We start from the raw sequence: 235,181 nt of genomic DNA on the forward strand, positions 1-235,181 counted from the left end.
CATTTGAGAAGAGTTATCAATGACTTACCTGGTTCTAGAAAGAGACTACTCATTTTGACAACAGTATAAACTGCAAATGCTCACACAAGCTGATCGTAACCAACAAAGTTGTGACACCAATGAAATTCCCATTCACCTAGTTGTTAAACTGGACCTGAGGTTAAGCATTAGCCATATCCTTATCACTGAATTTTTAGTAAGGATACCACTGCCACAGCAAGCACAAAGGCCAACACTGATAACCTACTTTCAGATGATTTCCCTGGATGGAGTATCAAGTCGCTTACATCTCTAGATAAAATCTGTGCTAAGCCTATACACAGAAGGAACATCTGCAGCAGGGCAAAGATAGGCGTACGTTGCAGTAGAAGAAAGTAATTGAAGAGACTGTATCCACCCTCACAAATGCTGTGCTGTTCGGAGGCTTGCTACAGCCTGCAGGTCATTTCTATGTAGCTGGTAAATCATTTATCTTCTGAGCCTCTTTTAATAAAAGAAATGGGATCTAAGGACGTTACTATTGTTTGCATTTCACTACTTACTTGAAGTCAACTGAATTGAAATTGCTGACAATGGTTCTGATTAGATTTTTAGTGGATAGATGACATTTAAGCAAAGCTTGACATCTGTTGCTCGGGCTATTTCTCTGATGGTGAGGCAGGACACATCAGGCCTTTTCATTTGTCTGCTGCCACAGTACACCAAACTAAAATGATCACTGCTGCCACACCGCACAGAGCAGGTGGTACCTGCCTGGTGTGTTAGGTTTGGCTGCATCTGTACGAATTTTGCAAGACCTTGCATCACACCAACCACGAAGATTAAAAGCCTACATGTTTTGACATTTCACAGTGTGGAAATACAAGAAGTTTCCTTTGGGTAAGGCACAAACCCCAACAATAAGGGCCTTGGATCCAGAGGACCCATTGCTCAAATGACACCATAAAACCAGAAAAGGTAATTTGTTTCAGAAGTCCTAGAAATGGTAACCAGCCACAACTTCAAGGAACAGTGTGCAAGTCTGTTAAGAGTTAGACAGAATTCAGGTAGCCACTCCTAGTCTCTCCCTCCATCACGAAAATAGCTTATACAAGTGTGTCCCATCTATTGCATGTTATAAAGATTTAGAGCAACGTCCCTGACTTTGCTTCTTTTTGGATGAATTTTGTTCTTCTCTTCCCTGCCCCTGCCCCCGGGCCTCAATATTTGTATTCTTATTTTGCCAAGTCAATTCCATACATTCTAAAAATGTATATTAAGCAAAAGGCATTGGACTTCAATTTGCAGATTAAGACATGCTTCCTAAATCAGTCACGGTGGTGTTTTGTGGAGAAAACTATAGGTTTGAGGTATTGAATTGCACTAGCTTGCTCTCAGTATTTTTTAAATACTAAAATCCTGGGCTTTCTCCTCTGTCTAAGCAAGCACAAGACACCATTACCCATGTTTATCTGCACAATAAAATAAGCCAGCTTTCACTACTTCTGTTTAAGGATGTGTTGCACCTAGAAAAGATAAATTCTCACCTCCCTTTACAAAAGTTTAATTGTTGTGACAAACCCCCTTTGTACTACTCCCTGCAAAGCAACAGCTTCTGAACAGTTCAGGGTCACTAAAATGATGATGAGGAGAGCTCCAACAGTTGTACTAAGCAGCAGCCACAGCAGTCTGAGGAACACCAACGACCTGTCAGAAAGAAGCAGAGCACGTTCGTTAGCCAGAGACTTCAACAACAGTTGACAGTAGGTATGGGATTACCTCCTGGGGATGTGCCCTTCACATATTAGCTTATTCATTTAAGGGCAGCCACTGGCAGTGTGATAATGTGTTTTGCAACTTAATTAGAACACAATATTCTACACTGTATATAAGAGACTTGGGAATTTATTTCCTCTATTAGTTTCTGGGAGGGCAGGCATAGGGTATTCTCCTAGGGAATTTTGCATGAATGTACCTTTGTCCTGTTAATTTTACATACTACATCAAGAGTACACATTCACAACATAATATTTCACACAATTTTATTTATAAAATTGTAATTATCTAACAAATTGCATATAAAATGATTTACTTCAAGTAAATACAGAATACTGCACAACTATTAAAACTATTGTATTGTCCATAAGTGTATTAAAACATTCCTAAAAAATGCCTCTATTAAAAAAACAAAACCCAAGAACACAAGTAGCATGATCAAGACCACTTTCAATAGCTTAAAAAGAACTACCAGGAAGTTGCATTAACTTCCTAAGTAGACTCCAGTTACATCCATTGAGATCAGCATGTGATACAATACCACAGTCTAATGCTAAAGATGACAAGTAATACATTATGCACCTGATCTATGCTTTTCTCCTAGACTGAAGGTAACCAGTCCAAAACCAGAAAGCTAAAGCTCAAGTCAAACTCTATTGGGCATGCAGTTCTGTTATAGCAATACTTTCCATCAGTAAGTGTAGTTGGCTTTTACAATCAATTTTACATCTGATAAAAAAAAAAAGGAACACCAGAGAATACATTCGTATAAAAAAGGAATGATACACAAAGGGTAAATATTGACATCTTGCTGTACACCTCAGGATGAACCAGAGAGATTCAGTTGGAACTGATCTGGAATATACATGTCCGAGACAGGTCTGAGTCAAAAAACCCAAATCCCAATCTCCCTAGAGCTCAAGGTAGTATCAGGTCCATCTCTACTATGTACACAGCATGAACATGAACACACATATGGATGGAGCTTTTTATTAGCACATATATTGCCAAAACACAAAAGACAGCTAGCAGCGCTGCCTGGTGCACACTAGTAGTCACCACACTTATTTCTATGCTGCATGTTAAGTGAGACAGATCTTTTTTTTGTGGGGTGTGTCATGTCCCCCCCACCATGTGGTACATTTTGGTAGCAAATAGATCCAACAGGGCAGGTTTAGTCTGTTTGCTTTAGACAGTTTCATGACCAGTTGCAGATATCTGAAAAAAATCCAAAGAGAAAACAAAAATGGGAGGGAGGAACTGGAACCTTCAGCGGTGCCTGACACCTATTGAGAACTGATCTCCCTGCCAGGGATTTGCAGAACTGCCATTCCAATGCATCCAAAAGTCACACACAGCAAGGCAAACAGAATGAAAAATTCACGAGAGTTTCTCTTGTAACCAACGTTGTTAATCAGAATCAATTTTACCAAGGGCATCTCTAAAGTAGTAAAAACAGATTAACGTCCAGGACTGTTCTCATAGCACCATATTTAGTCCCGCCACAAGTGACGGCAACCTCTCGTAACTGCCAGGGGTGCTGACACCGACCCTCCGTCTGACTGGCTGGCACTGTTCTAAAGCCCAGTGGCAAGGGGGGAAGGCAAGGGATGCCCTACTCCTGGCCAGGGCCCGAATGGCCACTCAGGCCTCCCCCCGGGCCGCGGCTGGCCAGCACCACTCCCACTGGGGTGCCTTGCAGGGCGGTAACAGACACTTCCAAGGTGAACAGCAGTCATGTGCAAGAATCATTTAATCTGCATGCTGCTATTTACATTGCAAACACTATTTACACACTAGAGCTACAATTAGCGTCTCAAAGGGGAGAGAAGGCGGCTTTCAGGACAGACACGGTACACACTTGAGCAAGCATCTCCACAGCTCCAGACTCTAAGGGGCACAATCAAAATTACGGATTTTGAAGCAAAGAGATCCTACTGCTGCTGAAGTAATCACACAGAGACAAAGCAAACGTTTGTCTATTAGGCTATTAAAAAAAAAAAAAAAAGGAAGGATATCAGACAGCAGAAAGGCCTATGAATATAGAGAGTGTTTAGAAAGCAGAGGAGCAAGGACTGCGCTGGCCTTTGGCAAGGGCTCAGTGGGGAATCTGGAAACTGCTCTAAACCCCAGGCGACTGCTGAAGTTACCAAAGTTATCGTTAGCAATGCCACCATCCCATAAGGGCCATAAGCCTGACAACAAATTTCTGAACACCTACTGCACATTAAAGATAATTATGAGCGACCTCTGAACTCACACCTAGGCTAGCTAGAAACTGCCAAGAAGTCAGACCACCTACCACATCTTATTGCTTTAGAAAATGAGCCCATGTAGCCGGCGGTTGTGCTTTAGTTGCGGCTCACCTGAAGTTTTCACAAAGTTTTCTGGAAGAAAGCTTGCTTGCCTTTGGCAGGCTCGGACAATAATAGATTGATTTCCAAGGCCTCCCACAAGCTTTCCAAACTGGATACCTAAGCTGCTGAGTAGCTGCTGATGGGGTATTTCTAGGACACCTTACCCAATCTGTAGACAAAATATATGGGATTTAAATGTGCAATATAGACAACTATCCTAAACATTCAGTATGCATCCATCAAACAACTGCAAAAATGAGCAAAATAAGAGCATCTCTTGGGAGCAGGGAAGCAGGGAGCATCCGCATCTGCAATAATAAAGACAAGCTCTAGAAAAATAAGTTATTTAGTGGTTTTTGTAAGAACAGTCAGTCATTCTGGGACTCAGCAGAAGTGTTGCACATTTGTGTGTACATGTGCTAGTGAGAACAAGAATTGCTCACCTCAGAGCATTTACCTTCCTATCACTCTGACACTGTCAACACCACATCCAGCAGACTGGAACTCAGACCACAGCATGACAAGACAGAAGGCAAATACAGTACAACTGCAGAAATTGAAGTAGAAGAATGAAGTTGTCTTCAGAAGCCCACAGCAGCAACAGCAGTATTCAAGATCAGTGGCAACATGGAATGCTTCTGTAATGTAGCCTTTTCTTTCTTTTTCTCCAAACCAAAGCACTGGGTCACAATCAAGGCCCTGGGGTGAAGTGTTTACTTGCTCAACCATGGTTTCCTGATTTCTCCCCACACCATTTTGTCTCAGTGCAGCAACACTGGTCCTGATGATCTGTCTGTCCTGTTGCTATCAGGCAAAACAGTGTGTCCTTTTGGGGGGAAACAAACACCAGTAGCTCCTCAAGTTAAGGAGTGGCTAAGAAAAACATAACACTGTGGTGAGGTGGAACCAACTTTATTAAGGACAGTGAATTATAATTGCTTTCAAAGGCTTTAAAAAAAATAAATTACTCTGAGTTGTGGCTGGCCTTTAACAGCAGATACCAAAGGATATGGAGGCTGCCTGATTCAGAGCCAGTCAGTGGGAGTTAACCAGAAGAGCATGAGGCAATGCTCAAAGACAGGAGGACAACAGGACTGAGGCAACTGCAGAGCACCAGTGTGTGCCTACCGCCAGCCTTCAGATGAGGGGAAAAAAAAACCCATAGCCAACTAAAGCACAGAAAGGCAAAATGTGCAAGGGTACATATACTCCACATGTTTAAGAGTCATAGGACTAGAAGGACCTTAGTAAGTCATCAGACCAGCCTTCTACCAATCCCCTGGAGCAGGGAAGCTTTGAAAGCAATGCATTCATCTCTCCTACTCCACATACTTCATTTTAGGAAATTCATCTCAGAAAGATGCTATGCTGCTACAAAGAGGTGCTACGCACCCTTTGCCACTGTCTGACCAAAGCAGGAGCCAAGACCTCACAGCTTTCAGGACTGGTACTGCAGATACTGAGAAGGGTCATAGAACAAGCTAAATTTACACAAAGTGCAATAAAATTACCCAAGCCACGGTCAGGTTTGTAAGTTCACTATTATTAGTGAAGAAGAATGAATCAAAAACTCTAAGTTGGATGGAGTCTGATCTAATTCTTCTTCCACTATTTGTGCTTTATTCCAAATTCTACTCTTTTGTACAATTCAAAAGAGTCTGTCTTGGCTGATTCTAATAAGCGCTTCTATTTTAAAACTTGTATTCCATTGCTTCAAGAAAGCTTTTTGTTGCATTTAGAGCAACAAAGAGAGACATATCTCCATAGCAAGGATTTGTTCACTGGAGGTAAGCATTTAATCCGGCAAAAGCTGTTCTCTCCAACTTCCAAGGGAATGGGATATGATCTTTCCATAATCACATGCATTTACCAATAAATAAGTTTGGATTAGACTGTATTAAAACATATGCACAGATTTGAAGCACTGGAGTGTCACAGATTCTTAACTCCACAGTTCATGCAAGTAAAAAGAAGAAAAAAAAAAAAAAAGACCGACCAAAGCCTCAGCTAGGAACAGACCAAGGAATTATCTTAAAAGAAGTTTTGCACAAGAATATCAAAGCACTAATATTAGTGAGATCCCTAAATACATTAGGTTACACCAAATTCCAGAGAAAAACGATTTAGCCGTATCACATATATATGTTTTGATTTTTAAGTTAATATATATTTCATTCTTTGAATAATATTATTCACTTGGACCCAACATCCACACTGCTTTCATACATTTATACAGTTATATCCCATCCTTGCCTTAAGAGACTGATGTTCTAAGGTATGGCAGCAACCAAACGCTCAATAACCCTTGTTTGTCAAATACAAAACTCCTTTCCCTTCATACAAGGGTGGAGAATGAAGAAAGATGTTGATAAAATTAGGCAGTTTTCCCTGTTGAGCTTGCTGATTCCAACCTCAAAGTACCACAGGGAGACAGTTGGAAGCTTGCGTAAAAAATATTTTCCCTTGTTTTAAAAACAATTTCTTTTACTGTACAATAGATGCATAGAAAGTTGCTTCCTGCTTGATGGGTTTAGGTCTGTAGCTATGTTTAGCTGTGAAAACAAGAAGATTGTTCCTTTAGGGAGTGGTGAGGAGAGAGACCATCTCAGGAATATTTGGCAGCTATCACAGAGCTCATGACACGAAGAATAAACAGCATATCCACAGACTACAATGATGCAACTCTGTCCCACTGAATACACCAATTTAAAAAAAGTGTCCACTTGTAACTCAGGATCAAGAATACAGTAGAGATTCACAGCTCAACAGCTTTCAAACTTGTGGTTTTAAAGAAAAAAAATGTCAGTGAGCAGCAGATTTTAAATAGCCCACTCTTCTCTCCCCCACCCCAAAGAAACACCAGTTCACTGCAATGTCAGGAACTTAGACTTGAGACTACTTGGGAGAGAAGGCTTCCCTGTCACCCATGTCCATACAGCTTGGTGTCGGAGTGACACACTGGAGGTTTCAGAGGGTTTCGGTTGTCCAGTGTCTTGCTGTGGTTACTTCAGCAGTTTTACCAGCTGGCTCTGACAGCCTCAATGTCACTAACCAAATTCTGGGCTAAGCATATCCCAAATATCTGGAAGAGACAACAGTTTATTCATTTGGAGCATCAGACAACTCTTTCCACACAGGCAAACTCCTTAGGTTATATAGAACTTTGATATGAAAACAAGCATCAGAAAGTTAGAAATCAAATTAACAGTAAGTGTTGGAAGAAGGAAGAATATCGAAAATCTTATGTAACCCCAGTATTTTTATAGTGCACTGGATTCTGGGAAATCGAGCAGTTCTAGACTTTCTTCACAAAAGCAACTGTAAAAGCTTTTTGCTGTCCATTTAAGTGCCATCAGAAACAGTAGGTCTGTACAGGCTTAAAAATCTCTACCTAATCTGTTTAACAGAGTGTTAATTCTGACCTGCAGATAGTTGAAAAGAAAAAATGCATCCCTCCAAATAGAAATTAAATACTCAACACAGAGAAAGCCTCATGCATTTAGCTCCCATCACTAAAACCTATGGGTGTTATACTTCTAAGTGCAGCTGACAGTGTATTTCAATTTCTCATATACAGTTCCCGCCCTTGTATTTATGGATTCTTCTGTATAACTCATTGCAGTGAACGTGATGTTTACCTGCAGTAATGCTATCCCAATGAATATACCGGCAACTATGGTAAGATTGTCCTGCAACCATTTCTCAAACTGAGGGACGCAGCCTTTAGTGTAGATAACAATCTGCTGATCAACTTCCTGCCAAGGAGAAGAGGGAAGAAAACAGACAATTATATTCAACTACCCCATCAGCAGAAGAACCTGCTCTTGCAAGAAGGATTCAGATCCTTAATATACCACATTAAAAAAAACAAAAAACACACGCTTACTGGTTTTTGCCTTGCATCGTAGCCACACTGAGTATTAATAACATCTTCCTAGGAGAGAGACAGAAGAGAGGCAATCAGTGCAATGTCTCCCAAACACCCTCTCTCAGCTCCACAGAGTTAGTCTGGAAAGTAGTAAGACAATCACCCTAACTTTGATTACCATATTGCTTTTTAAAAACCCCTTCCTCTTCCATTCAGTGCTATGAGTTACCTGCATCAAACTAAAGCACATCAAAAAATATTTCCTGCTCTCAGGTCAGTAAGCTGAGGAAACTGGCCCTCCACCTGGGTGAAGTCCATGTTTCAGATGAATCATAGAATCATTTAGGTTGGAAAAGACCTTTCAGATCAAGTCCGATCATTAACCAAGGACTGCCAAGTCCATTACTAAAGCATGTCCCTCAGCACATCTAAGTGTTTTTAAAGACTTCCAAGGACAGTGATTTCACCATCTCCCTGGGCAGCCTGTTCCAATGCTTGACCACCCAATGCGTGAAGTTTTTCCTAATATCCAATCTAAACCTCCTCTGGCACAACCTGAGGCTGTTTCCTCTTGTTCTGTTGCTTCTTATTTGGGAGAAGAGACCTACCCCCACCTTGCTACACCCTCCTTTCAGGCAGCTGTAAAGAGCAATAAGGTCCCCCCTGAGCCTCCTCCCTACAGACTAAACCACCCCAGTTCCCTCAGCTGCTCCTCGTAAGACTTGTGCTCCAGACCCTTCACCAGCTTCGTTGCCCTTCTCAAGCATTCAGAAATCAAAGTAAGGGGATTAAGGAACACCTATTTTAACTAAAAGAACCTTCTGCTAAAAAAGTTTTGCCCATACAGAAAAATATGCCAACACTACTCTTTTCAGGGTCAGTCTGTGCAGCATGAAGAAGTGAGAAGGGGCAGTTCTGTTGCCGAAGCAGCAAGTTCTTACTGAGGATGTCTGTAGAAATACAAACAGTACCTAGTCCCTTCCCAAGAACTAGGGAGGAAAAAAAGTAATGGGGTAACAAGTAGTTACTGCCTATTCTTTCTTACAGGAGCTTGATACCAATGGGAAAGGACATGGTTTTTCTTCCTCCTACTGCCTCTGTTTTAGTACTCCCAAAGCACAGCTAATAAAACGGTCTATGGCAGACTCTTCCCAGCGAACAAGTGCTCCCACTGGAAGCTGAAGCTACATTTACTCTGTATACAGAGTTATTGCAGGACAATAAAATGAAGCAACTACTTTTGGTGTCAGCCACACTGGCAGCAAAATACTAAGTTACTGGCTCATATAACATTGAGCAGAAGGAGGAACTACTCAAGGAAGTGAGAAAACCAGCCAATTTTAGCTAGGTGTACTGAATACCACAATTTAATCAAGTTATGGGAAGTGAGAAAGGCAGCCAGCAGAGAAATAAATTTTTAAAAGCAGCCATATGGAAAAAGGTATCTCCTATCAGCAGTTAAAGCTCCTCTAAGTGTTTCCTCACTTTGCAGGAAGTACATCAACAGGCTGCATCCTATCAGTTGCCCAAGTTGGATTCCCTCAATGGACCTTTAAGTTCTGAGCAATTTGTATTATTTAATGAGATTAATATTTCTGTTACAGGATCTAAAATATAAGTGCTACACACTTCCAAGGTTGTAAAAGCAGGTAAGATTCCAACAGAGGTATTTTTAGCTTTCTTCTTTGTACTGAATGCCTAATCAGTGTCTTCTGCCTTTAGCCTTGGAATTTGTTAACCTAAAGAAACTGTGAAGAATGAAATGGAAATAAATCAACTTTTGTAGGCCTTGCCTGTACAGGAACTTGGAACACTTCAACCTGCTAAACTACAGCAAGGTGAACCACAGAAGTCCAAATCCATTTTAAAGGAGACCTATTTTGGCCTATCTTAAACTTACCACTTCCTGATTCAAGCTAAACAAGAAGCCCTGTTCAATAAAGCAGACACATAACTTTTTGCATCCTAATTGCAAAAAATGCAGTCTAACACTGCATCCTAATTCCAAAAGGAATAAATTTGCTTTCCCACAGAATAAACTTGTTTATCACTGCAACTGAATCAGTCACAGCTTGGTTACAATTATATCCATGACTTCTAATATTTTTAGAAATACTATTTTTAATCTTTATTTTAAAGGCAATTAAGCATGTTGCTTACCTAAAATTAGTAAGAATGAGACTTATCTTTACATTTCTGGTTGCTGCATCACCCCCTAAGAAACTACATAACCATATACACACAAAGAGAGAGAGATAACTTTAGCATGGATTATGTATTTATAGGATTACCTTGTACTGCTGTCACTAGTTTGGTTTTATAACAACTACATTTTTAAAACTGGGTTGTGATGACCTCTCTGTGTGGGTGGGTGGACAGATAAGCAAACAGTAGGGGGAATCCTAAGCATAATGTAATGCTTGAGCCTAACCTATATTTTGTTTTAATATTTCATTAAAATTTTTTCAGTGATGTTTGTGAGAAATTCAAACTACTGTGAATACACATTCATTGCAGAGGAACCAGAATGCAGCTTGTGCAAGTGGCAGTGCAGTGACTGAACACTGGGAGTAGCAACTGCATTGCATTAGCAAGGCAGGAAGCACCTGAGGTGCCTGTTGGCAACTTAGTTAACTTTAGTCAGTGCTACAGGCTCATACATTCAAGGAACTGTAAGTCACTCCAGATGCAGAAAAAAGCCACAGCTGAACTAATAGAAGCATTCACAGGCTACTTTTGACTTTCATGTAACTTAAATGTGTACAGTGTTAGCCACGTAACAGTTTCCATGCACACACCCATCCCTATTCCAAGTCTTTCACTGTGAGTGAACTGCTTCCCTACACTTCACCCTTCATTCTTTACCATGTCTGTGCTAGTAATGCATGGCTCCAGCATCTTCTGCTTGATGATCCAGGAACTACAACTATTTCAGAAGACATAAAAAATTTACCAAAATGCTGTTCCCTCAAACAATTTCTGACCTTGCAAGTCTGATCTTGGGCGACTGTAGAACAAGCAGAAATTTTAAAGGGGAGGAAAAGAAAGCATGTAAAGATGTCCATACCTGGCTCAAGATTCTAATGCAAACATATGTCAGTTCTTCAGGGCACAGACTGTCATTCATTACCATACCTAGCACAGACTGGGTCAAACTGGCTGCAGCCTCAGGACACTGAATTAAGTAATGAGTAATACCTGCTCTAGAGTGTCTAATCTTAGAGTTGCTGTTCTTTAAAGCAGTGAATGAAATACCCTGATGATAATCAATTGAAAGCTTACATCCTTCAACTCATTAAGGGCTTCTGCTTTCTATACTTGCTAACATTAATATGTACGTTCAGCTAAGTCCATGGTTCTCTAATTCTAATGAAAAGCAACAAACGGCATACAAGATTTAAGTTAGCTCAGATTTTTTGCTGACTGCAGAGAACTTAGTAGTTAAAGTGAGCTGCAAGTACAAAAAAATACAGGTTGGTGGGAACGTAATGATCATTCATGACTTGCAGAAAAGAAAAAAATCTCAGAGTGATTTAAAATTGGAACAGCAGACCCATCCCACCCTCTCGGTTGTCACTTACAGCAGGGTCTTTAGTGCAGCAAGAGAATGGCACTCCACAGCGCTCCCGACTTGCATTGGAATCTGTGCAATTGAAGTAAATATTAAGGTTCCAGTCATCAGCTCCAAAAGCCCCACAGCACTGCCACTAGAACAAAGAAAGGAGAGCTTCTTGACTTTCAGAACAAAAATCTCAGCATTAGTTACATGCATCATCATTGCCAGTTTCCCCTCTGGCTTTCAAAACAAAATCCGAGATTCCCTCCAGTTTCATTGAAGCTGCCTTACCTTTTTTATTTTTTAAAAAAAGCTCATTCCAAACCTGTAAGTTTTAAATTATCATGTGATTAAAGTTATGTTCACACCCTGCAACTCTGCTCAGTGGACAGAAATCCATGGAGTGAGCTGATATGCCTACACAACACCACACTGCTGCACAGGCCTACAAGCTCAGGCCCCAGGGACAGTAGAGCCGAGAGTATGATGTTCTGTCCAGTCTAATGTTCCCTGGCTTCTCAATAAAACTAATCATCTCTGAGTGCTACACCAGTACAGCTACTCCTTTTGCCAGTTTTGGGGGAATCTTTGCCTGGCTGTCCATCAGACAGTATGAATGCTGTTTCCTGAGCATCACTCTACAAATAACTTCTTTACTGAATCACAGAATCACATAATGGTCAGGGCTGGAAGGGACCTGTGCAGGCCATGTCGTGCAACCCCCTGCTAAAGCCGGTTTGCCTCGAGCGGGTTGCACAGGGTCGCGTCCAGGTGGGGTTTGAGTATCTCCAGGGAAGGAGGCTGCACAGCCTCTCTGGGCAGCCTGTGCCAGGGCTCCGACAGCCTCCAAGTGAAGGTGTTTTCCCTCACACTCGGATGGAATTTCCTGTGTTTCAGTTGGCGCCCGTCGCCCCTTGTCCTGACGCTGGGCACCACTGAAAAGAGCCTGGCCCCATCCTCTTGGCACTTGCCCTAAAGATATTTATACGCACTGAGGAGATCCCCCCTCAGTCTTCTCTTCTCCAGGCTACACAGGCCCAGCCCTCTCAGCCTGTCCTCATAAGGGAGATGCTCCAGTCCCCTGATCATCTTCATAGCCCTCTGCTGAGCCCTCTCCAGTAGCCATCCCCATCTCTCTTGAACTGGGGAGCCCAGAACTGGACCCAGCACTCCAGGTGCAGCCTCACCAGGGCATAGTAGAAGGGGAGGACAACCTCCCTCGGCCTGCTGGCCACACTCTTCCCAATGCACACCAGGATGGTACCATTAACCTTCTTGGCCACCAGGGCACACTGCTGGCTCATGGGTAACTTGCTGTTCACCAGAACTCCCAGGTCCTTCTCTGCAGAGCTGCCCTCCAGCAGGTCAACCCCCAGCCTGTACTGGTGCAGGAGGTTGTTCCTCCCCAGGTGCAGGACCCTACATTTCCCCTTATTGAACTTCATGAGGTTCCCCTCCACCCAGCTATCTGGCCTGTCCAGGTCACACTGAGTGGCAGTGCAGCCCTCTGGTGTGTCAGCCACTGCTCCCAGTTTTGTATCGTCAGCAAACCTGCTGAGGGTGCACTCAGTCCCCTCATCCAGGTCATTGATGACCAAGTTGAACAAGACTGGACCCAGCACTGACCCCAGGGGCACACCGGTAGCTACAGGTCTCCAGCCAGACTCTGCACCGCTGATCACAACCTCTGAGCTCTGCCAGTCAGCCCGTTCTCAATCCACCTCACTGTCCGCTCCTCTAACCCACACTTCCTGAGCTTACCTATGAGGATGTTATGGCAGACAGTGCCAAAAGCCTTGCTGAGGTCAAGTTAGACAACATCCACTGCTCTCCCCTCATCTACCCAGCCAGTTGTTCCATCATAGAAGGCTATTAGATTGGTATGGGATGATTTCCCCTTGGGAATCCATGTTGACTGCTCCTGATGACCTTTTCCTCCACATGCTTCGAGATGACCTTCAGGATGAGTTGTTCCATCACCTTCCTAGGGACGGAGGTGAGGCTGACTGGCCTGTAGTTTCCTGGGGCCTCCTTCCCGCCCTTTTTGAACACTGGAGTGACACCGGCTTTCCTCCAGTCCTCAGGCTCCTCTCCTGTTCTCCACAACCTTTCAAAGATGAAGAGTGGCTTGGCAATAACATCTTCCAGCTCCCTCAGCACACGGGGGTGGATTCCATTGGGGCCCACAAATTTGTGGGTGGCAAATTTGCTTCAGGGATCTCTAACATGATCCTCCTCAACCAAGGGAAAGTCTTCCTTTCCCCAGACTTCCTCTCTTGCCTCCAGGGTCTGGGAAACCCGAGGGCTGGCCTTGGCAGTAAAAATTGAAGCAAAGGTGGCATTCACCACCCCCACCTTATCTGTATCCTTCATCATCTGGGCACCCACCTCGTTCAGCAGCAGGCCCACATGTTCCCTAGTCATCCTTTTCCTGCAGATGTACTTGAAGAAGCCCTTCTTGTTATCCTTGACCTCCCTCACGAGATTTAATTCCAAATAGACCTTTGCCTTCCTTGTCACCTTCCTGCACACTCTGACCACATCGCTATATTCCTCCCAACCAAAGGGCTGTCCCTTTTTCCACATCCTGTAAATGTCCTCCTTCTGTCTGAGGTTTACCAGAAGCTCCTTGCTCATCCGCGCAGGCCTCCTGCCACTTTTACTCCATTTCCTGCTCATGGGGATGCACCGACCTTGAGCACGGAGGAAGAGGTGCTGTAATATTAGCCAGCTCTCTTGGACTCCCCCTAGCTTCTAGAGCCCTAACCCATGGGATTCCTCCAAGTAAGTCCTTGAAGAGGCCAAAGTGAGATCTCTTGAAGTCCAGGGTTGCAATCCTACCTGTCACCCTGCTTCCTCCATGCAGGATCCTGAACTCCCACTATCTCACAGCCACTGCAGCCAAGTCTGCCCCCAGTCTTCACATCCCCAAACAGTCCTCCTTTGTTTATGAAGGTCCAGGAGCACACCTTGCCTTGTTGGCTCCTCCAGCACCTGCATCCATAAGTTATCATCAACGCTCTGCAGGAACCTCCTAGGCTGTGTGTGCCTCGCTGTGTTGTCTTTCCAGCAGATGTCAGGGTGGCTGAAGTCCCCCGTGAGAACCAGGGCCTGTGATCATGAGGCTCCCTCCAGCTGTCTGTACAAGGCCTCATCGACTTCCTCTTCCTGATCAGGTGGCCTGTAGCAAACACCCACAAAAGTGTCAGCCATGTTGGCCTGCCCCTTAATCTCTACATTCCAGTTGCTCCTTCACACAAAGAGCAACTCCACCACCTCTCCTTGCTGGCCTGTCCTTCCTAAAAAGCACACAGCCATCCATGACAGCATTCCTGTTGTGCGAGATATCCCACTGTGTACCTGTAACTGCAATGAGGTCATGGCCCTGTGACTGCACACAGATCTCTAATTGTTCCTGTGTATTCCCCATGCTGCGTGCGTTGGTGGACAGGCATTTCAGAGTGGGAAACCTGCGTGCTCGATTACCAGGAGGCGTGCAAGAGGATCCACCATAGGCAGGCAGGCAAAAGGCAAGCAGAATCCTTCAAAAAGTAAATATGCCAAATGGCAGGCTTAGATTCTGGCAAAACATGCTGAACAAACAAATTGGTAAAACTTGTTGAACATACAAAGAATGGACTAGAAATCAGTGGAGCACTTACAGTTTACAGCATTTAAGGAGCTAGCCCAATGAACCCATCTATGTCAATTGAAAAAAATTAATTTGAAAAACCCTAAACAAACCACATTTTTAAGTGTTGGAATTGCAGTTCTCTTTCTAGATGCAGCAAAGCTCCCTCTGCAATACCTGAACACGCTGTGTTCAAGCATTATCTCTACTAGCTGAAGAAGTAGCTTGCTCTCCAGACTCATGCTGTCCCTGACTTACCTGCTAAGATTGCTAATCCAGTTAGGAGAGCAAGTTATATGTAGTGCCTGCAAAAGTGGACTATAGCCTTTTTGTTGCATACAAGTCGATCACTGTTTTCAGACTGTGGTGCCCTCTGACCTTCTCCCAAGTGGACAAGGTTCAAACCAGTCTGCAAGGATCTACATCCTGTTACTTACTCATTTTTTCCCCCAACACATATAAAAGCAAAACAAACACTGAATTAAGTTATTTTAATTGCAGAATGTACAAAAATTAGTAAACATGATTTCAACCAACACTCAACCATATTAGCTACACAAAGCCAAATTTAAAGAGGAGTGTTGTGACCCAAAATGAGTCATTCAGGATGACCTACCTTTCCCTTGGGACCAATGACCAAGTTTATGATACCCTTGGACTGAATTGAGGTGAAACACCAACAACCAACCAGTTTTATGATTTATTAATACAAAATACAATATGTGGTTAGATAGAATAGCTCAACGGCAGTTACTTTAACTGGATAAGCAAGTCCTGTGCCAAACGTTATTACTTAGATCTGGCCACTATTCAATAAAATGAATGGCGAGGAGGAGAGAAAGAAGAAAAAAAAGAGGTACCACTACTCATGGATACAGCGGCATCCTGTTGGTCCTCTTCACCCTGGGTGTCTTGGTGGTGGGGGTGCCACCCAAGATTTTGTCAATTCGGGTTTTATGCTCTCAAGAGGACACCTCCTCATTCACATACAAAGTCAAGGGGTGCGTGGTCAGTGTCTGAGCAAGATCAGCATCTGAGTGGTGGTTGCAGGGTGTCCTCATCAGTGGTTGTGAGGGGTTTAGGCAACCCCTGCTGTGCACATGAGCAGTTGCCTTATGTTACCACAGAAGTTTCTGCCAGGAAGTGCTAGCTAGACTTCGCCTTCACAAGATTCTAAAGCCATTCCATCCTGTACCACCTTGTGGCTACCAAGTCAGGCAACGCTGGCTCACTTTGCAGCTACAGCTCGTTTCAGTTCCTCTCCAATCTGAGTAGAAAAGCTTTGCACCAGCTTTGCTTGAATTTGTGCATTAAGCAATGTTTAAGGCAATTATCAATATATTGGTTCCTTACAAGGAGTTCGTCAACACAGGCCAGAATTGAGTACTGGGCAAGAAGATACTGGTAAAATACCTTGTATACAAAAGTAAGTGCAAGACTCCTTTACACACACTGATAAATTACAAGCTTAACCCGTAGTGTCTGGCTTCACCCTTCCCTCCCAAGGGAACGATGCTGTAGCGTCATTTGGGGATTTCATATGAGAACTGTGAGGTGCCCACTTCATTAGGCTAACCGCATTAAGTCTCCTTAAAGAAATAACATTGTAGTTTCACTGCTAAAACATCTCTGCCACTCTGCAGTGTGGTGTAGCACCTCTAATGTTGCTAAAACTACAGCAACATTCATCTCAGAACCAAATTAAGCTTAGAAAAGAATATTATCCTACGATAAAATATCTTGAACATCCCCCTCCTCCCAGGAATGCTAAAATATCTTCATACGCATATGGAATGTGCTCCAAAAAACTGAACACAAGACAGTGATGATTAACTTGTAGACTTGACACACTATCTCTTCTTCAAGAAGAGTTCAAGAGCAAGTCACCCCAACTCTCCACCTTGTTTTACTCACTTGTACTTCTCACAGGTGTTGTGTACTTGTAGAAATTCCATAAAAAATATTAAAAATATATATGTATCTATTAAAAAATATTATATGCTAGAATACTTGTTGTTCCTTGAAGAAACCAAACAGATGGAAAGTAAGAAATAGAGCAGATATTTCTTTAAAGTAAGCTTTACCAAAAAAACAAACATAGTCCAACTTACATATTCTTGTGTGAAGTCTATGAGGTTTTGCAAATCAATGTCATCTCGGTATGCTCTGATGTTGTTGTTTATAAAGAAATACAGCTGGTCCTTTATCCAATCTTTGAAAACAAATGCTAGAACACCAGCAGTGAGCTCCAAGAAGAAAATAATTCCAAGAAACACAGAAAACTATGAAGGAAAAGAAAAAGGTTAAAATTAGCTTGCTTTATGGCCAGAAACTTATTTTTCAAGGCTCACAATGACGTCGTGTCAAGGCTTTATCTGTTTCAGTGCAAGTTCAAGCTATTCTAGCACACAGGAAATTTTAAATTAAAAATGCATCAGTTTTAATTAGGGCTATAGTACAAGAGTCTTAGTTTTATTCTAACAAATAATAAAAATGGCAACAAATTCAACCCTTGGACATTTCACTGGGATTTTCAAAGAGGTCCCAGAGAATACACTGTAAATTTCAACAGACATGGCTACTCAACACCTGTAGGGCCCTCTGAAAATTCATCTTGAATTTCTATGGAGGACTTACATTTGCAAATGCATAAACAACCAATAGTGCCAGTGAAATGTTTTTAAGTGACTTCTTCTTTAGACATCATCACTGGCAAAGCTTTGCTTAAGCAGACAAAGGAAAAATTGGTAACAGCAGAAATTAATTAATGACTAAGTCAGAGCAGAATGTCTATGGAATGACTCACATATACATTAAAACCAAATGAGGCTGCTATGATTAATGCAAATTCAATGGATGCCAAAGGCATTACTAATGATCTGCCACTTTCTCTAAGCATCTCCACTGAGTCTACACCATTTTAAAACACACAGGGGTCTTCGTATACTGGAAGTACATCCCTTTTGCAACTGTGCCTTTGAGTTTCATTTTAATATGCTCTCTGTGTTTTCTCTGATGCATTGTTAATTTCTCCTCCGGCTGCCGTATAGGAAGCTATTTCTGGTACAGCAGATGGGCTCATTTTAGGCATGCTAAGAGAAGCAAGGGAGAAAAAAGCATTACATTAGCTTCCCCCTCCCCATTTTTTTTTTTTTTTTTTTTTTTTTTGGCAAGACAAAAGCAAGCTAGAACTATCCCAAGCTGCTTTATAAATGCCTCAAACTGTAACCCTCAACTGCCTCCTCCCCTTATACAACCCGTCTGTGGGATCCAAATATGTCATCTGAAGGCAGTTATTTCACTGGAAGCCTTTTCATGTCTGTATTAACAGTTAATGGTTATGAAGACACAACTGCTACCCAGGCTATGCCCACCTCTGGAAGTCAAAGTGGTGGAGGAAAGAATCTTGGATTTTTATTATAAATCTGAGATTTATCTACAATGGAACATGATACTGCTTTCCTCATCTTCAAAGCTCACAGGAGGAAAGCTTTCAAAAAACAGAACCAGGCTACATAGTTAAAGGAGTTTTGAACACTGAGGTATGTTTGTGTATCAGCAGCTCCTTCCCCAACTAACAGTCCAGCCTAGAGACAGACAGTTTCCATTTTCTTTACCTATCCTGGGCACATTCTCCTCCCTTTTTCCCTCTCAGGCTCCAGCACTGCCAGTAAGCAATAAAGCCTTTTCAGATTAGCTGAACAGAACAGAACCGAGAACAGCAGCAAGCAATCCCTTATAACAGTCCTATCTACTCTGTACCATGAGGGGCACTTGCACAGCAGAAATCACACAGGTCACATTCAGTGGTCTGTCTACATTCCTCATATTTCACAGGGTGCTAGTTATGGAGTCTTAAGTTCAAGATGCAGATTCTTAGCAGAAATTTCTCTCTTTTTGTGACAGGAAAGCAAAACGTTAGGCTATATCCATATGAGAAGCACTAGTTCCATGTTATGATTCTTACCATCAATAACTTCAAATCTTAAAAAACCAACAGTAAGCACCAGAGACTGAAGAGCTGTAAAGTGTTAACAGTTCGGCAAAAGCTATTCATGGAACAGCAGTCTCCCATTAGGTAACACCTTCCACTCCCAAAAAGACATTTTAAAATCTTCACACAGTTAAGCAGGAACAGAGAACATGACTTATGCTATGCAACTGATGAATGCCACAGTTGCAAAGGCTACTTACAAATTTGAGAAGAAAGGTATTTTCTCGCAAAGCTCCAATGCATCCTGCAAATCCCAAAATGAACATAACTCCTCCTACCACTAAGAAGAGCCAAACTGGATCAAAGCCTCCCAGGTCAGTGATGGAGGAGATATTGGACAGCACTCCCTGAGAAAGAAACAATGCCAAGGGATAACAGGTATGTTCAGCTTTCAGTTGTAAAATTCTGCTTGCATTTTTCTTTTTAAAAAGGTAGAAGACTACAGCAAATAAACAATCTGTAGTACATCAAGAAAACACAATTAAGAAAATCTTTGCATTACAAAAAAAAAAAAAGAGATAAAAAGGGTGATTATGTACAGTATTTCTGAATCAACATGCGGAATGAACAACAAAATGTGCTTCTAGAGTCCTCTGCGAGAAACCCACACAGCATTTTGCTGCTTCTGTAGCTATAAGAATTACTCTTGCCAGAAAGTCAGAACAGATATTTGAACAAAACTTAACTCAATCTTACTACCCATACTGAGATGAATTTTAGATATCACATACATTATTTATGCAAGCACACTGTTACACATTATGACAGAAAAAAACACAGTCAATAGCAAGAACACCACCTTGAATTTAGCATTTATACTCTGTATTTACAACAACTGACAGAAATGAGAAGCAAGCTCATAGGTTGCAGCATCTTGTGACAATGAATTTTACACCAAATTTTGACAAACTAGATACCTGGCCAATTCAACTTCAGGCATCTACGGTGCCAAAATCTCATTACATAAAGTACAGCTACTGACTAATCAGCAGGAAAAGACTGAAAATAATGTTAAATCTTTTAGTAGGACATAAGGCAGTTTAAGTACTTGCCTTGGGAGATGCTTTGCACTAACTTAGGTTAGACCTATCATACAGTAAACCACATACACTGTGTTTTAGATATGACAGTCAGCACAGTCTCCTTGCAATGCCACTGCCCCCTTAGAACCAGAGCTTGGAATGTGATGCCAGTAATCCTGAAGAACTTTTTTTTTTTTTTTTTTTTTAAACACATTTTAACCTGAGTTTGGCTGATGTTTAACAGATGGGTCATACCAAGAAGTGAGTACAAAGTCTTCGTTATTATGGCGAGCTTTTGCACAGGAACAGTTACAGTTTCCTAAAGCCTTCTGGCAGCAAAAAAGCTAAAGTATCACTGCTTCTTTATTCACCTCCCCAGTGCTTAGGTCAACACAAAGCATGCTGCCGTAGCAGACATTTGTCCATGTGCTTCCTCAAAGAAGCCTGAACACAGGCTGAATGCTTTGGGCTACTGCTTTCCCTACTAACTCCTGAATAAAGCTGTGGCTTGAAAAGCAGCAATGTAGGCTTCAGCCTCTACGGTTCCTTATTTGCAGAATTAACAAGTTCTTCATCATTTTCCTTTTTCCCTGTTCATATCCCCTTTGCTTCTTTGAAATAGTCCCAAACTAGAAATAATTTTGCAGTTATAACCTCATTTCCAAGAGTTGTTAGTAACATTATTTACAGTCACAACTGTGACTTCAGACCTGTGGTGGTTTTGTGTTTGTTTTATTTAATGTACTCAGTCTGGACCACTCAGAACATATAAATATTCATGTAATCACTATCTTTAATTCAGTATTCCACATGGTTTGCAACCACTCCCATAGTTCCTAAGTAAAACTGATGCTGAGCAAGTAGTAAAGAGACACACAAAACTTTTTAATTCTGTAGACAATAATAGACTAGATAAAACATACACATTAATTTCTCCAATGCACGCAGCAAGGAGCCTTGGAAAAGGGCAGCATGCTAAAAGCAAAAGAAAAACTTGATTACAATCCAATCCTAAAGTAGGAGCAATAAACCAACAGCATGAATGACATTCTCAAACCAGATTCCTCTCCCTCGTACTACAGGAGGCTACTGCCTGACAGAAATGAATGAAAAAAAAAAAAACAAAATAAAAATAAAAATCACATTCACCACTTTCCTCCTACATTATATATAGTACTAGTCATCTTATCATTCATTAAAAAGACAAAAATAGATGTAAGGCATGATGTAACACAGTGCTGCTCAGAGCCAGTTTTGCTATCAAAGCAGACCAGTTGGCACATCCCTTTTTCTAACTAACTAGTGATGAGAAGATATATGCCAGGCTGAAATGAACACTTAGCCATTATTAACACTTAAATCAACTCGTGTAGAAGTTTTCCACTACTTTTGTTTCATCACATTTATCATAGAAAAGAAATCAAAGACATAATTTTCTTGCTAAGAATAACAAGCAAAAAATAAACAGTATAATCCAATAACACACAAACCTGAACAAGTCATGGCCATGGCTATATACAAGTCAGGAAACACGCCCAAGGGAAGGACTGCTAAGATGACTTCTTCACAAAGTTTTGAAGCCTTTCCTATGTTTCCCCTCTGTGCTTATGTAGTTACCTCAAGATAAAACCAATGCTACCTTAAAACAAACACTGTTACCCATTTCTTTTAACATTAGCTGATTTTGGAATTAATGGATGATAGCGTAGTAGAGTGAGAAAATAGTCACTGGAGAAAGGATGTTGCCTTTGTACTATAATTCTTTTACTAAAAAAAAAATAATAATCCAAGAAGGATGAACAGTCATTTAAGTCTCCCTTCATAAAAGACTTAATCTTTCTTTAAAAACAAACCAAAAAACCACCAACCCAAAAAAAGAAACAAGAAAGCCCAGAAAAAATTACTATGTTTAATGAAGTTCCTACCATATGGAAGTAGTAAAATTCAGATGAATGAAGAAATCCAAGTAAAATTCAGCTGACATTTGTGGACAGTGCTCTTAGAGAAGCAAGTCATAATATAAAGGTTAGTGAGAAAAAATATATCACTTCGCATTTTGTCACATCCCCATCGAAGCTGATGACAATAAAATTTAGTGAACCAGTTGTACGTTGCAGTTCCGATTGTGTCCTTTCACACCTTACTTGCTTTCCTAGCACTGCCAGGCTCTTAGCACACTGGTATGCCACTCAGTGGTCAGTCACGCAGCAAAAGTCACTCATCTAATCTCTGGTCTCCTCCAGGCTCAAACTCCTCAGAGTAGCTATGACTGACACGTACTGAAACAGAACACCACAAGCTTTATCTGCCATTGTTTGCTGTCCTTGAAAAGCACCTTTATGTGCTGCTTCTGCTAGTCCACATATGGAAATCATAAGCCTAGCCTGGATAAGCCCCAAATAATGCATTATGACAGCGCAAAGCACATGCTGCCTAATTCTCATTTGCACTCTATATAGTCTCTGCATATGAATCCCAAGTTACCAGTATTCTGGAGAGACATCTCAGGATATACAATCAGGGAGACTTTGGCAATAAAAGAACAGCTAGCAGCAGGAATGACAGACAATGCTCTGTGGTTACAGCTAGAGATGCACAGAGGTAGTCTGATAGAAAATTGCTGCATACTGCTGAAATACGGTTTTGCAGCCTTTGTTTTTTTCTGGACACTTACAAATAAGCTCTCTGATGAGACAGTAGTGAAATACTTTAAAGAAAAGCATATTTTGCTTCAAGCAGCAGGGCAGTGACCGGGAGTATTACCTCACTTTATACTGTTAAGAAGAACTAAACATACAGGCCTACAGGCACATACTTCTATCCACCACAAGTTTTTATAAAGGCTACTACCAGTACTTGGTATTTTTTGGCTGTAATGGCTGCTTCTGGGAAAAGTTTGGCAGACAGGTATAAATGCCTGGTAGTGACAAATTCTATCTCCATCCTGTCTTTAACCAAAAGCAGAAGGGAGTCGTTCCAGAGGTGCTCGAGCAGAGGATCAGAAATGTCATATTCTACCACCATACCCTTCAGTGACATGCTCTGAATCCTCAGGCTGACCAGTCAGTCACAGAATGTATAGCGACTGTTTGTCAACTGATCTCTTCTGTCAATGCAAGACCTAAATAAACCAGTTGTAAATCCTTTAATGTTAGGCTTTCTACAAATACAAAGTATTTTTCTCAGCAACACTACTACAGTAGTCCAACCTTTACTGCTGAAGAGTTGCAAGTACTACTGATGCTTTAGTATCTGTAAGGAGGAAATAATATTTTTTTTCCTAAACCCTAAATTTCCACAAAATTTTGTTTTGGAAGTATGGTTATTTTTCTGTGGTACAAGCACATCAGTTTCTTGGTAGTTTAAGCATGTCATCTTTATTTGGCAGTAAAGATTTTGTTTGTACAAAGCTACATACTCTTAATACTTTCAACCCAGGGCTCTGCTGTAGTCCCACAAGGACAGCCAGCAGGACATGTTCCCTGGATGATCTCAAGTTCATTTGTTTGCTCTGTTCCCCCACCCTCAATTGCCTGCTATACATTATAGCACCTGGGATGTTATTTAACCTTTTAAACAACCACAAGTCAAAATTTGTTTGAAGTAGTGAAGCGACAAAAGCATCACCCATAACTGAAAAATCAATAATGGCGAAGTTATGAAAACCGTTCCTTTATTTGTGAAATTTAAATCACTATGATACAATGATGTAGGCATGAAACAGTAAAGACTGACCTTATATTACCACCCCACCCCAAATTCAGGGGAGGAAGTCAAGCAAAACAGTAGGACCTGCTCTTTCATGCAAAAGGGTAGGGAGAAGAGGCATTGGTGGCACCTTAAGTCACACCAAAAAACATGAGATAACCAAGCCAGGCCTGCCAGAAGCTCCTGCAGAACTGGAGTCCTCTCCTTAAAGCATGTGAGCACAGGCAGAAAAGCAGTCTGTAAGAGATGCCCAAATCCAGTGACAGATCCTCTGTTGTCATGCCCTATTTCCCCCCCCCAAGGCTACAGCCCCCCACCCTGCAACCTGGATCTCATGCATAGCTCTCAAGGGAGAACAAGGCAAAAGAAAATGTTGGTCTTGAAGACAGTAGCTCAAGAAGGCCCCTCTGGATATTATAGCTGCCCAATTGTTTGCCTTTATCCCCATCAATAAAGATTAAGGAAGCAACAGTCTTAGAAAAGCAATAAGGGTGCACCCTTCACCCCTTCTCCACCTTATACTCCAAGATCATCAGGACAATTTGAACTACTTTTCAGAGACAGATCTCTGACTCCACCTTTGGTGCACATCTGTATTTGCATTTCAGGTCAGATCCTGAAATTTAAAGGGATTGCACACAAGCTATGCTTCAGTTCGCACTAGGGAAAAGTCTCAGAGCACACCAACTAGATTACTTAGAAATGAAGATGTGCTCCTGGAACATAACTCACAACCACTAGCAGGCATTCAGTCCATAAAGTCACACTAGAACTAGGTTGAAAAAAACTCAAACCTTTTAAAACCTGTAGACTGTGCAAGTTGGGTCTTCAACACCATTTCCTCTCCTATTGGTCCACACTATTTGCATTTAACAGACGTAGCATTTGCATGCTGAACCCAGGAAGTTAATTTAGTTTCCCCAGAATATATGGATGCCAACATAGACATCTTGGTTGGTGCAGTGCCTCAGAGTTGGCACAACTATACAATCTGATTGTGTTTCTGATGAGGCCAAATAGAAGGGAGTCACAAGTGCATTAAACTAGCAAGTTTTCCAGACCATCTGTGGTTGTGGTTAGCGTAGAGAATCCACTGCCACGTTGAGGTCTCAGAAATGTCCCCAAGAGTTTGCTAGACTGTTGCTTCTCTCTGGAACAGTTGATTTCACAGGCAGGGTAGCATACTGCAGGGCAAAAGAGAACAGCTCTGAGTGAAAACATTTGAGGCAGCAGCACTTTTGAAAACCTGACCTAGTAATGAAAATTCAAGGCATCTTGAGTCAGAGACAACTTAGGAGAATCATCATCCTAGGGAACAAAGAGTTGATACGCTGTGAAACTACAAAGAATTTGGCCCACAGGAGTGCATGTTAAAGAACAGGACTCAACACAACAGTTATAACAAACATCATCCCACTAAAAGGCCACTAAAAGGAAAAAGAAGAAAGCAACACCAGTAGGATAGGAGAAATCTGCCTGCTTTTTTTTTTCTCCCCTCTCCAAGATGGGGAAAAAACCTTCTCTGCTGCAGAATCCCATTACTGGGGGGACAAAAAACATAGATGGTCAGAAAAAGATTCAGCAATACAAGATCTTCTGAAATATTTCTTCTTTGCAAACAGATTAGCCTTTCCACAGGCCCATCTGCAGGACTTTGAATCACTGGCAAACAGAAACACATGGGGGTGATGAGAAATACAAGTATTTCCAATGTATGATTTTAAAATGGAAAACTGTCTCCCTACTTTGTTAGTCATAAAATCCATGCAGTTTCTCCATGCTGTGCATCTGAATAAGCATGGGAAACAGAACAATAGTCATTGAAACATGCCAAATTAATTCCACTCCAGAATATTGTCTCTGCAAGCAAGAAACTAGGTGGGGGATGTTTACAGATCTTATTTACGTGGGTTTTGTTAGTTTTTCATTTCTCACAGCAAACAACAATAGCAGCAAAACTTTATTTTTCAGTTTCTAGTGAAGGAGAAGAATGAGTCTAGCTTTCTTGTCATGACAAAGCAGAGTTCAATAGGTAAATAACTGGTATGAATACACGCAAAATACATATTTTTGCATTTTTCAGGATTAATGGTTGCAAGGTCTTGGAGCGTTAATATAACGATTTAAGAACCTGTTTAGATAGTGCAACTTTATGTACTGAAATTTAAATTAAATGTAATAGCAAATATTAGTATCCCTCTCTTTCCTCCCGAGTCCTATAAAATACACACACAGTCCTGGCTTCCAAAGCACGATACATATGCTTTGGGTATCCTTCAGCCCATAAGAACCAGCAGGATATGTGTACGGGTTCCTTGTTGGGAATTGTTTTTACAAGAACTGTGGGATAGACATGTATGCACAACAATTATGAGTGACTAGTGTATCACTCACTCTTGATGTCTGCCACTCACTAGGACAGTAAAGGAAGTGAGAACTTTTTCCTGAAAACAACTGTAATTTTCATCTGTGGGCAAGCAGAGACAGACTTGTCTGACAAATTGTGACTGTTTCTATGTAGGGAGCTTAGCCTGTCCCACAACACCAAAGCAAGTCTAAATCACCTTGTACCAACGTGTAAAAGTCTAGCTTAAAATTTGAGATCCAGATTTAGAACTACTGCTTGCCAAGAATACTATGCTGGTACACAGAGGTATTATACTGCTACTCCAAACTGTGTACAACTTGACTTCTGAGCAGGAGCAGCTTCTACTTACGCTGATTTAACAAGAAGAGCCTAGAAACCAAACTTACGCACATGATCAACCTCTTCCACTTCTCCCTCTTCATTTCAGCCAACCTTATACAGGAGCTAAGTCTAACTGAGAAATCTGCAAGGATCTGCAGATTTCCTCCCCCCCACCTCCTTTCAGTAACTCTCTGCCTTTGCTACCTGCTACTTAAAGCATACCCTAAATCCACAGTGCTTTCCTTTTAAAAGCTCCCTTTCCATGGACAGTCTTAATAAGGTCTCAGAAGACATAACAGAAATTCATCAGAGTCTCACTACTCTTGAATATAAATCTCTTGCAGGCAATGAAAACCAGGAAGCTTATTTTCCCCCAAGTACTTACTGACATCACACCATGAACACTCCCAACCAGCCTTAAGACCACATTATCTAATACATACAACCAAGGAGGGAAACACACATTTTATACAAAACTAGTTTATTTTTAAAAAGCCAACAGAATGAATGACTTGAAGTGGTTAAAAAAGCCAGTGAAATATAAACATTTCTCCTCTGCTGCTGAGAAAAGGCAGTGAAAGTTGCTTGGGTTTAGTACAGACTCTGCACATTAACATTGTTCATGTCATTGCTGGGAGGGGTGAGGGGGTAGAATTCTGCTGCCATGGATGGACTTTTATGGTGCAAGCCCAAGCCCAGCATGCCTGAAAACAGTGCGAGATTGTAAGCTATATAGTGCATCCATGTATAGACAGCTTTATTCACCTCTGAGTTTATTGCCCCCACCCCACCCCCCAGCTCGCTTTCAGGTTCATGACTCAGAATGCTAATTGCCCAGTTTTTGTTTAGGGCTGGCTGACTGGCTGTCAAGCCAATTCTATTGCCTATTTGACAAATGAGCTCTTTCACCTCCCTGCAAAGGCTGTAAGGAAGGTCACGAGACTGTATAGTGTGCATTTTTTTCTTCTTTACAACAAAGTTTAAAGGGGAGAATTCAAGCCAACTCAGCAAAACAGAGAAACTAACCAAACCCAGAAATCTCCCCCAAACTCTTTTTAGCCCACAACAAACAGGACTCCTGTAAAATGTGGATTATTTCTTTACATCCTGCATTTTTAATGTGTCCTGGCACACTGTCTTTTTATCTGAAAACAATTCTGTGAAGCAGCAAAAGTATATACAAGTTGATGGCCAGGTTACAAAACAACACAGCTGGATATAAAGCCACACCATTCAAAAACAGAAGTAAATCAAAATCCTCCCCACCTCCAAGTCAGTTTACAGTAGAGGATTCCTTCTGAAGACCCCATCCTGTCAGGAAAAAAAAACACCCAAACAAAGAAACCCAAGCCCCTTACAAATCTATGTTTACATATCATACAACAGCAGCATCAATTTCAACTTTGATAAAAACTTAGTTCATTAGGACAGCAGCAGTCTTCGCAGAATGGTTGAAGTTGGAAGGAACGTCTGGAAGTCATCGGATCACCTAGACCTGGCTGCCTAGCACCACATCCAGACTGCTTTTGAGTGTCTCCAAAGAGAAAGACTCCACATCATCTCTGGGCAAACTGTGCCAATGCTCAGTCACCCTCACAGTAAAGGGAGAGAAAAAAAAAAGGTGTTTCCGGATGTTCAGTCAGAAGGTCCTGTGTTTCATTTTGTGCCCATTGCCTCTGTCACTGGGCACCACTGAAAACAGCCTAGCTCCATCCTCTTTGCACTCTCGCTTCAGGTATTTATACACATTAAGGTTCCCTTAATGTGAACAGTCCTAGCTCTCTCAGCCACTCCTTGTAGGAGAGATGCTCTGGTCCCTTAGTCATCTAGGCAGCCCATTGCTGGACTCTCCAGTACGTCAGCATCTCTCTTGTACTGGGGAGCCCAGAACTGGTCCAGATGTGGTCTCACTAGTGTTGAGTAGAGGGGAAGAATCCCCTCCCTCAACCTACTAACAACACTGGTAATACAGCCCAGGAGACAATTAGTCATCTTTGTCACAAGGGCACAGTGCTGGCTCACGTTCTATTTGGTGTACACCAGGACCCGCAGGTCCTTCTCTGCAAAGCTGCTTTTCTGTCTTACAGTATACCATTACAACAACCCATAATGCTCAAGGGATACCCAGGCTAGCCTTAGGTCTTAGAAGTCTAGCTAGAGAAAGGGTTTTCAGTTAAGTTACAAATCTCTCAAGTCTTAGACTTCACCTACTTGGCTTTTGCCTCCAACTCCACAGTTGCAGCAAGAACAGCTCTGTCTGGGATGTAACTGATCTGCCCTCCACTAAGTTGCACAGGCCCTATGAGTAGCTGGAACTTGAGCTTGCTGACCGCAGCTTCTGGCCATTCCGTGTCCTTTGGAGAGCCAAATGAAAGAAAGGTCTCAAACCAGCTTGACACAAGTCTATTTTTCCATAATTCTTGCTACAAAAATCAAGTCTGTCTGTGCTCCAGAGCTCTGCAGTTCAGCTACACCTATACTACACATTTTGGTTGACACAACCATGAAATGAAACAGTCCACACTAAGCACCACAGTACACAACAGTTAAGAGAAGCTGGGGAGAGATGTTCATTTTCAAGGAAAGGCCTGTGCTTTAAAAAGACAAGCATTATTTTATTTATTAATTTTTACAGAAAAACCCAGTACATATGGAGCCTGAGCTAGTGCATATTAAACTGTTCTAGGTGGTTTTATTTACTTGTCTGAAAAACAACGTAGCATTTTCTTCCAGTTTCAGGAACTGATTAAAAATGGTTTTAAGATGACTTGATAACAGATGTCCAAATCTCAAGTAAAATCATGAGCTTTGGCTTCTTGCTATTAACAATTATTAATTAAATGCATTTTTCCTAGGAAGGGGTGGTGGTGCTTTCCATATAGAAAATATGTAAAACCTAACAAATCATTATTCTGCCAGAACACCCTCTAGCTGTACAATTGTCATATTTTAGACTTCAAACACTAGACTACAGCTGTTTTCCCTACTCATTCATTCTAAAGAGGAATCATTTGTGTTATCTACTGAATTTATACAAAAAAATATGTACAATCTCTTCTAGAAAGCCACTTCAAAACAAAATTCTTCTCTGGGACTTAGACATAGATATAAGCTCTGTGAGTATGCTCAGAATGTTAAATAAAACATGTTATTGCATCTTTGCTGAATGAAAAAAAAAATCACCTCTTTCCAACATGAGTATCATGTGGTATGTAAGTACAAGTATATATAGGAGTATACAGTACGAGTTAATTACTACCCATTACTATTTGTAAATATTTACATCCAAGGCACATACACAGAGTAATCAGAATCTAAGTTAACAACTCACTTCTGAACGAGCAAAATTTGTCCTAAATTTTTAAGTGGCAAAACTCCAGTGCTTCCAGCATGTTATTTGTTCTGCTGCAAATGCCAGCTATTATGCCTTAAGCGAACACCAATTTGTAACTTTGTCAGTGTTTTCCATTAAAAAAAAGAAAAAAAAACATTATGTAATTGAGTATCACAGCACCATTGTTACCAGCTAGGTTTTGTTATTTTCAGTCTTTTAAAGTAAAGGAAACTCTGGCTTTCATTCTAGCTGTTGCCTTTTAGCAAGCCAAACTCTTCATCCAGTAATCCAACACATACTGACTTGTTTTGTGTATTATGTCTTGATATTTCATCTTCTTTCCATCCTCTGCAGCAAGCAAATTAAGAATCAGGCTCTAGTTCACAAATGTTTTCTCCTTCCCCCGCCCCCTTTCTTCCCATTTCCAATCTTATTTTACAGTCTTGCAACACAGAGCATTCCAATGGACAGTTTTATTTGCACATCTGTCTCGCATTTGGCTTGGTTTTGGGGGTTAATTTTGTTTTGGGTTTTGTTAGGGATTTTTGTGTGTGAGTTGTGGTTTATTTGGTTGGTTGGTTTGTTTTGTTTTTTTAGTTTTGGGGGTTTTGCTAATCTGGGGTTTTTTTTTTGGTTTTGGGGGGGTTTGTTTGGTTTTTTTGTTGTTGTCATTTTGGTTTGTTTGTTTGTTTTTTTTTAAAGAGGAACAGAAATTAGCATACCATGTTAAGGCAAAGCCAAAGAGGCTTATTTTTCAGACAGTGCCCTGTGATCCATGTAGGCTTCCCTCTCCATTCCTGGGGACACATGCAGCAGAGACACAATGCCAATATCACCTGTAGCAGAGTGTTCTAGTACCTGAAATGCAGTTTGAGCATGCATGGATTCAAATGGTTATTTTATGTGCAAGTGTCTGCCATGATTCCTTGCTAAGGCATTCTTGAGAAAGATGAGCCAAGCGAAGGTTTTATCTGACAAAGAAGCTTGATTGCGTTTTGGTAGAAACTGTGTGTGGACACACAAAATGTGTGGCATGTTACTATTCAATATTTCATCAGAGTAAGAAAAAGAAAGAGGAAAAACACAAAGTTTGGTGCTAGATTCAACTTACCTTTTCATTCCATGCCCACAATCCAATCCCAAGAAATGCTATGCCAAGGAACTAAGGGGAAAAAAAAAAATAATGTCAGAGCAGGCACTATAAATTTATGGATTTTTTTAATATATATACATATTGACTCATCCTTTCTGTTGGATAATCAATTTTTTCAGGATGGGGGGTGGGGGGGGGTGGGGCTTACCAAGAGTTTTAAAATATGCACGTAGCTGTTTACTTTAAAACTTAACCATTGTAACTGGAAGAATTTAAAATTTGCACAACTCATTCAGGGACGTTCCACATAGGAACAGTAGGTGCAATAAGCGTCACTTTCTCAGCATCAATCAAGTAAGGTTCTTTTTGAGTTTGTCAGACTCAAAGCAAACTCCACAGTCAAGCAACACATTATTTTATTGTTATATTACCACCACCTGCACAAAACAACTGTTCTCACAGCTCTCTCCCAGTGAAAATGATTAGAAGTCCTAAATATTATCAGTTTTAGCAATGTTTTCCACAGACACACAGCTGTTTAAATACAATATAACCCATGATTTGGGCGGGGGTGGTGGGGTGGGTGGTGGGGTGGGGGTGGGGGGGTGGGGGGTGGTGAGAGGAATATATATTACACACTGGTCTAAAAGAGTAAAAAAATTTTAAATCCCTGAAGCCAACATTTTATAACCTTTTTGATATTGAATGCTCCTGTATTTCAAAAAGGAAGTTACAGTCTTTTTCTCCTCCAACAGACTCAAAAGCACCAAGCTTGAAAGACAGCGTCTTTCCCCCATGATGGAAAAGGGAACAGCATCTATAATTTTCTTAAATCCCTCTATTCTGCACTCCACTGAATGCTTTGGAGTACATCGTTTCCCTCCACATACTACAGGGTTTCCATGAAAAGCCCACGCTAAGGATCAGTGAAACAAGCAGAACAGGCACAAGTAGCACCGTGTCTCCCAATACCACCACTGCCTGTTTGGCATGACACAGTACCAATCATGCAGAATTGTTTAAAAAACATTGTAGGTGTCCAAGCACATTTCTAAATGTCCATCTGTCCAACTTTCATCTCCAGTTTTTAAAACCCAAGCACTGTCTAAAACAGAAAACTAGATTCGCTTTAGCTTCAGGGCATGTAATGGAACGCTGCTCCAGCATCAAACTGGTTTTCTTTGTGGTTTCTCCACACTGCAGTGTACAGATATATTTTGGCACACAGTACACTTTATCTTGCGTAAACAGTTAAATATCCTAATGATTTTTCTTTTGCAAAACAGGACAAAAGTGTTTTTCTGCCAAGTAGTGGGAAGACACAGGGATACCAGCTTAAAAAGCTTTCCCAGAAGTGATTTCAACAGCTTCAAAGCAAGATTCCTTCTTCCTTATACGCACTTCTAAGTGGCAATTTTAGTTTTATACTACAAGACCACCTGTAAAGCATACCATATCAAGTGGAATATGCTCACTGCAAATATACTGAGGTTCCCTAGCACCCCTCGCATCTCTGTGACTTTCTCCTCCAAGTGTGCTCTGCCAGCTGACCGAAGGACCATGCACACTACACCCAACCAGCTCACCCAGAAGCCCATCTATACTAGCTGGGAATGAAACTCTCCTTTTTGGACTTGAGGAGTCATGACTGTAAATTTAAACAATACTACAAGCCAGTATTCTTCAAAAGGAGCTGTCACAGGCTTGGCTGTACTTTAATACAAGATAAATGGAAAATTTTCCTAGATGGAAAAACAGAACTGCTGGTCAAGAGAGTCTGTTATTTCAGCAGTCTTAATTGTCTAGTAAGTACAGGACATGGATTTGAGAATGTCAGTACAGCCTCCTGTAATACACCACATGAGCCAAAAAAGGTTAATCTTACCTGTACCAAGACTGCTCTTTTTCTGTAGTTGTAAAGCTTGCCACAACAGTGTGTGTTATCCTCCTGACTGCAGTGATTATTCAAAACTTGAAGTAAAGCTGTACAAGTTTCCAAATCACTTTCAGGCAGATGTAGGGGGGTTTAGGGGTTGGTTTTGGGTTTTTCTCCCAGTAACAAGCTTCTTTCCTTCTTTCTTACATAACCAAAAGGCATCAAGATTGAAGGAACAGGAGCGAGGGGGGCAAAAAAGCTACATTATTGTAAAAATCCATAAGATGCATTTGGACATGGCAAATTGTTATTTGTAGATATGTATAAAACATTATGTTTTGTTAAGAGCTTAATACAGTTTTGTACAGAATAAGCATGGAAAAATAGAATGAAAGAATTTGATCAGTGCATACAAATGTGTCTTAACAGTCATACACACTAGCTGCAAGTCTCAGTCAGATCCATTAGCTTTGTTAAATTTAATCCAGTTAAGTGTCCTGATCCTACACCAGAAGCTGAGACTTAAGGGTTAGATTATTTCATGGGTTGCAAAAGGTGACTTACAGCAGACTACACAGGTGTCAGGCCAGGCCAAGCTCATCTCAATTTAGGGACTGGGTAATGAGACTGTACTATACTAATCTGAAGCACCTAAACACCTGAGATTGTCAAGCTTCTGGCAAGCCTGTCAAGAAAAATCAAGCAACTGAGTTCTCAGCATTTTCAGGAGGCTCAAAAAATGACATGCTGCTGAGTCCCCTCCATATCCCAAACCAGAAATTTTTGCCCAGTTGGCTTTTGAACAGCTGATGGAACAGGAACAATGGCAGAGAGCCATTAGGAGAAAAAGGTTAAGGATGGAATCACGAACTCTTTATCACAGGATGCTGTGCAAATCAAAAGCTTAATGGCATTCAGAAAAAAAAAGATTAGATACATTAACGGAGGATCCATAGATATTGAAAGGTTAATACAGCTTCTGGCTCACGATGTTTTTACACTGTTGCTCATTGGGAGATTATAATCAGGAAAAAAAAAATAATCACTGTATGCATGCTTTGTTGCTTAAACGCCTCTTGCCTTGGACAAACTCTACTTGCATTACTCGAGACAAGATACTGAGCTAGGCAAACCACTGACCTAAGCCCCTACAATCACGCCCTAGAAAAGCGCACCCTTGCACAAACACAGCCTGCTATCAGAATGAAGCACACCGGAATGCTCTCAGTAATCCCAACTGGCAGAAAACAGATGTTCACGAGGAGACTTACACCTCTCACCATGATTAACTTTGGATTTTCTTGACAACTATGAAAAACTTCTGCATGGTGTAAAAAAAAAAAAAAAAGTTGGAAGTGCTTAGCAAAATCCTTCTGGTTTTGCTGTTAGAATCAGAAGTAAAACAGGACACATATGCTGCTTATCTTGCAGGCCCTTCTGCAGATGTCTCCAAGATAGTCTCGTCCTGCTTGCTTGTAACCAGAAAAAAAATCATCTCTTCACATCTGAAGCACGTGGGAATGTGGCGAGATGGCACACACATCTCAGTTAATTCTGGAAAATTTCATTTACGTCCATTAAATTATTCCAATGAGTAATAAAAAAATGGAAGTTTGCCTCATTATCTACAAAACACTCTACTGAGAGAAATAATCTCAATTCTCCACATATATCTAGTAATACCATTTAGCCTGACTATAAATGGTCACCAGATCTGGGGCAAAGCTTGTAAAATCTTGATACTTTTCCATTTTTAAACAATAATTTGCAGAATATTACAACATTCCTCTGGAGCATTACAGACTCACAAAAAAACTTGCATAGTAGTACTTTCTCAGGCATAGGTTTTCTATTCACAAACATTAAATGCATTCAAATTTCTCTTCTATAAGGATTATATGTATTTAAGAGTGAAATGTGTAGCAGTACTCGTACTGTTGCCCTACCTCTAAAGTTCACAGGCAGTTTTCAGAAGTCAATTGATCAATAAGCATTTCAAGCTGCACATATCTATTCCCAATCTATACTGCATGGAGGAAAATGATTTTTAGTTGCTAGGGATACAGCATCATATAGCACAGCACTTCATTTAAAGGGTGCTGGGGTAAATACTAACACAAATACTAGAAAATCTGAGAGAAAGCGACTTAATTGTAGAGTGATCAGATTTACTTCACGTACTGAATTTTTCATCTCACCTGAAATTCTTAAATAACTTGGCACCAGTTTTCAACTAAAAGGACAACAGCCACGGCCAAGCAGTAAAAGGTTGGTTAATGTGCCATGTGCATAAACCAGTATCCATGTGTGGTTTTAAAGACTTGGGTGAGATGGAACTATAGTGCAGCCACTTAAATTTCACCTCCACCAGAAAAATACACACACACACCTGAGAAGCGTGTCAAAATCAGAGTTCAGAACCAGAGCTTCCTCGCAAGAGTTTTGTGGGGGTTCTTTTGGTTTGGGTTTTGGAGTTTTCTTCAGCCCTCAATTTAGGCAGTTTGAAGACCTCCCACCTGCCCTTCTGCCCTTGCTTTGAGTTGCCACAAGAACTCTGTGCACTGTGCCAGCAAGGAGACTGTCAGGATTCCTATGGGCACTTTGGTGTTTCTTCCATGGCTATATACTGTCAGTTATTCAGAAAGTGAGATTTCCTTCTGCATGATACAAGTCAGCATAGCACAGGAGTGCAAGGGACTTATTTAGTGAGAAGCACAGCAGTGACTAGGACAACATGAAGTGTAACATTTCACATCCTGAAATACAATCAGGAAGACACAGGACTTCTGAGCTTTGTACATACACAAAACCAGCACTGAGAAGTTCCCAACTGATTCTGAAACTCCAGATGAACAATTTTTTCCAAAGCACTTCCTCTGCAGGACTCTGTGCTCAAACTCACTCAGAGATATTCCAGTCAGAACACTCACTGCTTTCTTCAAATATTTTATGCCAAATCAGTCTTTTTGCTTTTTAAGCTAGGGCAAAAAGGAGTTTGATGCCTGTGTGAGAGCATAAAAGGGTTTTGTTGCATGTTTAAGTAGCCCTGACAGAGAAAGGGCACCAAAACAGAAACTGAAGTGAAGTTTCAGTTTTCTTCTTCCCTTCACACCACTGATGTGAACTCTGCTTTAAATATGCCAGTTAGCATTCTTTCAAACAAAACAAAGAGGACATCCTCTCAAGTCTCCAGCTTTCTCCTGGGCCAGTATCACAGGGAAGGAAGGTGCCAGAAGTCTGCCCTGTTCCTTCTTCTATTCACCCCAGTTCCAGTGACTTTCCCTTTCTCAACACAAACTGTTAAGAGCATTTCACTTTCATGTGGCTAGACATACATGGTGAAGAAAGGCAAACTGCTCAAAGTGTCCATACACATTTACGTATTTATGCCAATGTTTACAAAGAATGCATTCCCCTAAAGACCATTTCTTGTTTGCTTTAAGACATTACCACCAGGAAAACTCCATGTACTTATAGTCAGTGAATGAAGATGCAGCATAGGTGACTAATTACCATTTTAGTTCACAGCAACATTCAGATATAGACTAAAAGACATCAAATCTATTTCCATTTTACATGCAGCTTTTAAAAACCATTAAGCTATATTTCACACACAATCATCTCTGTAATACCTTTTCCCTCCCAATACAAAATGCACACATGTGGAAGAAAAAAGAACCATTTCCATACATTTTGCTCATCTGAATCAGAGACACAAATGATTTTATAGAATCCTTCAAAGTAGAAAAACAGGCCCAAGAACACAATGAGAAAAGCTGTCTGCTCCGTCTTGCAGGACTCTTAGTGTGATGCCTTCTAATGAAAAATTAAGCACATATGACCCAATTCCAAAGCAAAGTACTGTGGCTGGTAATGTATCTTTCATTTTCACCAGTATGGGGGTTTCCATTTTGTCTGACAAGTAAGCAAGGCATATATACTTCCCACCACCACCAATGCAGTCTGTTGCCATTATTTTCTTACTGCTTTCTCCAGTTCTTTGATTGCAAAAGCAAGACATCTGCTTTCTGTTACTGTTGCTCTATATATTTGTTTTATTGCTTTCTGGTGGTGCAATTTTAAGCACTGCCAATCAGCTTGGAGCAAGAGTCTCTAAAGGCTGAAGTCCCTCTCCTCTTGTCCACAGAAATTGATATACTAGAAAACAGAGGGAAAAGGATGAATTAGACCCTACTTCCCCTGGTCCAACTTTTGAACAACTACTCCCCTCAAGCCTAAATAAAATAAATTTAACTCTTTCCAAGTTCACAATGAGACTCTCTAAATTCGGGTCCTGCTGAGCAGATTTGGAGCAGATTTTTTTTTAAAGCACACAAAACTTACATATAGCGATCACTTGGTAAAATTCCTCCATAAAAAAGTTTTTGGGAATTTAAAGTTTTTCTTTCAGAGAGATCTAGCTGATTTCCTAAAACCAGTAGCTTTTTCTCCATACAAAAATAAGAGACCTTTAAGGTAAATACCCTACCACTATGCCACAGAAACATTTAAAAAGCCTACAGAGTTTAAGTAACAAGACATCTCCATTCACTGTCACTTTGATACATTCACCTCACATAGATCCTATCCCTTCTCTTCTACTCTTCTTTACACTCTATTGGTGTTTGTTTCACTGTCCTCTCTTTCTCTGCTCTCCCTGAGCGAGCCCAGAAGACAATGAGGGAAGACTGAGAAATTCTGCTGCGTGCATCTCTCTATGGGCCTCTTCCCTGCCTTCAGTTCTGAACTACATGAAGTGCTCCATGTCTGTGTTTCCTATCCAGGCTTGTTCTCTTCATCAGTACCGTTCCACCTCTGGCTCACTCCCCACCGCTGCAGCTTCTCTGCCTGAAGTCTGTTTCTATTTTTAAAACTATCAAAAAATTATGTAAAGTGGTGCTGTAGCAGTGTATGAAAACAGCATGGGCTTAAAATACAGCTACAAGCAGCAACAAAGTGCAAAAAGAAAATAAGAGAACTGAGAAAACCCCTGAACCTGAATTCCACACCCTGTATCAGTACACCAATAATTTCTCTTAGCCAATTTGACAATGCAAAGATGTAAGTCTTCTCATTCTGGCTTGTAAGAAAGAAAAAGTATGAAGGCAAAAGAAAGCATGTACTGCTTCAAAAGCTGGGGTGAAGCAAAATGTCTGGAAGCAATATTGCAAATGGGTCAATTTTCCAGGTCTGTCTTGCTGCCTAGTGCTAGCAACTTCCTATCCCAGGGGACATGACTGTTCTCTTCCTGCTGCTGTGCACATCTCATTCATCCCAAACCACCCCACCTGAGCTTCAGGCTATTAGGTGCAGCCCTACCATATCTCTTCTTCATATTCCTTTTCTGAAGCTACTGTCCATTAAAAGCAGAAGTTAAAAAAAAAAAAAACCACAATAAAACAACAACAAACACACACAACACACAGAAACGCCACCATAAAACAAGGCATACATGAAATTCTCATTATGAAACTGCTACTCAAATGCTTACTTTTTACAGTCACAAGCAGTGAAGTTGTAACATCTAATTCAGGCATTTGATACACCAAACAGAAAGGACCTGAGCTAGTCTTTCACCTTAGTAACAAATGGGAAATTACATTGCCTACACAATTGATTTAAGTAGCTGAGAATGAAAAGTGCAGAGCCAGGAAACACAAACAGGTAGGCTTGTCAACATCGCACTGTACTATGAATGCTCAGCATTTCCTTTGGGGAAAGCAGTCTCAGCCTCTAGCTGTGCTCGTAGCTTACAGACAGGGAGTCCCAAAATATCCTATGCTAGCTAGCTACATAAGCTGCCACATCCCAGGCTGTTTCAACAGACTATACTCAAAGACCCATTCTCTTTGCTTCACAGAGAAGCAAACCCACATGCAGGATGAGGGAGGTACAAAAAGAGTGAACCAGTCTGGATATAGGCACACTATGTGAACACCCACCAGCTTTACAGAGAAACTTGGGCCAAACAGTTCAATCTGGCTCTCCTAGTTAAAAAAAAAAACAAAACAAAAACACAACACACACAAACAAAATAAAAAAAAAATCCACAATGAACAAAACAACAAAACCAGCAACCAGCACAAGAAGAAGAAAAAAAAAAAGAAAAAGTGAACAACAAGGAAGTGGTGAACACAAACCCAACCTGCAAGTGTACATAGAACTTTTCCCAGCAAATTCTACAATAGCTTTAATGCCTCTTACCTTGTTCATTCCTGGTTCTTTTTTGAGAGGTCCCCCGCAGTAAGATTAATATAAATAATATAATTAATAATAAAGAAATTTTAGCTTAAGAAGGTAGGAAATTATTCACTGCAATTTAATAACGTGTCAGAAACCAGCCTTGGGTATCCAAAATCCTGACACTGATGTGATTGTATAGCCTATCACACCTCTCCCCAGACCAAATCTTGCTCAGAACTATAAACTCTGTAACAGCAAATACATATATGTGTATGGCCTATGTTAATATATAAAACATATCAACTTCTAATAGTCACAGCACCGAGTGTGTGTGGGGTGGAGGTCAGAAGGGGACACAAGGGGGGTAATTCTTCACTTTACAAAGATGCAGAGATCAATACTACCTCATCAACAGCAACAAACATGTAATCTCAAAAGTCATACCAGCTGTGTGTATGTATGCCTGTGCGTACCTCAGTTTTTCAGAGGGACATGGGAAAAGAAATAAAGGCAAACCACTAATTGAACAGGTATCAAAATCAGTTTCCAATGTCCACGCAAATTTACTATCAGCAATCCAGATGCACAAAGCCAAATTACAAAACACACATTCTGTAAATACTGAACAAAATTCTTTATTATTTTGCACCTTGCAAACATTGCAATAGAGGGAAACATCTCTAAAGAATAGTGTTTTTAGCCACTGTCAATGCTCAACACTTCCTGTGTACTACTCTAACTGCCCAGAACTAAAATTTCTTATTATGTATTCAAAATGGTTTCTGTGTACCTCACAGTACAGCTTCCAGAGGCAGCAGCAGGCCTGTCAACCAGAGCTTTGAAAAATTCTGTTCCAGACAATACTGTCATTCAGCCCTGCATTTTGTCTTGCAGTGCATTGTTACTTACTAACTCTAGAAGTTACCATATATGTGCCTGATGTAGACTACACAAGATTATTCACAAAATTAAGCCATTTTTTTTTACTTATATCAACACTAACCAATGCTTTATTAGCTATTTTTATACTACAAGATATCTTTCTAATTTCTGAAAGTAGTAAAATTTGCAGGATTTGACATCAGCAAAGTGTAGGTATTAAAGGAAAACGTGTGCAGCATTGAACTGCTAAACTGGGTTCAACACTTCCCTGCCTGCACTGCAATTTGAATCCAAGCTACCAGAGAAAATAGGTATTTTGCAGCTCGAAAGTGCAAGCATAACACTACATAGAAAAAACAACTGATCTGAGAAAACATTCCTGAAGGTTTTCCCTTAACTGAAAAACATTGCTTAAGTTTTACCTCAAGGCAAGTGTCAGTTTCACTTTCCAGCCACTAACCATAACAAACACACAGGCAACAGGAGAGAAGACAACTTCAGAGGCAGTGGCATACTTTCCCAGAGAAGGATTTGGAAAGGAAACCATTCAACATAGCTTCTCCAGCTTTCAGCCCCATTTTTTATTTAAAAGCAGGTACATTTGGAAGCCACTTCCAAATTTTCTAGAAGTAAATGCAAACAAAACCACAAAAAAAAAACAAACCAAAACTGAGCAAGGAAAAGCAATATCAAACATCTTTTTCCTGTTTCTCAATAATTTCATCTACTGACCTCTTTTTGAAACAACTGAAGATATTTGCATCTTGACTAACACGCCCAAGAAAATCCAGAATGCTCTGCTTGCCTTCTTTTCCATTTCAAAACAATTCAGTCTGGGAAATTTCCCCATTAATGTGTGCTGTAGTTCATCCACTACCAGAACATAAGAAATCTTTCAGAGCGTGAATTATTTGTCTTCAATTGTAGTTGCATCATTTTAGGTATTTCTTCATTTGAGCTGCAGCATCAGGACACAGGAAGAGACCTTTAAATCTGATCCTCTCCTGATGCACAAACATTGCAATTAATGCTGCACTGGGCTACCCAGAGGAAGAGTGAGAGAAAAGGTCCTCAGCAGCAGACAGCTGTACAAACTGTCACCATGACTGTGGAGCTATCGGCAAAGATTCTTTGCTAATACCTTGTGTTCCTTCCTTCACATAGTGAAGAAAGGTGACCACAAACAAGCGGGAACAGCAGGAGGGCTGAACATACGGGACATACAGATGGAATGGAATTTAACAATCCAAACACAGCATCATATATTTAAGGACCAAGAAAGTATCTGCTATAAGCTGAAAATTTATTCACTGGAAACACAACAGAAGACAGCCTTGGAATTGCATGCATCAGTCTGCAAGCTAGTGAGTTGATGGAATATGTAGAAAGGCAAAATAAGATTTTGTGACATTTAGTAAAACGTCATCAGAAAGAAAATAATTGCTTTCTATGAGTTTCCCTCAACTCCATTATCTTTACAAAGGTCTAAACCAGCCAGCATGGCTAGTATGGCTGTAGCCACCTAAATGATTGCAGGCTGTTCTTTCAAATGTCACATCAACACTGGCAGTGTCATTACAACTCCTCTATGAGACCGTGCTGTGCCCCATCAATACCCAGCAATGAAACTGGGTTCTCGGGATTTTCGTACATGGACCCAAAAGCATAAAACTGCAGGCTCATTAACTAGACTGCAAGGTCATTAACTATACTTCAGTCCAAATAGTGCTAGGGAGATAAAGCATCCCGTGAATATACACTTAAATGTCAACACAAACAAAACCACGTAAAATGACACCCCTAACTCTTCAGGGTGTCCTGTTTTTTTATTAGGGAACATGTCTTCAGCAGCTCCTTAGGTTTCCCTGTTAGATCACTCAACTTGCGTCATACAAAAAGCAGGTACAGGGTTTTTCTAGGATCAGGCCCGTAACTGCTTTGCCCCAAAGTCACTCTCACCAATACTCTTTCATCCAAAACTTTGTTCAACCATCTGTAGGTCAGCCCTTCCCACCTGCCCTGAAAGGCTTTCCAGCTTCAGGTGGAGTTCCTCACTGTGTGCCATTTAGATACATCTCCATAAAAATCACAAATTAATTCCATGAGATTTGGTACGGCGCTGACCCCTATTCACACAGAAGGCATGAAAGGAGCCCAGTGTAATGTGACCACATTCCCAGCACTGTCGTGCTCCTCTGGCTGCACTCACATGACCTCTGCTTGGTTCCTGTCACTGCCAAACGGGCAGGGAACAAACAAGTGCAGGGCGGCACATCAGATCCTCTCTCTGATGCACCAAATCAAGTAATTATACTCTACAGCAGCCACCCTCAGGGCATTAGAGAGGGAGAGAGGGGGAGAGAGAGAGAGAGAGAAAGGGGAACAGTATGCATGAAGACTGAGAGACATCACCGATCACTTTTCGTCTCTCCTTCAGTTCATACAGTAATTAGCACTACCAGCTCTCGCCTCAGGCAGAGCAGAAGGAAAAAACATATGTTGAAGTGATACACCCCAAATTAAGGAAAGGGGTTGCTTCCCTGCCCTGCCATAACAGTCAATATATATGATGTTTATGTAACAATGCAGGACAACAAATCTATCCCATAACTTTCTACATTGTCAGTATAGTCTATCACCGACTTGTTCAGTGCTCCTACTCTTGCTTCTCCTACACAACTCCTGACAAGACGCAGATGTCTGAGGATGTGCTACAGGAACTTACAAGCCCAATTTTGTAAAATGAGCCCCTGCACTCTCAATCAACGTAATCACATATATGCACAAACAAAGAGCTTCTGATCAGCTGTGAGGCCGTGTGGAGGCTGGAGTTGTGAAAGAAGCAGCAGAAGGAGAAAGCCCACACTCCACAATGTTTCCAGTGACTAAGAGAGATTGGTTTTGGCTGCTGGCTGAGCCGACTGACTGTCCCCATAAAACGCTGCATCTATTATCAATATAAAGGTATAAAATAGAACTGAAATAATGTTCAAAAAATATTTTTTTTAATGTTGGAAAAAATTAGGAATCATTAGTTCTCCAGGCAAAGGATGCACAGCAATCTAAATAGACATACTAAACTGTGGCGCAATTCTTTCAGATTTCCCTTATGACTTTAACAGTAGCTGAAACTACTCGAAGCTTTTGGAGGTTCTCCCCAAAATTATTGCTAACGTCCATAGTACCCGACTTAAAAGAACTAATTAATTACCATATATGTAGTTAAACTGAGAAGTGGAAAAAAAAACCCACAAACATAATGGTAAATGGTTAAGTGTTCCTTAATTCAGATGCCATCCATTAGGATCACAGAATCAGTAGGCTAAAAATAGTACAAATGTATTTGAAGCCACCTGCTGCATCTCCTCTTCAAAAATAGTTATTATTTCAGAAAGGCAAATTTTAATGAGAATATCTACCAGCCCTACCTACCCTTCTCTGCTTTGTCACCTTAAAACATAAGCAATCTGTTTTGCAGCTGAAATTGTTTCACCTCTCCATCTGAGAATACCTACCTGTATTTTTGTATTTTCTCATGGAGTTAATCAGTCCAGTTTACTACTTTAAAATGGTTATCCCCCTTGCAAAATTAAGGCATCAGATCACAATTTTCCTGGAGAAAAAAGGATGTATCATGTACACAGATTCCCTTTTTTTCATAGTTCAAGGATTCCCTCAGTTCTTGGCTCCCAGTAAATATGCAATAATTTGATCCAATTTGATTCAAAAGAAAATACTTACATATGCTTATTAAATACATCGATTTCTTTCTCAACAGCTTCACTGATCAATGTAACACGTACTTAGACACCCTGCTGCTCTTCCTACTTCTGCCATACGAATCAGCAATAACTGTAGGGGCAAAACCAAAGACCCTAAGCTCCCCGACAGCATATCCTATACACTGGAGCAAACAAAGAGAAAGGGTCTTTTTTGCTACTTCACTGTATTGCTATGCAGCCTTTCCATAAGACAGGGTTGAAAACACTGGCAGTTTGCACCAAAGTAAGAGGACAACTACTCTGTGGGTCCATCTCAACTGACAGAAGCAATACAATTAAGAGCTCAGCTTAAGCCCTGACATATACTTTCTACTTCATTCACTCTTCCAAATCCTGTCACCAAGGGCTTTCCGAGTAATCCAGACATCCCATTACTCCAGATATATACAAGAAAGGCAATAATACAGAGGATAAAATCATTACACCTATATATATGTATACTGACCACATGCATGCACTTAGAATTTGTACAAAATTTCTCTTCCCTGATACACAGCCTTCTAAGTTAATGAAAGATATTAGTAAATGTAAAATCAGAACTTTGGTATGTTTTTTTTTTAGGAATAAGAATTTTCATATTGATCAGATTATTTCTCTGGCTCTAAAATTTAAAATATAATCAGACACTAATAAAAAAAATACTTCCTGGACCTCAGACTCTTCTACCTCTCCTTTTTTCCTTGCTTTTTTTTAGAGTGCTTCCTAAATATTTACATTGTAGTTGAATTCAAATTGGGGCTTTCTTCGTGTGCTCAGTGACCTTGAAAATTGCCCATCAGAAGTTGTCCCCTTGGAATTACACTAAACTACTGCTATTTTTAGCACATACAACACGTGGCACGGTAAGCTGCCATGGTAAGCACCCAGGTAAGTTCTCGTTAGCAAGACTCCTCATTTCGTAATGAAAGTTAATGTACCAGCCTATCATAACTTGTAAAATCACCAATGTTTTTTATGCAAGTTAACCCCAATCTACTTTTCAGTGACTACTCTTTGAATAAGGTATGTGTCACGCAGCAGATAAACTCATTTCCATTGACACATCTAAGCAAGTGCTCAATTCCATTCCACAAAAGGAAGACTGCAACTTGGACAATAATTAATAAGAATCAAAAAGTATTTTTTCAATTAGCAAGGGGAATTCTTCACTGAATTATTACTGAGTAGAGCACATCCTTACATCAAATTACAAAAAACAGGACACACTTCAGTGAAATTGTGTAGTCTGATTTTTTTCATCCTATAGATTCTCCACAAAGAGGGATTAGGAGCAACAGATTGGTGCCAGGGGAGCAGGGCAGGGCACACAGTGATCAGATCTTTTACTGTATTTTACAAGTCACAGAAAAACACCTAACAAGCATATTTCTCCTGAACAGTTACAGTGTAATGCCTAACACTTAATATATTATGTCATTACATATCATTGCTTTATTCTATCACTGAAATTAATAACTGACAAGTCCTCTTATAAGTTACAGCTAAGGTTCTTGTAAAACTGATGTGAAAAACAAAACCACTATAAGACAACGAATAAAGTATCTAATCAATTTATGTTTGGCTGAATGAAGAACAGAACTAAAAATAAGCCTATTTTGTATTCCCATATTCCATTTAACATTTAGAATGCTTTATGCAATATTCTACAGCATTATCTATTGGTATTCATTTGCAGTCCTCTCCATTATTAAAAATTTATCTACCAAATACAGCTGAGGACTGGGCCAATAAATTGTAAACATATTTCACTTCAAAATAAGAGTAGTACAGGTAACTCAGCATTTGCAACAAGTTTAAACAACATGAGAAAAAAAGAGACTTCCAGCTATTACTGATTTCTTCTTCTGTAAATCCTAAGTAAGGTATTTATTTGACAAAAAAAAGCATTATCAGTTCTGTTGGGTTTGTTTTATCTTCATGGTCAGCTACAGACATCTAGGACCAAGGCTGTAGCTTCTTCTTTTTGGGAGTTGTTGTTTCCAAACATTCATTTTAATTTTCACTGTAGTATGAAACACAGAAAACTGCAACCATGTAAGGACAAGAGATGCTGCTGAAATTCCAGGGAAGCTATAGTATAGCAACGATACTACACTTCACAAACAATCCAGGAGCTCCTTCCAGTTCTGGGTTCTGAATCATGACATACCTTGGTCACAAAGCACTGAGCTTGCAGAGGAATGGCTGTTTTTAGAGAAGGGCTCTGAAGTTTCTCCAATTTAGATGCTGTCACACCTTTAATTGGGAGAGGGGCCAATGAGCAAAATGCGTTTTGTTTTGGTGTATAGATAAGGATTCTCTATTTTTTTAGGACTACTCAGTTTTACATGTGCAAAGATGCATGCAGGTGAACTGCAATTTCTGTACCACGCTTATGCTATACATGAAGTGTAAGAGTTCACTACCATTAAACAAATAAATGCTTAAAACTACACTCATACTGTTTAAATCCTCATTATGTCAGAGGAACTTGAAACAACTTTGGAAGATGAAAGCAACAAAAAGAGGATTACAACATATGGAAACTGTTGCATACTTAGCAAAATTGAATTAGTGGCAGCAGTGCAATGCTACAGTTGCTGACAAAAAGCCTTGGGCCTGAATTACAAGGTTCTGTTTTCTTCACCTTTCACTGACCTTACAATAAAAACAACTGCAAAAACATATATAAACTTTTTTCTTTTTTAGCAGTAGTAACCTGAATCAGGAACTTTTATTAGCATTTTCTAAGGCCATGACCTTTTATTTACATAGTAGAATTTTTGCCCCAGTGTCAATAATCTGCTGATTAAATGTCTCTCAAGTCCCACAGACACAACAGACCATGACAGCTTAATGACCTGCTTATTATAATCCTGTGTAAAATACTTCTACACATTAATGTTTCCTCATTCCAGATTAGCCTTGAAATTTATGAAGTTCAGAAACAAGACCAAAAGACCTGAAACTATATATTAGATGATGAACTGAAAGTATAGAGATGACAGCGTCGCCACCACGAAGTTGACAAGCAGCACTGACCTTCAGTACACACGTCACAAGTCGATTATGAAAGAGTGCCTGGGAAGTAGCAGCCCAAGTGCTGTCTGATCCGGCAATGAGACAACAGCTATGACACCGGAGTTCTCACCATGGCTTTGTCACTGACCTGCAACAAGACCCCACCCAGGTCACATCCCTTCTGCGCCTCAGGTTTTCCTACCATCTTTTGTCTTGCCTAAATACACCGAATTCTGCAGGACAAGGCCTGATGGTCGAAGACAATACAATCTGTATTGTATAGGCAAAGAAAAGAATAGTTTCTCAGGCTCAGCAAGGCTAAAAGTGTTGATGAAACACTGGTTTCTTATTGTTTAATTAAACAAGACTGCATTTGGGGTTTTATGACAGACTATTGCTGGTCCACTTCCACTTTAACATACTCCACATATAAGAAAACAGCTTATGAAAAAGCATTTAGCAAAGGTTTCATTTGACCAATACCGCTAACACTCATTCGGTTTTAGCCATACACTATTACAATGGGTTATTAAAATCTACCATTTGGTAGATTTTAATAAGTTTAAGAGATAATACTGAAGGAGGGAGAAGGGATATAAATGCAGTTGTAATGGAGTGACACTGTGGCCATGTGATAGAAAATACCTATAGGAGATGCAAGAGAAATGCAGAGGCCCACCGTTTCTAGTAGCCTGTCTTACATGTCACTAGAAAATAAACCTAACAGCAGCTTTATCAACCATTCACAGATGACAAACTTTCATCAGCATCAGGACATTAAAGGCTGTTTTGATACATTTAGTCACAGCAAGACAGCTGTACTTCAAAAGATGCAATTACCTTGTCTGACAAAGCCAGACATGGGTTTTTTTTCTTAATAAAAGCCTGAGAGTCAAAGGATGGAGAAAAGAAAAATAAGGCAAAGAACATAAAAAGCAGAACAGAGGGGATTCATGTGACTCATACCATCTAGTTCCTTTTCTCCTTGTCTGTCCTAATTAAAGTGCATTTGGGATCAACACAATTAAGTCTAATAATGCCACAGAGGATCCTAAGAAAGCAAGGACACTAAGCTTGTTTGCTTAAAACTGCATGTCCCTGCCCTTGCTCGAGTAATCTGAAGTGCTGACTAGACCAGCCACTACCCCTTGTGATATTTCTGCCACCCTCAGACCTCACAAATAAAAATTGGGGAACTCCAGGCTGGTACGAGCTGAGATTACAGATGGAATCCAGACAAGTCAATGAAAAGATACTAGCAGCAACGTGAAAACAAGAACCACCCCAAAATTGTGCAGAAGCTCCTGTTAACATTTCTCTCTGTGGCAGTATTAGCTACCCATTACCCTCCCTGTTCCAGACTTCCTCACCTGTTTTGCATGTCCACCCAGTTCTCAGAAGAGGAGAAATTCCAATATGAACTGAGGCTTGGAACAAAATCCCTGTCCTGGGACAGCAGTTTTATTCCATTTATTCTCCACTGCAGATTTTTTTTTTTTAATGATCTGATGCCATGAATACAAATAAACAGAAACTGCAACAAACAAGAACAGAAACTTGTTCCAATGTGTCTTTACACAGCAACTAGCTTTAATTGGCTCCTCCAGAGAAACAAACCAAGAATGGTTTAATGACCATTCCATGCTCTGCAACATGATATCCTACCAATTTACTGTTCAGTGACAAATGTTCATTCTTTAATGTTCTCTGACAATGTTATTAGCAATGAAGACTGCAAAACAGATCTAGAGTTTTCCATATGAATTATCAACATTAAGCAGCTACTACCAATTTCATATAATTTTAACTGAATATTTGCTGTGCAGTCCCAATGGTTACTGTTTTTAACTAGTTACCGTTTTTAAAGGATAATTTCACAAATTAGTATGTTCTAGGTCTCTTTATGTGGAGTGCTGTGGGTTTTTTTGTTTGGGTAGGGTTTTTGTCTTATTTATTAAGAAAAAATATAAGTTACACTTACAAACAGAAGGATTTTTTTAAGTTTCACTTTTTCTTCTAAAACACTGACTCTGCTCATTCCAACACTTCTAATGCTTCCCATGGGTTGTCAGCAATCACAAGACATCACAGTAAATTTTACATCAAAACTGTCAGGGTAGTTGAAGCATATCAGATACATGAAATGACAATTGATTTTGAAAAACTTAAACTTCAAAAGGTAGTGTCTCTGTAAATATTCTTAGTTTTTTTCTTTACAGTCCTTTAAAGCATTTTTGGTAATCAGTAGGAAAAAAAGAAAGGGATTTGAAGTTGCTGCTGCTGTTTTTCTGCTTACAGAGTAGATCAGAATTAAAACATAGGCTCCTGATGCCCAAGCTCTATCATGTTTGCCATGTACCAAGGCAAACCTCTGTCAAGTCTTGCTTTACTTAATGGTTACTCTGTTGCTTTTTCAACTGAGATTATTTATTATATTTCTAAAATCAATAATGGCTCTGAAGCAAATAATGAGTAGCTTCTTTCCCTCCTTTCAGAGATCAAAAAATGTAACTAGAAAAAAAAAAGTAAATCTGACAGCTGTCTTTGTATTCTTTATGAAATAAACCCTGGAAGATGTTAGGAAGATTCTTCTTATTTTTTCATACCCCAAGACTGCACTTCATTGTGCACTTTAGGTGTTCCTAGAAGACACCCACTGCATTTTTATCAAAAAAAGTTTCCCTGAGGACACAGACACTGCAGCTTGGAATGTGCAGTTGAAACTACTTTGATTAATGTCAACATACAAGGTAAAAATCCTATTCTTACAGCAATATCCTCCCATAAATTCTCTTGTACCTGTTTTGGACCCCATTACCTCCAACAAGACTAACTAACATTTCGCAGGAATTGGAATTGAGACACTTATAATCACGTTTGGAGAAAGCAGTTTTAGTCAATCTACTAGGACAACAGTGGGAATGAAGAGAAAAAGCTAATATAGCAAGTAATTACCAGTACCTCACTGCCAAAAAGAACAGACATGACAAGTTTCCAGGTGCTTTTCCTATGTCTATTATTGTTCAATATTTTTATTTACAACCAGGATAAATGAAAACAGCACATTTATCAAATTTTCCCATAGTAATTAGAATGAGACTTTCAGTTTATTTTTACAGAGATCTGGACAGAATGAAATCATCCATTCATCAAAGACAACGTACAAGGAGCTGCTTGGAGCTGACAGTCAAATGCGTAAGTGCAGTGCAGAGAACAACTGAGCATGTAGCAACTCCTCACAGAAAAGGATCTAATAGAGGATTACTCAAATGGCCAACACTTGTTAAGACTCTTAATACAAGTAAACTCTGCCCAGACTTCAAGGTCCCAGATATACACACATAGAACACTTAAACATTTCTCAGGAGGATCCCCTACTTCCCCATAGTTTTCCTCACTCCAGGACAGCAACAGCGAAGCACTGCTGCAATTCCAGCCACGGTAACACAAATCCAGAGTCACACACTACTTCCTTACTGAGCAGGCATAATTAAAAAAATTAAAGATTAAAAATAGTAAGTATTTTAAAGACCTGTGGTAAATTCTAAGTTGAATGAGTCAACAATAAAAAGCTACTACACAAAAACCACAAGCATCATACAGGAGCTTTAAAATTAAACAATATAGCCTGCAAAATACAGAGAGTAATCCTTTCACTGTATTTAATCCCTGTAAGGCTCAGCTGGTTGTTAAATCTAGTTTTAGGCATTTAACTTCTACAAAGACATGTATCGTTTAGAGTATCTAAGAAAGCAAAGAAATGATTGCTGGCCTAAAAAGAATGAACAGTCTTTGGATCTCTATTTACAAACACAAAGGGCAGCAAACTGGTAATAGCCTTTAACCATTGCATAAAGAAAAAGGAATAACCTCTAGTCTGTGTTCACAATGCAAACAGCAATAGGTTCATATTTCATCAAGGAGGACTCAGACATGTTATCAAGTAAAGCTTTCTAATAAGAGCACAGTAAAGCACTTCAGCTTCTCTGATGAGTCCTATTGCTTTCCTGAGGCCGAAACCATAGACAGTACTTGAGCCTTCCCTGTATAATTCATTACTAACTTGCCTCCCTATTCAACAACACACCCATGTTTCCCCTGAACTTTTTTTACTACTGGCATACTTGTAAAGGCCCTTCTTGTTAACCTTTATGTCCCTAGCTAGTCTTACACTAGACTCTGACCTTCTTGATATCACCCAAGTGCCCAAAGGATGCTTCTATGCATCTTCTGTCTTGCCTGTCCTTGCTTCTATTTCTTCTATGTTCCTTTTTTACATTTGAGTTCATTAAAACTCCTTGCTTAGCTAAACTCCCTTCGCCTGAAAATCAGTCCTCCTGCACAGTGTGATTTGTTCCTGACCTCTCAATACCTTTCTTTAAAGACCTCAGTCAAATCAAACTACTAGCAGTTTTATCAAGTATCAACAAAAGAGCAAGAGAAGTTGATATAGCTTCAAAATCATTTTTGCATCTTTCTGAGATCCAAATGACAAGTTACATGAGAGAGTTAAAAATTCTAGAAAGGTAAACACTGCAAAAAACCCTTGTAAAAATAATTTTTAACTGAAGCTACTATAGATGAACTTCAAGCTGTCGTGATTATTTTGCCATTTCTCACCCCATCTCCCACACCTTCAATGAATATGCATTCTTTGCTTTTGAGCTGAAAGGTTTTTTTATTGTGGCAAGAAAAACTTGAATTTATGAAAAAGGTTTTGTGAGCAAGAAAAAACAGTGCAAACTGAAGAGACTCAAGTAAGAGCCCAAATTTAGCAGTATACACTAAGGATAATAATCCTTTACACATCAACACTCTCAGTATTATTGTTGAAGGTTGCATATTTTTTCCTCACTATAAAAGACTTAATTTTTACCATGCTGCAAATGATCTCTGCAAGAAATGTGACAATCCTACTTTTGTCCCCAGATCGGAAAGGGAGCTAATTCACTCCTCCAAACTAGCAAACAAGTCAAGAAGTGTTTATTTATGTAGTCTCACAAATATAAACTAGGTGCCTTATATACAAACAGTACTTAAGCAAGAATGGGCAACTGATCAAATAGAGAACAAAATACATCTTATTCCTAAATAGGTTTCATGTAAAATGCACACCAAAAAAAAGGACTATGAGATTTTAATGCAAGATTTGTGTACTCATTTGTCCAAGTATCAGCCAGATATCCATATAAAAGAAGGACAGGACTGAGAACACTGGAGTCATTTTAACAGGCTGAAATGAAGTAGGACATGGAAAAACAATCAGGAGCAGCCCTCCATTATAAAGGGAATGTAGCTATGTATACCATTGGTCTAGAAATATTGATTTTTATCATTTTGGAATATCACTGAACAGATGTTCAATAAAAACCCATCAGTCCTAACAACAAATTGGAGAAGAAGAAAAAAAAAACCAACCAGAAAACCTGGAAGAAATGGCATACAAAAATAATTTAGGCCCAAGACTGAGATCTCACAGCCTTTCCACAGAATAGTTTTTAATTCTTGAATATGTATATTAAACCCGCTACCAGTCACATTGTTTTTAGCAGACACAAATAAAGACAAACAAGACAACAAACCACATTGAGTACTGGGGGCGAGGAAAGTCAGGGAGTTGATCAACAGAGAAGCTGAGACCCTCACCAGAAACTGCAATTTTATGGCCAGGAGCTCTGAAACGTAAAAGGAACTCCAAGCCAACTAGCATTTGGATGGCTTCAAGGGTAATCCACTGGTCAACTGCATTGAAAGCAGCTATACCGTCTTATACAGGTGAGCAAAGACAGCACCCTGCTACTGTCTTATGAGTAGCTGACATTGCTGATTCAAAATGATTCTACACTTAACACTCAGGTTATATACATTGTCAGAGAAAGGCTGTTTGAAAATAAGTCAAAAATTCAAATGGATAACATGAAAGAGCATTTTAAAGTTTTAAAACAAAAAACACACTAGACATGGAAAATAAGACATTTTACTATCCTGCAAGGACCCTAGCAACTTACCAAAAGATTTCCCATCCAGATCAAGAGATCACCAGATTTCTTTGGTGAATAATCATGAACGTTATCATCACAAAATAATCAAGAGTCTATTTGCTTGGAAACTTGCTTAAAATGCTAGAGATCCCATTCTGTTTAAGTTCTCAATTTGTCTGAGCCAGGGGCTGAATCCGATTTGAATCTCTTCAGCAGACAGAACAAGGAAGTTAACCACATTATCAGCCAACCAAACACTTCCATATTGGAACAACAAGGAATACAGGGAAATGTTTTCCCCTAAAAAATAAATAAAAAAGTAAGAATCGGGCACTTGCCTGGTAAGCATTAACAAACTGGCATTTCTTAATAGATTCTCAGTAAGCTGGTTGACCTTAGAAAGGGAAATTTTCCTTTATCTATTATCATTGAAATGGTTTAATTTGGTAACCTACAAAGGTTACAAAAGAGCCTCTTCCCCCTACTCCCTCCAAATCCCGGAATAATTTCCCCATCTATGCTTTCACAGATGGATGCACAGTTTCTAGGATCTTTGCCTGGACAGATACAACGCCAGCAAGCAGAAGCCTTTGATCAACTGCCAGCTGACTGCTGGAGAGGATTTGTTTAGGGCTCAGGCTGTTGTAAAACAACATGAAAGAAAGTACTCTGCACATGGGTCACATGAGAGACATGCATTTTCCAAAAGTAATGACGTGGGCTAACAAAAGCTCCCCGTACTACTTTACAGTCCAGAGCTGCTCTTGCTATGAGGAACTTCCTTGCTATTTACTCAAGTAAAATTGTCAAGGGCTAGACTGACTCATCTACCACTGAGAATAAAGTGTGGTGTCCCAAAGGAACTCAATATTAGTACTTCTCCAGCTAAGAAACTGTAGTGGCATTTACTGAAGTACTTTTGCTGCTCTATTTCCTATAATTACTTCTTCAAACTCTAATCTGTTTTGATTGGTATAGGTCCATGACTAGCAAGGAAGCTATCAATGGTTCCTTTGGGGAAAGCAGGGATACAGCTTTACACAGAGAAACCTTTAAATAAGCAACACACTTTGCAGGCCAGTTGGCCAGTGCTCAATATATGCTTCTATTTTTGGTTAGCATCACTTAAAATATTGTGTTCGCAGAATTCTGTCCCTCCTCACTTAAACATCTCCTTTATCTTGGCCAGCCTACTTAACCTCACCTCCATCTGAATCCCTGCCCTGCATATTACCTTCACTAGAAAAAGCAGAAATCAGCATGAACACTATACAAGTAACAAGCTGGAAAAAAAAGCATCTTTCTGTTCCTTCCCCCTGAAATGATGCCAGTCAAGGAGTAACCTGTGGCTTGTATGTGGCAAACTGCCTTTTGGACACAGAAAGCAGATGGGTTATGAGCTACTGGATAGTTAAAGTCTTAGAGAGAGAGAAGAAAGGACATTGTTTGTTAAATCCATCCCTGAAAATCCTCAACAAAAGGCAACTGTCCTTGCTAGCAGGCAGTTCATCTTGATGCCAGCTCAATCGAGGCCACTGGCAGTTCAAAGGCTGCTACACTGATGCCTTGTAAGTAGTTGTCCAGCACATTCCCAGTCCTAAAAACTCTCTTCCAGCAATCCTCAGAACTTCCCAGTCCACTCAAGAGTCATGCAAAAAACAGCCAAGATGACAGTTGTAGAAATGTGGATAAAATATTGGATGAAAGCCAGCAGTTCCCAGAAAACATATCTTAATTCTGTACTGCATTCCCCCAAGGCAGACTACAGGGCGATGTGCAGTAACTAATTTCTTAGGGGAATGTTAATCCCTTTGGACAGAGATTGGGAGGAGTAAAACACAGGGAGTCCATGGAAGCTAGGAAAATAACCCTGAAAGAGGCAGATGTAAGATAGAGGTGACATTTTCAGCTTTATTTCACTTGATTGGACAGAAGTGCCCATCAGTTGGGCCTTTTGACAAGAACTATGGAAGACTAGAGATGACAAGGCAAGTGAAAAAGAATAACCTAGACTAAAGAACAAATTCACTCAAGAGTTTATGTAAGGTTAAACTAGATCCCTGTCTATTTATGAAACAGAAAGAGACTTAAATGACTGTCTACTTATGAGTAATTATCACAGCTATTATAAAAAGATTTGTTAAGAGAATTTTGGTGTTATATAATTATCCGATGGGTCACCATCTGTCTTTAAGTCTTCATAAAATTAAACATATGTTGTTTTCACCAACTGCTGTAGTAGACTCACATTCTCATCCTGCTTACGTGCTGCAACATAAGAAGTCTATTCATATCATTGGGAATATGTCAGAGCCAAATATCAAGTAGTGCTCTGCTTGCGGTTTCTTTTGAAAGCCAGGCCACTTCCTCCCATGTTCAAGTAATACCTCAAGGACATAGACTCATTACACATAGCTCTGCCTGCTGCTTTGCTGCAGCTTTCATTTGGCAACAGAGTTATGGTCTGAAGTATTAAGGATGTTTCAGTTATTCTTAGCTTTTTTTTCTCTTTTCCCCCCTCTTTCTCTCAAGTTCTGGAAGAGGACGACTCAATACTTTAACTGCTCAAAGAGTTCCTGTCTATAAACCAAGATCCTCTGTGGAAGGTTCCTACTCCATCCCTTTGGGCAAAGTGTTACTAGTGAGAACTCCCAACAGTGCTCCTAGTCAAAGATACATATTCTTTTTCCTCCCAATAAAAATTGCAGATGTGGGCCAAAGGGTTTCCAGGATTATTAGAGGAAGGAGGAGGGGATAACACATTTAGCACCTTACTTACTCTATATTCTTGCCAGCAAGTCAGCAAAAGTTTGAAGACTGCTGTTTGAGTGGTGGTACAAGAACTATCACACAGAAATGCCATCATTCAGCCCACTGGTGGGGGAAGGCACAGGACCAAGATTTAGTACAATATATGCCTCCTCTTTCCAAAGAAAACCTAGGTTTTAGTAGTCACAAATTGTGCTGGATGTTTATACATGCCTTGCTATTTTGGGATACCAGTGTTAAAAAACAACAACCACCCAACAAAAAAAAAAAAAAAAAGCCAAAACAAAATCAGGAGTTGAACTGAGGAACTGCATGGAAGAGCTGGCTGAACTTTCTAAAAGTAAGATCACATACAATATAAAATATTAAATAGAATCCTTTACCCATACCTGCATGTGGATTTAAACTCAAGAGCCCCCAGAGACAGACTATGCATCAAAACACTGAGCTAAGAGTGCTGCTGACAAGTAGAAGTTCAAACCATTTTTATCAAATAAAGCCAGATGTTTGCATCAAGTCTACATTTATATTTCATTTCCCCCCCCCATAAGTGCAGGAGAGTTAATACAATTTGTCACAGTCACTAGGACAGTTACAATCAGCTGAAGTGGGTTGTCCCTCTTCCCAAGTGTTTACAGAAGGAACAATAACCTCAGAAGTTGTACAACCAAAGTAATCAGATTTAATTTTTAAAAAATTGCAGAATGACCATTTTTTAACGTGATGACTAGTAATTAAAAAAACCTGCCAGGTATAAAGTAACTTTAAATAAAAATTGAATAAACTGTTGATTAGGCACTATAGATTGACTACAAGCCTTTAAACAAAAATGTGCAATGCAATGCACTACAATTATGTAAGTGAGAAGAAACAACAGTAACTTGATTCCAACACCAGACCTTTCAGGCAAAGGGTTACAAAATGCATGTTATACAGACATGCTAACCAGCACTGTGGAAAATTATCTTCATGAGCCACCAGCTTCAGGTCCGAGAATTACACAGTGCTTACTTTGTGTAGCCACAAACATCATTAAGTATTAACAGTAGCATTCCACTCAATCAAGAGGAAAGGAGACAGTGTGCGTGGCAAGAGCACTCAGCCTGGTTTTGTTCTGCAGGAACAAAAGGAAGTTACAAGTGCATAACCCAAAGATGGTGCAGGAGCTGTCTGGGCACTGATCCTGGAGCAGGTGGGTGAGCAAGGCACGCTCAGGCTACCTGCATTGCTTTCCATCCAACACTGACCAACTCAAACCACTATAGCTTCTGTTACTGGCCCAGGTGGCATAAGATCACCCAGTGCTCACCTCACTTTTCCTACTGCAGTTCAGCAAGTTTTGCTGTGCCAAATGCAGAGGTGGTGGCAAAGATAAAAGTGGCTCATTTATCCTCTTCCCAACCACCTCCAAGTTGTGGAGGTGTGTTTCTTTCATGGCAAGCCCAAGGCATCAGCCTAGCTAAATCAGTCTGGGATCAGCATTGGGACACTTGGACCCAAGAAACCCTTTATTTTATGGCACTGGGCAGCATGGAAGGGACCAACTAACAGATCAATCTGCTATTAGGAAGTCTATCTATTAAGAGATAACCTCTGGCAAATCTCCATCAATTGTTCCTTTCTTCCCAGATCCAAACAAGCTTGTAATTCTTTTGCGTTTCACCACTCCAACAGTGAGTAAAGAGGAAGGCAGGAGGTGTGGAAGAAGTTTTACAAACTCTCCAACCTCCAGCATCCCCTGGTTAGCGCTCTCCAATATCTAACAGCAGAGTAACCAGGTAGAGTTTCATCATCCAAACTGACTGTATGTAAAATGTTTATGGTACTATCAATAGCGTTGTGGCTTGGGGGCGGGCAGTGGGAATAGCTGTACATCCAGTGCACCCAAACTGTTTCAGTGTTACATCTTAAGAACTCAGATACAAAATAGACACTTACAGTGCTTTACAGTACTGCAACCTAAAGGGCTAAAATAATTCCACTTGCCAGTGAGTTGCCTACTTACAAGGTAAAAAGAAAAAAGTTCACACTCAAAACCCTAGAGACAAAATCATCTGCAAACTGACACTTTTTTCAAAAACCTTTGCTATTAATGCTAAGTTTCTACACATTAATGCCTTTCTGAAAATGCATCATTTCTAAGATATTTTAAGTTAACCTCCCTGTTGTGAAATTGCTTGGACGGGGGTTACTTGCTGAGTTAAGAAACACAGTAGTAGAGACACCACCCAGAGCAACAGCCATCTCTACTTAGGATATAACGTGCAGCATAAAACCATTTGAAAAAGTTTTTCAATTACTGATCATCATAAACTTGCCAAACTTGTTTCTAAAACCACATTGCTTGTAGTTTGCATTCTGAGTTACAATCACAATAAATTCCCATAAAGCAAAGCCTCTGGAACAGAAACTGTTGTGTGAGGAGGCAAATTCAGGAGAGCCTATTCATTCCCCTGCCTGCTGCTGCTGCCTCTCCCCAGCCAGAGACACGAAGGTATAGCAAAGCAGCAGCAGATCAGTCCAGGGACTGCCAGCTCCCCTCACAGCGATAAGGAAACGGATGCTACATGGCCTTTGTATTAAATATATTTTTAATATATGTTCTTATATATAATTATTATATTAATATTTAATTGTATATATAATTTAAAAATAAGTATAAAAATAAATGTTGAATCTTCAGTGCTGATACATACACTCCAACTTGCAATACTGACAGCACTGGAGCACAGCAATATTTCCTGTGTATGTATAAAGTAATCTCATGTAAATGAATACCAGGGTACAGTACTTGGATTCAGCAACAAATCCATTGTTAGAAAAAGATTATTTCTTTATCACTAGCTGCTATAAATGTATTTTGATTGGCAACTGTTTGTCAATCCTCAAATTTCTTTGCTTCCCTACAGAATATTCAAAGGTGGAAAACAATTTGAAACACAACGCAAGAAAAATTACAGCACTAGCACTGAATCTCAGCTCTTGTAAAAGGTTTTAAAAGCATTCACCTGAATTTATTGTTATGCTGTCATGTAAAATAGGCTTTCAATAGCCTCAATGCCAGTACGTCTTCCACAATAAAGCAACTTCTAGCACACTCAAAAGTACAGCTTCTTGGAGAAAATATTAAGATAAGGTCTCAACTCCAGCTGATTAGTACAACCCATTCATGATAAAAGCAAGAGTACTAGGTTTTTCACATGCAGGTAGCTCTGATGCTCTTGTATATGAAAAACAAGTTCCAGCACATCACTATTTCCAGCAGAGCTGCTTCTTTCCCTGAGGTCTGCCGAAAGCATAAGCAGCTAATAGTGGTTAGTGAGGATGGGAAAGTTTTGCAGGTAAAGAGAATGACACCTAACCATATGTGAAGTAGAACTCAAGATCACGGACGACCTAGCAACAAAAGAGAGAACCTTTGCAACAAGAACTTTTCCAACTGCTGCTTAAAGAGCATGGATTTGTATTTCATTCAAAGTCCTTGCAGGAAGAGCATGTCCCAAAGAACAGGGCAGGAATACAGTGTTTGAAGTTAATCAAGAAAGTGCTGGAAGGGAATGACTCATGAGTGAGCACAAACATCAACTACCCTATGCTCAAAGTACAGGCAGAACACAGATCCTCATCAGTAGCCTTGGGTGCCCCTGTCCTATTCAAAAACCTAACAGAAGTGAAGGGACTGTGCACCAGCTGTATGAAGTTTCTCTTGGCAATGTTCATGCACTTAATTCATGCACTACATACTTTATTGGAACAGGTAATGAGGTAAACATTGGTACTGCCTAAGAACCAGCATTAACATTCCAAGTTACTAGCAGACTACCACATTGGCACACTTCGCTGTCAAAAACTATGCCAGCTAAACACCATATGGGTGCATCTAGATCTTCCAAGCCCATCTCCTATTTGCTTCTGTCAGGACGTGTGATCCCACATTTTGCATGAGAATGCAGGACAAGTTATTCTTGACTACTACATCAATCTCTTTCTTACTATTACAGAGCTATCATTCATCATTAAGGGTAGTGAGACACTGGAAAAGGTTGCCCAGAGAAGCTGTGGATGCCCCATCATCAGAAGATGTCCCTGCTCATGGCAGGGGGTTGGACTAGATGATCTTTAAAAGTTTCTTCCAACCCAAACCATTCTATCATTCTATGATCATGACTACATCAACAACATCAGCTACACTGCAGTAAATCCAAAACACCAGTTCTCTCTTCCCTGCAATGTTGCCAAGGATAATCCAGTATAGAGGTAGGAGGACCTTCCTGCCCTATCCCATTCAGTAAACATGCAATAGTCACTTTTCAAACAAAAGAAAAATCAAGCAGTAATGCAATCCTCAAAAAAATTCCCCAGAAATTTCAGGTCTGGTTTGGGTAATTTTGACATCTGACTCTGCACGTCTATCACAACTATTTCTTACGTATAAAGTAAAAATGCAGATCACATTTGAAAAAAGCTCACAGCAGGTTGCAAAACAATGCTGAAATACAGATGTTTACATGGTATGGAGAACTGCTGACCTACTGAAATGAAGCAATAAAATGAAAGCTCGTTGTATAATTATACTAATATACAGCAATTTAATTGAGAAAACAAAGGATTATGTAGTCCTGCAGCAAGTAATTTGAATTAAAAAGAGAGGAAAAAAAAAACATCTGAGGACAAGCAGGAATTACAGGTAGCTAAAAAGCAAGTAAAGCTTAACAGATTTGGTACTCCCATTTAAAAACATAATCTTCAATAAACTTGTCAAACACACCAGTTATCACATCTGCATGGAAAATAAGCCTTTTTAAGCTTCTACCATTTCAAATTCAATGCACCATTGCATTGAGCTAGCAAGCACAAAACTATGACAACACCACAGAGCAGCTCCACTACATTCTCTTGCAGTTGATCCTGATTTTGCTTTTAAAGAGCGTATGTGTGCACATACTGACATCGATGTCCTCTCTGGGCAGGAGTCTGAGGTTACACAAATAATTTGTCATCATCAAAAGATGTTAGGCTTCATATCTTCCCTCCATTGCTCATTTCTGTTCCACCCTGGGACAGAGGCTGCTTCTTCCTCAAAGCACCAGTACTAGCCTTTCTTTAGCTGTTCTCTAAACTGGAACTATGAACGATGTAGTTTTTAGAGGAAACAAGACATTAAAACAAAAAAGCTTTCCATATCCTTGCAACCTATATTATTTCACCATTTCAGTTTAGAGAGCTGTCAAACCAACATTTATGCCAGTACAATTAACAGTGTCACCTACCAGCAGATGGAGAATCTGCTGCCAAGACAGTCAGTCACTTCATATTACACCTAGCTGAAACTCACCGAAATATGAAAGGACACTCTTCAAAACAAAGCATCATTAAAGGGGACAGGATTTTGTGTTTTGCTCTGCAAGGAGTTACTGAATGTAACTGGAAGCACCGGGAAGGGGGCGAAGTATTACTATAGGAAGATTTGCAACTTAAGAATTCTAATGACCAAGTACTTCAAATTAAAGCAGCAGACATGTCATTCACACCTCAATGCCGTCTCACGGATCTATTCTGCAGGGACTAGAACATACTTGACAATGATCGAGATGTAACACTTCAGCATTTATTTTGCACACACAGCACGTAGCACAACTGAAGTTTTGATCAACAGACCAGCATCATCAGTGCTGAAGAAAACAAACTGAACCAGCACACTTGAGAAGGAGTCCTTACTTTCTGCTTCTTATACACCACCATGTCTCAAAGCCCTTCAAAACCCTGGTGGGAACCCCAGTGAGGAAAGTAATCTTCTCCAGTACACACTGCCACATGCAACTGACTCCATGCCATGGAACCCCGCTAACACTACAGTTACTGTAAGAATACATTCCCTCATCATCAGTGCCAGTTTACATCAACCTAGGACATCAGCAGCCACTGTTTGACTGCTCTTTTAGCTGGCCACCAGTTTCATTCCCTCAGAGCAGCTGGTTTCCAAAACCTTAGAGAAAAGCTAATTTTAGCAGTGGTGAGAAATCTTAACAGGTTTCAGAAATTCCCTGTGATTATGCTACAATACCATTTTCTGCAATTTTTAAGTGTCCAGTTGGCTTCTCCATAGTCCCTATGGACATAGGCTAGGAATACAACTCATGGAAATAGCCTGCAGAAGTCAGTTTTGGTTCCCTTTATCAAGCTACAGTAGACAACAAACAGAAGGGAAAGCAAAGAGAAATCATCTTGCAATATAGCCAAGGTAGAATGACATTTGGTGTGACTGTTTCTTTATGCACACATCCAGCACTTCCCAATCAGAGATGGAACCCAGATCTTCAAAGCTGAACTTCTTTACAAAATAAAAAAAAAAAAAAAAAAAAAAGGATAAAATTTCCTATGCTTATGTCATTAAATATTTAGAATAGAATCACAGGATCATTTTGGTTAGAAAAGACCTTTGAGATCATCGAGTCCAACCATTACTCCAGGACTGCCAAGTCCAGCACTAAAGCAAATCCCCAAGCACCACATCTACATGTTTTTTAAACACTTCCACTGATGGTGAATCTACCACCTCCCTGGGCAGCCTCTTCCAATACTCGACCACCCTTCCAGTGAAGATTTTTTTCCTAACATCTAATCTAAACCTCCCTGGTGTAATTTGAGGCTGGTTCCTCTTGTCCTGTCACTTATTACTTGGGAGAAGAGACCTACCCCCACCTGCCTACATCCTCCTTTCAGGTACTTGTAGAGACCTATTGTAGAGAGTTGTAAAGATATCCCCTGGGCCATCTCCTCTCCAGACTAAACAACCTCAGTTCCCCCCACTGCTCCTCATATGACTTGTGCTCTGGACTCTTCACCAGCTTTATTGCCCTTCTCTGGACACGCTCCAGCATCTCTATGTCCCTCTTGCAGTAAGGGGACAAAAACTGAACACAGGATTCAAGGTGCAGCCTCACCAGTGCTGAGTACAGGGAGATAATCACTTCCCTTGTCCTGCTGGCCACACTGTTTCTGATCCAAGTCAGGATGCTATCAGACTCCTTGGCCACCTGGGCACACTGCTGGCTCACATTCAGCTGGCCAGCACCCCCAGGTCCTTTTCAGCCAGGCAGCTTTCCAGCCACTCTCCCCAAGCTTGTAGCATTGTGTGGGGTTGTTGTGACCCAAGTGCAGGACCTGGCACCATTTCTTGAACCTCATACAATTGGCCTCGCTGCATCGGTCCAGCCTGTCCAGATGCCTGTGCGGAGCCTTCTTACCCTCAAGCAGATCAACACACACACCCAACTTGGTGTCATCTGCAAGCTTACTGAGGGTGCACTCAGTCTCCTTGTCCAGATTGTCAATAAAGACATCAAACAGGACTGGCCCCAATACTGAGCCCTGGGCCCAGTATTGTGACCAGCCCCCAACCAGATGTAACTCCATTTACTACTACTCTTTGGGCTCAGCTATCCAGACAGCTTTTAATCCAGTGTACAGTACACCCATCCAGGCCATGAGCAGCCAGTTTCTCCAGGAGAATGCTATGGGAGACTGTGTCAAAGGCTTTCCTAAGGTCCAGGTAGACAACATCCACAGCCTTTCCCTCATCCACTAGGCAGGTCATCCTGTCACAGAAGGAGATCAGGTTCATCAAGCAGAACCTGCCTTTCACAAACCCATGCTGGCTGGGCCTGATCCCCAAGTTGTCCCGCACGTGCCACATGATGGCACTCAGGATGATCTGCTCCACAACCTTCGCCAGCACCGAGATCAGGCTGACAGGCCTGTAGTTTCCTGGATCCTCCTTCCTGCTCTTCTTGTAGATGGGCATCACACTGGCTAACCTCCAGTCTTTTGGGACCTCTCCAGTTTGCCAGGACTGTTAATAAACAATGGAGAGTGGATTAGCAAGCTCTTCTGCCAGCTCCCTCAGTACCCTCAGGTGGATTCCATCCAGCCCCATAGACTTGTGCATTTAAGTGGAGCAGCAGGTCACTGACCATTTCCTCCTGGACTGTGGGGATTTCATTCTGCTCCTCCACATCCTGGCCTTCCAGCTCAGGGGCTGAGTGAATAATAACCAGATGCTCTAGTTATGTAATGAACTCTTAAAATGTTTCCACGTCTATTTTCTACAACAGCTGAGATCTTGCCCTAAGTGACATATTTGGTTGTTCCACAGCAGAGAGCGCCTTTACTTTGCATTCATGTGCACATTCAAATATTGCTTTACACAAGCACCTCAAACACACTACAAAATTTTTATACTTGCATATAAATGCTCCAAGAGCACTAATGGATGTGCGTGGCACATACTATTAAGAAAAGCCATACTAAAGTGAAAACAAAAGAAAAAAAATATCAAAGATCCAACAGATTGATATGCTTAATGCAGAGACAGAAGTTACAGCCCCAATTGCAACTGTCACTTTGCTCATCACAACCTCCTTCTACCTTCTCTCAAAAAATAACCAGGAGAAAGGCAACAGAGGCAAGCACTGGGTTTTGGAAGGGGAGGGTGTTGAGCATTTTAAAAGAAAGCAGCTTGTGACAGTGTTAACTAATGTACCTATGGAACAGGGACCCATTGTTGGCATGGCATGCTGCAAAATTTGCCACAGTCACTGCTCACAGGCTTTAACTTAATCTCAGCTGGAATAGCAAGAATGATCCTCCCTGCCAGATGCTTGGCCCCTCTGGTTTTGCAGTTTTACTTGATGCATCCATGGGTCTTAAAAACTGAACACTCAAAGCACAGATTCTCCCCAGTACTCTTCCATGGTCAGTGGGGGAACAGCAAGCTATGACAGAGATCTACTTTTTCTCTCCCTCTCTCCAGTCCTTAGAGCTGAAAAACTACTTTTGATGTCCTAACTGTGTGAGAACTGGAGGGTTTTTTTATGTATTGTGTTGAAACCTTAGGTTTTTGCCTGCTATTGAGTCTAGCCGTTAAGAAGGCCTTCATTTGATGTGCACAAAGTCAGCCAACAAGATCAACAGTTCTACTGGCACACAGCTCTTGCAAGAGCTCAAGATCACTTCACATACAGCTGCTTTTACAAGAACTTGAATCAGTTGCTTGGAGGGATTCTAAAAATAATGCTGGCATCTTCCAATTTGGTTTCAATTTGACCACACTGATTGGTAACCAGTGAAAAGGTACAGTGGTATAATGTACTCTCAATTTGGAAAAGTTGGCGTGGGAAGAGCTCAAAGACTTGTAAAATCTTTCATTATTAGGATTCAGCCATCTTTTTGACCAAGTACAAGTAGGTACAAGTACTCATGAACAGCAGTTGATGGTGGTATTGAAAATCCAGAACAATGTCAGTTACCTATTTTCTTTCCACTAGATAAAACCACTTCATAAGTCACATGACCACCTGGGGAGACCACCATCCGATTCATTTGCAGAACTCACCACACAGAATCTGATACACATACACCTTAGCCCCAAAACCAGAGTTTTCTTAAGAAAAATCAAAATTTTCTTTCCTTCACAAAATATGCTCTGTCTTTGGAATCCACCAGAAAGAATACTATAGATGTGGCACCTAGGAACATGGTTTAGTGGTGGACTTGGCAGCTTATGGTTATACTGTATGATCTTAAAGGTCTTTTCCAACCTAACTGATTCTATGATAACCCTGGATACCTTGGCTTTGTAAGGCAGGATGAAGATTATTATACTGCCACTTCCCCAACACTAATAAGGCAACATTTGGGAATAAAACTCAGGAATGTGTAGAGGTATCCCAAATGACATATAGTAGCTGTCTGAACTTCACCAGGTCACACATGAACATTGATACATGTCACATGTCTTTGCCAACAGTGAACTTCCACAGAGCTATGACTGTACTTGCTCAGAGCTAGACCAAAAGCTCTGTGGTTCACCATCTTCATGCTCTGCACAACTGTAATAACAAGTAATAGCTGAGACAGCAGCCACAAAAGAGCAACTCCCTCTCTTGGCAGAGCTCAAAAGAGCTCTCTCCAGCCTCCAGCAGCAGCCCAGCATCACAGATTCATGGCTGTATGATCTAGACGCCCTTTCCACTGCCAGATGGATGCCTTCTGGACTGTTGGATATGTGCTTGGTTTGGTCTTCGCTCTGCTTCACTCTCCCTTTACCCCCAGCTCTTACACTGAAAGCACAGTCTTACTTTCAAAACTTCACATTTAAAAAAAAGAAAAAAAAAGAGCAAACAACACCCCACACCTGAGCAAGAGCCTTCACTGCGGTTTATTATCAAAAGGCATTTAGCCCTTTGAAAGTTATAACCCTTAGGGAAGAGAGTAAGCATGCATTATATCCATATTACTGGCAAATATGGACAAAGATTAGCTCTGCTGGATTCCAAACTCAAAAGCAGTAACAAACCAACCAAGCTCCATTCCCTAGCATATACTCTTATTTTGCCCACCTTTCTAGGAAACTCATGATCATACACTGGCTACTGTTAGCTACCTGTCCTTCCCTCAGGAAGGGGCTGAATATAGTCATGCAAAATAAAGCTCTGGCAGGGAATCATGCAGCTACATGGATTTATCTCATCCTGCCCACTATTCTCTTCTCAATGCACTGTGGACTAAAAGAAAACAAAATGATCGGAACAGCTATCACGACTTGAAACAGCAAGAAAGAAACGAACTATCAAACTGAAGATGCAGACAAGCCATTCCTTTCCTTTAAGCACCTGCATGCAGAAGGGGGCAGAATCACCCACCCACAGCAAGCCACAGGCCCACACAGCCTGCAGCACATAGCTCAGGCATCAGTGATATATATACTCAAGAGAGCAACACCACATGCTATATGCTCAGTTCAAGCAGTTAGAAACAACAGAATAAGTCACAAATTACAAGAGAAAAAACAACCCCAAAACATAAAAAACTAGCAGCATGACAATGTTTAAATTTTAAAAAGGTTTTCCAGCCTCTTGACTTACTTCATTAACAAATACCATTTCCTGAAGTTCGCTCTGTTCCTAAAAATCTGCATTATTGTTTCCATCCCAGATAATTCAAAATGAAACAATTTTAGAAAATGCATCTGCACGGTGCTCAGCAAGGATGACAGAAACAACCATTTATTAGTTAGTTACTCAGTTTCTTTTAGTGTGCCTTGAATAGGAACATATACAGTAGTTTTACTAGATAAGCCATTACAACATAGATATTCCTATTGAGGAAAATATAAATACATTGAGAAGTTACACAGCAGTGTGAAACATACCCTTGTGCTATTTTGGTTAATAAAATTGTTTTCAAAAGCAGCCCTTTCCCCTTAAAAATCTTCCACCTACAAAAGAATAATGCTTCAGACAGGCAGCAGTGTCCATGCAATAGGTGTTTTCTACTATACCAGGGCATTTGTTTCCTAAAGAACTAGAAAAAAAAAAAAGACAAGAAGTATCCAGTACATTAAATACATAAATAAACTAGGTCACACCAGTCATATTTCACTGAATGGAGCTAAAAATCCACAGCTCGTTATATTTTGGAGTACAGGATTAGTTTTTCAGTTACTGCTTAAAACTAAATGATATCTATTTTTCCACAGGCACCTCTGAAGTACACTACTTTTTGGGAACAAATGCAAGGTCAGCAAGGAAGGACTGTACTTACAGCATGAAAATACATGCTGTTTTCATGTCAAAAAGAATTCTTAATGCAAGTGTATTCTAACTAGCCAGCTATCTGCTTAGCCTACATTCTGAGCAAAGCATTGCCTACAGCAAGTGACACTAAAGCCTATTATTCCAGTCCAAAACTTTACCAAATTCTAGGCAAGTTTCCACTGTGCTTGTCTATAGCTAATAAGAGACCTCCAGTCTTAAAGAGTAGTTGGCTTCTTAACACACAGACCAGGCCAAGCCTCAATGCAGCAGGAAGCAGAGGAAACAGAATAGAGCAAACTACCCTATTGAACAATACCTTTTCAATGTCCTGAAGGTAATATAACAGCAGTTGTTTCTCAAGCTCCCATGAAAAAATGGAGAGTGTCCAGGGAAGGGTGAGCAGGTCAGTTTCCAAAAAGAACCCAAACCAATCACAACCGAAAAAACCACCCAAACAAAACAAAAACCACACCACACCATCCAATACCCTAAAAAAACCCCACCAAACAAACAAAAAACCCAGCAGTTGCACAACCCCTTCTTTCTTAAAAAGTCCCCCAGTTCCCACTGGCTTCCAGGGAATTCTTAATTTGGAGAAGAAAACCAAGCTGCACAAGCACAACAGAACATTGTTAGTAACTTGCTCTTTGTTATTACGCTTGGAATAATACTTCAAGAATATGCTTGGTCAGAAGGAGAAGCACAATTATTTATATTATTACAGCACCTCCTCTAGTATCCACAGGAAGCATACGCTAGTGCAGTCAACTCAAACTAAGCATCACAAAGCTCAAAATCTCATCATTAGCATGTTTGAAAGCATGGCAATTACCTAGCAGAATTTTAATTGAACAAAGCAACTTATGTTGTGAAAGGGCCACACCAGTAAGCTGAAAAACTGTCAGCTTCTACACTATAGTTATGCAATGCCTCTCTGACACTGAGCCACCGTTCAAAGAACCTCTTCAGCTCATACTAGACAAGGAGCTGTAACAAAAGCACGCTGGTCATAACTGAGGGTGAAAAAAGTATTGCCCGAAATAAAACAAAACAAAACACCATTGCTATTTATAGTGCTTCTACAGTCTTTACAAATCACAGGGTGACAGTAGGCAATTACAGTCTAACTACTTCACTCAGGTACTGTTCCTGTTTGCTTATCTTTCAGCCTGCAGAAGAGACCAGCATAAATAAACATCAAAGGTGCTCTCATGAACTCTTGACATGTTTTCTTAGTTATGGTATTAAATAGGAAAAGGATGCAGATCTACTGGTCAGTCCCTCTCACCTTTAAAGGACAACACAAACAAAGGCATGCCAAAAGTTCAGGGAAATGTTATTTATTTAATCAGTCAGGGAAGGGCAGCGTGGAGCTTTACACAAAAGCCCATCTTGTGAACCCACAAGAAAGTCAACAAACAGCAGTTCACAAAAACACTTTCAAGCGTGATACAGTTTCAGAACCAAGAGGAGTGAGCACCACCAGCTGAAATGAATGGCACAGCTGCAATTAACTTCACAAGACCTCAGCAACCTTTTTGTGGATCTCACCACACCTTGGACTCTTTCTATCAAAATATTCTTGGACTGATCAGAATTAAGCAGGAATTTATATTCCTTCAACATCACCACAAACAGCAAATCAATGCACAGAATACTTCTTGCACTAATTGGCAAGTTCACATCACAGACCTGCTATGGTTTGTATCAGTCGGGATGGGATTACCAGGAAAGAGCTACCAATGGCTACAGAAGTACCCTGCCACCACTCCTCAGCAAGGATGCTGCACGGAAACTTGTATGCGACACAGAAATACAGGATGTCAGCTTACAGGACTATTCATCTGTCACCTGTTAATAGCAGTAAATTTACTGAAGAAAACCATACACATTTTTCACCATGTGTGCATTTGTTTGCTTTCATGTAATAGTTTACTTGCACAACATTACCATCTTGCCCCACCACCAAGGTAGCTTTCAGTTGCCTAATCAACATGATAAAAGGAGCAGCAGGAGCAAGTCCTGCTACTTCCCTATCTCCAAATCTATAAAGTCAATCATATAAATCAAGACATTTTAATGTAACACAACTGTGGATAAAAAGGTTCTAAGCTTAGGTATATTTTGGTTTTAGGTTTTCACAAGGCAGGACATTAAGTATGCCAAAATAGGATAGTCTATGTATTCATTCAGGAGAGTTATGTGAATTACCACTGGCATTTGTTCATTACTTCCAGATTTGGGGAATTAGACAAAGAAACACAGTTAACAGCTTGATCCTGAACACCATCCCTTTCACAGAATCATCCTGCTCTCCCTGTGAGCAAGGAGTAGCCAGTCCCATTATAGTCCTCCTCACCTAACCTAACAGGAGGATAATTCTATTCTGATCAACGGTTATTGATTACCAGTTTTGATTACCAGTTTCAATTACCATAATGATTGAAATTAACTTAACAAATGAATTACAGTGTAAGGCTAAAGAAAGTACTGCAAAAGAACACTTCCCCCCACCCACCACCCACCCCCAGGGTGGGCTTTTTTTAAATTAGTAAAAGAGTTCACCCAAGGTGTTAGGGGGGGAAAGGAACATTTTCCCCATTGGTCTTGGAAGAACATTCACCCGAGTGTCAAGTTTAAAAGGAGGACATTTTGATCCTGCCTGTCTGTCATTATAAGCACCACACATGAAAACTGATTGATTAAGGATACAGGGACATTCATCCTGCTCCTCTTGCATCTCAATACTGCGTGCATCTGCTTTAGGCATTACTGAAGATGTTCCAGATATCCAATATATAGGCAGGAGAAAAAGAAGCCCCAAGAAGCAGCTACCCCATTATCAGGCAGTCTGGCAAGGCCACTGTTTCATTAAGCAGCAGGGAGGCAGCTAAAGCTCTCAGTAGTTGATTCCAGAGGTATTTCATTCAAAGACATTAAAATAGATCTAATTATGAAAGTAGTAATAGCATTTCGTTCTTGTTAAGTCCAACTGGTAGACAAAACAGCAATTCCATGGTTGGTCCCATGATTATTTCTAAACATTACTATATGCTTATACAATTTCCATAATTACTCTGAATACTCTTCAGGAAAAATTTAAAGACAGGGTAAGTTTTCAAAGAGCCCTTACATGATTTAGAAACTTCTGATTAACATTCAACATGGACCTCAGGGCGCTGTATTAGCAATGGGAAATTCTTACCAGCCTCCATCAGTCTGAAGCCACTTTTGATAACAGCCAGTTTACACTACTTTATAAAGTTTTACTGAATTCTTTTTCCTTAAACTAAGCCTTTGCAAATTAGGACCCTTTTTCACATACATAAAGGCAGTGCCGCTGATTTCAGGTAAGACTAAGTGCTTGAAGCCTACCCTTGTCCAGCTAAGGCCTAAATAACTCTTTACAAAAAAACAATTTGATGGCCACACTTAGCTTCATTAAAGAGCTCTAGAAAAATATTGTCAAGACACTTCGTCCAGAACCCACTCAGAAGATTCAAGTTAATCAGACCAATACTTTAAATACCCTAACACTGTAGTCAGAACTTCAAGCTCACAATTACGTGCCGGAAGAGGGCTGAGGGGAAAATAGTCCACTGAACTTGAAAATACTTCAGTTTTGAACAAAGAAAACGAAATGGCTGGAAAAGCCTTCATGGCTTAACCTGGTCTCCTGAAAATTAAAAGAGGATGTGAAATTCACATACAGATGTATCAATATATTCACACTCCAATTAAGATTTTTAAACTATTTTCCAAGAGGCAGTCTGATTAACTCAGAAAGATGGGTGCATTTCTGCAGAGGCTTGCATTTAAAGCCAAAACATATCTACATTAGAGCACAGATTTAGATTAGATATTAGGAAGAAATTCTTTACTATGAGGGTGGTGAGATAGTTGAACAGATGGCCCAGAGCAGCTGTGGCTGCCCCATCCCTGGCAGTGTTCAGGGCCAGGTTGGATGGGGCTTTGAGCAACCTGGTCTAGTGGAAGGTGTCCCTGTCTATGGCAAGGGGGTTGAAACTCAATGATCTTTAAGGTCCTGTCCAACCCCAACCATCCTTTAATTAAAGTGAAACCATTGAGTCATTACATCAATCATGGAGAACCACCATATCCATCATCTAGAAAACAGTGGATCAGATTAGTAGAGGATGCGACTAACCCTGCATTGAGGACTAGCTGACAAGTACTAAAATGGAATACAAAGGAACAGTTTCTCATGTCTTACATGGTTTTCAGGGACTAAAGATGAACTGTTCACTGAAATGCTTTTCCTTAGGCTTGCCTTCCAATTTTGACAATGCCCTGAAGAGAAATTTATCAGGACAGAGCTACAACAAAAGGGGATACAAGTTTAACAAAGATTTTTCCATTCCATGGAGGGAAAAAAGAAGAAAAGAACCCAAACAAGACATTTAAAGGACTGTTTAAAAAAAAAAACAACAAACCCACCAAAAACCCAAAACCACTCAAATAAAATACTAGTCAGGGTTTTTTTTTTCCCCCCCATAAAGTTGTTGAAATTCAGGCTCTGGCTGAAATAGATAAGACTGGTAACAGGACTAGCAAAAATGAGAGCAGTCGCCCTTACAGAAGATCATCCAACACCACTGGCATGAGCCAAATGCTGGTGCCCAATATAAGCCACATCAGCCTGTGGGGCCTAGAGCAGGAAAAAGCAGAGGAGAGTGGCATAATTATTTTATTTAAAAATTAATAATAATCATCACCACCACACATCACCTACAAGGAAGCGGCCTCACATATAAGCACACTGAGCCAAAGAACATTTGCTATGTCAGACACACACAGGGTAAAACCAAAACAAATCCCCACAGAAAACACATACACAGTTGGGCCAGGAAAACTACACAGCCAATTTTGTGGCGTTCCATCTCACCAGCAAGTAGCTGCCCCTCCACCCTCTGGGAGTTAAAACCCCCCCATATGAACATTGTAAGATACCAGGCTTCAAGAAAAGAAAAACTCATCAGAGAAAACACTCCACTGCTGTGCCCTCAGTCTCACACGCACACACAATGGGAACACAATGGTTCTGCTGTAACACTCTACCAGCCTGCACAAGGAGACGAGAACAGGAATTAGCCCTGCGTCCTCAGCAGCCGTAAAAAGCACAAAATAGTCCCTCTTCTCCAGGCAGCATAAAAAGGAAAAAGACTTGAGCTTCTGATGAAACCAACACTGCTAATTCTTTTCTCAGCAAACTGCTCCAGTCACTCAAGTACATAAAACATTTGGAGTGACTGATTGCTGCTCCTATTCAGCCCAGCAGTAAAAGACTGTGACTGACACAAATGCAGGGGAAATTCTTGAGAAAAAGAAGAAAGTCAAGTGAAGATGATGTAGGAAGGTCTGATCTGCCATTGCACTGTCAGCCAAGAGTGGCCACAGGAGACCTTTGTATTTTAATTTATGCTCTCTCAGTCAGGCTGAGGAGCAGCAGCTGCTGCAGTAAGAGCTGAGAACGCATGGCTGTCAGCAAAGCAGACAGAAGGGCAGTCCTTGTGCCTGCTACCCTGTAGAGAGAAGAAAGATAGCAGGAAAAGATTTCCCCAGCAGGGACCCCTCACTGCAAAAACAGATTCTGGCTGGGAAGAGCAAAAGCTGTCCTCTTCAACGAGCCTCAGCAGTATTGGTATGGAGCAGAAATGGAAAAACAGAGCCGGGAAGGGGGTGGGAAGGGAAACACATACACACACACAAACATACCTGTATATATATATAGAAATAAACATCGTAATGTACACTTTTCACACTGGATTTTATTAATGCTAGTAGGATCCACATATTCAAGCAATTATGCCTTTAAGATTATAGCTAGCCTAAAGCATTAAATCCAGTTTGCAGGATGGGGTTTTTTCTCATTAAGACAACTTATCATATTGAAGACCAGGGCATGATGCAGAACACAGTTACACAGCAAACACCAAGGGGAGAGGCAGAGGGAACAACTCTGCTGCTGCCAAGAAAACATGAATCCAATTATTTCAATTATAAAAATAAAACAACAAAAAAACCACAACAAAACCCACAAAACCAAACATCCCAAACCTTAAGAAAACTAAAGCTATCAACCAAACAAAATAACTCGCCTTTAAATGCTAAGCCTTGAAGTATTTTGTTCCATTGTCCAAGTTTTCATTGAAGTACTTCTAAAATAGACCTCCATGCAGCAAATAAAATAGATTTCAGGATGAACACCTACCAAACTGTTTTCTCGTGCCTTTTTTTTTTTTTTGTTAAGATTTCCTATCGCAACAGGAATTTGGACTAAGAAGTTGTTTACCTGGGAATCCAGTTCCCAATGGGATCAGACCATGAACCTGGGCACTGCAACAAGGACTTCAAGGCATTCAGAAGCACTCGTTTATTATTTTTGAGTAAAACAAGAAGTCTTAGATCTCTCAGCTTCCCCACCCCCCAAGCCCTGTAAACCAGCTTAAAGATGAAGTCAGCCTCTGCACAGTCAGCTAGCTTTAAAGGGTCTTGTACTTTTTGGCCAGAATCATAACATCAGATTATGTTGCTATCTTGCCTATCTCTTGTCTTCTCTTTGTCAGCCGGTAAGTACTAGTAGTCACCCATGCCACTTATGTTCTTCTTCCCTTCACATGACTATTATGCAAGTAATCAAGAAAAATCTCACATTTTATCAGATGTCAAACACTGTGGTATAATGCAAGATGATTTCTATAAATTTGCCTTGATTAAAGAATTTGCTTGGGCTACAATACAACCTTAGGGACTTGGGAACATCATGATGATACCAATGACTCCACTGTACTGTCTGGCCACCACTTTACCTCATGCAACCTCTCAAGATCATACTCTTAACACAACACTTAGCACTGTCTGCTTCAGAGACAGCCTAGGCAAGAGGAAGCACTCCCCAAAAGCCACAGCTTTGTGTATGGTGCTTCTCAGGGTCCAGACCAGCAAGGAACTTTTCACCTTTCCTTCCAAAATAATGGTTAAGCGCCACATTTCAGCTTTTATGTTAAAGCCAACTCCTACTCTTCCAAAACAGAAATCAAAGGAAGGAGTAGTCTGGTGTCTGCCTGAAAACACCCTTCAGATTCATCTGCCCATCACAGAATTCTCATCCCTCATACACTGTTTAATTACTGGATAACCATCCATGGTAACTAATAGCAGAATTAAATAAGAATTTTGGGAGTGCAGGCTTGCTTTTTTCTTCCTTAGGGGAAGCAAGGGGGAGAGGATGAAAAAGGACAGAACTGAAGGCAAGTGCAATCCTATGTAAAAACTGCCAACTACATACCTTGCTGTTAAACATGGCCTGGGTTGAAAATGCTTAATTCATTATATTTGGAGGAGAAGTATAAAGATCCAACTAGGTCACCATCTGGAAACTTACAGCTCTGCTTCCCAACAGCAAGCTTTTTCACCTGTGACATCCAGCTGTAGATAACTTGGACTGGTACACATACTTGACTTGACACACCTGCAACATTTTAATTCAACCATCTGAACTACTGAAAAGGAAGGTATCCAGAATTTGTTTCTTAATGGTATTATGTGGAAAAGGCAGGGGCAGAGTACATCAGGGAGCAGATAAAAGGTATTTCAAACTGCATTCTTCAGATGCAGGATTTTCATTGTGGTTTCACAGTAACTAAGTAGATGAACATGAAAGTTAATTGACTCCAAGCTGCAGAAAGCTTTATTACATGCCTGTTGGAACTCCACCTCTCCCAAAAGTAAGCCAAAACTAAAAGGGAAAAGGTACAGCTAACAATGGATGTCATGTACTTCAGAAAGTTAGATTCAAGGCCCAAGCAGACAAATTCACAAAGAAAAATCCATCTAGGGATACCAAGTACAAAGATCCTAATTCTGCCTCTGTTAAGTCTGAGAATTGAGAGGATTTTCCCTAAGAATTATCACTGTCTACCTGCCTTGTTCTTACACTTCTCACCATCTGCATCCCATTGCCCACCATTCTAAGGATGCTTACCTTAAACGGACCTTTTGTCTGGTCCAGTATGATCACTGGTATGTTCTCTTTGTTGGATTTCTAGAAAGGTTCCTTGAGGACTGCCTTGACAGTGACACCTTATTTTAGTTCCCTTCTGTACTGGGAAATGCTTTAATCCAAATGTAATGTTAGATGTCAGGGAGAGAAGAAGGGGAGCTTGACTAGAACACCTAAGAGCACATCACCCATAAAAGACTTCAATCAACTTTCTGTCCAGCCCTGTGCAAGTTTTCATTCTTGTGTTGTATCCAAACCCACGAATGTTCCCTTTCATTTTAAATGCAAAATGCCCCTTAAAGGAAAACAAATGTTTTAATTCTTCTATACACTTAATAAATAACAATTTTTTGTAAATTTCAGTGCCACTTCCAATAAAGCTCACAAAATTACTTCCAATACTCACTTTGAAACTTAGAGTATTACCCCTTTTGCTCATTTTTTTTACTGATGATTATAGTTTGTTATGAACATTTCACAGTGATTTCATAACCTCACCCTATTCTCATTCTGAACGCTAAGAACTCATTTTGAAATTTCAGAACAGTTTCCAGAGACCATGAAGTCCAAACTGCTGGCATTATCTCAGGTTAGGTCAGAAAGAAGAATTTTCATTAGACACACATTCACCCCAAAGCTCAAGGGAGAAAGAAAAGAGCATACCTTTACCACCCTTCAGTAAAGTACAGTAGAAATATAATTCCAGGCTAACTCATACTGGTCATACCACACATCTTTATCTGTATTAATGGTTTAGTTTCTATAACTTCTGTACTAATTGTAGCTCTGCAGATTTCAACATACCTTTTACTGTTTAGGCATTCCTAACTCAGCCTGGGGATCACCAAAGGTATTAGACCTTGAAAACAACAGGGAAATGACAACACATCTTCAGACTTAAGAGCTAATTAACATGAAATATTTCCAAGGGACATTGTTCAGTCTGCAGGGTTTTTTTGCAGATTTGGTCTGTCCATAGAAATGGCTAATTATGCCAAATACTAACTGCAGGGTTGATGTTAGACATGGACAGCACTCACAGAAAAGCCACACAGCTTTAAATCAAGGCAGTTAAACGAGTTAGGTGTTTCAGTAGCAAGAAGGTCCACCGAGTTCCCCAGTCACATCCTCAGCTGAGTGGAGTCGTTTTCCTCCCATGTCCCTCTTCACCAGCCCCTCAGTTGGTTTATGAAGCCGTATCTTACACCACACACTGGCACACAAACTGTTTTAAGCTAGTTTTGCTTGAAATCGTCTTGAAATGTCCTCTTAGACAAGATCATTAAACCTCAAAACTACCTTTAAATCACACAGGACCCCAGCCAGAAATTAAGAAATATTCAAAACCATGCCTTTTTATCACATCTCTCATACCATACAAAACACAGCCCATTAATATATTAAGAAAGTGTTGTAGGCATTTAAAAGTTGTCAACATGCACAAAGGTAACAGAAATCGAGACTACATAATCTTCAAAGAAATATTTTTTTCAGTGCCTTACATTAAAACTTATTTTCAACTTGTTTAATAGAGTGGTAGGTACATTGATACAGTGTTTCTTCACAGACCAGAGAAAAAAAGAGAGCAGGATTCTTTGCCTTAGGGAACTGCCTTGAACTGAATCTAGTCCAAAGGCAAGGCTCAGCCCCTCTCCTCCAAAACCTTGGAACAATTTGTAGCTCTGTAGGTTAATGTTTCATTTGAAGGGACATGACAATCTAGCAGATTAAGGATTCAGTGCAATAGCTCAAAGTTCTTCATCTCCCTCGGTGGTATGATGAGTCTAAAAGCAGGGAATGTTAATCTTGCTTTTTTTTATTTTTTTAAAAGCCATCAATAAGAATCAGTTTTACATTTCTTTAAAGCTTTCCTTAAAGGCAAAGGGAAAGGTGGGTTTCACTGTTTACTTTTCATAGTATTGAAACCATTGGTATTAGGCATATACCTACCTAGACTGTAACTACCCATATTGCATTACAACAAACTGCTGAAACAACCTAACAGTAGAAAATAAATCCAATATTCATCAAGTTTGCATTTAGACAGACTGTTTTTACCTTTTCTCTATCAATCATGAAAGCATAAACAAAACTAGTCCAAGATGTTAAGTTTCCATTCAACTATAAACTGATTTTCAGGCTTGATGTATATACATAGCTTCTTTTATGCTTTGTTTACAGAAATTCATTTATCTGCCACACTAGCTTATTTGGTAAAACATCATTAGCAGTAATGGAACATATTTCACACAAAAGCCATTATCTTTAGCCTAAGCTGCTGTTAAAGTTCAGAAGCCATTAATAAAATGTGGTGATTTCTTATGTGACTAATGGTAGACCACATAAGTAGCGGTACTTAAAAGATAAGTATTAGTAGCTCCATTGGACATAGATTTATCATTAAGCTGCTGCTATTATGTACATGCCTGGCAAAAGCAGGACTCGGTATTCAACACAGTATTAGTTATAAAAAACATTAGTGGTGACCAGCTTGCTGCCCAGACCACTGGCAAGGTACAGAGCCTGCAAAAACCACCGTTAAGTGATATTACAGCACATGTAGAGTCATCTCATACAAGCACACCACTACTCTACAGCTAGAGACAGCACAGTCACAACTGTCTGCTGTGGATGAACGGCTGAGCTCTCTCAATGCTACAAGTATTAGTCATATACAGCTCCTATTATTGAGGGGAAGATCTCATTTAAATGGTCAGACAGAGACACAAAGTATCAGGAACACTGCCTGATAGGCTCCAGTGTTCTCTGCCAGAATTTTTTTGGTTAGACTAGTGTCATCACCCTTTTCATCAGTTCTGAGCTACTTAGGCAACCGAAGTAATTCCTCTAGCTCTTTTGAAAGTCTTGTCAGTGTTTTGTTTAGGGGACCTCTTTGGGCTTTCCTTCCCCCCTCCCCCCCACCTCCACCCCATCCCCTTTTTTCTTGGGAAAAAAAAAAAAGACATTGCTTGAAAACCAATTATGCAGCTGCCACCAAATGATACCCATTGAAGTCAGCAGGAGCTGCTCTTATGCAGAGGCCTTTAACAAGGGCCCAAGCATTTACAGTGCTGAAAGCCTTTGTGCTCTATACCCTAAGTGGATGAAGGCAAGCTATGCAGGGTGCTCATTCAAAATTAATACTACATCAGGAAGTGGATGAGGGAGAGGGAAAGCACTTAATAATTGATCCATGGTTTGTTTTCTGTGAATTCTGAAACATCTTTATGTGTATGTTTGTTTTGGTTTGCCTTTTTGTGTTTGATTTTTCAAGCTAGAGAGTTTTTAAAGAAAAGTTCTGTTAATAGAACAGAGTGAAACAATTACAAGAGAGCTCCCAAAGCAGCACTTTGATAACAGTAACTGCAGAAAAATACTTACCCAGAAGCAACACAGAGATGGAAGAGAAAACAAGGCAGGTTTTATCCAGACAAAATATGACTACCTTCTCACTTTTAGAAGATGACATTCTCAAAGGTATATACCTTCTGCTTTTTGAAAAAGTGGTGTATTCCACGCCTGTGAAAAGTTACAGGTTTCTCTTCTCACCACCATTTATACAGAAGTCCAATCCCACCCCACAATGCAGTCAAAGCCCATCCTTCCAACTTCAAACTCCTCAAGCTAGGACTGTAATCCTGCTTCCATGCACAATTCTGACAGCACAGCTACACCAAAATTGTTCTACCTTGTTCTGTAAATATCACCTGCAGTCATTTTAAAGACATATTACAATGGCAGATTGCAACAAGGTAACATTTTAGAATAAACAAAAATCCAACCCTAGTATGCTAAGGAGATTTAAACAAATAGCAGTACTCACTTAAGTTCTGATAGGTCTCAAAGATACAAAAAAAAAAAAAAAAAGTCCCACAAACTCTCAGCTTAAAATACTTAGGACTTTACAGTATGCTTCTAACTAGTACAGCAGCAGCAACCACCAGCCTCTTTAAATTTAATTTCAGTCCTATTCTCCAGCCTCAAGCAACATCACTGAGACCTTATGCTTCAAGAGCAACAAACCTTCCACGCCTTCCACATGGTTCAAACAGGAGACAGAACATGCCTCAAATCTTTGCCAACCATGCCAGTCTCCACTATAACCCCATCCATTCCACCTCACCTAATTCTACATAGCTCAGTCCTGTAGCAATTGTTTATGAAGCTAAAATGTGAAATTCTGTGTACCAGAGCTAGAGTTGCGTATTCAGTTTTGATATTCACCCGCCTTACAGCTTGACATATCAACTAAAAAGGGATTATGTCTGCAGGTGTTACTTGGTAGCTCTTGCACCAACACCAAGGCTTGCTGTTTCAACAGGAGATGCTTGTGCACTACACTGAAAAAAGGCACACATCTATGGAAAAAAAAATTGTTTGGCAAGTAGGAAAAAGTGCCTTTTATAATGGAACAAATAATAATTTTATAATGGAACAAAAAAGCCAGTGCTGATTTTCATACTTCCTTCCCACTCTCCTATGGACTGGTGGCTGGACTCCAGTAACAAAGCCAGCCAACTGCCCCTGTATAAAGCCCTCTCAGAGCATGGTAGTGATCATGCAGGGGCTCCTTTGGGCTAGCAGCACAGAACCCAGCTGAGCTTTCAATTCCAGGTGACAGGAGTAAGAATAGGCATAGACATATAGCGAGACAAAAAAAGGGCTACCTTGGGGAATGGAGCAGAGAGAACCACCTCTACAAGCTGGAGCACAGCACAAACTGAAAGGAGGGCAAATTCAACAAGAATCAGGTATTTACAAGAGGCATGGTCATTTCAGGCAGTACTCCGCTGCTATTGACAAGAAAACCACAACTAACAGTGGAGTCAAGTATATCAACACTGTCATTTATTAGGCATTACATTTAAAATACATGAAATACTGGATGATAATGGGTTCACTGGAAATCCCACCCACGCACAAAGTTCTGGGATGAGGAAAGCTGAACGCAAAAGCTACTGTTACCCACAGCTGTCCTTTTGCCTCCTCTGCGAGAGGTTAGCACCTCTGCAGAACAGCTAACAGAGCCATGAATCTATGGGGCATAGCAGTACCTCCAACAGAAAACAAGAACAGCCAGATGGAAGTCACAACTCATTCACCTGCTACATCAGAATCCTTCAGTATCAGCCTCATCAGGATTGGTATTTATGGGTTTCTTTAATATGCAAAGCTATTAGCTGCATCTGTTCAGGAGCTACTTCCTTTCCCACATGTATGAGAGTGCTTTAGGAAAAAATAAAGGAGAGCAGAGGCCAGCAAGGATGTAAACCATGTAAAAACATAACTGGCTTGTGTTCCTGACAAACACACCAGTTACTCGCACAGAAAAGATCCTGTAGAATAAAACATTGATTCAGATGTCACCACAAACCTTTTGACTACCCAGGTAGTGGGTTTACCTACCTTCAAAATAACAGGACACTTTGTAAGAGGAAGGAGATTGATTACATACAGAAGAAAGCAATATTTTTAAACCACACACAGCCCCATATGGCTGAAGTGGTAACACTACTGGTGACCATGCCAGTGCTCCCAGCAGCAGAAGAATAGTAAAATACAGCCAGAGGAAGATCAGTGCAAAAAGTCCTTCTGTGCATGCAACAGCAGTAAGATGGGTTTCCAGTCCCTTCAACTCCTGCTTTTAGGCACATAAGTCAAGGAACTTCTGCTCTAGCAAGTCAGGAATTAACTATTTTTAAATACAGTGATATTCATATGCATATAAATACACATGAATATATATGAAATAGTGTTAAGCATGCATGTGTTATTTATATAAATGTATTCCCAATATTAAATGCATACTAACCTTTTGTTTGCAACAAAGCCATCAAAAAAGGTACTACTTAGGAATGGATGATCATGATAGACTCTCTTCAGAGAGGTCATTTGCTAACCCTTCCAGCAGGCAGCTCCAATGAAGTACCTTATTACAGGGAGTGGCATGGTGTTAAGAGTTATGGGAAGGAAAAGAAATCTGAGAGATAGACGGAGCTGTCAACCTAAGCTCAAATTAAGTGCACCTTACAATAAACTTTGTAGACTGTCACCATTCTTTCTTTCTCCAACATCACTGAGCAATTAAGAGAAAACAGATAATAACCACAAGTCTTACTAAAATAGAGAAGATCCAAGTGCACTGGAAGCACATCCCAAGTAGCACATATGCCTACATAATCAGACTGAGCTAATTACCAACACACATCATGTCTGGTACCTCTGTGTACTCTGCAGTCTGAAACCACCTTACCTGGAGTTGAAACAGGCTCTGCTTGCCCAAACACTTCAAGTTGATCTATACAGGCGAAGGAGGAGACTGTCCTACCATCTTCCCACAAGTCATTCTTGCAGCAAACAGTTAAGTCAGTAGACACTGACCCAGATGAGAGTTCTCAGTCAGCTCTGGTAACTGACTGCTGGCAGTCCACTGAAGCTGTACTAACACATTTAGTTCTGCAGCCTTGTGCCAGCCTCAGCCGTTTGCAGCCCCCCCGCTGTCATTCTGACAGCAGAACTGGCGAGGCAGCACACCAAAACCAGCCATGAAATCACTGCCATAACCAGGGCAGAAGTGGCCCTGCTACAGAAACAGGTCCTCCCAGCTGTGCAAAGAAAAAAAATAGAATTACACTATTATGAAATCAGTGAGACTTCACATGCCCCTGGATGCCCACAGAAAGGGAAGGAAACAAGAGGAAACAAGCAATATTGATTAAAAACTAGGCCTTAGTTATTTTTTAACTGCGGTCATACATATTTTATATTCACATATACATGTTTTTACAGCCTTCACATAAATCAGATGGCTTAACTTTCATCTAGAAATGGATTATGTAACTCCTTGGAAAACAGGGCTTCTAATTTTAAAAGTTTTCCTCTTTTTTATATTATATATTTAATTATTTAATTGTTGTTGGGGACTGACTGAATTCACACTTATTCCTTTAGACACACACCCACGTAAACTGACAGTCAGGAAGACAACTTTTCCAAAATGCTATCTTTTACCCACAAGGAAAAAGGAACCCTTCTGTTTTCGTATTTCAGTGGCAAAAATTAAAATTAAAAATCTGAAACCCTTGCTTTGCATACGGTAGAATACCCCAGCATACGCCCAGTTTTCTAGCCTGAAACACTCATACCACACTGAATTGCAAAGACAGACTTGACAGTTCTTCCACAAGGTGACACGGCTAATTGCAGCATGGCATGAAACAATAAAACCTTTGCCATACATTATCTGTGAATTTTTTTCCTCAGTGTTTCTGCCTTCATATATAAACCCCTTACAGCACATAGAGGGAACCCCCTTCTAGTTCTTTTTAATCACACCTGGTGGGAAAACAGAATGCAGCAGGAGAGATGCAATTCAGGGAGAGAGAAGCACTGAGAACCTAGCCTCACAAAGGCAAATATATACTCAGTGCATGGGTACATAAAGCAAAGGTGTCTAACAAGGAGAACCTGTGATACAAGCTCTGACAAAATGACAGATACCAGGCGGGTCTGCCAGGGGTGACACCCCACAGACAGTGCTGCTGCGTCTTTGCTTGGGGCACCAGAGGTCAGTTGAGAGAGTCTTCTCTCTTGACACACAGAAAGTCCTGACATAAAATAATGTTCTGCATCATGGAAGATCTGCCCCTAGATCAAAGTAAGTTAAGCTGGACTCTCATTAAATATAAGCTACGGACACTAGGAAACACCCAGTAGGCTGATTTATTGCAAGCATCCTTGCAGTCTCATTTATATCATATCCATCACCCAATAACAGTAGCTTACTGGAGCTAGGACAGCAGGCATACTCAGGTTTTGACTCATTAACACTATACTCGGGAAAACAAAACAGAAGCCTCTATGAACCTGAAATATATCTAAAAGCCTCTAGTCTCCTATTAACTCTTTCTTTGAATAAAATACTACAAAGAAGTATCAAACACTTTTAGAAATAATTTTACTTGCCTATTAAGGAGAAAGAGTACGTATTTAAGCACAGGTTCTGACAGTTCTTTGATTTTTCCATAAAAGGTTTTGCTGTTGAGAAAACCAGATGGCAATAGGTATGGAATAGGTATTCAAACTGTTTCCATAGCATGCATTTGTCTCGTTGCAAAAAGAAAAGAAAAAAAAAATCTCCCATCACCACAGATCAGGAACTCTGCTTGAAATGATTTTCAGTATTATTTGATGTAATGGAGCCTTCACTAGGAGCAGAGGGATTTTCAAGGCCTGGAAGACGCATATTGATTTTTCCAAGTTCTGTGGGAAATTGACAGTCCATTCATAAGATCCTTTGTGTGTGCTGAAATACTTATTCTAAATGCTGTCCAGAGGAAAGTGACTGGAAAACTGAAATATTAGCCAAAGAATGTGATGTAGAGATTGATATGTATTAAAATACATACAGCCACTGCCATTTGCCTCATTTATTTTATACAGCTAAAGGAGTAGGACCTGACTGGTTTTAGCATCTCTGCAAGTCAGGCCATCTGGAGGTTATAGGAGATCACACTGAGTCACAGTTTGATACCAAATCAAGAGCCCCTGACTGCAAGTCTCAGTGTGTTGGTGACATTTTTAAATGCCAGCATAAGGGGAAGCCTGGACTGCTCTAGATCTCTGTGCATGTAACAGAAGCAGCTACAAAGAACAGTGCCAGTAGTGACATCCATCCATACCAACCCTTATATCTGTAGAAAGTCCTGCTGAAATCAGTGGAAATCTATATCCACAGTGATCCACAACAGGGGACATTTTTTGGCAGAATCAGCAGCACACTCACAAAAAATGGGATGTTTTCCAAACTCGCACAATAGTACCATAGAAAAGAAACAAATCAGGCCTCAAATCAGTAAATAATAATCTATGTTTTCCTGGATTTTGCACTGTACAACTGTAGTGCAAGGCAATTCAGTACATTGGTAAAAATGAATAAATTTTTTTGGTTTAATTCATTCTTTATTGCATTGTGACAATATTTGCTGATTGTTAATGAGAAAAGAAGATGGAAACTGGTACAAGAGTAAAAAGTCACTATTAAATGCTAGATAATGAAAAAGTCAGATATGTAGAAGAGTTTAAAAAAATTACTGTACTGGAAAGCACTTTAATGGTTAATGCTGACAGTGACTTCTGGGTCATCTCTAACAGAGCTGGGTTACTTTATGAGCTGTTCAGATCCTTGCTCCTGCCTACATCAATAAAACAATTACAGTCCTGTTGACAGGCTACCAGCCATACATTTGAGAAATATGCTACATGTTTTGGGCAAAGCAAACTATGAAGGCTGATTCCATCCTACTGCACTACAGTTTAAACCGAGAATTCCCTAACCAGCAGAATTAAGTCAGGAGATATCTTTGGGTCAACAATATTCTCTCACCTCCAGTTTTAATTGGAAGACATTATATTCTAAATGCTTATAGCAAATCTTCACAGGTTACTGCCCTTGGTTAATGGAGTATAAACTGTTCAAGTACATAGACTGAGCATTTAACAACACATCAGCTTCTTGCTCCAAGTTTTTAACTTCTAGTAGCTGTGGTGCCAAAAATAATTTATAATGCTTTTTCAACAACAGTCTATTTGCAGGAATAGGGCTCAAAAGAAAAGGAAGTGTTGTTTCACTAACAGTAAGCCCAAGTTTCTTATGCTCTACTAATCATTAACTATCGCATCTTACAGTGTAAGGAATAAATTAAAGTTTGCTAAGAAGTACTTCAGGATTATCATAATCTATGGAACTAGGTCTTAGACAGCGTTCTTTAAGAACAGATTATATACATTCAAAATCCTGTCCACTTCAAAGGACAAAGTTCCTTATATTTTTCTTCTTTCTACTCCCCACACACAGAAAAAAAGAGCCACCCAAACCCCACAGCAAACCACCTTCTCCACCACATTTTCTATTTGAAAATTACCCTACATCTATTGTACTGTCTGAGAAAAATTGGGTGGGTTGGTTGGTTTTTTTCCCCAAAAATTTATTTTCTGGGTTCCCATTTGGAAAAAAAAGCCTTACTTCCCCAGTACAGCTCATGCTTGCTTTCCCTGTGTACCTATTATATCATACACTATATAGTTGAAGATGTACATACAATAAATTTATTACCAAATAGATAAACTTACCTAAAAGTTTGTCATGAAAACACTATCTTAACTGAATAAAGGTAGCATGTGCACCTTTAAATTGAACGTTACAGAACATGGATCTGTTGCTTTTATTAAGAAAGCATTATCAATATGCAATAAGGGGGACGGAACTAAGACCAACGATAACTTGTTTTGCACATACAAATATTCATTAAATGCTTCACTTGCAGAAGTATTATGTTGGGGCTGCCTGTACTCTGGGTGCCATTCACATGCATCAGCTTTTCTCTGACTGGGACACTAAAGATCCAAAATTAACTCTTCATACTTTGAGATAGACGTGCCACCATGTAAAACTTGCTATGTCAATTCAATCAAGGTGGGAGACCGGTTAATGTATTTACCAAATTCATCTTAACACAGAAGAAAAGCACGTAAGCTGCATTTGATAGTTCCAGTAATATTCGCTTGAAGTATGCTGACCTCAAACATGAGAAGTTGCACAATTAATTACAATTTGTTTTTTCTAGCTCTTGTGCCCTTATACTTCTTCAATCTTTTATCAACTAGAAACATCAAACAGCTTAAAACAATAACATATCTACAAACATCTATTTTTGGCAAAACACACACTTTGGAAAAAGGAAACTGCTTCACCCATGCTCCTCATCTATTGCTTTTTGTATAATCAGTGTTACAGCCTGCTACAAAATTACAAAGGAAAGCAGGGCAAGGAAAATTTTTATTCCAAGAATGACCTCTACAAATCTGAAGCAAGTCCTCTGGAGCCAGCAGAATTACTGTATTTTTATATGTATTTAAAAGACTGGGGCTACATCTGCCAACAGAGACACTGAGGAATTCAGGAAACCCAAGCTCACAACAACGATCTATTACAAAATAGTCATGTATTTTCCCCAAGACAAGCATTGTTCTGTTTCTGGCAAGATCACTTGTGAAATGCTCTCAAAGTCATCCATGCTAGTAAGAAATAAAAAAAAAACCAAACACTAAACAAATAAATAAAATCACTTGATCATAACAGGGGAGGGAGAGTGAACAGAGTGCTTCCACTTCCACTGCAAGGGCATCTTCCCAATGCAATTGTTTATAGATCAAATGCTACAGAATGCATCTGAAAATGGCATGGACAAGCTTCACATTGATTCCCCCCCCCCCCCCCTTTTTTTTTTAAACCGCTGTGGCAAAGGAAAAATTACATAACCAAAACTTCCTTGTGAATATCTGAAAACCAGCTAACATCAGAAAATGATCTTCTGCCCCTTTGAAAACAAGCAATCAACAATGCACAAATGTAATAAACAATCTGTTTGTTGTTCCTTAAAGGTCAGTGCACTTTTCCAACACTTTTCCCATAACACACATATAACCTTATTTGGTTTTCTCTCCACTATCTTCCTGTAATTCAGAAGACTATTTAGACTCTCATATGGTTGCCATCAAAACCAGCAGATGCCAAGCAAATTAAAACACAAATTATGACTTGTAATATGCTGATATATCATAATTGCAGCATATCTCACAACTTACAGTGAATCAGATAAAGCAAAGGTTTCTGAGGTGTCAAGTACTTTTTATACATCTTTCTGATTAGTCTAGGGTCAGTGGAATCAAGTACAGATTGAAATTCAGAGTTAAACAACAGTATATATCCACAGGTTTGCATCCCATATCATACAGCACAGAGAGCAATTGAAAACAGTTCTTGGAACTAAAAGTAGCTTAAAACTGTCTTGTAGAAGTAGAAGGGGAAAGAAGGGAAAATGATTCTTGCCTTTTGGGAAGCAGGGCGGCCTAATTCTACTTCTTGCATTGTACCTTTGACATCATTCTAAATGGAAGTCTAAGGGGCAAGGGGGGAGGAAGCATTGTTTGCTTTCTTTAACTACAGAAAAATGTTTTCTGTTACCATATACTACAGCTGGTTTACCTAGACAAAGACATAAAGGCTCATAAAAAAGCACTATTTCAGCAGCCTAGAGAGGTAGCAAATATAATAAGGTGCTTTCACACAGGCATTATGCTACTCAAGTTAAAGCACAGGTGTGTGCCCTAATGAACAACCAGCAGAAGAATGGCAGCTGTGCAATGGAAAGGGAGGAACAATACTGAGTTCTAACTTTTTATTTAGATGTATTTGTGCCTACTTGGTCTCAGTTCCTAAATCATACTTTGGCAACTGCAAAAAAAGCTTTCCTTTTCCACAAGAGCATAGTAATCTCATAAAATAAGGTTTTCCAAACAAACACTTCCATAATACTTTAATACTGAATTTCCAAAAAATTAACCTTGCAAATATACCCAGAACATTAATTACGCATCACCTCCACAGATAATACTGTCTTCTATAATAGTATGAAACACAATTAGACAAGAATACATTACCTGGGGTGGTGCAAGACTGAGAACTATCTCACAAAGAGCATACTGTCACCTCCAGTTACAACTACGTATAGAGCATTAGACTGCAACTTTCCCATATTCATTATTCTAATAATTCAGCTGTGTTTTTTAAGTAAAGAAACAGCAGATTTGCACAAAACCAAAAAACTGGCAAAAAGGTTTGATAAATTATTTTGCCCGTATTCTGTGGCATACAAAGCCTCCAAGTTTTTGTAATATCTTCAGTTAAAGCAGCATGTACAATCATTCCACACATAATTTGAGCAGATCCATAATATTCCTCTGTTCAAGGCACTGACAATTTTCTTGTCAAAACCATTACTCTTCCAACTCAGTTCTCTGTATTTTTAGTCCATTGTTTTACGATGTAGAATAGAGGTAGCTTCCTGTTTGCTTACAAAAAAAATTTACAAGGTTGTGTTAAAACCACTATATAATAACGCTCAGGTAGGAGTTTTAACAAAGGTGTTCAGGAATCTTGCAAACATGGAAATATGCAGGAGAGTTTCATGGGGTTAATACAACGACCTCTTCACCATTTCAATCTGTTTACAATGACTACGTTAGTGGCTATTTTTGATTTGAACCGAATTTACAGTTTTCATCTACAGCTTTTCTGGCCCATTTTCATGACAGGCTATTGAATGGTTTGCTATTAATTCAGTGAAAACAACATTAAGATGTATTCTGCAAGAGTAACTGGCTACGTTTTCACTCCAAATCATGCGAGACATGGTAATAAACGCAGGCTTCCTCATAAAGAGATTACAATATTCTGAAGAAATTACTAAACTCAAATTGCTTTGTCTCTGTGGATTTCAAGAAGTTTAGCCAAATACACAAATGACATAATTAGCATTCTGCAAAAGCGAAATCTGTAAGCAAGGGCCACACATCAACCAAATGGCAGAGTGGGTGATATACTCAGGTCTTCAGATAGCATTCCAGCAGTATAAAGCCAGGTGGCCTGGTGAGATATCCTTTAACCCTTTCAGTTACAAAAGGAACATCTGCCCTCATGCAAAAGCTATGCCGCATCAGCCTCAACAGCACAGGAATAAGAAAATGACTAGCCACAAAACACCTAAAACATACTGCTTCCTCACTTGCATCATCCACACGTTAACCTTCAGAAAATAACATGAAGGAAATTACAGTGTATATAGCTTCTTATAGACTGACGGCGCCTGAAGGATCAAGACAACATGTTTATGTATATTCCACCATAATCTCCCTTTTTTAGTCCAAGGACACAGCATGCAAATGTTCCTCACGCTATTCTGTTCCCTGCTGAAAAACATCTGTGTTCACAGCCCATGGGAATCAAAATGAAAAAAAAAAACGACAAGTGAAAAGAACCATGGCAAACTCAGCCACTAAAAATGGAGTAAACAGTACAATAAAAACAGCTATTACAGGGTCAGAATACTACAAAGCTTGCTCATCTCCACAGGTTGGTCTTGGGCCAAGTAAACATTGACACAAAACCTCAATCAACTTCACTTACTTAAGTAAGCAGCTTACTCTCTTCATCAAGAAAAGGTATTTCAGTACCAAAGTGCAATTAATCAAAACTCCCATCTTCCAAAACATCCTTTTCAGGCATCTTTACTTTCCAGAAATAGTGACATGAAGTTAGCCATGAGTACCTGCTAGCCATATAACCACTCTCCTCTGTTCTCCCCAAGGTGACAATCACAAGCTCAGTACTGGTTAGATGGTTTCTCTCCGCTAGGCTTCCCTACCTTCATCTGTAAAACTTCAAAGGTGGGGGGTTTTTTTGTTTGTTTTTTCCAGTTCATCTTTCTGGTCCAAAGAAGCCACTGTATCAGATATGTACTCAACTTGCCCTCAAAGACCTTCAAAAACACATTCACCATACTTGAGTTTCTGTATGTTTCTCATAGCTAAATGGAGTATCTCATGAAAAGGAGGATTGTACGTCTAAGAGCTTTCACCCAACTTTCACATTCTGTGCAGTGATAAAACCTCAACATTTATGTTTGTGTGCGATAATGCTCACCCCCTCCCTCTGCGATTACCAAATTTGGCATACACATCCAACACCAGCTGCCTCTCTTTCAAATCCAACATTGAGAAGATGCTAGAAATACTATTACAAGCAGGTTACATTTCACTGTACAGTTCTGCCTACTCTACAGCCAGTGCTAGAATGGTGCAACAAGATACTGTGCCGTCAGGGTATCGAGCACCACAGCCAGGAACCCCAGCAAATGCCCTGCCAAGACTCCCACGGGCTTGCACTTTAGGGACGGGTGGGAATACTGTTTCCTCCATCCTATTATTGCTGCTACTCCTACTATGTGTTAATAGCTAATGGTAATAAGCCCGTGCCGTACACAACCTCGTCATTGTGCAATCATTGCCTTACACAGCGCTGTTCGGAGAACTCGAGCTGCAATCTTTTTTTAAATTTTTCATATTTAACAGGGATATCAGCACGAAAACATGCAGATCAATTCGTTCTCTAGGCCTGGGTGTCTAGCTGCTCCCGCCCCCACCACAAGGCAGACGAGGGGGAAGGAAGGAGGGAGGATGAAAAAAGGAAAAGGGGGGGGAAAAGAAGGCAAGAAATCCTCTTCGCACCTACAACAAAAGCAGTTGGGGGGGCCGGAAGGGAAGCGGGATCAGAGCCTCCGCAGGTGCAGGAATGCAGCTCTCCAACTTGCCCGGCTGAGGCGGCGGCGCTCCCGGGCTCGCGCCCCCGGCCGCCCCGCTCAGACCCACCGGCGGGGCGCGCGCCCAGCTGTCACGCACGACTCCGTCCCTCCCTGCGCGCTTCTGGCCGTACCCGGCCCGGAGCGGCGGCGGGGGAGGAGGAGGAGGCGGCAGAGGAAGACACGAAGCGCCGTGCAACCGGCCCACTTACCCAGAAAATGACATTGAAGCCGAAGATGAAATATTTGATGCAACAACTGACTTCAGGCCCCTTGTAGTGCTTCCCGGACATCCTCTGCGCTCATGAAGACACTTTGCTCGCAGCCAGGGTGAGAATCGGAGAGTGGAGGGTGGGGAAAAAAAAAAAGGTGGGGGGACGGGGACGACACAGACTAGAAGGAGGGGGGCTGGTGGCGGCGCGGCGGGCAGGGTTCAGCGCCGGCAGCGCGCCGTGGGGAGATGCGGCAAGAGCGGAGCGGCGACGGGGCGACTCCGACTTGCCGGGCGCCGGGGATGGCCGGCGAGCAGCTCCCACCTCCTCTTCTCCCGCATGGAGGAGGCCTCGGCTGCTCGCAGCGGGCGGAGGGGAAGAGAGAAGGAGAAGGGCGGCCGCCGGGGAAGGAGCCGCCGGGAGGCGCCCGGGCAGAGGCGCGGGGCTGGCGGCCGCCACAGCCCAGCACTGCCCTGCCCTGCCGGAGCCGCGAGGCGCCCCGCACAACGCTCCCGCCCGCCCCCGCAGCACGGCAGCCACCGCGCACGCCCCGCGGAGGGGGCGGGGAAAGGCGCGCCACCGAGCGCCCGGCGGCGTGATTGGCGTCCGCCACGCCAATCCAACTGCGCCGCCGCCGGCCCGCGCCGCTGTGGGGGCGGGGAGGGGGCGGCTCTGCAGCACCCCCACCTCTCCCTCCCCCGCCGGCCTCATCCTCAGTGGCGTGCCGGGAGCGCGGTGCGGGTCGGGGGCTGCCGGAGGGGGCGCCCGTGAGGTGGCTCCCGGGGGGCTGGTGGCAGGGGGAGCGGTGGCCGCCGGCCTTTGTCTGCGGCGGTGAGGCGGGGGGCGGCCCGGCTGCTGCCGCCGCCTCGGTTATGTAACGGGGCCGGCGGGCACCGAGGCGGCCGTTGGCGCGGCCCCGGGGGACGGCCCGCGGAGCGCGTGCGGGGGGCCGCGCCTGTAAGCGCTGAGGTAAACCAGCGCGTTGGGTGTTAGGAGACCGTGAGGAATAACGGGCTCGAGGAGGCCGTTCTTCGTTACGGGTTTGTGAGTCAGAGTCGAGGTTTCTTCCACCCTGTGACACCTTCCTCGGCCGGGCCCCCGGCGGGCTGCCTGAGCCGGGGCGTTGCAGAAACGCGGAGGCGCCGGGCCGAGGGGCTCCGTCCTCCCGACAGCTGGGGCACGGCGCGGGCCGGCCGGTGCCGCGCAGCCGGGCTGCCGTGAGAGATCGGGGCCGCGCAGCGCGGGCAGCAAGCCAGGAGAGCGGCACGGCTCCGGGCGGGCTGCGGGCACGGGGAACAGCAAGACCGTAATTGTACTGGGGAGGTTGCTCTGAATGGGTGCCTTCAGATCACCTCCCACGTGAACTCGTGTGCATACACGTGTGGGAAGACAGGAAGAACTGTTTTACAATGTTTTAAAGAGTTTGTATTTTTACATACTCTGAATTTATATTGAAGCTGCTGGCTGTAAAGTTAGGTGGCTTAGTTGTATTCCTATGTTCTTGGGGATTCAGAGCCCGCCTGGTCCAGCATTAACAATATAATTAATAACATTTCTTTGCTGAAGAATATTATCATTTCAGTGTTTCAAGTCTAGCTGGACCAGGAAATTCTGAAGTGCAATACTCTGAATTCAAAAGATTGAATTCTTCGTAATAAATTACATTTCCCATCTCTACAAGGTAGCAAGATAGCACACTTTAAAAGTATGATAGTGTTAGAACTACAAAAGAAAGTCTTTGGTTCAAATAACTTCATATTGGTTATATGCCTTTTTGAGAGAGAAGGGAAATACTTATCTGTCAGGTGTGGTAGATATTGAGAAGACGATCCATGAAAATAAGCAATGTTACTGGTAAATGAGAAATTAATGCAACATGCCTATACAATTTAACTGTGACTATATAGCTTATTACATGAATGTTATCCCTGTGTCTATTGTTACCACTTTCTTTGCAAGACCATCCATGAAAAGGGTGAATGATTAGTAATACGTAGGTTCTGTACCAGTGAGTAAAAGCACATCACCATTTACAGTAGGGTATGGTAATAATATATTATATTAAGGTGCTGTTTTTACAAGTGGCTTCAAATATTGGTGACAACCTGTACAAACATTTATAATATTCCTGTCATAACACCCTACCAACACCACGTGTTGGCACCCTTTAGCATTTTAATGCTTCACAGGCAAGAGGAAAATACTGTAGAGTAATATTTATTACAATAAATTCGGTAACAATCTCAGATGGTTTGCCCGTTAATCCACTCATTCCCCATCAAAAACTTTAAAAAGATATGCAACCTACATCAATTACAGCATCATATCACATGACTTCACTTGCTTTCTCAATCAGAATAGTAGTATTATTGCCAAGCATCATTTTAAGGCATTTCATGTTGTTCCATTGTCTGATCAGCTTAAGGACAACTTAGGACGTCTGGTGTAAGCAGTTAGACTGCTCACTTGAAGATGGTGTAGAACACAGAACCCTGTTATTTTAAATTCACTTTGGGTGTACGGTTTCTGTGCAGCCTCAGAAATGAGCAACCAGACAGCAAAGGCAGCAGAACAGCTTTGATGTAGGTAATTGATCTCCAGAATGCCAGCTGGAACAGAGTCTTCTGCACCTGCAGCAGCCTCTCTGGTTTACAAACACATTTTGTCTCCTGTCCTAAACAAACAGGGATTAAAAAAAAATAATAATTGGCTTTGTGTCATCTCTTGTGGATTGCTTCTTACATTCTTTGGCCACCTAGGTCTGGAAGCTGAGCGAGATGACTGTGACAGCACTTAAAATTCACTGTTAGTTACCAGTCAATGCTGAGTTCCAGTGTGATGTTTTGGTACAAAAGCCTGAGGCAATACTAAGCAGGAATGATAACTATCTTTCCTTGCAGTATGGCACGACAGTTATTCAAATTCTGTTAGTTTATAGTTCATCTGACTAGTCACAGAGTACTAATGAACAGTATTTCAATGACAAAGCAAGGTGTCTAGTAACAGAGTGCTTTATAACACTAGGCAATGCTTTGATTTACTACTGACATTGGAGAAAAAGTCCCATCCAAATGATTAAATCTACTTCCTACCTCTAAGATGTAGATATCAACAGACTTCTGACCAAAAACTGGCCAAGTCTAATGCTAGTAAGTGCAGGAAGTTTGAGAAGTTCATCTCTTAAAAAGGGTATAGTGCAGACTCTGAAAATCTTCCCACCAAGTAAAGAGCTCTCATCCCAATTCCTCAATTCAATAATTTCTTAGATCCAGCACCTTTGTCTTTGTGTCAGCTCCTGCTGTTTGATCTATGAATAATTTGACATTTTCCAAGGAAAAAGAAATGCAAATCTGAGTGACTTGAGAAAAAGCTAAGCAGCACATTGAAGACAGGATGTGCCACATTTAGTGAGATAAAGAATTGTGGTCTAAAAAAGTTTGGTATCTGTGTCCCTAAGTCTCTGGTTATTTCCTAGAGAGTTCATTTTAGTTGAAATTCATAGGATAGCAATATTTTTCCATGAGGAAGCCATATAGCTTTCTGACATACAACAAGATTTGTAGTCAGAGGTAATATCTACCTCAGAATATTTTTCAATGTATCTATCATAATGGCTTGTAATGCCATTTGTGTTCATTTGATAGTTTTTCAACCACGAAAACACTTGTTTTCTGCTTAGCAAATGAATGACCGCTGATGAGGGGGCATTTTTTAGGTTTAAAAAGAATTCTGAGATAAGAATTTCATAGGACCAAATGCAAGTGGTGATACCGTTTGGATTAGCCTTGGTAGAATTACATGCCATGTCCCATCTGGCAACATGACTTTACCTTCCCACAAGAACAGCACAAAAATCTCTTCAATTAATTCATAAGTGCAAGTACTGAGTAATTGCTGTTGTGGCTAACACTGGTTAGTGGCTTTCTGGTGAGTATTAAGCTGCTTTTTCATATGAAACTTAGCTCTCAATACTGGATAATAATATCCTCTTGCAGGACCAACCCAACATCATTGTAATCTGATAACAGCAACGTTAGGATGACTCACAAAGCATTAAGCGTGTCTATACATCTACAGTTAGAGGCTGAAATCTGAAGCTAAGGCATACCAAATAATAACCAATAACTAACTGCATTGTGTGATTTTACTTTCTCACAGGAATGTGTATCTGAGCCTTAATTTTCTTTTCCTAAATGCTGTACTTCTGGTGTAAGTATCCGTAATTCATGTGTTCTTAAAGTACGGATAACTATATAAAGACACTGCAAGTGGCATTCACTTTAGTTCCTACCAGCCTTGGGCAGGTTTTGGAACACGGGTGATGCGAGCTACTAATTGGGATGCAAATTTCTTGGAGAGAACTACCAGGTATTAGCAATAATGGTCACAAAGTCTACTCAGCCAAACTCTACTGCTTGCAGTCTGCAAGCTGGTTTGTTCAAGATGAGCCCAGACAAGTCTTGCAGCAGTCTAAGCAGATAGACATGAAGACACAGCCTCAGAAGTCCCTTTGGAGCAAACATATGCAAAATGAGATATGCAGACCGTTAGTGCCAGAAACGCTACTTTGAAACGGTAGGGAAGAAATGCACCCTGCTGTTTCTTTCCTGTGAGAGAAATAAGAGGTTATTTATTGTGCCCGGCGCCTCGAGCCAGGAGCTGCTGCCTCTGCTTCTTGTGAGAGGAAGGGGTGGGAGTGGTGGCATGCTTCCTCCCTCATGCTGTGCGGTCAAAGGCAAACGAGCAGCTGGGGCTGCAGCTGCACCATGGTGCTGCTTGGGGCAAACATCCAGAAACACAGCTCTGTTTCTGAAGTGCAGTGCCTCAGGAAGCCCCTGTTCTGGAGCTTTTTACAGAGCTTTCTTATTAATTCCCCAACAAGTCTATACAACAATGAAGCAAGAAGAGTATGAAGTACCTGGTCCGTAGCTCACTGTCACACAGTGACTGCAGGTGTGGTTCCAAATGCTCTTGCATCCAAAATGGCTCCAAAGTGCATTAACTATAAGCTACTTACAACCATTTTATACACAGGACAGTGATGGGGCTTAATGAGATAAAGCATATGCATTATTCTACAGAAGACACACAGATTTACAGTCCTGAATTAAGGGTGGCTACAATCAGAATATGGGCAGTCGCTTCCCCTTTCATTACTGGTGCTACAGGACCGTGGTCATTAACACGGTATGGCACTGGACAAACTGCAAATTTTGGAACTATTCGCTCCCCAGACACAGTTTGTTGCTTGTGTATACCTGAACGTTCTTGTGTAATTCTTGACAATTCTCTGTCCAAAAGGGCAACCGATGTTTATCCTGTGGCGGAGCACTATATGATTTTCATAAGTTAAGGTCCATTAGGTTTCTCAAGGCACTCTGAGTTGCTCTCAACTATTCTTCATCAAATAACACAGGACACCCTTGCTTCGCAGCTGGGAGGTTTAACATATGGTGTTTACTGTGTAATAGCACTCAGGAGAGTGAGGATTTCCTACGAGTGTGTTTTTAATGGTGACAAGATTTTCTGCAAATCCACCGTTTTAAGTAACCTTTGAGTATATTTCCCTTCAAGGGTTTTCTTTACTGAGCCTGAAGTCACCTGAGCTTCCCCTATCCCTCCTCCTGTGCAGATTTTTTTTTCCTGGGAGCTTGGATCAGAGTTGTCCACATAAACAATCCCTCAGGAATCAGCCTGGCATCTCTTTCCAGGCAGGACTGTAAATCTGTCAGAAGGTCAAGGAGCAGAAGCAAGAGGCAGGATGAGAGCGCACAAGACTGCGAATCTGGTTGTTGTAGACTTTAAACACAAGTTGCAGTCACAGTGGTGGGAGGGGCAGCTAGTGCACCAATTAATCTCAGAGCTCAGCTTTTAGAAAAGCTTTCAGCCATGTCCTGGCCAAGAGTTGAGCTAAAAGCTGTTGCAGTAGGTGTTTGGGCAGCCTGGTCAAGAGTTCAGCCCCTAGACCTCTGTGCAGGCAGGGCCTTAAATCCTTTTGCTGAGAACAGAGTGGCAAAAGCTGACTGTGCAGCAAGCTCCACTTTTAAATCTAAGCAATGTTTTTTCCATTGGTTTTTAATTCAAATGGCTGTAGGGATGCTGTGATTTGAAGGAACTCTGTATCATTGCATTCACAGCAGAGAGCTGATCCAAAACCCTCTGAGGAGAGGGATGAGGTGCTCAAGGGAGCCAGCACCTGCTGGAGGAGGCCCCAGATCTGCAGTGCAGTTGGGCTGCAGGCAGCCACCTCCTAACCTCTGGCGGGTACATGCATGCTCATCTGAGCTATGGTAATAGCAGTGGCAAAAGGGCTGCCATCTTTGCTGTGACAATTAATGTCTCCTCTCTGTCAGACCAGATGACAGAGTGTATCCAGGGCCTCTAACAGTTTTTAGGACTATAACAGGAGCTCTGCAAGTGAGCCTTCCCAAAGGAAGGGGTCTGATAATGTTTAACCTGACTTCCTCACAATTTTGTGTCTGGTTCTTCATACACACCTTCTCTACTCACATCTGACAACAGTTACCACATAGCAGGATCAAAAATACCAGTTTCTTTTACCTTTGGTATTGACACTTGATTTCTCGGACAGCTGCCACAGCAAACATAACACTTTTAATAGCACCAGTGAACAGGTATTTTACAGCAATATTCTGTGTAGTTTATATTGATGGACCTGCTTAGGACAAGGTAAACAAAAGGTAAACACATTTTTTTAGACATTCCCAAAAGCCATAAAATAGCAGTACTAGAGTCATTACAAAACCATGCTGTGTTGTTAGAACATTTTACTTCCCGTAGTGTCATGGGAGGAATACACGATGCCTGTTGTAAGGCTACATCTTTAGCAGATAGTCCTCTGTGCTCAGTGATAGCATGCCATTTGTGACAGGATCAAGTAGCAGAAGATAAGACTCAAGCTAGCCACACGATTTCTCTACTTACTTGGGAATTCCTGTATTTTGAAGAGTTCAAAGAGGAGGTAAACTGGGTCCAGACTTTGTTTCTGGACTACTTCCAAGTGCAAGGTTACACTTCATAAATAACCTGTACATATTACCTTTCAATCACCTTTAAAATAAAGGCACTTCAGAAAAACATAGCATTTACTTGTTTGCAAGTCCAGGACTTAAAAGTTTCCAAGCCCTTCTTCTCTTTGTTATGTTAACAAAACCAGACATCCTCCTGCAGATGAGAATGGGGCAGCCACTGGTATTCTTGTTGGGTTGAACAATTACTTTCGAAATCTTCTTTTTCAGAGGCTTGTCATTGCTCTATGCTTCACTACTGATGTTTCTCTGTGAGTTTGGATGGGTGGAGTTCATTTTGATTTCTTGCTTTTCCTCTACCACCCTAATTATACCATCAGCTTTTTTTGCTGTCATAGTGCTTTAAGAAAAGTGTGAGTGACTGATACCTGAGACAATATTTGGAAAAGAAATCCCACCCCAGGCTGATTTCTATATTCATCTCCATCTTACCGTTTCATGTACCACCATCTTTAGGAACATCTTCAGCATATCTTCAGCCTCTCACAAAGCTGTTTAAGTGCCCTGATATTTCCAGGTTTGATATTTTAGATTATACTACCTTGGAGGCAGGGACTATGTCTTCCCCTTGTTCCTGCAAGTGGCAAGCACAAAAAGCTAGTGTTGCAACAGCAAAACAACTACAGTAATTTTAATTTAAAAATGTATCTCTGTTGTTTTGAACTCAAGGATACAAATGCATCTATTAACATGCAGTGTGGACCCAGTAAATATAAATAATGTATCTGAAAATGTGAAGAAGAGACTGATAAGGGAAAAAAGTGATATCTTCAAGAAACAGATGCATACTTTGTCTACTCCTCTTGTCTGCTTTTGAAGTAAGCCACCTTGCTCTGTATAATGTGTCGGTCTGCAGTCATCAGGAAAGTTGACATTTTTCACTCTGTGAGCAAAATAATTTTACTTAAAGGAAAGCTAATTTTGCTCAGGACAGACATTTCTGCCCCCAATCACAGTGACATAAATGTCAGTGTGTAAGAGTTTTACAAATTTTATGTCACCAAATTCACCAGACCAAAATATGTGGCTGCTGTGTCATGACATCTCAGGACTTCATTATACTATATCCCAGTCTGAGTGATGAACTGTTAAATGTGTCACACTTATGCACATACCTATGAAATAGAAGACTCAACGAAAGTTGTATTACGTGTGTAACGTAATGGAGAAAAGAACAGGATGGGGAATTGTTTTCTTTTTGTCTTGCAAAACATCTCATTTTCTTAGATATTTGCACAGCTCTTTCAGTGTGTTTGAAAAGTTTGAACTATTCATCATAAAGGTAAATCTGCGAAAAGCATCAGTTATTTAAAAATATTAAGCTATAAAGGGGGTGGGCAGAGAGCTTACAACGAGTCCATTGTTCTGTTCTAAACACCGTCACTCCGGACTGGGAACAAAACTGAAAGCTGGACAAAAAGGAGGCCCAGCCATCTAGTGGTAAATAACGCTGACGTGCAGCCGCTGATGTCTGCCTTCCATGGGGATGCTCACAGGGCCCCCATGTGCTCCACAGAGAGAGAGAGCAAGGGACATGGCTCCGGTTTTGATAGGTGCAGGACTCAGCAGCAGTCGGACACCTAGGGAGCAAGCTAAAGTGCATAGGACCCTGCAGCCAAATTGGGAGAAAGGCTGGCAGGAGAAGTAACCATATCAAACACAAGGTTAGCTTTTGCTAGGATGACAAGGAAGAGCTGCAGTCAGTGTTCTACACTATAGAAGTACACCTATTTACAGTTGCTTGCTTACAATGTTTATTCAGACAGTCTTTTTTACAAAATGTATCTGTGTCCTTGCAAGCTTTTACTTGCCACCCTGCCTGCATCTGTACAGCAGTATTCAGGGGAAATTTTGGGCAGTTTTCCATAATTCCATAGCAGCATGTCCAGAAGATACACACAACAGAATGGCACAATGTGCTCAGGTCCCACAACACACAAGGAAAAGTTGTAAGCCAGACTGTCACAATTGAAACAAGAATGGTGCAATCAAACAGCTACACAAAGCCATATGTTTAGTCCGAGCTAGGGTAAAACACTTACCTACCAAATTTATTGAGACTGAACTGTTTTGTATTGTTACAAACTAATAGTTTAACCTTGGCAAGGCCTGAAGAGACACCAAAATAGTAAACCATTAAATACTTCAAAGAAAGAATAAAAAACATACAATGCATATGCCTGAATACCTCTTGGTATTCAGCCCAGTATGCTAGAGCTCCCATTCCAAAAGTGATGTCAGTGCTTAGAATCTCATATCTCCTTGAAAACCAGTCCGATGCAAGTCCTGCATGGCCTAGTGTGCAATTTATTTAGGCATAGAGAAGAGGTATCCAGTGGAATAGCCTAAGCAGCCTGGACATTAAATGACCATTAGTTTAAATGTGAGTTGAACCTCAGTAAAAACATAAAGCCAGTTATCTGTTTACCCAGCTATAGATGTAAGTGCTTCACTTAACCAAGTTTAAAGATACCACCTCTCTTACATTGTGATAAGCAATTGATTTCAGTCTGCATTTGTTAACCTATGGAGTAGCAGCATGATATTGAATTCCCTGTTGCTACATTTTGCTCCAAGCTATTTTGACTGCTATTGAACTCTTTTGAAATATCAAATTTTGTCCAAAGCACATCTCATTCTTGCCTTACACACTCATGAAACCGCATTGCAGGTTGTACTCAGCTTCAAAACACTAGGCTCAGTACAGTCATGGTTTTACCAGGTAAATATGGAATAATTCTGCAAAACTCCAAATAGTTACTTCATGCTGTTAGTGAGAATTTTTGTAACTGAAAACAAAGTTTTGTTCCAAGTAGTTGCTGCAGCATGAACTGATTTTAGCAGACATGGTTGTTCTTATCAGAAAACACAGTACTGGAGGGAGTACAGAGAATAATATTTCCCTTGAGGCAGGGGATATCCGAAGTCAGCTCAGTCACTCTTACTTGCTGACAGCCACTAGCATAGAAAAGAAACATACAGCTGTTTCCTACTAGAATGGTATCAGCTACTATATCTCAAACTCTCACTTCTATTTATATAATGTTTCGATTACCTACAGTGGCTAGCTAAAAATACAGCGTCAGGAAGTGGGGGGGTGGACATCTGGTTGCTGCTGTGAGGTGGTATTTGCCACTGATTCTCCTAGCAAAAACTGGAAAGTAGCTAGGGATACAAATTCATCATGAATGTTTTGTCTGGCTTCTGTTCTAAGGAGCATTGGGCCATGGAGTTGTTGAATCTCCCAACGAGCATTTATGCTCATTTTCCATCTGGTCTTTACCAAACATGGTCTCTCACCTGGCTAACAGGAGGAACTAACTGCCCAGTGCCTGCAACACTGTGTTCCCTGGCAGGATGTCTGCCTCACACCATCTGGCTTAGCCCCTCTGCTTTCACTGATAGATCACACCTGATATTTACTGTGAATCCTACATTCCCAAACTTTGAGAGCTGTCTGAAACCACAGACATTAGAAGGAAAATGAGCAGAAAAGCTGTGCTTTTTACTTCTCTGTTTTACCCACTGGGAAGCTGAGGCAACGCATAAGCTGTATTGGACTTTCTTACAGCCATCTCTGTAAATCAGTGCCCAGGTTTGCTGCCTGTTCCTGTACTCAGAAGTCAGTAAGAGGCTAGGACAGAGAGCTAGACATGAGCAGTCTGCTTCAAAATCTCTCAGTCTGCTTTTCCTTTTTTCCAGGTGAAAAGGAACAGTGTCCAAATCTGCATTCCTCTGCCATACGTTTTGGATATTCATTAGAACAGGGTTACTTTTTAACTACTTGAAACTGGAATTTAAAAGCTGCTGACTTAAGAAAAAGGAGTCAGGAAGGAGCACAACAGAGAAGGGATCAATGTTCTTGGGCAGAAAAAAATGGAAACAGCACCTCCTTCAATTTGTAAAACACTCACTGGGGTCAGGGTGGGGTGGTTTGGCAATGAGTACAAATGTACACAATCCTGTAGCCATTTGCAGCTGTCTGTATTCAGAGCACCACTGCTGTCTTACTTTCTACGACTCTGCAGGTTGCCTGCTGCGCTCTGCAAACACACTCCTCTCCTGTGGTTATTTTTGAAGCAGCTCCTTAGAACAGATGAACAGATGTCCTCATATATGTCTCTTCCCTACTACATAAATAACAGTTTACCTCATGCTCCCACCATCCTTTTGAACTAAATAAATAAAAAAAAAAAAAAAAGAGGAAGAGGAAAGACAGTATCCCTTCCCACTGGTGATTTCTGTTGTAGCTTTCATGGCAGTGTCACTCCACAACATGTGTTGCCCTCATGCCCTTCTTAGGGTGAACTACTGTCCTGATTTCAGATGGGATGGAGTTAATTTTCTTCTTAGTAGCTAGTGTGCAGTGCTGTGTTTTGGCTCTGATGTGAGAACAAGGTGGATCACACACTGATGTTTTTAGTTGCTGCTGGGTAATGTTCATACTAAGTCAAAGGATTTTCAGTTTCTGAGGCCTTTCCAGCCAGAGAAGCCTGGAGGGGCGCAGGAAATTGGGAGGGGACACAGCCAGGACAGCTGACCTGAACTGGCCAAAGAGGTATTCCATACCACATGACATCATGCTTGGTATATAAACTGGGGGAAGAAGAAGGAAGAGGGGGACATGCAGCATTATGGTGTTTGGTTTTGAGTTACACGTGACGGAGCCCTGCCTTCCTGGGGATGGCTGGACACCTCACCTGCCTGCCCATAGAAAGTAGTGAATGAATTCCTTGTTTTGCTTCACTTGAGTGTACAGCTTTTGCTTTGCCTGTTAAATTGTTCTTATCTCAACCCTCAAGTTTTGCATTCCTTTCTAATTCTCCTCGCCATCCCTCTGGGGAGGAGCTGGAGGGAGCAGGTGGGCGGCTGCATGGTGCTTGGTTGCCAGCTGGGGTTAAACCACTCCGCTGGGGACTGGCTGGGCATCAGTCAGTGGGTGGTGAGCAATTACATTGTCTATCATGTGTTCTCTTTCTTCCTTTCCCTTTGGATTTTATTCTTTCCCTCAATCTTTCCATTATAACTGTTATTGTCATTATTGTTCTTTCATTTTCATTCAGTTTCAGTTATTAAGTTGTGCTTATCTCAACCCTTAAGTTTTACATTCCTTTCCAATTCTCCTTCCCACGCCTCTGGGTAAGGGGGGAGTAAGTGAGTGGCTGTGTGGTACTTAATTACCAGCGAGGGTTAAACCATGACAACTACAAAGGTTTCTTTCTGGCCTTCTTCCTTGCCCTTCCCAGGACTCTTCCCTCTTTAGTACCTTTCCAACTCTTTCCCTCTTCTCCTTCTCTAACCTCCTGGAAGCACTGCAAACACCACAAGTCTCACAGAAACTTCTTCTTGAGTAATTCTACCAAGGAAAGATCCACATAGACCAGATACAATTTGTCCTCCTTGCATAGTCTTCCTGCAGTCAGCAGTACCATTGCTTGCCACCCAGGCACACCTGGTTTGGGCATCCGAGGCTCTTCTCGGGGAAGGAATGGTTCTTAACTATTTTGTCCTTCAATTCTCTTGGCAATACTAACATTGGTACATTCCTGAAGAAGTGAATTGAATGTGTGCAAAATGGGCTAGCTTGAGATGTATGGATGCTGACGTTTCCCTGTGAACCTGACAGAACCAAACCAGTAACACTAATAAGAACCAGTCCATCACATCACTGGAAAAAGCTGAATCAAACCACCATGCTTTCTCTTGGTCTCTCTTTAGAAACCAAGCCTGGCATGTTATTGCCAGCTCTCAGAGGATCTGCTCTGCTGTCCCACAAAGCAGCAAGCCCCAGCTTGTACTTCTGGCTTCCAAAGAATGTGCAGAGAACAGCCTTAACTCCAAGATTATGTAACTTGTAAACATTTAGTTTTAGGTGTTGAATCTAGGGGAATCAGCCAAGCAATCCTTCAGCCTGTCCATTCCAATGATTAAAGTATGTGCTGAGTCATGGAAAAACATACAGAGTAAAATATCTTTTATAAAGTATTTGACCTGAATATTATTATCTGGTACCTTTTATGCAAACAGGGGCTGATTCTGCTAGCCTTGCTCAGAGTAGCCAGGAAGTATCCTTATGGGTTTAACCAGAACAGATCAATAAGGTACTTTTCATGAGCAGGCAAAGCAAGCACAAGCCTGCAGAGGCAGAGGCAGAGCAATTACACAGGCCTACAACCTTTGAGCCCTTTGAGATGTGAAATCCCAGCTCAGAGCAAATCAATAGGAGTTTAGCGATTTTGGCTGGGGGTGGAGAGCTTTAACCACACAGCTTATTGGGCAATGTTCCTACCAAAGTACAACACAAGACCAATCTGCAAAGCCAAGAGCTTGGAACAAGAGAATTTCCCCCTGTAGCCAAGGCCCTATGTATGATCACCAATGAACGCCACTGGACGCTAAAACAAGATATACTCTATAAAATGCAACATCTCAGAGACAGTCCTGGTGGCGTAATAGCATTCCCAAATGGCTGTTTTAGCACTGTTGCCAACAAGACCTCTGGAATGCCAAACAAGGGTTCAGTAATTGCTAATGCTGCTGGGTTATATTTGCTCCTTTCCAGGTGACTGAAAAATTATCAGACTGTCCATTTCTACTCCTCTTCTTTGCCTGATGTCTCTGAGACCAAGATCCTACAATCTGGGGTGTCTGCAGCAGCTTTGTTACTGGTGGCATAGGGGTTATAGACATGCCATAATGTAGGGGCAGATTTAAATTGGACTCACAAGGTTTGGAACTTCTTTTTCTGTTTGTATTTTATTTATTTTATTCTTTCTTTTTTTTTTTTTTACCATGCAGTCTCTTAACAGCTGTGCTCCCCCTAATGCTGGAAAAGGAAAATAGGTCTTCTACTAGTCGGTACTAAGAGTAGATTCAAAGATGCTTCACACACAGACAGGCCTTTGACACCCTGCGGAGGTTTTTAGCCTTATATTACATCTCCCAGCATGATTTGGCCAACAGAAGAAACAGAGAATGTGTGTTGCCCGCTAGGCACAACTCTGTGCTACACTGTAAACTATTACACAGTTGTGTTTTAACATGGAAAATGGATCTCAGTTGTGATTTCAGGAAGAAGTCGTTGGCTCAACTGCTCAACAGTGGGAAAGGGAAAGCTTTAGCTGCTGCTCTGCCAAACAAAATGAAAACCAAATCCAGTGTGACATGAGTGTGGAGATGCACACTGAAGTTACACTACAAGGTTCTAGATAGTAGATGTGCTAAAAAAAGCCCCCACACCCAAATGCAAAACTAAAATAAAAGAAATTAATTAGAGGAGACAAAGTAAGATCAAACATCCTCACCCCAAGAGCAGCTATGGTGGGGCACACACAGGCTTCAGCACCCTTTCGCTGGCACATGGAGCCCATGGGTAGCGGTACGAACATGGTTACACAGAGCTAAAAGGATGCACTGACCAAGGGTCAGGTCATGGAACAAGAACATGTTTCCTTTTCATGGGCTGCAGGGTGGGGGTGGGCTCACCGTGGAAGCCACCAGAAGGCCTGAGAAACACTCAGTCCAGCTGTGGTACAGCATCCTCCATCAGAAACACTGAGGCTCTTAGCACGTTGGTGGGGCAGTGAAGGAGACCAAAGCAGTGCAGACCTCTCTGTGTCCTTACCCGCTGCAGCAGGCAGGGGCTTAAAATCCCCCACATGCCTGTTTCCATTTCAACTGAAAATAAATAGCTCACTGTCAGCGCAGTACAGGAGAGGGGAAGGAGAGCACCAACAGGACATTCTCTTTAGGGAAATAGGCTGAAGATGGTGGACAGCAGCACATGACACTTGCTGTTGCTGGTCCTCCACCAGCTCTAGGACATGCTTCCCCATCTCCACCAGGATGACACTTCCTCCCTCCCACCACAGCCCAGACATCACCACTCCCATACAGCTATCCTGGCAGCTGGGAGGTTGGGCCAAGAAAACTCATCCAGGGTGGACATGACACCGTGCTTCTGGCAATGGAAAGAGCTTGCTGCAGGTCATGTATGCTTTCACCCTGCCACAAAAGCCCAGGCGACCTCCTCCAGACACATTCTGTGCCCTACAGCCAGCAGCTGAGAAAAACACCCCACCAAAACAACCTACTGCTGTTTTAGTTAATTTTAAACCAGTGAAAGCTGATTATTGCTTAGCAAGCCTAATCCATGCCTGCTCTCTAAATACAGAGAGAAAAGTGTGTACGTTTTCCCTTATATAGCAAAGAACACTAGGACAAGAATCTCTTTAGGAATTATGACTCAGAGGACTTGATGAAAGCTGTCCAGTTTGATCCTTTTTCTTTCAAACTACCACTGGAGCCAGAACTTGAAATTCTGCTGCTCTAAAGATCTCAGCAGCATGGTCAGCTGTGTGCTATCAGCACTCCAATACTGCAGGCTCACACACATTGAAAAAAATATTCCCACATATCAGCAGCAGTAAATTTCAGAAGCAACAGCAGCAGCCAACAAAAAATAATGGAAACCTAGGTGCCCACGACAGCAAGAACAAAGGTTTAGCAATACATGTCATGCTGACTGCATCAAACCATGGGCAACAGATGTGCTTTGACACGAAATCCTCTTTCTTCACATTTAGGTGTATTAACTGTTTGAGTGAGGGCTTCCTCCCACATACTTATTTTCTATCTCCCTTAATGCGTGGCATTCTGCCACCAGAGAGCAAATTACGTTCACCTTCTTCTTCGGGTCACAAAACAACTCCAGCCATGCTTGAAGCTAAGCAGTCTCTACACTGCCACCACCTGAGTCTTACATCAGTTGAAGCTTATTTAAAGGCAGCAGACATCAAAGCCTTGTCAAGGAAAACATTCCTCCTGCAAAAATTGCATAGTGAAAGGCAAGGGCAGGCAGTTACAGTCCACAGATCTTCTAAAAGAATTTGGAGTGAGGAGCAGAATTGTGCTGAAATGAAAGCAATGCAAGGATGCTGCTAGGTTGCCCACATCCTCTGGAGACAGGGTAAGGTAGTAGCTTCATCTTCAACCACCACTTGTCTTGGCCCTCTGGCAATAAAGCCAAGAGCAAGGAGCAATACCTACACTCTGATTCCCCTTCTCTTTCTGCAGATGGCAAATACGCCAATTTTCAGATTGCTTTTATGCCTCCCCATGCTTCATCACAGCAAATACTTGCAGAACATGCAGTGCTTCTCTGTTCAACCTGTTCTGAGCTGCCTCCTTCTTAGACCCAGATCATTCCTTCAGCCTACTCTGCATTGTAGCCTTTGCTTTTCTATTTGCATGGCTTGCTGCGGGGGGTGTGGGCGTGTGGGGTGTTGCTCTCCTTACCTCCCTACAGTGGTGAAACCTGACAGGTTTAACCTAAAGCCATAGCTTCTCTTACTGCTGTCACTGTAATGAGAAACAGATCTCTACTCAGAGTTTTCATCATAGATGCATACCAGATAAACTTGGCCCATCTGTATAAGGTTGAATGACAGTCATAAAATACTTGAGTCCCTTCAAATTTGACCTACAATACAATTTTTAAATAGTATGAGTACTAGTAAAATTGCACCAGCATGACCTCATAGGTCTGTATAATCACTAGATGAAAAAGCATATATTAATATTGCAAGGCTTAAAAACTGTTTCTGATACAGATTGAACGGAGTTAATGGACACAGCAGCTCCATGGATCCAGTTGCACTCAGTCCTGATGCCTTTTGTGGAGGGATGGGCATCTTTTCTAGTACAGGCGAGATCTATAAGAATAACCCTTTGATAAGCATCACCCAGACTGGTCTGTAAGGAGCTTTGTATCATTCAAGTTTGTTATTTCCTTGCAAACCAAAGCAGTGATTCCGATGAGAATGAAATAATGAGCATCTGGGGCTTCATGACATACAGTGATGGTGAAAAAAAAATGCAGATGGGTGCCACCATCAGTAACAAGATGTTGTAAGTGTTTGTTCATAAGTGTGTAAGTGCTTTCCTTTAAGGGCAGTCATACACCAGAGCAGTGCTAATCTGCCACTGAGAGCTTTGCTCCCCTACAGACATCAGCATCTTCTTATCATCTTCAGTGCAGTTGCTTTATCATTATCAGCAGGGCCCACACCAAATTATTTGCAGAGGGGCAGGCTGGTCAGGTTATCTGGCAGCTTTAAAGCTGTCTTTCTGACAAATACCACATGTTCTGCTCTAGCAAGGAGCTAACCCTTACTTGGAACAGTAAAGCAAACCTAGTGGTAAATAAAACTAAAGTCAGATCCAATTAATATATCTGAAGGTAAGCCTGGTAACATCAAGCAGCCAGGTGAGTTTGACACTTGTATTTCCACAAAATACTGACAGTGGCTGCAGATCACATCTGTTATCTGCTGTATGGCCCTGCACCCACAGGAGCCATGTGCACTGTAAAAGCGGGCCTTGTCTGTGGTTGTGAAAAAAGGTGTGATCATAGTTGATATTGTCTAAGGCAAGATAACTAATGCAAGGTAGGTGAAAGAGCAAGTCAGCTGTATTTTTAACAAGAGCTGACAGGATGAAACAGCTGATCAGCAACATGCAGTGCTCAGTCCAGTGTGACCCATACCAAAACTACAAACAGCTCTATCCTTGATAGGATACGAACTATCACACACTAACACCACCTTTTTTCCCCAAGCAAATATGTGTCCACAAAGTCAGAGAGCAGGAAGCATGTCCTTCCCCCCTTGGGTAAACCCACCTAAAGACATGGAAAATCTGTCACTATAACTTTTTTGTGAAGCCATTTCGTATGGCAGATGTACATTTGCAGAAGGCCATCCTGTGACAGATACCACAAATAATTGCTTGGGGGACAAAACACACTAGTCTTGTGATTTCATGTCCCTTTTCCATTGCCTTTCCATGGGCACGACAGAGTTTTAACCTGACCAGCTGCAAGAAGAAAATAAGCTCATCCAGAGTACGCTCACATTTAAGTAGTGTATTATATCTGTATCCGTAGTCCCTTAGCAGCAGTGGCAGCCTCCAGCGCAAGAACGCCTAACCACATTTAGGGAAAATTATAGAGCAACAACAGGCCATGCACTTTGTGCACAATCCCTGAAGTCAGCGAAAATTTGTGTACACTCTCAGTGACACCTGGCAGCAAAGGAACTGTTCAGATTGTTTTAATAAGATGTTATGCACAGAGTCAAAAAGCCAAAGTCCTACACTTACAGTACCAGAAACCTGAGAATCAGAAGCCAAATTCTTTCCCTTATTGTCAGCCCAAAGGCTGACACAGCAGATTCAGCGACAAGCACTGCTGAGCACCAGCAGTGCCTACAGGACTTCTTCAGTCTTACCACCTTGCTCAAAAAGATGCCATTCTACTTTGAACCTTCATTAAAGAACCAGGCTGAGCTGTCAGCATGACTCAGCAGCAGTCACATCCAGTTTTCACATTTAGCTTTTGAATCTTGTGCACAGAGTTTATCACTGCATTACAGGTCTCAGGAAACTAAGATAGTAAACGCAGCCTATGCATTACATCTAGGTCCATAACACAGAGTTACTTCAATTAAACCTGACGACCGGAATAAAATGCAAACTGGATTTATCTAAAAATCTTACAGTCTTCCTCCTATTACTATTTTTTTTTCAAAGGAAATTAGATACCTGCCTGGAATTTTCTGTTATTTAAGCTTGTCTTCTATCACTTCTTGAAAGATTTGTATCCCTTTACAATTTGAATGTAAAAAAAGTATGTTAAAGAAGCTATTATGTGGAATGGCTGGTATTTTTGTAAGCTTAAGAAAAGTTTTAATAATAGATTACAGTAGAGAGGTGTGGAAGTGTATTTTATGGAGGCAAGGTGAGGAATATTCATTAAAATTCCCTTATTGGTAGAACTTGTACACAAATAAAGCATGATTGGTTTTGGAAATATTTCTATCTTCAACTAGATTTGTCTAGGAAGGATTTCAGGAGGCAACATGATACAAAGTCTGATAAGGCATTTCTTTGGCAGAGAAGAATTAACAGTTCTGCATAGGAGAGTTGTAACAATTACACCAGGGTCAGGCTTTTACTCCTTTGCAGACACAGAGTCTCTCAAACATGGAAACTATGCACCTGAGATTCAGGCTCTAGTAACAGGGCAGATTCCCTAAAAAGTAAAATGACTATCTATGAGAAAGTGAAGGGTTTGTACATATGAGTATTTATCAGCAACAGTAGTTCTTTCCTTTTTACAAGCTTCACCATGAATTCATTTATTGTAGAACAATCAAAGCAAAAAAAACCCCCACAAACATACCACCAAAAAAACCAAACAAAAACCCCTTCCCCTCAAGTGCAGTTCTTGGTCTGCAGAGCCCAGAGGGAGAAGGGAACATATGAAACTCACTCACAGTGACAAAGATGAGTTTACATGATGAATCATATCTCTTACTACTTCTGTTTGACAACAGAGTTGAACCAGCTAAGCCTGACTTCCCATGGCAAAATGCCTGATGTGAAAAATTAAGCTGGCTTTGTTTATGGCCATTTTATTTATTAGGTCACAAGTTTCCTTAGTAATCAAGAACCCATGGTGCTGTTTGCAAATAGCTAACACAACAGGCACAAGCACAGGAGAGAAGGTTCCTTTGCAAGTGTACACCATTTGAATTTGCTTATTTTTAACTGAAAGAGGACATGCAGCAGCAAAGTGAAAAGCACCGAGGAACGATGGACAGCTCTGCCAAGTGAAATCCAGTCTTAATGATCCGACTACTACCAGGGTCAAAAAATAAAGCTTGTACCTGAAACAAACCTGGTCCTCTTTATGAGGTGAGGTGGACTTGGAGAGTGGCAGCTGGTACTGTTTTGGAAAAGTGCTGCTAATTATCAGAAAGAGTTGCTTCTTTGAATTCAAAATCAGATTTTGTGCTTCTGTAATTCCGTTCTTCTTAAGGCACAGTCTGCTAAATTGCAAGACTGCTATTTACATACAGTAACTGTATGGTTTGCATTGCCCTAGGTCAAAGGAGTTGTTAACCAGATTTCCAGCACTCAGCAACTGAACAACCCAACAGAAGGGAAGACACAAACTAAGCTGTAAACAGGATGGGTAGAGAGCACAGTTTTAAAAAAAAAAAAAAAAAAATCCAACGCAAGGATCAGTATCTCCACCTTCTTTTGTTAAGTGGTAGTGCTGGCATGTCTGCCACCAAACTGAATTGGAAAGGGAGGCTCAAAGACAAGCGACTACAGGGGATGATGCAGATGGAACTGCCTCCTCGCAAGGCATTGCTATGCTGGAAATCCAATTGCTGTGAGAACATCTAAGGCCAATTCTATGAATTTGTTCAGAAAGGGACTCACCAAATTAACAGAGACACATCAGTCAGTAGCTATTAAACGTGATAGTCTAGGTGCAGGGTTTTTTGCCAGAAGTTGACAAGGTGTCCCAGAAGAAAGATCACACTATACATCTTTCATTTCTTAAGCTGTTTTCTAATCATCTGTCATTAGTCACTCTTGGAAACAGGACATAAACTTAGGTCAATATTTTAACCAAGTCAGTATATAGGAGGATACCTTTTCCTGTCAGCCCCAAGTTTAAAATAACCATGGTCAAGAATACAGTATGTGCCAGAGGAAGGCAAACAGCAGCACTCCTGGCTCCCAAGCAAGCCAGAAAAGCAACTGTCTGCATGAAATGCTCCAAGCAATAAAGCATCTGTTTTGTAGCTCTACTAGCAGAAATGAAACCCCTGTGTTTGGAGGAATTTTTTGTTTTTTAAACTGTCTCCAAAGAATAAACAGGCTCTGGATTTCATCACATGAAGAAAAGTAAAGCATATTCCCTTTTTTAGTGACGGTCTATGGAACATTAGTTTAATAAGAGAAAACTCCTGTCAGCTCAGTCTACTGTTGTAGTTACACGTAGTTCATTTTTCCTACTTATACCACAACCTATAGTCATAGATAACAATTAACCATATGAATAAAAATATCATAGTTTTGTCCTCCTGAACTGAAGGGAAATAGTCTCATCAAATAATGCTGAAAACTGCTATCAACGCTTTCAAAGGCATCTACCATGGGTTGAGTTACCTTTCTAACCAGGACAGCCACAGAGAACTGCTGCAACTATGGCATTTTGTGACTTGGACTGTGACATGGCACAGGAGCCTTTTCTGTAACACTTAATTTTCCTCTTGCACATCTCATGTTGCTAGATAAAAGAAACAACCTCTCTGAAGGGCTCAGTGCAAAAGCCACCTGCAGGGGGATGTGGCATGAGCTGAAGTCTGTTGATTTTTCCAGGTTTTTTTTTTTTTTTTAAGTCCTTGCTGGGGCAGATATGAACAGCTGTATAGGTAATCACAGTGAAGGTTTTACATGATCCTAAATGATAAACACAAAACCAACTGTTGGGAAAAGGGCAGGCATTATTGATTTCTACCTTGCTTCACCTGTGCTTTTTTAGTGGAGTTCCATTTGGGACATGCTGCCTTCTGCCATAGTGCAAAATGTTTACCTCTACATGTTTACCACTTGAGATTTTCCATGTTACTATTTTATTACTGCTTGAGGGCACATGATAGCTGGAGGCCAGCACCTGGAGAATGTGCTCTTGCAAGTACTTGAATTACTATCCCATCATTTCAGGCAGGAAGGAGATGGGAACAGGCCCGGCTGGTAAGCCTTTCCAAAGCCTTTCACACACCTGGTGAAGCTCTCAAGCACTCCCTTGTGTGATCCACAGCCTGCTGCAGGGAAATACATGGCCATGTTCCCTCAGCAGCTCAGCTCTGCTTTGTGCATGGAAGGGAGGATGCCCAAAAGCCAGGGGTGGCACTGGAGTCAGAAAGCGAGTTTGTAGTCCAGCTGGACTGGAGCTGTTCTAACCTACGCCCTTGGCATACCATCTCCCTCCTGCTAGATCTTCCTAATACCTGCCAGTTCTGTGTGACTGAGGAGTTCCTTTATCCAGGGCAAAATTCTTAAGCCACACATTCCTATCCCTGCCCCTTTTTATAGTCTTTGCAGCAAAATCTTGACCACAACAAATGGTCCCTGTGTTGTTTGATGACAAAGCACAAAAGAAACTTTGCTGAAGGGGGTAAAAAAAACCCCAAAGGCTACGTTTAAGCTGTTACCCATGCAGAAAAGTTGTTGACAATGTACTCAGAACAGAACAGACCAAATAAACTTGAAGCTACAAGGCTGAAATCACTGGAAAACAAGAACTCAGTTGTCAGTGTTCACTGATTATTTTTTTTTTTAAATAATAAAAATCACTAGGTCTCACTATTGAAACAAAAGTTTTAAGTAGCAGCTTAGCTGAATTGTTTCCCCTTCTACAAGATCTCAAACTCAACTGAATGTTCCTGCTGTAAAGTATCACAAGGACAGAGGCAGAAGACAGATAGGGAAACCCATGGGACTGCATTTTCTACCCCAGTACTCCTCACACAGACACAAAGACCTGGGTGGACTTACGCAGACTATCAGGAAGTCCCATAAACTTACTTTTCTCTGCCTTTCCTACATTCAGGTCACCCCAGAGCTAACATCTGAGAAGCACATTAGACTAATGCTAGGGCAAGCTCTGTCCTGAGAGCAGAAGCCTTTTATTTTCTGGCTGAGTACTGATGTTTACACAAGGACTTTGCCTCACAGAACTGCAAGCTTCTTTCCCCCTCCATTTAATTTTCCACAGTTAAAATGCCTTTACAGTCAATTGTTTCAAGCTCAAGGCATAGCTCAGACTACAACCTGGAGAACAAATTGCCCTGTTCAACAAAACCATTTCACAAACTCCAATTCTTCTCTGCTTTATTAAGGGATCACCATGGGAAAATCAGAAAAACTTGAAACACTGCATTAAGGTAAGCAACTGGTAGAATTGTTACATACCTCACAGAGCAGGGTTTGACACCAAGGATGAGTTGTAAAAATTATTCAATCTCCATCATGTCAGATACCAGGTTCAGCATCTGCCTAGGGCCCAGGTAAATGCTTTGGCTCAGCTGCCTTCTATTTGTCTTTATTACCATCATTAATAATCCTTTTCTCACTGGAATTAAAGTTGGGATGCTACTTGCTTGCTGTACACACTGGCATAAAAACTGCAACATGAGTCATCCATCCCCTGATGCCATGAAAAGGTATGCAGTGTTCGCACATGCTACGCCTCTGAGCTGTTTTGAAACTTCAAGTCCAGTAAAGGAGTTTTTATTGTTTATAGCCCAGCAGCTGCATTTTAACTAGGCAAAAGGCTACCTGAAGAGAAAGTGCACAGCAAAAGCAGCTGGGAGAAGCCCACTGCCTGAGGCACTCTGGCTGGCACAAAAATGCTGCACACGCAGCTCCCCTCCTGCCAGCAGACGCTGTGCTGCTGCCCGTGTCACACAGACAGCTCTCCTGCTGCTTGAGCAAAATTTTGCCAATTGTAAAAGTGCAGCTTCTCTGAAACATGCAGAGTGAGGTATGAAATGTTTTGTTCAGAGCCATTTAGGCTCAGACCTATAGAAAGGAGGAACTGTAACATTTAGGACAAAGTCTATAGATTTTAATAGTATATTGGGTTGGCCTTTTAGATTCAGCAGGAGCTGCTCCACAGCTGTTTCACAGCTCAGTCACTGCTGAGCAATAGGTTCAGTGTCCTTTGGCACACTCCTGTGAGCCTTCTCCTCTATCTGCTACTGGACATCCCCCCAAAGATGATATTCACGGGCACAACTGAAAGGTTATCCTGTTATCCTAACTACGCGCATTCTCCATTTTTATGTCACAGCTCAGTTTTGGGGGAAAAGAGAAAAAACCCCCAACTTAAATAGATGTACCAGGCAGCTAAGAATCTCTTCTCTCCTCCAGGTGAGCCAAGCCAGCTGCAGCCAGCCCAGCCTGCATGTAGGTGCCTTAAATCAACATGCTGTTCAAGAACTGTTTGAATATTTTAGTGCTCTGCCAATACAATTATCATTGAGCACAGCTCAACAATGCTTTGGAAATCCTCTGAAACCGTTATAAAATAGGCAAAAATAAAGCCTCTCAAAACGGACACAACACAGGGCAGAAACCGTGCTTTTCCAGCCAGAAGTACTCTCACACATAGCTAAGTGTCCATACAAACCTTGCTAACTCTGTCCCCAGCACTGCAAGGGACAGCCAGCAAGTGATCTCACTGCAAACAGCTCATGCTGCCAAAGCGTTTTACTCCCATCCTGACACACACCAATTCTGCTGCACATTCCAGCAACTGCTTCCTTGAGGGGCAGGAAGACAGAGCTAGGCTAGGGCTGAAACGTGTTATAATGAAAGTATACACAGGGCAGTGTTTCAGAAAAGCTAAGTCTGTTACTCAAACCTAGAAAAACTTGAAAACATGTGTAAGACTGAGTTGCCTCAATATGGTTTTACTAGAGATGACCCTAAACACCATACTCTTCAGTGCAATTAAGATGTAGCCTCAAGAGCATAAATGAGAAAAGGTTGTTAGAGCTGCATTCAATTCAGAGTTAACCGTGTTCCGGCAGAACACCTAGAATTCCACAGGAATACTCATCTTAGACTGTATCACAATATTAAAAGCCACCAGGCAACAGTTAGTGCAGTAACATCAGGTGCACCAGATCCGGGAGCACATTTCTACACTGCAATATAAATATAGCTGGTGAAGATTACCTCAGAGGGTAGAAGTGAAAACCTCATCTCTCAGTCCTGGAGCTTACTGAAGATAGCACATAAAACTATAGCAAGAACTTACAAACCACAACCAGCTTCCAGCTGCTCAGAGCTGTGTCTTGGGGCACCCCCTCAGCGATAACCACCGTGCACACTGCAGGGACAGACCTGCTGCACACACATGACTGCAGAGGGCAATGTCTGAACAGCACCCCAGCTAAAAGCAAACAGTAGCCAAGGAAAAGCATCCAAACTGTTAATTCTTCCTTCATCATTTTTACATTTCACACAAATGTAAAAGAACCATTTCCTGCTTAAGAAATCATCTATATCCAAACAGGATTTTGGGGGGGGGGGGTTGCAGTACATTCTTGTAACAGTTCACTGCTGTTGCAGCTTATGACTAGTCTGCTATTACAAACCCTCAAAACACTGGTAAACCCCGAGTTTAATGAAGGTCAAGCGAGACAAATCCACATGGCCCAAAGTCACATTCACAAACTTAAGAAAACATTACATTGAGGATTTGTGTCTACTTTTGCAATAAAGGAACAGCAGTTCCTTGCAAAGGGAATTGACCCTAAAATTGCATTGCTTTTCAGCTAAACCTGTTGGTCCTTGCATCTACCTTCAGTTTTTTCTCCCCAGAATACCTCTGAACAATCCAATCTCAGTTCTGCCCTTTATGCCCACCTCACCCCCACCCCACAGTTTGTGCATACAGGGAAGAAACCTCGCTAGTGAATTAAGACTTAAGCCTTTTAAGCTTTTAATTTTTACCCAAACCAACCTGGAATGCATCTGTCCCTAGATGGCAGCCTACAGGTATTTCTCACTTGTCGTTAAAGGATGAACTCGAGGACAAATTTTCCAGGGTCAGGGAAACTTTGAAGCAGCACCTCCACCGCTGAAGTCAGTAGTCACCACTTCCTCACGACTCAGGAACACTCCCATTTCAAATGTGAAAGATGAACTGAGGCCATGCAGTGACATCAGTTTACAGCAAACATCTACTCTCGTATCCAAAAATTCTCCAGTATTAAGTGTATAGCTGTGCAATGATACACCTACAGAGATTGTTTCTGTCTGGCCTTAAAAGCCCCATAATGGATAGCACAAACTGCTCCTGCAAGTTCACAATACTGTCTCCAGCTGTTCAACATCAATAGGGTGGCACAACTGGATCACAGGAGCTCCTATTAGGAGATCACCTGCAATTTGCTGCTAGCTAGTACCACTGTACAAACGTATTCAACTACTACCTATCTATGAAACTATGGCAGACAAGGGAAGAGCAGTCAGCAGTATTTTTGCAATCATGTTACACAGGTTTTGTTTAGAACAAGGCTGACCTGTGGGTGAGCTGCAGAAGCCCTAACTGCAAACGCCAAACTGAGGGGTGAACACGTATTTCAGAGTAGTACCTTATTAATTTATCTTTGATTTGCATTTCTATACATCCCATACAGAGTCAAGAAGCTGAGACATTCAGTTCCTCAGAAGCTTTATTTTCATTCAAGCTACACAAATAAAGTAGTACCTTCCAATTTCCCATTATACTTTCTGCGTATTTGTACGGCTCAGCAGGGTGAGATGCACTAGGATAACTACCCTGTACGTATGGAGGAAGACTCAAAACTAGCTTTACTTCAAAGAATGCCAAACCTTACCTACAAGGTTGGCTCCGATTCCTTGGTAACATAATAGGCACAACATAAGGGAAAAAAAAGATTGATCTAAACTACTTATTGTAAGCAAAATCCAATAATTCATTACAGAAAGTCATCCAAAGTAACCTTTTAGAAATAATGGAAGTTTTCTACTTTGAAAAAAATAGAAAAAATAAACATGTTATTTTTGCTTTATATATGATTCACACACATACTTTCAAGTATCATTTTCACCATTATCACACTTACATGGGTAGAGATAAAAAAGTTAAAATCCCATAAGCAGACTATTATGCCAAAGTAGTCACACACCGTCTTTATCTGGGTTTAGCAACACCTGGAATTCTCCATGGGATCACAGCAACCAAAAAAAGCAGTGACTATACTCAGTGTAATTTTTCCTTTTATTAAACTTCTTTTAATAAGGCTTGAAAAGTATCAGGATTTAGAAAAACGGGTATGGGAAAAGCAGAGGCAGTCAAATCCCACAAATTCACAGCTAAGCTTGTCACACACTCAGTACTAGCAAGGAATAAAAAAAATAGATCTGAGTTATGCTGGTATCAGTTTGCCTGCTAACCAAACAGACTGACTTCAGCTAGGTTGTTTTTACATTTAAGGCATCACACAAAAGAAGTTAATGCTAGGAAGCACAACAATCATTATGTGCTCAGCCACAATTCACATTTAGCTCTGGACAACAGAACCTGCTTTATTTCCAAATAGGAAGGCTAGAAGGGCATCCCATAGTCTTTTGAGGAAGCCCAGGCAGCAGAAGTGATCACGGTTTTAATCACAGGGGAAGGAATTTAAGTGCTTATTACAGGCTTTGCTGCAGAGGTGGATGCCTGAAAACAAGTTCTGGTGGAATACAAAAATTTAAGAGCTAAAAAGCAGAAAGTCTGTTCAAGCAGCTACAGTGATGTGTGTCCTGCAAAGAGATAAAAATGGAAAGTTTTCAAGATTTAACAACTTCTGGAGCTTTGAAATGGAGAGATCCAGCAGATGCATTCCACAGCTAGGACTAGTTCTACACTGCTTGCTAATATGCTCTGCACTCCTGCTCTCCAAGTTTCATTTGGATAGACAAGCATGAAAGGACTCAAAATGAAATAGGTATAAACTGTTTCATTACTGGTGATATAATTTTCATTTATCTGTTTCTCATCCAATATGAAAAGGCACAAATTCCACATTAAAAAAATTTAAGACCTAACTTAAACCTACTCTCAAAAAAATTTGCAGAAACCATTAAATATTCTTAAGAGGGCAAAGTCATCTAAAAGTGCTAGGCAGTCTGAAAGCTCTGTCGGTTTAACTAATAAGCTCAACTATTTGGTTTAGCACTTCAGTGCAGGATGTTCGTAAAAATCTAGTTTTAAAGCCATCAGGCCCAGAGTCACAAGTAAAGCTGATTGCAAACAAGGGAGGTCATATACACCTAAAGGGAACCATGTCACTTTATAAGGCTGAAATGCAGTGTTTTTCTGCTTTTAGTAAGGGTCCTATGGAATCCAGAATATTTTTTTCCAACCACTCCTGTAGGAAAAGATTCCATTAGGTAGGATGGAGCTTTTGAGCTCAGTCCAAGCTTTGCTAAGAGCTACTACTCCAAATTCCCAGGACTGGATAGCATTAAAAAAATAAGTTTCCTGAGCTAGAGACAGCCTGAAACACAAGACAGTGACAGCGCAGCAGGACAAAAAGTGACAATGAAAAGCATTGCACAAGGCCTGACTTACAGTACACCCAAAAACTGCTAATTCACAAATACTCCTCATCTGTTACCCCTTCTTCCTAGGCTGTATTTTGGCACATTCTTACAACTCTTTGAACACTGCAAGTTTCTGCTTTCCTTCCTCTCTCTGCTGGTTTTGTACCATATAAAACTGAATAGATGCTTCAGACGTTTATTCCTTAGTCTTCTCAGGCTTGCTGAAACTACACACTGACCATGGCTACCCATTTAACTGGAATTTTCAAGACACTGAATATTTTGTACCAAAACTAGATACTCAAATTTAAACATTTACTGCTTTTTCCTCTTACGAGCCTGTGGCTGTTTTATTAATATGCAGAATGGAGAGCTCTCTGCTTTCTCCCATAGTACAAGAATACAACCACCACCATTATAATCAGGAGAACATTAGTATGCAGCACAAAGCTATTTGCAAGTAGAAGAAAACTAGGTTCACGGTCACTTGTTTCTTCTAGCAATGAATTAAAGGCATAGGTATATATTTGATAAAGCAAGCATGCGATTTAATTTTTACTCAAGTCTTCTAGAAACATTGCAATTGTTATTTAAAGCAGTGAAGAGCCTCAAGTGAACCTACTTGCAGTTTTCATATTACAGTGCAAGTCAGTTGGCTGCTTAATAGGCTCATGCTCAAATGCTTGAGACCATACCAAAAAGCTATCACTTTCTAGATGAGCAGAACACTACTACCCTGAACCATATTCCAGTCAGTCTTGTAGTGAAATTAAAAACAACACTATGTACTTCTCACAACAGCACTCAAGTTAATCTCAACACTCTGAGCCTTGCCCCAGTGCTCCCAAGTAACATACAGATAGGCAATCTAATCTTACCACTCAGGAAACTGATTCACCTTTACCTTCCCATGCATGCCATCATTACTGGTTTATTCAGAAATATCAAAGCCTTTATAAATACTACTCAGCTTGAGGCTGATGATATGGAACAGAAATAGTTGAGAGAAATTTAGTCCAAAAAGCTTACTTTAATTGCAAAGATGATTAAATAAAGCATTAAGCTGGAAAACACACAAGGCCTGCTATATTTTACTAGGAATGGTCCTATTAAACAAACCTGACTTGCTTTGCATGCCTGCAGAATCAGAGCAGGCAACCAGTTACACCAGAATCCACAGAAACCAGCACACAAACAGCCTAATAGCTCCCTCGACACCCAACATCTATCCTAGTTAATGACCAATACTGAAGGCATCATATAATTAGATATAGATGCCTACTACAAGTGTTTCTATTAAACAGATGTAATAGTGATCCAGAAGTTAATGTAATACCTTTTTGGTATAGTCTGATATGCTATTTACAACACATCTGATAAAATGTGCAAGAAATTGTTCCAAGTCTATCTGGGCACAGAGAAACACTTCAGTGCCTTAAGCAGATTTAAAAGCCTGGTTCAACTGAAGCTTCAATACCACACTGACTAAACTTGGTTTAAGGAGTTATCACAAAGATCAAAACCTGAATAAGCATCTGCTTTTAACTGAAGAAAGGCTACACAGCCCCAGTAAGGCCTTAAAATACATCACACTGAAAAAACAAAGGAAATTAGCAATAAAGCATTATTTTTGCTGCATGCTTTTAGAATGAAAACAAAAAGCCTCTCACACTGTGCTCAAAACAAGAGGTTAACTCTATGGCCTTCAAAATTTTTCCTCAGTCCTGCGAGTCAAGCAAACTACAGCTTCCACAGCAACCTTCAAGCAAGTGTAAGTTTCATTTCAATGTAAGACATACGTAATAGCAGACTCTAGATCTCATATACTTTTATTTTGTAGCCATGTCTCCAGTGCACCTTTTCATATAGGGATTATATACTTACAAGTAGAATCACTCACTTCAGCGCTTCTAGTGTAGTTCCTACCTGAAACTAAATGGCTTTCTACATACCCTTCAATTTCTTGGTTACCATAAATGTTAAGTAAAGAGAAACAATGCAAACCATGATCAGTTAGACCAACCACCAAGAAAAAAACCACTAGCCACATAAATATAATTTCACTTTGATTTTGGGTGCTATCTAATAGATTTATTAGAAGTTCCAACAGACTATAACTCCAGACTATCTTTCCTGGAAGACACTACAATAGAAGCCACAGTAGAGACTGCCTTGTCACAAGAGGTACAAATACTTGCTGTATAGATGGAGAAATAAAAGGACAAATCTAGTTGTCTAAAAGACAATTCACTGTACACATTTTATTTACAGTTTTGTACACTGTCTTAATATGAATGGGACCGCTTTTCTACTTGAGCCATTTTAACCAAAGCAAAATAACCTAAGTAATACAAAGTGTTAAAATACAGCGTAAGATACAAAAACAGACATACTATTTCTAGTAAGGAATGTAAATTATGGTGTTACATTAAAAAATCCACAATTATGTTTAGGAAATCACACAGATCACCAATTTGACTGAAATGCATAAATTTGTAGCAAAGTTTTGATGTTACAAAAAACCAAAAATTACCAAAGAATGCACAAAATTAATGTTTATTCCACCTTTGTCATATTCCCATATTCTTCACCAAATGTTACATGAGCAAAAACAACTGAAATCAAAATATCACTAATGTTATCAAATAGGGAAAACAAATAAATTAATCTAGCAGCCACCAGCATAGGTTACAGCAAAGAGGATGCTGTATAAAAAAATTGCTAGAAAACTGTATGCACCATACTCTTTTTCAAACCAGCAAAATGTTACTGCATACAATGCAAATGTAAAACAGAGTAATTTCCTGCAGGTACAGAAATGCAACTTCTTTTCTGAATACTGTGGATAAACAATTTTTTCTTTTGTAATAGTAATGTTTCTACCAAGCTATTACAGAGTGGGCCAGGAAAACATTTATGGATTCGGGGGGTGAAGTGTACTCAAATTCTGATTTGTAATGGTTACTTCAGCCAAATAGAAAAAACTGAACACAGAAGTACAAGACAAAGGCAAATGAGACTTCCCACAAATCTTAGCAACACTTAGATGGAAATCAAATTTAAATGTAGTCCACTCTGCTTTTGAAGAGGCTTTGGTTCAGCTCCCAAATCTCGATTGCTTGACGCAGTCTCCTATGAAAGAATACTCAGAAGGTGTCTTCTTAAACAACAAACCTATTTTTAGTGGTGGAGCCGCTCTTAGTAGCTGTGTCTGCATGGGACTGATAACCAATCACTATCTTTGGAGGAAGTCCTAATCTTTCCTTGTATACTCTCCTGGAGAAAAGAAATAGAACAACAGTTTAAGCAAAGCCCTTAGGAAGGAATTAGGAACAGGACACCTGCTTTTAAGAACTGCTGACACCTTCATGAAACAGTTACTTAGAAACAATTTCTCAGGTATGAATAAAGGACTAAACAAGATTTTTCTAGCTTATTGCATCTAAAATCAGCTTATAGTTTTGTATGAATAACTTACCATATAAAATAGGACAAGCTCTTGCCAAAAACATAACCAACAGGCCTACATTAATGTAGAACACAGGGATTCTACTATCAGCACCTGATAGCACCTGAACCAAATGAAACAGCAATTGCTTGGAACAGTTATTATCACCACACATCTCAGCTGCACAGACTTGCTCTCTTGTCTTTAACTACTTATAGACAGCACACCCCCATGGTACTACTGGTGACCATCAGCTACCCAAACAAGAGCTTTAAGAAAAATCAGCTTGGATCTTATGCTTTAAGCAGCAATACCCATGTTACACACGCTCTAAGCTGTGGAACGCAGTGTAAGATGTAAGTCACTAATGATACTAGGCTGCAAGCTCTGGCTAAACCACAGAACAAGCCTGTTCAACTGCAGATTGTTAACAAAGACGACATAAATTTGGTTTTTTAACTTACCCTAATCATCATGGAGAGTTCACAGTGCCATAGCTTACCCCAGTTTTAACTGTTATATAAAAGCTGATGTATTGTCTTTGGAGTTATGGCAATGTAACAGCAGGTAGTCAACATAACTTACCTTAAGTCATTGTGTCAGTTTACAAGATCTTACACTTTTTACAGTTCTCTAATGGAGTCACCTTAGGTCCTTAGTTAATGGTTAATACATTCTAAAAAAGGTTCTGATGCCTACTAGGTTTGATAAGGTTATTCTCTACTAGCAGAAGATGTGTACCACAGTTGTTTGCTTAGTGTTACACTTACCTTCTAAGTCTGAGCATGACTGCATAATTAAATTGTTAGTATAAAGCAGAGCCCACCAGATTCTTAAAGGCCCAAATGAGGAGTGTGTCAAGTGCCACACAGTAAGTTAAAAACTCAGCAAGCTACTATGCCTGACAGTTTAAGGTCTGGCCTAAGGCATGTTAAAGTGTCCTAAGCTGGGAAGATAAATAACCTATGCAAAACAACAGAATTAAGTGGCCTACAACAACTGAATTTAACAGCAAGTAATTATGAAGTATCAATACTATAGCATCAGGAATTCACTAACTTTAGCAGTACTTGCTAAACAGAGCACAAGCACTTTCCGTAGTACAGATTCATCATAATCAGAGATGACTACTGTTGTAGTCTTCATTCCAGTAAGCAACATGCTATTACACATGTCAAGTAATCCATGAAACTCAGCTTTATTGTTTGATGTGTACTTGAAAAGAGAAGAGGAGGAGGAAATATATCTGCAGAGTTTCACAGCATGTCACTGTCCAGACTTTTTCAAATATAAGGACATCCTTGTGACCTCAAGATTTACGCTTCCTTCCTATTACTTGTAAGCATCTCTTTCCTGAGAAAAATCTTACCAATGCTCTACCGTTACGGCCTACCCATCTTTACAAACTGGCATACTGCAACAGAATCTACATTATCTACAGGTGTTAATTACAATGCGTCATTGTGAAGTGTAAAAATTCTGCCAAGATTTGCGTTCAAATCCTCATTATTTCTAAACTATAGCAAAGTTAGTAACTTCTTTGTACTGCTGCACTAACTAAGCCCTTACAAAAAACTATACTATAACACAAAATTTGGTACTGAATTACTTAATTTGGCATACAGCTCTGCACAGGCTACATCTGCCTGAAGTGCATTCTCTATCAAGTTAGCTGGCTTTAAGTGCCTTGTTACACTTCACATTCAAGACAATCACATTACTTACCCTATATGTGTAACAGCATCCCTGTTTTCACATTCAGTTGTCCATATTGCTATTTTATCACCCTTAGTTCTAACATTAACAACAGCACCACATACATCATCACTGTAGTCATCAAACGACTCCCCAATAAGGCACAGCAGCTACAAAACAAAGATTAACCATTAAAAGTGGCAGTTCAAAGTCAGAATCTTGCTCCACAGGCAAACACAAAAGTATACACAAAGGACTGAGGAATACATACTACATTTTACTGCTTATAGTTTGACATAAAACAATCACTTTGTTTACTGCAGTATCTTCTTGAAGTTCCAAACGTTACAAGTGAATGTAAACTCAGCTGTAGTAGGGTGTCTTCCTCTTATTTCAAGTTCCCCATCTCTCCTCCTGTCCCAGCAGCTGCAAGTTGATAGTTTTGATAGTGTTGCCTCCCACTCCATCCTCCCAATCCAAAATTATGTAAGGATTAAAGGAATTTATTCTTTTTTCTGAAGTACATTTAACACAGGTAAACAAATCTGAAATTTTAAGTGTTTGCATTTACTATCTAGGAACAACCCATGAAGTACTATTTGGGCAGTGTGTCAGCCACGTAAGGTCCAACTTCAGTTCTGAAGAATATCAAATTCAGAGGCAAATCAGACTGCAACTCAGATTAGAACTGCCATCTAATGAAGTACTGCATCCTATCAACATGCACGGGAAGCTTCAGAGCTCCCACAGACTCTGAAGTGGGAATCAGTCATCCTGAACAGTGTGTATGCAACTGCAACAATACAAGCATATGAGTAACACAAGATTCTTCCCCCACAGATTTCTAGTGGTCAAGCTTGGAATCGGCAGAGGTGGTATACTTCAGGAACACCACAGTGAATTAGGTCACATCGTTGTGTAACATGCCAGCCGTGAAAGCAGTATTTGAAAATCTTCAACTTGCAACTTGTTTCACCAGATTTTCAGATATTCAAAACAGAGTTTGTAGTTAAGATGGATTCATCTAGTCCATGCTGAATTAAAAATCCTTCTGCACACTGAAGTCTCCAAATGTATGCCTGTTTGACTTTTACAGTACATTAAACACTGCCACTATATTAATTTTCCAGAATCTCTTGTAACATTTGGAAATTCAACACACTCACAACTTTTTGAACAAAGCAGATCTTTTAGTACCCATGAGAGCTGCAAGGGCTGACTTCATCAAGGAAATACAAAGATGACAGTGTGCTACTGAATAAATCAGGTATAACTACACACACTTAAAATGTTATGCCCAGCTGCAGGCTGCACACGAGTAATGAAAGCTGTAAATTTTTAAAGTTTAAACCACACACAAACATTTGAAATACTGATCAGCAGCCTTAGGATATATACAAGCCAGTATGGCTACCATGGTCAATAAACACTAGTCAAATACATTTTGTCTTCTGAAATTAAGTTTACTTTACACCTAAGAACATTAAAGATCATTAGATTAAAATAAAATTTTGTTCCAAAGAGGAGTAATAAACAGGCTTTAATTTTTATTGGAGAAAGTTGGCTACTGAAATTAGAAGTCACAGGGTTGTTTCAGAGCACATATCCCACTCACCTGGGTATTTGGGCTCTGTGCCATTGCTTGCTGCTAAACAAAAGCCAGAACTCTCTAGCTTTAAGTCTAAATACATATGGATTGGAAACACGTATATAGTCTAATGGTTACTAAGAATCTGAAGGACTCATATAGGCATTTAATTGGAGAGACCAAATGCACACAGCAAGACATTTATTTACTCATGTGCAGTCATATTGGCTAGTAGCGTAGTGCTTGCAATCCTTTCTTCAAATCACTACTACAGTGAACTGGAAAGATCATAATAGCGCTGGTACTTTGGATATCTCTGCTTTGATCCAGAAGGCAATTTCTCCCTTTCAGAGGGGTGCAATACTTAATGCCTCTCACAGAAGGGAAACACAGATCAGAGATTTGATAAAAATTGGTTTGCATTGTACCATCTGCAATCCATTCCCGTAAACTCCAGATGACAGTGGACTGTTTTAGCCTATTCCGAGTTAGTTCCTGGACAGCACAGTTGTACCCTTTTCTACAACACATTTACTGCAACCCACAAAACCACTGGAAGTTTATTCACCATTCAAAAAATCTATTCCAAAGAGGTAAGAGCAATGGAAAGAAGTTTTTTTATAGTGTACTTACAGGAAGATTGTACTATTACTTGCCTATCCTAGTGTTAGGCTAAGCACAGGAGGAATATAAATAACCTGAAAATCCCTGGTTTCAGCAAGGCCAAAACATCAAAACTATTCATTTGTAACAGTATTTGTAAAAGAAATTCTTACATTTAAGCAGTTAAATTACATTCAAGAGACGTTATTTTCCCAGTAGCTTGACAGCTATTCTGTACATTCCACAGGAAAAGGTTAATATGTCCTGCAGAATTATCTCTATTACTGCCCACTGTAAGAAAGTATTCAACAGAATACAACTACATTAATCATCATTATTGAAAAATGTTTCAAATACAGACTGTCAATAAAAACTTACAGGACTGTGCTGCCAGGAAGTTAAGACATCTAGTGTGGCACACAAAGAACAAACAAGTTAAAATATCAAATACAAATGCAAGATTCTTCACTTGCAACTTTGTAAGGCCATAGTGCTTACTGTCTCTAGCCAGAAGCGATCAAGGTCACTTCGTCTCTGCTGTTTGTTTAGTGTAATTAGCCATCGCCCTCCTCGCTTGTTTTTTTCATCTTCCCACATTGGTTCAATACCATCCTGCAAAGAAAAGCCAGAAGTTAAATTAGACCTGAACTATATTTTTCCTAAAGAATAACCACAAGGCCAGTGATAACTGAAATAGCAACTTAAGTGGTACAGTTTAAGATACACACCTGTCCAGAAAGACTGCGTCATACCAATAACAAAATTTCAAAACAGCTTAACAAGTACACTGTCTCTAATGAGTTTTTATTTCTACAGAAGAATCACAGCCCAAGCAAGTCTTGGCTACACCACTTAGATAAAATCCCCTATGGGAACAGGCGAAGTCAACCATCCACTTTAGCCCGTAAGAAACCAGATAAAATTAGCAGCTACATTCTGAAGTCCTTATTTTAAGTCTTGGACTCAGTGCAACATTGGCCAAGTGCTTCGTTTATGCACAAAGATTACTTAACTGAAACAGACACCCTTGACAGTTTATCTCAGTAACTTCCTGAACACAAGTTGAGAATAAGATAATTTCAATCGTCAGGGCCACAAAAATCAACTCACCATTTAGAAGCAAGTTGCATTCCAATTCATGCTTTACCAATGGCCCTGCACTGAATTAAGTGACTCTGGATGCACCACTGCAGAAAAGCAGCCAGCTGCCACTCCCAAATTACCAGCTATGCTGCACTTCAGAAAAGTCAGTCATTAAAAAAAATCAGGTAATTGTCTAGACAGAGAAACTCTGTTAAGAACTGTCTTAATAGACAGTTGCGCTACAAAACTTTGGCTGAAAAGGATGGAGTGGTGTCAGCTCAGTTTAAATTTAACACCCTCACTGGCAGCTGCAGAGCTCACACTTCACCTTTAAGAGGCACTCCTACCAGGTCAGAATTGAAGGACTACAGCTAGAGATTGCTCAGAAGCCTGCAACAGTTACCAATTCTGTACCTGTTTCATGTATTTAATTAAATTATTGCTGAAGCAAACACAGGATACAAAAAATTAAAATTCATGCAAAAAATACAAGCATGATCCATAGATACCCTTACCTCTGAAGGGCCTACAGCTTCTAAAAATTTTACTAGTAAGTTTTCTCAGTCACCTAAGATAGTTACCTTCCCAAACCAAAGTATTGCCATCTCTTTAGTACCCAAAGCTGCTGGGGTTTACAAACTATGTAAAGTTTACCGAGAACTCCCAGCCAGCAGCTCTGTTTTGTAAGCAGAGGAAGAACCAGGCACCAGCACTCAGGGGATTATTTAGGTATCTGAATCCAGAAAGGAAGCTGTATGTTATAAGCACTTTGGAAAGGCTACGATTTAATTTAGAGCTCTGGTTCAGATCTCCACTCCAGCTGAGGCAGGATTTCACGTACACTTTCTCATCGGCATTTCTTATTTGCTAGTCTGAACACTTCCTCAGCATGCTTTAAGTGTCAGTGTTATGTATGAAACAGAAAATTGCACCCAAGTAATACAGCATTTAACTGGTGGTGTAAAAATTAATTATAAGAGCTGCTGCATCTGGCTAGCAGTGTTCAAAGAATACTGGCAAACATTGCAGTCTCCCACAGAACTTGGACATTTTCTCATTTCACATGACACCAAATGACACAGCTGGAAAATCTCTCATTATAAACATTATTAACAGTTAATTATTAGCACAAACATCTCGAACAGAATGAAGACAAACAGTAACAGATGAAAACATACTGTCTGTGAAGTGTGTAAAGCAAGGACTTGCATTTTCAGAACTAGTGACAGCCTGATTTTTAGAAGGCATGTGTTTGGGACTTTCTAAAATATTAACATCTTTAAGATATTCCCAACCATATTACTAAACATCCAAAGTGAAATTTTTGGACAGTGTCTTGCTTAGTCAGGAAACCATCCATCAACATTCACAACTGAAGAAAAAAGGTTAGCAAGCATACCTTAAAGAGCGAGTAGTCACAACCAGGCATTAAATTACTAGAGAGCTGGATATGGTTGTATAAACTATTGAAGGGAAAAAAGCAGGATTAAAAACTAAGCATTATTTTAAGGCACACAATTCTTAAAGAATTTAAGATGTATGACCGAACAGAATACAAAAATTTTTTTAAAAAACTAACATTACTTTAGAAGCAACCCTATTTCTTACCTTTTTTTCAGCAGTATAAAAGCATTAGCTTTAAGATATTTGGGGCTTAAAGAAATAGAATGGAAACTGGTTTATGAACGCTTGCTGGGTTCCTATACCAGTGCTGCTTTTAAACGTAGTTCTAAAAGTTATTAGAAATGTAACTCACTTTAACTTTCATGTGTGTTCATGTTGCGTGCATGTGTATTCTGTACATATACATGGAATATGGTTAATTGTTTATATTTTTAAGGCTACTCTCTCTGCAGAGAGAGGTTTTAGGAGGAATACTTGACTTTGCTATTTAACACAATATTCTAGGGGCTAAGACTGTAGGCCTGGTAATTGAAATGAACTCAAAAGGCAAGAACAAACAACTTAAAGTATAAAATACATGCTCTGAATTAAATCCACAACTACGCAGTTTAGAGAAAAAAACCCAAACAACTAAAGGAGTCTCCTTCTCTAGCAAGAGGACAGATTTCCTCCCCACCCTGCATTGTGAAGGTCAGACTTCAGAAAAAGGCCTGCACATACCACAGTAACCTGCCGGCCAAGACCAACCAACATTCAGGCATGGTCCACCACCAAAAAGGAAATGAATTACTGCAGCGTTCTAACAATTACAAGTCAGGCATAGGAATTTACAAAGCCAGTTACAGATTTACCAGTTTCCCTCCTTTTGAGTTTACCTTAAAATTTTCTCCCCAGAACACCACACCTGCTTCCCACTCCAACCACAATGGAGGCTTAACTTCTCAATTGCTTGATTTTACCTTCACTGCAGACATCTAGATTAAGTGCTTCTTTTAATTACCCAGACTATCTTGGTTATAGGAGCTCAAAAAACTTACCCTTAATGAAGTTCAGCAGTGAGCATCAAACAATTTAGCTGCCCATCGCATACTCCAAGACTGCAAACTACTGCTCACTCAACCGTCACCCCCATAGTAGAATGGGAAAGCTGGTTACAAGCACAGAATCCTATTCCCCTCTCTCTGATGACTGCACTGATAAATTACTTGTTCAACATTTTCAGCACCTTTATTTCTTCTCTGTTGCTAGTGGGTCACTGATGGGTCTCATTATTCTGCTAAGACACCATCTCTCCCTTACCAATCACATCCAGAAGAAGGTATGCAACAAAAACCTTAAGAACGCTACCACTCAATGTAGCATGAAATACTAAGATGAAATATATAATGCATTTTTTTCACCCTCAATTTCAGGCCACTTTCATTTTCTCCATATTCCATCATTATGGCAGGCAAAAAAAAAATCTTTCAAGTAAGCCACTTGCATTTGACTGAATCAAGTGTTTGGGAAGCGCAGGCCTACCTTCAAATGCTTTGTTATTGCTCTTTGAGCCTAGCTGCTTTTGGATACCTTCAATTTAGAATGAAGTTAGTTCTTATGTAACCTCTAATGAACTTCTTTCAAGAATGTCATTAATCTGCATCAATCTCCCAAGTACTATGCTCCAAATTCAGGCATTCTTGAACATCTGAAGTAAGCCAGCTGTCTGAGAATTTAGTCAACCAGCAAAATTTGGGACTGAGGAATGACAATTAGTTGGCTACAAGAATTTACAAATTTGCATTACCAAGAGATAGCTACTGCACAAATAGTTTTCTACATGTATGTCATGTACATATAACTATAAGCAGCATTGGAGTGTTAACGGCAAGACAGTGTGCATTTAAAGTGTGAAGAACTCCTCCAATCAACTTTTCTTCAAAGGTTACATTCTACCACATTCTGAAGAATGGGGTAGACATCACCTTCAATTTTGCAAACATTTCATACTATACCCAAAAAGTTACAGTTAATGGAGTATGTTTACTTTGGCATAAGCTTTGCCAACATATGCCAGGATTATTACCCAGATTGAAAAACCTTTACTTACGCCCAAAAATCTTCAACAGTATCAAACTTCGAGATAAGACGAAGATTTGCTTGCCAAGTTTTGCTCTTGTCATTTTTAAAAAACCACAGTGCCCATCTAAAAAGGAAAACAAAATTGAGTAATAGCATCTAGAAATTAAACTTATATTAAAAATGTAATACATTATTTATATTGTTATATCTAAACTAATTTTAAACCTTAATAATGTAGCATGGAAGTCAATTTTCATCAATAAGCTACAAGAAAAACTCAGTTCTCAAACTCTCTGCAGATGAACAATATTTGTGTTTCCATTAAAGGAATCGTGGCAGATTTGATCAACCCATTTAAGTAAATATTTTAAATAGCTTTGGAACATTTCTAAGACTCTAAACCTCTAAGCCTCAATGTTCCTTCCTGCTGCCACTGCTGAACTGCCATCTCCTACCTCAAATAACTGATTATCGTCTAAAACAACATCAACTATTCAAACTAGGAGCACAGCTCTCTTTCCAGTAATTTCCTTATGAAGATTACAAAAGCTAATTACAATAAGCTATGTATGACATGAAAGTCTCCCAAGCACTCACTAGGACGGCATAAATTTTAAAAAGGAAACTTTTAAATTAAGCTTATTAATGGCAACGATCTTAAATACCACCAACTTTAACTATTTGAAGTTTTTAGACCTGCATGTATAGAGAGACAAGACTAACTGAAAAATGTCCTATCCAATTTTCTTCATCATCTCTGCTGAGTCCAAATCTCAAGACATATAAACTGAACTTTTCCACACAAAGATGCTCTTTCTGGATCTAAAAATCATCGTTTAAAATGCTGGAACAGGATACCTGATGATGCATTTAACCAAAAAGGCTTATTTTTCATTTCATAGTTTCAGTAGTGTTGAACTCACTAGGTTAGCACTAGGGTAGATTTATCTTCTCGCAGTAGAGTACCTTAAGTCACCAGGTATCAATCTGTTGTTCTGAGACCTTTCCTGACATTTCAAACCTTGTTTTGAAAGTTTACGATTTTCCAGAAATAGTCCCACTACCACTTGTAAAAGAGTGTTAGCATCCATTTAATCAAACTGATTACATGAAAAAGAGGAAGGAAGTTGAAAGACAACAAAAGGTTCACTTTAAGGCAGCACCTACTTAGCAACATTAAGTATGGAGCACTCCACCTCAGCTGAAGAAAATTACTTCCTAGCAGCTCTTTTCAAAGTATATGTATGCTGCTGGGGTAACTTTTGTGCACATTTAAAGGAATTCAGCTGTAAGCTTATAATATCTTTAGTGCGGGAAAGTACTTTAAGTTCAGGTTTTCAAGCACAAAGCTTCTTGTTAAGTACCCATTATCTCCACAGCTCAGTAAAAAGCTTTTAAGACATACTTGTTTTCACACACCGAACAGTTAAGAGGGCTTTGATTTTTCGATAACTTGTCTTAACTATACTTTTGACTACTGCTCCATGTTTTTCTTGTTAAACAAGAAAATGCCAGTGTCCTACAAGTTTTCCTTAGTGACACGCTGGTACAAATGTGTGCATGTGCACTTTACAGCATTTCTTCTGCTGTGCTTCCTACAGATAATGAAAACAGTATTACCCGAGACACCAGCCACTCACATGATCAAGTCTAATGAGCTCTTTGGCTGATGAACACAGCTTCTACTACTTTCAGTTCCAAATAGGAGAGGAAAAAAAACAAAGGTAAGATATGAAGGAGTAAGACTGTGGTAAGAAATAAGAATAAGAAGTTTTTACCACTGGCACTCAATTGCCCAAAGGACAAGGCAGAGTTCCAGTTCTGCTTGGCAGCAACATCTCACATCAGTCTCTTAAAACACACCAGACAAACGCAGTAAAAGCTCTGCTTGCCTCCAATCAAACGCAAAGCCATGCTCTTTCCAATTACCTGGCTGCATTATGAAAATTTGCGCAAATATTTTCATCTTTTATAACACCACTCAACACTCCATAAAAAAAGCCTCTAAATTAGAACAGGATCAGATTCTACTTCCTCTGCAACCTCACTACAAAAATCTTCAAAACATCTGAGAACTCTCAAAATGCTGCTAGAAAACTTAAGGTAAACAAGAGCTTTTGTAAAGCCACAGGCATTTTTATCTTTGCAAAATTATAATCTTGCTTCAGTACTATTTACCTGTTTTGTAGTGGATGCTTAATATACTGTTCAGGGCTGGCAACCTCCTGACTAGGTGCTGGCTCAGTTTTCTCCTCTTCTGAAGGCTGAGGGTTGGGAGTGGTTTCCTGTTTGAAGAAAGGAGTTATTAATACATTCCTTTTCCATTTTTATTGAAGTGATTTAGCTCTCTGAAGTAACTTAAAGACTGAAGCTAAGAGTTCCTCTAATTCATCCTGGATTAGGGGCCCAATGACATCACAGAGGCACAAACTGCATCCCTTTATTCTTCAACATCTGAACAGGTCCTACAATAAATAGTAACTGCAGGAACTCGTATTCTGCCCTTCAGTGATTTGCTTCCTGTGTCGTATTTCCAGAATGGTTTACTTAACATACTTGTCTTACTCCGAAACAGTTCTGAGTTATTTCAGAAATACACAATATGCTATGTTATCCAGAATATGCACATCTACAAATTAGTTTCCAAAATCAGTTAGAAAAGTGAAATTATTTTTTAACACTTTCTAACAAAGCATGATTGGAAACAGATGTACAGGCCCTGGGTTTTTTTTGTTTGTGTTGTTTTTTTTTAATCTGTTATTACAAGTAGAAGACATGCCTACAGCTCTCAGGTCTGAAATCAGCTGTCACAAGCAGCTAGAAACTAAAGCAGTAACTAGTATCTTTGCATCCGCAACATGACTACTACCAAAGCTTTAGGCATCAAACAGCAGAATTTTAACACATATCAGTTCTCAAATTTCAAACTGCAATAAACGTAGTTACACATTTACCACAGATTAGAGATTTGAAAAAAATACTTGGAATCGGTCTGGAGACAGTGCTAGAGATGTCAAATATACTTAAACACAATGAAGTGGCATAATATATTCCCTTTGCATACAAACCCCCTCGGTCTTGTCATTCAGTTCAAAATGACCCTGTGTCAGGTTTGAAATCCTAATGCCATTCCTTCAAACCAGGGAGCACAAAGCTCGATTGTGAGGCCAAGTGTCCCCACCAGTTACCACCACCACTCTCTAATCTGCAATCCATGCTAGAATATTAGAGACAGGGAACGAGGACTTTAGCTTATTCCCTACAACCAACACAAAAAATGCCTGTACAGCTGACCCAGTGAAAGAAAAAGTACTATAGTGATATAAACAAATACTAACTACAGCAGACCCAAAGACTCTATAGGCATTCCTAAATGGGGCAATACAGAAGTAGTACTTAAAAACTAAATTTTGTTGTCTGAGGAGAACAAAGCAGTGTTAAGGGTGGATTAAGTAATGGTAAGTCAGCTAATTAATGGAACAGTTGACTCCAGACTTCCATGTTGCGCAGTTTATCCTCACCAAAGCTGCTACCACTTCAAATCCATTCCACTTTATAACATAAACACTGTTTAACCTTCACAGTCCCAGCTGTCAAACTCCTGATAACACCTACAGATCTGTCTTAATAGGGATTTTAATTTTCATTATCAATACATTTAGCATTATTAAGCACATTATGTTTTACTTCAAAGAAGCTACACCTTTATGCTTCAAAATAATTAAGTATGCCTTAATTTAACAACTCACCTAGATAAAATCTCCATTCAAAAGCTCATTTACATCACATTCAAGGAATGCTTTCATACATTCCCAGGTTCACAGTTAAAAAGACTGAAATGTGAAGGCCTAATGGCCAGCAACAACTAGGCTAGTACTTTGATTTATACAGTACAGGGGGCAGGTAGCACAATTTCCTGCCTCTTAATAAAACTAAATGGTTTCTGAAGATTTCTTAATGGGGAACAACACTGACAAAACCACAGAAGCACAGGTGAACAATCTGATGAATCTCCTTCAGTGAAACACTAAAAAGCTAAACAGATACTCAGTGCTTCAGAAGTGCTTCAAATTCTATCTAGACTAAAATTTCTAGTGTTAGCCCTGGGGTTTTTTTTGACAGTATCAAATATACATCTTCCCCTTTAATCACATACAAGAACTCCAGAGAACAAATTAAAAGGGTCAATGCACAAAGGGCTCAAGAAGCATTTCAGTACTACTTCCCAGTTATCATTTGTATTATACTACAGAAAGCCAAGTACAGACAACTACAGTTTAAGCATTTCCCCTTCAGGGGTTTCTAACTAGAAGAGTTAGAAATATTACATATGCAAATACAACAAGCATACAAGAAAAGCCTTCATATTTTGGAAATAAATTAAGTGCTAGGTTTTGTGATAAAGTTTGCTTTCATTCACAATACTCCACAGTTGTGACACCTAGTATTTACAATGATGTACAAATACTATTACCCTAAAGATTTTTACATCAAAGACTCACTCTTAATGAATGCAGAGTATCTTCCAAAAATAATTTCAGTTGAGAATCTCATTCATGTTTGCTCAGCAAATAATTTTTAATATATAAAGAGGTCTCCCTGGTCAGTCTTCCAGAAGTATCACAACTATATAAACTGGAAGAATCAATACAAAACTATTCAGCACATGCAGGACAATGCCATTTCATAACTTCTAATACAAGACAACATCAGAAAGGATTAAGGTAGCACCTTCAGATAACTGAAAGAAAAAACACAGTGAGCCTCAACACCTGCCCAGTAAACCAACAGTCACCCTTCACACAACTACATGAAAGCCGGTATCTGGACAAATGGGAGACAACTGACTCGGCACAAACATTTTAGTTAAGTCACCACAACAACAAAGCCCTTAAGATATTTTGGAAGCTACCTAGCATTAATGAAACTCAGACTAACCATTATTTCAAGCTCCTGTCCAAAACAGGACATGACAACTCACCTCCAAGGCCCAGCTAATGATGATCTTGACCCAGGATTACGCCACTGCCCTCAAAAACTAACCCAGCCAGAAGAGTTTTTTTTCAGCACAAGGCTGCCCATCAAGGACAGGTACAGCTGTACACACCAGAACAAATCTGGAAAAAGTTGTTAAGTTGGAAGAACAGTTTTCTGGCTGGTCTCAGACAGAAGCCTAAAGCATCTTGTTTTCACCACCTTTTATTTCCCACTGCTGTCAAGGAAAACAGAAAAAGGACAGTTTTCATTTTTGGCTGGTTAATCATATCAGCTCCCATTTCCTTCCACATTATCCCACTAGTCTGACCACTAACCTAAAGTATTTGTATACCAAAGCACTCTTCATTATTAGTCAAATGCAAAGTATGTAAGTTCACTAATTGGTATTCAAACTCCATTTCTCATATCCAACCTCTTCGAAGTTACTCAAATCCTACCCCAAACACAAGCATGCAGGTTTTAAGATTCTATAAATGCAACATGAATTAAAGTTTATTGTCCATATTTTACCAATTCATACCTTGAAACCTTGCAATTTCAACACTATTACTTGCTAAAGTCAGACTGTCTCCACCAACAGTTTCTAGACTACTAAATTTAAAATCCTTCATAATACTTTACTATTGCTCGTAACTAATGCATTCTTAAACCTAAAATTGACTTTGCATCTACTATTAAACTAAGTCACTGCTGGGCTTGTTGCTTTTAAAATGGATGTAATAAAATAGAGTAGTATTACCAGATAAACTGGAACGCTTCGTATGACCAATCCTACTCCTCATACACAAAGACAGCACATAATTAAAGTGACATTTATTCACTACCCACATGGTTTTTGATGTAGGAATCAGCTTGCTGAAGTCCATGAAACATTTGCCTACTCAGCACTTAATGACTGTGCATATCTGCACGTTACTTGGATTCTGACACTTGCAGATTTAATTGGTGTTATTTATTCTTTCTCCACAGCACATAACAACCAACATATCAAAGGAAGGTGTGTGAGTGTATCACCAGGACAGGAAACAAATAGCACTTAGAGTAAAAACTGCTTAATCTGGTTTGTCTATTGAAGAGAACAACTAGCTTGACCAGGTTTCTCTGAGTGTTTTCAGGTGCTGCCCAGACCACATTGCCTACTGAAGTTGTTTAGGAAGTCCAGTCCACAGCACACAACATTTATGTCCCAAAAGGACGCAACTTAACACCATTATGCATTCTTGGTGAAAGTTAATAGGATTAATTAGTGGAAGAGGCTTCCAAAGTTTTCTTGTGTTAAACCAAAGTAAGCTACATTTGAGAGTGTCCACCTTCTTGTTTGGTGTTTCCAAAAGAATGAGAAAACTGCATATCCCAGTAATCAGATGTCTAGGGAAAAAGCATGCCAACTATCTGCTGATCCTTATGCTTCTTGCAGGTAGTTGCTGCTACACTACAGTTAGGGTAACAGTTCACAAGGCACAAAATCAAGAGCTATGTGCTGGACAATAAAAATAAGGACTTAAGCCCACCCAATGAGCTAACATTGTGCACTGTAAGAAAACCAAGTGATGATCTGATATGCAGCTCTGAGGTGTTAGGACTAAGAAATGAGTGACTGCTTTAAGTCTCTACATTAAAAATAGTCTTGAAACTTATGTGTAACCTTGACTGTAGAATATTTCAAAAGCAAAAAATAAATTTGTATTTATTTTGTATTTTATTTATTTGTATTACGATGAAGAGTCACATTAATTCACTTTAGAAAAGTATCTGTATTTCTTTCACAATGCAGGCTCTCTACCAACATCCCTCATTTGATTTCTCCCCTCTATCCCCTCAAAATTCATGCTTATCTTTACCAAGCTGCCAAAAGGGTTACATTTTCTCATCAAAATTTCCCATGCAGCTCCACACCTGCAGGCAGTATCAGTAAATGAAACAATTCAGTCTCATATGCTATTTTTATGCATTACCTTGGGAGAAGCTTGAAATTTTATATGCTATGTGAAATGTAAACTTTGAGGAAAACATTTTTCTGAAAGCAATGTTAAAAATTACGAGTTGTCCAACATCTTCCTCTTCTTAGAGAAAACTTTGTATTCAGTCAGAAACTTAATTTACAATTTGCAAGTTTATGACAGACATTCTCAATTATCAAACAGCATGCGTGATACATTTATCCTGTATCATTTCAGAAATATGCAATGAGCAAGCAACTGTGTTCACAATACTACAGCTTAATACTATACCGATTTCAACCATAGCAGGTCACTTATTACCACAGAAACACCTAGCAATAAGAGTAAGTCTAAAGTTGTACAGGGCCTGTGCTTAATATACATGCTGTCTGTAAATAATACAAAAGAAATACCTTTCCAGAGGCATTTTTAACTTTCCAGAATTTCACTACAGTTGTAACCCCTTGAGATAACACCACTGTTTCATTTAAAGTTTTGAGTTCTACCTACTGATGATTAGATGTTTAAACAAGCATTTTTCAAGCCATACGTAACTGAAGTTTCACCCATGCATCTTAAAATGGAGTTAATTTCACAAAAATTGCATTTGCTCAAGTGTAACAACTTTCATGAAGCAACCCCCCCCCCCCCCAAAAAAAAAACCCCAAACTATGATGCCTATTTCCAATTTGAATGATGGAGGGATCAGATGCTCACATATAAAGTTACTTCCACATGATTAACAGGCACCTAGGAGTTACAGACTTTGTGTAGCCACATTTTAAAGTCATCTTTGGTAAACTAATGTTTACTAAAGCATTAATGTTGGTTTTGTTGTTGACTTTGGGGATTTTTGCATAGTGTTATCTGACCACATTTAACCCTCATAGGGTGTAATATGAGCATACTAACAGGTCACACTTCTGTATACTCAACAAATTAATCTAGAATAGTCTTAACACAATCTGGGTAGCACAAGAAAAACTGAGAATTTTAACCTGTCAGTATTGCAGACTAAGTTTTCCCTGCAGTGGGGAAGTAAACCACTGCACAACAGGTCTGTATTTACTTAGAATAGTCTTGCTTTTCTCAGCAACTTCCATGGGACTCTTCACAGTACTCTAAACTCAAGTTTCAAAATTCTTGAAGAGTTTCAAAAGTGATTTTTTCACCCTCTTAACAAGACTTAAAATGCACATTATGTTTGAGAGCATGGAAGTACTCTGATTTCAGTATGAGCCCACATTTGAAAAAAAACAAAAAAACCCAAACAAAACATATTCAGTCACATTTTGCATTTCCTGACACACATTTTCACACTTGGGAAGCATCACAGATCACAACCTAGATCCAGATTTTGAAGGTCAGCAACAGAAAGACTTCTCTAAGATCAAGAGGTACTCCAATCCCTAACCACACATACAATTTAATTGTTCCGTTGAAAATCATGTAGTATTTCTGCAACATTAAATGTCTATGCCTTTAGTCACTACACAAGTGTAACTAAGCTTAGGTAGGAGAAGTGCGAGTCACCTAATAAAATTTTTGTTTATTGTCCTTTTATGCAATTAAATCTGAAAATAAGCAAGCATAGCTGACACTTGTTTCCTGAAGTCAAACATACTTCATCTATGGTAGAACATTCAACAGCATTACTTAAAACTGTTGTGAGTGTTGCCCTATCACCACGTTTACTGGCTCAGCACAACTGTTTGTCACTGCATGGGTGAACTGAATGTGCAAAACCAATATCGCTGGGAAACAGCATGGCAAAATCAATTATTTATTTTTGGCTAAACTAGGCCCACAGCTAGCTTAACACACAGCCAGAACAATGGAGAGAATAGTGCAGAAACAGGCTCATGCCAGCACCATAGCTAAGAAAGCCACAAACCCATACCTTTAGAGTAATTTCAATTGCCAATGGCCATCAGTATTACAAATTATACTGTTAAGCTCCACAGTCATTACAAAGCACTGAGCTGACAGGAAACTCATCTTCAGCTATGCTGGCTACAGCTCAGAAAGATCAGCTTCTGGATGGGAAAGCAAGCATTAACACTGTGGCACAAGAACACTGGAAGGGTGCTGCTGGTGATCCAGCTTACTGTCTTAACAACTGACATTCCTCATGTTTAGAATTGCTAGTCAAGCAATTTATAAGTGCTGACATCTTTCTATCCCTTCCTTTTAATAAAGGTGGTGGTGGTAAATTGTTCATGGAAGAAAATGCTAACAGGATGATTGTGTCCCTTACACAAAACAGTAAAATTAATCTTTATTTAAAAACAGCAAGGTGATTTTCCAACTTAAACACTTTCTGCCTAAATGTTACAAAGCCCCTGCAAAGTATGCATTGGCTATTTATTCACAGTAATTTAGCAGCAGCAAGAAGCTAGCCTTCCTTAAGCTTCTCATTTTCCTGAAACCCTAATAGACGGTCTTCTGCTGTCCACTCCTCAAGATACACAAGCGCACAGGATCAGTATAAGAATTACACTCAGACCACTTCCAGCTGCTTCATTTATTTTATGGAAGCGCAGGCTGGGATGGTGTTTATAAAATAGAAGATAATATCCTGAACATAACTTAATAACGGGGAAAAAAGTAGTTCATTATAATGAAAACTATAAAAAAGCCTTAATAAAAAAATACCATTGTGATCCAGAAAGATGACACAACCGATAAACACCAACTTCGTTCGCAACGCGCCGCGCGTCTTACCAGTCACAGTGTTCTCTTCTTTCGGCTGCCGAAGCCCCGAGCGGCGCACCCGGCAGCGCACAGCTCCTCAACGCGGGTCAGCGGCCCCGCGCCGCCTGCCCCGCCGCGGGCTCCCGGGCGCCGCGTCCGCCCGGCGCTACGCGTCCGCCGCTCCCCGCCTACCAGGAGGGCGCTCGCCGGCCGGCGAGGAAGAGCCGCCCCTTCGGTGACCGGCAAGTCAAACCCACCGGCCCCCCCAAGCGGAAAGCAACATGGCCACCCCCACCGCACCACATGCGCCAAGCGCGGCGAAGAGCCTCCCGCCGGGCAGCCGGGCCGGGCCGCCGCCGCTCGGGGCTGCTCCTCCTCGCCGCACCTTCCGGCCCCGCCGTCCCCCCGCCCGCCGCAGCGCCGCGGGGGCGGCCAGGTCGGGCCGAGCAACGGGGCCGCGGGCGGGGCGCGACACAATGGGCGCCGCGCGGCAGCCAGCGCCGCCGGCCCGCAGGCCTCGCTCCCTCCCACCCGCCCGGGTCCGCCGCCGGCCGGCCCAGGGCCCCCCACGGCGACGCCAGCCCGGCCCTCAGGCGGCCGCCCGCCCCTCCCCCCCGCTCCGGCCGGCGCCTCCTGCTCCCCCTCCCCCCGCTCCGTCCCCCTGCGTGCGTGCGCTCCTCGCCGGCCTCATCTCGCCTCGCTGCCCGCGCCCCAGCACCCATCCGCCCCCCGTCCGGCCAGGCGCCCACCGCCACCAGGAGGGCCACAGCCCGAGGAGGAGGAGGCGGCAGCGGGGACAGGGTGAGGAAAGAGCAAGAAAGGCGGGCGGGAGAAGGGAATGAAACACTCACCGGTTCCACCGTCGCCATCTTAGATCGATCTGATCGCAGAAGCGCTGCGGGAGGGAAGAGGGCGGGTAACAAACCCAGGTTCAAACCCGGTTGGCCGCCCGGCGGTCACGTGAGCCCGGCGGCCGTTTGGGAAGGGGGAGGGGAGGCGCCGGCCACCGGGTCCCAGGCGGGGCGCGGAGGCTGCCGGGAGCTGTAGTCGCCGAGCGCCGGTGACGCCTCGAAGAGGCGGTGCTGCCGGCGCCGTCACGTGACCAGGAAGAGGCGGGCCGGAGGGGGCGGGGCTCGGCGCCGCGCGGGGCACATGTGAGCGTGGGCCTGGAGCCCGCCGCCTCGTGTTGCCGTTGTTGACTCGTCTTGCTCTGTGCGCTGGCCCGGCTCGGTCGGTTTGCTCGCAGCGGAGGCGGCTCTGGCTGCCCGCCGTGTCCCTGGGGGGAGCCGTAACGGCACCGCTGCCGCTCGCTGCGGGTGGGTCTCGTGATTTCAGCCACGCGCTTTGTTTCATCTCACTCGGATCTTGTGCCGGTTCCGCGTCTGACTGCGCGGGGCCGCCGCGCTAGTACACGGCCGGTGGCGGCGGCTCCCCGGGCACAAACGGGCGGCGGGACCCGAGGCTCCCCGAAGCCGAGACCCGGCGGGTGGCTGCGGCTGGGCATGGCCGGGCTCCCCGTGGGGGGTGCGGGACAGCAGTGGGTGAAGCTGGGAGCTGGGAACGCCTTCCCTGCGCGGGGAAATGGGAGCGCACAGGGTATGGGGAAAAGGAGCTGCACTTCCCATCTCTTCCCCTTGCTTCCTCAGCCTTGCAGGAAGGCTGCTGTCAACAGAGGCTGACCCAGCCCATCTAGCACCTTTTCCTCGTTAAAGGATGCAGACGTGGAAACCCGTGCTACTCTCAGCCACCGTGTCCCACTTCCCAGGCCTGGCAGTAGAGCCGTCAGAGGTGTGTGGGAGAGGGGAAGGAAGAAGCACTCCCCAGCCAAGGAAGGATTACACAGGTTTGACGTTAAGGGTGCTGAAGCTTTGAACGAGGAAACTGCCAAGCCCTGGACACCTGGTTTGATCACCTACATCAGGGGCTGGGTCGAAGTGTGTTGCAGATGCCTCTTGGCTCATGCCCCAGCTTCCCTCTTGTCCCACAGGGAGCCAGAAAAGGTACCGTTCACACAGGCCCCTTCCAGACACAGAAGCACAACCCGGCCAGGCACAGGCGTACAGCACTACCACCCCAGTGCTTGCTTTGGTTGTTGGCAAATGAGGCACAGAAATCCTCAGCTGTCAGGCACATCTCATCTGGTGCACAACAGACTCCCCAAACAGATACTCGTTTGGAGTGTGAAGAATTGTACTTGGCTCTAAGGACCCTTGTGTACAAGGTCCGCATGGGCACCACATCTCCTAGGGACAGCTCCAGATGCTGTCAGCTCCCTCCTCAGCACATGGGACACAGTATTCTTAAGCCCATCTGGTACTTTCAGGCACTGTGAGGCTCACCTGGGCACACTGTCTTCTAGCCAAATGTCCACCACTTGGTGGGCCAGGGCCCATTGTGGGCTTTTTCTGCTGTCATGTCTGCACATGAACTGCCATGTGGATGTCTCTTCTTCGTTTGGTCAGGATGTGTCTGAAAGTAGAGGCAGGCTTACATTCAGCATTTGCGTGTCAGTACACAACTCTAGTTTACTAAAAAGCTGTGACTCTCGGAGAGCAATCATGCCTGTTCCTGTTTGTTGGGAACGTAACATCTCAAAATACAGAATCCTGAAAGGTAGAGCCCTCTCAAAGAGAGGAAAAGACAGACTGCTTTTTTTAAAAAAAGGGCTGCTATTTGAAAACCAAGAGGCCTTAACATTGCTGATGTTTTTCTCCAGTTTTGGCGCTCTCGCTCTTTCCACCACCAGTTAGAATTCTATTTCTGACCATAATAACTACAGGGTTTGCAGCAGCTACGTTTTCCCCAGACACTGGCCCCCAAATAAATGAATTATAAGTTCTGAGAAATTTATTCCAGCCACTATGGAAGAAAACTATTGCTTTGCTGTGTGCAAATAGCAGGGTAAAGCACAAAATGAGACCTACCACAGCTGAAATTTTTGATGGTTCCACAGAAGACTGGAAGGCTGTAAAGGATATCTGAATTGCCACAGCACTCCTAATTTACAAAAAGGGTCTGAAAGTTAAATGGAGCTATTTTAAGAAATGGTATCTTTAAGCAGTGCAGCAGAGCTGATACTTTAGACTGCTATTCATGAGCAAAAATGACACCTGATCAGATGAACCGCAGAAATACAGCAGTACAAGAGGGATAACAGTAAGTTTGAGCTCTAAGTTGGTTCCATGAGAAAAGGCTGTAGCGGCGCTGAATTCCTGTGAGCCTCCAGAAACAGGCATTTCATTTTCCTTTGAAATGTTCCTGTCACAGAAAGTCTGGTAGGGTCTCTGCAAGCATCCGTTCTGCTTTACCTGCTAAAGAGTTTGCTAGCAAGCAGGATGTTTTCAGGCTGTGAGACCAGGTTCATTCCTGCATGTCCATGCAGTATCCCCTCTTCAGGGTGACCTAGAAATGGAGATGCAGCATGAGGAACAGAGGGTTTGTAATTATAGTGGTTAAAATGCTTTCAACTCCTAAAAATCTACTCTTTAAAACTCTCTTATTTGAAATCACTTTGCAGGGTCAGGACAGTATTGCTCATCTCATGACAGAAAGGAAGTAAGAAGTTACGTTCCTGAGAACAGAGGAAGTTAAAAGGAGGTAATGGAGGGATTGAGATGAACCTTATTCAGCACTAAGTTTTAAGGGAACCAGGAAGGTAAGGAAGCTGTTGGGAAGAGGTGAGAGAAACAGCTGTTTAGGGGAGAAAGAAACATGTCACTGGAGATAAATATTCCAAATGCTTCAGGCAGGTATGCATTCCCTTATCTGCCCGAAGCCGATGAGTTACTCCTTGGAAATGCAACACAGACTGTATAAGCCACTTTTTCTCCACATGTAGGTTGACTCTTCAGAGAATTCAGTACATTCATAAGGCAGAATCTCCCTCTACAAGTCATGCTGACTCTTCCAAGTAGGTCATATTTGTCCAGATGTCCACTAGTTGTATTGCCCATCATAGTTTCTACTGATTTGCAAGGGAAAGCAAGCAGACTTCCCTTTCTTCCATGGAACTTTTAAAGACTGACATCCCATTTTCTATCCTGCAGACACCAGGTATTGGCACATTTTAAAAACTGTAGTTACACACATACCTGTTAGCAATTTCCATCTGGTCCAAGTGGTTTCTTACTGTTCATTTTTATCAATTTCATCCATTCTCTCTTCAAAATCCCTTCCACTTCCAGGATATCCACTGGTGAACACTGACTCAAATAGTTCATTAACTTCTCTGCAACGGCCTTGTTTTCTTTGAGAACTCCTGTTAATACCATGGTTATCAATTAGTCCAGCAGACTTCTGGAAGGCTTCCTGTTCCTAAGGATGGAAGAAAGATTTATTATTAGCTTTGATTCCTTGCAAGGGGACCCAATCTAACAGTTTTCTTACTTTTAATCTACAGAGATATGTGTTTTGTTTCTATTTTTTTCATTTCAGTATTACTTCATCTTTTTTTAAAGAAAGTTTCTTGTTTCGAATAGCCTCCTTTAGCCTGTGGTTCACCTGTGCTGTCTCCCTTTTTCCCATTCTCAAGCCTTTCTTAATAATCCAAGTTCATACAGACATTAAGTTTCTAAAATGTGCGTCTTTAAAATAGCTTCCTTTCTGCCTCTAGGAATTTAATTCAGCTGCACTTTTGAAGTTACTTTTTTTAACAAACTCTCGTATAGTTCCTCTTTTTGAAACTGAGGACAAATCTGCTGAATGTTTTGGCTGCTGCTGCTCCTGTAATGATACTGCATTACAGTATGTTAAGGCAGTTGTCACAGAATGGCTTTTCAAATACGAGATTTCAAATCAGATCCTGAATGCTACTCAGGGTGAAGCCAAAAGCTGTCTTCTTGTGGGCTTTCTAACAAGCTGTTCCATGGAAAAGATGCCGAAAATGTCTAAAAAGTCAGTCTCTGCATTACACCTAGGTGTAACGTTTGCACAACCCATATGGAAGTAACGAAGTCTCCTGTTCCTGCTGTATTTTCTGCCCTTGCTGATGAACTTGATCCTCCTTAGCATTTCACTATTAGTAAACCAGACCCAATATTAGGTTGGTTAGTTATAGAACAAGTCAGTTATCATTTGTACTCCTCTAAAATCTCCCTCTAGGCTTGACATGTTAGCCTATACAGATATTATCTGATCTCTAATAACTTTGTTAACTGGATTTGATTTCAAGAACAGCTTTTCCAAAACCTAAATGGTTTTAAGGGGAGGTGAACTTCTTGTGACTCTGAAATCTGGCCAACACTGACTAAAATGTTGCCTGGCTCAGTTAACTCCTACGGGGGGCCTGTGGTACTGTGAGAATGTTACTGGAAGAATGTTTATAGAGATGCAAGCAAATCCACATCCACAGACAGACTATGCCAGCAGAAAAAGTACTGGGAAGGGCTTGTGCTACTCGGGCTAATGGCTTCATCTCAGGATTTCAGGATTTTTATAGGATTCCAGACAGGCCACGGTCTCCAAGCCAACAGGGTGGTGCAGGGCACGGTATTTGTTGTTTCTTTACTACTAGGAGAAGGAATAAAGCAGCCTTCTACTGTATTTGGTTGTAGATTGCTGAATGGCCATTGTTTATAATGAAAATGTATTGGAACAGTATATTTTCTGCAGTATTTTTTCTGCCATGGAATTCATGTTGGTGTTATGATTTGATTTCTGTTTAACAAAGGCAGAGGGTTCAATTAAGTAATGTTTTTATCTGCCACCTGATGTCTCTAAAGGAAAACACAACAGAAATATATTTAAGTTCTTAACCTTTTACAATACTGTTTTATAAAATAAATACTGTAAAAGTTTTCAAAATAAAATAATTGGGACATATCCTCACTGATAAAACAAAAATTAAGAAAGAAAATATTTCTCCCTATGTTGCATAATGTTAAGCCATGTTACGGTGGCAAAATAAGAACATAATCTATTTGTACATTCATGAAGTGCATCAATACATGCACAGCATTATTTTTTTGTCCAGTGATGTACTCTTCATTTGATCTGTTTTATAGAACTTGTTTCCTAGTGGTTCTTCACATACTTTTTAATGCAAATGTAGGAATTAATAAGCCTTCCTATTTATTTGCCTAATATGCTGCCAGATGGATCAGATATTCCATTCTACTTGTTTGGCAACCACACACATTCTTTGCCTGTTTTAATCCTGCCTTTAAGTCTCTTAACATAAATATAGATAATCCATCCAGAATCCTCTTCCTCTCTGATCATTTTATCTTCAGCTTCTTCTGCATTTAACTTTGTACTTTTATTCTCAGCACACCAAGTGTACAGACCTACATTTTATAGCTTTGAATGTCATTTTACTGAGAAGAACTGTAAATGAGTGTTAACCACCAAATTATACTGGACGTCATACAGCATTTGGCTGTTTATTTTTTCTTATGCATAAAGTCCCCTATAAGACAGGTACGCTTACTAACAGTGTTGAATAAGATAGATGAAAATAATACAGAACATGGCCTACCTTATTACCATGCAAATAGGAAGTAAGCATGTGTTATGATTTTGTACATGTTTTTCTTTGATTTGTTGAGTTACAGGGGCAGAAAGCCTCTAAAGATGACATCAGAAGTTACCCAACAATTTATAATAGCAATGAGAGGATTATGAGCTACTGTAGTTTTTTCTTTGAGTCACTGACATGCAGAAACAAGATCCTCAGAAGTGGTATGGCTGCCTTGCAAGTGATATATCTTCAAACCAAAAGTAAAATTAAGACAGAGGGCAAAGAGGTATCATAGATACATCCAGAAATTTCACATCTTTTGAAGTTATAGCAAAAAAACCCATAAGGGTCTGAAGTAAAGATGAGTTGAATATCTCATCTTCAGTAATCATCACACACTTTAGGGCTCTATCAGTTTTCAGTGTGAATTCAAGTAGTTGTTAGGAACATCTGTTTCACTGTGCGAAGTGTGATATCAAAGTCAGGGGTGTGCAAGTACAAGCGCTAATTGATCTGCACACCTGTATCTCATTGATGGGAGTGGAAATGCAGCAGATCATTCACACCAGTGATATAACAGTTTTGGAACCACTGTGTTTCATGTGATTAAAAATCTGATCATCTTTGTTTGATTTTGAAACCTGAACTTTAATGTCTCAGTGTTGTCTGTGATATCTAAAGTGGAAACAAAATACTGTATTTTACTTTAAGCCTCCTTCTTTTATGGCCTTGATTGATGACAAAAATTGGGTGAAATCCCTGTTGATATCAGTAACATTCCCATTGAATTAATCATGCCAGAACTTCACTCCATTACTTTCATTGTGTTTCCATAATAAAGAAAAAATATTTTTATCACCTCAAGACACATTCATGGATTCTTTCACATATTACAAGCAGTGGATTCTCTCTTGAAAGCTTACAACTTATTAAATAGGAACACTTTCTAAAAAATACTGTTTTGCTTAAAAAGATGCAGCTTGTTTCCCGTTGTTCTTGGCCCATGATAAACAACCAGTTTCACATGCATATGCTGGAAAATTTTAAGATTCTTGATACCAGAAGAGTGTTATTGAATCCAGAGAGAACCACTCCTAAATCATAGCAGAAATTTTGATCTACTCTATTAATACGTATGCTGCAAGCGGCAGTGCAGCTTGAACAAAAGCAAAACAAAGCAAAAGATTATGCATGATCTTCCTTTTCACCACAATACAGAAAGCACGCTTGGAATCAGTTTTAAGGAAGGCTGCTCCACCCTGAACTGTGGCTGTAGTGGGCCTTTCAGTAGTTTGGTTTGTACCTCCACCAACAGAAGGAATAAGTGATGCAGGGACTTGAAATACATTGCAACTTCTTTTGACTTACAGAACATGACTGACTTTAAAATCCCACGTCATATTTTTTAAAGAGGAAAAATGGAGACACGTATTTCTTTAAGGCAACTCTGTTCATTTACAAAGGATGTTTATAAAGTCTTTTTCTCTGTCCATAGTAAGACTAGTTTGCTTTGACCGCAGGTTTGTCTTTTCTTGTGGGTACTGTTTCCTACAAGGGCTCTCTTTCACTCTTATTTTTTATGATCATGCTACCTATTTTTCTGTGGCCGTCTTTGAGACATTTGTCTTCGTGTGCATTTGTGATGGTTTTGCAATTTCTTTTTTATGTGCACATACAGACACATGCAACCTACATTAACCGTTGCATTTGGTACAAGAAACTCAGTAAGTGCCTGCACCATCTGGCCAAGCCATAATAGTGCACATTTCCTTGTGCTCTAGCTCCTGGGTGGTATTTTTGCATTATGTCAGCTATCACTAAACAAAGAAGCATTTAATTGTGTCTTCAATGAGCCTGAACAGAAGACAGCTACTATACCCAAGAGCTTCACTGGGAAAGTGTGATTGCCCAACCCCCACTAGTGCAATGTACAGAAGCCAAGTGAGGAGGGGGAACATGAGCTAAGGCACTCTCTTAATTAAGTAATGTTAAATTCAGTGGCCATTCTCTTCCTAACCAGCAGCTGTCTTAGCTGCCAGCTGCTCTAGCCTTTTTGCAACAGCTGCCTGACCCATAGCACATTGCTGACCTCTCCTTCTGCCCTTGTTTGCTAATCTCACGCGCTCCCAGCCTTGCATCACTTCAGAGGGAGGACAGCAGGAATACAGCACCAACATAAATCAAGGATCATGAATGGGTTGTAAAATTTCTGACTCATGCATCTCTGTGTGTGTTTGTCTGTGACACAGGGGGACAGGCAGCTGGAAAGTGACATGAAAAGCCTGACAGAAAAAAAAAGAGCTTTACTCAGGGAAGGTCACAGCAAAGGTTGATGAACTTCCCTGGTGAGAATGAGTGTGCCACCAGATAATGGGAAATGGCAGTAGATGGACCTCCAGGAGGCGTGAATTGGTTCACTTTTCAAATCAGAAAATCAAGGCCAAACTGGAAAACAAAAGCATTGAAATACCACAGAACTCACATAATTTTTACTATGCGGATGGTAATACAGGGCTGTTTAAAAGTAAACACTATCATAACAACAACAACAAAATTCTAGGTTATTCTAGGTTGACCCAAAAATGCAGCCTGTGTCCTTTCCACACTGAGGAGGACAAGTAAGCAAGTTTGTTAATTCCTCAATTAGGGGACTCACTGCTCTTTAAATTACATATATTTTTAAATTGTTTAATTGATATATGCATCCATGGCTTCTCCAAGCAAGCAGGGAAACAGCATGTTTTTATTTTGCGCTTTAGAAAGGCAGCAAAGAAATGGAGTAACAGAAGGAACTTTGTCTGCTAGTTGGGAGTCCTCTTTTTTCCTAACCTGCATCACTGTCAACTACTACAAAATGAGCACATATACTGACATTGTTCCAGTAAGGACACTGAAAGAAATAAATAGGAATAAATTGTAAAGTTATACCCAGACATGAAATTAAATGTGTATTAAATACTCATAAAGTTTAGTAAATTATCCTAAATTGTTAATGGTGATTATACTAAAATCTCATCAAGCAGCAGATGACATTTGAGCAGAAGACACTGGACTAGACCAAACACTATGCTTCAGGTTTTTCACACCATGACAGTGACACCAAGTACTTGTAAACCCTACTTAACGAGGTGAATGATGTCTACAACTCCTTAGGGTTCTTTAAATAGCACAAAGTGACAACTAACATGTACAAAGGTACCTGTCCCACATTGCTTGGCAGCTTAATTTCTTGGATACTTGGAAAAGGAGCACTGATTTTTCATGGGCTGTACACCTATTAGCAACATGGATCACTTAAGAGTGAATCTGCCCGTTCAGTAAAATTTTACTTTAGGAAGGTTAAAACAAACCTTAAATAATGACTTGGATTTAGAATATGTAAAATCACAGTCTCTGAATGTGTCTTTGAAGATATTTCATTATGCTGCTTGGCAATTGGTTGCCTGTCTTCAGAATCTGGACCTAGATGCTGTCACAGCACAAGCTGCATAAATCAATACAATACATAGCTATTTTCACTCATTCAAGAAAATAACGGTTGTAATCTTTGTATCTTACAAGCACCTTAGATATGTTTCCTAATTCACTCTCACAGTATTCTCTTTCTACAAACAGTAGGCACATACAAGTATTATCTGATCTAGAGAAATGAAGGTGAGAACTGTCAGAAAGACAGTGTCCATCAGCAATTAAATTTCAGTAATAGCATGGCATCAAATTCTTTAATTTGTTTGAGCATGCAAATGAAAGTATTTTGTCACACAACAAACTAGGATCAGATGCACTATTACCTGTTGCTTCGGTCCCATGATCAGCTGAGCTACTTAGCCACTCTTTACCAATTACACTGTCATAAGATAGCAAGTATTTTTATATGAATACACTCATTTTGATAAAAGAATGCTTTTCTGTTTTGGAGATAGTAATCGGAAATTCACTTGACCTTTAAACCTAGGAGATATATACTTTTTTTTTTTTTTTAAGATGGGACCAGAAGACTACCGTGAATATAACACAGTTGCAGAAAATACTGAGGTTATAGTTTGGATTTGGAATCCCACTTTATGGGGATTTGAGGATCTTTATGCCAGAAAATGAGGAGTCTATTTTGTGTAACAAGATCAGAATAAGGATTGACTTCATTCCATTGAAGTAAATGACACTAAAGCAGGAAAAGGGGATCTGATCCTGCAAAGTTTTGACTGAAATAATAGGCTGTGCCAGCTAGCTAGTGGAAAACAATTGAGATTTAAACACGGAGCGAGATCCCAGCACTAATGGCTGGATCTAACAAATACATGCTCCGAAGCCTTTTGCAGCTATTCTCCTACTCGACAGGCGTCTCTCCACGGTCTTTGTAAAAGCAACTTCTTTGACATACAAACCAGTAAAAAGTGTTTTGTAGTGACATTAGGTTAGAGATTTTTTAATACATGTTGAAAATAGCTTTGACATCAATACTCAAGAGAACATAAGCCCGGTTCGCTTTGTAGGCACAGGTAGTATCTTCTTCAAGATCAACCCATGTAAATAGGAGAAATAAAATTTATGTATTAATCACAGTTATGTTTATGGCAGACCATTGGTATCTGATCTTTCTCTTTCCAGGAAGAAAATCAGCATCCTTCCTGTGGTAACGCCACCGCGACTCTGCAGCCTCTGCAGCCTGTTGGTCTAATTTCAGTTACTGCCTTACTGAATATTGAATTTACGAGGGGTCCACCACCCCCACCCCCAACCAAGTGCCAAAACCTGAGCAAAAGCATTCTGATAAACTACACAGGCGGCCCTACACACCAACACTCCACCCTGAAATAAAGATATGTCTTGAAAAAACTGACACACAGCCTCGCTGGTGAAATACAGGAGGGGACAACAGAGGCGCCCCCCCCCGCGGGGGCCGCCTGCCGCCCCCCCCAGCCGCGTTTCAAAGCGAACACCGCTGCACCTCCGGCGCACCGCGGGCGCTCGGCAGGATCTCGCCGAGGAACAGCAACGCGAAGCAAAAAGCAGGTCTTGACACCTCCTGTACAAATCAGTTATTAACAGCGCGCCACGCGGCTCGGAGCCAGGAGGCGGGGGATTAGAAGCCTGGCTTCTCTCTCCCCGTACCTCTGCCACCTGGCCCCGGCCCCCCTCCCCGGGAATTACCGCTCCTGAAGGGCACCTGCGCCTCCCGCCGCCGCTCCCCCGCCTCGCCCCGCGCCTGCACGGAGGGCGGGCGGAGCGGGCCGGGGCGGCGCGGCGCTCAGGGCCTCTCCCCTCCCCGCCCGCCTCAGCCGGCGGCACCTCCGGGCGGCGGCTCCTCCCCCGCCGCTCGCCGCGCCGCGCCGCGCCTGTGGCAGCCCGGCAGCATGGCGGCGGTGGAGACCCGCGTCTGCGAGACGGCCGGCTGCAGCAGCGAGGCCAAGCTGCAGTGCCCGACCTGCCTCAAGCTGGGCATCCAGGGCTCTTACTTCTGCTCTCAGGTGAGGCCCCCGCGCTGCCGGCGGCTCGGCTGGGCTGGGCTGCGCTCCCCTTCCCTCCTCTCCCCTCCCCTCCCCTCCCCGCTCGCCTGCCCGGCGGCCGCCCCGGGAATCCGCCCGTCCCCACGCTGCGGGCCGGGTTTTCCTCTGGCGGGCGGCTCGCCGCGCTGCCGGGCTCCGTGGAACGCTCTCCTTTCGCGGGGAGGAAATACGGGAGCGGTGGGGAGGACGGTAATGAGATTTCCAGTCAGCAAATGGGGCCGGCGTGCGAGCGCGGGGCCGGGCTCCGGGCGTGCGGCGAGGCGGAGGAGCCGGCTCCTCTCGCCTGCCCCCGCCCGCCCGGGCCCGGCCCTCGGCGTCCGGGCTCTCCGGCCAGCCCGCGGGGTCCCCTTGGGCTCTGGGGAGGGGGCGCCGCCGCTTGGCCCCGCAGAAAGTTCCTCCGCACGGGGCGGAGGGGTGGTGGAGCCTGGGGGTGCTGGGCACGGGTGGGGCGGGAGCCCTCTGCGCTTCCTGGCGGGGGGTGGGGGGGAAGCGGGACCCCGCTTCTAGAGAGCAGCTGTGGCGTTCGTGAGGGGGTGCACGTTTTTTTCTCTGCCTGGAAGTGTGGAAGTTGTCCCGTGGCCGTCCCGTGTCTTCACCCCCCCAAAAAAAATATAAAAAAATAAGGGCTTAGTGGGACAAAATGAGACGTGCTCATCAAATCCTAGCGTGTGCATTTCTGTGTCTGCATCGGCTCTGGCTCTGGAATTGCTTGGCTTTGATAAACACCGGGAGACTTGTTGCTCTGAAAACAGATCTTCTGTTTCGTTTAAATACGAGCTTTTGGGGAAATGATTTGGTGCTTTTCCTTTTTTTTTTTTTTTTTTTTTTTTTTAAATGCCCTTGGATATCTCACTTTGAGTGTACCAAGCAGAGAGATTCAGGTCAGGCCAGTTGTACAACTGTCAACTCCTGTTAAACATATTCTGTAGGCCTCTGCTATCTTCACTTGCTGCCACAGTGGTAATATAGTTTCGTCCTTAACTTAAATAGAAGGGACTGTCTGACGGCTGTTGAATGGGGGGTTTTGTTCATTTTTTTAGTAACTTTAAAATGCACAGTGAAATACATGACCTAGTCCTTCTGAACTTTTTGTATATGTCATTTCAGTCAACATCACTGAGGAAGTCTGTGTTTAATTCAAAGAGTAACCACAAACTTCATTGTCAGAATTATAATTCGGGGTAAAATAATTGAAGTTTTGTAGGTGAACTTAGTAAAATTATTCAGTCACATCAAGCAGATTAATTTACTAATTGGAGAATTGTTTTTTCTGAGTCAGGCTGTAAACTGGTAGTTATGGTTTGCATAGGACTAGGGGAAGGCTGCCCACGTGCGTGTAACACACCCACTGCACGGCTTCTGGTACTTTCCCCTGAGATCTGTGGTGCCAAATGCTGGGAGTTGATGCTAAATTGGATATACTGCAACTCGAAATTGTTCTGACAATTCTGTGTCTCTGTTTCCTATGTGGTGCTTATAGCTGGTTTGTAGGATTTGCTCTGCATTTCACTACCCGTTTTGGCATGTCTGATGTAAAACTCACGGTAAATTAATCTTCAGTGTATACAAATATTAGTTGACGATGACAAAGCCATTTGTTAACAGACCAAACAAGTCTATGTGAGGAGTTCTAGTAACATCTTCGCTCCCCTCTGTCCCCTCCCCAACTCAGCTAACTTCATATAGGATGCCGAGATTCTTGTTATCTATATGTTAGGTTTAATTCTTTTGAAATACCTGCTACTGTTGTAAGGTAAAAGGGGAATTACCCAACCTATTTATTAGGTTAACACAGGCTGCTGGATAACTGGCTACATGCCTGTAAAACTGTGCTGCCTAGAAAATAAAACACTGAACTGGGAATTCCAGTTGTAGTCCTGAGTGATCTTGGGTGTTTTGTTCCTCCTCACTGTCCTTGCTGTCCTGATCAGTAAAGTAGGTAAGCAAAATGATTCCCCATATGAAAAGTGCTTTGAGGGTTTTGGGGTTACATGTTACAGGAGAGAGAAGGAAATTGATGGCAGCCTGTTTTCAAGATGCACAAAAAAATGTCATCGCTGAGAGAAAAGAGTCCCTGTGTTCAGCCTGCAGTAAGGACTTTCAGACCCCCTTAGTACCTTCTGTGGGGTCCAGCATGGGGCTGCCCTGAGCTTCCAGCTCTCCCCATCATCTGCTGTGTGCAGTGGAGGAGACTCACGGTAGTGCTCCACGGGTGTCTTGCAAGCCAAGGTCGGGAGGGTAGGTGAGGTGCCGCTGACAACCTGGCTGGCTGTTCAGATGAAGCATATGACAGGCAAAGGAGTCTTAAAAGCCAGTATGTTTTCTCTGACTTCCAGCAAGTTTCAGCTGACAATGCCGGACTGGTTGGCATTCGTGAAGCTTTTCTGAAGTTCTCTTTGGTGTTTTTTTTTCCATTGTGGTATTACACATGTAAATAACTGTTAAGTAAGCTAGTGAGTGTACCTAGGATGTTATTCCACCTTACAGCACAGCCTGCATTATATCTGGCGTGGTCTTGTTAATGACGCACATTTCTACCCCTTCCATTAAGCTGGCCCTGATTTCTTGGTGAGCCACTTCTGCAGTTTGTAGGGTTTTCTTTTAATGGAGGAAAAGCAGTTGCATTACCTTTTTTTGCTGGTTTAGCTCCCTGAAGCTGTGCACTACAAGATCATAAAACACCAGTGCTTCAGGAGCATGCTGCTGTTGTGGCCCAGTTTTGGCATAGCCGTAAAGTCAGTCTGGCCTTACTGAATGCAGTGGTGTTAGCTATGGGTGTGCAGGTGCTTACTCTGGGCTGAGGGCAGGATGCGAGGTGACAAGTTACCTGGCATTGCTTCAAGGGGTAAGTGCATCCGTATGGGCATGGATGCTAGGTGGATTAGTATGCTTGGAAGCTTACAATGACTTGTTCATACAGCCGAAACTCCAATCAGCACCAAACCCAAATTTGTCCGTTTTTCTCCAGTGCCAAGAATAAACAATAGGAAATTGTGAACTATTGTAGAAAGGTAGTATGAAGCAATGTGTTTGGATTATAAATAGTAGCGTATAGTTTGCTAAGAGAACATAATGCAGGAGGTGCAAGACTGAGAATCTCAGTGTAGTGAGGCAAGTGATTAAGCATAGTTTTTTTGTCGCTGTACATACAGAATTAAAGTGAACTTTGCAAGTAGATTGTATGAAGACAGTGATTTCCCCAGTGTCATTTGTGTTTTCCCTTTCCTCTTCCCCAGCTACATTCTTTCACTGTCTTGCTTTCTCTTTTTTTATAGAGACTCACTACAGTGTTCCATGTGTTTTATTATCTTAGATTGAATGACTGTATCTCACTGTGTCTTCTGAATGTGGAAGTAACACAGATGCCAAGCATCTCAAGTGTGTTGTTCCTCTTACTAAGATGAATGTGCTGTTGTGAAATCTGCATTTATAGATACACATCACTTGTGTGAGAATTATGTAGTATACATAAACAGTTTGTGTTTAAAAATCACAATTCACGTTTCTTCTATGAGCCTTCTACAAGCTGCTGAATGATAAACAGAGGGAAATCAGTAACTGTTCTTGAGATCTCCAGTTACCACATTCATATGAACTTTCTAATTGTAAATTGGTATCTTATTAATAATTTTGTGTTGCTTTCATGAAAACTTCCTCTCATACTATTTATATCTCTGTAAGTGTCTCAGATGAAACAGAGTAGTCTCAATTTTTCTGTGGTGTGGACTGGATGTTGGTGTGGGGGCATTGCTGCAGCCAAATTCAGAAATACTTATTTCTAGCCACACAGAGGAAACATTCTCTTAGTGTAAAGCCAGTGGCCTGTGCAGCATTTTTTTTTCCTTCAAGAGGTGGAGGCCACAGATTGTTAGCAGAATAGTAGTCCTAAATTATTCAAGGAGAATGGTTGTCCTTCCCTGCTTTGTGTGCCCATGTGTTGTCAGTCCCAAAGAGGCCCAGGTGTACCAAGTAATCTGGTTATAGAGTCAAAAGTGAGGACCATGACATGGTGAAGTCTGCTGCATGTGAGCAGTGGTTGGACTTATGTTTTAGGTGTTTGAAGGGAAGCGATTTCTCTGAAGGGTACAGCAGGCAGCAGCAATCTCTTTCACAGTACTTGATACCTACTGGCAGGGCTCTTTCCATCTGAGGTGGGGTATGACTTCTGAAATACTAGTGACAAGGATGAAATGCTGCTCTGGCTTCCCAGTGGGTTTGTACGCTGATTTATTCCTTTCTGGGAGGCACAGTTTCACTGATACACAGACCTGGGCCCTTGATAGCTTTGAATGCTCAAGGTCACAGCAATTTGTGAAAAATCATGGTCCTGAAGAGTGATGGTGTCCTGTCCCCTGCATTGCTATTTCCTTTCACCTTCAGTATGTTGGAGGTGGGGAGCAGGAATCAATGGACCTGGATGAAACTATTTTTTGTCCTCTCCTATGTCAGACCATAAGACGTAAGTGCCGTGTCTCATTCTTGGTTCAGTGTTCTTTGGTGTGCCTAAAATAGGCTAAAACCTGCTGCTTGGATCCAACTGCAACACGTATGGGTTTTATGGTCCTCTGCAGATACAGTCTTCTAGAAGATCTTTTGACAGATTTCCTTTGCCAGGAAACTGACATTTTTAATTGCCTGTAAATGACCATAAATACCTGTGTCTGTGGCAAATGCCTGATTACTGTTGAGGCACAAATATGGAGCCCTGAGAAGCTTCTGAAATTAAAACTTCAGACTCCTACAGGCAGGCTTTCTGAGCTAGTTTTCAATATACAAAAAGGATGGTCCAGTTTTAATTTCTCTGTTCCATTGTTCCTTCATTACTCTCAAAAATCACTTGTATAACTCTGTAAATCTGAAAAGTTGCAAAATGCAGTTGATTTCTCAAAGGAAGGGTTCTGTCATGTGGGATCCAGGAGTCTCTGGGTGAGATCAGGCTTTAGATGAAGGAGAAAGCCAAAGCTGCTAATATCAAGGTGCTGCATGTAAGTTCTTCCCTTGGATTTGAATCTGAAAGCACGTATTCAGCTCTTCTGAAAAACTCACTAGTAGTGTATGCTGCTTAGGTTAGTTTGGGAATTTTGCACTGAGTTTTTTCAGGCCAGAGGCTGTCTCTGTGGGCTTGTACTGCACCTAAACGAATAGGGTTCAGCATGCTAAAAGGAGGCAACTTCTATTCTAACATCAAATGTATTAACAATTGCATTCCTCAACATACTTGCGTTTATGGATAAAATGGGCAGTTAATCTATATTGCATTAAATATATAGATCACTGGTAACTTGATATTTTTCTTAAGCTAAATGGCATACTTAAGCTTTTTGTCTTCTGTTTTGCATACCTTCAAGGTAGTTTGGTTAAAAATGAGTTCTCATTAAGCAAAACTACATGATTTCAAATTAAGCCCAAGACAATTTTACATTCCAAAGGACATTGTAACATTCTGTTTAAAAACACCTGCTCAGAATATTTTAAAATGCAGCATACTGCTTGGCACTGTTTTCTAGATGTTTGCCTATTACAATTCAGGGTATAATGACCTGCAAAGAGACAGCCAGTCTGTCCCCACAGTCTAGATTCTAGCTGCCTTTCTTTTTGTTTTGTTGGGTTTTTTTCCCTGTAGAATAGATATTTTCAGAAGTTCATCACAGTGGCTCTAAATGATGAGCACAGTGGATGGATAGGGGTAATTTTGTTGAAGTTGGACATGAGTTGGAGTTCTCAGTAACTGTACAGTGGGGTAGTTTTTGCATACCTGCTGATGGGTGTATTTACAGCATCAAATGCCAGGTTGTATAAAGCAGAAGTACTTGAAGGTGAAGGGAGCCTGAAGAAGAGTGTCAGCCTTAAGGCTGGAAATTGCTGACAGTGTTGGCAGAGCTAGCTTTAAATGAACTGCTGCCTTGCAGAGGCAGTTCAGAAACACAGTGTGCCTTCAATTCTGTGTTGTGGTGCCTGCATAGTAGCTTCCTGTACTTGGGTAGCTTATTTAAAGCTAGTTTGGTTATGTCTGTGCTATACAGAGTTTTGCAGTGTAGTTATATCCTAATCTTGGTTGATTTAGCACCCTTTTCTCCTCTGGAATCTGCAGTTGGCTGTGTTTTTCTACCTCTTTATCAGGTTGCGTGGATACATGAACCAAAGAATAAGAAGCTCCCCATTATTACTATAAAAATGACAATAAACATAGGAAAAAATTCCTTGCTGAGTAGCTCAATAACTGTTTTAAAGGGTTTTGTTCTGTTCTTTCAACAGCTGATTAAAAAAACCCACCTAATATATTTGGTAATGATCATTGTGTTCATAGCAAAAGTGCACCCTACTGTAAAAGAAATTCTGCTGTGCTCCATGATTCTGTCAATATTTCAACCGGTAAATAGATGCTGGGCTGAGTCCTTAAGGTAAAAATGATTTACAGAAATAACATGGCTTCCACAAGGTGATCCAAGAGGAATTGTTCTAGATCGTAATGCTGATTGTGCCTTTGGTTACCTTCTGGTAAATGCACAGGTTCTGGTGAACACTGGGTCGAGCTTGTCTCTGAACAGAGAATCGGTGGCATTGGCTGAAGAATGACTTGAAGCCAGAAATGTTGTTAAAGGTTTAAATGTGTTGACAGCCTCTGTGTAAAACTAGCAATTGCATTATAATGTTTTCAAATATAGCCATGTGAGGTCATGTGTTTCTTTTAATTGTAACACAAAAAAATCTGTAATTTCTTTTTGTTAGTATTAAAAATCACCATGGATTTTTTTTCCTGGAGTTTGTTTATTTAATCATTGAAAATTTTCTATCCTGATCTGTATATGGCATAGGAACATGGAAGAATCATTAGAGACAGGAATGATAATAGGAAGATTGAAGTAAATGTCTCAGCAGAAGGCTGAGAGGAGAAGGCTTAGTGGAAAGCAGAATTTTCTCCAAAAAGTGGCTCAGATGGAGAGAAAGGGTAGCTTTCTTCACACGGCTTGTCAGGAAGTCTGCTGTATAGAAGGTGAGAGTGTTTGCAATATGCAGTGGTTCACTGGTAGTGCTTTGTCGCCAGAGCTGTGATTCTCCAACCTGTGAGATGACAGCTGCCATATTTTTATCTGGAATTACCGAGACAGAGCTCTGCAGGCATGTGCAATGTAGTGGTTGTGCAGTAAGTTGTTGAATATAAATAGTTTGTGTGTACCCGATAAGTCCAGTGCTTACAGGAAGCATATGACTGATCCTACACAAAATACATGGATTGTAGGTGGATGTGCAGCATATCATTTGAGTGCCTTCCAAAAGTGTCAGACCAAGACATATTAATTGATTGTACACTGCATGTGTAATAGCCTGTGCTTATAAAAATGCTTTGGACTTGCTGTGTGTAGTTGCAGTTGATTGATGTGCATATGTCTGGGATGTCCTGGTATACAGAGGCTTGTTTGGAGCTATGCTGTAGTAGTTCTGACAGAGCTGCTGTTCCTCTGGAAGTAGAGGGCAAAGTACAATCTGGGAAGCATGTTTGGGAAAACTCAGACATATGGGAGCCTTATGCAGGATCCTTTTAGGTTGCTTACAGCCGCAGGAAATAAAAAGCCAAAATGGAGCCTGTCGGGTCATGCCAGCGGTGTGCTGTTTGCCTGATGCTGTCTGGTTATGGGGCTGGCAAAGGAAAGACTGTTGGAGTTGGGGAAAGGAATGGCATTGCAGAATACACCCCAGAATTTCATGGGGAAGGAGAGAATGAAACACAACCAGTAAGTGCCACAGCTGATGTATGTCTTCACTCCCCAAATGCTCCTTTGTATCCCAAAAAGTGCATTCTAGATTTGCAGACTTGGTAGCTGCTCTAAGTCCTTAGTTGTGTAATCCTTCTTGTTCTCCTTCAGAACAGAGGCTTGTTGTTTAAAAGGGGATTAAAACCATACCAGCGCTTCAAGTGTCCTTGAAATAGATTTTTTTAGCTTTTTAAATTTTTTCTTAAAATAGGCCCCAGTTAAAACTGCTCCTTTTCTCCCAGCTCTCCAACAGAACACAGATAATAGTGCAGTGCAAAAGTCTGTGTATGCAGTGGGTTATACAAATGTGACAGTAAAGCCTTCTGCTGTTTGTTCAAAAAGACTTTTTCTCTGGTGATCGAAATTGTTGCTTTCAAAGCTTCTTGTTGTGCAGACCATTATGTAGCACCATGGCCTGTCAAGTGCCAGTCCACAGAACATGGTGGCTTCAAGTCTGTGGTGTAGAAGAGACCAAACAACTGGTTTTGCTAATGAGGGAAATGGCACACAACAGAGTCCCTTTGAACACAGGCATACTTGTGCACTACTTTACTGTGGCTTTGTGGATACAATTTGATAACTACTGGTTGCAAGACTAGTGAGAAAATGGGGAAAAGATGGCTCTACAGGAGTAGACAACTAAGAATGCTCAATAGCAACCATGAAGCAGGTAGAATGTTAATATGCTAGGCTTAGTTTACAGATCTGTTATCTTGGACTGGTTGTGTGTTGTATATATTAGGTTGAACTGGTGAACTGGTTGTTGGCTCTGGATGGTAGTTTACAATGATGATTCAGCATTAGTATTGTCTTCCTTATAAAGGAAAACAGTCTGCTTCCTGCCTCTTTCTTAAGAAATTCAGCTGTTATTGTAAATGATTGGGATTAGTTGTTTCCTAATGGTTTTGAGTGTATGTAATCATTGAATTAGACTTTCTGTTACAAACCCAAGTAATTTCCTAATTAACACCTTACAGGACCACCTTTAATGCTGCCTTCTAACCTTTTCTACTTAGATCTCTCCTTTTTTCATGTCTTTCCTTCATCTTAGTCTGTCATTATTCATCTCCAGCTGCCAGCCATTTCCATCTGCCCCTTTGCTGATTCATTGTTCATCACATGAACTGCTCTGTTTGTGCTTGGGAAGAAGAAAAACAAACTACTTCTTCACAGTCACTCTTTTCTTGAATTCCATTTCAACTGTGTCTATTTTTTTCATTTCCTATTTCCATTCAGTAGCTCTCACTTCCCCCCTTTAATCTATTTCATTTGTTCCCCTGTGATCATTCTGATTGGCCTCTGTTGCTGTCATATGCTGAGGAAGGAGGCAGAAAGGATGCAGTTAGCAGGAGGAGATGGTTTCTTGTAGGAGCCTAGGAGCCAAGGGGGGACCATCCTACACACTGCAATGCTGTAAGATCTGGTATGGAGATAGAATGCTGTGCTTCGGCCAACCCAGAGCAACCATGGCATTTAGTTAATCATTAAAATGATAAGGGGACAATATTTAGTAGATAGGATTAGATCAGCGTGTTTCACTGTGATAGGTGCACCTGTTTGGCTATGCTTTCTGTCTATTCTAGCTCATAAGCTGTTGGACGTAGTATTTTCTATTGTTAAGACTAGCAGTTACAGTAGCCTTTGCAGCATGTTGCTATAAGGATTAATGAAATCAGTCTTCTAGTTTTCTTTCAAAATACAGTTGCTTCTTTATTTTGTGAGGATGGCATGTTTGTCCAGGATAATGCTACTTAAAACACATATATTTTGTTTGCAATTCTAGGAATGCTTTAAGGGAAGCTGGGCCACTCACAAATTATTACACAAGAAAGCAAGTAAGTAAATTTTTTAAAATCCATTTTAATATTGTTTTGAATTTGTTTTGTCCTCTGCAGCTGGCTCTAGATGGCCCTGCTTGAGCAGGGGGTTGGGCCAGATGACCTTCAGAGGTCCCTTCCAGCCTCAAGTATCCTGTGATTCTGTGTTTAAGAATGGTATTGATTTTTCCAAGATACCTGGCACTGGATTCTGCATATCTGAAATTTTGTCCAGTTCCTAGTAATCTAAAGTTCTATGTAAAATTTCAGAGGCTGTTGTACAGAAATCTGTTTCTGTTGTGTGAAGTATTCCTTGAGCTACATTGCAAGGTATATGAACAGAGACAGGGGGATGCTGAAATAAATGACAAGAATAATAAACCTTATTATAAGGCATTGCAAGGCTTGTTCCATCATAACATTTTGATGTCTAATGTAGTAAAAGGCAAGAAAGTGGGAAAGGTTCTTTCGAAGTCTTTGTGATTAGACACACTTGCTGGAATGCAGGCAAGCCAGTCAGAGTGCAGATGTTCTGTACGTTTGGGGTGCACCCCTTTGGGAAAAAAATAAAATACTTTTGTGCACTGACACAGCCATTGATAGGGGGATGTATCATAGATAGGATTTTCTTGAGTTCAGTTGAAGGTAATAAGTGTCTGTATGCCTTAGTTACAGCTGGTAGCTCTGGCACAGAAATACTAGCAGACTGGTAGATTCTTCCTTGTCTGAGTGGTAAAAATAATCCATAGAGTTTGAAACCAACCAAACAAAAAGAGAGAGCAGACCCCAGTTCTGCCCCCTTGCCGCCTCCCCCCTGCTCCTATCCCTCTGCCCATCTTCATCAAGCCCTGCTTAGGGAGGTGGGATTCAAAAGTAAGTGACATGGCAGAAATTTAAATCCCCAAATAATTAATCTCCTCCTTTTCTAAAACCCAGTAAAACTCCTTTTTCCATAATAAATGCTGCATGGTGAATAGGTTGGAGTAGCACAGATAATTACAATTTTTTTTTCCTTCTTTCTGCCTTCCCAGTGTAGAGTTCACACTTGCATTCTGTGTCCTATTTGTACCTGCATGGATGTGAAACTGTCTTTGTAAGTAGTTCTAGTAATACTCTGGTGTGGTCTTCTAATACTGCTGTTTATCTGACAGCAAATTTTTTTTTATGATTCCACTAAATCCATAATCTTGTTGGCTTCCTGGATAATTGCTCAGCCCATAGTGAGCTGGCTTGGTTTTGATAGCCCTCAAGACATCAATGCAGCAAATGACTGAAGCATCTCAAGGGAATCCGAAATATTCCTTATTTTAAACTTTGGATTTTTTAAATTATTAATTCTCAGTGGTTCATCTAAACTGAATGTCATGTGAGCAGATGGCTGAGATGTCAGCTACAGAGATTCTGAGGAACATGTTAGGGCTTGCAATGGCAGACCTTTTGCCATCTCTTCATTCTTGTGAGATATAAAAAGAGAAAGCAAGTTATCAGATTATGAGTTAAAGATTGATGCTCTTCTGGTATTTCTTAACCCTTACCTCCTCTTTCAGAGTAAATATTTTTCCTTTTGGTGATGCTCATGGTCTACTTGCTGCAATCCTTTATGTAAACACCTTAAATCTGCCCTATTAAAACCATGTTATTTGTGAATGAAGTCAGTCACTGGACCACATTAGACATGAATTTCACAGGTTTGAGAGACCTGGGTTGGGACCATCTTGTAAGGTGTACACACTGCCTGTCCTGAAATGCAGAACTGGAAGCATCTGCACTCTCTCCGTTAGATCTGGTGGGGTGTCAGGCTCCATATATTGGAATGAACAGATGGATACCCTCCTTCCCAGCCCAGGTAATTTCTGTCACTGAATTCTAAGAGAAATCACAGAAAAGGAGCATTCACCTGCAATGCAGGACTGTTAATTGAAGGGATAATGAATGTTTCTGTAGAAATATGAAATCCTGTGACTGGGGTGTTGGAATAGAAGGATATAGGCTCTTTAGGAAGGATAAGGCAGGGGAGGTAAGGAGAAGGTATCGCTCTCTGTGTCTGTGACCAGCTGGATTGCATGGACCTTTGCCTAGGGATGTATGAGGAGTTGACCAAGAGCTTATGGGTCATGATTAAAGGGAGAGCAGGGACAGGTGACATAATAGTGGGTGTTTGCTACAGGCCATCCGACCAAGAAGACTGAGCAGATGAGGCTGTCAGTAAACAGATAGGAGCAGCCTCACGTTCGCAAGCCCTGCACCTCTTGGGGGACTTCAGCTCCCCCAATATCTGTTGGAGAGATGACACAGCAGGGCATAAGCAATCTAGGGGGTTCCTGGAATGCATTGATAAAAACTTCCCTCTACAAGTGCTAGAGGAGCCAATGAGGAGAGGTGCTACGCTGGACCATGTTCCCACCACCAAGGAGGGGCTGGTGGGGAATGTGAAGCTCAAGGTCAGCCTTGGCTGCAGTGACCATGAAATGGTGAAGTTCAAGACCTTAGCGCAGTGAGGAGGGCGCACAGCAAGCTTGCTATGCCGGCGTGCAGGAGAGCGGACTTCAGCCTCTTCAGGGTTCTGCTTGGTAGAGTAGCGTGGGATAAAGCCCTGGAGGGAAGAGGGGCCTGAGAAAGCCGGTTAATATTGAAGGATCACCTCCTCCAAGCTCAGGAGCAGTGTGTCCCAACAAAGAGGAAGTCAGGCAGAAGTGCCAGCAAGCTTGTGTGGATGAACATGGAGCTCCTGGAGAAACTCCAACACAAAAAGGAAGCCTACAGAAGGTAGAAGCAGTAATAGGTAGCCTGGAGGGAATACAGAGAAATTGTCCAAGCAGCCAGGGATCAGGTGAGGAAAGCTAAAGCCCTGGTAGAATGAAATCTGGCCAGGGATGTCAAGGGCAACAAGGAAAGCTTCTATAAGGTACATCAGTGATAAAAGGAAGACTAGGGAAAATGAGGGCCCTCTCTGGAAGGAAGTAGGAGACCTGGTTACCTGGGACATGGGGAAGGCTGAGGTACTCGACTACTTTATTGCCTTGGTTTTAACTGGCAAGTGCTCCAGCCACACCACCCCCATAGCAGAAGGCAAAGGCAGGGACTGGGAGAATGAAAGACCAACCACTGTAGGAGAAGGTCAGGTTGAAGACCATCTAAAGAAGCTGAAAGTGCACAAGTCCATGGGACCCGATGAGATGCATCCACGGGTCCAGAGGGAACTGGCGGGTGAAGTTGCTAAGCCCCTATCCATTGTATTTGGCAAGTTGTGGCAGTCAGGTGAAGTTCCCACTGACTGGAAAAGGGGAAATGTACCCCCCGCTTTTTAAAAAGGGAAAAAGGAAGACCCAGGCAACTACAGGCCAGTCAGTATCACCTCAGTGCCTGGCAAGATCTTGGGGCAGATCCTGGAAACCATGGTAATGCACATGGAAAATAAGGAGGTGGTTGGTGACAACTGGCAAATTGGCTAGGGGCAAATTGTGCCTGACAAATCCAGTGGCCTTCTACAATGGGGTTCCAGTGCTGGTGGATGAGGGAAGAGCAACTGACATCATCTGCCTGGACTTGTGCAAAGCTTTTGACACTGTCCCACATGACATCCTTGTCTCTAAACTGGAGAGATGTTAATCTGATTGATGGACCACTTGGTGGGTAAGGAACTGGCTGGATGGTCACACTGGGAACAGTTACAGCCAACTGCTCGATGTCCATGTGGAGACCAGTGACAAGTGGCATTCCTCAGGGGTCATTATTGGCACCAATGCTGTTTAATGGCTTTGTGGTGATGTGGACACTGGGATTGAGTGCACCCGCAGCAGATTTGCCAATGACACCAAACTGTGTGGTGTGGTTGACATGCTGTAGAGAAGGGATGTCATCCAGAGGGACCTCGACAGGCTTGAAAGCTGGGCCCGTGTGAACCCCATCAAGTTCAACAAGGCCAAGTGCATGGTCCTGCACATGGGTCAGGGCCATCTCAAGTACAAATGTAGGCTGTGTGGGGAATGGATTGAGAGCAGCCCCGAGGAGAAAGACTTGGGGGTGGTGGTTGACCAGAAGCTCAACATGACCCGGCAGTGTGCGCCTGCATCCCAGAAAGTCAAACGTATGTTGGGCCACATCAAAAGAAGCATGGCCAGCAGGTCAAGGGAGGTGGTTCTCCCCCTCTACTCTGCTCTCATGAGACCCTACTTGGGAGACTGCCTTCAGCTCTGGGACTCCCAACATAAGGAGGGCATGGAGCTGCTGGAGCGGGTCCAGAGGAGGGCCACAAAGATGATGAGAGGGCTGGAGCACCTCTCCTGTGAAGACGGGCTGAGAGAGTTGGGGTTGTTCAGCCTGGAGAAGAGAAGGCTCTGGGGAGACCTTATTGCAGCCTTCCAGTACTTAAAGGGGGCTTACAGGAAAGCTGGAGAGGGACTCTACAAGGGCCTGTAGTGCCAGGGCAAGGGGGAATGGCTTTCATCTTAAAGAGGGTAGATTTAGATTAGATATTAGGAAGAAATTCTTTACTGTGAGGGTGGTGAGGCACTGGAACAGGTGGCCCAGAGCAGCTGAGGATCCCTCATCTTTGAGGGGCGCGCTTTGAGGACCCTGGTCTAGTGGAAGGTGTCCCTGCCCATGGCAGGAGGGTTGGAACTTGATGATTTTTAAGGTCCCTTCCAACCTAAACCATTCTATGATTTCTTTTGGCCTTGAAATACTCTTTCCCAAGAATGAAAATAAGCATGCAACTATGTTTTAAACTAGAAATTAAAGACAACTTAAATAATTGCTACGCTTTGTGCTTTCAGCATGGTTTGAATAGAGTTGGCAAGATGTGAGTTTTCAATGTGAAAACTTAAGTGCAACACAAAATAACTGCTGCCAGCACTTTCACATATCGGTGTCTAAAATGCCAGAAAGAAACAAATCTAGGACCCCACATTTCTTATCCTTAGTAGGACTGAGTGTGTTGCTGCAATTTTTTTTTTTTTTTTTTTTTGTCTTTTCAGAAGATGAAAAAGCTAAGCGTGAAGTTTCCTCTTGGACTCTGGAAGGTGATGTTAACACAAATCCCTGGTCTGGTTATCGATATACTGGTAAACTCAGGCCACACTATCCACTGGTAAGCAATAGGTGCCACTCTGTAGTCCAGCACTGCCACATTCTACATCTGTAACAATTAATGGACCAGTCATGACCTGATTACCTTCCATATTTTAGCTGAGAGAGGAAAGCTTCTTAAGCAGTCTGAACCTGATGGCAAGGGCATGTATGACTATCCTTATTCTGGTTCTTGATGATTTAATTTGACCTATCTCTTGGTATATTGAAAATTAAGGAAGTGCCTGAGAGGTAACATGTATCAGTGACAGGCTTAATCTCATACCTTTTGGCTGTATGTTTTGACGCTTACTCTACATCTAAAGTGCTGGTTCATGTGATGGCTTCTCCTAGCAATTTGCTGTTCTCGTAGTAATGGGGCAGTCTGTTTCAGAAAAACTCAGGTGAGTTGATTTAGAATTTAAAGAAATGGGTTTATATTATTTCATGTTAATGGTTTGAAATAACCTGGTGAGTAAGCTGGTGAATAGCTCTGCTGAAGGAACAGAGGTTATAGTAATCTCCAGCATTGGAATGGTGAAGAATAACTGAAGTCAATTAACATCTTCATCTGTGAAAGGTGGATTTAGAAGATGACCTCAGTTATAGCTGTATTTTTAAATTGCTACAAGTGTGTAGATGGAGTAAGTAAAAGGTCTTCATAGGAATAGTGGCATTCTATTTACATGTGTCTTCTAATAGGCCTGTGCAAGAAATGCTGCCCCTCTGGCATCCTCTCTGTAGTCTTCTCCATGTGTAACAGGCCCATCAGGACAGATTAACAGAGCCTGAGCCCATGTGATTATCAGTGTCATTGGTGAAAGTGTGTTTTGGATATGTCCCAGCCAAGTAATTTAGTAATATTATCATTGAACGTTTGCTTTTTTGTCTTCTGACTGCTGTAGGATTGATGCAAAGGAAAATACAATAAAAAGTGCTAATGACTAGGATGATAAGAAGTAACAATCTTGCTAACAGACACTAATAACCAGAGAAAGGAGGGATGTATTTGGAATGAGTGCATTTGCAGTATGGAAAGCAGAATAAACACTACAGTGTAACAGAGATAATATGTTATTAAAAAAAGATAATTATTTACTGGACACATGAAAGTTTTTGATTTTTACAAAGCTGTGAAGTTGGCTGTTAGAGGTTGTATAATATGAAAGTGATAAAGAGTAACAGGAGAATCTTTGAGAATTTAAAATTAGAACTGTTTTGGAGCGTTTGCATACTTTTTCTAAGTGGAATTAGCCATATTTCACTGTATTTAATTTTGCTGCATGAGCCTCTTGTTTTTGTGGAAATCCTAAGTATTCTTGCAACCTAACCAGCTTTGACTATGATTTATTTAGACGCCAACAAGACCTGTGCCAAGCTATATTCAGAGACCGGATTATGCTGATCACCCACTAGGTAACTTGAAACAAATAACAGTTATGGAGTGTTGTTGCTTTGTGTTTTTCATGCTTTAAAGGCTTCTTCAATTAAAAGAAAGATACTGGAGAAGGGAACATTTTCTTTTCTCTGTTCTTCTTACTCTGCCTCTTCTTTCCCTGCATTAATTGGTTACAATAATAAATATTACTGGTTACAAGTATTTTTTGGAAGTCAAAAGTTTGTAATATGTTATTTTTCAAAGGTGTTCAGGGAAGAAAAAAAAAAACCCACAAAAAAACCCCCAAGGCCTAGTCCTGTGGTTCACTTCACAACAAACAGCAGTAAATTGGCTGTCACAGGTGAATTCTGCTAAGCCATTTTCAGTGACATCAGTGTTTCTGTTGGAAATGTGTTATAAAATAACAAAACCAAACAAAGTTGCACTAAACAGCCTGCAAAAGAAAGCTGATGCATGAGTTCCAGCTGGTTTTGAACACAGAGGGAATACATTGAAAATTGCTCTTTTATTGGTTTGATTTGGTATTTTGCCCTTTTTATATCAATAGTAGTGCTTTGCATTTTCCAAAAAAAGCTGAAAAGCTGCTATAAAGTCTGTTAGAATTATTCTTAAATCTTCAGCCATTCTTTAGTTGTTTTTTACAGAATGGAAATATTTAAACAAATCAACGTACTGTCTTTTAGGGGGGTTGCTCAACTAAAAAGCCGAGCTTGTGCAGAATTTGGTAGGAAGAATTTACATACTTGCATCAGCTGATTATTGCAATAGTATAACTAGAGATATTCACAGGCTTATATAATACTGTATGGCTCTTCTAGAATATTATTTATTACTAATTATTATCTCCAAAGCAGCTAAAAGAAAAATAAAAAAACTTTTCTATGAATAATAGAATTTCTTTGTAAATCTAATTTTTTAAGCTTGTGTTTTGACTAACTGGGCATGGTGGGTTTATGTAGAAAATGAACGAGCATCCTCTGCACGTGTGGGCATTATGGTATTGTGGAAAGCTTATAAATTGAAATTAGTCTGGATAATTATTATAGTGCTATGACTTGATGGGTTCATTATTTTAGTCTGTAGTGAGAAAGTATGTACTTTTATTGCCATTGGTAAGCTCAGTTAGTTTCTTGATTGGACCTGTGTCAATCACTCTGCTAAATAACATGGATTTTTTCTTTCTTTTTTTTTCCCCCTTCCTCCTCCTTTTCTTTTCAGGAATGTCTGAATCAGAACAGGCTTTAAAAGGAACTTCTCAAATAAAAATACTCTCATCTGAGGATATAGAAGGGATGCGAGTAGTGTGTAGGGTAAGGGGGTTTTGGTTTTCATTACAAAGTACCTTTTATTCTTTAAAAAGCCTAGTGATTTTACTAGTTTGTGACAGCACATTTGAAGTACAAACTTTCAAACTACTTCTGAGCACTGAAAAATAGATTGAGAAATTGAGTATTTTCTTGCTTTTTCTCTCCTTTCAACTCCCAATTCACAGTAAACTATTTTGCAAGTGGAAAGATGACTTTTATCTGTGTTTTGGCTTTGTTGTTACTAGTGAGATAATCTCTGGCTGAAACGTTGTTACTGTTAGGAATATATATTTTATAATGCATAGATGAGAACAGAACTTTTTCCTTTTTCTATAGTACTAAGTAAAAACTAAAAAGCAAAACAGAGCCCCATCCCTAACAGTTTTTGAAAAAAAGCTGTTCAACTGTAATCACTTCCTCGTACACAAGTCAAACTTTGAAATCTATTTGGGTAGTCTGGTTTAAGATTATGGTATTCAAGGAAATTGTGGTCCAAATCTTAATTGGAGTGTTTTCAAATCTCACGGAGCTGGCTTGGTAATATATCCTGTAGACATCTCAAAGTCTTTATAGAGTTTAAATCTATCCAGCTTTCCTAGCAATCTTGGTCTAGCTCAGGAAAATGGGTTGCTCATGTTCTAGGGAGTAGTCCTCGTCTTATTTTACATCAGTACTCTTGTTTTGTTTGCAGCTTGCTAGAGAAGTATTGGATGTTGCTGCCATGATGGTGAAAGCAGGTGTAACTACTGAAGAAATTGATCATGCTGTCCATTTAGTAAGGTTATTTTCTTGTTCTTCTGGTGTTTGTAAGTGCTTTCTTCCATCTTCTTATTTGTGAATGATTGTTGTGTGGTTTTCTTTGCTGTATGAATTTCTTATTTTGAACTGTTTCCCAATTTGAAGCTAGTGGGTAGTGCAGATGTTAGAAATACGTTACAGCACAATGGTAGATTCAAAATGAATTAGGAGCTCCTGGGTGCCTCTCTCTGTCAGCTCCTTCCACGATTTCCAGCTTCAGATTCCCTCTAAGTTTTTTTTCACCTGTTTTCTCAGTTAACATCATACCATTTTCTTTCTTCTAAACCCTTTTTGCTCCACAGATACCGTTATATAAAGAACATCATACGTAGGCCATGGACTTTTTGTGCTCTGTGGTATTGGTTAAGATGTACAGAGGAGAAGACTTAATTATTTATGGTTGGGAATCAGAACTTAAGAACCTCAGAGAGAATTGAAATGACGTTTGATACAGTCAGGCAAATTAAAGCCACAGTCTAGTGAAGTATTTGATATACATGTTGAAGTATTTTCCTGGCTTAACTATTCATAGATACTTGAATTGTGTTATTTTTATTTTTCTTTGCTGTCTTCTCTATAAGGCATGTAAACTGATAATTGAGGATACTGGTGTGCACTGTGGGGAAGGCAACAATTTTGGTATAGTTAAGGCTCTTAGAGCGCTTTCTGGTTGGTGTTTGTTTTATCTGCGTTTGCAACTGTTGAGCCAAGATCGCAAAGAACCTACTCTGGTTTGATTAGGCCAGAGTTTTCTGTTGAACTGCATCGAACAGTATACTAGTAGCTTATGCATGATGTCTTTAATGTGAACAACTAGTAGTTAAAATGGTGTTACCCCTCTTCAGCAGTTCTCGGAAACTTTTGCATGGCAGATTGTTGATACTGACTGATAACCCTGATTGGTACTTTGCAGTTTTAAAAAGTATGATTTATTATTTTTTTTCTTAATAAAAAGTTTAACACAGTATTTGCTTGGTATGTCACATAGTGTGTGTATGTATGTATATGTAAGTATATATAAAATATATGTGTCAGTTTTGCAAAAATCCTGAACAGGTTATTAGAACAAGTGCAAAGGAAGCAGCTTAAGGTTGTAAAGCTAGGGGTGAAAGAGTGGTGCTAAAGGTTAGTTTGTCTGACCTTTGTGTTTTGCAAAAATACTTGAAGTCTTAGACTGGGTGCTTAAAAACAGTAATTGAAAATAGCAATGTTTTTAACTGAATAAATATTGCTGTGCATTGTTTTAAACATGAATGCTTCAAGCATTCATAGTTGAATAACATAACGATGAGTAGAAACAAAATTAAAGTAGCTTTACTTTCATCCTGGTAAGAAATGCAAAGCGTAACAAAATACCATAATGCCAAAAAATACTCGAAGAATCTTATTTTCAAGAGTCACTGCTTTTCAGCCTATTGTGGTTACAGTAAAGCTGTTGTGCATATGCTTGTTCGTTGTACAAAACTTACTAATGTAGAGTGTAAATTGTATTTTCTAAATTAGGCTTGTATTGCAAGGAATTGCTATCCTTCCCCTCTGAATTATTATAATTTCCCTAAGTCGTGTTGCACATCAGTGAATGAAGTGATCTGTCATGGAATTCCTGACAGGAGGCCATTGCAGGAGGGAGATATTGTTAATGGTAAGTGCTATGAAATTAACCTTCAACACTTCTACCTTCTATCCAGTTAAACCATGTCGTAAGGTGAGGTTTCACTAGCAGGCAACACGATTGGAATAGCTTCTTAAGAAAGGCTTGTGTTCTCACTTCCCAGTTAACCTCTTCCCTTTACAAATTTAAATTAATGATTTAATAAAATATTTAATAAAAAAATTCAAAAGTTTGGTCCACTTTAAAAGCTTTATGATTCTTCTGCACTGGTCTGTGCATTAGTATAGTATAGTGCCTGAGTGTTCTACTTGTGCACTAGTTTGCATTTGTTCCAGACTGTATAAATAGTGAATAAAATGTATATTGAATTATTCAGCTGGATTAGTTCTGTGTGAATTCTTAATTAGATGGCTGTAGATCCTTAAGATTTTGCTACAGACATCACAATTATGATGACTGTAAAGGTGAGGCATTGTATGGGTGCATATTAAAATCTGTACCTTTACTTTGAGCATCTTACAGCCTAACTCTATCAGCTGCTTTTTGTTCATGGTACTCAATATACGTATCCTTCTTGGGTGTTGAGGGATACTTGACTGTTTTTTGTTTTCTTAATTCACTTCTTGGTTTGGCAGTAGAAATTAATTACATTTGTTTTGTAGAAACATTTGCACTTTTATTGCATTGGTTTGCTTCTCTCTTATCTGTAAAAAAATACCCAGTATATCTTAAGGTTTGGCCTACCTCTGGAAGCAGGTTGGAATCCCTTTAGATTGCCAGGTATTTGAGATAGATATTAAATGTTTTTATATATATATTATATATATATATATATAATACTTACTAAGACTACAGCTCAGTACTGTAGGTACCAGCCTTTTCAGAACAAACCTCATGATTGCTGCCCCCTTCTAGATCAGGTTTGGTCTGGCTGATTGCTGTAGCATACATATAACCATTTGGGCAAAGTTCCTTAATTTTTTGTTAGTTTCAAAGATGATGCCTTTGCACAGCTCTCTTGTTGCTATCTTTTTTGGCATTGCTGGAGTCTAAACCAAGAAGCCCGGTTAAGCTTACTAGGTTGGCTTCATCTACACAGTGCCTTACCATTCTGCTGTTTGCATGCCAAGGCTGCACCTCAGTGCTAGAAAACACCTTTTGTAAGAGAGTTTAGCTTTGTTCATATCCCTGCCCTGATTGCACTTGCCCAAGCTTTGAGCCTTCTGCTTTGTTTTGGTGAGGAAGAACTAGTTCACTCTTTTGTAGTTGAGTAGGTCTTGTTACGAAATGGTTCACATCTTGTGGATTGAACATGCATTCCCCATGGGCTCAAAAGGCTTCCAAGTCTTGTAGGATTCTGTTTGATAAGGTAGTGGCTCAAAAGCCTCTTCTAAAGAAAGAACAAAACAGGGTACAAAGGAGGAGACAGAAAAAGTACGGTGCCAATCTACTTAAAACTTTTTAGCCTGCTGGAAGCAAAAGGTGGCCATGTCAGAGTCCAAAACAGGTTTTTAGAATCACAGGAAAACATCATTCAGAACGGTACTGGCAAGTGATGTCTAGGTCAACCCCCTGCTCCGAGCAGGGCATCATAACATTTTGTTATCGTACAGTTCCCTGGGAGCAGATGTGATCTCTTTGTAAAGTGTAGTGTAACCCTGCACATGCATGCATTCACAACAGGCAATATTGTTTTCGCGTGGTGTTAATTTCATTCTTAAATATTTGCCAGCAGTACAGATTTACTGTTGACACCAAGAATTTTTTTACCCGTGCTTTCATGTCACGGTTGTATTGGTGTCTCCAAGCAGCTCATATACCATATTCCTGAAGTATTACTGCTTAGTACAGTTTCCTTCATGGTTGTTTACTTGTGAGGGGGTCTGCATGTGAATTTCTTAATGATAGCAGTTCAGTAACTAGTTCCAGTGGTTTTGGTATTCCAGCAGCTATTAGAACTACCAGACTACAGACAAAGTCTGTCAAGCGCAAAACTACCCATTCTAACCACAGGAAGTCAATTTAATAGGCAAATCTAGATATTTTGCATGTGTTTACTATTTATAATGACTAAATGATGGGCAGGTTTTAATTATTCACTTGTCTGCTATGAGACAGGATACTGAAGTAGATGATAGCTATGACTAAAAACGGTAGTCCTGTTCCCATGTTTTGTGAAAGGCCTATTTGCAACAAGCATCTTGTATGGATATTCTTAATCCAGATTTTTTTTAATGAGTTAAACTAAAAAAGATTTTTTCCATTAAAACTACTTATGCTGATATTTTCAAGAATGGTTACATCAGTTGGTTACAAACACCTTTACATGCAAAGCAAAATTAAGAGTTTTGCTGTAACATAATTCAAAAACTCTTACTCTATGTTCTTCTAAACCTGTTGTTTAAGCATGCCCTTCTCATTCTTGCTGTTTACCTGATACTGAATGTTTAAATTCTTTCATTTGAAAGAAAAAATAAATTTTTTCTTTGGTGTATTTTTCTTAGTTGGGAATGCTATTGGAAAGTTGTTGCTGTGTATTTAATGTTCAAGGTATTTTACCTTTTTGGCTGGAAGCAACAGGTTTTGGCATTACCATTTTTGCAGAGGTGTGATATTATTCTAAACATCCTTAGAAACTACTTAAGTTAAAATGTGGGTTAAAACATGATTACATACCTTCTTAAAATTCAATTTACCCCTATTAGTGCTGGTATTAATTCTAAAACTCTTAATTTTAACCAGGTAAATCACCATGGAGCAAAGAGCTTCTCTTTCTTGTTTTTATGTTTACCTAGAAAACCAATCATAATCTTTCTATGTCTGTGTTGCATTGGTGTAACACTATCTTAGTAGTTAATTCTATAGAATGTAGAGGATAAGCATGAGATAATTGATACTGCTGGAAGAGTTTACATTTGACATTTTTCCAAAGTAATCTTACAATTTCACGATTAAAATCCTAGATTTTTACATGTGTGCGCTTGTCCTTTCACAAAACAAGAATGAGAAATACAGTGCTAATACTACAATATGTCTATTTGCAGTGGATATTACTGTCTATCGTAATGGCTACCATGGAGATCTGAATGAGACGTTTTACGTTGGAGAAGTTGATGAGGGTGCAAGGAGGCTTGTCCAAACAACTTACGAGTGCCTAATGCAAGCCATTGATGCAGGTAAACCCTTTGGCTAGAACCTGAAGCCTTATGGTTTTGGTTCTCAAACATGGGTGCTCGTATTTGCTACTGCCTGGGAGTGACTTCTGTTGTAGAATGCAGAAGTGCTGCTGTGTGTCACAAGCAGATGATGTATATTGTATAAAACAGTGATCCTTGAAATGGCATAGTTCTGTGGCTTGTGGTTGCAACTTTTACTTGGAATGTGGGTTAACAAGGAAAATGTAATTGATGTTGAGCTGTCCACGTATGATAATATTTATATGGAAACAGCCTTTTCAGACTATTAGTTAGATGGATGAGGCATCCTTGCTCTGAGTAGTTTAGCGAAGGTGAAGAACAAAGTGTGTTTTGGAAAACCAAAGTATTGCTTCCTACTGCTGTAGTTTGTATGGTGTTGCACAATGGACCAATAAGATAAAACACTGTTTGGACACATAAAACATATCTCTTTACCCCTGCCAGACCTGACGGTTATTTCATAAAGCTAATTTTGAGCTCTTGATTTTCAACTGTGGGAATATGCCAGAGAAGACTGATCCATGTCTTTAATTATGTTGCTTAGCTATAACTCAGGACAGCTTCATTGAGACATGCAATGAGATAGAAAGGTAGCTAGAGAATGTCATGTTCAACTTCATTCATAAAGGAGTATACTAAGTTCTCCTAGACAAACAGAAAATAAAACAAAAATCTCTCAAGTCCTAGAAATTTGTACTGTCTGTGTCTTTTATACCATTCAGCTTCTTTAAATCCACAGCGCAATTTACTTCATGGCCTCTAAAACCTGAAATTTAAGGTGCTATATCTGAAGGCTTTAAACTTGCATTTAATTGAAAGTCAATGAAAAAAAAATTATGATGTACTTACTTTGGTTAATAATTTGGACATAGCTAGCCAAGCTGAAAGGACAAAAATCCATATAAATGACATCTTGTGCATCCATTGTGTGATGAAGAAAATTGAATTTCAATTTTCAAAATTCAAAAATTTAAAAAACAGAATTGAGCGATGAAGAATATAATTACCTGTTTATGTGGGATAACTGTTCTGAAATGACTACTTTGTTTTTAAGAGCTAAGTCAGAATGTTTGCTTTGCTCCTGTACTTTATTTCTATAGTAATTGTTATATATGTTGTCTCTTATTTTTCATATCATGACTTTGGTGTATGAACTATGACAGAAATTCACTTTGTGTTCATTATAATGAGATTTAAATTCTCAGTGTAACTTTTTCTTTACCAACTTTTTAGATGCTGTAACAGGTTTTAAAGGATTTTAGACATTCCTTGCTAGTAGGAATTCTGGCAGCAAGTTGTCTCTGCTGTTAAAAAGAATAACCTCTCCTCTGTTTAAATCATCTTCATTCTTGGTGTTGGAATCAGCAGAGCTCTAAGAGAGTTGCATGAGAGAGAGCAGCAGAGGGCTTCTGGCTGCATTGAGAGGAGTTGCTTGGTATTGTCAGGCTGAAGGAGATGGTAACTTCACAACCACTTAGCACAAAACAAACAGATTAACTGTTTCCTTCTCTTCCCCCCCCCTCCATGTCGTTCCCCCCCATTTTGGGAAAGCAGCACATTCCAGTATTCAGCTTACTGATTTAAGTTGTAGTGTTTTACATAGCAGGTAATTGAACTAATGGCTTGATTCCTATAAAGTTTTAGCTTTGTATGTGAACTCTGCTGAAAGATGGCTTCACATAACCACACAGCATCTGGCTCCTGAAGGACAGCATATATTCAGGGAGTTGTGAATGATCTTGAAATGGCATTTACATTCTCTCTCTTTTAAGTTGTTCAAGGGTGCTTTTGGTATGCACCTTCATCAGCTGATGGATGAGGCATTGTTGCTTTACAGTATTGTTGCTAACTTGTCCAAGTGCTGAAAGTGAATTTTTCACACCATTTTCATCTGTTTCAAACTCTTTGAGGCTTCCTAAAAGCATTGTAAAACAAGTTAGTCCCGCATGTGAACATTATTTGCTGTAGTTCTAAAAATCTTGTCTAAAAGATACCCATTTTCTCTTGCCACCTCCTCACCCCCTTTTTAGTCCTTCATATATAATCATTTTTCCTTTTTATTTGTGTGCACTTTTCACACAGTAGTAGACAAGTGTATATTTAAAATACAGTGCATATGTTCATTGAAAGAAGCACTGCAACTCTGGGTATGAGAATTTACCAAACAGTTTGAAAGTATTTTGTTGTCTTTAATTTCAAACTTCGACATCCTTTTAATATATGAGCACTTACATCCACAAAAGGAAGAATGTATTGTTTTCTGAGGCAGTTTTGTTTCTCATTTTCTATTTTCTATAAGACTGTTTCCTCCCTCTCTCATGTTATTGCACTCACATACTTGATAGATTAAATGATCATAGGAAGTTGCATACGAAAATGCATGGCCATACAAGCCATGAGTGCTACAGGGGTATTAGCCTGCATGGTGTTTAATGGTTAGTTGTGTTGAAAGAAAGCTCTCTAAGTTCTGATCTGCATTGCTTTAATTTTGCAGTAAAACCTGGCGTTCGGTACAGAGAACTGGGAAACATTATTCAGAAACATGCTCAAGCAAATGGATTTTCCGTCGTTCGGAGCTACTGTGGTCATGGAATCCACAAACTCTTCCATACAGCCCCTAATGTCCCACATTATGCCAGTGAGTATTCATTCCCTTTGGTTTGTGCAGTAGACAAGGAGTGGCTTGCAATGAATGCACCGAATTTACTTCTTGCTTATATTCTAATGAAGTAGCAAGTTGTCTGACAGCCATCAAGTTACAATTTTTGCACTTGCGAAATATTTTTTTTTCTAAGCCTTGGACCACAGCATGCTTTATGAACCTAAATAAGGTGAATACAGTATATACTGAGACGGTCTGTGCCTGCACTAATGGTTAGTGTTAGCTCTCATCTGTACTGGGTAATGGCTCAGTGTTTTTTGCCAGAATCCCCAACTAATCTTTTAGACATCCTTGTCTGACATGAATGGGCAAATGTTTCTGTCTTTAGAAGGTGTAAGCAAAAACTTACTGCCATTTCCAGATGTAAATAAAAGGCTAATTGAATGGTATAGAGGGGTGTTGGACCTGAATCTGGATCCTGTTATGTTTCACTTTTCTTCATTTGAGTGTTGTGATCTGATGTTCCTGGAAACTTTTGTAGTGTGTGGCAGAGGAGGAATGACCTTTTCTACAGCAGGTTCTCAGCTTTAGTTTTTGGAAATGGTGATGTCCCCGTGACAATTTTTGCCAGGACTAAGCTTACAGCATCCACAGACGCAAAAAGAGAAGCTGAAATGCCAGTGGAGAGCTAAGGATAGAATAAATATGGTGAAGCAGTGATAAACAGTTCATGCCTACTTCAGCTGTAAAGCTCCCCTAATAGGACATTTCCTCAGACCCGACAGATGCCTTCATCTTCCCATCTCCTAACAAGCCTTAAAATAGATTGTAGTTCTAGACCAGGGGTCCTCAAACTACGGCCCGCGGGCTGGATATGGCCCCCCAGGGTCCTCAATCCGGCCCCCCGTATTTAAAGAACCCCCCCGCCCCCCCCTGCTGGGTTTGGGGGGGAAACCAAGCAGCCGCAGATGACTGCCTGCCACTGCATCCGTGCTGGCCTCCTGTTTAAAAAGTTTTAGGACCTCTGTTCTAGATTATAATCTAGCAATCACTGATTTTTCATGTAATTTCCCTGATTTATTTTTTCAGAGAAAACCTGCTCTACCTAATCACAGGCTAGAAGGGTATCAAATCCTGGTATTTACTTTTTGTCATGTAAAATGAAGAAAATCTGGATTCTTTGGAGTTGGAGGGCATTTTATATATATCTATATATATAAAATATATATAAATAATATATATTTACTATATATATATTAAAATGCAATCTGAGAAAAAGGAAGCTTCTATCTTTCCTGGCTGTTGGGAATTTTGAAAATTCTTTTTCATTGAGCTAGAATGTCCCTTCCCAGTAAGGACGATGCTGGGTTTTTTTAAATACAGATTCATAGTAAAGCAAGTGGAAAGACCTAAGGGAGTTAAAGCTTCTTGAAGCGGAGGAAAAAAAAAAAAAAAAGCTGCTGCTTATTTCTGGCTTACTATGAAAAGACTTTTAAAAGCAAAAAGCTCATTTTATAAGCTTTTAGATTATTTAACAAAATCATGAGAACTGCAGGGGATAAAAGACAAAATTTCTTCAGATGCAGAAGACTATAAACTTCCATTTAACTGAGAGCAAGAAATGTCAGCAGATGATGGAGATAGAAGCAAGACTCTTTTAAGTAAAAGAAAAATGATCTGGTTGCTGTTTTATAAACTTGATGTCAGCGATTTTAAAAATCATCTAGGTGATTTAGACAATCTAATAAACTTACACAATTAGAGTAGACTGGGGGATGGGGAATCTGTATGTAAGAATTGATGCACATTGTCTACAGCAGCAAAGTAACTTGGAGGTAACAGTGCCTGTGTGGTACTGGAGTTTGTTCCAGCTCTGACATGCTAGGCTGAGTCAGATCAAAGCCACACTGCCGTTCCGGGTGAAACAGGGCAGAGAAAAAGGGCTGAAGCCTTTCTTCAGTCAAACTACACTCCTAGAGATGTGCTGTGCATCAGTTCGTGTGTCTCCACATAAACATTTTCGGTGTATATAACATCAAGAAGTTCAATATTATTGTCTAGTATGTCTTGAAATTCTCTGCCTTTTTATGTTGGCTAAAAAAATACAGCATTATCACCCTGATACTACTACGACCCCATTACCCAGAGTAATGAGGGGGCCAATGTGTCTTTCATAAATGGAATCATGGGATTGCTTAACAGCTATCATGTTTTGACAGTTTATTGGAACTAATGGTTCAGTGGAAACAAATTAAGAGGTTTCAAGCCTTCTCCGAATAACTTTAAATACTACTTTTGACTGATTTTTTTTTTTTTTTTTAAAATGGTATTTTTCATCTTAGAAGTCTCTGGAAATCCCTGTATTAGATTTGTTCAGGGTTTTTACAGAACTGGAGTTGAACTCCCATTGAGGAAAGACAGCAATTAATTTTAAGCTACTTGAGTAAATATTGCAGTGTTGGAGGAGGGGGGGAAGGAAAGAACTAAAAGAAAAACCTTAATGTAGAATTAAAAATGGAGTGAATAGGTAATCTGTGAAGGGCTTCTCTGACTGTACAGTATTCTGGCTATATTATTCTGGGACAGGGATTTATTAATTTACTAAGATGGGTTCACATTTTCTAACTTGAGTGTTCCTTTTATTGCAGAAAATAAGGCAGTTGGAGTCATGAAGCCAGGTCATGTATTTACAATTGAACCAATGATCTGTGAAGGTGAGCAATTTAGCAATAGAGTAAAATGATTGCTCTTGTTTACTATTAATAAGTGATGGAATAGGCTGGTTCTGTTCTGTATAGCTGATAGATTTTCATTTCTCTTTGGGGAATGGGGAACTGTTATCTGTTACTTAAAAACAGTCAAGTCATCATTTATGTTTTTAGGTGGTTGGCAAGATGAAACATGGCCTGATGGTTGGACTGCTGTAACAAGAGATGGAAAGCGATCTGCCCAGTTTGAACATACACTTCTGGTCACTGATACAGGCTGTGAGATCTTAACCCGGCGGCTGGATAGTATTTGTCCCCATTTCATGTCTCAGTGATAGTTTAAGACTATGCAGGTGGATCTGAACAATACTTTTTTTTTTTTTTTTGTCTCTGTACTATGCATTTTTTAAAGAGTACAGAATAGAGAGATTTCATCATTTACTTTGTTCTCAGTGATTGTAGATAAGAGGACTACCTTGAAGAACCTGACCCAGTGTCTGGAAAAGCAGAGAAGAATTTAAAGATTTTCCTGCTTTCCTCCTACCTACAATGCTTACGCTATAATTTTCTTTTCTCTCCTATTCTCTTTAGCACCTTTCTTTCAATTAGACCCACAATTGCTTCTGTTGCTGCCGTGATATTAGCTAGAAAAATGTGGGTAACCTTTCCCACTGGGACTTGATATTTTGGGATCCAGGTTTTTTTCACCACTTCAGCGTGTCCTGTCGCACTTGGTATGTCAGTGGCACCTGAGATTTTAAGCATTTCTAGTTCCAAAGACTTGCTCCTGCTTCTGCAGATACTGTTCTAATGGGCTGGGCCTTTTTTGTTTATCCGTTGAGAAGGGGGAAGAAGTGAGAAAGGCATGCATGTTTGCAAGAATAGGCTACCCTTTAATTCTGTCCCTGTCTCTCTGCTGATGGCCTCAGTGGTGATTGCAGCTGTAGGTGACACGCTTAATGGCAGGACTTGTTTCCTTTGCTGGAGATTTGATGGTATGGGCTTCCTACAGGGAAAATTAATAAATTCTCTTACGTGCAGCTCCCTGGAATAAGCTGCTTCTTGGCAAACCAGTATTTGCAGGCAGTGTCCCGCTCCAAAAGCTTGGTGAAGCCGATGTGTTCAGACTTGCCTAGATAAAGGAATGCAACAAGAACCAAAAAGATCTCATGTTCATGGGATCCCTGTGTATGTTAACTGTGGGGCATTTTTTAAAGGTACATCCACGGTAGCTGTAGGGGATTAGATTTGCAAGACTTTACAGTGAAATGAGTATGTATCTCAAAACAAGTCTGAGTGTGAGAAAATGAAACACTTTCAATTCCGTATTCATTTTCTTTTGGCAATTTTAAACAGGTCATTTTTTCCCCCTCAGTTAAGACTTTCTAAAAGCATGAAACTTACTTAAGGGGGCCACCTGATCTTTTTTTCCTCAGACTGGGTATAGAGTGGGCAATGTTAGTACATTTACCACTTTATTTCCTGTTAATGGGTTGTAATGAGCTGGAAACTGTTATGTTAAGGAGTGTGGATTGATTAAGCCTCTCTTCTCTCTACCTTTCTTCTCCCATGCCCACTTCCTTTCCATCATCTTTGGTGTCTCTGCTGAGGGAATTTATTTTTTCTTCTGGACTGTAATGAAAATTTTTTCAGACCCCATTGCAGACTGTCTTACACCACTGTAATGCAAGAAATAGTTAAACCAATGCAGACATTAAATCAAAATAATACAATCATGGGCACAAAACACACCTTTACAAGGTGTCCAGTGAATTTGTTGCCACATCAGACCTAAACATATGAGGTACGGCCTAACCTTGGCTCCCCTTGGCACTGCAGAATTTAGGTGGGGGGAAAGGAGTTAGTGCTTCATAATACTGGACTTGTGTCCTACCAAATACCAAATTTGCCAGAAAATGTCTTCTCTACCCTGAGTGCCTCAGACCTGTGTTGCTGTAAGAGTATCATTGTGATGTTTTCATTACCTGTATTATTTTTAATTATGCAGTAAAGTGACCTGAAATAATGCATATAGAATGCGTGTGTGTGTGTGTGTGCGCGTATAGATTTTAACAAAACAGACTGTAGTATTTGAGTGGAATTACCTGTGTTGAATGAGATGTAATGTATTGAGATGACTGTCCTGGAGGTTTGCCCACCATATCATGCACTTGAATGGTTACAATGGTCTTGCCTTTTCTACATGTGTGTGTATGATGGGGGGGGGGGAGGGGGCTTCACTTTTGGTCTACAAAATAAAAGTTGCAGCTGCTTTTAACAAAACTTTTGTGTGATTCAAAACCAGACATAGCATTCTCAATTATGTTCAGGTTTGCTTGTACCTGGCTGCATGCATCTATCAGTAGTGCTTGCACTGTTAAGTCACCCTTAAACTGCACATGTGCCACTTGAATACCTCTTTGTTGTGGCACCAATACAATCAGATTTAATACTGCATGTTTTGAATATAGGTAATCTGTGGTGATACGCATTTCTGCCTATAAATTGAAATCACAGCATGAATATACTGAGTTCACACTGCTGCAGTATTTTTAAACAAGTGGAAAGCTTAGTCAGCATCTATACCAGTTCTTTCAACATGAGAGAGCACATCAGCCTGGAGAACAACTCATTTAATAAAAATACTCTGAAAGGCTATTTTTTCACCTATGTAGCTGGAACTTTGCTCAAACATCACATATGTTAGATGTGTGCTGACTGGATTTGGGAAAGTATCTATTTTTGATTCTTACAGAAGTCGCTATCCACTTAAAAATACTAACTAAGCAAGCAAAAAAACCCAAACAAGAATACCCCACCCCAACTTAACCTACTTTAGAATGAAGTCTTTAGATATTGCATACACTTTTACTAAAAACACAATCCTGCAATTAGTTCTGAAACAATCCCTTAAAGTATTTTCCCTTTTACTATTCATGTAAGAGAGCCTGGAACCTCTTCATGCTGTTTCTGCAAATTGACGTGAATACTTAAGGAGATAATATTTGATAGCTGATATTGAATGAAAGTTAACAGTGAAAGGAGATGGGACAAGCTGCGTCTTTTACATGACATTCAGCAGAGTACATACACTTTTTAGGTACAATCATTTGGTGGAAACTTTTTGTCTGTTGAAATTCTTAGAGTTGTCAAGATGGTACAGTTCAATACAGAGCTTCATCACCAGGAACAGGGTACAAGCTCTTGTGTTTGTGGGTCCCTTTGTTAACTGAGCAACTTCAAAAAGACTATTTCAAACATGCTCCGTTCAATCAGCTGCTTTGCAGGACAAGGGTAGTCTGAAAACTCTGCTATGTAATGGCTAGGACATTAATACTTCAGGCTGGAAGAGGCTGTAAGTATTTGAGCCGAGTGCTCTGGTATCACTACACATCTTTGTTGACATATTACAAGACTAGCTTTCCACACTCCAAGATGCAGATTCTCTAAAGAAATACTGTAACGCAGACAACATGACTGTATGGTCTTGGTTTTGTCTGTGCAGCCTAGAAGAACAACTGTTACAGTAGAAACATTTTATATCTGTTAAATCCAGTTGGGGGGGTAGTTTTGCTAAGAAGTTGAGCTAATATTCTATCGATAGTATCTTGTAGTTAGAGAGTACTCTTGCCAGAAAGGCTTGACAGCAACTTTTCTACTGAATTCTTTATCCAGAGCTACAAAGGAGTAAGAATTACTTCATTGCCACATTGGAAGGCTCACTTCCACTTTTTATGATTTTTTAATTTATTTTTTATTAATTCTTATGACACTCACAGGAGTTAACTTTGGTGTTTACTCTGTTTGAAATGAAGCCAGAAATGCAGCTACCTCAACTATTTTTGGAATGCTCCAGGGCTATCTTTCCACTGACAAATGGAAAAGATACAACTGTCCCAGCTGTATAGCAGTGTCTTGGGGTAAGGTTATTGTTAGTAGCAAAACAGAATTTCTAGTAAGATCACTGTTGGCATTCAGTGTTCAAAAACAGTTGTTTTGACCAGACCCCCTTAAAACATGAAACTTCTCTCTTCATCAGTGTCCTTGGTTCACTGAAAAGCACTGACTTTTTATGTGTATAACTTTTCTTTAACTGGGTAGCCTTCCTGCCTCTGCTTTGCAGTCTGTTTTCTGCAGTTCCTCTGTTTTTCTGCATGTGTGGCACTGCTTCCAGGTTTCAATTCAAAGAAATTTTATCCAGTCAGATCACTTCAACTACAGTTAAGAAAAAACACCTGCAACTCCAAAATTAAGACTTAACCACTCCCAACAAACAAAAAATCCCCACAAAACCCTGAAACCTTCATCACACAATGCTCTTTACTGTTGTTCCCTTGCACCCCTCAAGAGCAAGTGGGCTGTTGCACTAATAGTAATGTTACCTGCTTCAAATGGCATGACCCTATTTCTGACTAAATAGAGGTAACAGTCCCACGCTGTTTGTTTTTGCTGCGTTGGCTGCCAAGGCTGCTTCAATTGCCAGTAAGTTTAAGAAAATAGCAAAACTGCTACTGAAGTCTTGGAGGACACCACTAGGGCAAGTGACTGTTGTCGTCTATGCTATTATCCTTACAATAATGAGCCAAACAGGAAACAAGGCAGAATTTGAACTTCCTAAGTGAACGCAGGTACACCTGGATGTTTAGGTCATATATCCAACTACACTCTGCTCTACAGTTAACTAGCTTTAAGGGACAGCTAGATGGTACATCCTTTGTAGTCCTACAATAGCCTCAGAAGCTTGGCAGGTGGAGTTGGAGTTCTTGCCACTCTCAGTACAGTTCAGCCCATCAATGCTGCTTCTCAACCCAGCTGTACTTTGTGTAGCTGCCTAGAGTAATGAATCCCACATAATTTCCTATTGACTGAAGAATATTCCTCTGTCATGTACGCACATACCCCAAAATCACTAGAGGAAAACAGTAAGATACAGCAGTCACAGTCTTAATGCTCAATAATTCCAACACCGTGTTTAGAAATAAGCATTTATTAAGTAGATTAACTGAATTAGGCACTGTAAGTTCCACAACCCATGCTAATTATGTAGCTCTATTCAGTGGTTACCAATTTTTTTGTTATTCAGAATGCTCACCCTAAAATACATCATCTTCCTAGTTCCGGTGAGTTTCCATTTGCTTCATTCTACTTTCTATCAGAAATTCCATTATAAAAGGACAGTTACCATGCTGCTGGCCAATTGGAAGGTCCACATTTGACTCTAAAGCTTTAGGACAGTTCGAATGCTTAAAACAGAAAAGAAAGAGAAAAAGAAAAAAGTTACCAGTAAGTCCATTTTCCCCCCTTCTGTCCCCTCTCTTTCATTGCCAAGACATGATTCAACTTAACTTCTGTCTTTTGTAAGAATGAAGTTATGCTTATGCCTCTTAATATTTATTAAAAATACTGGTTTAAAATGGATTAGTAATGCTTGTTATCTTTGGGATTTTTTAGTCTCTCCTCCAATAAGATATACTCAAAATGGAAGCTTTTTCAAACTACCTGCCGGTTTTGAGTAGCTAGCCAAGAATGTGGATCAGTAACATTAACATTTACAGGCATTCCCTCTTTTGGCTACTTGGAGAATTCTAAGTAACTTACATTGTTAACTTAATTGTTAGTAAGTAAGTAACATTGTTTCATAGGGTATGCTTATCTAGGAATAAAGTACTGAAATGATACAGAAGTTTGTAACTGGGAAATGGGATCAACCGCTGGATGAAATTTACATAGATGAAGTGTTTCCAATTGTAAAAAGTACAAAATGCAGTTACTGATAACAGGCTTACCCAAAACAGGACTATATATGAGATAAAGCAGGTAAAGTTATTACTTTTGAGAAAGTTAGAAACACCATGCTGGTTTCTTGAGATAATGCTGCTGTTTATCCACCTGCAGATGAACCTAACTATGGATAAACAGTTGCCTGCATTAGTGCAAACATGCAGGAAAAGATTTCCACTAGAACAACCCTCCAGTTTTTCCTCTTGTACACCTGTTGATTCTTCCTTCATTTAAAACATTCTTAGAAAGTATGTGACCTAATCTTGTAAATAAGCTGGGTTTCTGCTCTTAGAGACACTGGTAGCTATCTCATTAAGAGTCTCTGAATTTCCAACAAATTACAGAGCATCTCATTAAAATACTCATTTAAAAGAGGCCTGCTCTTGAAAAGACACAGTAGGACAAGTTTTAACACATCTCAGGCTAAAAGTGTCTAGTCTTTTCCCCTTGTGTGCATTAGATTTTAAGCTGCAGACAGAAGTTCTGCCACAGTATCCCCATTTTCCCTAAAGCACATCCATGCCTGTATCTGTACAGGGCTCTACAAGGATCACCCAATATATCCTCTGTAACAATATCCTACTTTGCAAAAGCATTGCAGGTTGATCACTACTTGCAAACTATACTGCTATAAGGGCATCAAGGCTCATCACACATCCAGCAGCTTGGTTTCTTTTTTTACCAGCAAATAAGAGTCACTTCAATATGCAGTGGAGTTGGGCCTTGCTGGGAAGTTTAATACAGCGTAGCCCAAGTCTGCAGCATGTAACAGTCCAAACTTACATTTATCTTAATAAAGCCAGAAACTGCTGTACGTTTAGTACAAACCCACCATATGAATGTTCTACCGCAGTTCAAACTAGAAAAAAATATTTAAAATATAGCGTATTAGTAGATCATTCCAAGTGATTGTGCTGGTAATCTATCCTAAATAGTTAGAAAATATACTGAAATCTACTATTTAATTAAAATAGACTAATAGCTTAATGACTTGTAAAAATGTATTAATGTGAACTCTCCTTCAGTCTCTGCATTTCTTTTTCTGAGGAAGAATGTTTCAGCAATGTTGGAAGTCTATGACTGGCTTGTCCCCTTTATGAGCTTTACATACTTGTGTATTTCCTTTACACATTATTGCTTGCTTTTTACTCTGCCTGTGTTTTGGCATATGCCTAGAACCACAGAGAAAATGTATTTGCTTATCTCAGAATGAATGTGCATGGTGTATGTCAGCCTTTATGCTCCCTGTTTAAAACGTGACAGTGAGCAGGGAACCTGTATTTTGACAGTGTCTCATCTTCTACACCATTCAGTATTATGATGGATTACCTCTTTCCTGTATGCATCAGCTCAAAAGCCTCATTAATTTTGTCAAAAGGCAGAGTGTGAGTCACAAATTCATCAACCTTGATCTTTTTGGACATGTAGTCAGTCACCAGTTTCGGTACATTGTCTACGCTCTTCCAGCCTGAAAAATAGAAAGCATGCATTTGGAAAACAGAAAGAAAAAAATACAGCCCTTAGACGGGCACTTGGGTGATAAATATGAAAATGAACTGAGACCTGTTTGTCACTCCTGCTCTAGGCAGGCACTGAGCAAGGAATGCAAGAGGCCTGCTAGGTTTGGAAGAGTACACATTATCCAAACACGTAAGTCCACTAACCTTTCACTAGGTATTGCGGCATTCAACACAACAGCAGCCCTCACCCAGGAAAAGCACATATGAGGCATCTGTATCAACCCCTCTATGTGTCTTTATGACCCAACTAAGTTCTGTATTCCTTGGAGAAAGGGCAGTGTAATAACAACATCACGTCTGGACACTTTACGAACTTCAGCAATTAGTGAATCCCCAAGTTGTCAGTAGCTGTACAAGTCTCAATATGGTTTTGGTTTGACAGCAAAAGAATTAGTATCAAGCACTTGTTGCTTTTTATTTTAAAGCTCTTTATAGCACATTCCTATGTTAGACCCATGATTTACTTAGTGATTAAGCAACACAAACATGTTTATGCGAGTTCCCATCTCCCCAAAGACTGGGTCCTTTCACTGGACCAAACTGAACCAAGGCTTTATTTTGTGATAAAGCAGTCCCTCTGTACCATTCTTTTAGTACTATATAGCATAGTTATATTCTCTCTTCAAAGTATGTGAGATACCATACCTATGTGTTTTTTTATAGCCTGTCTATAGGAATCAGATTTTAAGTCTTTATCTTAAAACTCAACACAGCAATTACTAATAGCCTGTCAGTAGTATATTCCTTGCACAAGCAAAACCAAGGCAGTGTGTTTTTCCTAGCTTTAACCCACAGTAAGTTATTTTTATACCCATACCAAAAAAAAGTTACCTCCAAACGCAGTCCCTTTCCAAGTCCGCCCAGTTACTAGCTGGAATGGCCGTGTGGAGATCTCCTGACCAGCAGCAGCTACTCCAACTATCACACTGACACCCCAGCCTTTGTGGCAGGCTTCCAAGGCAGCCCTCTTCACAGATGGATAGGACAAAGCAGAACATTTATTGTTAACATTTATGCTGCATATACTGGTACAGGTTGCACTTCCTTTTCCCAGTATTTAATGAATCACCACATTAGTATGTAAGGTACAATAAATACACTGAAAATTATGTTAAATTTTCCACTGGTTCAGACTTTCTTACACTGTTAAAGATTCACTTTTCTCTTTTTATATCCTGTCTGGCTTTCAGAGAAGTCACTCTGAATTCCCACTGGGAGTTGGGATAAACTGTAATAAGAGACCATGTTACTGACAGTTAGGAATACTGTTGTGATTCCTGAAAACCTAGCCTTTCATTCAGTAATACTTCTGCATTTCCAAAGGTTAAATTCAGTATTTGAGGAATTGGGGAAATACTGAGCACTCCTTGAGATTTTCCTATTTGTTGTACAATATATTTTATGTGGGTTTTGTTAATTTTTAAACCATCAACATATGGGAACTCTGGATTTCAAAGAACTCCTGGTAAGGATAAGTCTGAAAATTACAAGTGTCATTTTCAACCTAAGAAGTAGCATCTGCTTTCATTACATGAGGACTGGGATGTAAACTGGTCTTTTTACTATTTAAACTATAAATAAATTAGTATGGCATGTTTTCTGTAACAAGAAAGCAGCTCATTGTGCTATTCAGCTTAGTTGTTTTAAATGACAGCTAGCTATCCCCTCCCTCTACATACTACTGTCAACACAAACACTCACCATGACTCCAACATTACCAATGCACTCAAATGAATAGTCTACACCACCACTGGTCATCTCAACCAGCACCTCCTGTATGGGCTTCTTGAAGTCTTGAGGGCTAATGCACTCAGTAGCTCCAAACTCTTTGGCTTTGGCATACTTATCCTTGTTAAGATCGATGCCAATGATACGGGATGCTCCTGCTATTTTGCAGCCCATAATAACTGCCAGCCCAACTCCTCCTAAACCAAAGACAGCACATGTAGAGCCAGGTTCCACCTAGGAATAAGAAAGAAGCCATAAGCAACACAGAAAATTCATCCTTCCACATGAGTCAGAAACACAAGTTAAGAAGTCTGTAATGAAGGAAACATGAAGGTAAATATATATGGCTACGAGACTTTATCACTTAGATAAGGGAAACTATACAGAACTTTCATCCAAAACCTCCTTAGGTAATAAGCTTTTATTTTTGCCCAAAGACTCAACTCCTCTAACCTGCCCTAGACTCATACACACTCACCTAGCAGCTCTGTCTCACCCTGAGCTTCAAACTATCGGAATAACTTGCAGCAAGATTAAGATGAATTGGAAAAGTAATTTCTACATAGCTGATATCAAAAGGGATGCAGAACCTTCTTCCTGGACTTCCTCTAAAGGGCATCAGGCCTTTACAATGAAGTCAGAAATTCTTTGCTAAACTTCATCAGTTGAAGAGGAAGAAGAAACAGAAATTTTGTACATCATGTTTACAGTCCCAACCTAGTCCCTAAGCTACATGTATACTTTGGTGCAGATGTAGTTGCAGATAAAAGCCAGAGGCAACCACAACCTTTACCTTAGCAGTGTTAACAGCAGCCCCATAGCCAGTAGAGATGCCACAACCCAGCAGGCACACTTTATCGAGAGGTGCTGCAGCATCTATCTTGGCTACTGAGATGTCAGCCACGACAGTATACTCTGAGAAGGTGCTAGTCCCCATGAAGTGGTAAAGCTGCTTTCCTTTGCAGGTGAACCTGCTGGTACCATCAGGCATGAGTCCTCTCCCTTGAGTAATTCTTAAGGCAAAAAGGAAAGTACAGTCAGTCAGTCTTAAACATAAAATACTCTCACCAGACAGTATCCATTAAGTAGCACAGAGATGCAGTTGCACACTTGCACCATTATTTTTTATTCATTCCAATAAACCCAGGAGTTCCAAGAAATCAAATGCTAAACTCCTAAAACTTTATGCTGTTAATTCCTTCATAGAAGCACTGAAAGAAATGGGAGTTTATCAACACATTGACCTTGTTGGCTACCAGTGCCAGCTGCCTGTGCCACTACAACCCCATCTTCGCCTCCTTCAGTACAATTCCCTTTAATAGTGCCTGCCAATTATGTCACCAGGGGTTTTTTTAGGTTTAGGAGATTTTTTTTCAGAATGGGAGTTGGAAATTTAGCTGGAAGCAGGTGTTGAGGAAAAAAGAGCTTTTGGCATAACTCTGTGTCACTTGACAGCTTCGGTACTGACTCCCAAAAGCTAAATTCCCTGAAGTGCTGCCCTTAAGTATGGATTAAATATGGAGTCAGAGCATTTATGTTTTCAAAGCTGTGGACACAAGCTAGCAGTTCACACCTTCACACACATGAAAACTGAGAAACAGATTTATTTACGGGGAAAAAGAAAAGAAACTTTAAGGAATAAGGGAAAGTAACATGTAACTGACTCCCTAAAAAATGTACTTTCCAAGTCATTAAATGATGCATCAAGAGATTTATTCTTCAAAGACAGCTCCTGTCAATTACTTTTGATAACCAGAACAGGTATACACTGAACAAATACTATACTGTGTGTCAAAATAAAAAGCATACGGACCTTATCTTCTGGCATAGATTTGTTTTAGGATTCTTACAGAACTTGCACTCTCCACACTGGGGGATGTATAGAGGGATAACGGTGTCCCCTAAGAAAAAAAATAATCTGTGGCTCATTATCAAGTCAAGTAAGGCATTAAGTTACTCAATTTTCATGGCTTTTATGTGAGCCTGTGTTCACTTAAAACCTTTGTGTATTAAAACATGTTTAAGGTATAGAGTAGCATTGTTTATAGAGTGCTAGATAAAACACTTTCTTCATGTCTGAGCAGACAGCCAATCAGAAATTCATCATTCCAGAACAAATAGGAATGTTACTGTAAAACAAAACCACCCCAAATCAACAGTGAACAACATCATTAAACATTTTAAAGCCCTTTAATTATAGCAACAAGTAACAACTATCAGTTGAAAAAAAAGCCACCACCAAAACAAAGCCATTCTAATTATACTGATCTAATTTCAAGTAATAAATCAGCATGCTAGGCTCCTTCAAGCATTAAACCAAGAGCACATTGATTAGATTAGTGTTGTATCTCACAGACAAATCTATACAGTATTACACCCCAGAATAAGACATTACATTGACTCCTGCAATATAGCATCTCAGTGGCCCAATCTAGCAGTTGACCTTGTAGTAAAATAACACTTTTAATGAAGGCAGAAAACTTGTAAGATAATTTTCTTACCCGGCTTTACTTTTGTTACTCCTTCCCCAACACTGTCTACAATTCCTGCTCCTTCATGACCCAAGATCACAGGGAAACATCCTTCAGGATCAGCACCACTCAGAGTATAGGCATCAGTGTGACAGACAGCAGTGGCAATTATCTGTGAAGAAATATATAATCTGAGGCATCTTGAAGAACAGAACAGAAGCACAGATCTAAATGTTTCCCTTTGGTCAGAAATTCAGAGCAATTGCTGGGACAAATCTGCCAGCCCGGCAGCATTTGTGATATGGCCAACGTCCTTTCACTCCTGGCAAGGCACAGGGGTGCCAAGGCAAGGCACTTCTTCTTACTTTGAAAAAGTAAAGTCGTGATAGTACGTCTTTTCTCACTTCCATCAACTAAATTCTGATGCTGAAATGGGTAAAATATGACCTCTGGTTTCCTAAAGCTTGAAATCAGTACTTCAAGTTGTCTCAAAGTAGGTTGGCATCTCAGATTTGATGTAAGTTAGTTTCTCAATGGTAAAATGACCAGAGACAGTGCACACAACTCTCAGTGCCGCATAAATCCAGTTTAAGTATTAAAACACCATGCAGAGACCCTTTCCACAGAGACAAATTTCACCTTCATGTGTATTTTTGGCAGATACAGGCTACTGGAAAGTCCTAATCAAATCAGAAACCTGGGTATGTGGAATCCAAGAGACCAATCATGGCTCAGCAGCTAGTAACTTACAGCCTGACTGAAGTAAAATCCAGCATGTTACACAGCTGCAACAGCTCACAAGCTGCTACCCTTCAAGTAAGATCAAAGGTGTTCCTACTTCAGATATTGTGTGGGGGCTTAGTCTGTAACAACTGGAATTGATCCCCAAGACTAGCCATGATCTTTACACCAGACTGTGAAGTGAGACCATTAAAAATTGAGTGTTTTTCATAAACAGAAGATCTAAATACCATAATTTTCTTCTTTGTAAAGCCAGCTAAGATACTAATGAACTAATGCTATCCATTCAACATTTCTGCTGTTGGTAAACAAACTGTCCAGCTTTGGTACTTTGCCTCCCAAAATACAATGCACACAGCTAATGATTGATTTAATTACCTTGATACGAACTTCATGAGCTTTTGGTGGAGCAACCTCCACCTCCTCCAGAGAGAGAGGTTTACCTGCCTCCCAGGCAACAGCAGCCTTGCATTTAATAACCTAAACGACAACAAAAAAAGAGGACATCTGTTGTGTGGTTCATTTCAAGTAATTCTTGTTCAGCCAAGTGAGAAAATGACAGAAACACTACTGGCTTTTGGAAAGAATCCCAGATCTGAAATTTATAATTTCAACACAAAGGCTTAATTGCCCTACATTTGCTTTCAGGAAGCTAAACAATAATGAGTAAACCAAGATCTGAAATTTGGATGCAATTCTCTTACTGAGCAAAAAACATAATAAACCCAGGACTGCTTAGGATACTCAAATACTGCAGTGAAATAAGCAATAGGAATGGAAAATTGCATAATAAATATGGTGGTTTAAAATAACGGACTGGCATTTATTTGAGATGTGTTCCTTGAGCAGAACATTCAAAGTTAAAAAAAAAAAATCAGCAAACTGGAGGTCACATAAGGGTCTGAAAGCCACATCAAGAGTGAATTCCTTGTTCCTTAGGATGGCTTCCAAGTATGATTTTGGCAAGGAGAAACATGTACATGAAGCTGAAAGGCAAACCCCTCCAGTGATGCACAGGGACCAGACAGACTTTGCTATATGGTTACTGTCAACAAGTTATTGTGCACTAACACTTTGGCAGAGATTCTGTGGATTACTGTTAGCAAGTCTTCATTCACTGCCCTCAGCACCCTGACAAACCCTGCTCCGCAGCTACTACATCTATATATCCCAAGAAGCTTTTCAAGCCAAACAGTGCAGAACCTGGATGACAGGGCAGGATCTGTCGGTCTGTAAATCTAATCTTGTCAACAGGTACATACGCGCAAGTGACTAAGGAAATCAGCAGGCATTATAGCCATACAATCCAGAGCAGCTTCAGGTGCTGCAAGGGTGCAAGCATCTGGAGTACAATTAGATGTCAGTATCTGAGTCTGTCCTTCAGGATAGCTGGGTATCAGATAATCTGGATTTTGCTTTCTGACAGGTACATATTTCAACAAATGTGGTACTCAATAGCTTCCTGCAGGAGACACATATGAGTTGTGAAATCAATTTCCAGAGCTTAAAACCTGAGGAAAGGTGTGACAGACGAGACTGCTTCAGAACAGATCCCTTCACAACCTACTCCAGAACAGCATCCATGTATTTTGGAGTTCAGTTATACCAGAAGACATGCACTGATTCTCTTCCATATAAACAAGGTCTAAGCCAGCGGTCCTCTAACTTTTTAAACAGGGGACCAGCGCATGGATGAAGTGGCAGGCAGCCACCTGTGGCTGCTTGGTTTCCCCCCCCAACCCCCGGCGGGGGAGTTCTGTAAATACCGGGGGCCTGACTGAGGACCCTGGGGGGTTGTATCTGGCCCGTGGGCCATGGTTTGAGGACCCCTGGTCTAAGCCCTTCCTATGACTATTGGAAATATGAAGCATTTAATAGCATACACTACAAACTGATACAAGAAAATGACATTTTGTGCATTCAAACTAGCTGTTGTGTTGCTGTAGAATCATTGAAAGGCAGACATACAGTCATCCAGTCTTCTTGAAATTTCACCGCCTGCAAGAGGTAACAGCACCAAGATCACATGTTCACCTTGCCTGGTATGATTTCTCTCTTGTATGTATAGAAGGAAATAATGGGTAGTTTAGGACCTTCTGTAGTATTTTTGTTGTACAGTAAATTGTATTGGACTTTGCCAGAGCCAGCCAACACCCTCGCTGTACCTGTAATAGCAAAACTGCGGGCGTTTACCTTGGCTTAAACTTGCTAAAATAAATGCTGCCAACCTAAACAGAAAACAGGTACCCAATCCTACAGCTGGCAGGAGCATATATTGGATAGAAATACCCTTAGCCTAAAATGGTGAATTCCCCTTGCCCTGCATTTTATTACAAGGATAAATAATATAAAAATGCACTGAATGTGGTCATAATCTCTAAATGCACCAAAAATTTTGCCAGAAAATCTAAATTCAAGGCATAAAATGCAAGAGGGGCCATCATTCAGTAAATAGTTTACTGGTTCGTAAACCATACCTCACCCTTCTCTGACGCAATCACTTGTTCTTGCACAGGAGACTGCGCATTCCTAAAATCTGAATTTCTACAAGCTTAGCTAAGCACAGGATTAAAGGGGGGAGAAAAGTCTCCATATGGGGTAAGTTCTGATCTTCCCAAAACTAGCATCTGGAAGCATATTTTGAGATAGTATCTCCCGATTCAGAAACTGTTAAACAAGCTGGCTTTTGAAGGTGCAGTTAGGCCACACAGCCCTGAGGGTCCCTGGGCCACTCAGCAAGGGCATCAGGTCAGCCCCCAATTCGGGCTCTCCAGCAGTCAAACTTGCTGCTGTCCCGCTGCTGGAAACCCTAAAACCAACAACTGGAAAAAAAACCCACCTCAACCTTCACCCATTCTTCGTTTTCTCTGTTATTACATTAGCACAGGATCGCGACTGCGGAGTCGCCTGTCGGTCCGCACGCTCTCGCTGTCCCCCTCCACAGGCGGTGGCGTTCGGCAGTGACAGGGGCTGCCCAGCCGGCCCGCGCAGCTCCCACCGCCTGGGCGGACGCGGCCGCCCGGCCGGCCCCGGGCCGCATCAGCAGCTGCGCGGTAACTGCGGCGGCACGGAGGAGGTGCGGGTCCTCGCCCCGCTCCCGCAGCAGCGCGGCAAGCTGCCGGGCCACGGCCTACAGGGCAAGCGGGCCCAGCTGTGCCAGAAACGGAGCGGCGCGGCTGCGGGCTGCGGCCCCGCGGATCGCCCGCGCTGCGCGGCGGCTCCTTCCCAGCCGCGTCCGCTGCTGCTCCCGCTCAGCGAGCAGCGGGAGAGCACGCGGGGCTGGCTGCAGCGTGCGCTTTCGCTCCTAGCGCGGCAAGTACAGCACCGGCCCCCCACGCGCCACCAGCGACGCCCACGCGTGCCGCGCGCCTGGTCCGCGCCGCGCGGGGACCCGGAGGCGCCAGGCCGGACCGGGCCGGGCCGCCCCCGCGCACAGGCGCGCGCACGGCGGCGTTCGGACGGGAGCGACCACCCCGCGCGGACCCGCAGCCCCGGCCCGGGAAAGCCGCCCCCGCCTGCTGACCGGCGCGCGACCCGGGCCCACCCGCCTCAGCCTCCCACGCGCGGGGGCTGCAGGCGCCGCGCGGGCCCCTCCGCGCGCCCCGGGCGGCAGCACCCCGCCGCGCGCGTCCCCACGGAGCCCACACGCGTTCGCGCGCGCGCGCGCCGCCTCACCCCGCTCGCCATGGCGCGCGGCCACCGCTACCCGGCAGAAGGGGAAAGCGGCGGGAGCGGGATCAGCTGCGCGAACGGCAGCCGCTGCGCCTCAGCTGCCGCCGCCTCCTGCGCCGCGCATGCGCGCTGCGCCGCGGGATCGAGCGGGGCGGGGCGGGTAGGCGCTGTGAGGCGGCGCGCGAGCCCCCTGCCGCAGTTCTCTCCTTGCGGACCCCGGTACGGGGGGTGTGGCTATTTGTGAGGGAACTCGCGTCAGTGTGTTGGTGGTGTTGGTGTGGTGGTGGTGTTGGTGTGGTGGTGGTGTTGGGGTGTTGGTGTGGTGGTGTTGGTGCGGTGGTGGTGTGGTGTGTGTGGTGTGGGAGGGAGGGAGGGTGTGTGGGTGGTGTGGGGGGTGTGTGGGGTGTGTCATGTCGTGTGGTGGCTTCTGGGGGCGGCATTAACCTGTTAGAACATGACCCTGTCGGTCTGGCAGGCAGATGTACACACTTCTGCTGGTGAGGGAGCAGACACGATGGCCTGGCACATGGGTCTAGGCCACTGATCACTGGGCTATCCAGTGTCCTTCCTGAGGAAAAGGATGGAATTGAACCCTTTGGTGGAGCGTTGTATGTTGCCTCTGCGGGTAGAGCCTGTCTTGTGGCCAGCCAGAGGTACTTGGTGCCTTCTGTCTCACCTGGACACTGATGGGGGCTGGCCTCATGTCTCCAGTGTGGGTGCTTCACACCTGAATCTATACTTGGCTGGCTAAACTGTAGTGGTGGTGGCTTTACTGGGCAGCAGCGTGCTTCAAACTGTGTGAAGGCAGACCTGTTCCAGTGTAGGGTAAGGGACCTGCAGTGAAACGAAGTTTTGGCTGGGCCCTTGAGATCCCATCCTGCGGCCTTTGAAGCAAAGGGTCTGTTGCTACCAGTTGGGATCATTAACCTGTTCACGCTGTTGTTTCATTTTTCTGAAGAATCTCACTCCAGGCAGGGTAGGAAGGGCTTCTTGTGAGGTCTGCAGACATGGTTGTGTAAGACCAGGTCTTAGAACAGAACAGTTATGCCATGGGCTGTTGGGATTTTACGTGAGATGCTGGTGCTTGGGGAATGGTTGGGTGTAACTAAGTCCCCCTCAGTAAGAAATGGAATTTTTATTTTCCAGTGACAAGCTTAACAAGCTAAGTGAGTACCACAGTTAGACAACAGCACCAGCTTGGGGAAAAACAAACTTTAATAACACAACATAAACAACTATAGCATTTAATAAATAATATAAAAGTAGCATAACGTTTAATAACATAACTAAAATAAAAAAATAAATCTGTAGGCTCAGGAAAGCTGAAACCTTCCTAAAAGGTAATTTGGACAGTAAGAGTGCTGTATAGTTTTCACATATGGTGAAAGGCATTGAGAAGGAACGAAAGGATGTGTCTCCCCATGGCTTTCTTGAGCCTTTCCACTAGTTACCTCAGTTTGTGTTCACTGGCCACCACTAAAACTTTGTTGTTGAAATCAAAGCAGGTCTTGTCCATTTCCGTAGTTAAACTCAGCTCTGCCAGCCCCTTGTGTGGATTTCATGATCTTGGTCATGTCTGGTTTGTCAGTGCTTCCAAAAAGCCTCCAAACATTTTTCTGCTTAGCTGAAGTCTGCAGGTGCTCTGCTTTTGTTAGTATCTTTGGTATTCTGGAAACTGTTGGTACTGACTCTAGTAGGCAAAAGCACAGACACATAAATCATAACTCCTTAATGCTCATTGTCCAATTTCAATTTGTCCAATTTGTCCAAAGCAAATTGTCCAATTATCTTTTTTTAATTTTTCCTTCCCTTGCAGTTTTCTGATGCTGCCTCCAATGTTGCTGTGTACTATTGGAAGCCCCTGGATATGGTAAGTGGTTTTGCAATTTTCTTCCTATTCTCATTACTATGCGAGTAAATCAACTTACTGCACTGTGCTCTTGACTGAAGTATCTATGCTTTGTCATGCGTGTTTCAGGTTTATATATATAAGTTCTATAGGTGAGGGCTCCTAGTGCTACTGTGGTTTTTACATTGGGTTCGTTTTGCTGCTGTTCTAGCAGATGTTAATGTGCTAATCAGGAGCATCAGTTTGGATTGAGAAAAGAGGAGAGCATGGAAGCATTGTGAGCCATGTGGGAGTGAGGCCTTACAATCATGTTTTGGCTTGGAGGATGTTCTCTGTTCTGTGTGGCAAGTGGGGATAAAGCCCAAAAAACCTGTTTCGGATCTGTATTACTTTTGGTTTTTAAAAAACTTCTTTTTATTTTAAATTGTATTATTGTGTCCATCCTGGAGGCATTAATTTTTAGTGAGGGGTTTCTGTACCTTAATTTGATTTTGAAGTACAAGAAGATGTAGGGCAAGTAGTCACTTTCAAGCTTGGCAGCAATTATATTATAGAATCATAGAATGGTTTGGGTTGGAAGGGACCTTAAAGACCGAGCCAGGGGCATCTTCTAGTAGACCAGGTTGCTCAAAGCTGCATCCAACCTGGCCCTGAACACTTCCAGGGATGAGGCATCCACAGCTGCTCCTGGGCAGCCTCTTCCGGTGCCTTACCACCCTCACAGTAAAGAATTTCTTCCTAATATCTAACCTAAACCTATCCTCTTTCAGCTTATATGTATATGCTGAAAGTATATGCAAGTGATCTGCCAGGATGTTCATCCCAGGGCAGTCTGAGTACCAATTGCAGAAGCTGGCCATATGCCGCCATCAAAACTAGGAGGTGGTGGCTTGGTGCTGTAACTGCTGGCTGCAACCACACACACTGGTGAACAGATTGATGAGGCACAGGGAGGCTGCAGAGGACTGATATGCCTACCCACAGGCAAAACTGAAATGTGTTCACACAGACATTTATTTTCCCCAAACAGAAATGATGCTAGATTGACCCAAAGGTAATTTTTCCTCCGTTAATACAATTTCCTGAATAAAACCAGTGTAATTTAAGTGGGTTTGATAGATATATTTCCCTAGAAGAATCCCACTAAGCCTGGGATAACCTGTGCACAGATTTCAGCTGTGATGCTTAAGTGTAGCACTTTTTGTGGGGTGCTGCTCTCAAAACCATCCTTTTGAATTATGGTTTGTTTCCTATGAAGTACTGGAGGATAATAATTGAGTAGCAGTTAAAATACTAGAAATCCTTGTCTGTCTTCAAATTGGCATAAATTTATTTTTTAAAGTACAAATATAGCTAGTTGAAAAATGGAAATATTTTAAAACTCAATTTATTTCATTTAAATTGTTCAAAGCTGGTTGATATTTCTTTGGATAGTTCTTAGTTAATTAAAATATTCTAATTTTGTAAATACAAATATATTTAAAATATTCTTCAGTATTTCAAGAAACGGTTGGTTCCAAAGGAAAAATCTGAGCAACAACTTCACTAATTAACCCTAATATTCACTAATTAATCCTTGCATAATTCTAAAGTATATGAAAATAAAATAACTTTTCAAAACAAAGGCTTATGTTAATTAGTTGTATTTAAAATAAGTATGAAAGTGTCCATGACAGTTTTGCAATAGAGACACATGAGGCTGGGATAGTGAAAGCTTTTTAGTATTTTAGATATGGAAATAAGTAATTTGGGGAGATTTGTGGTTAAATATGCTCACTTATTTGCTTTCATTGAAAATTGAATAAAACACAAAAAGCTGATGTTTTATGTGCTGATTCTAATAAATTAATAGTAAATGAACAAAGCTAGGAAATTTTAAAGATACAAGTGGTGGAAGGGTTATGCTGGCACCTCCTTGCTTGGCACTTGACAGCATGTTCTTCTGGTATGTATAAATGTCTTTGCTCATCTTTCAAACATAGTTATTTGGTCAGCAGTGAAACCAGTGATGTTTTGGGAATCGAGCAGAATTTGATGAGCTCTCCAATTATCTGCTGAAATTTGAAGTCCTGCCCAGTTAGTGATTGCTATCAAAGGGGCAAGAGAATCTCCAAGTTACTGGAAAGTTAGCAGTAACACATTCACTGGCTCAAGGAAAGGGCAGCTGAACAGCTCTCCACTGGTGCTTGGCAGGTTGCAGCTGGTCAAAGAACTTAGCAGTGAGGATGGCAGAACGTTCTGTGGACAACCTCACAGGGCAAACCTCGGCCACAGGTGTCTGCTGCAGGCAGCTGCTGGAGCTGTGCAGAAATTCAACTCCCGCAGCATGTTCAGAAGCTGATGGGCAGTATGCATAGGAAGTAGTGGACAGGTAACCACTGGGTGGCACTGCTACAATGACAGAACTCGTCACTACTCAGAAGTGCTTCCACGCATTTTTACGTAGCAACAGTTCAAAATAATCGGTAAAGTGCAAGCTGCAATTGACTTAAGGCAGAGTTATTTTATAGCAATCGAATTTTGCTTCGTGTAGGTTTAGATTTTTTTAAAAAAAGCAATTGGGTTTTTTTTGTCCCAAACCTGCAGAAATCTATATATGTGTTTATATTTATTACAGAGTTGCTAGGCTAATTCATTACTTTTTTTGAGACTTGTCACTGCTACAAAATTAAGGCTGTGCAGATGTACATGTGGTGTTAGGGAAACGTGTATTGGGAGGAACTTCTTGTAGTGTTTTCTTGGTAGGGAAGTGCGAGAACTCAATTAAAACATTTAATGAGTTATTTTGGAGTTATCACCTTCAGTTTTATTTGTTTATGCTTTAAAAGTATTTAAGAGAATTATGGGTAACCTTTATAGCAGGGCAAAAAGTTCTGTGTGCAGAAGTTACAGCAAATTGGCAGACATGATGGTATTTGCTAATCTTTGATAACTAATTTGTGCATTCATGACGTGCTGTGTAATTGCTGATGGTGCTGAGGGGTTTCCAGAAGTTCAAAGGGCTGTGGATTGGAATAAGTTACTCAAAAGAGGGCAAAAGGCATTACAGTCTTATGGGTTCAATGTTCAGCACTCAAAGAAGGGTCTGTTGAGCAGAATAACCTGTTCACAGTGGTAATCCTGTTCGCTGGGGAAGGTTTTGCACAGTTGCGCTGTAATATTCTGTGGGACTTGGTGCTGGAAATACATTAAAAGCACGACAGCATTTGCAAAATGTGTGTATAAACATTACAGGATAACAACAAAGCTTTCTACTGCTTTGTACAATATGATTCAAATAATATACTGCTAATTACCATCCCTTATTACATTTCAGTGCTAACCATTCCATATTTGTGTGAGCTGCACTTTCTTAAAAACATATTAAGTTTTAATACATATTATTAAATATTAGATATTAAATCAATTTGTTAAATAATGAGACCAGCCAAAAATATAGCTTAAATTCAATTGAGAGTCTTCAAAAATTTAAGATCAATCCTTAGAAAATGAGGACAGTTTGATTGCTGCAACAAAGAAAATCAACCATGTAAAAGTTTGGTTTAAACTTCAGAAAAAAGCCCAACCCACAAACACAAAAAATTGATATATGGAGCTTGGATATGTATAGTATTCACTTACTGTCTTTAGACATTCCTGTTTCATTAGAGCTTTGGGCAACCTCATTGCTGTGGCTTGTTCATCAATTTAGTAGTATTTCTGGCCTTTGCCAGGCTGTGAAAGTGATAGTTTGATCGGTTGGCTCAGTAGCTTTTTTGTATCCCCATAAAAACTGTCCTCATGCTGAGGAGAAATTTGTCAAAGTTTTCTTCCCTTGCTCTTTGCTAAATTGTCCTTGACACAGATAGTCGCACTAAAGAAGAGTATGACAAAAATATTTGTGAAGACAAAGTACTTTCAAACATCCTTCAATAGAGATCTTTGTAACCTGTTAAATGATTCTCCCACCCCATGCTTCTTGGGTCTGCTCCAATCCTATGCAGTTCCTATTACATAAGCTGAAAATTTTATTGCTCTGTCCTGTCAGTTTATGATGGTTATATAATTAAGTAATGAAACTTTTGCAGCAAGGTAGAAATTTGCTCAAAGTTCCTGCAGTCAGGTGGAGTGCAGATGTACAAAGCCCTAGGTTCTGTAGGCTAACTCATCTTGAAACTCGCTTACTGTTGCCTAAAAGCCCAGACACATACTTCAGTTTGAAAGTGGAACACAGACTTCATTGCGCGTACACTTTCTTCATAAAGGCTCAGCACTGGGTACCTAAAGCTGTGGAAATAGCCTCATTGACTGCATGTTAATTTTCAGTTTTACATATGAATTAGCAGCAGGAATGAGGTTTTCTTGGAGCATTTGAAGATGTGTCTTTTTTTTTTCATTTTCTTTTTAAATGCATGACTCATAAGGCAGGGCAATATTCAGCTTCTATGATTAAATTAACAGTATTATTCTTTATATATTATAATTTATATATAATAAAATATATTAAATGAGCCTCATGAACAGTATAAGGAAGATTTGATTTTTTGGTAACTTAACCCTTTCCTGAAACCATAAGATTAAAAAACCATGATTGATTTTTGTCAAATAGCAATGTATATGACACCAGGACATGCAAATAAAATTTCTTTGCCATATAGTCAGATAACAGCTTTGGTACACTCTCCATGGTCTTCCAACCCGAAATGAAATCCATAAAACCAAGTTCTGTTAACAGTGAACAAACTGAATTGAATTAATAAATCAGGTTACAAGAAAAAACTATTTGATCCAAGATTAGACACCTGCCTGATTTTCTGCTTGATTCCCTACTTTAGTTTTCAAGCCAGTGGTCACACTTTCTTTTCTGATGCTTTTTTGTATTACCAGACACATACACATTTCACAAAAACTGTTACATCCAATTGATGGATGTTTCATGAGTACAGGAAATTAATTTAATATAAAACATCTCTCAAGTACCTAATTGATGCTGAGTATTCTGTATCTTTCCAGGTTAAATATACCCACCACGCTAAGCACTAATATACTGATACAGTAATAGTAATAAGCTGAATACTCTGGATACTGCATGAAATGTGCCTCAACAATCCTTTGGTTTTGAGGGACACCTGCTGAACAGAAGAAAAACACCATACCTATTACTAGTTAAACGCCAGATCTGTGCTGGTGGTTATTTTTCGGTTGTCTTTGCTATGAGTTTTGATTAAAAGTCAGTGTTTCGTCAGGATACCTTCATTGCTGTATTAGCAGTCAAGTGTTACTCCACAAATAGCTGATTTGTAAGGAGTCAAAATTATAAAGCTTTTTGTATTTGTTGATTTTAGGTATCACATAGTTTAGTTTTTGCTTGATGACACCCAAACAGCTTCAGTAATATCCTGGAGACAGGATATTTAATACATTAAATGCTGTTACACATCCAGTTACACTCTGAAAATAAAAAATTCCTTTGTTGTTGTATTCAGGTATGTGACTCCTAATAAACTGTGACTCTGAATGCTTTATTGCATCTTTTTTATTCAGTGTTTTGAGAAACTGAGAGACAAACAGGAGAGCCTTATATCACTATCAGAAATTGCAAGCCTCTACTAGGTATACTAACTGCTGAAACAGTGTCATGAAGGAATCTATGTTTTAAAAAGAATACATACCCTTTTTTGCTTCTGCTTTTCCTTTTGTATCTTTCCCAATTTCTGTGTTTCTCTTTCCTGGATACCAAAGATTATTTAGAATTAGATTTAGATTCTTGAAGCATGCATCATTTTTTTACTCTTATTTTCTATTAGAAGATTTGCAGATTTTCTGAGTTGTAAGTTTAATTTCTGAGGTTCCTAGAAGAATAAGGGATAAATCACTTTTGTAACGTTCAGTATATACACTGGGTGTAGTTGGCCAGGAGCCACCTATCACTACTCAGGAACTGTCTGGGAATTGGCCAGTGGGTGGATTGTATTGTGTCTCACTTGTTTTCCCTTGGGTTTTATTTCTCCCTTTCCCTCTCATCTTCATTACAATTTACAATTATTATTGTTGTTGTTGTTATTATTATTACTACTTTTTTTAAAAAACTTTAATTACTGAATTGTTCTTGTCTCAGCCCATGAGTTTTACCTTTATCTGATTCTCCTTCCCATCCCACAGGGCCGGGTATGTGTGTGGGTAAGAGTGAGTGAGCGTGGTACTTAGTTTCTGGCTGGGCTTAAACCATGACAGTATCTCAGCCCTGTTTCATGTGGTGGGGGAGGAGGTCAGCAGCACTTGCTGTTGGCAGGCTGAACGCCCAGCTCCCAAATCCCCGAGCCCATCTTTAGCTTCACTGATGCAGACTGGCAGCAGTGCTATGCCCCAGCAGCTGTCTGAGCTCTTGTCTGGGACACGGTGGCCCTGTGGTGTGTCAGTGCTTCCAGCCATGTGGAAGTGCTGCTGGGCAGCCTGTACCCCAGCCCTGCTGCTGCTGGTCAAGTCCAGCTTCTATATGATCATGGCCATGCTGCTGTGCTCCTGTAATAGAGGTGAACACCTGGCACTAGAGTGGCCATGCACTTCTGGATCATTGTGATCTGTATTTCAGGTGCCCAGGGATGTTAAACAGTTTTTCCCAGGAAAGTTTTCCTTTTTAATAGCTTTTTTGAGCACCTTTGGTACCCTCCATCGGACTGCAAGCACTGGTGATGTGTAATGTCCCAGGAATAAGGATTTTTAGAAGAAAGTTTTTAAAGTTTTCAGTATTCAGCCTGGTCTGCCTGCTGCATTTAAAAAAACAAGAAATCTATCATGACATGTGGTATGATTTATGTGTCTTGCAAGCAAAACACTTTTTTCATGTGTCCTGAGCACCTGAAGATATCTGACAGGCCTTCAACAAAACATTGGGCTGTCTCCCAATTATCTGTGTAGCACAGTGGGTTTTGTCACTGGGGTCCGTGCTCTCCATTTGATAACCTAGAAGCAGTAGAGGGGATTATGCTGTGTGGGAACAACCACTTGCCTGTGATGCATGGTCAGGGAGGGTGATCTTACAAGCATGTAAAAATAGAGCTGCCAGAGCCATGTCTCTGCATGCTGGAGCACATGATGCTGGAGCTATACAACTCACCTGTGCTGTTTCCTGGTGGACTTGCTGGGTGGTGGGATGTGGCAGGAGAGCAGAAACACGGGAGTGTTGAGGTATATGTGAAGCCAAGTGATGTTCAATAAACACTGACCTAGTTTAAGGTCTGAGGAAACACTTGTGCTTTGTCAGACAAGTTTGTCTCTTGGGAAATTATTTACTTTTTCATCACTTCTGCGGCTTTTTCATAGTGTCGTCATGTGCTAAGGGGCAGATCATGCTCTGATGGGAAGTGGTGGACCCTGCTGGTTCACAGGAAAGCTCCTAAATGGAGGCTCGCATGGCACTGCTGTGGGTGGCCCTGAACCTACCTGGATTACCTCAGAGTCAGGGAGCCAGTGGGAAGGTCTGTCAGAAACATGCTGTCCAGAGCTGCGCAATCATACAAACAAATTAATCTTCAGCTGAGTGTGGATGGAGATCTGCAGGGAGAAATACTGTAGGATAGTATGAACTATTTTTCATTCTCCAATTCCTTCATGTGAAGACACCACTAGATGGCTGCATTAAATCATTCTTATTAGAGACATTTTATAACAGGTTTATTGTTTTGGACCCCAGCAACTATCCTAATAAAGATACTAACAGCAGGTGTTTACTATGCTTTGCAGATTACAACAACAAAAATGGGCTTTGCGTGATCCTGAAGAGGACAGAAGTGAGGAGGTTTGTTGTACTTTATTCCCTAGCTCTATGGGTTTTTTTTTTTCTTCTACTTTGAATACTGTTGTTATATTGTCTACCATTCATGAAGTAAGGAATGCCTTGGAAAAAACATGTATCTGGCATATGGAGGATACTTTACCTCTCCATACTCCTTTCTGTCCTCAAGCTAGGTTTAAACAGGCCTTCTTTGGCTTCTGTTTAAGTCATGAGTTAAATGTACCTTAGCTGGTACAATAAACTAGCTTGGCCTCCACAGAAAACATTTTGTTAGAATACTCTGAGAATTGAGATATTATTACGCTCTTGTTTCTGCTGAATCCATGTTACTACAGATGAGATCAATTAAGTGGAATTAAATCCCCTCTCATTCTATTTTGAATAGTGATCCGGTTCACACTGTTGGTTCACACACAACCTGCCTTGGGAAGAGATCAGGACTCTCCAACTGAATTGCACCTGAAAAAAGTTTTTATGTTGCTGAAAAAATCTTCAGATCTGACTGCACAGGTAACCCCATAGGAACAAATACTGAAATCTGGATATTAAACACGTGTATGTATAATAAATTCAGCAATTAAGGATCTTCTGTTAAAGTCTAATCTCTTGGTAAACTTAGCATCAAATCATTAACCTAGCTGTGCAACTCCATGACTCTTTCTGCTGACATAAACAAGTCAGTCATCATTAGCACACAAGTCCTCTTACATCATGGGCTCTTCTACCGAGCTACCATGCACGTGAGTGCCTGCAAGCTCTGATTTGTACTTTCAAGAGATAATTCAATGTTGAATTATCACAAAGCAGAACACCACCACAGCAATTTTATATGGAATTCTTGAAAGTGTTTGAAAGTGTTAGTTTGGTAAAATATCCAGTGCCGAGACATTCTCCAGTGCCCAAGTCTATGATTTACTTAAATATAATTTACTGAAATTATTAATTCAAACATATGCTCACCGTAAGTTCTAATCTCTGCAGTAATTTCCTTGCCTGTCAGATAATGGAATACTAAAATTATTCAGGATGAATACATAGTTCTTACCTAGAGTTTTACTGTGCTGAGCTGCATGCAAAAATCTGTTAAGCTTGCAGTGTTATGAAGGCCCAAAGAAACAGTTTTCTTCAGTTTTCTTTTATTAAAATATTCCATATTGAAAGACATCTTTAAAAATCCAAACCTTTTATAACACCTGTGACAGCACCAAGTCCTGACTATTAAAAGAAAATTGCAGCACAGTACAGAGGATTTAAAGCAAGAATCAGGAGGAAGAGGTAGGAGGAAAAAGATTATTTCATTTATAAATGCTGTGCTTGAAGTCTAGGGTTTGAGCTTGATGGTGGTAGACCTTTCAGAAATGTCTTTGTTTTTCATACCAGTTGTATCAGAGGATAATGAATTTTGTACTGGTGCTGAGCCATCTGCTGCTTATCAGTTGAGAGTCCTAAAACACCAGGACACTGCGAATACTGCAAGATTAAATGACAAGTTAGTGACTGTAGAAAAGCCCCTGGGCTGACATCAGCCAAAGACTGCTTTTTCTCTGAAAATCTATGCTATTGCTGTCAACTAGGGTACTCCCTCCCGGCTCCCCCCAGCTCCAGCTTGCAGCAGAATGACAACAGATGTGCAAACTTTGCTGCAGATGCAGAGAACAAAATGCATGCCAGATTGCAAAGCCTTCACTCATGAAGTGCACGGCTTCTAGCAGTTAGTCACCACATATAGCCAGGGAAGTCCTTGGAGGGAGGCTTTGACACATCTTTGGAGTTACAAATGGCTGTAAGGGCAACCTCTGAACCCTACAGCTTAGTCTGCACTGAAACATTGAAGTGTCTCACTTGGTAAAAACTGTCAGCTGCAACATGCCTCTGTCTTCAGATTAACTGTCAGTATTTTAGCAAAGCTGATGGCACCTCTGCCCTCACCACTTTCCCCTGTGTGTTACACTAAAATCCAAAACTAATATTTACAGCCCATCTAAAATAAGGACAGTCAAAGAATGAAGTGTGTGCTGCCACAGTTAGAACCTGAGAACAAACCTCTGGGGCTAAATTCTTCTGTTATATGATTTTTATATTTAGAGTAAGTAACACCTAAAATAATTTGTATTTCCTGCTTCTACCAAGGAGAGTTTTCAATTATTCCTGTGGTGAATCTTGTCAATTTCAACTAACTTCCTATTTCAACACCCTATGAAAAGAGTCTGAGCTGAACTCTCACAATATTACAGGAATGCATGAGAGCTAAATTCTGAGTTTCCAATGTATATATACACCAAGTACTTTCCCTTTTGAAAAAGTATGAAATTTAAGGTAAACTACCCAGTGACTGTAGGACTAATTGCACTGGGGCTCTGTTCTGTAACTCACAGGAGGAATGGTGAGTTGCTGTTCCAGTAAACATAGTCTATTTCTGTGGTCCTGCTCCTCATCTTAAAACATTCCTTGGAATGTGATGTAGCTAAGCCCTGGCACCCTACAGCTTGGCATTCCCAGGCTCCCTTGCTTGTGTGCTCTTTTCCAATGGGTAATGGGAAGGGACTTCCTCATTTGTGTGGTCTTTTCTCCCTTTGTGACCCAGAGTCTTTGCTCAAACTAGAGTCTGAAAGTTCCTCTGCAAGGAAAGATGGGGCCCACTGCATTTCAAAAGCTAAAGCTTTACTTGTTTTGTTACTGTACTGCAACCCATGGACACAGACTGGACCAGATTAAGGAGCGTAGTGGGTTGCCTTCCCCATTTTCTGCCATGCAGTCATACTCTGTGTTACTGTACAGTTCCTTTAGATAATTTTGTAGAACCTTTACAATGAAACAATGTTTACCTCTTCCCTGTCCTTAACAGATCAAATCCTTCATTGATTTTAGTGAAAGGAAGTGTGTGTGTTATTAATGGATCCAAAACAATTTTTTTCTTCATGTAGTCAGCAACCAGTTTAGGGACTGAATCTTTACTCTTCCAGCCTGAAAAAAGACCACACAGACAACGGATAATGAAACATTAAATGCATGTGATAATAGATAAAACCCATGGCAGCTTAAATTTTTAAGTAAACTTTCTAGAGCAATATAGCATGATGAAATGTTGCAGCATGTAACCTTTGTAACAGAGTGCCAGCAGAAGAAACACAGATGAAATGCAGCTATTCTACACATGACAAACCCAGTCTTTTACTGACCAGTAAAAATTTGAATCTTTAAAGAAGCCAGACTGCCACCACATTAAATGCTAAATTAAATTAAAATATTAAATTAAAATTAAACTAATGTTTAATTAAAATATTAAATTTAAATTAAAACATTTATTTGATTTAATATTTAACTTGTCTATTGATACATTGTCCAGTAAATCACACATCATACAAAAGCCAGAGTGCTGACTTCAGTGTTGGTAACTGGAAACTTGATTGCCTGGTCAAAACTGAGGGAAAGTGGGTGGATGTGTCTTTCTTTTCTTACAAGCAGTATTAGATAAAGCTGTCTCACATAGTAGGAAACCCTTCCAGAGGAACTTAGTTTGTCTCTGCTATTTTATTCAGTGTCTATTGAATAGATCAAAGGAACTGGTTGTGAGGAAACCTGTTGTTGGAAACAAGTTTTCTGTGGCCTTCAGCATTGTGTTGAGTGAACTACAGCTTGCTGAGCATGGGACCCTGCTGGGATAGCTCAGGAAGGAGAAAGAACTGGAAGGGACTTATGGCAGCTGGCAAGGGGCTGAGCTTGGGGTCTGACCTATGCAGAAATCATCAGACCCCAATGTCCTTTAGGGTCCTGACTCTCCATCTCTCCCACTCCCTTTTTCTTTCCCTCTCTTTCTGTCTTTCTATCACTCTCATTCTCCTTTTTGCTCTTGCTCTTTTTCTCCCCTCCTCCTTTTCTTTTCCTCATTTTCTCTTGTTTCTCCCTTTGTTATTTTCTCTTATCTTCCTCCTTATTTATCTCTTTTTTCTTTTATTTTTATTTCTTCTTCTTCCTCTCCCCCTCCTTTTTTCTGTCTTCTTCTACCTTTCCCTCTTTTTCTCTCTCTTTTTTCATTTTTTCATCTTTTCTCCCATATTTTTCCCTTTTTCTATTTTTTTGTCTTTTTATCTCTTTCTCTGCCTCTTCTCTCCTTCTTCTCCTCTCCCTCCTTCTCTTGCCATTAACTAACAGTTCCCATAATTTATTCCCTTTGTGCTGCTTTGTCAGCAAAACAGGCATCAATATTACTTCCAACAGGACAACCTAAGCAATGAATTTATGTATATCCTATTTCATTCAAGAGGAGTTTCAAGTTTCCCAAGCCAGTTAAATCGTATCTTTCCAAGTCCTTACCTCCAAAGATGGACCCTTTCCAGGTGCGACCAGTGAAGAGGAGCATGGGGTCAAAAGTGATCTTTTGTGCTGCAGGTGGCACTCCCACAATCACACAGACACCGTAATTGTGCTGGCAACAGGCCAAGGCTGCAGTCTGCATTTGAAACAGAGGGACACCCTGGAGTCATGCAAGATTTGCTGCTGGGGCAAACAGGTTTGAAGTTAGCTTGATACTTTGCCAATAACTTTAGGCTCCTCACCCCTGGTGCTTAGTGTGTTAGTGAAGAGAGAGCTGACAAGCTAACACCTCATTTGACGGCAGTTTTGGGTTGCATACCATGGTTTCAGTACAACCGATGACCTCAAAGGAGTAGTCTACGCCATGGCCGGTCATTTCAATCAACACTTCGTGAATAGGCTTCTCAAAATCTTTAGGGTTGACACAATCTGTGGCTCCCAGCTCTTTGGCCGTGGCAAACTTGTTGCTGTTGATATCAATAGCAATGATGCGTGAAGCTCCAGCTGCCTTGCAGCCCATGACAACAGAGAGGCCAACTCCTCCAAGGCCAAAGATGGCACAGGTGGAGCCTGGTTCCACCTATAATAATGACAGAAACATGGCATGCTGTTACAGTATAGGTAAATTACACTGTGGGTTTTTTTTTTTGTGGTTTGTTTTTTTTTTTTTTTAAACAGTGCAACATGTTTTTTTCACTTAAGCTACTTCTTGTAATTCAGAGATTACCTGCTGATAAGGAATTGGCACATGCATACCTACTATTGCAGTATAGTCCTACATGTGACTAAGATAAATTGTTCGTAAAAATACATATCTGAGACCAGGTTTTCATTACATGTCTCAGCTTCAGGTTTAGATACACATTTTTTTATGATGCTTTATATTCCAGTGCTGTAGTGCCACAGCGACAGCTGTAAAAGTCACAGTCATATATTGCTACAGATTTTAAGTGTTGCATATATAGGCTTCCATGTATTCCCAGAATTAAAATGAAACAAATCACCTCTGTTGTAACATTTTTTCTAGGGATGATATTAATAAATGATAAGGAGTATTTTTATGGATTTTGAATTAAGACTTCAGAGTACCTTAGAGACAGATAAACTGAAGTAGGCAAAGAACTACCATCTTCCAGGTTCTTCTGGAAACTATGCTAAGGCACATGGAAAATAAAGAGGCAATTTGTGACAGCCAGCATGGCTTCACTAAGGGCAAATCATGCCTGACAAATCCAGTGGCCTTCTAACAACAGGGTTCCAGTGCTGATGGATGAGGGAAGAGCAACTGACATCATCTGCCTGGACTTGTGCAAAGCTTTTGACGCTGTCCCGCATGACATCCTTGTCTCTAAACTGAGATTGGAGAGACATGGATTTGATGGATGGACTGCTTAGTGGATAAGGAACAGGCTGGATGGTCACAGTCAAAGGTCAATGGCTTGACGTTCAGGTGGAGACCAGTGACAAGCGGCATTCCTCAATGGTCAGTATTGGGACCAGCACTGTTTAACATCTTTTTCAGCAACATGGACACTGGGCTTGAGTGCACTCCCAGCAAGTCTCAACAAGGCCAAGTGCATGGTCCCCTGCACATGGGTCAGGGCAATCTCAAGCACAAATAAAGTCTGGGTGGAAAAGAACCCAACAGAAGCTCAACATGACCAGGCAGTGTGCACCTGCAGCCCAGAAAGCCAGATGTACATTGAGCCACATCAAAAGAAGCATGGCCAGCAGGTCAAGGGAGGTGATTCTCCCCCTCTACTCTGCTCTCATGAGACCCCACCTGGTACACTGCCTTCAGCTCTGGGGCCCCCAACATAAGGACATGGAGCTGCTGGAGCGGGTCCAGAGGAGGGCCACAAAGATGATGAGAGGGCTGGAGCACCTCTCCTGTGAAGACAGGCGGAGAGAGTTGGGGTTGTTCAGCCTGGAGAAGAGAAGGCTCTGGGGAGACACTATTGCAGCCTTCCAATACCTAATGGGGGCTTACAAGAAAGCTGGTAAAGAACATTTTACGAGGACCTGTAGTGACAGGGCAAGAAGAAATGGCTTTCAACTGAAAGAAGTAGATTTAGATTAGATATTAGGAAGAAATTCTTTACTGTGAGGGTGGTGAGGCACTGGAACAGGTGGCCCAGAGCAGCTGTGGATGCCTCATCCCTGGCAGTGTTCAGGGCCAGGCTGGATGGGTGGTCTGGTGGAAGGTATTCCTGCCCATGGCAGGGGGGTTGGAACTTTATGATCTTTAAGGTCCCTTCCAACCCAAACCATTCTATGGTTCTGCAATTCTTTCCATCCTGGACTCAGTGGAGTCTATTCTGCCTGGCTGCCATGCTGACAACCTGCTTGAAGGCCACACAATCTTGAACAGACTCCATGAGATACCAGAAACATCTGCCATGATACTTACCTTGGCAGTTTGCAGAGCAGCCCCATAACCAGTTGAAAATCCACAGCCCATTAGACAAACTTTTTCCAGAGGGGCAGCAGAATCAATTTTGGCTACAGCAGTTTCATGCACTACTGTGTATTCAGTGAAGGTACTTGTACCAAAAAAATGGTGAATTGCTTTTCCTTTACAGGTGAATCTAGTGGTGCCATCAGGCATTAATCCAACATTTGAACCAGTGCTGTTTGAAAGATGACCAGAAATAATGGCAAGTGAAATATCAGTTTTGTATAAATAAAAATCAAATAAGGGTTGTTGATAAACAGGAAAACTCACTCATTTTTACTGCACAGATTACTTTTGGTGCTTAAGCAGGTGTTGCACTCCCCACACTGTGGAAGAAAGAGTGGAATAACTTTGTCTCCTACAAATGAAACAGTAATGACAGAACGTTAGCAAAGGCAAATGAAGCATGCAGGTAAAAACATGAAGAAAGTGTACTTAATCCCTAGGCAAATGTGCACTAGGAGTGCAGTGCTGATTTTATTTCCTTCTGCTGCCCTTGGAAGATAAACCATCTCTCTCTCATAAAGGACATCATTATGGCAAAGTTATGACAACTAATTTCTATATGCAAAATTCCTGCTGTCTTTCATAGACCTGAGTCTGAGCTATGTCATAAACCTCTGTTGGCTACTAGCATCCATAAAGTACTCATTCAACAGTTTATTGCATCTTCTACTTAAAAGGAAAACAAACAGGTAAAGAAACAGAGATAAAAATTGACAACCACTAGGACAGAAAATTGGAGTGCCAAGATAACAGGGCTGTAAATTGTGCATACAAAGAATGGGAAATTAATCATTAATTTGCCAGCCCTTGAGTCTTTCTTATTTGCAGTCTGGTTACTGTTGCATTGGAGTAAAGGCAGATGAAATATTTGTCAGCAAAGCAGTGGCACACACAAGCTAAGACAACATCTCTAATTCTCTGTAGTGGGTTTGCATGGCAAGGTTTGGTAGCAGGGGGCTACAGGGGTGATTTCTGTAAGAAAATGCCAGAAGCTTCCCCCATGTCCAACAGAGCCAATGCCAACCAGCTCCAAGATGGACCCACCGCTGACCAAGGCCACACTAATCAGCAACAGTGGTAGCACCTCTGTGATAACATATTGAAGAAGGGGGAAAAAAATTCTGCGCAAAAACCCCACAACAACCCAGCAGCAGAAGAGAGGAGTGAGAATATGCGAGAGCAACAACTCTGCAAACACTGAGCTCAGTGGAGAAGCAGGGGGAGGAGGTGCTCCAAGCACTGGAGCAGAGATTCCCCTGCAGCCTGCGGTGAAGACCATGGTGAGGCAGGCTGTGCCCCTGCAGCCTATGGAGGTTAATGGTGGAGCAGATATCCACCTGCAGCCTGTGGAGTATCACACGCCAGAGCAGGTGGATGCCTGGAGGAGACTGTGACCCTGTGGGAAGCCGGCGCTGGAGCAGGTTTGCTGGCAGGACTTGTGACCCAGTGGGGACCCACACTGGAGCAGTCTGTTCCTGAAGGATTGCACCCCATGGCAGGGACCCACACTGGAGCAGGAGAAGAGTGTGAGAAGGAAGTAGCAGCAGAAACAACATCCGATGAACTGATCACAGCCCCATTCCCTGTTCCCCTGCGCCGCTCAGGGGGAGGAGGCAGAAAACTCAGGCAATCAAGGTGTTTTTTTCTGATTTGAATGGTAATGAATTAAACTAATTTTCCCCAAGTTGAGTCTGTTTTGTTCATGACAGTAATTGCTGAATAATCTCCCTGTCCTTACCTCAACCCACAAGCCTTTTGTTGTATTTTCTTTCCCCTGTCTGGTTGAGAAGGGGAGTGGTGGGCACTTGGTAATCAGCCAGGGTCAAGCCACCACATTCTCTATCACAAGTATATGATGAACAAAGTAGCACATAGCTTCCCATGCAATCTTTTACTGCTATACATCCTTGCTGTGGAAAATGCATGGTGAAACACTAAGTCTCTGAACAGGTAATCCCTAATACAGGTCAGTTTGATTTGGCAGTTCTACAATGTGGCTAACCCTCGGCACATTGAAAGTTAGGGGAAGTCTTTGATTTCTATTTAAAAATGGAAAAAGCCTACAGAACATGAAATGCCCCCACTACCCTGACCCTCAGTTAACTTAGAACTGCGACATGGGCTTAGTAATCATTCTGCTAAAGAAACTTTACAAATCTTGGAGCCTTTTTTAGAACTTCAAGTCATAAATCAAGCAACATCGAAGAAACATGATTTTTTGTTCAGGGCTGCTGTTTCAGCTCACCTGGTAACACATGGCAGCTAGAATTAGACAACAGAGTGCTTTATGAACCCAAACATAAGAGAAAAAGCAGTTAGAGCTATCACTGAAGCTTGAATTATACATATTTGGAGTGAAAGCAGTAATCTTATAAAACTTTTTCTTCTCACACATACCAACCTGCTTTGGACAGACTTCATACTTGTTGCCAGTATGAACAAAGACACTGGAAGCACAGAGGTGTTAAAAGTGAACTACTTAGGTACTGTAACAAACTATCTGGGTAAAATTGAGCATTTCTATGCAGATTTTGTTCACTGCCTATTTTGTATTAATAATCTAGCCCTTAGAATTTGTTCGGTCCTGTAAAAGTGTATATATCTCCCATCTCATCTTGTAGCAGTCGGAGGAAAATCAGCATCTTTCACCGATTTTATCTACCCACTGTGGTTCAAAGAGAGTGTAGCAAGAAGAAGAGCTGGTCCAGATAAGTGTCCTCAGAGTGACCTAGCTCACAGCAAGCAGTGCTGACTCACCTGTATTGGTGCTGCACACAAGCAAAGCCTGCAGCAGGGTGGGCACCCTCATCATGCCCTGATATTTTAAAGTGAAGTACTCAAACACACAGACCTAAGTTCTGGTCTACTGAAGTTAATGGATTATTTAGCTGTTAGGAGAATTAAAAGAAGGTGTTCTGACATGTTGTCTAGTGCTTTGCCTTATTCTTGAGACAGATTAGTTGTGTAAACAGTGTTTAAAGAACCTGCAGCTAATACCTGATTTCCTATGACCAAAGGCAAAGAATCTATCTGCTTAAGCCCACGACAGAAAAAGTGCTATGTAAGGGGAAAGCAAGGTGCAGATCTTTTTGCCAAAACCAAAATAAATTGAATAGAACAATCTGAAAATTATCAAGATTGGGAACACAGAAAGATATAAATAGCATGTAGTATCCTTCAGAGAATCCTTGAAAAATCTCAAGAGTTGGAGCATTTTCCTCTGCAATATGAGTACTCACACATGTAATCATCTTTGACTTAAAACAGTTTGGAAACTCAGCACAATTTCATACCTGGTTTGATTGAAGTTACTCCCTGCCCAACACTCTCCACAACACCAGCTGCTTCATGCCCAAGAATTATTGGAAAAGGCATAACCAGTCCACCAGTTATCACATGGTCATCAGAGCGACAGATCCCTGTGGCCACAATCTGATTTAGAGGAAAGACAAGATTGTTTTAGCATTTAACTATGTCATGTTACATGCTGAAGTGAAATGATATCATGTACTTGGAGGAGTCACTTGCTTCCCTCCAAAATCACTTGTGCACACAAAAAATCTACAAGTAAAATTTTGATTGTGTGATTCATGATTTGCATGGTTTGTATTAGTCTTTGATCTACAAAGCAAGGCATTTTGTTAATGTTTGCTATGCACTACTGAGCTCTATAGGGAGCCTGATTATCTGGCAGAACCTATGTTCTAGCAATACAATCATATATGAAGAACAGAATAAAATTATTTCTAATATCTATATATAAATACATGAATAGAAAAAGCTATTAATACAGAAGTATTTCAAAATTATGTAAATATAGATTAACTAGCACGTTATTTCTAAACAGAAATAATACATATTTTATGTTCCTTATTTTTAGATTATATTGGAATATATCATATAATGTTATATAAAATATGGTATCACGGTATAATACATATATATAATAATGTTGTTATATATAATAATCTATTTTAAGTATACATTATGTTATATATGCAAAAAGTTAGGCTAGCTACACATAGATCACATTTTGCCTTTTCTTGCAGGTAATACAACGGTATTTCTTTTGAAACATTCAGGTATGTCGTTAAAACTTTTATTCTGACAAATGGAGTTATCAACCCCATGAGAGGGTTCTCCTCACTTGTGTAACACTTGAAATTGCTCTAAAATGAAAAGAGCCGCTGTATTCCACTGTAAAAGTTCCTGAAATGTAACAGATGCTCAATACTCATTTAAAAAAGAAAGCTCCCAGCCCTACTGAGTAGCACAGATTCAAACAAACTAAAAGAGAATGTCTTGCTCCATGCTACAAGAGATTCAGATTTTTGCCTTGTCCTGTAGTTTATTCAGCCCATTAGAAGCACAGGTGTCTTAGTAAACAAAACCCCAACCCTAATTTTTTTTTTTTTTTTTTTTTTTTTACAAGAACCTCATGATCAAATTTAGGACTTGAAGCACATTCTGTAAGAGTTCACTGAATAGTAACTACTCACCTGTACGTTTTCTGACTGGATCCTAAAAGTTTATAGAAATAATTCTAACAAACAGCAAGATAGAATGCAGGTCATAATAGTTGTTTTAAATTTTAATTTTAGTACCTTTATGCGAACTTCATGTGCTTTTGGTGGGGCAACTTCCACTTCCTCAATAGAAAAGGGTTTATTGGCTTCCCACATTACTGCTGCTTTGCATTTAATAACCTGCAAACAGAGAAAAGAAAAAGGGAATAGCACTTGCATTTACAAGTCACCACAGAGATAGATACTTACATTTCTGCCTGTGAAATTCCTGCTCATATTGGGGGTGGGTGGGGAAATTACAGGAAAAAAACAAACAAAACCCCCCAAGTGCAAAACACAAAAAAAAGCCAACACCAAAGCACAGTGTAAGCCCATTTATTCCCCCCCCCCCCAAGATCATGTCTGACTTTGTTCATATTTCTGTCATATGAAGTTTTCAGCAACATGTATAATAGTCTCCTAAGATAACTGTATACCTTATCCATCTTCATTGCTCCTCTGTTTCTAACTTCCGTGGATAATTATTTTTGCTGTGTTGGATTACTGGTGTCTTCTTTGAGATGGCACACTAAATGATGCCGTATACTGGGCTGTGATAAAGTCTGTATTGCCTAGAACTGCCCGTGTTGGGAACTGACAAAATTGTTCAAAATGGAATTCAGAGCCTAATACTGTTTATAAATATTTTATTACAGCCCAAATTCACCCATGAGGTGATGGCTGAGGGGACACCAATGTAAAATGACATAGCACTATACAGAGGTAATCTAACAACAGTCCCTTTAGTGCAAGATTATCTGTGCTAAGGTACCTTGCTTCTCAAAAGGAATATTTAACTCAAGCGGGGTTACTCCCAACACCCAATACAGCATTTTTTCTGTTAGGCTGTAGTTTGTCCATTAGCTCCGCAGGCTTTGTCCAGGTGCTGACGAGCCTCAGGGCTCCTCTGATAGTCTGCCACAGAGAAAAACGCACTCAGAAAAGAGAGGAGAATTGTCCACTCCTCATCCCAGGCTCTGAGGCAGGTTTCCACCCTGTAAGCTCACTCCTAGTGTATTCAAAGGTAGCAGGGCTTCTCTGTCCCCATATTCATTCCTGCTCTTCCTTGGTGGTCTCTGCCCATCCCAGGACTTTAAAGGACTCCAGGCCCTGAAATATGATTTTCTATTTCACCATTATGGTGGCACTCTTAAGTCTTCAGTCACTCCGTTAAGTCCTACTGACTGCAGACATTCAGGTGGCATTATCTTGAGAGGGAAATGGAGGCAAATTGAGTCCATGATGCAAGATTAGCACATGCGTAAGTATCTTGCATGACTGGGACAACTTAACACCAGTGTGCTGCAGAGTTCTCAGGTCAAGAAAACCAAATAAAACAACTTTTTAGTTTTAAAGCTTTTGAAATAGAAGTAGAAATAATGTCTAATTATCAACAAATTATCAACTGGTTACAAAGCAAATAATTACTAGGAACAAACACAGGAAATAGTGCATTTTCAGCAGCCAAACCTGAAGTGGGAAAGAGCACACTTTGAAAAAGACAGACTCTAGAGAGGTTTGCATTACATTTAACATTTCATGTGTCAAATGCAAGCATGATTAGTAAAAAATTCACCAGTGAGGCCAAAGATCACGTTTTAAAGGGTCACATTTTCTAGGGAGCTTACTAAAAAAAAAACAAACCAACAAAAAACCTTCTGTATTTATACTGTATCCCACACAGCACAATAATGATTTCACAGCCTGCACGTGCAAAACACAGTGTTTATAAGAACAAAGGTAACCAAGAACTGTGGATTTCTGAGAACAATTAGACACTGGTTAACTATGTGTTCTTCTGATGGCTGACTCCCTGTGAGCTTTTACTGACTGTAACAGGATCCCACAGATGCACCAACAGCACACTATCACCCATTTCATCTATTAAGGCAAGCACTAGCTGGAGTAACAGGGTGTTTTTCAGCTCTTACATTCTACCAGCCTTACAAGTTACTGCAGCAGGGGAGGATAAGTCAGAAACACACCCTTTTACAGAGCATAAAGATTATGCTGCTTGATCACATAAACTGCACAATAACTCACCTATTACTCCAAGATAAACACAGTGAAAACAAGGCAGTTTAGCTATATCACCACACTTCATTTACTGTCCTCAGTCCAAGGCTGGGCAGAGGACTGAACTCAGTGAATTTACCTACAAGTGAACTGCAATTTGTTTTACATTTGAGGTATCGCAGAATTAAAGAGAGCAAAATTTTCCCCCCTCTTATTTTGTTTGGTTTTAGAATACTGAAGACAGCTGGCAGTAAACAGCAAATGATCCTGACGCTTTCTTAAGGCACATTCCGGCAAGGTACATGCCTTCACTCATTTTCCATATCTGGGTTCCTGTCCATCAACCTCTCTTGCATGTCTCTGTGTGTATGTTGGTATCTCTCAGGTAGTGCAAGAAGCAAAACATACTGTTTTCAGCAGTGGTATTAACCTACATCTCTCTTGTCACTTACTTGCTAGCAAAGATGTAAATACTAATTTCAGTCCCAGCTCAGTACTGCATTACATGTGATACTTACTTTTCCTCATTAGCTAAAATTCCAGACTTTTTATACACATATTCAAATTTCATGATTGTTTTAACATCAGCACAGTTACACCCTGAAATTTAACACAATATTAACTGTCGGGTTTCTTTTAGAACACAAACTGATATGAATTATAAAGAAGCTAAAAATAGTTTAAATCACTGTGGGATCTTAGAATGGAAAATGATAGAGCTGATAAATACATTGATCTCAATACTTAATACATTGTATCATATTAAAAACTGTCCAATGAAAGATTAAAATTAGTTTGCTAACCCTGGGGAAAGGAAGATTATTCTTATTCTGGTGCTGTCACCTTAAGTTGGCCCAGTGTTTAATAAAATAAATTGTTGCCTTGAAAAGTGTAACAACCATTTCCTAGGAGAGTACAGCAGCCTACAAGTAAAGGCAGCTCTGCTGTACTAGCTTCCTCCAAAACTATCTGTGCTATACTACCAGGACTTACGGTGTTCCTGGAAAGAAACGGCATTTCAAACTGCTTTCACAGTTGCAGTGAAGAACCTTCTCAAATATACACTTTTGCTTACTTTGCCTGCCATGCTCATGTTGACCAGCGTGTCTGTCTTGCCACCACTGACTTCGCGCACCAAGGAGACGCTCAGCTGCAAAGCAGTCAGGTTGCCGATACCCCAAGCCCTCCCAGCACACTGGGAGCCAGTCTTGTGATGTGCTCCTGCAGGTGCACTGCTCTGGCCTTTTAGCCAAGCCTCTCAGCTCAGAGTCCCGCCCTTAATCAGCCAAAGCGCTAGAATGAAAACAAACCACCCACCTGCAGAAACCTGGCTCTTTGCAGGGCTTCTGCCTCCCCGATTCCCTTGTCACACTCTTCCCCACCCTTGTCACCTCCCACCCACGGCGGAGCCCTGGCTGGAAGCTCTCCCCTCTTCCCACCTCCCTGGGAGCCTGCCCTCCAAACCCACTGCTCCCAGTGGCACTGCAGCTGCAAAGAGAACAGGGGACAGTGGCTCTTGAAGTCTCAGCGGCAGGGACACAGTGAGAATCTGAAGGCTTTGCTGAATCCCTTTGCTGACGCTCACAAGAGCCCAGCGGAGATAGTAAAATATCAGTTGGGAAAGATTGGATGGCCAACCTCACAAAGCAAAAATGATTCATACCTCTTGCAGCTAGAGGAAAATCTGGTCCCTGACTCCGTGCATGCCCCAGATACCCAGGCTTGTCTGACCTGAGCGTGGAGTGATGGCTAAAGACCTCAGAGCAGAAGGCTGGGCTTCTCTGGGAAAGTGTATGCAATACCACTATCACAGAGGATGCTTTGTCATGTCAAGTTGAAAATTTGTGAGGTGTGGTGCAATTAAAAGATTGGTAGTATAACACAAAATGTCAACAATATGTATATAAAAACCCCTCTAAATTCTCAAAAGTAAGGACTTCAAGGTGGAAGACATAATCTGTGCCCTCTGTGTCAAAATATATCCAAAACAACGTGACTTACCTTCCTGTAATGTGCTGACAGTTTTACAAAGCCTCAGGAGGTAAGACCTAGTGACTTGTACTTCCTAGAAAAACTTGCTTGTATCAGAAGGAAGATTTCTAGTCCAGTCTATTCCTTGACAGTTATCTTTCTCCTTTCCTCACTTCTATATTTCCCATCCCTCTTCCTTATTGGTCTCTTCTTTGATCCCTTTATGTTTCCTTTGACCTCGAAACTCTCCTCATCTCTTTAGCTATATGCACATCATTCCACAAAATGATTTTTTCAGGGAATGGAGCTGAGACCATCCGGAACCTATCTTCTTTGGCCAGAGTGGGTATCTCCAACTGGGAACACTGGGCAGTAGATGATGCCTGCAGCCTGTGCAGGGGTAGGTGGCATGGTCTTTAGGAAGAAGGTTGCCAGAAAAAGGACTGCATATCGTGCCAGTGAAGTACAAGCCGACTTGCATAAATATGTTGCAGAAGCTGCTTTATTTGCATTGCTGTGCCAGATTACTCAAGATCTGGAGCATGGGGCCATGGCCCGAGGTGTAAAGTGGCCTTGGCATGCAGGGAAGCTATAGTACTGCCTCTTTTACTACTTGCTTACACAAGCCCTCAGGTTCAACACTTTGTCCCAATACTTGCAAGAAAATGCTTAACTGATACTTGGCCCCATCCTATCCCCTTTTAGGGTGGTTCACTATGAAGAGAGTTTTTCCTTATGTTTATCTATGCATTGTATTCCTTCTTACACAATTAAGATATGGTACATAATTCCCTTATCAGCTTTTTATCTCACTTTGTCCAACTGAACATGTGGCAATAATATTCTGTCTCCAGTGATTTATTAACCTCAGCAGATCCCAGTGAAATGTAGTGACAGAGGCAGAAGAGAAGGAACACATTGTAGTTGTTGATGGCTGGTGAGCTTGCGCACAAAAGAAGTTAGGAGCAGTGAACAAAGGCCCGTTCATGCAACTCCAGGTCATCTTTACTTGGGGGCTGTAACTTGGGCAAAGGACATGAAATGTTGACCATGCTCAGCAGCCTGTAGCCATCGCTACAGTTTCTGACTACAGGCACTTGTAGTGGAAGGTGGTTCTTCTTCACTTTCATTTCACAGGCACTACAGCCTGCTTCCCATTTCTCACTCCTGTCAGAGTTGAGCAGCCTTGCATCGCTTGCTTTCCTCAATCAATGCATGAAATTGACTCCAGGTAAAAAGAGCTAGTGGTTTCTGAAATGGCTTTATTTTAATGTAAACAAAACTAATTCTTCTGCACTGAACTTGACCCAATTTAACAGGAGAATATTAAAATCACAGCTCAACTGACTTAACTGACCAAAGGGATATTCCATACCATATGATATCTGATCAGATACAAAAGCTAAGAGAAAGGAGGAGGAAGAGGGGGCATTCATTATTTAATTTTGTCATCCAGAGCAACCACTATGTGTATTGAAGCCCTGCTTCCCAGGAAGTGGCTGGAAATCGCCTGCTGATGGGAAGTAGAGAATAACATCTTTTGTTTTCCCTTGCTTCCACATGCATGACCTTTGCTATTGCTTTGTTAAATTTCCTTTATCTTGACTCACAAGTTTTTTTCCATATTTTTTTCTCCCTTCCCTGTGGAGGAGTGATAGAGCTGTTTGGTGGGCACCTGGTGCCAGCCAAGGTCAACCCACCACAACATTTTACACTATTTGAGGTAAAAATGGAGTAAAAGGGAATGAGCATGAATCAACAATTTTATTATTTACTGGCTTTAGGAGTGTCAGTAGTAGATGCTGTTGTTCCAGCTAACGCAGCCACCTTCTTGGAAGGGAGGCAATTAAGCTATACATTTCAAAAATGGGCCAAAGTTTAGTCAGCTGTAGATTTAGAAGTCATACTGAAGTCCAGCTCTACCTTTCAGAGTAATTAATCACAAGAAGAATGTGTGCTTACTCAAAGCTTATTTTAAAATCCCCATGCGGAGTAAATGGATACTGTCCAATAACATGAACCAACAGAAATAACAGTGTGGTGAACCTATGATCTTCAGTGTCATTACCTAATGAGCTGCGTGCTGGATCTACCACATATCCCGAGCAATAAAGAGTTCTGTTTAAACAAAGAAATGCTGCAACTCTTGAAACTTCTCCAACCTTATCCTCCAGCTCTAAGGATTTAGGAATGCCACCTTCAGGATCTATTTTACAAATAGGTAAATGCATTATTAATTCACACAAGTCACCTAAATCTGCCCAGCACACAGCAGAATCTTCCCCTAGAAATTCTGTGACAGCACTTGCACTGAGGTACCACCTTACTGATTCAAATCAGATTAACCTCCAAATGTGTTGTTACAGCCACCTACATCATTGCAAAGTAGGCATCAGCAGCATGACAATACCCATAAAACAATAGATGTTTACATCATCATCCATCTATTGATTTTCAGCTGACTATGCATTTGAATAGTTGACACCTGATCTTTCTCAAAGCTTCCAACAGGAAGGTCCAAGTTATTAAGCAGTTTCAGAAAAGGGACTGATGTCAGTAGGTAACAATATTTCAAAGGCAAGCCCAATAGTCCCAGGCTGTGCTTCAGGGTATTTTCTTCTTCAGTTCCTTGGCTCTGGGGTGAAAAAAGTGGGCACAGCCAGTCTCCCAGCTGGCAGTCAGACTGCTGCAAGAGTGCCCTGAGCTGAGGTGCTAACAGGGGTTTTTGGAATAACCAGTCAGTGTAGATCCCCTCAGCCAGCTACACCTCTGTGCAGCATGCCAACTTGTACTGCAAAAAACACTATTGGTGGCCAGCGTCTTGACAGAAGCCCCTAAGATAGGGGTATTCAGGGAAGTTCTTTGCCACTCAAATCATTTAGATGCCCTCCTGCAGAGCAAGTCTAGAATCAAACACAGTTGCTCCATAAGCAAACATAGAATCAATGAGGATATATGACATGTGACTGGAGTCTATGTGGAAACCAAATAAAAGATAAATTTACCCGAATCCAGTAAAAGGACAAGCCGGCGGGGCGGGGGGGGGGTGGTGGGGGTGGCATGCAGTACACTAACCTGCAGTAATATAGTGTTTTGGAAATTGCCACAACACAGATCCAGATGAACGCTGCTGGGGTCCCTGACTTCAGAAATCTGGCAGATTTTTTACATCCCACCCATAACCAGGGGTGCTGAGTAACAGCGGGAAGGGAACAAGACAACAGGCTTACTTACAGCACTTTGCTGTGACCTCCTCACTGCATGCTGCTAAAAGAAAGTTTGCCCATTTCAGCCAGAAGGTTTGATTTACTGCCATATCCTCTTAATGCTTCCTGCTTCTGAGACTTTCTTTTCAGATTCATTGAGCCATACCTTCTCTATTGCTTTTCTAATGTTTTCTTAGACAGGTGTAAAGATCTCTGGATGTATTCTGCTGCTCAGCAGCTGCTCAGGATTGCCGAGTACTCTGGAAGTACCTGAAACTTTACAAAGCTCATCGATGAAAATCAGAGCTTTCCTAAGCAGAGCAATAATGCCTGATGGTAAAACACACTGATAATATCCTAGAGCTTCTGTGCAGCTCTTCTTTTTAATGTTCTTTCCTCCATCTCCATGGTGGCCAGGAAAAAAACTGACTTAAACAGGGAAGATTCAAATTACACTTCAGAAAAAAAACTTTCTCTGGGCATGGATAGCAAAAAAGGTTGCTTGGAGATCATCCATCATTTTGAAGGTCTTTAGGAACTGGTTAAACAAACATGCCAGAACCGATCTCCTCTGGGGAAAGCAGGGTGAAGCAGAGAACTTCCCTGCCTGTTTTTCTACAGTGATTTTAACTCTGTACAGCTGAAGCTGGAGGTTCGAAGAAGGATCTTTCTTTGAGATATCCCTGAGAGCACTGCATGTAAATAATTATTTTTGTTATCACAAGTGAATGCGTTGCCTTTTCCCATTATAAAAGAGTACAGTGATTCATCTCTGCTTACAGAGCAATACCTGAAATATGCTAGTGTGTCCATCTTGCAAAACTCAATAATACAGCCAAGACTGTAGGTTGCAAACAAAGAATAAACATGCTTTCTTAAATAACATGCCACAAGCTAGAACACCAGAGTGCCAACCAGCGCTATAAATTGCGTACAATATGTAAAAGCAAGTTTGGCCTCAGCCCATCGGCGGAAGAGCCAGCCTGCCCTGAACAAAGACGCTGCACACGAGGGCCAGCAAGTTCACACAACAAAGACCGATTCTGAGTCAACGTGTGAACCTCACTTGAGCCACAACATGGGGAAGAACAACCGGCGTGACTCACAGCTTGGCTGCTCAGGCGAAAACTACTACCATCACTCCAGGAACATCCCCCATCCGCGGATGGTCCGCCACATACCAGGTAAGACTTGCTGAGAGACCACACAGAGAGCCAGGACAACTGCCCTGGCACGCACAGAGAGAAATGTGAGCGTAACCACCATTTTGTTCCAAAAGTACCCACTGCTGCCGTTTCCCATTTCTAAGAGGAGCATTTCCGCAGAGAAAGCTGCTACCTTCATTTCAATCGACTAAGCAGCCTTACCTGTCCTCAGCAAGCAATAACCTCAGCTTAGCCGCACTAAACTCTTTACAAGGTGCAACTACAACTCTTGCACCAAGACAACAAGTAACTGTTTCAGCTGTCACTACTTTCGGCTTAGTATCTGAACAGAATCAAGGTGCTGAAAATCCTCCACCAGCTACTTCACAGCACTGCTGCTTTGCCATGTGAAACCCAGTTGGACTGGTATTCCACCAGAAAAACAGCGGCTCGTTAAGAAAATCCGTTGAGCCTGGCTAAGAAAGGAGGGTTCCAGTTCTTCATTAAATGCCGCGGCTCTCATTGAAAACCACAAGCCTGTTCTGAAGACACACGGACAAGTGACACTTTTCTCCTGATTGGCACCGCTCAGGGAGTGGGCTTCACCCCACCTGCCCACTCTCCGGGTCGTACCTGGAGCATCATTACTGTTGAGGTAGCGGCTGGTCACACCGTCCTCCCTAACAGACTGCTTACGGCCCTCTGCCACCTACCCAAGTATGACAGGTTTACCCAGGGTTTACACACCGTTCCATCAGCCCTGTATCAGGGCCTACAAACTTCAGGTCCGATACCTCCCTTTTCCATCCTTCCAGCACAGACTCTCCTTGGAGATCACCTGCCAAGTTGACTGTGCGTGTTTACTGTAGGAAAAACCTGTATCTTCTGGTTTCTTGCACAGGATTAAACAACACTCTGGTCTGTGCTGTAAGCAGCAGCCTGCCAAAAGGACACTCAGAAGGACGTGCCGATGTTCCCAAAAGGCTTGGGAAGAACTCTGCTGTGCCTGAAAAGGTAAGGGGGGTGGGGGGATGGGGTGGGTAGCGGGGGGGAAGACATGGCTCTTTGCTGCGGCACACTCTCCCTCACTTCTCAACAATGTAACCTGAATTGACGGTCTCCGATTGCTAAGGAGGACCGCGCAGAACCAAAAAGAGGGATGTGAGCATCCCACATGTAGAACATAGAGCTTGGAAGGGAGACGGTGTCAAGCAGTACGACAGCTAAACCATAACTGTATTGTGTTCAGATCTGTAACGCCACTGTGCTTTGGTAGCGCCGGGGAGAAAACATCACACTATACAACAAGCAAGCCCAGGAGAAGCCTCCTCCCCTCACACACAAAGCTTCTTTAGATTACTTACTGCCAGCAGTTTTACTTGGGCTGACACCGTTCTCTAGAAGCAGCACACTGAGGTTCAGACCCAGCTTTGCAGCTGTGCTCATAAATTCCAGTACAAGATTCCTGCTGCCGTAACTCTTTAGCCTCAAGCTGCAGGCTTAATGGTTTCCTCACCTGACTTCCACCAGCAGTTACCCGGCAGCACTCTCATTCTCCTCCAGCGTTACGCATTTGCCGTAGATATGTACTGCGATTCTCGGCGACTGTGTAGTAGCAGCTGTAACAATTAACCTAATGCAGCTAACCTACAGGTGTTCCTGTCCAAGCGAGCGACAGTTTCAGATGTGTTTCTGCTGCACACCCTTGCTGGGGACTAGTGTTAGCCCTACGTTTCGCACTGCCTTTAAGCGCTGCAGAAATGGAGTCAAGCCACTCCTTTACACGTTGCTTTCTCTTTTGGAAAAGCTTCTGCAGAAACGGTTCCAAGCCTCTGCACAGCCTGCACACAGACTGGAACTCCAGGACACGCCTCTCCCCCAGCGTTCCTCCCCATCCGTCAGCTCGCGCTACAGTGCTCGCGTCCAGGGGAGTTCTGACCTCTGTGACGTGGATCGGGAAATTAAGGTAAAACATGAGTGCTACACTAGATGGCTTCTTTGTTCAGTTTCAACGCCAACTAACTCTTGGCAAATGCTTTTCATAAGGCAACAAAATACACACCCAAAAGAGCTACTCCTTTTAAAAGTGAAAAAAACACCTTCATATTTTTATAGCACTCTCTTGAAAAAAACTGGGATCGGCTGTGGGGAAAGGAAAGCATGTCAAGGCAAAATGCCAGAAGTACTGGCAGAATCGGATGCCGTAATAATACTCATCCTTTCACCTTCCACTGAAGTCAACAGGCTGATCTGAACGAGGGAACCCTACGGTATCCAAACCTCACAGATCACATAACTTTGGCAACTAACACTACTGCCCTTCACCCGACTCCATCCACGTTTCCTTTCTCCTTCTAGATAGGTCATCATCTTGTAGCACCAGCAGTAGTACCTCTCCATAGGCATCCTAGGCATCAGGAGCCAGCAGCTACCTGAACCCTTTCTTAGAGCTTCTGCTATCAGATGCCTTCTCTTGACAATATTCAACAGCATCTCGGACTCTACGTTACCCAAACATTACCCGTAACGACAAAGAGACACACACGACACACGTGCCCCTCTTTTTGCCCTCCAAGCATAAAAAATATCTGCCCGTGCTTCTTCCATTTTCTCCTTTTCTCCAGCTCTTACGGACACTAGTCCCACTCCTGGTGAGGACACAAAGACAGAGAGCATGCCCCATGCCTCTGCAAAAGGCCTTAAGACACAACGAGAAACTCTAAATCTGATTTATTGTTGACCTCAGAGACACAGTTTTTATCTTCCTCTTGTGCCCAAGATGGCTTGCAAAACCAACAAAACCAACAACAAGTTACATGAGTAGCAGTCACCCGCAGGTGCAATGTCCTGAAATTGGTGTGCCTCAAGGCCACAAGCTCGTGGACTGCTATGCTATGGCATGCTGCAATGATAATCAACGTTTGGGGTGTCATTTTATCTACAATATAAAAATGACAGTGCCGGCTGGTAGCACCATTCTGGTGCACCATACTGGGTAAACCCCAAACATCCTTGGTTGTCATTTAATTTTACCAATCTCAATATTAGGCATGTCGTAAGTTGCTATTTGGGTAGAATAACACCCCTAAAATCCCCAAAACATATTGTACCAGGAATTATTGTATATAATACAAAGAGGTTGCTAAATAACTAGTGAGATTCTAGACTTCTCTTTCACAAGACAGTTTCAATTCCCAAAGAAAATCCATAAAAGTTTTTAGTGAAGAAGAGAACCCTCTCACATGAACTTCATTTTTGAAAACTTCAGTTAGCTATCCCAGGGGGGCGAGCTTGCTGTGCACCCTCCTCGCTGCCCTAAGGCTCTTTAGCTCCACCACTGCATGGCCCTTGACCTGTGCAGATGACCACAGAACAATGTCCAGTTGCTGGCTTGTGTGTACCTCAAGTCTCTCACCTTTGGCCAGCGCAATGTCCCCCCCTGAAAGAGGTGCCCTCCCACCCAAACGGCCACCCTGCAAAGCCACCTGTTTGCCCGCCCCGGTCGCAGCGCTCCCCAGGGCTGAACGTTGTGGGAGCGAGGAGCAGCTTCCAGGACCCCTGGCCCTGCCCACACCTCTTCAGCTGCTCTCATGGGAGCTGCTGGCTCCTGGCAGGTCTCTGCCCTCCCAGGGGGTTTCCCTGGCTCACGGACCACTCCCCCCGTACGCTAAGATCCATCACTCCACTGGGGATGCGCTTGCACCCGAGCCAGGTGCCTCAGAGAGTATTTGTTGAACTAGAGCCTGGAACATAACAGAAGAGATCAGATTAGCTCATCCCCCACGTGACATTTGCCAGGTGCCTTCAACAAACCAACTGTCTTGGGATGTTCCCAGTCTTAGACGTTACAGTACCGAGTGTGCCAGGCAAGTGCCTGAGGCAAAGACGACTGTGAACATTAGGGACTGCTACTACCGGAAAGGGAAAAAAAACCCCACAGGATAACGGTAATAACAGCTCCTAGTCTGTTATTCAACCTCTCAATCCAAACTCTACAACAGATAGCAACTATAAAGAGACAGGGGGCTGCCTCCCTGCGCACACAACCTTTAGGAAAGGCAGAAACCAAGAAGGCCTGGACGTCTCCTTTGCTGTTCTCACTTGTTCTCCACTTCACCCCCAGCGTTTGGCCTCAGCCCATCGGCAGAAGAGCCAGCCTGCCCTGAACAAAGACGCTCCCCACGAGGGCCAGCAAGTTCACACAACAAAGACCGATTCTGAGTCAACGTGTGAACCTCACTTGAGCCACGACATGTGGAAGAACAACCGGCGTGACTCACAGCTTAGCTGCTCAGGCGAAAACTACTACCATCACTCCAGGAACATCCCCCATCCGCGGATGGTCCGCCACATACCAGGTAAGACTTGCTGAGAGACCACACAGAGAGCCAGGACAACTGCCCTGGCACGCACAGAGAGAAATGTGAGCGTAACCACCATTTTGTTCCAAAAGTACCCACTGCTGCCGTTTCCCATTTCTAAGAGGAGCATTTCCGCAGAGAAAGCTGCTACCTTCATTTCAATCGACTAAGCAGCCTTACCTGTCCTCAGCAAGCAATAACCTCAGCTTAGCCGCACTAAACTCTTTACAAGGTGCAACTACAACTCTTGCACCAAGACAACAAGTAACTGTTTCAGCTGTCACTACTTTCGGCTTAGTATCTGAACAGAATCAAGGTGCTGAAAATCCTCCACCAGCTACTTCACAGCACTGCTGCTTTGCCATGTGAAACCCAGTTGGACTGGTATTCCACCAGAAAAACAGCGGCTCGTTAAGAAAATCCGTTGAGCCTGGCTAAGAAAGGAGGGTTCCAGTTCTTCATTAAATGCCGCGGCTCTCATTGAAAACCACAAGCCTGTTCTGAAGACACACGGACAAGTGACACTTTTCTCCTGATTGGCACCGCTCAGGGAGTGGGCTTCACCCCACCTGCCCACTCTCCGGGTCGTACCTGGAGCATCATTACTGTTGAGGTAGCGGCTGGTCACACCGTCCTCCCTAACAGACTGCTTACGGCCCTCTGCCACCTACCCAAGTATGACAGGTTTACCCAGGGTTTACACACCGTTCCATCAGCCCTGTATCAGGGCCTACAAACTTCAGGTCCGATACCTCCCTTTTCCATCCTTCCAGCACAGACTCTCCTTGGAGATCACCTGCCAAGTTGACTGTGCGTGTTTACTGTAGGAAAAACCTGTATCTTCTGGTTTCTTGCACAGGATTAAACAACACTCTGGTCTGTGCTGTAAGCAGCAGCCTGCCAAAAGGACACTCAGAAGGACGCGCCGATGTTCCCAAAAGGCTTGGGAAGAACTCTGCTGTGCCTGAAAAGGTAAGGGGGGTGGGGGGATGGGGTGGGTAGCGGGGGGGAAGACATGGCTCTTTGCTGCGGCACACTCTCCCTCACTTCTCAACAATGTAACCTGAATTGACGGTCTCCGATTGCTAAGGAGGACCGCGCAGAACCAAAAAGAGGGATGTGAGCATCCCACATGTAGAACATAGAGCTTGGAAGGGAGACGGTGTCAAGCAGTACGACAGCTAAACCATAACTGTATTGTGTTCAGATCTGTAACGCCACTGTGCTTTGGTAGCGCCGGGGAGAAAACATCACACTATACAACAAGCAAGCCCAGGAGAAGCCTCCTCCCCTCACACACAAAGCTTCTTTAGATTACTTACTGCCAGCAGTTTTACTTGGGCTGACACCGTTCTCTAGAAGCAGCACACTGAGGTTCAGACCCAGCTTTGCAGCTGTGCTCATAAATTCCAGTACAAGATTCCTGCTGCCGTAACTCTTTAGCCTCAAGCTGCAGGCTTAATGGTTTCCTCACCTGACTTCCACCAGCAGTTACCCGGCAGCACTCTCATTCTCCTCCAGCGTTACGCATTTGCCGTAGATATGTACTGCGATTCTCGGCGACTGTGTAGTAGCAGCTGTAACAATTAACCTAATGCAGCTAACCTACAGGTGTTCCTGTCCAAGCGAGCGACAGTTTCAGATGTGTTTCTGCTGCACACCCTTGCTGGGGACTAGTGTTAGCCCTACGTTTCGCACTGCTTTAAGCGCTGCAGAAATGGAGTCAAGCCACTCCTTTACACGTTGCTTTCTCTTTTGGAAAAGCTTCTGCAGAAACGGTTCCAAGCCTCTGCACAGCCTGCACACAGACTGGAACTCCAGGACACGCCTCTCCCTCAGCGTTCCTCCCCATCCGTCAGCTCGCGCTACAGTGCTCGCGTCCAGGGGAGTTCTGACCTCAGCGACACAGATCAGGAAAAAAAGGTAAAGACACGAGGGCTACAGTACATGGATTCCTACCACGGTATGCGTTCTTAGTTCTCTTGAGGATGGTGTGGGACTTCATTGGCCACTTTTCCCACCGCCACCACCCCCGTGGGGAGACTACTGGCTTTTGTATTTAGCATTTACTCCTCAGTTGCTCTCCCCTACCTGGAAGTTGCTATGGGCAATCACTGGTGGAACGACACAGCTGAAACTTGTTCTCTAAAAGGCAGCCTGTAAATCTGGCATGACACATGCAAGGGGCTTTCTTCGTAGTAAACACTCTTAGCGTTTCCTTGCGGTGTCTCTGAAGTGCCGCTTACACGGCGCTCATGCAATATCACCTTTTGCAGGCTGGCGTCCTTAGCTCACACTGTGGCAAACCTGATGGGACACCTTGGGCTAGGCAATTTGCACAGCCGTAAAGCCGCACACTCACACAGCTAGAGCTAAACGGAAACACATGCAAAAACTGTCACGAATCAGCTTCTCTTCTTTCATGGTCACTATTCTGTACGTCTTCTAGGTGCTGGAAAAAATCAGCCAACTTTTGGAGACAGACTCCCTTACCAAGATCCAAGAATGGTTTGGAAGGGCAAGTAAACAAGGTAACAAAGATACGCACCTGCATCCCTTTCTGAGAAGCACGCGCTCTTGTACGTTCCCATCAAACCCTGAAATTCTAATCGACCTGAGCTGAGCGGCGTTGCCGAGGTGGAAGGTATCAGGTCCAGCAAAGTGCGCTGGGCCCAGCTGTGGCTGCGCTGAGCAGTCAGGTGACAGCAGACAGAAAGCAGTCACTTACACCTCAGCGCTCTCCGGTTTGGTGCGGGGCGGAAACACGCGCTCTCCCACTGGGGCTCTGGGCGGCTGGGGGCGGGCAGAAAGCAAACAAAATGTCTCTCTCGTGTCTTTAAGCCCTTTGAAAACGTGGTAAGGGAACTCCTGAATTCACCCCCAAACATCCAGATCAGCAGCAAGTGGGAATTTGAACAAAATTTCTGCTACCTTCACGTTTCAGAGAAAGACTTTGTGTTCAGTCTGGTGGATTGAGAACTGACTGAGAAAGACGTGCTGAAATCTGAGGAAGGTGCAGCAGAGAACATCAACAGCCCGACTGCTGAAGCCTCTCCCCCCACATCGGAGAAGCCTAGACGGGGAAATGACTCCGGCCACGTAAAACCTGCAGGGAGGTTGCCACAATGATGGATAAGCTAAACCCCACAACCAGAAATTTTTGGGTTCTCCTGCTATGGAAAAGGTAACTTTGTGATTGAAGTTGATCACGGGCAGCCTTCGGCAAAAATGCTCCTAAGTACAAGCCACGCCAGGCGATTTGATACAAGTTTGATACAAGTACCAAGTTTTAGCAGCACTGGAAACCCCTTGGAGAGCAACCTCCTTTTACATTGCGGTGCACAGTTTATACCTACAAAGACCACAGGGGACTGGACCATCTCCCTTATGAGGACAGGCTGACAGAGATGCACCTGTGTAGCCTGGGGAAGAGTGAGAGGGCATCTCCTCAGTGCATATAAATATCTTAAGGGCAAGTGTCAAGAGGATGGGGCCAGGCTCTTTTCAGTGGTGCCCAGCGTCAGGACAAGGGGCGACGGGCGCCAACTGAAACACAGGAAATTCCATCCGAGTGTGAGGGAAAACGTCTTCACTTGGAGGGTGTCGGAGCCCTGGCACAGGCTGCCCAGAGAGGCTGTGCAGTCTCCTTCCCTGGAGATACTCAAACCCCACCTGGACGCGACCCTGTGCAACCCGCTCTAGGCAAACCGGCTTTAGCAGGGGGTTGCACGACATGGCCTGCACAGGTCCCTTCCAACCCCAGCCGTTCTGTGAGCCTGTGACATTCTGAGATCTGCTCCTGTAAGTTACACGCAAGCTGAAACCCCCTCTGCCAGCAAACTATGGCATTCGCCCTCATCTAACATCTCGCCCTCGCTCTCTGCAGGCTACGTCAGGCTTTCTCAGACCGTTCCAGCTACCAAAGCCCACTCTTGCACCCTCTACCCAGTCAGGGCAAGCCAAAAATAGTGGCGCTGCCAAGGAACGCCACTGTCACCTCTTTGTGCCCCTTCTGAAGCACACAGAGGCAACACAAGCCAGTCCCAGCGTACGTGATCATTTTAACAAAGCCACTCATGCCAGCTCTGACGCTGCCAGCATTTACTATTGCTTGGAACTCAGCTGGAGGAGAGGGTGAAGAGTAATCTTACCTAAGAACTAGAAGGAGGAAGAGGAAACCTCCAAAGCAAGCACCTCTGCTTTTCCACAGTGGTGCCCAGTGAGGCTTCTTTGCCAAAGAGCAGATGTGCTTCTATACTCTCAGCTGCGTACCGAACAAAGCCAAACGAGTCTAACATCATCCTAAGCCTAGCCTGGTAATATACAGCTTGCTTTTCCAAAATGTTTTCCAGAAAGGGAGAAAGAACATCTTTTGTTTGCAACGCTGAGAAAGAGAGGTCCAGCACAAGCAGACACGCTCTTCCCAGGGAAGAGCTACAGCTGAGAAAGTGTGGTGGAAACAAGAGGCCGTCCTGCCCTCACGCTCTACCAGAAATCTCACCTGTACCACGGCTGCCCCCAAACCACGGATATCCCTTTTCCAGCAGAGGCCTCCCCTATTCACAGCCGCTGCAGCATCTCCCAGCCACCTTCACATACAGAAATATGTGATCTGAGCACTTAGATTATAAAGACAGGCGTTCAGACTTCCTAATAAAACAATTTGATGTTCATTGTATTTTGTCCTCAAGTCATTCAACCCAACCATGCTGCATAGGTACATGAGACGTGAGCTAAATGAAAAAAGGGACAGAGGCAACGCCTTTTGGCATCAGGGTCATCTGTTTGCGTGACTCAGCCAGGCCTGCACAAAGAGCTCTTGTGTGTAGGCTTGGCTCTGCAGTCACAGACATACTGGGGTAGGAAGAGGGGCACGCACACACTGTCTGCAGAGATGCACACCAAGCCCTAGGCACTGGGGAAGAAAAGAAAAAACCAAGAAAAAGAAAGACCCTGGACTTGCCACATGTGGCCTGCACAATGACTGCAGTCGTCTGCCTCACAGCAAGCTGGAATTTGCTTTCACAGCTCTCACGACTGGCAGAGAAGCAGCACACACTGTAGCATCCAATGCGGTGGGGTGAGACACGGACAAGACAGGATGAGACCAAAACCAGCCTTCCAATGCACCGTGCAAACCTCGAGCCGTTGAAATACAGCCAACAAGGACAGAAACGCGTTTGGCCCTTTTTCAGGCCCTGTGAGTGGACTGTGAAAGCGGAAGAATTGGGGTTTACCCGTCTAAAAGATACCTCTGCCAATTAAATCTCACAAAAACAAGGCAAGGTGACAAGTCAACCCTACTCCCATCTGTTTTCCAG

The 235,181-nt window shown here is 41.3% G+C and overlaps 5 protein-coding genes and 5 long non-coding RNA genes across 16 annotated transcripts; 5 read left to right on the forward strand and 5 right to left on the reverse strand.

Moving 5' to 3' along the window:
- Positions 1-2,006: 2,006 nt before the first annotated feature.
- On the reverse strand, positions 2,007-91,039 carry TSPAN5 (tetraspanin 5). 2 transcript variants are annotated; one of them, XM_037379898.1, is made up of 8 exons: positions 90,510-91,039; positions 31,026-31,076; positions 19,362-19,508; positions 17,279-17,449; positions 11,562-11,687; positions 7,999-8,046; positions 7,751-7,867; positions 2,007-7,194 (listed from the first exon to the last, which is right to left on the reverse strand). In XM_037379898.1, exons 1-8 carry the CDS (start codon positions 90,588-90,590, stop codon positions 7,129-7,131), a joined length of 807 nt encoding a protein of 268 aa, XP_037235795.1. In that variant the 5' UTR covers positions 90,591-91,039; the 3' UTR covers positions 2,007-7,128. The 2 variants fall into 2 exon arrangements, with proteins under 2 accessions (XP_037235795.1, XP_037235807.1); XM_037379910.1 differs by lacking the exons at positions 19,362-19,508; positions 31,026-31,076; positions 90,510-91,039 and adding exons at positions 14,506-14,717; positions 14,897-15,078 and having other exon boundaries at positions 17,279-17,372.
- LOC119144481 lies at positions 90,515-109,775 on the forward strand. Its single transcript, XR_005103141.1, has 2 exons — positions 90,515-90,627; positions 107,170-109,775. It is a non-coding gene; the product is annotated as an uncharacterized LOC119144481 (long non-coding RNA).
- Positions 109,776-113,299: 3,524 nt separating this feature from the next.
- On the forward strand, positions 113,300-114,536 carry LOC119144492. The gene is made up of 2 exons (XR_005103151.1): positions 113,300-113,364; positions 114,353-114,536. It is a non-coding gene; the product is annotated as an uncharacterized LOC119144492 (long non-coding RNA).
- A 6,065-nt stretch (positions 114,537-120,601) lies between these two features.
- On the reverse strand, positions 120,602-141,016 carry EIF4E (eukaryotic translation initiation factor 4E). 2 transcript variants are annotated; one of them, XM_037379932.1, is made up of 7 exons: positions 140,022-140,044; positions 132,607-132,713; positions 130,457-130,552; positions 128,363-128,426; positions 126,379-126,492; positions 123,720-123,859; positions 120,602-121,822 (listed from the first exon to the last, which is right to left on the reverse strand). In XM_037379932.1, the coding sequence occupies exons 1-7, from the start codon at positions 140,022-140,024 to the stop codon at positions 121,708-121,710; spliced, it is 639 nt and encodes a 212-aa protein (XP_037235829.1). In that variant the 5' UTR covers positions 140,025-140,044; the 3' UTR covers positions 120,602-121,707. The 2 variants fall into 2 exon arrangements, with proteins under 2 accessions (XP_037235829.1, XP_037235820.1); XM_037379923.1 differs by lacking the exon at positions 140,022-140,044 and adding an exon at positions 140,912-141,016 and having other exon boundaries at positions 120,775-121,822.
- Positions 140,715-151,357, forward strand: LOC119144486. 2 transcript variants are annotated; one of them, XR_005103143.1, is made up of 2 exons: positions 140,715-140,861; positions 151,126-151,357. It is a non-coding gene; the product is annotated as an uncharacterized LOC119144486 (long non-coding RNA). The 2 variants fall into 2 exon arrangements; XR_005103142.1 differs by lacking the exon at positions 140,715-140,861 and adding an exon at positions 149,076-149,645.
- On the reverse strand, positions 142,890-149,066 carry LOC119144477. Its single transcript, XR_005103139.1, has 2 exons — positions 144,152-149,066; positions 142,890-143,462 (listed from the first exon to the last, which is right to left on the reverse strand). It is a non-coding gene; the product is annotated as an uncharacterized LOC119144477 (long non-coding RNA).
- A 469-nt stretch (positions 151,358-151,826) lies between the features above and the next one.
- On the forward strand, positions 151,827-182,315 carry METAP1 (methionyl aminopeptidase 1). Of its 3 annotated transcripts, none has more exons than XM_037379826.1 (11): positions 151,827-151,985; positions 161,562-161,613; positions 166,572-166,684; positions 168,018-168,078; positions 169,280-169,371; positions 170,060-170,143; positions 171,670-171,808; positions 174,823-174,954; positions 177,470-177,613; positions 180,226-180,291; positions 180,460-182,315. In XM_037379826.1, exons 1-11 carry the CDS (start codon positions 151,872-151,874, stop codon positions 180,618-180,620), a joined length of 1,158 nt encoding a protein of 385 aa, XP_037235723.1. In that variant the 5' UTR covers positions 151,827-151,871; the 3' UTR covers positions 180,621-182,315. The 3 variants fall into 3 exon arrangements, with proteins under 3 accessions (XP_037235723.1, XP_037235732.1, XP_037235715.1); XM_037379835.1 differs by lacking the exon at positions 151,827-151,985 and adding an exon at positions 159,559-159,757 and having other exon boundaries at positions 171,727-171,808; XM_037379818.1 differs by lacking the exon at positions 151,827-151,985 and adding an exon at positions 159,566-159,757.
- A 2,941-nt stretch (positions 182,316-185,256) lies between these two features.
- Positions 185,257-196,321, reverse strand: LOC119144446 (alcohol dehydrogenase class-3). Its single transcript, XM_037379869.1, has 9 exons — positions 196,202-196,321; positions 192,905-193,006; positions 191,816-191,957; positions 191,128-191,215; positions 190,108-190,327; positions 189,288-189,548; positions 188,418-188,553; positions 187,396-187,534; positions 185,257-185,528 (listed from the first exon to the last, which is right to left on the reverse strand). Exons 1-9 carry the CDS (start codon positions 196,211-196,213, stop codon positions 185,504-185,506), a joined length of 1,125 nt encoding a protein of 374 aa, XP_037235766.1. The 5' UTR covers positions 196,214-196,321; the 3' UTR covers positions 185,257-185,503.
- A 10,619-nt stretch (positions 196,322-206,940) lies between these two features.
- LOC119144438 (alcohol dehydrogenase 1) lies at positions 206,941-221,272 on the reverse strand. 2 transcript variants are annotated; one of them, XM_037379856.1, is made up of 9 exons: positions 221,179-221,272; positions 217,201-217,302; positions 215,890-216,028; positions 212,861-212,948; positions 212,546-212,765; positions 210,455-210,715; positions 210,136-210,271; positions 208,647-208,785; positions 206,941-207,291 (listed from the first exon to the last, which is right to left on the reverse strand). In XM_037379856.1, the coding sequence occupies exons 2-9, from the start codon at positions 217,276-217,278 to the stop codon at positions 207,267-207,269; spliced, it is 1,086 nt and encodes a 361-aa protein (XP_037235753.1). In that variant the 5' UTR covers positions 217,279-217,302; positions 221,179-221,272; the 3' UTR covers positions 206,941-207,266. The 2 variants fall into 2 exon arrangements, with proteins under 2 accessions (XP_037235753.1, XP_037235744.1); XM_037379847.1 differs by lacking the exon at positions 221,179-221,272 and adding an exon at positions 220,253-220,533.
- A 9,512-nt stretch (positions 221,273-230,784) lies between these two features.
- On the forward strand, positions 230,785-232,892 carry LOC119144471. The gene is made up of 3 exons (XR_005103138.1): positions 230,785-230,832; positions 231,625-232,391; positions 232,805-232,892. It is a non-coding gene; the product is annotated as an uncharacterized LOC119144471 (long non-coding RNA).
- The last annotated feature ends 2,289 nt before the right edge of the window (positions 232,893-235,181 follow it).

This window comes from Falco rusticolus, chromosome 1 (assembly GCF_015220075.1).
Source record: "Falco rusticolus isolate bFalRus1 chromosome 1, bFalRus1.pri, whole genome shotgun sequence".
Taxonomy (NCBI): Eukaryota; Metazoa; Chordata; class Aves; order Falconiformes; family Falconidae; genus Falco; species Falco rusticolus.

Excerpts from the sequence above, each read along its gene's own strand:
- TSPAN5 (XM_037379898.1), bottom strand. The coding sequence starts at position 90,590 with ATGTCCGGGAAGCACTACAAGGGGCCTGAAGTCAGTTGTTGCATCAAA. Across the intron at positions 31,077-90,509 it reads GCTTCAATGTCATTTTCTGG|TTCCTTGGCATAGCATTTCT; the intron begins GTAAGTGGGCCG and ends TTTTCCCCTTAG. Across the intron at positions 8,047-11,561 it reads GCTGCACTAAAGACCCTGCT|GAAGATGTTATTAATACTCA; the intron begins GTAAGTGACAAC and ends TCTCTCTCCTAG.
- EIF4E (XM_037379923.1), bottom strand. Across the intron at positions 128,427-130,456 it reads ACTGTTGAAGATTTTTGGGC|TTTATACAACCATATCCAGC; the intron begins GTAAGTAAAGGT and ends TCCCTTCAATAG. Across the intron at positions 123,860-126,378 it reads ATCGCTTCTGGCTAGAGACA|CTGCTGTGCCTTATTGGGGA; the intron begins GTAAGCACTATG and ends TTTGTTTTGTAG.
- METAP1 (XM_037379818.1), top strand. The coding sequence starts at position 159,602 with ATGGAGCCTGTCGGGTCATGCCAGCGGTGTGCTGTTTGCCTGATGCTG. Across the intron at positions 161,614-166,571 it reads ATTATTACACAAGAAAGCAA|AAGATGAAAAAGCTAAGCGT; the intron begins GTAAGTAAATTT and ends TTGTCTTTTCAG. Across the intron at positions 166,685-168,017 it reads TCAGGCCACACTATCCACTG|ACGCCAACAAGACCTGTGCC; the intron begins GTAAGCAATAGG and ends TGATTTATTTAG.
- LOC119144446 (XM_037379869.1), bottom strand. Across the intron at positions 191,216-191,815 it reads AGTAACAAAAGTAAAGCCGG|GGGACACCGTTATCCCTCTA; the intron begins GTAAGAAAATTA and ends TTTTTTTCTTAG. Across the intron at positions 187,535-188,417 it reads GAAAGGGACTGCGTTTGGAG|GCTGGAAGAGCGTAGACAAT; the intron begins GTAACTTTTTTT and ends TCTATTTTTCAG.
- LOC119144438 (XM_037379847.1), bottom strand. Across the intron at positions 212,766-212,860 it reads AATCTGTGCAGTAAAAATGA|CACTGGTTCAAATGTTGGAT; the intron begins GTGAGTTTTCCT and ends TCTTTCAAACAG. Across the intron at positions 207,292-208,646 it reads CTGTTAAGGACAGGGAAGAG|TATTCGCAGTGTCCTGGTGT; the intron begins GTAAACATTGTT and ends TTAATCTTGCAG.